This window comes from Heterocephalus glaber, unplaced genomic scaffold, assembly GCF_053883595.1.
Source record: "Heterocephalus glaber isolate CG9 unplaced genomic scaffold, H.glaber_assembly_v1.0 deba00001744, whole genome shotgun sequence".
NCBI lineage: Eukaryota > Metazoa > Chordata > Mammalia > Rodentia > Bathyergidae > Heterocephalus > Heterocephalus glaber.
In genome coordinates, this window is record NW_028258450.1 from 1887938 (window position 1) to 2149042 (window position 261105).

The 261105-nt window shown below is 55.8% G+C and overlaps 16 protein-coding genes, 2 long non-coding RNA genes and 1 pseudogene across 73 annotated transcripts; 14 read left to right on the plus strand and 5 right to left on the minus strand.

The window, feature by feature from the left end:
• The first annotated feature begins 674 nt into the window (after positions 1–674).
• Positions 675–14354, plus strand: Cblc (Cbl proto-oncogene C). Of its 17 annotated transcripts, none has more exons than XM_021250930.2 (11): positions 675–1077; positions 3560–3706; positions 3804–3960; positions 4229–4350; positions 5753–5890; positions 8114–8279; positions 9100–9231; positions 9721–9882; positions 10170–10271; positions 13606–13844; positions 14114–14354. In XM_021250930.2, exons 1-11 carry the CDS (start codon positions 737–739, stop codon positions 14175–14177), a joined length of 1770 nt encoding a protein of 589 aa, XP_021106589.1. In that variant the 5' UTR covers positions 675–736; the 3' UTR covers positions 14178–14354. The 17 variants fall into 17 exon arrangements, with proteins under 17 accessions (XP_021106589.1, XP_021106594.1, XP_021106595.1 ...); XM_021250935.2 differs by having other exon boundaries at positions 13729–13844; XM_021250936.2 differs by having other exon boundaries at positions 10170–10250; positions 13729–13844.
• A 5967-nt stretch (positions 14355–20321) lies between these two features.
• Positions 20322–29497, plus strand: Bcam (basal cell adhesion molecule (Lutheran blood group)). Of its 4 annotated transcripts, none has more exons than XM_004873136.4 (15): positions 20322–20479; positions 21996–22117; positions 22562–22796; positions 22878–22945; positions 23140–23236; positions 23315–23497; positions 23954–24090; positions 24430–24586; positions 27289–27407; positions 27501–27642; positions 27811–27947; positions 28088–28232; positions 28320–28464; positions 28866–28983; positions 29062–29497. In XM_004873136.4, the coding sequence occupies exons 1-15, from the start codon at positions 20398–20400 to the stop codon at positions 29065–29067; spliced, it is 1893 nt and encodes a 630-aa protein (XP_004873193.1). In that variant the 5' UTR covers positions 20322–20397; the 3' UTR covers positions 29068–29497. The 4 variants fall into 4 exon arrangements, with proteins under 4 accessions (XP_004873193.1, XP_004873191.2, XP_087056873.1 ...); XM_021250888.2 differs by lacking the exon at positions 28866–28983 and adding an exon at positions 20664–21161 and having other exon boundaries at positions 20343–20479; XM_004873134.4 differs by lacking the exon at positions 28866–28983.
• An 8263-nt stretch (positions 29498–37760) lies between these two features.
• On the plus strand, positions 37761–63406 carry Nectin2 (nectin cell adhesion molecule 2). 3 transcript variants are annotated; one of them, XM_004873137.4, is made up of 9 exons: positions 37922–38361; positions 47881–48246; positions 50479–50775; positions 52231–52348; positions 52723–52871; positions 58640–58793; positions 61440–61509; positions 61616–61702; positions 62307–63406. In XM_004873137.4, exons 1-9 carry the CDS (start codon positions 38283–38285, stop codon positions 62574–62576), a joined length of 1590 nt encoding a protein of 529 aa, XP_004873194.1. In that variant the 5' UTR covers positions 37922–38282; the 3' UTR covers positions 62577–63406. The 3 variants fall into 3 exon arrangements, with proteins under 3 accessions (XP_004873196.1, XP_004873194.1, XP_021106613.1); XM_021250954.1 differs by lacking the exon at positions 61616–61702 and having other exon boundaries at positions 38022–38361; XM_004873139.4 differs by lacking the exons at positions 58640–58793; positions 61440–61509; positions 61616–61702; positions 62307–63406 and adding an exon at positions 56137–56857 and having other exon boundaries at positions 37761–38361.
• A 1340-nt stretch (positions 63407–64746) lies between these two features.
• Positions 64747–75305, plus strand: Tomm40 (translocase of outer mitochondrial membrane 40). Of its 2 annotated transcripts, XM_021250955.2 has the most exons (10): positions 64747–64875; positions 64972–65251; positions 65923–65990; positions 66413–66505; positions 67322–67423; positions 67505–67610; positions 73490–73612; positions 73732–73808; positions 73909–74011; positions 74710–75305. In XM_021250955.2, exons 2-10 carry the CDS (start codon positions 64978–64980, stop codon positions 74847–74849), a joined length of 1086 nt encoding a protein of 361 aa, XP_021106614.1. In that variant the 5' UTR covers positions 64747–64875; positions 64972–64977; the 3' UTR covers positions 74850–75305. The 2 variants fall into 2 exon arrangements, with proteins under 2 accessions (XP_021106614.1, XP_004873197.1); XM_004873140.4 differs by having other exon boundaries at positions 64805–65251.
• On the minus strand, positions 67606–76413 carry LOC106008524 (uncharacterized). 5 transcript variants are annotated; one of them, XR_015447121.1, is made up of 6 exons: positions 75523–76413; positions 74464–74603; positions 73882–74028; positions 72538–72680; positions 70053–70496; positions 67606–69436 (listed from the first exon to the last, which is right to left on the minus strand). It is a non-coding gene; the product is annotated as an uncharacterized LOC106008524 (long non-coding RNA). The 5 variants fall into 5 exon arrangements; XR_015447120.1 differs by having other exon boundaries at positions 70053–70525; XR_015447119.1 differs by having other exon boundaries at positions 70053–70533.
• Positions 76414–76571: 158 nt separating this feature from the next.
• On the plus strand, positions 76572–79560 carry Apoe (apolipoprotein E). 2 transcript variants are annotated; one of them, NM_001310296.1, is made up of 4 exons: positions 76572–76639; positions 77385–77450; positions 78074–78248; positions 78764–79559. In NM_001310296.1, exons 2-4 carry the CDS (start codon positions 77408–77410, stop codon positions 79443–79445), a joined length of 900 nt encoding a protein of 299 aa, NP_001297225.1. In that variant the 5' UTR covers positions 76572–76639; positions 77385–77407; the 3' UTR covers positions 79446–79559. The 2 variants fall into 2 exon arrangements, with proteins under 2 accessions (NP_001297225.1, XP_004873198.1); XM_004873141.4 differs by having other exon boundaries at positions 76598–76795; positions 78764–79560.
• Positions 79561–82887: 3327 nt separating this feature from the next.
• Apoc1 (apolipoprotein C1) lies at positions 82888–84856 on the plus strand. Its single transcript, XM_004873143.4, has 4 exons — positions 82888–83031; positions 83135–83208; positions 83498–83645; positions 84721–84856. The coding sequence occupies exons 2-4, from the start codon at positions 83151–83153 to the stop codon at positions 84779–84781; spliced, it is 267 nt and encodes an 88-aa protein (XP_004873200.1). The 5' UTR covers positions 82888–83031; positions 83135–83150; the 3' UTR covers positions 84782–84856.
• A 4751-nt stretch (positions 84857–89607) lies between these two features.
• Positions 89608–94037, plus strand: Apoc2 (apolipoprotein C2). Of its 2 annotated transcripts, none has more exons than XM_004873144.4 (4): positions 89608–89910; positions 93289–93355; positions 93507–93666; positions 93790–94037. In XM_004873144.4, the coding sequence occupies exons 1-4, from the start codon at positions 89851–89853 to the stop codon at positions 93878–93880; spliced, it is 378 nt and encodes a 125-aa protein (XP_004873201.1). In that variant the 5' UTR covers positions 89608–89850; the 3' UTR covers positions 93881–94037. The 2 variants fall into 2 exon arrangements, with proteins under 2 accessions (XP_004873201.1, XP_004873203.1); XM_004873146.4 differs by lacking the exon at positions 89608–89910 and adding an exon at positions 91846–92022.
• A 3906-nt stretch (positions 94038–97943) lies between these two features.
• Positions 97944–125586, plus strand: Clptm1 (CLPTM1 regulator of GABA type A receptor forward trafficking). The gene is made up of 14 exons (XM_004873147.4): positions 97944–98064; positions 104763–104875; positions 111284–111407; positions 112126–112284; positions 114221–114338; positions 119406–119491; positions 120068–120188; positions 120672–120916; positions 121580–121673; positions 123234–123424; positions 123694–123789; positions 124061–124196; positions 124652–124819; positions 124924–125586. Exons 1-14 carry the CDS (start codon positions 97993–97995, stop codon positions 125157–125159), a joined length of 1959 nt encoding a protein of 652 aa, XP_004873204.1. The 5' UTR covers positions 97944–97992; the 3' UTR covers positions 125160–125586.
• Positions 125373–131117, minus strand: LOC147821327 (uncharacterized). The gene is made up of 2 exons (XR_015447123.1): positions 130982–131117; positions 125373–130586 (listed from the first exon to the last, which is right to left on the minus strand). It is a non-coding gene; the product is annotated as an uncharacterized LOC147821327 (long non-coding RNA).
• On the plus strand, positions 129361–129471 carry LOC147821328 (small nucleolar RNA U13; annotated as a pseudogene).
• On the plus strand, positions 130803–153871 carry Relb (RELB proto-oncogene, NF-kB subunit). Of its 4 annotated transcripts, XM_021250844.2 has the most exons (12): positions 130803–131121; positions 131952–132008; positions 135666–135674; positions 137198–137556; positions 143235–143392; positions 145766–145857; positions 145945–146076; positions 147471–147575; positions 148665–148880; positions 149508–149576; positions 149684–149761; positions 153225–153871. In XM_021250844.2, the coding sequence occupies exons 1-12, from the start codon at positions 130818–130820 to the stop codon at positions 153602–153604; spliced, it is 1959 nt and encodes a 652-aa protein (XP_021106503.2). In that variant the 5' UTR covers positions 130803–130817; the 3' UTR covers positions 153605–153871. The 4 variants fall into 4 exon arrangements, with proteins under 4 accessions (XP_021106503.2, XP_087056628.1, XP_087056629.1 ...); XM_087200502.1 differs by lacking the exons at positions 130803–131121; positions 135666–135674 and having other exon boundaries at positions 131957–132018; XM_087200503.1 differs by lacking the exons at positions 130803–131121; positions 131952–132008 and having other exon boundaries at positions 132020–136603.
• Positions 153872–154018: 147 nt separating this feature from the next.
• On the plus strand, positions 154019–176728 carry Clasrp (CLK4 associating serine/arginine rich protein). 4 transcript variants are annotated; one of them, XR_002391751.2, is made up of 21 exons: positions 154019–154106; positions 154977–155104; positions 163035–163132; positions 163618–163719; positions 163929–164008; positions 166260–166344; positions 167111–167259; positions 167962–168058; positions 169124–169202; positions 169282–169355; positions 169860–169901; positions 171032–171244; positions 171360–171638; positions 173106–173393; positions 173687–173730; positions 174034–174094; positions 174259–174317; positions 174413–174459; positions 175890–175972; positions 176379–176403; positions 176594–176728. XR_002391751.2 is itself a non-coding variant. In XM_004873151.3 (21 exons), exons 2-21 carry the CDS (start codon positions 155006–155008, stop codon positions 176634–176636), a joined length of 2067 nt encoding a protein of 688 aa, XP_004873208.1. In that variant the 5' UTR covers positions 154019–154106; positions 154977–155005; the 3' UTR covers positions 176637–176728. The 4 variants fall into 4 exon arrangements, 3 of the variants coding, with proteins under 3 accessions (XP_004873208.1, XP_004873209.1, XP_021106502.1); XM_004873151.3 differs by having other exon boundaries at positions 173687–173726; positions 175866–175972; XM_004873152.3 differs by having other exon boundaries at positions 173687–173726.
• An 11-nt stretch (positions 176729–176739) lies between these two features.
• Positions 176740–181368, minus strand: Znf296 (zinc finger protein 296). The gene is made up of 3 exons (XM_013068570.3): positions 180958–181368; positions 180574–180723; positions 176740–178291 (listed from the first exon to the last, which is right to left on the minus strand). Exons 1-3 carry the CDS (start codon positions 181235–181237, stop codon positions 177300–177302), a joined length of 1422 nt encoding a protein of 473 aa, XP_012924024.1. The 5' UTR covers positions 181238–181368; the 3' UTR covers positions 176740–177299.
• Positions 180542–192319, plus strand: Gemin7 (gem nuclear organelle associated protein 7). Of its 9 annotated transcripts, XM_087200522.1 has the most exons (4): positions 184656–184734; positions 189428–189513; positions 191137–191223; positions 191528–192319. In XM_087200522.1, the coding sequence occupies exon 4, from the start codon at positions 191536–191538 to the stop codon at positions 191929–191931; it is 396 nt and encodes a 131-aa protein (XP_087056648.1). In that variant the 5' UTR covers positions 184656–184734; positions 189428–189513; positions 191137–191223; positions 191528–191535; the 3' UTR covers positions 191932–192319. The 9 variants fall into 9 exon arrangements, with proteins under 9 accessions (XP_021106523.1, XP_021106520.1, XP_087056650.1 ...); XM_021250861.2 differs by lacking the exons at positions 184656–184734; positions 189428–189513 and adding an exon at positions 180547–180683; XM_021250858.2 differs by lacking the exon at positions 189428–189513 and having other exon boundaries at positions 183621–184734.
• A 1262-nt stretch (positions 192320–193581) lies between these two features.
• Positions 193582–228409, plus strand: Ppp1r37 (protein phosphatase 1 regulatory subunit 37). Its single transcript, XM_021250856.2, is given in 15 exon segments — positions 193582–193799; positions 194226–194679; positions 221982–222079; positions 222914–222959; positions 223116–223216; positions 224036–224155; positions 224381–224531; positions 224620–224775; positions 225783–225895; positions 226735–226876; positions 226961–227127; positions 227236–227542; positions 227545–227943; positions 228157–228243; positions 228338–228409. Coding segments are annotated over 13 exon segments (2109 nt in total). The 5' UTR covers positions 193582–193799; positions 194226–194453; the 3' UTR covers positions 228240–228243; positions 228338–228409.
• A 3217-nt stretch (positions 228410–231626) lies between these two features.
• On the minus strand, positions 231627–239433 carry Nkpd1 (NTPase KAP family P-loop domain containing 1). Of its 2 annotated transcripts, XM_087200500.1 has the most exons (5): positions 239226–239433; positions 238526–238644; positions 237046–237483; positions 234988–235119; positions 231627–233718 (listed from the first exon to the last, which is right to left on the minus strand). In XM_087200500.1, the coding sequence occupies exons 1-5, from the start codon at positions 239423–239425 to the stop codon at positions 231932–231934; spliced, it is 2676 nt and encodes an 891-aa protein (XP_087056626.1). In that variant the 5' UTR covers positions 239426–239433; the 3' UTR covers positions 231627–231931. The 2 variants fall into 2 exon arrangements, with proteins under 2 accessions (XP_087056626.1, XP_087056627.1); XM_087200501.1 differs by lacking the exon at positions 237046–237483.
• A 993-nt stretch (positions 239434–240426) lies between these two features.
• On the minus strand, positions 240427–249681 carry Trappc6a (trafficking protein particle complex subunit 6A). 13 transcript variants are annotated; one of them, XM_087200507.1, is made up of 8 exons: positions 248897–249681; positions 247398–247489; positions 242943–243010; positions 242729–242850; positions 242547–242642; positions 242245–242328; positions 242021–242114; positions 240427–240611 (listed from the first exon to the last, which is right to left on the minus strand). In XM_087200507.1, exons 1-8 carry the CDS (start codon positions 249191–249193, stop codon positions 240451–240453), a joined length of 1014 nt encoding a protein of 337 aa, XP_087056633.1. In that variant the 5' UTR covers positions 249194–249681; the 3' UTR covers positions 240427–240450. The 13 variants fall into 13 exon arrangements, with proteins under 13 accessions (XP_087056633.1, XP_087056641.1, XP_087056635.1 ...); XM_087200515.1 differs by lacking the exon at positions 247398–247489; XM_087200509.1 differs by lacking the exon at positions 242547–242642.
• Positions 249682–250222: 541 nt separating this feature from the next.
• Bloc1s3 (biogenesis of lysosomal organelles complex 1 subunit 3) lies at positions 250223–253046 on the plus strand. Its single transcript, XM_087200525.1, has one exon. It carries the CDS (start codon positions 250223–250225, stop codon positions 250823–250825), a length of 603 nt encoding a protein of 200 aa, XP_087056651.1. The 3' UTR covers positions 250826–253046.
• The last annotated feature ends 8059 nt before the right edge of the window (positions 253047–261105 follow it).

The following is a 261105-nucleotide window of genomic DNA, read 5'->3' on the forward strand; positions in this document are numbered from 1 at the left end:
AGCCCGGTGCGTTCTTTTTCGCTGTGCCAGCCACTGAACCCAAGGCCTCCTGCAGGCGTTCTACCCCTGAGCTGCATTCCCAGCCCTTATTCTGAGACAAGGTTTTGCTAAATTGCCCAGGCTGACCTGAAATTTTGATCCTCCTGTCTCAGCCTCCCGAGCAGCTAGGATTACAGGCGTGTGCCACTACGCCCAGGCAGCTCTGCAAATTCTTGTTCTTGGGTCATCTAAACTCCAGCCTGATTTCCTGCATTCCTCTCCGCTGTGGGGAGACAGGGATCCTCGGTCTCTGTGCCTTCCTGCTGAGGGTCGCCCTCTGACCAATCCTCCTGGGAAGCTCGGCTCTCTGACCTTCAGTGCCACGCCACGACCAACACTGCAGACTTTCAGCCTTGATCCAGGGCTGCTGTGCTCCAGAACAACTCCCTGCCCTCCCTGCCTCCACCTACCAAGAGCCCGAGGCCCTCCGAGGCCCTGCCCCGGCGCCCACCCCTCCCCGGAGGAACCAGGCGTCCTACCTTCAACCCACCCATCAGAAGTCCCCTCTGTCGCCCGGCACCAAAGCCACTGAACTGCTCTCACAGAAGTCAGACGCCGCACCCGCCCTCTGAGGAAGCCAGGCGCCCGGCCCCCAGCCCCGCCCCCGAGGGCTCCCTCACCTGCGGTCCCGCCCTGCCCCACCCCCGCCGCGGCGCCCTTCGCGTCGCACCAGTCCGTGCCCGGGCACCCGGGGACCATGGCAGCCGCCGGCCCGCGAGGGTGGCAGTGGGGAGAGCAGCGCTCGCTCGGCCGGGCGGTGAGGCTGCTGCAGCGCCTGGAGGAGCAGTGCGGGGACCCCCGGCTGGCCATGGGGCCGCCCTCGCTGCAGGACCTGCTGCCCGGCACGGCGCAGCTCCTGCGGGAGGTGGCCAAAGCCCAACGCGACGCCGGCCCCGAGGGTCCCGGGGGTGCCTGGGACTTTCTCCACGTGTACCTGGCCAACCTGGAGGCCAAGGGCAGGCAGGTGGCCGCTTTCCTGCCAGCTCGAGGCAGACGGGGAGTCAACGAAGAGCTCTTCCGGGAGGGCTCCATGCTCAGGTGAGTGGACGGCCTCCTCCCAGAACAAAGTCCTGGATGAGTCCGCGGTCATGCTCCCAGCCTCCTCCCTCAGACCCAGGAAAACTGAACCACCCATATTTTTTTCCATCCTTGGTCCCGCAGACCCTCAGCCCTCATCTCCCCTTTTCTGGGTCACAGTGAAGTTGGTCCCAGGGCCCTTGATGCACCGCCCTGGGGATGTGGGGTCGCTGGGCATCCTGTGGAGAAGGACAGATGGTCGCATCTGGAGACTCTGAAGACCAGGCTGGTGGTCCCTGCCTGGGCTACCTACCGTCCTGGTCTTCAGTTCCTGAGGAACAGCTGGCCCAGGACCTTGGACTTTTCTGTCTTTTCTGCTGCTCTGAACCCGGAGGACAGGCAGCTGAGGGACAGGCAGAGGAGGCTGGAGCCACAGCCAGAGAGAGGTCTAAGCCTGCACTGCCAGACTCCACGAGCCTTGAGCATGCACATACTTGTGGTTTCTCCTCAATTTATCCTGAAGTGAAACACACAGCTTTAACAACCTGTCTGCCTGTATTTTTTAAATCACTATAATGCCCAAATTATATTATAAGACAATGATCAAAGGAATGTTATTCATAATATATATTTTGCTTCAAATTGGCAAGGCACAATTATCCTGGGAGGTCAGATTGACTAGTCAGACCCTGGCACCCATCATTAAAACTGCCACGAGGTGGAATCAAATGGTTTTACCTTAATATAGAGGAGTGTTTGATTCCTGAAAAATTCAGTATCAATCTTTTGTTGGTACTGGAGACTGAACCCAGGGCCTTCACCCTGAGCTACATTCCCAGCCTTTTTTAAACTTTGAGACGGGGTCTTGCTAAGTTGCCCGGGCTGGGTCACTTGCAATCCTCCTGCCTCAGCCTCCCAGACTATTGGGATTATGGGCTTGCAACACCATGTCCAACTCAGTATCAATTTAAATGTTCAAAAATGCTTGTGTAAAATGCAAGCAGATTCAGGGCTCAGGTAATTATAGATGGAATTTCTGCCTTCACATGTGTCAGATGGGTCTCTGGAAAGTCAGGTAGGATCAGGACAAACTTCACTGGAAGGCACTGTCCCCCTGTCCTAATCACCATGTCAAGCAAATTTCTAGAAGCTCCTAAGAAAGGTGGCAAAATTCCACTGGGAACCAGAGGGCTCTAGAAAGTCAGAAACTTAGGGGCTGGGGGAGGGAGGTCCGCTGTAGTCACAGGGGGCCTGGAACTGATCAAAGTAGGTTCTAGACCAGCTGTGTCCCTGACAACCTAATCCGACCCATGCGGGTAGTTAGAATTTTCTCGTAGACATATGAAAATTATCTTTTAAAAAACAGGTGAAATGAGTTTTAATAACATTTTCTTTAACTCACTCTATCCAAAATATTACTTCAACTCGTATTCTTTTCTTTTGCGCTAGGTTCTTGTAATCTGGTGTGCATTTCATTTTTTAAGTTTTTCTTTCTCTCAGTACTGGGGATTAAACCCAGAGACCTGGGCCAGCTGGGCAAGCAGTCTACTACTGAGCCACATGGCTGACCCATTTTAGTTTTTTGGGGTTTTTTTTTGTACCAGGGGTCGAACTCAGGACCTCAGGCTTGCAAGGCAGGCACTGCGGTGCCACTGAGCTAAATCCCTGGCCCTTTAGTTTTTTATTTTGAAACAGGGTCTCCTTAAAGGTGCCCAGGCTGGCGTCAAACTCGCCGTGTGCACCCAGCAGTTTGTCACATTCGCAGTACCTCTCAGTATGGACTATCCGTAAAACTACTCACATAAAATAACCACGCTGATTTTTTCTTTTTTTTTTTTTTTTTGAGACAGGCTCTCGCTATGTAGTGCAGGCTGGCCTTGTACTCCCTATGTGGCCCAGGCTGACCTCAAACTCTCAGCGATCCTCCTGCCTCAGCCTCCTGAGTGCTGAGATTACAGGCGTGACCACCATGTCCGTGATAAAATTGATGTGTACTCTCCCAGCGCTCTGCCCAGGGTGCTATGACCCCGCCTGCTCATAAGACATCAGAATCCTCATCGATCCCCCATGAGGGAGGGACAGTCCTTATGCTGACCTTATCCCCATTTCACAGTTGAGGAAACAAACTTAGGAAAAAGAAAGAAAAGACATTAGCCAAGAATCACTGAGCTGCTAAGGGCCAGTGTGGTCCTGTCTGCCCCTACCTGGTGCTCAGGAACCTGGGAGGCTGAGCGCAGCCCCTGCACCGGTGGGGACCATCTGAGCATGCGCCGTGACCGGCAGGCAGGAAGCGGCTCCACCTGCTGGAGGCTGATTTGGGCCCCAGCTGCTTCTACACTTCACAGATCCACTTCACTGAGGTCCAGAGACCAAGCCTCAGCACTGAGACTATTTCAGGATGCACTCAAATATGTCACTGATGTATCAGAGTCGGGGGGAACTCCAGGGGGGCACCAGTGGGAGCCCCAAGGTCCAACCCAGTGCTCAGAGCTCACCCCTGCAGGCGGCAGCTGGCCAAGCTGGCCCTCATCTTCAGCCACATGCACGCAGAGCTGGGCGCGCTCTTCCCTGGGGGAAGGTACTGCGGGCACAGGTACCAGCTCACCAAGACCGCAGCTCATGCCTTCTGGAGGGAGCACTGTGGTGCCCGGTGAGTGGCCCGGACCTGGGGTTCAGGGTACTGAGGGGTGTAGGGGATACACAAGGGCCCCCCGGGCTCAGCCAACTCTCCCCACCCAACTCCACAGCTGTGTGCTGCCCTGGGCTGAGTTCCAGTCACTGTTGAGCACCTGCCACCCCGTGGAACCTGGGGCCACTGCTCAGGCCCTGCGCTCCACCATCGACCTCACCTGCAGTGGCCACATATCCATCTTTGAATTTGACATCTTCACCAGGCTTTTCCAGGTCAGGGAGGGCAGGCAGAGCCCCCAGTGCCCGGAACTGAGGGAGGAGGCTGGGCCTGGATTCCTGGGTCTGAGGGAGGAGGCTGGGCCTGGACCCTGGGGCTGAGGGTGGAAACGGGGCCTGGGATATAAATGTCTAGGGACTTCCATGTAGACATTGCCCCAGAGCCACTAGGGCTGTGAGCATCTGGCTGGATTCTTGCCTCTGGGAGGCACTAGCAATGTGAGCTTCCTCTTGGTCTCTCCCTGACACCAACCTTGCCCCCCAGCCATGGCCGACACTGCTCAAGAACTGGCAGCTCCTGGCCATCAACCACCCAGGCTACATGGCCTTCCTGACCTATGATGAGGTGCAGGTGCGCCTGCAGGCCTGCAGAGACAAGCCAGGCAGGTAACTGTAGTGGCGGTGCCTCAGGGTTCTGGGCCAGCCCTCATGGGGAGGGCAGAGAGCCTCAGAGAGGAAGGGCTGAGGCTCCTGGAGCCTCAGAGAGGGGAGATCCGAGCAGAATACCCAGGGCCCTCTCCACAGCTCCCACGCCACCCCACAGTCCAGCAATTGAACAATCCCTGGCCTAGGCAGGGCCTTGAATATCCTGCCCTGGGTGAGGTCCATTTCTGATGGGTCAGAGCCCATGCTGAGCCATGTTAAATATTTTGTTGGTGCAGATGACTGAGAAACCAGATACCTAAATCCTTAAATTATTTTAAACCGGGAGTTTTGAGCTACCCACTGCCCAGGCTCAGAACTGAAGAGCTGAGCTACATAGAACATGAGAAAGTTAAGAGAGTTAGGAGGTCAAGTTGGTGAGTACAGGAGCCTAGGAAGGCAAGCGTGTTAGCACTGTTCCAGTTCTTCCAGTTAACTTCAAGCCTGGTTAAGGGAAAAGAAAAGGGAATGAATTAATTCCTATAATTGAAAAACCAAGAGTGTGAGTTGCAGACATAGTTGGATCCAGGTGTCCAGGTCCTACTGCCAGAAATCTGTTTCTGTTCCTACCCATTCTGTATTGTTCTCAGGCATGGTCTGTCCTCGTGGTGGCAAATGGCTTTTAGAAGCTGCCGCTTAGCATCCGCTGTAGAACAGAGATAACCTGGTTCTGATTCTTTTAGCAAAAGCCCCAGAACCGACTCCCATCCCTGTGGTCAGGGTCCCTGAAATGCCCTCATCAGCAGAGCCGGAGTCAGCTTCCTAGATGTCAGATGTGCAAGTTCCTGGTCTCACAACATCGAGGAATGAAGTCAAAGGAGGAGGATAGGAGAGTTTTATGGGAAATAAGAAGGAGAATAGCTCCTGGGTTTCCGCTGAGGCACTTTGTCTGTGGTAATTTATACCGCAGAGTCACAAAGTGGGTATGGGGATCAAACTGCCATCGGCCTGCAGGATCACAAGTACAGTCACTCAGGTGCTGTGGCTCCGGCAGGCAAGCGAGGGCGGACGGAGGGTAGGTGGTGTGCGCCATGACCACAGCTTATCTGTAATCTGTAAGGTGGGAGGATCAAAGGTGACAGAGCAGGGGCCCAGATGTTCTGCTTGCCAGCCCAGGGGCCCGATGCCTATCTGGGCCCAGTAGGACCAGTAGTGCTAATCTCAGTACAGCCTCCAGCCGCCTGGGTCTCCATAGGGAGGTCTGCAGGCCAGGGGCTCCTGAAATCCGACTCCAACCGAAATCCTGGTGTCCCTTGAGGGCCTGTCCCTCTCTGGCTGCCTGCTATTGTCTAACTTAGCATCTCCATCAGAGGGGCAGAGGTGACCCCCCCACACACACACACACCGCCCACCTTTCTCCCTCCAGCTACATCTTCCGGCCCAGCTGCACCCGCCTGGGGCAGTGGGCCATCGGGTACGTGAGCACGGATGGCAGCATCCTACAGACCATCCCTCCCAATAGACCCCTGTTACAGGTGCTCCTGGAAGGACAAAAGGACGGCAGGTGAGTCCCCATCCCCGCAGGAAGAGGGAGGCAAAAAATCAACCTGGTAAAATCACGCAGAGGACGCCACCACCTGTGACTCTACATACGTCCAGCAGGTGGCGGTCGAGGGTCGGAGTGGGGCGCCTTTGTCATTGAGGAAGCTGCAGAATGGGCCACTAGGGATAGGATAGGTACATGATAGACAGGTAGACAGGCAGATGGGGTTGACGGTAGACGGGGTTGCTTCCCACTCACAGTAGGTATATGTTCTTTTTTTTTGGTTTGGTTTTTGAGACAAGGTCTAACTTTGTAGTAGTTCAATCTGGCCTTGAACTCACTATGTAGCCTGGCCTCAAACTTTCGATCCTCCTGCCTCAGCCTGCTGAGTTCTGGGAGTACAGGCATGCCCCACCACATCCAGCTTTAGCACTATTCTTTTTTTGGTATCGGGGATCGAACTCGGGTCCTTTCGTTTGTGCAGCAGGTGGTGAAACCACTGAGCTAAATCCCCAGCCCTTTAGCACTATTCTTGGAAGCCACTTAAAACAGCAAAAGCAGAGCCTGGGATTTAGCTCAGTGGTTCTGGCACCTCCCTCAAAAGCGCAAGGTCCTGAGTTCAATCCCTGGTACCTAAATAAATAAATAAAACAGCAAAAGCAGCCTCTCTCTGCCTGCGTGGGGCAAATTTTATTTTAATTTTTGGTTTTTTTGAGACAGGGTTTTGCTATGTAGTTCAGACTGGCCTTGAACTCATTTTGTAGTCCAGGCTGGCCTCAAACTCACAGCGATCCTCCTGCCTCAGCCTCCCAAGTGCTGGGGTTAGCAGTGTGGGCCACCACGCACAGCTGGGGCAAATTTTGACTTGCCTGATCCACTGCTTCTCAGCTGAGGTGGAAGAGAGCAACACCTTCTGGTTTCAGCTCCCACACCACAAGAAAATGTCTGTTCCATGCCCTTTTCTCCATTGTTATGCTTTCTGTTCCTGTGTGTGTGTATGTGTGTGCGTGTGTGTGTGTGTGTGTGTGTGTGTGTGTGTGTGTGTGTGTGTGTGCTGCAGATTGAATACAGGGTGCTCTACCACTGAACGACATCCCCAGTTCTTTTTATTTTAGGGCAGACTTTTGCTGTGTACCCCAGACTGGGCTCCAACTCTCGATACTCTTGCCTCAGCTTCTCAGAGTGCTGGGATTACAGGGACGGACCACCAAGCCGACTAAAGCTTTGTCTTATTTGCCCTGGGCCTGATCCTGTTCATTTTACAGAAGGGGAAACTGAGGTCAGCTTTGGTCACACAATGTGACAGTCGCCGTGGGGCCCCAGCCAGGCGTCCTATACTGTTTACAGCAGTTGCCTTTGCCCCAAAAAGCAAGAAGTGGTAAGAAAGGTCTTGGGGGGCCGGGGATTTACCTCAGTGGTTTCGCCACCTGCTGCGCAAGCGCAAGGACCTGAGTTCAATCCCCGGTACCAAAAAAAAAAAAAAATGAAAGGTCTTGGGAGGGCCGGGTACTTAGCTCAGTGGTTCCACTGCCTACCAATCCCTGGTACCAAAAAAAATGTCTCAGGAAATGTTCCCTTGCTGACAGCCTAAAATTCAAGAACTCAGTTGAAGCAACAATCTGTGACTCTGTCATGACCAGGCCTAAAGAAGAAAAGTGGAATCGTAGCCCAGCATGGTGGCACATACCTATAATCCCAGCACTCTGGGAGGCTGAGGCAGGAGGACCACATATTCAAACACAACATAGGCAATTTAGCAAGATCCTGTCTCAAAATTTTAAAAAAGCCAGGCATGGTGACACACACCTGTTATCCCAGCACTCAGGAGGCTGAGGCAGGAGGATCAGGCTAGCCTGGGCTGCTTAGTGAATTCAAGGCTAACCTGTCCTACAAAGTGAGAACCTGTATTAAAAAAACAAAAAGTTTTTTAGAACATTAAGGGCCGGGGGTGTAGCTCAGCGCAGAGACCCTAGGTTCCAGGAGGGCTGCCTAAGCCTGCTTCCATCTCCTGGCCCAGTCTAGCCCTTGCCTCAAGAGCTGGAGTCACTGAGGCTTCATGGGGCCACCTTGGGGGGCCTGGGGACACTACTCTGCCCTTGGGGGACCTGAGGACACCTGCCCTGAACAGACCCAGGTGAAGCACAGAACCAGCAGTGGATTCAAGCAGGTCTCTAATCCTAGGGGTGCTGTGTCCAGTCCTTGTCACTTGATTTGCTACCTCATAACCCCGTGTCCCTCACCCAGCTTCTGCTACCCAGATGGAAAGAACCGCAACCCAGACCTGACGGAGCTCTGCCAGGCAGAACCCCACCAGCGCATCCACGTGTCAAAGGTGAAAACCAGGAGCCCAGCACTCGGGAGACTGAGGCAAGAGGATTGCTACAAGTTTGAGCCCAGCCAGGACTACATAGTGAGGCCCTGTCTCTAAAATACCCAAACAAGGGCCGGGGATTTAGCTCAGTGGTTCCACCGCCTGCCTCCCAAGCGTAAGGACCTGAGTTTGATCCCCGGTACCAAGAAAAAAAACCAAACAAGGGCCAGGGATTTAGCTCAGTGGTTTCACCGCCTGCTGCACAAGCACAAGGAGCCGAGTTCGATTCCCAGTACCAAAAACACCAAACAAACAAAAAATACCTCACCTTGGCCTAGAGCCCATGGGCGGCTGTGTGACCTCAAGTCAATCCCTTGGCCTCTCTGCTGCCCAGTTCGCCCTCTGGAAACTGCAGCTCTTCCTGCCTCCCTCCCAGGGTTATCGTGGGTCTTGGAAGAGGAAGTGGTACTGCTGAGATCATCAGAGCAGCGAGTGCACTTGAGCGCTTGCCAGTGAGAGATTCTATTCACTGCTTATTGGAAATTGTTTTTTATACTTACAAGGGATGGAATCCAGGATCTTCACACAGAGCTACATCCCTAGTCCTTTTAAAAATCTTTTTAAAGACAGACTCTGGCTAAGTCACTACGTCCAGGCTGGACCCAGACTTGCAGCCCTCCTGCCTCAGCCTCGAAGAGTGCAGGCGTTACAGATGTGCGCCACCACACCCAGCTCAAAACTCAGATTTAATAGGGAGCCCTGCATCTTTATTTGCTAACTCTGGCAACCCGAGAGTAGACAACCCAGGGAGAAGCCTCCTGGCAGGCAGCGAGGATCTGGGGGTGGCAAGGGGCGGTGGCTTCCTGTGCTGCCCATCCCCCACCCCTACCTTTTGTTCTTGCTGCCTGCTCACCGCCAGGAGCAGCTGCAGCTCTACTGGGCCATGGACTCCACCTTCGAGCTGTGCAAGATCTGCGCCGAGCGGGACAAGGACGTGAAGATCGAGCCATGTGGACACCTGCTCTGCAGCCACTGCCTGGCTGCCTGGCAGGTGGGCCCCTGCCCTGCCTCCTTGCCCCAGGTCCCCCCTCCACAATAAAAGCTCCCCACAGGATCTCCCTTGGACCTCATGGGTCAGATGGAGAAACCTAGGTCTGGAGAGCAGACCCCTGCTGGGGATTAGCAGGCCCACTGTGTCTGTGCCTCCTTCTCCATCTCGCTCTGCCCACATAGCCCCTGTGGCCGTGTTCTCTGGCCATGTTAGCAGTGGGCACAGTGCCCTCCTTCCCTTGCTGGGTGACCTGGAGTTGGGAGCTTTGCCTCTCTGAGCCGTGGCCTCTTCCTCTGGAGAACAGTGCTAATGGTGGGAGGCTCCAGGATGGGTGAGGGGCCATGTGGGCCCCTCCTGGTCCCCCTGCCTCCCCTCCAGCATTTCTGTGCCACAGCCCTCCCCATGTCACTGTGGTGGAGGTGACATCCTTGAGTCCAGGAACATGGTGGATGCAGGGAGATGCTGACCTCTTCCCTCTCCACCTGGCAGAACGAGGACAGCCAGATCTGCCCCTTCTGCCGCTGCGAGATCAAGGACCGGGAGGCCGTGAGCATCTATCAGCTCTCAGGGGACACAGCGGAGGGTGGGGCCACTGCTGTGGACACGGATGACAGCAGTGACCAAGAGAATGTGGAGCTGGAGCTGGAGCAGGTAGGAAGAGCTGATGGGGGGACCAGACCCCTGGGTCTGAGGGAGGCGGCTGGGCCTGGACCCCGGGTCTGAGGGAGGAGGACCAGAACAGGTATCTTATGATCCAGCGGCCTGGACATTTTCCTACCCAGGGGTCTGGAGTGGCTTCTCTGGCTGACACCATCCTGTGGCTGGGACTGTCTTCCTTGTCATGTCTGTACCTGGAAGGTTGCTGTGTTTCCTCCAGGCAGAAGCTGGAGTGGACAAGAAGAACGTGGCACTCACTGAGCCCCCATCTTTCTCTCTAGGTGGCCCCCTCTGCTCCCCCTCTGCCCCCTCGGCTAGATCTGCCCCCCAGGAGGCCCAGAAGCGAATGCCAGCTGGAGGCAGTGAGTCTGGCGTCACCTGAGGTGGGCAGCTGGGTGTCACACAGCTCCGGGCTCCCTGGTGTGGCCCCTAGGCTCAGGGGGCCCAGGGGGCCCTCATCCTCGGCCCCATGTCCAAGGCATGGTGTGGTCTGGCAGCCACCGCCATGGCTGTTTCTCGGTTTTCATCTTTACTCCTCTTCTCGTTTGTTTCCTTGCTCTCCTCCCAGCATCTCAGGCACATCCTACCCCAAGGCCTTTGCACCTGCTGCTCCCTCAGCCTGAGCCTCCTCTCCTCACTCCCTTTCCACCCTCCTCTCACGGATGCTTTCCCTGAGCACCTATTGAGAAGAGCAGCCATGTCCCTCAGCCCCTGCCCCACCGAGTACCCACAGTCCTTTCCCAAGGCCATGGAGCATATTTCTTTTTTGTTGTTGTGTTGTGTTTGAGATTGGCTGTCTCTATGTAGCCCAGGCTGGCCTTAAACTTGCAGTGATTGTCCTGCTTCAGCCTCCCAAGTGCTGAGATTACAGGTGTGCACCACCGCGCTCAGCATGTCCAGTATTTTCTGTCTCTAATGACCCCTCCCTGGGTCAGGACCTTGTCTCACTCTCTGTGCCACCTCCAGAGTCTAGAACAGTGCGTGGCACCTACCCGAGGCCGGGGCTCAGTAAATGGGCAGTGGATAAAGAGACACAGCTGAGTCTTCCCACAGCCCCTGGAAGTCAGTGATGTTCCTCTCCCCTTTGTCCAGGGGAAAAAGCTCCCAAAGCCACACAGCCTGAATGAGGACAAACCAGCATCAGGGCTTTTAAGGCACCCAAGGCATCTGTTGGGGTTTTGAGGGGGGTTTTTTGGAGGGGTTTTTTTGGTGGTGGGGGGGGGTTGCTTTGGTTTTTTGCAGGACTGAGGAATGGAACCACCCACCCCCTCCACACTGGGCGGGAAGTGCTCTGCTCCTGAGCTACAGTCCCAGCCTCCATTTGCAGTTTTCTTTGTTTGTCTGGAGTTTTGTTGTTGTTGTTCTTTTATTTTCTCAGTCCTGGGGGTTGAATCCAGGGTCTTCTCACTGAGCTACATTCCCAACCCTTTTTTCTTTTCTTATTTTTTGAGACAGGGTCTTGCTAAGTCTCTTAATTGTTCAGGTTGGGCTCAAACTTGGGATCCTCCTGCCTCAGGCTCTCACACTGTTGGTGTGGGGTGTGCACCACACCTTTCTGCTATTTGTTTTGGCCTTTTGGTTGCTATTGTTCTGAGACAGGACCTTCCTAAGTAGTTCAGGCTGACCTTGAATTCACTGTGTAGCCAGGCTGGCCTTGAACTCACAGCGATTCTCCTGCCTCAGCCTCCTGAGCGCTGGGATCACAGGTGCAGGCCGCCATGCCTGGCCATCTGCTTATTTTTCAAGTGCACTCTGGTCATGCTTTCTTCTCCATCCCCCTCATTTCCGTCCTTAGATTTTCTGAGCTCAAGGGGCAGATCTGTTAGGCTCTCCAGCCCAGTACACTGGCAGCTTTAATCAATACTGAGCAGACCTCAAACAAACAGCTCAGGAAGTCCGGAGCGTTATTGGACCACAGCAAACGAGAGCCAGCAGGAAGGGGGGTGCGGAGACCAGCGAGGGAAGCTAAAAACAGATCCCGCCAACCTGCAGCCAAAAGCAAATGGAAACATTAGGAGCACTCAGCTGACTCCCTGAGGACAATGAGGGGACACAGCCAGCAGCGGGCTGACGGGCACCTCCAGCCAGAGGGGGGCACCTCTGCCAGGGCCAGCCTGCACCCCGCACGCCCTCCTCTCCTTTCCCAGACCCCGCCAGCCTCAAGCGCCAGGCACCTCCTGCTCTCACTTCTTCAGAACCCACCGCAGCAGGGACAGCAGGCTCACTCTGCTACTTCTCAGCAGGGTGGCTGTTCCCAGAGAGCAGTTCATGTGTGTGTGACATTTGCTCCATGCCTCGCACTACTTTTTTCTTTTCTTTTTTTTCCCAGCATTGGGCATTGAATTGAGCACTGAACCTTTGCACTGAGCTCCATCCCCAGCCCCTTTACTTTTTTATTTTGAGACAAGACCTAGCTAAGTTACCCAGGCTGGGCTCGACCTTGCCATCCTCCTCCCTCAGCCTCCCGAAGTGCTGGAGTTACAGGCATGTATCGCTGTGCCCGGCTTGTTTTGCTTTTTTATTTTTTATTTTTTGGTACCGGGGATCGAACTCGGGACCTTGTGCATTCAAGGCAGGCAGCGGAACCACTGAGCTAAACCCCCGGCCCTGTGTTTCTTTAATTTGTATTTATTTTGTTTTGTTTCGGCTTTTTGTTTTATTTTTTTAGACACAGCCTCACTTTACTACCCGGCCTTGGCACTCCTTGTTAACTCCCATTGTCATGACAACCCCATTAGGTGGGTACCATTAGGGCTTCCATTCCACACAAAGCGACACTGAGGCCCAGGAGCTGGAGATCTTGCAGGAGTCAGGACCATGGCACCAGGGCTCAGCCTCCCTCCCGCTCCACTGCCTCGGTTCCGCTGTCTGGACAGTGGGCCAGTGGGCATGAGGCCTGTCCCTGCCCCCTGAGGCTGTCCAGTGCACCGGATGCGGCAGAGCTGTGTTCCTGGTCGGTGTCACTTTGGCTGTGACTGTCTCTAGGAATGCTCCCCGCATGCCACTGCTCTCCTGAGAAACCCACCTCCCTAGGAGACACTGCCACACGCTGGTCCCCAGGGACCTCTCTGACCCCCTTGTCTCTGAGTGAAGAATGGCGACAGGTGTGACACAAGCCCCACCACACGCCCTGACGAAGCCTGGGAGATCGGGCTGCTGAGACCTGAGTCACATCCCTTCCCCATCCCTTTCCTTCTCGGAAGCCCCCACTGCTTCCTCAGTACCAAGAATCCAAGCCAAAGCCCTCGGCACCGCCCCCAGTGCCTGGGGACCTGGCCCCATCCACCCCCAGCTCCTGAGTCTGCCGCCCTGGACTTTCCAAGGAGCCCGAGAGCCCTGCCTACTTCCCAGCCTTGGCCTCAGCCCGTCGTCCCTGCCTCTCAGAGGCAGCCCCTGTCCCCACGTGCTCAGAAGAACCAGGACACCCTGAAACCTGAGCTTGGGCGTTAGCTGATGACTTAGCACAAGCCTGGCTCGGCAGATCCTCAGCTCCATGAGCAAGGGGAGATTTTTCTGCTTTACTCATGGCTGTGTCCTCAGAGCCCAGAACAGTGAGAGCCTGATGCACTGGATGCTCAGGGGATGATTGTGGGATGGGTGGGTGGGTGGGTGGGTGGGCGGAGGATAGATTGATAGATGGACGGATGGGTAGATGGGTTGATAGATGAATGGGTAGTACACTGACAGATGGACAAACAGAACTTCATCCTACTCAAGGGAAAGGAGCAAGGGGAAACCAGCTTGGATTGGGGACAAGACCCTGCATCACTCCTGCCTGGGCCTATGAAGCCTCACCCAAGACAGCTCACCTGGGACATTTCTGAATCTCCTCTCCTCCAGGCACCTCTGGCCCTCCCCCGACTCCGGGGCCCCTTTCCCTTGCCGAGAATCAGGACTGTGGCCTCAGCCATGTGGAATGCCACCTCCAGGGCCCAGGCCACAGAAGGGGCCACAGAGTAAGTGGAGTGACAGTGAGGGCATCCTGGGTCTAAGGAAAAGGGGTGGAAGGGAAATACCGGGTCCCAGGAAATTGACCAGCCCCAACTCCTCCATTGTAGAAACTCCTAAAAGGAAGCGCATCCCTCCAGCTGCCCCTGTGGGGCCCCATGATGGCTCCCCCAGGCCTTGAAGCCATGTGACTCCACACCACCCAACTTGCATCTCTCCAGCTCCCTCCCTGCTGAGCTCCATCCCCTCCCTAACACACTTCTCTCCTGCATTGCAGGTTGCCCGGATGTGCTGCTACAGGGGCCCTCAGGGGCTGGAGGGGGTTTGTGAAGCAGAAATAAAATGCCAAGCCTGATCAGACCTCTAGTGTGTGAAGGAAGAGGGCAGCAGCCACCAGGGGGCAGCTTGGCACTGAGAAAGGGTGGTCCCCAAGCCTGGTGACCACATGATCACCGCAGTAGACTCAACCCCACACCCCCTCTGCCCACAGCCCCCCACATGGAGCAGGGGCACCCAGGCTTCTCCTTCAGTCCCAGGACTCCTGGGTCCCAAGTTCTCAGCGAATCTGGCAACCAGCCCCACCCCATCATGCAGACATTCCTGAGCCCAGAAGCCCAAGTTTGACCTGGTCCAGGGGACCCCACACTTCCTTGCAAGGGAGGCTCCTATCTAACCACAGTCTTCCCCCCCCATCCCTCTCTTATTCCTCCCTTCTTGGTCCTTCTCCCGGGAGCAGCAGTAATGGCAGCCTAACTCATGCTAGGAACTGGCTTTCCACCTGGGGACCATCCTGAGGGCCCCAGGTTCCCTCTGCTTCCCATTAGAGCACCCCAGACCCTGAACCCCTGCCTGTGCCCAGCCCTGGGCTCTGAAATGCTGGTGATACAGGGGGAGACAAGACCTGAGAGGGCCCGGGGTGGGCAGACTGGGGTGGGGGAGCCCCAGGTTTGCAGGGGCGCAGGGGGTATGTGTGACCCGGCCTGGGAAGTCAAGGAGAGCTGAGAGGCGGGAACATCTGAGCTGAGATGGAAAAGATGAGAGGAGGAATCCACAGGGAGGAAGCTCGAAAGTTTGTGTCAGGGATTTCTTCCCGAGCCACAGAAGCCGCCTTGGAGACAGAAAGGCACTTTACTGAGAGGGTTTGGGTCACTCGCAGAACCGGGATTGCAACCTGAGTGGGAGTGGCTGTTGGCCATCAGCAGTCACCAGCCACAGTCGCTCCAAAGAGCCGTTCTGATGAGGTCACCCTGGTCCCCTGGTGAACGCTGGCCCCAAGCTTACGTCACTGCCTCGTTGTCCCGGAAGCAGGGTCCAGTTGCTTTTCTCGTCAGCTGGTGCTCATGACACATTGCTCCGAGATTTAGCAGCGGAGGACAGAGCTGGCTGCTTCACTGCTCGTGGTCGCTGGGGGCCAGGATTTGGGGCGACCTGAGATGAGTGGCTCTGGCGGAGGTGCAATCAGAATGTATAAACTAGTGGCACTCGGAGCAGGGATGCTGGGGGCCGGATGGCCTCTGGACTGCTGGGCCTGCACTCGGGGATCCAATCTACTGTGAATCGATGTTTGTTTCTTTGTTGAAACAGGGTCTTTCTATGTAGTTCAGGCTGTCCTTGAATTTGAGGCAATCCTCCTGCCTCAGCCTCTTGAGTGCTGGGATTATAGGCGTGTACCACCATGCCCAGCCAATTATACTTTTTAAAAACTTACATGTGTACCATGTAGGCTTTTTTTCATGACATAATTCCCTAAACAATACCATGCAATGACCCTTTACCTAGCATTCGCATTGTATTAGGCATTGTAAGTCTTAGGAGATGATTTAAAATTTACAGGACGATCAGGTACAGTGGTATACATCCATAATCCCAGCTACTCGGGAGGCTGAGGCAGGAGGATTTAGATGTACTACCCAGTACTACCAAAACAAAAAATATATATATACATGTGTGTGTATATATATGGGTGCACATAAGCTCTGTGTCAACACAACATTGTTTTATTTAATCATCTTGAACATCTGTGAACTTTGGTGTCCCTAGGGGTTCTGAAACCAATTCCTGCAGATGCCAAGTGATAGCTCATTTCAGTGACTCCCGAAGAAGCTGTGTGGCTTTTACTCCCTCATCTTGGGGGTCATGTGGTGCTGTCACTTCTGCATTGTGAAGTTATATGCAAGCCACACAACTATGCAGTATGGTGAGACACATGTCAGGCTCTGATTGTGGACAGGCACATGGAACCAGCCACCTTTGGAAAGCAGGATCTGCCCCAGCTGCAGACCTGGAAGAGCTTTGCCAAGTCCTGCTTCTCCTGTAGTATTAGCTCCTGGTCCAAGAGCGGGGAAGGATTTGCCAAGCTGAGTCACCTTGGCTCCCACAGAGGCAGGGAAGCAAACATCTGCCTTTGGCTTCTGCAGAGGACGCCAGGCTTTCAGACAGTAAAGATGGCTCCATGAGTGGGGAGAGTGCAGGCGTTAGGCAACTCGGCCTTACAATATCCAGTACAGTCCACGCCTTACAACATCCAGTACAGGCCACCCCTTTCCACACTCTGTGCAATCGCCCTTTGCTCTATGCTAACGCTCTCTCCCCCAAGCAGTTCTCCCAGACTCTCTCAGCACTCCTGACTCTTGATGTTCAACCAAAAGTGCACAGCACACAAAATGTCAATGCTTCCACTTTCCACACCATGCCTGAAATCATGGGTAATTCTCCATTCTCCTCTGAACCTGTCATGATCCTGTATTCCACAAGCTGTGAAGTAGTTTGTTTTGGTTTTTGTTCTTTTTGCTGCACTGGAGATCAAACCCAGGGACTCGTGCATGCTAGGCAAACTGCTCTACCACCGAGCTACAGCCCCAGCCTTTTTTGTTTTTATTTTGAGAAAACATCTCACTAAGTTGCATCTGGAGGCCTTGACTTGCAATTCTCCTCCCTCAACTTCCCAAGTAGCTGGGTTGTAGACTCATTTTAAAGCTAACTGTCAGGCACTGCATGAAAAATAATGGGAGGAAGGTAGAGAAAAGGTAAGCCTTATTCATTAAAAGGCAGTCAGGCCTGGGGATTTAGCTCAGTGATTCCACTGCTTGCCTCACAAGCGCAAGGACCTGAGTTCAATCCCCAGCACCAATAAATATATAAATAAATAAATTTTGCTGGGATTTACCTCAGTGGTGCCACCGCCTGCCACACAAGGACAAGGTCCCGAGTTCGATCCCCGGTACCAAAAATAAATAAATAAATAAATAAAAGGCAGTCAGTCCCCCATATCTGTGAGTTGTGCAAATGAGGGTTCAGCCAACCTCAGGTCAAAGATACTCAGAAAAAATAATTGCATCTGAACTGAACGACAGATGTTGTTTCCGTTGTCATTATTCCCTGAACAATACAGTGTAAAGACTATTTCCACAATGTTTCCAGGGGATTAGTCATTATCATCATCTAGAGATGATTTAAAGTTTATGAGACGGGTGGGGCGTATGTCCCTGATAGGAAGTATGTTTAGTTTAGCGCGCTGGAGGGTCTGGATCAAACCCCAGCACCTCTCAAGAATAATAATACAGGGGCTGGGGATTTAGCTCAGTGGTTCTACCGCCTGCCTTGAAAGGACCTAAATTCAATCCCCGGTACCAAAAAAAAAAAAAAAGAAAAGGAAAGAAAGCATACAGGAGGATTGCACAGATTATACTCACTACTGAGCTTTTTTTTTTTTTTTTGGTACCTGGGATCGAACTCACGACCTTGAGCTTATGAGGCAGGCGTGGTGCCACTGAGCTAAATCCCTGGCCCTATACTGAGCTATTTTATGTAAGGGACCATGCATCCTTTGGGGATGCTAAGGGACATAGTTCTGCTTCAGCAGACTCTAAACTTCAGGGACCCGTGTGATCATATCACCTGAGGACATTGTGCTGATCTTAGTTTGTGTAAGTGTCCCCTTGCTACTCACACAATGACAACACCACCTAACACCTTTCACAAGAAGTCCCTATTGTTAATTGACACATGCCTGTAGGTCTATCACACGAGAGGGCAAGGATGGAATTGGAAAATTATTTAATCCGGTCCATAAATATTTTCTCTTCTCATTCCAAGCACTGTCCTAGGCACTGGAGATCCAGTAGTGAACCAGAAATTTCCTGTTCTCTTCAAGCTTAGATTCTATGCAAGACAAGTAATTTTAAAAATAAACAAAATCACTTTGGTGCTATAATCCCAGCACTTGGGAAGCTGAGGCAGGAGGAACAAGAGTTTGAGGGCATCCTGGACTATACAGTGAGATCGTGTCTCAAAACAGAAAAATAATAATAATAAAAAATAAGTAAAATAAAAAAATAATTTCTGGGGATTTAGCTCAGTGGCACTGCGCCTGCCTTGCAAGCGCAAGGTCCTGAGTTCAATTTCCAGTACTGGAAAAAAAATATTCAAAATTTAAAAAAATTGATTTGACAGCAATAAATGCTATGGAGGAAAACTATAGTAAGGGAAGGGAAGTAGGAGCTGCTGGGACAGCACAGTTGCTATGGAGATAGGATGGCTCAGGAAAGCCATTTAATGAGGTGAGGAGGAGATGAGAGATTAGAAGCAGGTGAGAGAGGAAGCTCTACAGAGAATGTCCCTGCAGAAGGAAGAGCAAATGCAAAGGTCCTGAGGCTGGAACCTGCTTGGTGTGCTAGCAGAACCGCAGGGGAGCAGAGACCAGTGTGACAAGACCGAAGCTGGCAAGGAAAAGTGGGGTAAATAACGAGGGTCAGCACCAGGACCTCGTGAGCCACGGAGAGAACATCAGCTTTTACTCTGAATGAGTGAAGAACCATGGAAGGACTCGGAGCAGAACCGTGGTGTGAGCTAACTCATTTTAACAGGATCCCTCTAGCTGTTTTATGAAACTAAATTGTAGGGGACCAGGGAGGGCAGGTCCCCTATTACTGCTGTAATACGAGTTTCTGCAAGTCTATGCGAGCCAGGCCGGGACTTATGGCTCCCCTCTTTCCTGTACATCCCCCTGGGCCTCCTCCTCAGGCAGCACCTTGGCTGGGTGGACAGGGACAGCAGATAAGAGTGCACACCACCCCGTCCAGCATAAGGAAGCAGGAGCACAGGCTGGGGACAGAGCAGTCAGGGTGAACTTGTCCCCAGGGCTTGCACTGTGTCCTGCAGTGACCCCCACCCTGTGGAATTTGCATGGGACCCTGTGTGCCTGTGTTTGCCCTTGCAAGGCCTCACTGAGCACCTGCTCTGGGTCTGGGTGGCTCCCAGGACACAACAATGACTAAGCAGCCTTGACCCTTGCAGGGGCTCACAGTGTGTGTGTGCGCAGGACAGGCCCATCCTCCATCCTCAGGCAGGGACTGCCCAAGGGGTGCAGAGCTGAGGTGGGGGCAGGAGGCTGGGGAGGGCGGGAGGAACCCAAAGGAGGCCTTCCTGGAGGAGAGGGCACTGCCCCATACGAAAAGGTCACCTTCTGAGCTTAACAATTGTGCTCCTGTATGACCAATGGGTAAGTAACTGGGCCAGTCTGGCCAACAGCCGCACAAACCTGTAATCTAAGCCTTCCCTTTGGGCCTACTGGCAAAGCTGGGCTCCAGGGGATCCCAGTCTTACCAGAGACCCACAAGCTGACTGCAGACCTGAGGAATCTCTCCCAGCAGGACCAGCGACCCCCACATCTGACCAGTGTCATGGGCTGGCTTCTCCCAGCTAATCCGTGCTACCCCCCTCCCTCCAAGCCCCAGCCAGCACTCCGGGGATTTGGTCCCAGTCCGACCTGGCTTGTGAGGAGACTGGAGCAGCCTGATCGGTGACCCCTTCAAAGTGACCTGTGACCCTTCCTTTCAACCAGTGGCTGGCTCCTCCCCTCCCTCTCCACTCACCTGCCCTGCCAGCCCCCTCCTCCTCCCCTCCCCCAAAGGTGGGGTGGGAATGAAGGGGAGAGGAGGAAGGAGGAAGGGGGGTGACATTCCTGGGATTCCCTGGATGGGGGAAGAGAAGGCGGGTCTCGGGGGAGCGCGGGCAAGGGCACCCCGCGCCGCACCCCCCCGGCGGAACTGGCGGGCGGATTGAAAGCCATCAGAGATAAGAGATGAGCGGGTCCCTAGGAGGCCACCGAGGGCCCGCGCGCGCACAGCCAGCGCAGGGAGGCATCCCCGGCAGCCCGGGGGAGCTGTCCCGGGCCACTGGTCACCCGGGGCGAGGCCGGCGCAGGCCCGCTGGTCACCACCCGGATGAGAGCCCCGGCTACCTGCCACAGCGGGAAGGAGCCTGCGAGGCCCCAGGCCGGAGCGACAGGGACCCGGGCTGGACTGCAGGGGTGACCCGGGCTGGACTGCAGGGGTGCCCAGCGCGGGTGCCGCTCCCGAGACGGCAGGGGCTGGCGGGCACCGAGTGGGTCTGCGCGCGACGGTGGGAGGTGCGCGCCGGGCAGTGGGAGGTCCTGGCCCCGCGCCCGGGCTGGGGGTGGGGGGTGAGGGGCCAGGGGCGGGGCCTCGCTGCTCGGCGCAGCACAGCCTCGCCCGGCTCAGTCGCCGCCGCCGCAGCCAACGCCGCCGCCACCTCGTGAACATGGAGACCCCGGGAGTCCGCGCCGGGGCACGCAGGACTCCGCGGCTGCTGTGCCTCGCGCTTCTGCTGGCGGCGCACCCAGGTAGGGCCCGGGCCGAGGGGGGCGGGACGCGGGCGGCTCCGGGGAGCCCGGAGGGCAGGGGCAGAAGGGGCTCCCACCCTCCCCAGGAGGCCAAGGCGGGGACTCCAGCTAGGGAGGACAGAGAGCTGGGGACACCACGGCGTGGATCAGACAGGACCCGATCCACTTGCCCTTTCCCACGCAGGACGCTGGAATCTGGGCCCAGCGCCCTCTGCCTTCTCAGACCCAAGAGTCCAGGTCCCCAAGTGGCTTCCCTAGGACATAGAAGACCCAAGCCCCTGGGCTGTCCCCTCCAAGGTTCTCAAGTTTGAGGGAGCTTGGCTGCCTTCAGCAAAGCTACGCCGCAGCCAAGCAAGTGGTTCCTACAATATGAGAGTTTCCCCAGCCAGCATTCAGAGTCCAGACTCCATGGAGAACCCGCCTCCCTCGGAAAGGGCCGAGTCCCAGCCCTGGCAGTGAGGGTGGATGGAGCAAAGTGTTTCCGAGTGACAGTGCCCCCTGCCTGGGGCCCCCATCAGTGCACACACCTGCAGGCGGTGGGAGGGACAGGGGCAGGGACATGAAAGGGGCCGAGGAAGAAGAGGGCATCTGGCCTTCCTCACTGCCTGCGCCTCAGACCCAGGCGGGCACCAGCCCGCCGCTCCCCTGGATGCTTGGGAATCCAGGCCCCTGGCACAGCATGGTAAATAATGGGTCCCCTGGGGTAGGCCTGGGCCGGGCCAGGCAGGGCCGGGTGGGGCGGGGAAGGGAAGGGAGGCTCTCTAAGAGCTGAGCGTGGTGCCCAGAGGGTAGAGTGCGTGCTTCTCTGGCACTGTCTGCCAAGAGTCAGGACCCAGCCTCTCAGGCCACAGGAGTCTGGGCCCCCAGCCCCTCCTCCCCCATGACCCCAATCCTAGCCTCAGCTCTGTCCCGAGCCAGAGCCAGGGTGACACACCTTACCTCCTAGCTCTATGAGAGACAGGAGACGGGGGCACCTGGGGGTCTCTGACGCCAACCTGGGCAGGTCTCAGCCAGCCTTTCCCTCCCACATTCCTGAAACCTGCCCAGCCCTGTCCCCCCTCACCGCCCCACACACCTATCCCGCCTGGGCCCTCAGCTCCTGGCCCAGCCACAGCCCACATCCCAGGCCCCCATGCATGAGAGAGCAGCGCCTGGTGCCAGGAGAGATGGGGGGGCGGTTCAGGGAAGGGTGCGGGAGGCGGGGCAGGCACTGAAACCTGGGTGGAACCAGGAAGGAGGGAGCCCGCCCTGCCCAGACAAGGTGTTTGCTCTGGTGGGAGAACCGGGCCACAAACAGCAGCCCTACCCCCAGGACACTGAGCAAAGGCCACCAGGGTGCTGCAGAGCCCAGGGGGAGCATGGCTCTGCAAGGGAGAGTTGGGAGGAAGGCTGGTGGGGTCCGAGGCGCAGAGATGAGAGATGGAGAGAGAAAGGAGCTGAGTCCGAAGGAGGAGGGCTGGAGCTGGAGGACAGTCCGGTCGGTGGCAGTGGGAGGGAGCTCAGGTGCTGTCCCCAGCTGTCCAGGCCGAGATGCACGTGTCCGTGCCCCCTCTGGTGGAGGTGATGCGGGGAGAGCGGGTCAGCCTGAACTGCACCCCCTCAAAGAAGCCTGACCACTTCGTGCTGGAATGGTTCCTGGTGAGTGCCCGGGACAGCGCAGGGCTGGGAGGTGCAGGTGCTGTCTGTCGCCCACATCGTGGCCTCCTCAGGGCTGGGAAGAGTAGGAGATCGTCCCGCTGCATCTTGCTTTACAGATGGGGAGCTCAAAGCCCAGCAGGTGTCAGGCGGGCTGAGCAGGATTGAAATCCTCCTTCAGAATTTGGTTCTTAGGAGAGGGCCCCCTCGGGAGCCACGGGGGAGGAGGGCAAGAGGCAGACAGAGGAGGAGACACAGGGACAGAGTGAGCTGCAGAGAGGGATGTGGAGAAAAAAATCAAGAACAGGACAGGAACAGAGGGGTGAGAGCAATAACAGGAGGAAGAAGCAGACCCAGGGGACACCAGGAAGAAAAGGCCCAAGGGAGAGACCCCGGCTGGGTGTCGGGGAATGGAGCTGAGACCCGGCCCTCGCCTGCTGTGTCCAGATCGAGCGCTCCGGGGCCCGCCGCCGCCTGGCCTCGGCCGAGCAGCAGGGCTCCGAGCTGCAGCTGCAGCGGACCGTGCACGACCCCCGGGGCCGCAGACCCCCATACCAGCTGGACCCCCAGGGGAGCCTGGTGCTGGCCGAGGCCCAGGTGGGTGATGAGCGGGACTACGTGTGCGTGGTGACGGCTGGGGCTGCGGGCACTGCTGAGGCCACCTCAAGGCTCCGGGTGTTTGGTGAGTGTCCCAGGGACCCCTGAAAGGGGCAGGGCAGGTGAGGTGAAGAAGGGGCTCCTGACATGAACATCGTCCCCATAGCCCAGCCAGAGGCCGCCGAGGTGCTCCCCAACACAGGGACGCTGTCCGTGATGGACAGTGCCCCGCAGGTACCTGGGGGCCAGGCCCGGATTCCGGGGCCCGGAGGTGGGCTGGGGTGGAGGCTTGTGGCCCTCTTCGTCTGAAGAGTGGGGCCCGGGGGCCCAATGTCTGCTCGGGGGAGAGGCTGGTCTGCCTTGCGGGAAGAGGGGCCCCGGGCTTCAGAGTCCTGGCTCCCAGCCCACGGCCCGCCCGTGTGCCTCAGATTGCCACCTGCAGCAGTAGGAACGGGAACCCAGCCCCACAGATCAGCTGGTACCGGAACGGGCGGCTCCTGGAGCTGCCCACGGAGATGAATGAAGGTGAGCTCTGAAGCCAGCAACACCTGGACCAGGGTGGGTGGCACTGGGGCCCCGCTGACACCTCTGCCTCTCTCCAAGAGGGATATGTGACCATCCGCACGGTCCGGGAGGCCTCGGGCCTGCTGTCCCTCTCCAGCACCCTCTACCTGCGCGTCCGCAAGGCCGACCGCACCTCCAGCTTCCACTGTGTCGCTCAGTACAGCCTGCCCGGGGACCGGCACGGCCGCCTGGACAGCCCTGCCTTCAACCTCACCCTGCACTGTGAGTCCCAGGGATGCCACCCCTGGCCACACTGAGGCCCGACACCCCCAAGGCAACATGGCCTCACATTCCCTGTCAGGGCTGACTGTATGCTGCTGCTGGCTGCTGACCTGTGACCTCACGAGGTAGTGCAAGCCCCATCCCGACTCTGAGCCCTGCGTAGCTCCCAAGGGGCTCCACCCTTTCCTACTGAATCGAGCCCCGTAGGACATCTGGCTCCAGGTCTCACACTGATGCTCACTGACCTCTGACTCTTGACCTGTACCCTCCACTCACGTCCACCTCTGACCTCCAGTGCCCACTCTCAGAATAGGTGTGACCTTGAGCCTTCAAACATGACCTCTAACCTTTGACCACCCACAGCCTTCCCAAGCGGTACAAGGCTGACCTCTCTCTCTTAGTCCCTCCCCGGCCCCTCCCCAATTGTGACCCCCATCTTTCCTGTCCTTCCCGCAGATCCCACGGAACACGTGCACCTCTGGGTGGGCAGCCCATCCACCACGGAGGGCTGGGTGCGTGAGGGCGACTCTGTTCAGCTGCTCTGTGAGGGGGACGGCAGCCCCAATCCGGAGTACACGTTTTTCCGTCTTCAGGTGACACAGCCTGGCCCCTCTGGAGCCCTCAGCTCTGCACCAATTGCTAATTTTTTGGCGGTGCTAAGGATAGAACCCAGCCCCCAAGTGTGCCCGGCACATGCTCCACCGGGCGCCATCCCCAGCCCGGGGGTTTGGGTGTCTCTTGGCCTGGCTGGTGACCTGTGAACAAAAGGACCTCTGACCTGGCTTTAGAGTCCTGATTGAGCTCAGTGCCCGACTGGGGTGACCCTGAGCCCTGACTTGAGTGGGCTGTGGCCTAACTCAGTGTCCCCTGAGGGAGCGAAACCCCCGGGGCCAGGGTGGCACCTGAGCCTGGCCTATCACCTCGGGTCACAGGACAAGCAGGAGGAAGTGCTGAGCACAAACTTGGAAGGGAAGCTGACGCTGGAGGGCGTGAACCGGAGCCAGAGCGGGATCTACGGCTGCCGAGTGGAAGACTTTGATGCTGCCGAGGATGTGGTGCTCACTCGGACGCTGGGGGTGAACGTGTCCTGTGAGCACGGCCCGGCCTCCGCACCCCGAGTACCCATCTATCCCACCCTGCAGCTGCCCGGCATCCTGGATATACCACGTCCAGCGCCTGCTTTTCTGTGTGTCTGCCCTTTCCCCTCTCCCCTGCTCCCTGCCCTACCTCCTCTGACCCAGCAAGATCATAAGAGAGCTTTCCTGAGCCTCCCTCCCTAGAACCTGCCATGGATCCCCAGTGCCCTCAGGAGAAAGCCCAGGTCCTCCCCCCAGCCCCCATGGCACACCTGGCCAGCATGGCCATCAGTGGACCCTTCCTTCCTTCCCCCAGTCAAGACTGTCTCCTCGACACCTCACTTCCTCTTTTCACTCCTACCTCAACTCTTTTACTACCGTCTGTTCCTGGATCCTGGATTTCTTCTCCCTCTCTCCCCCTGCCCCTCCCTCCCTCTCTCTCTCTCTCTTTGCTTTTGGGCAGTACTGGAATGGAACCCAGGGCCTTATACATGTTAGGCAAGTGCTCTGCCACTGAGCCACACCCCCAGCCCTTTTTATTTATTTTTATTTTTGTAAAGTTTGAGACAAGGTCTTGATAAATTCCCCAGGCAGGCATTGAACTTGGGTGATTCTCCTGCCTCAGCCTCCCAAGTATCAGGTATTATAGGGGTGCACGACGGCACCTGGCTAGTGGATCCTCGCTTTCTAAGCAGGCTTCCAGTTGGATTTGCAGGGTAAAGGCTTCGCTCCTCCTCCTCCTCCTCAGCCCTCCATAGGGGTAGACCCTGTGGCAGGAATTGGGGACACACCCATGCACACAGACCTTTCCCTCCCCCTTGTGGGGGAACCAGATGGTAATGGCTAAGCAAGATGGACACAGAGCCAGAGGGACAAGGGATGGCTGCGAGCAGCTGGCAGCCCAGGATCAGGCTGCCGTGGAGGCCTTCGGGTAGAAAGTTTACAGGGAGCCCCCTGGGGCCGCATCCCCTGGGCCCGGGGAGGTGACAGAGCAAGGTTGGGCAGGGGAGGAAGCTCCACTGCAGCCTACAGAAGGCTTGGCTGGCCCCACAGGTGCTGGATGCTGGAACAGCCCTCAGTTGTGCCCACTTGGGGTGAGAGGGCTAAGCCTACCCCCCGCGCCAGTCTGTGCCACCCCAGGAAGGGGCACGACCAAGGGTGAGGGGTTGTGCAGCTGAGGCACTTCCCAGAGAGGGACAACAGCTGAGGGCTGGCAGCTGCCACCCCTCTCTCAACAGCTGGGGCAATCAGTCCTGCAGAGGGGGCAGGGAGCTCCGTCCACCGAAGGGGTCCGGGAGGCCACTGCCAGAGGGACAGGCGGATGGGAAGCTCAAGAATGCAATGGGAAGGCAGAGAGCTAGAAGCTGCAGGCAAATGAGCAGGTGCAGAGGCCCTGGGGCAGCACAGCTCACTTGGGAGAAAGGAGCAAGCAGGCTCTCCGGGACTCAGCCAAGAGGGGAGGCAGGAGATGTGCAAGAGGTGGGCCAGTGCCAGGCCAGGCAGGGGCTGACAGGCTGCTAAAGGAATGTGACCCTGGCGTCCAAGGAAGTTGGGAGCCACTGCAGTTTTTAAGCAGAGAGAAGGGCTGCTCCCTGGAGGATGGACTGAGGAGATGAGCGAGGGTGGACAAGCAAGGTGCTGGTCAGGACTGTTGGATCCAGGGTTCAGGAATAGCGGGGAGTGGAGGAGCCATCTTTTTTTTTTTTTTTTGGTACCGGCGATCAAACTCGGGTCCTTACGCTTGCGAGGCAGGCGGCGGAACCACTGAGCTAAATCCCCGGCCCAATCTTTTTGTTTTTGAGGGTCCTGCTGTGTAGTTCAGGCTGGCCTCGAACTCACAGCGATCCTCCTGCCTCAGCCTCCCTAGTGCTGGGATTACAGGTGTCCACCACCAGGCTTAGCCAGAAAAGCCATCATGAGGGCACAGCGATAAAGTCTTAAATAGCCAGAGCCTGGCATGGTGGTACATGCCTGCAATCCTAGCACTCGGAGGCTGAGTGAGGCAAGAGAATTGCCATGAGTTCAAGACCATCCAGGGCTATATAGTGAGACCCTGTCTCAAAAACAAACCAAAAAAAAAAGAAAAGGCAGAAATAGGCAGATGCTCTGGCACATGCTTGCAATCCCTGCTACTCAGGAGGCTGAAACAGGAGAATTGCAAGTGCCAGCCCAGTCCAGGGCAATTTAGATAGACTCCTGTCTCAAAAATAAAAAAGGGTTGGTGCTGTAGCTCGGTGGTGGAGCACCTGTGGGTTAGATGCCCGAGGCAGGGAAAAAAAAAAAAAGGAAAGAAAGCAAAGAGAAATAATGGGTGCAGCGTGATAGGGAGAAGGCAAGGGTTTGGGCAGAAGCCCAGGGTCTGTCTGGGTGGAGGCTGGGGTGACTCAGTGGCAAAGCGCTTGTGGCAGGTGCAAGGCCCTGCATTCCATCCCCAGCACCGAAAGAAGAAAAACATGGGTTTGGATGGTAAATCACAGGAAGACTCCCCGCCCAGGTTACCCATTAACCTGGGCTCCTGTGAGGGAAGTGGCCGCAGGGTGTGTATCTTGGCATCAGACACCTGGATTTGGGCTCGAGGTCCCAGATGGGAGAGTGGAAGCCTAGATCTGGACCGTTGTTCCTTGATGTTTGCCAGCCCTGGAGAGCCGCCAGGGCGCGGCGCCCCAGGGCGTGGGGCTGGGGACACTGACGCTGACGCCCTGTCCCCTCCTGCAGACCTGGACCCCCTGGAGCTCAGTGCGGGAAAGGAGCTCTCCGTGTTTCTAAACAGCAGCCGCATGGCGGTGACCTGCTCTGCCAGGGCCCAGCCTGCACCCACCCTGCGCTGGACCAAGGTGGGAGGGAGAGGAGCCCCGCTGATCCCCGCCTGCTCCCCTCACCCACCCACAAGGCTCACACCCTGCCCTGCTTCTCCCGGTCCCCTCCAGGACTCCGTCCCTCTGGAGAATGGACCCACGCTGTCGCTCGGCCCCTTCACCTTCGATTCCGCTGGCACCTATGTGTGTGAGGCCTCCATGCCCAGTGTCCCCCTCGTCAGCCGCACCCAGAGCTTCAGGCTGCTGGTCCAAGGTTCGGGGTGCAGGACGGCTTGGGTGGGGATGGTGGCAACTTGGGAACCGAAAAGGGCAGGCCCTCTGCGCTGCCCTTTTCCTCTCCTTGCCTCCGCTCTCCCTCTCCCGCCTGTCCCTTCCTCCGAGTGGCTCCTGCTCACTTTGTCCTGGTCCGCATCGCCCACAGGGTCTCCAGAGTTAAGGGCAAAGGAGCTGGAGCCCAAGGCTGAGGGCAGCTGGACGGAAGGGGACGATGTCGAGCTCATCTGCTCCGCCCGCGGCTACCCGGAGCCCGAGCTCACCTGGAGCCAGCCGGGTGGCAGTGTAAGGGACCCTCCTCTCCAGCCCCCTGCTCCCTGTGGGGGGGACCCTGCCCCACGCTTGCCCAGGGACCAGCCATCCCCACCTCTGCCCGCACCCCCTGCCCTTGGTCCCCAGCGCGGGCCTAACCGGAGCCTCCACAGCCAGCAGAGCGGGCCCAAGGCGGACAGGGCTGGGTGAGCAGCTCGCTGACCCTGCGAGTGACCAGCACCCTGGGCCGTGAGGGAGTCTCCTGCGAGGCCTCCAACTCCCACGGGCGACTCAGCCACGTCTTCCACTTCGGCATGGGTGAGGGATGCGGAGGCACTGAGGGAGGTGCCGGGCGCAGGGCTGGCTGAGCCCCACTGCACGCTGAGCCCTCCTGTGTCCCTGCAGTGGCCCCCCAGGCTGCCCAGGCTGGAGTGGCCGTCATGGCCGTGGCCGTCAGTGTGGGCCTCCTGCTGCTCGTGGTCGCCGCCTTCTACTGCATGCGACGCAAGGGACGCCCAGGCTGCTGCCGCCGCAGAGAAAAGGGGACCCCGTGAGTGGCCCAGCCCCAGCACCAACCTCATTCCCGCCCCCCTGGGCCACCTCCTGGGCCCCCCCGCCCTGACCCTAGCCCCAGCCCGCCACCCCTGTCTGTACCATACGAATCCTCATCCCCATCGCCGGGTCTCCAATCCCAGCCTGCCACAGCCCCATCCCGCCCAGGTCATGACACACACACACACACACACACACACACACCCCCATCTCGTGTCACCCTTGGCTTCCCTCACTGGTATCCCCAAGGCCAGCCCCAGCCCCATCGCCCTCTCCCATCCCCGCAGCATCTTCCACCCTCTCCCGACTCCTGAGCACCCCCACCGTGCCCCTATACTAATGCCAGCCGGGCTCCCTCCCCGGCCACGACTATGCCCAGCTGCCACCCTCTCCCCGCAGGCCACCTGGGGAGCCAGAGCTGAGCCACCCTGGGTCGGAGCGACCAGAACAGACGGGCCTTCTGGTGGGAGGGGCCGGGGGAGGAGCCCAGGGCGGCAGTGGGGCTTTCAGAGATGAGGTGAGTCGGGGGCCAGGAGCCCGCTGGGCACAGGGACAGCCTCCTGGGCACAGGCTGAGTCACCTGTTTTCTCTGCAGTGCTGAGCCCGAGACCTGGAGGCTCCGGGCACCGACCCTGAGCTGTGGGCACCTGAGAAGCAGCCCTGTGCCCCCTGCCCCTCCTTCTCCAGCCCGGCTGGCCATGTCCCTCCCTTCCTTCCTCTGCCTGTTGGCCAGGGACCCACTGCCCGGCCTGGCCTCCGGGAGGGGTGGTGGGAGGTGGGTGGCCGGGAGGCTGCCTTCCTCAGGGAGTGTCACTCTCCCAGGCCCCAGAATAGCTGCTGGACCCGAGCCCAGGGCCGGCCTGGGACGAGGCTGGAGGGTCGCTGGCCGTGGCTATTTTTACCTCCTCCCCCAAGCGGGTCCCCCCACCTGAGTCCTGCTACACAGTCTGACACTGGATCCCCTCCGCCCTCGCCCCCGGCCCTCGTCTGTGGACACTGGAGTCTGGAATAAATGCTCTCTGTCACATCCACACCGTCCAGAGCTCCCATGGGGGCAGAGGGTCGAGGAGGGACGCAGGTGGCTGTCCCCTTTCAGTGCCTCTCCCTGCCACTGCCCTGCAGGGCCTCGGGAAAAGCCTGACGTCATGGAGAAAATAGCAGGGAGAGAGCAAGGGTGTAGAGGCCGACTCGGCTGCCCAGGGTGGCAGGGAGAGATGCCTGGCTGGGGCACCAGGCCTGGCCCCTGAGGGCCAGCGCCAGGGCCTGCGTGGGTTGAGTGCTGTCCACTTAAGGAAAAATTCCTCCTCTCTGGAGCCCCAAGGGAGCTGAGCTGGAGGGGAAGAACTGTCTGTCTGTCTGTCTGTCTGTCCGTCTCTGCTGTAGACTTAGATGGTGGAACTATGGCTGGGCTGCCTCCTCTCAGGAGATCAGAGACCCTGCAGCGGAGGATTCCCTGGGAAAGAAGTGGGCCGGATGAGGGGCCTGGGCCAGAGGGAGGAGACAGAGACTTTCGGAAGCTAAGGAAGAGAACTTTGAAAGAGAAAAGGCCGGGTTTGGTGGAGCATACCTGTAATCCCAGCCCTGAAGGAGGCTGAGGCGGGAGGGTCTCAAGTTGAGTCCTACCAGGGCAGTCTAGAGAGAGCCTGTCTCAAAATAAAAAATAAGGACCAGAGCCGGGGATTTAGCTCAGTGTTTCCGGCACCTGCCTCGAAAGTGCAAGGTCCCAAGTTCGATCCCCAGTACCCAAAAATAAATAAATAAATAAGGGCCAGGGATTTAGCTCAGTGGTGCCACCACCTGCCTCAAAAGCACATGGTCCTGAGTTCGATCCCCCGTATCTAAAAAATAAAAAGAGCTGGGGATATAGCTCAGTGATAGAGCCCAGCCTGGATCCCATCCCCAGTACCAAAAGAAAAAAGACAGAAAAAGAGAAAGGGAAAAACTTAGGTAGGTGGGAGGACAGATGGGCTTCGAAGCTCTGAGATAAGAGAAAGATTTAGGGGGACAGAGGCGAACAGAGACAAACACAGAGAAGGACGAGCTGAGTGTGTGGGTGCACGCCTATAATCCCAGGACTCGGGAGCCTGAGGCAGGAGGTCACCTTGAGGGCGGAATGTGGGCACCTGTGGCATGGCTTTGCCATTGCCCGAGGGACTTCACCTCCCAAGCCTCTGCTCTGGGGCACCCTACAAGACAGGTAGGTCACACGTTGGCCCCTAGGGGGCTCTGCAGTGCTGGGGAGCTGAGGCCGGGGACTGGGGGGTGGGACGGGCAGCCCAGAGCTGCTAACCCAATTTTCAGGCAGAGGCCATCCTCCACCCCGCTTTGCCCAGTCGCAAGTAGGACGTGGTGACCGCTGGGCAAGCCACCTGCAAGGCGACCGAGCAATCTGCCCAGAGGCCCAGAGCCAAAAGCTCGCAGGCCAAATGAGAAGCTGAAACCTCACTCGCTGAATCCATTTAAAACACTGGATTGTGGTGGCTGAGGCAGGAGGATCGCAAATTCGAGCCCAGCCTGGGCGATTCAATGAGAGTTTGAATCAAAATTAAAAGGGGCTGAGCTCTAGGTTCAATCCCTTCTAACAGAGAAGTCAATCAAACAGACGAAACAAGAAAAAAGATGGGGTTATCTTAGATCCAAATACTTGTGACCAAAGGCCCCACTGGAGTCTGGAACCCCGTGCTGTCCTTGCTCCCTGGCCCAGTTCCGGTGAGTGAGCGGAAGCCCGGCCCACAGCAGGCGCCTGGCTGCCCCTCAGCTGCCTGGGTCTGCTTGGCAGCCTGGATTTCTCCTGCTTGTTGCCAGTGGGCAGGGGCCCATGGACCCTTCTGCCTCCACCTACATGGACTGTTTTCTTGTTCTTTCTTGTCTTTTTCTTTTTTCAGTACTGGGGCTAAAATCCAGGGATGTGCTACCATTTGGATACATCCCAGCCCTTTTTATTTTTTCAGGTTAATTTTGCTTTTATGTTTTGTTTTATTAGCAGTGCTGGGGATCCAACTCAGGACCTCACATACACTAGGCAACAATTCCTTGACTGGGCTACATCCCCAGTCCTCCTTTTTATTTTTTGAGACAGGATCTCAGTTAAGTTCCCCAAGCTGAGCAACCTTCCTGCCTCAGCCTCCCAGAGTACTGGAATTACAGGCATGCACCACCATGCCTGGCTTAGTTCATATCTTTTTTTTGGGGGGGGTACGGAGGATCAAACTCAGGACCTCGAACTTGCCAGGCAGGTGCTGTGCTGCTGAGCTAAATCTCCGCCCTATAATTTTTTTTTTTTTTTTTTTTTTTGGTGCTAGGGATTGAACTCTGCTCCTTGCTCTTGCCCAGCAGGCGGCGAAACCACTGAGCTAAATCCCTGGCCCTCTGTATTCTTTTTTTGTTGCTGTTGGTGCCAGGGATCAAACTCAGGACCTTGTGCTTTCAAGGCAGGTGCGGTGCCACTGAGCTAAATCCCCACCCTACATTGTTAATACAATAGACCCTCTCATCCACCAGGGACATATTCCAAAACTCCCAACAAATGCCAGAAACCACAGATAGTACTGAACCTTTGATGTTATGGTTTTTTTCAGATAGATATTGATATAGTTTGATTTATAAATGAGGTACAATAAGAGATTAATAACTATTAATAGATTAGAAAAAAATTTTAAAAGCCAGGTATGGTGGCACAAACTCGTAGTTCCAGGTACTTGGGAGGCTGAGGCAGGAGGATCACTGCAAGCTTGAGGCCAGCCTGGACTACATAGGGAGTTCAAGGCCAGCTTGAACTACATGTGAGACTGAAAAAACAAAACAAGAAAATTAAAACAACATACTATAATAACATTATTTTAAACATACTAATTATATCTGTAATGTTCCATTTAATAATTTGGACTAAGATTGACTGTAACTATATTTATAACCTTTTTGTTGCTGGGATAATAAGGTTTGTTGCCTGACATATAAGGTATGATCAAAATATACAGTGAATGTTTAAATTAAAATTTTATTACAGCCAGGAATGGTGGCACATGCCTGTAATCCCAGCACTCAGGAGGCTGAGGCAGGAGGATTGCTGTGAGTCTGAGGCCAGCCTGGGCTACATAGCAAAACCCTGCCTTGAAAAAAAGGTATTACAGTAAAAAACACACTACTATTAATCCCCTCAAAACAGTCCCCCTCACTTCAAACACGCTTATTCCATCCTTCGTGCCACTTTCTGAAGCAGTTCTGGAAGTCCTCTTTCATGAGCATCTTTACGAAATGTGATAAAAATACAGTGATTGCTGCTGCTCAGTGCCATCCAACAGAAAGGCAGCTCATAAAGACATCCCTGTGTCTCCCTGTAACCTTCTTCACCGGATCTGGCACTGTGCAACTTCTGGCTCTTTCCCCAAATCAAAATGACTGGGAAAGGTAAATGTTTAGAAAAAGTTCAGGACACTGAGGCACCCAGGACAAGGCAATTAAGGACATGTCCAATGACACAACTTCAAGGACGAAAGTTTTATTCTGGCTCACTGTTTCAGAGGTTTCAGTCCATGGTCCTGCCCCCAAGGCTGGAACGCCATTGTGAAGGACCTCAGCACTGCATGGGCCAGGGTGGGGGCTGATGCAGAGAGAACAAGAAAGAGCCAGAGCAAGGGACGCTCCTGCTATGGGCAGCCCAGAGACTGCCTCCTCAGTGGCCACAGTCCCATAGCATGTCAGCAGGAACTCAGCATGGGCAGGATCTGAAGAGGTCAGGGCCATGAGTTACTTTCTGAGCCCACCTCTGAACACAGGGGCTTTTGTTGTTTTTGTGACAGGGTCTCCCTATGTAGCCCAGGCTGGACTCAAACTGGTGGCAATCCTCCTGCCTCAGCCTCTTGAGTGCTGGGATTAGAAGTGTGTACTACCATGCCTGGCTACAAGAGCCTTTTGAGGGGGACAGTTTTGATCCAAACCATAACAGTAAATGAAACCATGGATAGGGGAGAGACTACTGCACGTCAACAGGTCTCATTCTTTGTGTCACCTCTGTGTCCCTGCTTGTATGGTTCTTGGGTCCTCTATATAGCAGAACTGAATACCATATTATTATTATTATTATTATTTTTTTTTTTTTGGTACCAGGGATCAAACTCAGGTCCTTGCGCTTGCAAGGCAGGCTGCGGAACCACTGAGCTAAATCCCCAGCCTACCATATTATTTTTTAAAAAATACAGCCAGGAGTGGTGGTGTAGCCTGTAATCACAGCACTGGGGAGGCTGAGGCAGGAGGATCACCATGAGTTCAAGGCTAACCTGGGCTACATAGTGAGTTCAAGGCCAGCCTGAACTGCATAGGGAGACCCTGTCTTAATAAATAAATACACAAACAAACAGAGGATGCAAGTGTAGGTGGGAGAATTTGGTGAGGCGCCCAAGGGAAGTGCTCGGGAGGAGGCTGGGCAGAGTCTGCGCAGTTGTTCCGCCATGGAAGGAAATGGGAGGGACACAGAGAGAGGCCGGGGCTTCCCTTGGTCTTGGGGGGCGGGCAGAAAGACGCCCCTGACTACAGACCCTGGGGAGTTGGAGGGGAAGGGGGGAGGGAGACCCCAGAGAGGAAGGGGTTCTCTGCTCAGCACCTGGTCCAACATTAATGAGAAGGTCTGGGGCTCAGCCCCCCAAGAGGGCACACATTTGCATAAGGTTCTGCCCCTGCCTGGCATCACAGGCAATTTGCGTACAGATGGCAGCCTGGGCCCACTTCACCGGGACCCCTCCTCCCACCCTGGCCAGGGCCTGGAGGAAGAGGATGGAGGGAAGGGTGAGCCATGGCATCTGGGACTCCAGGAGGTAAAACAAGTTTATAATGAGCTTCCTTCACTCAGCAGCCTTCTGTGGCTCCCTATTGTTCCCAGGAGCAGGACCACCCTTCACAGGGCATTCAGGGCCCTGGGAGACACTGCTCCTCACACACACCCACTGTTCCGTCTCCCGCCATGCTTGGTGATTGACATCACTGTTCCCCTTCCCAGGAATGCCCTTTCCCATGGCCCCCACTATAACTAAGAGGCCTGGACATCTAGGCTTTTGAAAAGTTTCATCATCACCCCTCTCCTGCGCTCAGGACATTGCAGGAATTTGTATCTCTTCTGGACTTGGACAGATTTTATCAGTTAGGCTATGTTTGGTTACAAATGACCAAAAAAAGGAAAAAAATAACTCAGTAAAAATATGATTCTGGGCAGGGTGACACATGCCTGTAATCTGAGCACTTGGGAGGCTGAGACAGGAAGATCATCAGGAGTTCAAGGCCAGCCTGGGCTACCTAGCAAGATCCTGTCTCAAAAAACAACAGGGCTGGGGATTTAGCTCACTGGTTCTGCCGCCTGCCTTTAAAGTGGAAGGACCTGAGTTCGATGCCTGGTACCAAAAAAAAAAAACCAACAACAAACACACATACACACACAAAACAAACAAAAAACTGATGTAGGTGAAAAGGGATCAATTATTTAGCATATAACTGGGAAGTGCAAAGATGGGCTACCTTCAGGCATAGCTGGATCCAGGGGCTCCGATCCATTCCCATTCCTGAACCAAAGCCAGGGACATCAAGTCCTCTGTTTGGCCCAGCTCAGGTGAGGCCTGCTCTGTCCCAGAAGGACTTGAGTGATAAGGAAAGCCGCAGAGTGTGGCAGCTCCTGGCAGAAAAAAGAGGGAGGTTGTGGGCAGGTGAAGCACCTGCTGTTGACTCCGAGGCCCCTTCGGGAAGCTGCCCTGCCCTAAGTCCAAGGCTCTTCAGCCAAGTGCAGCCTTGGGACTCATTAACACCGGAAGTTGACCCCCAGGCATGGGACCCATCTAGTCATTTGTCAACAAAGCTCACGCTTGTGACCTGGGGACTCCAGTCTGCACTCACAGACTCCGGGGGCTCACCCCACCCACCTGGTGGTGGGACAGAGGGTGGGTGCTGGGGACCTTCCTACTCCCTGCAGCCAGCAGTGTGAGCTTTAGGAGCCCGAGCTCCTGGCCAGGTCAGGGAGCCCCAGCGCACATTTTCGATGCCCTTATTTGTTCAGCCGGACTTTCGTTCACCGGTGGGGAGCCTGAGACATTTCTTTTTTTTTTTTTGGTACTGGGGATCAAACTCGGGTCCTTGTGCTTGCACAGCAGGCGTCGAAGCCACTGAGCTAAATCCCCTCCCCGGCCCCCTGAGACATTTCTTATCTAGAGGTAACGGAGCAAAGACACTGAGAGCAGAGAGGACCAGGTCCTAATCCCAGCCTGCTACTTCCTCTCAGTGAAATGGGGATCATGATAGTGTCCCCTTCGTGGACTTTGGGGAGGAATAAACTTAGACAAATAATGCACATAAAACAGTTCCACAACTGCCATTTTTTTTCCGTGCTGGGAATTGAATCTAGGACCTTCCCACTGAGCCACACCCCTATCCTTTTTTTAAATTTTGTGTTGTTTTTTTTTTTGGTACCAGGGTCGAACTCGGGACCTTGCGCTTTCGAGGCAGGCACCGGAACCACTGAGCTAAATCCCCGGCCCTCCTTTTTTTTTATTTTGACACAGGGTCTCCCTAAATTGCCCAGGCTGAGCTTCACTTTGTTTTCCATTTGTTTGTTTGTTTTGAGGAAGGGTCTTGCTCAGGCTGTCCTTGAGTTCACTATGTAGCCCAGACTGGCCTTGAACTACAACCCTCTTGCCTCAGCCTCCCAAGTGCTGGGAATTACAGGAGTGAGCTACCAAACCACACTAGTCACATCCGACTTTTTTTTTTTGGTACCGGGGACTGAACTCCAGTCCCTGCTCTTGCAAGGCAGGCTGCCGAACCACTGAGCTAAATCCCCAACCCCTCACATCTGACTTTGTAACTAACTCTGGGGCAAGTCACTTTATCTCCGGGTGCCTCAGTTTCCTTATCATGTAAGGCACTGTGTGGGTTGAGATAACACTTGCAGTGCTGGGCATGGTGTGCACACCTGTTATCCCAGCACTTGGGAGGCTGAGGCAGGAGGATCACCCAGAGTTCAGGGCCAGTCTGAACTACATAGTGAGAAATAAATACATAAGTGGAGATAACAGGTTGTGCGTTTAGATCAGCACCTGCGCACAGTGAGTGCTAAGTTAATTTATCAACAGTACCTTTACCAGCTCTTGGACGTGGGTCAGCGAAAGCCTGCGGGGCCAGGGACTGCCCTCTGGGGAGGAGAGCCAGGTGTGTGGCAGGTGGACATGAGCCAGCCTGCAGGACAAGAAGCCCTAACATGCCAGCCCCTGCTGACCAGCTCAGCTCGCACCCCGCCCGCCTGAAGGCTCCGGGTCCAGCGCTCAAGGCGTCCCCGCCTCGGCCTCCAGCCTCTGCCCTCACCGGCCCAGGGCGCCTCCCCCGGTGGCCAGGAATATGAGAGGCAGGTGGGGGCGGGGAGGCGCGGGCCAGCGGGAGACAAAGGGGCCGAGTCAGAGAGAGACACAAAGACGCGGGGAGGCTGGAGCGGTGAAGTGGGACAAGGACACGGGGAGGGACCGCAGGGTCCGAGCCGGCCAGGCCAGCCCCGCCCAGCCAGCCCGGCCCAGCCAGCCTGGCAAAGCGCGGGGCGGTCTGTGCTGCCCCCTGGCGGGCGGCCCTGGAACGGGGACCGCAGACCCTGCGCGGGAGAGGGGACCCGGGCAGGCGGGGAGAGAGGGACACCGAGAAGAGCGAGGTAGAGGCGAGGAAAGAAACAGAGTCACAGGCATAGTAAGACACAGAAAGAGACAGGGACAGTGAAACAAGAGACACAGGGAGAGAGAAACAAGAAACAGCCAAAGGGTTGGAAAGACATGGGAACCAAGCGACACAGAAACACTGACAGAGACCAGAAACACTGAGGCAGTAAGACCGGAAAGACTCCGAAACAGGAACAAAAGGGAGATGCAAAGGTGAGAGACACTAAGAGAGAAATCTAGAAAGGAACGAATCAGGACAGAGACTCAGGTGTGCGGAGGGATACCCAGCTGGCGGGACTGACGCGGGACACCTGGAGACTGGGAAACCAGGAGACTGGGAAACCAGGAAACCTAGCGACCCGGGAGAGAGGGCGGGACCTGGTTGTGGGCGGGGCCCAGACGGGGCGGGCCTACGAGAGCCCATATACCCCAGGCAAGCATGACGAGAGGGGCCTGGCTGCCCAGAAGGGGGCGGGACAATGCTGTGGGCAGGGGCGAGGCCGAGCGGGACTGGGTTCCCGCAGAGTGGACAGGCTATTAGGAAGGCGGGGGGCGGGTCCGGGCCTGGGGCGTGGCTTCACGGGGGGGGGGGGTGCGGCCGGAAGTTCCCAAGGGGGCTTGGCAGAACCTTTGTAGAGCGTCCAGTAGGTGGGGACCTGGGCGCTCAGGGACACCCCTGGAGGGGGGCGTGGCTACATCCTAAAGGGGCGGTGTTTCACCTCAGAGAAAGGCGGAGATAGAATCTGAGGGAAGAGCGATCCTGGGCGGGATCCCAGAGAAGTGCTGGTAGAAAATCCTGGGAGGGGGCGGGCACAGAACCCTGGGGAAGGGAGGGGGCGTGTCCGAACTCCAGAAGGGGGCGTGGCCGCAGACCCGGATCGGCTCCGCGGGGGAAGGGTAGGGGATAGGTTCAGTGACGTCAGCGAGTCCGAGAGGCCGGAGCTCTGTGAGGGGCCCGAGGCGCGGATCCTAAGAGCCAGGCGGGGAAAGCTGGGCCGGGAGATCCGAGCAGGGAGAGCGGTGAGCGGCGGGAACCTGCCCGGAGCCGCACCCCTAGGCACCTGCTCGACTGCCCAGCCGATCGGCCATCGCGGAGTGGCCCGCAAGCCCCCGCCCGGGCCCAGCCCCCTCCCGGGGCCCCATGGCCCGGGACGCAGCCCTCGCGCAGTCGAGACTGTTGCCGACGCTGCCGCTGTTGCTTCTGCAGCTCCTAGAAACAGGTAGGAGACCGAGACCTTCCCTTTCCTCCCCGCTTTCAGCTCCCCAGGCCCCGAGGCTCCTCTCGCGCCCCCTTCCAGGCTGGGCCTATCGGCCCCTATACGGACGCACCCCATCCTCTCCGAGCCCCCAGCCCCTCCTCTCGGTGTTCCTCATCCGTCACACCCAGTACCCTACCCGCCCATCCTGCCCCGCACTTCGCGGGGGGCGGGCTTGGATCCTCGAGCCCAAGGGGTTAAATCTGAGGTCTGCGGAAGCCTCGCGCTCCCTTCCTAGTCCCAGGATCTGTTCCTGGCTTGCTGCCCGCCCCAGGAATGTGGGGAATGTGCCTCCCCCAGAGGGAGGGTCCTGATGATGGAGGAGCCCCCCGCCCCCGTGTTTCCTTCTTGCCAGGGTTGAGTCTGGGCCGGGGAAGACTTGAGGGCAAGGGGCAGACGTCGAAAAGAAAAGGGCGGAGAGCTCGGACTTTGGGGTCCTGGGTGACTGAGGATGAGAGTTGGGGCGACCTGGAGGGAGAGGGCCTGAGCTTGGAGCTCCAGCCCTGGTCGGGAGTTTGCAGACTGAGACCACTAAGTACTGAAAGGTGAGGGGCTGGGGTCCCGGTCCTGTGTCCTGAATCCCGGCTAGAACAGGCTAGGGGCTGTTAGTAATGGGTCGAGGTAGATTTGGGGACTCGAGGGGCTCCGATTTGTGGTTTAGGATTGGATTGTGGGCCAGGTGCTCCGTCTCCTGGGTTCCTGGTGGAACTGGGGGGCCTCAGATCGAACTGTGGCCAGAGGAATGTCTTCTGAGAGCCAGGCACTGGGCAGGAGGGCGGTGTCCCTTGCCCTCTAGATAGAAGCAAGAGCTGGCCGCTGTGTCCAGGAGTTGGGCCTCAGGAGGCCGAGTCCGGGTGGGTCCAAGGCTGAGATCCTGGGGTGTTCGGAAGCTGGAGCTGCCTCCCCGTCCCGGTCCTGAGAGTTCCCCAAGTATCGCCTTCCCCCAGCCAGGGTGGGGCAGCAGGGCGGGAGCTGTCCTCTTCGCTGTTCCAGCTCCCGGTTTCGGGACCTTATCTTCCTCCTGTCGAGCCTTTGTCCTCGAGCTGCTGTGGGGGTGGAGCCGCTGAGCCAATCCCCGCACCTTCCCTGTCCCCCACCAGGGGAGGGGCGCAGCCCCCAGCGGAGGGAGAGGCTGAGAGGACACAGGTGAATGAGCTGGTGCCGCCCATTGCAGGTGACAGATTGTTCCCAGCTAGAAACTGGAGGATGCTGGAGTTTCCCAAGGGTTTGCCCAGAGGGGCTCAGGAGGCTCTTGGGGGAACCTGGTGACTCCTCTGGCCTCAAGTTCCCGTGATGTCTCGAGTTTTTATCTGGGCTCAGCCCCAAACCATCGCCTGACTCTTCCACCCCCTGCTTCTCCCTCTCCTGGATGAGATCAGAACCCCCACCTCGGGGTGAACCCCGGACCTTGAGCCAAGACCCGACTTGGTGCTGGCCTCACAGAAGGTTCCAGATCGCCCTAAGAAAGAGCTCCTCCTCCAGTTTCCATGTTTCGAGCAGGGAAACAGAGGCTTAGGGAGGGCCAGGTTCTCTCCCAGGGTCCCACTGCAGTCCCAGGCAGCCAGACTCCAGAGCCTGCCCTCTGGATGCCCGCTCTTCAGAGCCCTTGGCTGGGTGGGCCCCAAAGGGCCTCTGAGCCTCCTTCTCCTCCTGTGTAAAACTGAGTGACTTCCCTTCCCTGCAGGACCACGCGGGGGGGGGGGGTTCAGAGGGCCCACGAGGCCTTGAGGGGACTGGGAAGGGGCCTCCCCTCCCACCAGGCTCCTCCTTCTGCCCCTGCTTGCAAAAATCTCAATCCCCCTTCTCTCTCTCTCCCTCTGTCTCTCTCCCCCTCTCCCTCTCTCCCTCTCTCCCTCTCTCTTCCTCTTTTCCTCCCTCCTTCCCCCTCCCCTCACTCTCTCCCCTCTTCCTCTCTTCCTTTCTCACCTCTCTCCCTCCTCCTCTGGCTCCTCTGAGTCCTCTTTCTCCTCCTCCCCATCTCTCTCTCCTTTCCCTCCACCCTGTTTCGAAGCCCCTCTGAGGCCCCCTGGGAATGAGGGTGCCCCCCCTGGAACTCCACCCAGCCCACCCGCCCCTCCACTTCCTCCGCTCGTCGTGTCAGCCAGGCAGCCCCACGCAGGCAGGAGGGGGAGGGGAGGAGGGGACTGCCGGCCGCGCTGTCTCTTCTCCTTAGGGAAGGGCACTGAGCAGAACCTCAGGACCAGGGACCAGATCCGCAGAGAGGACAGAGATGCAGGGATGGGGACAGAAGTCAACAGAGGGAGCGGGCGGGACCAGATCTAGAGAGGGAGCCTGATCCACACATAAGAATGGCACAGAGATGGGGGGTGACATCCAGCCACAGGGAGGGGCAGAGACACTGGGGAGGGAGGAGAACTCTGGGGAAGGGAGGCAGCTGAGACCAGAGTGAGGGCGGGGTCAGCCAAGGAGACAGAGGGGCTTGGTGACAGCCAGGGAGGGCAGACCCCAGCCGAGGGAAAACGGGGATCCAGTGACTCCCGGAGGTCAGGGCACAGGGAGCCACAAGGCCAGCAGCGTGCGGGCCACAGGGAGCTGTGACACGGGAGGGACAGGGAGGTGTGCACTGGGCCAGCCAGCCCTCCCCACCTGGGATGCTGTTACTTTTTGTGTGTGTGTGTGGTACCAGGGATCGAAGTTGAACTCGGGACCTTGCGCTTGCGAGGCAGGTGGTGGAACTACTGAGCTAAATCCCCGGCCCTCGCTATTACATTTTTAATGTCCCAGCAATGCTGAGAAATGGAGCAGGAGGGGGAGGAGAAGGGACCCAGAGAGGTGGCCAGGCAGCGAGAAAGCATGTCAGGGATGTGGAGAGATAGGCGGCAGGGAGACCCCAGGTCAGAGTCACAGAGACACCCTGAGAGATTCAGCCCAGAGACATGGAGAGACCAGAGCCCCCCGGAATCTCAGGCAGAAGCAGATTCCAGAGACAGGAGACCCAGACCCAGAAGAGAGGGGAAAAAATGAGAGAATGGAAGCCTAGCTTGGTGGTGCACACCTGCAGATCCCAGCATTTGGAGAGGCTGAGGCAAGAGGATCTCAAGTCCACATTCCAGCTCAGTCTAAGCAACTTAGTAAAACCTTGTCTCAAAATAAAAACATGATAAAAATTTTTGGCTGGGGAGCGGGTAGTTCAGTGTGAAGGCCCTGAGTTCAGACTTCAGTACCTTAAAAAGGAAAGGGAAGGGAAAGGAGGGAAGGAGGGGGGAAGGGGAAAGGAACGGAGGGAAGGGGAAAGACAGAAAATAAGAAAACAATTCAGGGCATGAGTGTGTTCATGATCAACACGAAGGTTCTAGCACCGTGGTGATGGATGCACAACCCTGTAGACATGCTAAGAGGAGTTGAACTGGATGCATCGGTGGGTCGCACGGCATGGAAATTACGTCTCCATGAAGTTGTTCCAAGGAGCGAGAGGTGAGGGCAGCTGAGGCTGAGCCCTGGTCCCTGAGAACCAGCAGGAACCAAAGACCAGGGACACTGAGAGGGAGGAAAAGCCTCCGCCCGGATCCCCAGGACTGGGCTGTGAACTCCCACTCAGGATGTGAGCTGGATCTGCCCACCCCCCAGGAAGGGCTGTGCTGGATTCTGACCCAAGAGTCAGAACTGTGGCGAGGGGAGTGGGGACCGGGTCCTGCTCTGGGAGGGAACTGGGCAGGCTGGAGGGCTGGAGGGGGCCACCCTTGACCGTGAGTGGTGAAGGCCCCAAGGCAGGCGGAGAAATCCAGCCCCAGGCCCACAGTCGTCCAGGCTGCTGCTGCTCACTCCCCAGACCGGCTCCGGATTTCTGCTGCGGGGGTGGGCACTGTGATGAATGCAATTAATTAATTAATTAACCAGGCGGCTGAGGCAGCAGCTGAGGCCTGGGCTCTGGGCACGCAGGACTTCAAGGGGCCCCTTCCAGAGTCCTGCCCCACCCTGCCATGGGCAGGGGGTCAGACCGTCATATAAGCTACGAGGTGGTGGTGGCAGGGAGAGGCTGGAATCCCTGAGGAGGTGTCCAGGCCGGAATCCCAGAGCTAGATCCAGCCTCCTCCCTCAGGCCCAGAAGTTCAGGCCCAGATTCTAGCCCATAAATCACTCTATCTGTCCTCCCTGCCTTGGTCAACCCCTGCCTGCATCTCAAGGTCTCCAGCTCTATGTCCCTGTCCCCTAAAGTTCCCCCTAGGCCTTCACCACCACCCCCCACGCCGCCATGGACGGAAGCCTGCAGGTCCAGTCCGCAGGGGCAGGAAGTGTGTTTGGGGACCCAGCTGACAGCTCCATAGCACTGTCACCAGTCTGACTTGCCCTGGGAAGCGGAGGACAGCCGGAGCTGTCACAGCCACTCTCCCCCGGCGTGGTGCTGGCCTTGTCTCTGCCAAGGTCAGGGAGAAGCAACCGCCCGCACTGGACTGGACACAGTCCTCACTTGGGCCCAGTGCTCCTCCCGCTTCTACCCCTGCCGCGCTGACCTGCCAAACCCCAGCCGCACACTCCCTTCTCTCCTAACTCTCACTCTCCGCCGCTCCCCAGTGCCCTCAGGACAAAACCCTAGTTCTAACTCAACCTCAGCCTGGGCACCACAATTCCTATCTCCCTCTCTTTTGCTCCGTGCACCTCTCTGTGGGGCTTCTGACAGTGGGCAGCCCTGTCTGGACTCTGGGGACACTGATTTCTGCCCCTGGGTCTGAAATGCCAGTGGGGGGGGGGGATAAGCAGGGTTCTAGGTGACAGATGGTGGTCAGTGCTGTGAGACAAAAGAGAGCAAGATCTAGGGATCCTTGCTGTCCATGTGGTGGTCAAGGAATGCTTCAGTGAGCAAGAGGCCTGGAGGGAGGGAAGGCGGGAGCAGTAGAGACTGGTGCAGGAGTGCGAGCAGCAAGTGCAAAGGCCCTGGGACAGGACTCAAATGGCATTTAAGGAGCAGTGGGAAGGCCAGCCCAGGGGCGAAGAGGTGAGGAAAAGGGTAGATAAAGGCATGCAGCCTATTTGAGCAACCGTGAAATCAAGCTTTGTCCTGAATGAGGAGAGAGCTTCATCAGAGCAGAGAAGGGGCACGTGATCTGCCATAGCCACCCTTCGGGGACATCCCGAGGGGCCCCTACCATCTTCCTAGACCAGGGTGGGGCCCAGGGAGGAATCCCACATGGTCCAGTAGATACTGTTGCAGATAGGGCCTGCAGGATTTTCTAATGGGCTCCCTGTGGGGGAAGGGAGAGACAAGTCAGGATGACTCCAAGGTTTTGACCCTGCACTCTCTCCTGAGACAGAAATGCCTTAAAGTTGGCCTCCTTGCCCCTTCCCCTGGCTGGAACTGTCCTGTTCATTCATTCAGAACTGGAGACTGAGAAAGGTGGCATCAGGGGATGTCTTGGTTACTCTTCTCACACTGAGACAAAGCACCCGACACCCACAGTTAAAGGAGGAAAGGTTTATTTGGCTCACAGCCTGTAGAGGTTTCAGTCCCTAGTCGGCTGGCTCCAGGGCAGGGTGGCGTGGCAGAGGGGCTTTGCAGAGGAGAAACAGTCTATGGCAAGCAAGCAGGTGAGAGCACATTGGCCCTCTTTCTGTCCTTTATATTTTATGCAGGTTCCCCTAGGCAGGGAACCCTTACACCCTTAATCCTAGCATCACACACTCTAGATCCAGCCACCTCTGACTAAGGCCCACTGATGACCACGCAGGGCTTTGGGGGACATCTACACGCAGCCGTGGCAGGTGGGATTGAGCAAATGGAACCTAGGGCCGCATTCATTCAGTCCTTACACACTGAGCATCTGCCACCAGTCTGTCGCAGACCTGGTAGTGGCTGTGAACAGACATCCCTGCCCTGGGGTGCTGGTGTCCCAGGAGGACAAGACACCAGGTGGCTGAAACAGGAAACGCAAGGAGACCCCACCCTGGGGGGAGAGATCTGCTTAGGAGATTTGCCCCAGGAAGTTGAATGGTTCCGTTTGATTTCTGGTGACACCTTCGTAGGCCACCTTGCTGTCTGCAATCCATTCTGTTCAGCTCACCCCCTGCCCTCATACCTCCCTGGCTGAAATCAACTCATTCTCCAGCTGAAGAGCCATCTATGGCTCCCATGTGCCTCCCCCACACCTCCAGGACCCTGAGCTCCTTGGCCCCACGCTGGTTTGCTATTTCTGTGATGGCTCATGAAAGCACACAGTGGCTTTTCCCGAGTGCCCTTCCCTTTGGGCACCCTGAGGTGACAGGTCCTAGCATCTAAGGGCTCTGGCAGGAGCTCAGAGGAAGCCCCTGTGTGGGAGGGAGCCTCTTCCTCAGCCCACCTGACTGACCCCCAGGAGCCCCATCTGCTGAGTTTTGCCTGGATTTTATTTTTTGTTTTTTGTGGTGCTGGGGCGGAGGGCACACACCTGTAATCCTAGCACTCTGGGAGGCTGAGGCAGGAGGATCCCAAGTTCAGACCCTGTCTAAAAATAAAAAAGAGCTGGGGATGTAGCTCAGTGTGAAGGCCCTAAGTTCAATCCCCAGTGCTAAAAAAAAAAAATCAGTAAATGAAACCCCTGTGGGCCCCAGAAAGTGCAGGCAAAACCAGATGTGGCCCCAGGGGGCAGTGCAAACCCCTGGGGCTGGACCCACCCTGCCGGTCTGCAGAGAGTGCCCGGGGCCCCTGTCACATGGAGGAAGCTGGGCTGGGGAAGCGGTCACTTGGCTGGGAAGGGAAGGAGGAGGGAGAGCCCTCATCTGTCTGTCACAGGTTTGAGGCTCAACACCCAGCTTCCAGCCTCTTCAGAGGGTGCGTCTCTTTCCTGAGGTGGCTTAAGTGTGACGTGCTGTGTGTGTCACTGGAGGCCTTCACTCATGGCCCCCTGTCGATGTCCCCCAGCTCCCTGGAGATGGGGCGGCACCCTGGGCCCTGGCGCAACCCGAACCTCATCAAGGGGCACTTGTAATTACAACAACCTCCATGGCGTTTGTTTAACAAGCTCTGATCTCCAGCTTCCTGTGGCCCCATTAGTGCTTCACAAATATTCTTGAACCCTCATAACTACTCCTAGGACACAGGGCCCTGTTATTATCCTGATTTTATAGCTAGGAAACTGAGGCACAGAGAGAGTAAGACTTGGGGAAGGCCACAACGCCAGGCAGTGGCAGAGCCAGGATTCAAAAACACAAAGTCTGTGCCTGTGGTCATCGTGCTGTACTGTCTTGCACGGCCCAGAAACAGTCTTCCTTATTCCAGTTTTATTAAAAGGGAGAACACGGAGGGGATATAGCCCAGTGGTACAGCATTTGCCTGGGATGCTCCAGGCCCAGGATTCCACCCCAGCACTGCAGAAAAGAAATGACGAGAAAAGAAGGGAAAAGGAAAGGAAAAGAAAGAGAAAACTGGGAGTGGTGGCACACTCCTGTAACCTCAGTGCTTGGGAGGCTGAGGCAGGAGGATTACCAAGAGTTCGAGGCCAACCTGGGATATATAGTGAGTTCAAAGCCAGAATGAACTATCTAGCCAGACTATATCTCAAAGAAGAGAAAAGTGATGTCAAATGAAGGAGCCAGGTGCTAAAGGCCATAGGTGGTATCATATGACAGCCAGCTGGTAGATGAGAAGTCGGGATCTATAGAGACAGAAGGCGAATCCCAATTAGGGGTGAGGGTTTCTTGTGGGGACACCAAAAGTGCCCTAAAACTGACTGTGGTAGGACTGCACAGCTCTGGGACTAGACCAAAAGCCACTGAATTGTACGAGTTCAGTGGATGACGGAGGGTGAGGGTCTTGTTCTTGCAGAAGTGTCTGAGCGCGTTGCAGATGGGACGCTTCAGCCCTGTGTCTCTTGGCAAAGGTGCTCTGCATAACCACAACTTAATTTCTGTGCCTAAGAATATTACCAGGAATTCCACAATAACATGTAATCTAATTAAGATTTTATGAAATTATTCCTGGCATGCAACTCCTAAAATCCTTCATCTCTCCCAAGGGACAGCAAATAGTGTCTTTTTTTCCTTTCTTTCTCCTCAGTATGGAGGACGAGGCCCCAGATCATTCCACTGAGCAACACCCCCAAGCCTTTTTTTTTTTTTGAAACAGGGTCTCACTAAGTCAATAAATGGCTAAGGCCAGACTCAAACTCAATCCTCCTGTATCAGCTTCCCTTGATGCTGGGGTCACAGGCGGGCACCACCACGCCCGGCTCTGTGTATTTTTGAGACAGTGTCCCTGTGTGGCCCAGGCTGGTCCTGCACTCCTGGGCCCAAGGGATCCTCCTGCCTCAGCCTCCCACATACCTGGGGCTACAGGCCCACGCTACTGTGCTTGGTTTCCATTAATTTGTTAACCTGCCCACAGAACTCAGGGAAACATGTTCACTGGTTTGTTCTAAAGGATATTCTGAAGAATAACAGGTGAAGAGGGACTCAGAGCAAGGCCTGGGAGAAGGGGCCTGGGGGTTCCTGCCGTGTCTGGGGGGTGCCTCATCTCTGGGAGCTCCATGTGTTCAGCTGTCAGGAAACTGGCCCAATCTTGTCCTTTTTCTTCCCTTCAGCACTAGAGACTGAACCCAGAGTCTTTGCACTGAGCTACATCCCCAGCCCCTTTTGTATTTTATTTTCTTTTGAGGCAGGGTCTCCCTTTGTAGTTCAGGCTGGACCTGAACTCACTATATACCCCAGGCTGGCCTTGAACTCACAGTGATCTTCCTGCCTCAGCCTCCTGAGTGCTGGGATGGCAGGCATGTGCCACCACACCTGGCAATTTGTATTTATTTTGAGACAGGATCTCACTGTGTTGCTAAATTGCCCAGGCTGGGTTCAAATCTGCTAATCTCCTGCCTCTGCCTCCCAGGGTGCCAGGGTTACAGGTAAGCACCATCACCCCCAGTTACTTTTGGCTGTGCACGCCTGTGATCCCAGCACTTTAGAGGCTGAGACAGGAGGATCTTTTTGAGTTCGAGGCCAGCCTGAGCTACATCGTGAGTTTATGGCCAGTCTGGGCTACACTGTGAGACTCTCTCAAAACTACCACCTTCCTGGGGCGGGGGATTTAGCTCAGTGGTTCTGGCACCTGCCTTACAAGCGCAAGGTCCCAAGTTCGATCCCCAGTACCAAAAACAAAACAAAACAAAAAAAACTACCACCTTCCAAAAAAAAAAAACCACAACCAGGTGGCTGCAGTGGGCACCTGGGACCTTCAGGATCCCACGCTGTGTCCAGATAGCTGTGCCCAGGTAGAGTAGAATGTGGGGCTCCCCATGCAGATTTGATGTTGCTCCATGGGGGACCCCGTGTTCTGGTGTCAGAAGCACAATGTGAGAGCGTAGCGGAGGAGGCACCGGAGTTTGCCTTCCTGTTCACTGGCCCAGACTGGGATTCCCCACTCTTCCCCGAACTGGCCTTTCCAGCTGGCTCTCCAGACACCGCTGCCCGGGCGCCTCCCTTGTCCTCGGGCCAGATCTCCCCGCCAGCTCCACCCGGCCCGGAGGTCTCGGTCCCCCCAGCCTCGGCTTCCTCTCCCCTCAGGAGCCCAGGATATGCAGGTCCAAGTGCTTCCCGAGGTTCGGGGCCACCTGGGTAACACCGTGGAGCTGCCGTGTCACCTGCTGCCGCATACCCAGAATGTGAACGTCACGCAGGTGACCTGGCAACGCCTGAACGGAATCTCCGTGGCTGCCTTTCACCCCAACTACGGCACCCACTTCCCCAACCAGCAGCCTAGCCTGGAGCGGCTGGCCTTCGTCAGAGCCGGCCAGGGCACCAAGACCAACCTGTATGACGCCACGCTGGCCATCCATGACCTGCGCCTGGAGGATGAGGGCAACTACACCTGCGAGTTCGCCACCTTCCCCAAGGGCACCCGCTCGGGGGTGACCTGGCTCCGAGTCATAGGTGAGCATCGGGGTGCTGCTGCGAAAGAGCATCCCCTCCCACCCTTTCCTTTCTGCCCCAGCCTCGAGGCTGGCTTTCCCTGTGACATCGCTCAGTTGGCAGGTGTTCTCTAACTACCTACTGTGCACCAGGTGCTTCTCTGCATGCTGAGGATACAGCAGGCAACAATGCATTCTCGGCACATTTTTATTGAGCACCTACTAGGCACTTTCCTGAGTTTTCGGGATGATGCACTAAGACAGAACTCCCTGTCCTTCTGGAGCTCATGCTCCAATCAGGAGGCACCAGAGAGTACGCAAATACGGAGCTGGGCGTAATCCACCAGCCCGTAATCCTATCACTCCGGAAAGCTGAGGCTGAAGGGTCCTAAGTTTGAGGTCACCCTGGGCAATTTGGTGAGACCCTGTCTCAAAATTTAAAAACGAAGAAAGGGCAGGCAGGTGTGTAGCTTACTGCAAAGCTCCTGGGCTCAATGTCCAGTATCACATAAACAAATATAAAAAACCAGAGTAAGCTGGCTGTGGTGGTGCACACCTATAATCCCAGCACTTGGAAGCCTGAGGCAGGAGGATTGCCATGAGTTTAAGGCCAGCCTGAGCAATATAGTGAGTTCAAGACAGCCAGCCTGGACTGCATGGCAAGACCCTGTCTCAAACACACACACACACACACACACACACACACACACACACGCGCGCGCGCGCGCGCGCGCGCGCGCGCGCTCACCCCAGAGTGTAAGGCAGGCAGTTTTAGGCACTGTGGAAGGTGAAGGGGACAGATTGCAGTCAGCTTGGAGGTCTGGTGATTCTTAAACAAAACTAAAAGGAGGGACTAGAGCCCTGTGGTACCTGAGAGGAGAGATGGGGGAAGCGGGAGGGTGCATGCAAAGGCCCTGTATCAGGACACATCAGGAAGGCAGGCAGGGAGGGAGGGGCAGAGGGACAAAGGTGGGAGAAGAGGGAGGGTGGGTACAGCCATGTGAGTAGGAGGTGGGAGGAATAGAGGAGACAGAGTCATGAGTGATCCCAGTGAAGACTTCAGTTTTGCCCTGGGAACAAGCTACATAGGTGCTGAGTGGCAGAGGGACAAGTCGGCCTGGGGCCTGGGAAACCATGGAACAGACAGTGGCTGGGAGAACAGGATGCAGGGCCTGGTGCAGGGCAGATGTCAGGGAGGCTCCTGAGTGAGTCCTGGACGCAAGCAGAGGGCCCAGTGTTCGAGGGAGCTAGGAGGTGGGGACCAGCCAGGTGTGTTTCAGGGATGGACGGCAACTGGGGTGGGGGGAGAGGCTGGGGCTGGGGGGCCCTCTCTGAAGTGGGAAAGCACTCAGGAGGCTGAGACAGGAAGATCACTATGAGTTTGAGGCCAGCCTGAACTGCATAGCATGACCCTGTCTCAAAAACCAAAAAAATATATAAAAATATGAACAGCTGCCAGGTACCAGGCATGGTAGGTACCGAGAGTAAAAAGGCCAGCCTCTGCCTTCCAGGGGAGTGGGTGACCCCTCAGACACTACAGGCAAGCTGATCAGAGGACAGGGACGTCCCCTTGAGGAAGCAAGGCTTGGGCTGGCATCTGGGATCCCGCAGTGGGCAAGAGAGTGGACCAAGCCTGCAGTTAGCCGAGGGCAGCCTGTGCCGGCTCCCTGGGCTCTCAGCGTCCTGAGGGCTCTGGCAGGGCAGTCGGGGCACACGGCCACAGCAGAGATGGGGGGGCACAAGGACAGGCCTGGAAGGCAGCAGGAGGCTCGAGTCAGAGCCCTGGGGACAAGCAGGGTTTCCCCCTTCTGTGTTTTCCAAGAGGACTGAGTGAAAGAGACAAAGATAAATGACCATGCTGAGCACCTCCTGTGCCTTGTCCTGCATGGGGAGCAGAGGGGAGGGGACAACATGGCAGAATGGGCAACACTCGGGTAGCGTAGTATGTGCCAGACCCGAGCCTAAGCCCAGACAGGTGGAGTTCTTTACTCTGCAAAGAAATGGTTTGGGCCTTGAACTCACAGTCATCCTCCTGCCTCAGCCTCCCAGAGTGCTGGGAGACTATAGTCATGCAGCACCACACCTGGCAACGGGTTAGACATTTATTGTCTCCATCTGACTGACTAAAGCTGCACAGCTGCTGAGCAGCAAAGCTGGGATCTGAGCAGCAGAGCTGGGGCCGGACTACCCTCTCCCTGTGAAGTGTTTGTTGAGTGACTGCAGGACAGGAGTAAACTTCCCCCCTTCTCCCTAGCCCAGCCCCAGAGCCGCGCAGAAGCCCAGGAGGTCACGCTCAGCCTGGATCCCGTGCCTGTGGCCCGCTGCGTTTCCATGGGGGGCCGCCCACCTGCGAGGATCACCTGGATCTCAGCCCTGGAAGGGGAGGCCAGAGACAGCCAGGAGCCAGGGCCCCAGCCGGGCACAGTCACCGTCACCAGCCGCTACACCATGGTGCCCCTGGGCCGAACGGACGGTGTCAAAATCACCTGCAAAGTGGAGCACGAGAGCTTCCAGGAGCCAGTGCTGCTGCCTGTGACCCTCTCCGTGCGCTGTGAGTGCACCAGGTGACCCCACAGCACCCTTAGTGTCCCCGCTGTCCCCAGACATGGTCTGCACGGCTCTCTGGAGCCACGTTCTGCCCTGCCTCCTTGCCTGGTGTCCACACCGGCTCCCTCAGGCAGCGTCTACACACCTCCCCCTCGTTGTCTACACTCACTTGGCTGGCTTCTGCCACGCTGCCCCATCACTGCTCAGCTGAGATGAGCCTCACAAGAGCCACTGCAGCCAGGCCTGGTGGCGCACAGCTGTGATCCTAGCACCTGGGAGGCTAAGGCAGGAGGGTCCTGAGTTCAAACCCAGCCTGGGCCACATAGCGGGACCCGGTTTCAAAAACAAAACAAAAAGAGCCAGTTTGCAACATTTCTTCCTAATTCTGCATCCAGCCACATCTTGCTGGTAGCTTGACGCTGGTGGGGGGTTCATGACCCCTAGGAAAGGAGCAGACACTGCCTGTCAGGCTCCTCCTCAGCAGCACACGGCTTCCTCCAGGAACTTCCTGTGAAAACACCCCATATTGTCATCCCCAGGCCACCTCCCAGCACTGTTTCGTTTTTTTGATACTGGGGATCAAACCCAGGGGCAGTTGACCACTGAGCTACATCCCCAGCCCTGTTTATTTTTTATTTTGAAACAGTGTCTCACAATGTTGCCTAGGCTGGGCTCAAATTTGCCATCCTCCTGCCTCAGCCTCCCAGTTAGCTAGGAATGCAGCCATGCGACTCCACACCTGGCCTCCCAGCGCTCTTCACTGGGAGCCTGGTGAGGGTGAACTGTGTCAGGCACCACCACAGTTGATCCCTTTGTGCACACTGAGGCCCCAAGCCTGGTCCACACTGGCTCCCTCAGGCCGTTTTCACTTTGTGCAGTACACGTGACTGGCTCCCGAGCCTCGTCTATACTGATTTCCTCTCAGAATCTATACTGGTTGCCAGACACTTGTTTGAAATCCTCCTTGCCATATCCTCTACTCTGGGCACATCACAGATAACACACACCTCCACAGTCACACACACAGACCAACTCTCAACTCTGCGCCCCCTAAGTGATAACACCCTAAAAGTTGGCCACACTGGCCAGGTGTGGTGGTGCATCCCTGGGAGCCTGAGGCAGGAGGATGGGAAGCCCAAACCAGCTAGGCAACTTAGGAACTTGGTGAGACCTTCTCTCAAAGTAAAAAATAAAAAAGGGCTGGGGCTGTAGTGAAGTGTGAAGGCCCTAGTTCAACCCCCACACTGCAAAAACAAACATACAAAAGGAGATGCCTGGAGTGGCTTTCCTGGACAGGGTCTACCCTGTCTCAGCACACAGCGTGCACCAGCTCGCCTCAGACCATTTCATCCAGTGGGCTTCCGGCCACCCACCATGTTTTAGAATTCCTGTCCAGCAGCTGAGCTGGCCGGCCCACGGGGATTCTCCATCCCTGAGCCCACGTGTCCGTTCCCTCCAGACCCGCCTGAGGTGTCCATTTCTGGCTATGATGACAACTGGTACCTCGGCCGCAGTGAGGCTACCCTGAACTGTGATGTCCGCAGCAACCCAGAGCCCACAGGCTATGACTGGAGCACGTGAGTACAAGGGACTAGAATGAGAGCCTGAGGGAGAAGGGGCCAGGATTCCTGGCCTCAGGAGGATTCCTGGGCCTCAGAAAGGAGGATTAGAGGTTTCAGATTCCTTCTTCTCAAGCTCCTAGATCTGAGGAAGAAGGAACTTGGGCTAGGACCCCCAGATCTGAGGGAAGAGGGCTGGACCTGGACACCCCCCCACCCCGCCCGGGTCTGAGGGAGGAGGATGGGCCTGGATCTTAGGTCTGAGGGAGGACGGCTGGCATCTAATGTCTCCAGGGTGAGTACAGGCCCTGGCACTGGGCTCCAAGCATGTGTCATCAGGATTGGCCTCTTCCCCTTTGTGGACCCTTCTGTCCCCTTCACCCCACACCCAGGCCTTCAGGCATCTTCCCAGCCTCCGCAGTGGTCAAGGGCCCCCAGCTGCTTGTCCACTCAGTGGACCGACTGATCAACACCACCTTCATCTGCACGGTCACCAACGCTGTGGGCATGGGCCGCGCTGAGCAGGTCATCTTGGTCCGAGGTAAGCGGGTTGGGGCCGAATGTGCAAAGCCCAGTCTGCCCCCGGTCATCTCCCCTTGAAGCTGGGCCACACTGAATAAAAAGGGACTGTGACCACCTTGCTGACAGAGGAGCATGGTGCCCCTTCCTCCCTTGGCCCCAGGCTGGGACTGGACTCAGGTGCCAGGGCAGGATTAGCACTGGAGTTAAGAGGTCGAGGCCTGTGCTGGGCCTGCAGGGAGAATCTCGGGACACTAAACTACCTGCCCCAGTCACAGGGCCTGAGAGACAGAAACCCTCACCTCTTCACACCCCACTCAGAAACTCAGATGAGCCCCGAGTCACGGAGGTGGGGAGGACAGGCAGGAACTGGCCTGGGCCCACGATGGAAACAGGGTCCAATCCCAAGCATGGGGCCAGGCACCTGCTGGGACGCAGCACTTTCACGGCTCCCGTGATGTATGGCCCCCGAGCTGGGCATAGTGAGCCCTGGGTCAGAAACAGCCAGCAGGACCCGATCCAAGAGACACCACCAGGGTGGAGAGTTCTGACACAGAGAAGCGTGGGAATCCAGACAGACTGGACTGATGTAACCCTACACACACAGACCATTGTCACCAAGGCACACACCCAGGAGAGGGCGGCTCCGCCCAAGACACACGGAACAAAGCAGGTGACACTGGCCAGAGCCCAGGAGAGCCACACAAACCTAGAAAGAGCCATTCTCAGTACAGCCTCAAGGGCGACCAAGAACCCTGCCCTCATGGGCGTGTGGGAACACAGCCCCAGAAATGGCACCCCCACAGGCGGAAACAGTGCTCCTCAGAGCCCAGCCATGGGCCAGAGACCCAGGCTACCGGGAAACAGCCTCAGGACACCGATCCTCAGTCCCAGGCACATACAGATCCAGATGCACGCACTGTCACTAAGATGCAATTAGGGCCCACACTGGGAAAAACATAGGCCCACATCTGTGCCAGGGGACAGATGTCTCTTCAGGGAGCTCAGCACAGACCCTTGAGCAGACTCAGACCGTAGGTCCAAAGCAGCACCTCCTAGCAGGAAGTCTGCAGGAGTTGCTGACTCAGATTCGCACTAAGAAACCTGTTTCCCAGCTTGAACTGGATGTAGGTGTAGGCAGTGAACTTCTGTGTCATTGTGGACTGGACTTTTCCTTTCTTCTTATAAGACAGCATCTTGCTATGGAGTTTAGGCTGGTCTTGAACTCCGTATGTAGCCAAGCTGGCCTCAAATTCACTGTGACTCTCCTGCATCAGCCTCCTGAGTGCTGGGGTTATAGGTGTGCACTGGCCACAGAGGGACTGGACCTTTTCCAAGATGGTATTTGCATAAACCCCCACACTCCTCCTCCTGTGGGTTCTAAGTTATCTTCAGATGATTTCCCAGACCTAATGCAGTGTAGCTGCTGTGTAAATAGGTGGTATTCGGTATTGCTTAGGAACAAAATCTATACATTTCCATACAGAAATATTCTTGATCCAGAGGGTGTAGAAGGCCCGGTTTATGCCCCCCCTACACACACACCCCAGGCTAAAGTTTCTGTCCTCTTTTTTTTTTTTTTTTTTAAGCTGTTTGAGAACCACCAAACAGATCTGGCAGCATGCTGGATCATGAGTCCTTATTTGAAAACCACACTGCCAGGCCAGAGGTGTAGCCTGGGGCAGAGACCTCGCCTAGCAGGCAGCAGGCACCAGGCCCTGGGTTCCATCCCAGCATAACCAAAAAAAAAAAAAAAAAAAGTTGAAACCATCGTTCTAAAAAAGGTATACTCGGGGCCAGGGATTTAGCTCAGTGGTTCCACCCCTTGCCTCCCAAGCGCAAGGACCAGAGTTCAATCCCTGGTACCAAAAATAAATAAATAAATAAATAAGGTATACTGTAGAAAATGGTTCGAGCTTCTAATCCCAACTACTTGGGAAGGCTGAGGCAGGAGGATCACTTGAATTCAGGAGTTCAAGACCAGCCTGGGCAACATAGCAAGACCCTGTCCCCAAACAATATACATAAATAATTTTTTTTAGTACCAGGGATCATAAATAAATTTGAAAAAGAAAGGAATGACCAGAAAAGGAGGTCCTCAGGAGCCGAGTTGAAGCCCCCAGGTCTCCCATCACACAGTGGTGGGGGTGGTGAGAAGCTCCAGAGTAGCACTGTGGAGGGCGGAGCTCACTCCTGTCTTGGCCACCCTGTCCCTCCTGGCACTCCCTGGTCTCCTCTCTGCCTCCCCACGCCGCCACCCACACAGCCGCTGCAGGGGAAATCAGGTCACCAAGGCCAGAGAGGAGGCAGGGAAGCTGCACACAACGCTGTGTCCTGCCCTGGACGTGAGAGGCCCCGCCCTCAGTGTGCCGAGAGCTGCAGCCCAGCTGGGCCCCTGGCCCAGGCATCTGTGAGGACTTTGACCTCCAGAGTGGACACAGGGAGGGGGGTGACAGCTCGCCCTGCCCTTCAGTCATCTGCGGAGAGGAGTCCCGCATTGCCCGACCTGATGTTTTCCCCTTCTTAAGAGAAATCTGAAGCCAGGCTCCATGTGGCCCCGCCTGTAACCCCAGCACTCTGGGAGTCTGAGGCGAGAGGCTGCAACTTGAAGGCCAGGCTGGAAAACTTAGCAAAAACCAACTAAAAATACGAAAGGGCTGGGCTCAGTGGTAAGGCCCTGGGTTCAGTCCCTCGTACCACACACAAATCTGAATTTTGTTTTTTGTTTTTGTTTTGGAATTCTTTTGGTACAGGGTTTGAACTCAGGGATTCACGCCTGCCAGACAGACGCTGCACCACTGAGCTACATTCCCAGCCCATGAATCTGAATTTTTTTTTTTTGGTACCAGGGATCAAACTCAGGACCTTGCACTTGTGAGGCAGGCGGTGGAACCACTGAGCTAAATCCCCAGCCCTACCAATCTGAATTTTGAAGTGAAATTGCCTGATTTTTGAAATGTTGGCCAGCAATTGCAATTTTTTTTCTTTTTTGCGGAGCTGGGGATGGGACCCAGGGCCCCACGCATCCTAGGAAAGCGCTGTGCCTGAGCCCCAGCCTTGGTGCAGCCGTCAGAATTGAGGGCCAGAGCAGGTGCAGCTCCGCACCTGGAAGCCCTGCTCTGTGGGCCCAGCCTGAAGGGAGGGGTCGGTTGGCTGTGGTGCACCGCCCCCTCCCCTACTCTTCTCCCAGTCAGTCCCCTTGCTCATTCTGTCACTCACCCCCGGTCCTGTGTGCTTCACCCTGTACGCCCTCTTGACCTGTCTCTCTCTTCCTCCTCTCTCCTCAGACACCCCCCAGGCCTCTTCCCGAGACGTGGGTCCGCTGGTGTGGGGGGCTGTGGGGGGGACACTGCTGGTGTTGCTCCTCCTGGCTGGGGGGTCCGTCGCCTTCCTCCTGCTGAGGAGGAGGAGGAGGAGGAAGAGCCCTGGAGGAGGAACAGGAGGAGGCGGTGGCGGTGGCCATGACAGCGACAGGGGATCGTATGATGCGAAAACTCAGGTGTTTGGGAATGGAGGCCCCGTGTTCTGGACGCCCACAGACCCTGGTCCCTTGAGGCCGGATGGCAGGGAGGAGGAGGAAGAGGAAGAGGAGGAAGAAGAGAAGCCAGAAGAAGGCCTCATGTTGCCTCCACCCTCCTCACTCAAGGACGACATGGAGTCCCACCTGGACGGCTCCCTCATCTCCCGGCGGGCGGTTTACGTGTGACCCAGGGACACTGGATGGACTGCAACACGGCCTCCTGCCCCACCCGCGGCCCGGGAGGGCTGCAGACTGGTTGGACGGGTCTGTCTGGCCGGCCAGCCAGGGCTGGCCAGCTGGATGCCACCTCCTGCTCTCGGACCGAGGGAGGTGGAGTCACACACTGGACTTCTCCACCTCCAGGGCTGCATGGGAAGTGGGAGCTCAGGCAGACAGGGACCAGAGGGGACCCTGAGAGACTCGTTTGTGCCCCCAGCCTGCCCTTGGCCCTGTGGCACTCAGGAGTTAATAAATGCCTTGGAAGAAAACCTTGGGGTGTCTTGTAATACATCAGACCCCCTCTCTTCGGGTCTTGGGAAAGAACAGGCGGGGCAGGGACTATTAGGGATGGGGAAGAATGAAGAACCCAACTGGGCCTCTACCCGGGACTGGGGTGTCTGGCCCCCGGGGCCCAGGGCAGGTGCAGTGCTCAGACAGGTGGGAGCCCTGGATTCTCCAGGGAGAACAAGGTACCCCGACTTAGGCCCCTGCAGTGGGGGTGACAGGCTAGGCCCCTGCTTTCTGGGAACAGCAGCAAGGCCAGACCTCTAGGTTGCTGAGGACCTTGGGGAGGGAGGGCTGCTCACCCTGCTGAATTCTTGGGGTGTGGGACAGGTATGGGTGCCAGGGATGCAGGGAGAGGCCCCCTTTGTCATTCAGTGGCCCCTCCCAGCCTCCCTTCTCCCCCTTGCGCCAAGCCTCAGGGGATTGTGGGTGATTTCAGGCACCTCCCCACTTCTCCCAGCTTCAGAACTAAGGACCAGGAGGGGCGCCTTAGGGAGAAGGAAGAACTGGCTTTGACCCTCCCAAGCCTCTGGTCCTGAGCCTGGTGGGGAGGCACCTTTGATCCACCTTAAACTGAGGGTGCCCTGGGGGGATTTCATTCGGTGGGTGCCTCCAGAATCCCAGGAACTTCAGCCCCAGGGGTGGATCGTGCATTTCTTCAGCCACTGACTTCCACGGACGAGCTGCAACACGCCAAGCTGGGGACCAGGTGGTAACCCTGATGGATCTAGCAGTGCCTTCTCTGCCAGTGGCAGCTACAACAACAGGAAGAGAGAGACCTATCTCCAGGATGACGGTGTGTGAGAACCGAGCACCTTTGCTCTGGAACCCCAGCAGTCTGAAGCCCTCGAGAGGAAGGAAGCCGGCTAGGGGCCCAAAGCTGGAAATGGGGTGCAGACAGCATCTCCTGGGGAGCTTCCTCTCCTGCCTGGATGGTGGGGTGGTGTCAGGGGCCCCTGGGGCCTCTCCCACTCCTGCACTTACCATCCCCTGGCTGGGAGGCAGGGCTTGGGTGGCTCATCCATCTGATGCAGTCCATCCCTGACCCTCAGACATCTAGCAAAAGCCTACTGTGTGCATGGCCTGAGCAAGTACGCAGGTAATTGCTCCCCAGGAGAGGCAGGAGTGAGAGTGCAAACCGGAAATAGGAGGTGCTACAGAGGAGAGGCCAGCAGTGAGCCCTCCACTCCTCCTCCTGTCAGTCTGGGGGAGACACCCCAAGCCCTATCGTGATGAGGGGCTCTGTTTTCTCCGGCCAGACTCCTCCGATTCTCCACCTTTTAGCTAACCCTCCAGCCCCTCCCTTCATCTCCTGCCTCTTCACTGCCCCAGCCCCATGCTTTCCTTTTTCCTTGCAAACCCCATGAGGCTGCCTCAGGACCCTGGCACCGGCTGTGCCCTCTGTCTGTGACATTCACAGCTCTCTCCTGCATCTGCCTCGGGTCTCTGACCAAATGTCCCCACACAGCAAGCCCTGTCTACCTTTGGGGGTCTGCACTTTCTTATCTCCCTCCCCACTTTGTTTTTATCCTTTATCACTGACTCCCACCTGGTAGGTCAGATGTCCCATTTGTTTGTTTGCTCTCGGCCTCCCTGGCCCCAGCACCTCAATTCCATGAGGCTCACCACTCAGTCTCCCATGCCCCATGCTCCTCGAGGATTAGTTGAATGGGAGAGGAGGTAGGCAGGTGAGGGTGACTTAGGGGTGGGGCTGGGAGTGAGGCGCTTCCTGCCCAAGACCCCTCACACTGTGGTTGTCCTTGCAGAGACGGCCAACACGGCAGGTGCGGGCGCCACCGGAGGCATCATCGGGGGCATCATTGCAGCCATCATTGCTACCTCGGTGGCTGCCACAGCTGTCCTCATCTGCCGGCAGCAGCGGAAAGAGCAGAGGCTGCAGGCGGCTGAGGAGGAGGATGAGTGAGTGACAGTGACGGGTCCTGGGCAGTGGCTGGGAAGAGGTGGCAGAATTGGAGGCCCCTTGGGGGAGAATGGAGAAAATCATGCATAATGGCTGTGGGAACCAAACAGCCAAATAACGAGGCTGAAATGGGATTGGGAGGAAAGGCTTTTCCTCCCATAAAGTACAACTGTGACAGCTGTGCCCTGGGAAGCCATCAGAAGCCAGGCTCCTTTGAGTTTGATGGCCGGGGATTTAGCTCAGTGGCAAAGCGCCTGCCTTACAAGTGCAAGGTCCTGAGTTCGATCCCTGGTACCAAACAAAAAAAAAAAGATAGGGTGAACAGAAGCCAGGCTCCTGCTGCCTGTGGCGTGCCTTCCCTAGAAGATGGCCTCATTCACACTCCAAGATGGTGTCCACTCTTCCCTCAAGCTCTGCGCATGAGATAACTCGACAGGGCCATCCTGTCTTATCACCTGCACACCCAGGGTGGAAAGGGAAGAGGCACCTGAGAAGCTACCCATTACTTCTTCTCACTTCCCTTCAGCCACGACCTAGTCACATGGTTATCCCAGTTTCAAGGTTTTTGGTTTGGTTTGGGGTTTTTTTGGTACAGGGATCAAAACTCAGGATCTTGCACTTGTGAGGTAGGCTGCGGAACCACTGAGCTAAATCCCCGGCTGCCTTTTTTTTTCTTTTTTGGTTTTGGGTTGTTTTTGTTTTTGTTTTTTTGTACCGGGAATGGAACTCGGGACCTTGCAGATTCGAGGCTGGCAGCAGCACCACTGAGCTAAATCCCCGGCCCTGGTTTGGGTATTTTTTTTCTTTTTTTCTTACTTCTTTTTTTTTTTTTTTGGTGGTACCGGGGATTGAACTTGGGACCTTGCGCTTTCAAGGCAGGCTGCAGAAAGCACTGAGCTAAATCCCCAGCTCCTTTTTTTTTTTTTTTTTTTTTTGGTACCAGGGATTGAATTCGGGTCCTTGCACTTGCAAGGCAAGCGGTGGAACCACTGAGCTAAATCCCCAGCCCCTGGTTTGGGGTTTTTGAGACAGGGTCTCGGTGTGTAGCCCAGGCTGGCCTCAAATCCACAGTGATCCTGCTGCCTCGGCCTCCCAGAGTGCTGAGATTACAGGCATGGGCTACCACGCCCAGTGGGAAATGTAGTTGTTATTCTGTGTGCCCATGTGCCTGGCTAAAATCTCCACTACTATGAGAAGCGGGGAGAAAGTGTTGGAGGAATCTAGCCACACCTCTCTGTAGGGTGCTTATGGGCTAGACTTGATGAGACACATTCTATATGTGTGACCGCAAGGAGGTCTCACAGCCATTCACTGATTCAACAAGGATTCAGAAGTACTGGGCCTGGAAGTCAGGGACACAAAGATCAGACAAACATTCAAAAGAAAATAAGTGACAGCTGGATGTGGTGGCATACGCCTATAATGCCAGTACTGGGAGGCTGAGGCAGGCAGATTTATCAAGACCCTGTCTCGAAATGAAAAGGACTGGGGATGTAACTCAGTGTGAAGGCCTTTGGTTCAATCCTCAGTATGGAAAGGAAGATGAAAGGGAAGCAGGAGGGGAGAAAAAGAAGAGAGGAGAGGCAGAGAGGGGAGAAGGAAGGGTCCACACAAGTATATGTATCATGAAAGCCTAAGTTCTGAGAAGGAACTAACAGTACCCACGTTATAAGAAGAAACAGGCACAGAGAGCTGAAATCTCTTGCTCAAATTCATCCAACCAGTGTTTTTATGTTTGTTTGTTTTGTGTTCAGATCTTTCTCAAATAACACCCTTGTCGGGGTGGGGGGCACCTTCCTGGGCCTGTCCCCAGATGAATCAGTCTGTATGTATAACAGGTTCCCACCTATAATCCTAGCTACTCTGGAGGCTGAGGCAGGAGGATTCCAAGTTCAACAGCATGGGCAACTTACCAACATCTTGCCTCAATTTTTTTTTTGGTACTGGGGATCGAACTCGGGTCCTTGCGCTTGTGCAGCAGGCGGCGAAACCACTGAGCTAAATCCCCGGCCCTTGCCTCAATTTTTTAAAAATACAAATAAAAAAGGGCTGGGGATACAGCTCAGTGGTAGAATACTTGGCCTCACAAGTGTGAGGCTCTGGGGTTTCATTACCAGTGCAGGAGGGTGTAGGCCTAAAGGGTGCCTGACATGGAGGAGACAGCACCAGCCCAGCATGGCCATTAGGGGGCTCTGAGAGGCCAGGTGGGGCCCGTGACCCTGCCTGGAGGGACAGAGGCGACAAGGGGGCTGAGTGAAGGCACAGTTAAGTGGTTCTGTCTCCCGGTGCTGTGGTCTCTGAGGGTGCAGAATGAGGGACTTTAGCCTGGGCAGGAGCGCTGTACTGTTACTCATTAACAAGTGACCTCTGATGGCATCCTTCAAAGGGGGTTCTGGGGTCTCACTCTTCCTCACAGCCGACCCTGTAACTCAACAATATTATTACAAACAGCATCCCCCGAGGGGCTGGAGTGACTGGAGTTCCTGATCCATCTAGAGAATCTGGGCCGGCTTCCTGGGAGGAGAGGGATGAGTAGGAATTTGCTATGCTGGAGGCGGGGCCATAGAAAGGGGGATCCCTAATGGGCAGAGTGGGAAGGCATTCTTGGGATGCAGCCTCCTCTTCACCTACCTCCTACCCCATAGCCTGGAAGGACCGCCCTCCTACCAGCCCCCGACCCCGAAGGCAAAGGCAAAGCTGGAAGAGCACGAGATGGTGAGCACTTCCCCCAGGCCCAAGCGCCACACTTTCCTTTGGGGGGGGGGGCCTCCCAGGAGAGGCCAGTGGGGCATCTTGACCTGCTCTCCCCCTCCTGCCTCAGTCCTCGCAGCTCTTCACTTTGGGAGCCTCAGAGCACAGCCCACTCAAGACCCCTTATTTTGATGCTGGTGTCTCATGTGCTGAGCAGGTAGGAGCTCTGGGAATAGGGGGGAGGGGGAGTTCAGAGCCAAGGTTGAAGGGCGGAGCCTCAGAGAACAAAGGTCACCCTCAAGGTTGGCCCTCAGAACACTAGGATGTGTTCAGGATTCAGGGTAGAAGACCAGGAACAAAAATTCCAAGGACAAGAGGTTAAAGCCACTGGGTCTGGGAAGATAAGTGTAGCAATGACACATGTCAGCTCCTGAGCCTGGAGATGGGAAGACAGAACAGACTTACCACTGAAGGTCAGGGCTCAGATACTCAGGGTGAGACAGGTCTTGGTTCAAGGGGCTATTTACGGTTCAAAGTTAAAGAGTTGAAGTCAAGATTGAGATCAGAGGTTCATTAGGTAAAAGACTTGGGGATCAACAACAAAGGTATGGCCCAGGAATGACAGACGGGGTAAAGTCCATGATCTGGGCTTTGGGTGAGAGACAGTTTGTATGGCTGTCCCAGTGCAGTATTGATTCAGGGTAGAAGGATGACAGACGGGTAAGGTTGGGTAAGATTGACACGCAGAGGGTGTGCCCAAGGGCAGCTTGGGGCTGTGTCATACTCAGGAGATGAACTTGAGTCCCTCTCCCCGCCTCCAGGAAATGCCTCGATACCATGAGTTGCCCACCTTGGAAGAGAAGCCAGGGCCTCTGCTGCTGGGGGCCACAAGCCTAGGGCCCCCCATTGGGGTGCCTCTGGGGCCACCTGGCATGGAAGGGGTTTCCCTGGATCTCGAAGACGAAGAGGAAGAGACGGAGGAAAACTATCTGGACAAGATCAACCCCATCTATGACGCCCTGTCCCATAACAGCCCCTCTGATTCCTACCAGGACAAAGGCTTTATTGTATCCCGGGCCATGTATGTGTGAGGGCCCTGGCCTCTCACCTGTCACCTTCAACCCCTTATATTTAGCCAAGGACCTGGTGTCCCATGTCTTCTGGCCAAGCCACTGTCAGTTAACACATGGGCATTCACCTGTGACTTTTACCGTAGTGTCTCCACCATGACCTCTAACCCACGATCTAGGACCCATAGAAACTTGCCAAGACAGTGGAAGGCTGGTAACTTTATCTCATAAAGCTGCAGATAGGGAGGATGTTTCTGCACAACCTCTGAGCACAAGGACCCCTTTCTCAAACCGTGACAGACCATAATGCTCACCTCTGGCTGGCCCACGTCTCAGCTCCTTCAGACATCTCTAAGACTCCTGACCTCTGATTTGTCCTCGGGCAGTAAGTCCTGACAGGTTTCAAGCACAGGCATTTAGGGATTCTCTGCTGCTCAGACTTGAGCCCTCCAGGTGGCAGAGCCTCTTTGTTTCCTCCCCACCATGCCCCCCAAAGGTGGGAGGGAAGGGGATTCCCAGCCCTCCACAGAGCTTTCCCATCTCCCCCTCCTGCGGGCAGGAGCCTTAAGGTCCAAGCTCTTCCCTGAGCCCCACCATCCCAATTCCTGTGTACAGTGCATAAGCTCCAGCCCAGTGCTAGAGGGACAAGCTCCATGCATGTGCCTTGGCCGCCCAACCTTGAGAGAATTTGCTGTTATTTTGAAGACTACTGAATCCTCTTACCTCTGCCCACTGGGATGAGACCTAATCATACCCCTTGGGGGAAAAGTGGGTTACCTGGGTTGGGGGTGGGGGCTATGATACTGTTTTGTAACCTAGCGTTTCCTACAAAAAATGAGTGTATACTTTGACCAGACCTGTGTCTTCTGTGGGCTGTGAAGAGGGTGGAGGTGGGCTGTGAAGGGACTGAACTGGGTTCCAGAGTTTGGGAATCAGTGAACTAGAAATCAAAATGGATTACAAAAGCAAAATGGACCAGAGGCACAAGGAAAAGGAAAAAAAAAATTAGTGACAGGGTAATAAGCAAAGGTTCATCAACCAAAAGCATGATGGGTAATGGGAGGAGATGGGGAGCATTCCAGGGTATGCATGGTGGTAACGAAAAGGGATTTGTGCAACAAGTCTAATAGGCAATGCATAGAATTAAATGTAACAGATGATTAGGTAAGAGGATCTCAGATTTAATAGATAATGGCAAGTAGGGATAGGATAAAGGCAAAATTATGCATAATGTTTTAATAGGAGCCAAAGGCATGGTGGGTAATATATCTGAAAGAACAAGCCAGAGGCACAGCGATGAATAATGGAGAAACGGGCCGCGAGCATGATGGGTAATGGCCAGAGTTAATGGACCCGAAGCATGACACTTAATTAGAGAAAGTCCGGGAAAATGATGAGCTGAGGCGGTAGCAAAGGGCTAAAGGCAGTTCAGACAATGAAGCCGAAATGAATGGGGCAAATGCATGCTGGGAAATGGGACAGGAATGAATGGGCCAGATATAGAAGCCGCAGTGACGCGGGGAGCCGACGGTATGATGGGTAACGAAGGGGTGGGTCTAAGGCTACAGTTGCGTTGAGGTAATGAGGGCATTGTGGGTAACGAGAAGCAGAGCAGAGTTCACAGAATTGATTAGCCTTTTCCCGAGGCACTGTGGGAAAACGCAGCACTTCCGGTTTTCGATCCGGACTAGAGACGGTGCCCCCTCCGCCGCGATGCTTGGTGGGACGCGAGGCCTGACCTTGCTGCCTAGCAGCCTCTACGGTGCAACCCATATTTACCCGTGTCCTTCGACCCTGGCACATTAGCCAATAGAGAACAGGCTAATACGTCACCAAAATTGATCCCTCTACAACCCAGAGCCAATAAGGATGCTTCAAGGGCCAAACAGACCACTTATCTCGGCGTTCGTCACGGGGCGGAGTCAAAAGCGAGGACTCCTTCAGGAAGGGGCAGGGCTTCGCGTCAATGGGCGTTGCAAAGTGCTCCGCACAGGCCAATGACGAGCTAGGACCAGAACCCGCGGCACCACGAGCCAATAGGCGAAGGCGCCCCAGCCATAGAAAAGGGAAAGGACCCCTGACTTACCGCTTGCAAGTGGGGACCAATAGAAAAGAAGTTTGAGAGAGATGGGTGGAACTTCCAGCCATGACTCCAATAGAAAGGCCGGGGCCTCAGGGCGGTGGGTGGACTCCAGGACACACTGAACCAATGGGCTAGATAGGGCGGGGTGACAGTGGCAGCGGCGGCAGCAGCGGGTTAGGTTGCGTGCGGCGCACGGGGTGAGAGCGGAGCCCAGGCTGGGAGCAGGCACCGCAGCCAGTGAGAGACGGGGTCCCGAACAGGGCGGGGGCTGCCTAGGGCTGAGCCCGGGGCGAGAAGGGCCTGACCCCCGCCCTCTGACATCTCCTCTCGCAGGCGACCATGGGGAACGTATTGGCTGCTAGCTCGCCGCCCGCAGGCCCGCCGCCGCCGCCTGCTCCAGCCCTCGTGGGGCTGCCGCCGCCTCCGCCCTCGCCGCCCGGCTTTACGTTGCCGCCGCTCGGGGGCGGACTGGGCGCCGGGCCCAGCGCGGGCCGAGGGTCGGAACGGACTCCCGGGACTGCAACCTCCAGCGCCGCTGGGGCCGCTGAGGATGGGGCCTGCGGCTGCCTGCCCAACCCGGGCACATTCGAAGAGTGTCACCGGAAGTGCAAGGGTGAGGGGCGAGGGTCCCGCCAGAGTGTGACGGCCCAGATCTCTTGGGAAGGGGGGACACGGGGGAACCTTAGCAGTCGGCGTGCACCATTGGAATCGTTTAACCGAGCTTTAGGTGTTGACGTTGGGATCGGATGGTGGAATGGCGAGGCTGGGGCTTAGAACTGTGGAATCGAATGGTGCAGTGTCAGGATGGAATGTCACAGCAGTAGAGAAAAGTCTGAGGGAGCTCAGGAGGCCCGCGCTCACTAAGCTCGATTCATGGGTGTGATCAGGAAGGGAACTGATGCCCAAGGTCACAGGGTCAGCAAGGGTCCCAAGAGGGGTGGAACCCAAGGCCTTTGGGTCCTGGCTTGGCATGATTATGACAGCAAGAGTGGTAGGAGCTTATTAATGTGCGCTATTGTGGTATACAGCACGTGTTAAGTCATTAAATCTTCGGATCAGTTTCGTGTGGCGGATCTCCATCTAACACATGATGAGTTTGACTTAAACCACATGGGTCTTGGACTTAGGCAGAGGCCCTGGCCCTGTCCACTAGGCAGTACCTCCCCTGTCTTGTTCGGGATACTTTTGTGAGATGTTCTGTGGACGTGGAGAGAGCTGGGGGTGTGGCCAGGAACGAAGAGGCTTGTGTAGAGTGTGGAGTGTGACAGCGTTTCTCTTCCCTAGAGCTGTTTCCGATTCAGATGGAGGGTGTCAAACTTACAGTCAACAAAGGGTTGAGTAACCATTTTCAGGTGAGCCTTCCCAGTGCCTCCCCTGCATCTGCAGTACAGCCCGAGTCTCCTAAAGGGCCGTGTTCTTTAGTACTTGCAAAGATACAAGGTCAGACTGACTACTTAATGGGGCCAGTGGTAGGGTTTGGGGACCCAGAATCCAGGCGTGCCCTTTACCCCATAACATCCTGAAAGAGTGAAGTGCCAGCTGTCCGATCCACTCCAGCACAACTTTTCTGAGTCTCATAGGCCACACCTCCCAGCTAGGGAGTGGTGTGGCTTCGGTGGAACACAGGGCTTTGCTCATGCTAAGTACTCACTCTGCCACTGAGCTGTGTCGCTAGCCCCACGCTTTCCAGTCTCCATTCCTGCCCAGTCCAGAGACCCCATCTGCCAGCTCAGACTGGCACCTACTCCACAGCCCCTCCTCCTCCTCCTCCCAGGTGAACCACACGGTAGCCCTCAGCACAATTGGGGAGTCCACCTACCACTTCGGGGTCACGTACGTGGGGACAAAGCAGCTGAGTCCCACAGAGGTAGGTTCTTTTGTCGCTCATTGTGTCTTTCTTAGAATAAATATGTAGCCAAACATCCAGCTAAGGAGGCTTCATTGGGAGGTCACTGCTGCTGAGGGCCCTGTGGGCACTGGGGGTTAGGGACAAGGTGTACTGGGCCTCAGGTAATTCCTCCACCGGTGTCCCCTGAACCCCTCCTGTCTGTCTGTCCCTGTGCTGAGTCATGCTGGGGAGACAGGGCAACTGCCACAGCATTGTCACCAGTGAGTACCTGTAGTGGGCAGGCCTGGGCTGAAGATTAGGCAGCTCTCTGGGTGCCAAACTGGGTGTTCACACTTTCTCTAAGGGGCGCTGCAGAGCCATGAACAGATTAGAACAGGAAAGAGATGCTCTCATCTGCTGTACGCTTGACATGTAGACCTCGGGCTGCCCTAAGGAGGGTGGATATTAGAGTGGGATGGGGGCACTGCAGGCCTGGATGGGGAGGGGTGGTGCTGAATTAGGTCCTTCTAATTATTACTGAATTTTTGCTTCCCTTCAATAAATGTCTGCACTCAGCAGATCTTTGCATTGGACCCCTAGTCCATGCCCGGCCTTGTGCTGGGACACAGCAGTGACTGAGATAGCCATGGGACTCACATTTCAGTAGGACGGGACTGTCCTGCTCCTAGAGAGTAAAAACCCAGAGTCGACAGGGTTGTGATGGGGGGGACCCAAAGGCTGTGGGGGCTTCAAGGGGGTGGAGCACACCAGTCAGGGGCCCACCACCTAGGCTGCCACTCACGTCCATAGTGAGACCTCTGACCCTTGACCTCTGACCTGCCCTCTACCCCCCAGGCCTTCCCCGTGCTGGTAGGCGACATGGACAACAGCGGCAGCCTCAACGCTCAGATCATTCACCAGCTGGGCCCCGGCCTCAGGTCCAAGATGGCCATCCAGGTGAGAGGGTGCGCACCCTGCTGCCCCACAGCCCGGCGCCCCACACACACACCCCTCTGCTCACACGGCCCTCCCCTACAGACGCAGCAGTCGAAGTTTGTGAACTGGCAGGTGGACGGGGAGTACCGGGGTTCAGACTTCACCGCAGCTGTCACCCTGGGGAACCCAGACGTCTTGGTGGGTTCAGGTAAGAGGTCAGGTGTGAAGGGCAGTCACAGAACCCCTGTTCCAGCTGTACCCACAGATCCATTCTTTTTTTTTTTTTGGTATCAGGGATGGAACTGAGAACCTTGTGCTTGTGAGGCAGGCATGGTGCCACTGAGCTAAATCCCCGTCCCCCAACAGATCCATTCTGACCTCTTTTCTTCCCTCTGAGAAGTGGCTGAAGTAGGACTGACTTTTTAAAATATGGTAGCGCCAGCACTCTGAGAGGCTGAGGCAGGAGGATCACAAGCTCAATGTGGGCAACTTAGCAAGACCTCAAAATGAAAAATTACAAAAGGGGAGTTCAATCCCCAGTACAAGGAGAAACAAAAGAAAAAGGAAATGGAGCTATGTAGTGTCTGGGGTAAGGACAAGGGTTGGATCCCCAGCCCTGTGCTGTGTGAACTGTGAAGTGGGCCTGTTTCCTGCTCGGTCCAGGCTGCCCACCAGGTCCTGAGTAGGTTAAAGAAGTTCACATGCGCTCCAGGCTTTGTGTGATGTTGGACACATGACGGGCACTGGCTTCCCTCGAGCTGTGGCCAAGGGCCGTTACTCCGGGAGCTGGGGTTATGACGGGGCACAGAGCACATCCCAGGGTTACAGGCCGAACACAGCTGGGGAAGCAGGCAGCCTGGGATGGGGCTGAGGGTTCATGTTTGGGTTCCGTCTGGAATTGTGGTCTCCTTTCAGTTCCTTTTTTTTTTAGTACCCCTTGCAGTACTGGGCATTGAACCCAGAGATGGCTCTACCACTGAGCTATATCCCCAGCCCTTTTCAAAATTTTTATTTGAGAAGATCTCGTTAAGTTCCTCACACTGTGCTAGAATTTATAATCCTCCCATCTCAGCCCTGCACCACCACACCTGGCTCGTCATTATTTTTCCTGTGTTCATTTTTTGAGTATTTACGGAGCATGGACTATATAGTAAGTATTCTAGGCACTGAGAATAAGATGGTTAACAAGAGAGCTAAGTTTGTCCTTGGGGAGCTTCCGTCCTGCCGGACAGACTCAAGTAAAGCAGCACCTGCAGGTGTCAGAGGGGGCTGGTTGGGGCTTGTGGGAGAGCACTGCACAGCACACCTGAGGCCCTGGGTTCCAGCTCCAGCACTGTGCAAGAAAACATGTCAGGAGGCTGGGGATTTAACTCAGTGGTTCCGCCGCCTGCCTCACAAGCACAAGGACCCAAGTTCAATCCCTGGTACCAAAAGAAAAAAGAAAACATGTCAGGCTGGTTGTGGTGGTGCAGGCTTATAATCCCAGCACTTGGGAGGCTGAGGCAGGACTATCACCATTCCATCCCAGTCCAGCCTGGGCAAGTTAGTGACTTAGTGAGACCCTGTCTCAAAAAAAGCGTCTGAGATGTAGCTCAGTGGAAAGGCTCTGGGTTTAGTCCCCAGTAATGTGAAAAGAAAGGGGCTCTGGGAAAAGACTGGGACCTGGGAAGGAGTGGGCAGTCCTGGGAGAAGGCCTCACTCTGCAGGCGACATCTGAACCAAGCCTGAAGGACAGGGAAGGAGCCAGGCGGGTGGCTGGGCAGACAGCTCTTCCGGGTAAGGGAGCGGAAGGGGCAGGGCCTGTAAATGTGTTAGGAGAGGATGGTCACAGGGCCTTTCCTTGAGCAGGGCTGGGGCGGCTCGAGGGTCTGACGGCTTCTGATGAGACTCTTGTGACCCCAGGGGCTTCTGCTCCAAGGGCAGGGAGGAGTGAGGTGCAGGTGGGTTCTCAGCGGAGCTGATGGGCTTTGCTGACAGTTGGGTGTGGAGGATAAGAGAGGAGGTGAGTGACTCCAGAATTCTGGGCCTGGACAACTGGAAGGACACGGAGCCACCAGTCACGGGGTTTGGCTCTGCCCCACCATTTCCTGTCAGCACACAGACTGTCACTGGGTAGCAGAGGCCACCTTCGGTTGTGGAGGGGCCAGGCCCTGAGATAAGCTGAAGAGCACCAATTACTGTTTGGGTTGCATGGGGACAGGCACCTCCTGACTTCTGTCCTCCTGGTCTCTCCCTTGCTGTTCCTGTTTTGTTTTTAAGTGTGTTTTTGTTTTTTGAGACAGTGTCTCACTAGGTAGTTCAGGTTGGCCTTGAACTCACTGTGTAGCCCAGGCTATCACATAGTGATCCTTCTGCCTCAGCCTCCTGGCTGGGATTACAGGCATGTGCCATCACACCTGGTTCTGGGTGTCTTGTCTTTAGCAAGTACTTATTGAGTGTGTACTATCCACACAGTATTGTGCGCACTAAGGGTATAGCGGGAACCAGAGCGCTAAGGCAGGCAGCCCTTGGGGTACTTCATCCAGTGACAGGCACAGCAACTATCTGGCTGTCAGCTGGGGACCATGCCAGCTGGCCGGAGAGTACCTGCCCAGCGGCGTGTGCCATAGCCAGGGCTGTGGGGTAGGCTGGGGGCCTGGGGAGTCCTCACCTCTGGCTAGGGCGTTGTCTCAGGGCACCAGGCAGCGTCCCTCCAGGTGAGGTGGCCCCAGGTGGCATCTTCCACTGTTGCCACCCTTGGCATGGGCAGCCTTCACCCTGGCCTGGCCCTGGCTGAGGGAGCAAGTAGCAGCATCCATGCCAAGCCAAGGCACCTGCTGACCACCCACCCAACAGCTTAGCTGCCGTGTCCACCCCCAGGGCAGGCTCCCAGTGCCCACGGCCACCCTGGCGCTTTGTCCCTCAGATCCCCCAGGCGTCACCTCAAGCCTAACAGAAACAGGCCCTTCCGTGCCGAGCACTCCAGTCACTTGTCAACAAAAACTTCGCCAGCCGCACTGAGCCTCGGTGTCCTCTGTAAGTGGGCACAGTGGGGTCACTGGCCACCTCTTGGCGAAGCAGTCGATGAAAGCTGTCTCTGGCCCTGCATCCGCAGCTGGAAGCATCACTGTGTACTCAGGTTGCCTGATGTCCTGCAGTGGGCAGGACCCTCTGGGTTTCGTGGCCCCCCTTTCACCGAGGAAGGGAGGCCCAGGGTAGGTCAGCCGCACAGGTTGGTTGGGAGCCAAATGTGGCCGGACCCTCGGAGCCTGTGCTGCATCGCTGCCCCAGGTCTTGGCGCCCTGAACGCCCCGCCCAGCCGTGTGCCGTGCCTTATGCAGTATGGGGCTGCCAGGCCAATGGGAGACATTTCCCCTTTTCCCCCCAATATTGGGGATCCAACCCATCTACCACTGAGGTACATCCTCAGCCCGTCCCTATTATCTAGCCCGGGGTGACCTTGAACTTGGGGTTCCCCCTCTGTGGGCCTCCTAAGTAGCTCGGATTACAGATGTGTACTACTGCACTTCGCTAGAGTCATTTGCCCTTTTTTGTTTCTCATTTTTTGAGATTAAAAGTCTCATTGTGTATTGCACACTAGCATTGAACTTGGGCCAATTCTCCTGCCTCAGCCTCTTTTTTTGTTTTTGGTACCGGGGATTGAACTCGGGTCCCTGCACTTGGGCAGCAGGCGGCGAAACCACTGAGCTAAATCCCCAGCCCCTGCCTCAGCCTCTTGATGCTGAAATTACAGGCATGTGCCACCCCGCCTGGCTTTTGTCTTTAAAATCGTATTGATGCAATGTGTTCCTGTTACGAAATCCCACCTGGGACCCAGGGGTGATGACACAGGCCTGTAATCCCAGCTCTCTGGAGCCTGAGGCAGGGTGGCTGCAAGTGGAAGGCCAGCCTGGGCTACATAGCGAGACCTTGTCTCAAAAAAACCAAACAAATCCCACCTGGAAAAAACTGGGGTTGCTGTGAAGACTTTAACAAAGAGGGACAGGGACAGGGACCAGGGACAGCCTCTGTAAAGTGGCAGTGTCCAGAGGGAGGCTTGGGGAGGTGAGGGAAAGATGAAGAGCACATGAAGAAGGCACCACAGGCCAGGCATGGCAGCACGTGCCTGTGATCCCAGGGACTGGTGGCTGAGGCTCGAGGGTCCACGTGCTAGTCCAGCATGAACAACTTAGACCCTATGTCCATTAAATTCATTCATTTTTGGTTTTTGTGAGACAAGGTCTTTAATATACCAGGTTGGCCTTGAACTCATTGTGTAGCCTAGGCTGACCTGGAACTCCCAGCAGTCCTCCCACTTCAGCCTCCAAAGTGCCGAGAGATAGATTGGGGCCGGGGATTTAGCCCAGTGCTTCTGGCGCCTGCCGAGCAAGTGCAAGGTCCCGAGTTTGATCCCCAGTATCAAAAAACAACAACAAAAGTGCTGAGATTATAGGCTGTGTCACCACGCTCAGCTTCAAAGTAAAATTTTTAAAAATGGGCTAGGGGTGCAGCTGAGCACTGGGGGTCAGGAGGTCAGGAGCAAGGCCCGTGGGCCTGGGTACACCTCAGGCAGAGCACGTGTCAGCCTTTGTGAGGCTGGGGTTCCACCCCCAGCACCACAGTAAAGGAGAATGGGGCTCCTGAGCTGGGATGAGCTCCACAGCAGAGAAGGGGGTGCCCTGGGGTTGACTGCTGTGTGCCACAGAACGCTGTTGCTTACCCGCCCCATTGAGGGCTGAGGGGAATCTGCCATTGCAGGTGCCTGCTACGAGGTTACCGTGGGGCCTTTGCGGGTCAGGCCCTCTGTTATCCACTCAGTGCCGTGGCAGTGGTGGCTCCGGGGGTGGCATGCTGGAGGGGAGGGCCAGATCTGGGAAGCACTAGTGCAGGCCAGGGCGAGTGAGGTCGCCTGGGTGGTGGGCTGAGGATGTGGCCCTGCTTTGATGCTGGCCCTGGCCCCAAGTCACACTTGGGGCTTTGCAGCTGCACTGGCGACCCATGGCAGGCTTTGCATCTAAAGTCAGGCCTGTGTTTTAAGCAGATCTCTGCCTATCGGAGGTCCCTTGAAGAGGCCCAGAGATGAGCTAGGGGTGCAGCTCAGTGGGAAGCCGGGTCCTGTTGGTCAGGGTGTCCTGGGCCTCAGTCCAAATACTTACCGTAGCAGGGATCAGAGATTCTAAGCTGACAGCTCCATATCAAGCATAGGTGGCTCCTCAGTCCCCCTCAGCTGGACACAGTGTCCCAGCAGAGCGGTGCTGGTGGGGTTCAGCAAAGAGTTCCCGAGGCAGGGTCTGCGAAGCTGGGGGGAGAAGGGGTTGGTAGCTTGAGCTGGCCAGGCCCTGCAAAGGGACTGTTGGTCCCCTCAGCCCCATCTGGCCCCATCTTTGGGGGTCCCTGCCAGTAGGGTGCCCCTCGTGCATCTTGCACCAGCCGTACTTGTCCTTCTGGCTGGGTGGGTGTCCTGACTGGGGAGCCTTCAGTCTCTGTTTCTTCTTTTGTGCAGTGTGGGGGATGGAACCCCGGGCTGTGTGCATGCCGGGCACGAGCCCTGCTCCTGAGCTGCGGCGCAGCTCTGATTTCCCCCATCTCCCTGTCTCATCTGTGTGTCATTCATTTCCTGTGTCTGTCACTTGCTTCCTCCCTGTTTTTTGAGGCTCCAGACAGTCAAACCAGAATCAGGCCTTGGTCCAGGGGTGGCGTCCCTGCCACTGAGGGGGAGAGGAGCCCTGGCTTGGGCTTCAGTGTGGCCGCCCCAGTGTAGTGAAGTTGTCATTTAGCCTTCATCACAAGCCCAGCAGCAACTGGGCTGTCAGAGAAGTGGCAGGAGGTGGCAGAACTCCAGGGATGGGGCCAGGACTTGGGCCCCAGCTGTTGCCTGGCCACTGTTCCTCCTGACTACTTGCAGCGAACGGTGGCTCAGAGCCCAGACCCTGCCCTCCTATCAGTGGTGGGGAATGGGTGCTGGCTGCTGGGCCATGTAGGGGGGATGAGCTCCCAGCCCCAGGCCTCGCTCCAGGGATGTGAGGGGCCAAGGAGTGGGCGTGGGGCTTCTCCAAGGAGCACACAGCACAGCTGGGCCTGGTGTGAACCAACTGTCTGCCCCCACAGGCATCCTCGTGGCCCACTACCTCCAGAGCATCACACCGTGTCTGGCCCTGGGCGGAGAGCTGGTCTACCACCGGCGGCCCGGGGAGGAGGGGACTGTCATGTCTCTAGCTGGGAAATACACACGTGAGCTGGGCCTGGACCCCTGGGGCTGGGGGGCGGGGAGACTCCAGAGTGTGAGGGTGCAGCCCAGCAGCCCAAGTCCCCATGTGACCTGCCCCTGCCCCCACCCTGTTCTCTTTCAGTAAACAACTGGCTGGCCACAGTGACGTTAGGCCAGGCGGGCATGCATGCAACGTACTACCACAAAGCCAGTGACCAGGTGAGCAGGTGGGGTGATTGGCGATACCTCCCACCCTGGGCTGGCTTGCCCAGAGCCCAGGTGGGCGGCTCACCCCTGGGCCTTGTCCTGGCTTCTCCAGCTGCAGGTGGGCGTGGAGTTCGAGGCCAGCACAAGGATGCAGGATACCAGTGTCTCCTTCGGGTACCAGCTAGACCTGCCCAAGGCCAACCTCCTCTTCAAAGGTAAAGGCCTCAGTTTCCTTGCAGAGAAAATAGATAGGAGGTGACAGAAAACAGCAGTGTGAGGGGCCTTCTGTGGGCCTCTGGGTTGCCCTGGAGACCTTGTCAGGACGTGGGCTGGGGACCCGGCCTGGAGCTCTGGCGGATGTCAGCCAGCAGCCCTCTCCCTTCTCTGTCTCCCACAAATGGAAGGCAACTGGCGAAGCTTCCGACCCAGCCTGCTCATCTCACATTAGGGTAACAGGCTCACAGAGTGTTCACAGCCAGATGCTTCACTGCAGGTGACTCTCCCACCTGGTGGGGCCCCGGTGTTTCAGGTCGGGTGTGTAAAGACCACCACACACCCCCCTTGGTCAGCCAGGCCACGACTCAGCTGCTGCCGAAGCCACTCCCCCTGCCCGCCTCAGGAGGGGCCACCCCTAGAATCTAGTTCTGTCTCCCCAGGGCGTACTCACTCATCGGGCAGGGCTCAGTGGCGATCCTTAGAGGAAATTTCAGTCTGGCAACAACAGATCCTGAGCACTGCTCTGGACCCGGCCTGTTGCTGTGGTGCTGGGGATAGCGGTGACCAGGCCTCCTTGTCCCAGCAGAGGGCCTGGTGGGGGAGATAGTGACTCAGCATGAGCAGGACTTGGGGGCGGGGACCCTGGTCACCAGGACGAGAGCTGGGGCACATCTCATCCTGGCCGCCCCTCCCCCAGGCTCCGTGGACAGCAACTGGATCGTGGGTGCCACACTGGAGAAGAAGCTGCCGCCCCTGCCCCTGACGCTGGCGCTCGGGGCCTTCCTGAACCACCGCAAGAACAAGTTCCAGTGCGGCTTCGGCCTCACCATCGGCTGAGCTTGCGCCTCAGATCCCGCCTCCGCCCTCTCCCCGCGGAGGGCGCCCCAGCCCCCCTCCTTTCCCTCCCTCCTGGGGGTCGGGGGCAGCGGAAAGGAGGGGGCCACCACCACCCAGCTGAGGAAGGGTCCTGGGACCGAGGGTCCTGAGGGCAAGGGGCAGCGAGCCCAGTGGGCCTGGGGTGCCCGAGGGGATTCGGCGTCCAGGAGCGTGGATCCTGAGCACCAGGGCGGAGGCTGCAGCACAACCTCAGGGAGAAGTGGCCTGGCGTCCCGGCCGGCCTGTGGAGCCAGCCCGCCGGCCAGCAAGAGGAGCTCCCCGCCGACAGCCCGTCCCGCCCGCTCTCCCCTCTACTCCTCGGTATAAATCATGTTTATAAGTTATGGAAGAACCGAGACATTTTACAGAAAAAAAGAAAACGAAAAATACAAAAAATATACGTGAAACAAAACAGTGGCAATGGGAGGCCTGCTTTTCTCCAGAGTCCTTGCACATTGCTGCCCAAGCTTCCGACGGTCGCCGGCAGGGGGCGCGGGTATCACAGGACCGGCGCCGGGCGCCCTGGTGGGGGGAGCCTGGCCGGGGATCACAAGGGCGCCCCATGATTTCTGCCCTGCCTAGGGACATCACACGCCTTTCCTCGCCCGAAGAGCGGGCTCCTGAGGTCACTCACCCCTTGGTGACCTGGCCAGAGTGGCTGCAGAGGACTTTGCCCCGGCAAACTGAAGCAAAGGATGACTCAGTGTGGAGATCCCCGGGGGCAGAGCTGACTCTTGGTCCTCAGGTCCCAGGAAAGGCAGGATGTAGAGAGGGGTCTGAGTTTTCAGGAGCTTCAAAAAGGATTCAGGCAATCCGCAGAGCTTCAGGACCATTAAGGGATGGGTGGGGCGGTCCACCCCCACCCCCCCGCCCCGTCCCCCCTCTCGGCTCTGCGGAGTCAGGATTTTTCCGAGTGGGGCTAGGTAACCAGGTCCCTGACCGCTCTGCAGACGGGAACTGACACCCTGCCCGGAGTCTGGTGGAGCTGGTGAGCACCGATGACCCCTAGTAACCCCCCGCCTGTGCTCTTCCCGGCAGGGTGCTCTGAGTTCAAGGCAAACACAGGGCCTGGCCCGAGGCCTCCCTGGCCCTGCAGTCTATCGTGCCTGCCCGCTTTTCTTCGTGAGACCTAATCTGGTCCTCCTGCTCCGGCCTCCCAGAATGCTGGGATTACCGCCTTCCGCCACCACGCCCACTGCATTTCACTTTTAATGGATAAAGAAACTGCTCAGAGAGACTGGGCCGCTGTCTGCCCACAGTCGCCCTGCGGGGCTTTGCTGCTTGGAACCCAGAGGAAGGCGCGGCGTGGGCGGCTCCTGGATCCAAGCAGCCCGAGCCAGCAGGGTGCTGAGCTCCCATTTCACAAGTGGGGAATGGGGTTCCCCGAGATGCTCGCCTGAGCCCTAGAGAAAGTGGGGCTGAAACCCACGTCCTCCTCATCCCTTTCCCGTTTTCCTCCCTCTCTCCTGTGTCTGCCCACGACCAGGCCCCTCCCCAGCTGTACTCATCCGCACGAAGGGAGGGCCAGGACACCCCCAGCACGGGGGGGGGGGGTCACAATGCCTCCCGCCCCACCCTCCGCCCTCCCCTGCGGGGGGGGGGGGGACGGCCGCCTCGTGACAGGGCTGGCCCAGCCCTCCCAGGCCGGTGGAGGGGCGGGGCAGGGGGGAGCCCTATAACTGGAGGAATCCGGGATCCCGCAGCCCTGCTCAGACCCCTGGGAGCCCCTGGACGTCCTTCTGCAGCAGCTGGTGAGAGAAGCCGTCCTGGCGCTGGGACCAGCGAAGGGACCTAGGGACGGGACCCCTTGGGCTCCAGGAAGAGTCGGAAGCAAGGAGGAAAAGGAGGGAAGCTCGGGAGAGCCCCTTGGAACAAGCTAAGAGAGGAAGTGACTGACCTTGGCCTGGGTCAGGACCCATGGGAGCTGGGGAAGGGCCCGGGGCATGGGCGTCTAGTCCGGCTAGAAGGCAGGGTGGGGCCCAGTTGTTGGGTGTGGAGCAAGAATTGGGCACCTACTGGATGCCCCTATCGTCATGAGACCTCCATCACTGATGGCGCAGGGATAGCGAGGATAGAGAGGACTTTTATGCGAGCGTTAAATTGGCCCCTAAATGGAAATTTGCGCTCAGACACCGGCTTGGAGCTTCCAACGCTCGGGCAGAGGATCGTGGGGCTGGACCGCGCCGAGCCCGCCCGGCTCCAGAGGGAGCTGGGGTGGGGGAGGAGTGGAATTTGAACCCTGAGAGAAGGAGATGGAATTTTGGCAATAGAGGTGTGGGGGGGGGGTGGAGAAGAGATAGTAGAAGACAAAGAGATTAAGTAGACCCGGGCAGGGAGGGGGACAGCTGGTGTTTTGTGATTGGACTAGGCTGGCCAGTGGGCCAGGTGAGTGTTTGTGATTGGATTAGGGTGGGGCAAGGGCCAGGCGCTGGAGGCGGGGCCGGCTTGGGTGGGCGGAGTCTGCACTGCAGGGATTGACAGTTCCTCCCTCCCCAGGCTGACCAATCGCAGGCGGGAAGATGAAGGCCCTGTGGGCTGTATTGGTGGTCACCCTTCTGGCAGGTATGGGTGGGGCCTGTTCAGGGGCCCTGAGCCTCACTCCACTCCATTGAAGCCCAGGGCCCCTTCTTCCTGTGGCCCATGAGAGGGAGGCCCAAGTCTGAGGCTCCCCACATTCATCAGCTCTGAGCAGCTGTTTTACTCTCTCTGGGCCTCTTTTCCCCACCCATATTGCCTGCCGTTGTCCATGTTACTAGCACCTCCTAAGGCTTTGTTGTCCAGTGTGTAGTGAGTAACTGCCAAGTGTCATCGATGTTGGGTTTTTATTGTCACCCCAGCATAGTCCTGCATGGGACACAGAAAGACAGTATGTGCTTGCTGGGTGTGGTGGCGCACACCTGTGATCCCAGCATTCGGGAGGCTGAGGCAGGAGGATCGCTGAGTCTGAGGTCAGCCTGGCTACATGGTGACTTCAAGGCCCTCCTGGACTACATCTCAAGACCCTGTTTCCAAAGCAAAACGAAATGAAAATACATGCTTGACAAGTGTGATTGCACTCCTCCCCTCCCTTCCCACTAAGGCCTCCAAAAGGCCGAGGGGCACTTGGGGGGCACCTAGCCCGGGTGGAGTCCTGTGTGTAGGACGTGCTCAGGGACCCTGACCCACCCTCGAACTTGCCCCACTAGGATGCCGGGCAGATGTGCAGCCGGAGCTGGAGATGCAGGAGCCAGCCTTGTGGCAGAGCGGACAGCCCTGGGAGCTGGCGCTGGGCCGCTTCTGGGATTACCTGCGCTGGGTGCAGACACTGTCTGACCAGGTGCAGGAGGAGCTGCTCAACTCCCAGGTCACCCAGGAGCTGACGTGAGTGCTGGCGCTGGCCTGGGACCCTCTCGGAGTTCGGTGCCTCTGGGTCTTGCCAAGCTCTGGTTTCTCTTGTCACTATCTCTTGGAGGGAGGGGTCTGGGTTTCGGTCCTTTTCTTCCTCCCTCTTTTCCTTTCCTTTCTTTTATTCCTTCTTTCTTTTTCGGGTACTGAGGACTGAACCCTGGGCCTCTGCAGTGAGCTCCAGCCTTAGCCTTTGGGATTAAACCCAGAGTCTTACAGGCACTAGGCAAATGAGCTACTGCTGAGCCACACCCCAGCCTCACCAGCCCCTTACTTGCAGCCTGGAATCCTCCTCCCTCAGCCTCCCAGAGTGCTGGGATCACAGGAGTGCTCCACCACACCTGGCTTCTGTCCGGTAGCTTTACCCCTCTGTTTCTCTCTGTTTCTGCACCTGTCTGTCACCTTCTGGGCCTCTCCCCTCCCTTCTAGACCTCCTCTGGGTCCCCTTGACCCAGGCCTCACTGCGCCCGCGTCCTCCCTCTGGGTCGCAGGGTGCTGATGGAGGACACCATGAAGGAGGTGAAGGCCTACAAGAACGAGCTGGAGGAAGAACTAGGACCGGTGGCAGAGGACACGAAGGCCCGGCTGTCCAAGGAGCTGCAGGGGGCGCAGGCGCGGCTCAGGGCAGACATGGAGGAGGTGCGCAACCGCCTGGCGCATTACAGCGAAGAGATGCAGGTCATGCTGGGCCAGAGTCCCGACGAGCTGCGCGCCCGCCTGGGCTCGCACCTGCGCAAGCTGCGCAAGCGGCTGCTGCGGGACGCTGAGGACCTGCAAAAGCGCCTGGCTGTGTACAAGGCCGGAGCCCGCGAGGGCGCCGAGCGTGGGGTGAGCGCCATCCGCGAGCGCCTGGGGTCCCTGGTGGAGCAGAGCCGCGTGCGCGCAGCCCTAACGGGCCAACCGCTGCGGGAGCGCGCCCAGGCCTGGGGCGAGCGGCTGCGCGGGCGGCTGGAGGAGGTGGGCGGCCGGGCGCGCGACCGCCTGGACGAGGTGCGCGAGCAGATGGAGGAGGTGCGCGCCAAGGTAGAGGAGCAGGCCGAGGCCTTCCAGGCGCGCCTGAAGGGCTGGTTCGAGCCCATGATGGAAGACATGCGGCGCCAGTGGGCCGATCTCATCGAGAAGGTGCAATTGGCCGTGGGCGCAAGCACCCCCGTGCCCAGCGAGGACCACTGAGCACCCAGCACCCACCCCGACCCACCCCTGCCCCTCGCCAACAGGAGGCGCTGACCCAGCTCCCTGAAGGGCCCTCACTTACTTAATAAAGATTCACTGAGCCTCGCAGCACCCACTGGGCCTCCGAGTATGATTCTTCACGGCTCTGCCTCGGTTTCTCTTTCCTTCCCCACACTGGCCACAGGGTTCCCGGTACTGTGGCCTTCACCTGTGTGTTGGGGGGGGGGGGTCTTCCTGCTTTTGTTTCAGCTCTCGGTTGTGATTACCTCTGTCCCTTTCTAAGTCTTATTTTATTTATTTTTTTATTTTTTTATGGTACTGGGAATTGAACCCAAAGCCTTCCCGCTGAGCTACATTCCCAGTTCGTTCTTTTTTCTTTTTTTTTTTTTTTTTTGGTACCGGGGATCGAACTCTCGACCTTGAGCTTGTGAGGCAGGTGGTGAATCCTCTGAGCTAAATCCCTGGCCTTTAGTGTTCCCTTAACACCTGCAGCACAGAGTCAATGTGACCCTAAACGCTGGGAAAGCAAAGCCTTGTTATTCCCTCTCCCTCCGCCCGCCCACAGGTGTGCTGGGACTCCGCCTCCTTCCCTCTCCAGGCTCTCTGTCCGCTGCTCCCCTTCAGGCTCATTTTCGGCTCCTGCTTTTTTCTCCCCTGTCTTATCTCTTCCTCCTGCGGTCTTCTTGCCTGGGCCTTGCTTTCTCTTTCTCTTCCCGCTGTCCTTAGTTATCCCCTCCACCACTGCCTCTTTTCTTCCTTCCCCGGGCTTAGCTGGGCATCGCTCCCTCACTCCCTCTGGGCCCCACTTCCTGCCTCACCCTGGTTCTTTGTCTTCAAAGTGTTGTCTACTTTGTTATCTTGTTTTTCTAGACAGTTTTGCTATGTAACCCAGTCTGCCCTTGGGATCCTCCTGTCTCAGCCTTCCAGAAAGCCAAGATAACAGATATGAGCCACCATGCCCTGCTGTTGTCTGCCCCTTCCAGCTGTCGGGTCCGGTGGCCAAGGGGCAGGGAAAACAGGAGTCAGCACCCAGTGGAGGTCAGGCTGAGAGCTGGGCTCAGGGAGGTGGGGGCAGAACCTGGGCGTCCTGCTCATTCCCCTCCCACCCCCTCAGTTCTCAGCCCTGGGCAGGCCGGGGCTTGAGTCTGGGGGCCTGGCCCAGCTCCTGCTGCCTTTGGCACAGCTAAACTCCGAGATTTCCTGGCAAGCTCCAGGCGCCTGCATGGAAGTGGCACCCCTCCCAGAGATGACTCACAGGTCTCCAGACCTAGTGGGCTGATGCCCAGGGCTAGGGCCGTGCCCTCAAGCCTCAATTTTCCCAGTGTCACTGAGGAAGGTAGCTGGTAGCCTCAGCAATTTTTTTTTTTTTTGAGACAGGGTCTCTCTATGTAGTCCAGGCTGGCCTTGAACTCACTGTGTAGCCCAGGTTGGCCTTGAAGTCGCAGGGATCCTCCTGTCTCAGTATCTTTAAGTGCTAAATCTTGAATGCTCCAGAGTAGAGAGGGGGTGTGTGTGTGTGTGTGTGTGTGTGTTACTGGGGAATGAACTCAGGGCCTTCACACTGAGCTGCTTCCTCAGACCTTTCTCAAAATTGTTTTATTTTTAAGACAAAGTCTCCCTAAGTTCCCCAGGCTCGACTCAGCCTTTCTGCCTCAGCCTCCCAAGTAGCTAGGATTACAGGCTGCACCACCATGCCCACTGTGAGTGTTGAATTGTAAGCAGACATGGGGTCCACCTTGCAGCAGGCCCAGTCAGACCTCAAGGAGGTGGAAGGGGGCTAGGGAGGGACGTCAGGGACAGGGACTGGCAGAGGGTGCTGTAGGTGGGATGGACAGGGCTGACCCCAGCAGGGAGCCCAAAGAGACAGCCAGGAGTCTGAGAAGTGAGATTACCTCTCACTAATCCCAGAATGTTCTTGTCTGTGACTCAGTTTCCCCATTTATACACCAGAAACCCATGTGGCTGAGGAGGATGAGACTGGCAAAACAGGGGGGTGCCACTCTAGCCTTGTGAGGTCAGGACTTCAGAAGCCAGGTGTGGGGATGCAGGCCTGTAATCTTAGCACTCAGGAGGCTGAGGCAGGAGGATCACCTAAAGTTTGAGGCCAGCCTAGTCTACATAGCGAGTTCAAGCCAGCCTGAATTATTTATCAAGATGCTGTCTCAAAAAAACAAAGAAAAAAATTTAAAAGGACACTGCCTGGATGTCTGGACCGTGCTGGGCTCTGTGGAGAAAGCAGGTCATCCAGCCAGGGGCCCTAAGGGACTGGAAGCTCGGAGCCGGCCCAGGCATGTTGCAATGCTGCCAGGCTGGCGTCTGTGCGATCCTTTTCACAACCACCCTCTACTCCAGAGCTGGCACAGTTGCAGGGTCCCAAGGCCAGCCACCCTCCCCACCAGCTTCGGGGTCACTGTTGGTCAGAGGAAGCCCCTCAGAAGGATATGCTGGTGGGGAGGAGGGTGGGAGCCAGAAAGGGGACGAGAGCAAAGGCAGTGATGGGGCATGGAGGGGGCAGGCGGAGAGGACTGGGTGGGGCTCCCAGCCCGAGGTCTGTGCTATCCTTCTGCACCCCAGACGGGGAAGAGACCCATCCCTGACAGGAAGAAGGGAGACTGGGGGAGGTAAAGTGAAGAGCACAGAGCCCAGGAAAGGGATGTAAAAAGAAGTAAGACCCATTATATACGTCCACCAACTCCCCTGCCCCCATGAAGGGAATCATTAGTAATGCCAATTAATAGAAATGTAAATGAGAAAGAAATAAACCCCAGAACCATGCACAATAATGTGTTCCTGGAATCCCTGGAATCCCAGGAAGCAGAGGCAGGAGGATGGCAAGCTTGAGCTCAGCCTGCACCATTTCGGGAGACCCTCTCTCAAAAAATAAAATATAAAAAAGTGCTGAAGATGGAGCTCAGTGGTAGAGTGTCCCGGGTTCAATCTCCAGTATGGGGAGGGGGGAGGAAAGAAAAAAGTTAGGACCCCCCGGAAAGCGCACAGGGGTGGCACTTCAGGGTATGGGGGCAGGAGGAGGTCCTAGGGTCAGGGGAAGAGTCTGAGCTGAGGGGAGGAAGCCGGGTGCGGCACGGCACACCTGTAACCCCAGCACTCCAGAGGCTGAGGCAGGAGGATCACCATGAGTTCCAAGCTGGCCTAGGCTACACAGTGAGTTCAAGGCCACCCTGCACTACATAAACTACATAGTGAGACTCTGTCTCAAAAATAAAAAGATAGAGGGAAGGGCAGGTGGAAGAGGTGCCCTGGGGACCCAGTGGGAGCTGGGCATGAGACCCATGGGGCTGTCACTGAGAGCCCCAGGAAAGGAGAGGGCTAAGGGGGGAGGGGAGGGACTGTCCCTGAGAGGCCCAGCGCCTGGTCAGACCGAGGTCGCAGTCCTGCGGGTGTGAGGAGGGGCTGCGGAGCAGCCGCCTCCGGGAAAGGTCAGGGAAAGGTCAGAGGAGGAAAAGGGGCGTGGGGCGGCTGGCAGGGAGGCTGGGAGGTGGGCCGCCCCGCCCTCTCCCTGCCGATAAAGACCGGCACGCAGCGCCCCCCACGGAGCCGTCCCGTCGCGCACTGGCCAAGGGTCCAGGTGGGTGCTGCGCGCCAGGAGGGTGGGGGTCCCCAAAGAGTGGGCTGGAGGGGCCGCGGTGGGGAGGGGAGCAGCCCACTGACCCTCCTCCGCCCGCCCCCAGAGTGCCCTCTGCAGACATGAGGCTCTTCCTGTCGCTTCCCCTCCTGGGGCTCGTCCTGTTCATGGCTTTGGAAGGTAAGAGTGGGATGTGAGACCCGAAGCCCCAGCCCCTCAGAAGGCCGAGGCGGGAGGATTCCAAATTGGAGCCCAGCCTGGGCAATTTAGTGACCGTGTCTCTAAATAAAATATAAGCCAGGCATGGTGGTGCATGTCTGTAATTCCAGCACGGGGGAGGCTGAGGCTGGAGGATCGCATGGAGTTCAAGTCCAGCCTGGGCTACAGAGGGAGACCCTGCCTCAAAAAAAAAGACTCAAGAAAAAAAAAAAGACTGACATTTCTGTACCCTCTGCTCCTCTCCCGGCAGGCCCAGCCCCGGCGCAGGCGGCCCCAGACTTCACCAGCACCTTGGAGGGGCTCCCCGCCAAGCTGAAGGAGTTTGGGAGCATCCTGGAGGACAAGGCCCTGGCAGCCATCGAGCACATCAAGCAGAGTGAACTTCCTGCCAAGACCCGGTCAGGACCCTTCCCAGGGCCGATGGCGGTGCTGTGGTCCCAGAGCTAGGTCTCAGGGCCCTCAGATACTGGGGTCAGGTTCCCCGACTCCCAGCCGAGCCCCATGGCCCAAGTGGTGCTGGCTGCTGTAGAGACCGTACTGTCCCTGTGCTCTTGAGAAAGGAGCGCCACTGTGAACCTCAGTCTCCTCACCTGTAAAGTGGGTCTCTCAGGAGGACAGGAAAGGAAAAGACCCACACACATGTGCCTGGCAGATTGTAAATGCTCGACCAGGCTGGACTTCAACTCACTCACTATTCGACCCAGACTGGCATCAAACTCACAGTGATCCTCCTGCCTCAGGCTCTGGAATGCTAAGATTATAGGCATCTGCCACCAGCCCCAGCAGGAAGGGACTTTTGGGGGGGCGGCGGCTACAGGGGATGAACTCAGGACCTTGTGCTTGTGAGGCAGGCATGGTGCCACTGAGCTAAACCCCCCAGTCCAGGAAGTGACTTTTAATTTGAGATCTGAATGATTGGGAAAATCCAAGCAGAACTAAACTGAAGAATGGTCCCAGTGGAGGGAAAGTGCAAAGGCCCTGAGGCAAGAAGGGCTTCAGATAAGGAGGACTTGGGCTTCCAGCCAAGAGAGGTTTAGGCAAAGGAGCCCGGCTTTGAGGTGCCCTTGAGGGAGTAGCATGGGCAGGAGCTCCCTCAGAGGGTCAAGAGAGGAGAGGAGTTGGTGCCAAGTGTGATAGTGCGCACCTGGAATCCCAGCTCTCAGGAAGCCCAGGCAAGAGGACTACCACAAGTTTGAGGCCAGCCTGGCATACATAGCAAAACCCTATCTCAAAATGACAAAAAATAAATAAATAAAAAGAAAGAAGATACGGTAGACCTTGAAAGTGGGGATGGGATTTTTAGCATCGGTTGCCCTGGTCCATCCGGGGAAACTGAGGCACAGGAGTCGTCCCACTCGGGGGTCCTCTTCATCCCACAATGGGGACAGAAATCCAGGACAGGGAAGATGAGGGCCTGGGGGGCACCCTGGGGGTGGCCACATGCGGTGACCCCTTCCCCACATCTCCCGACAGGAACTGGTTCTCTGACGCCTTCAGCAAAGTGCAGGAGAAGTTCAAAGCCACCTTCTCCTGAGCACCTGAGGGCAGCACCTAAGGGAGGACTCCTCTGTGATGCCCAGGTCCTCCCCCAATAAAGATCCTACCAAGATTCTGCTGTATGCGCTTCACTTGGGCCGAGAGCATGGGGCCACACCTTAGGGACCCTTGTGGGCACCCCCAGGTGGTTGTTTTGTTTTGTGGTACCGGGGATCGAACTTGGGACCTTGTGCCTACAAGGCAGGCAGCGGCGGAACCACTGAGCTAAACCCCCGGCCCTTGCTTTTGTTTTTTTGAATTGACAGTCTGGCTATGTAGCTCAAGCTGGCTCTGCACTTACGAAGTCACAGTCATCCTCCTGGCTCAGCCTCTCCAGCACTGGGATCACAGGTGTGCGCCACCATGCCCAACTAAAAGGCTGTCTTAACACACTGCATTTCTACAAGCCCATGTGAGAGAGGATGGCACTTCTTTTATTTTTATTTTGGGGAGGTTCACCCTGTGCACTGAGCTGCACCCCAACCCCTCCTAGCTTTTTATCTCCTTTCTGCCAGTGGTTACTGCCCTGGCCTGGCCTGACCACCTAATCAATTTGTCTGCCTGCTGTCTGTCACCCACTAGCACAGGGCAGTTTCCTCCAAGCTGTCTTGTTCCCTGCAGTGCCCCCAAGTCCCTAAAGCAGAGCCTGGCACATAGAAGGTACTCAGTAAACACTCCTTGCAGACTGGGGACAGAGTTCTCTGCTAGAGCCTTTCCCCAGCCCCCCAGCACAGGCCTGGAATCCCAGCTGTCTGGTAGGCTGAGGCAGGAGGATCTCTAGTTCAAGCCCAACCTGGGCAACACAGGGAGCCCCTGTCTCAAAAGAAAAAATGAAAAAAGGGGCTGAGGATGTAGCTCAGGGTAGAGGCCCTGGGTTCAAGCCCAAGTATTGCCAAAAAAAAAAAAAATCCCCAAAACATTGAATCCATGAATGAACCATTCATTCACTTCCCACGGAACAGCTGCAGGGCAGATGTGGATCACACTCACTACCATTCATGAATTCTAACCGCAATTTCCCGTTCCTGAATCGGACTTCACAGCCCACACAGCTGTTTTGGGGTTTGCACAAAGGGCCCCATCACACCAAGGCAGAGCCCCAGACTTACTGCAGTGGAGGTGGCACTCAAAGCCCCACCCTGACGCACACATGCAGAGGCAGCTGGGGAGGAGGACTCTAAAGGGCACCGGCCCAGCCAGGGGTCTCAGAGGGTGCCTAGAGGAGGGGTGATTGGGCTCTAAGTTTTGCTAACTCCAGTTAGCCAAAGAGAATTGCCGAAGCATGTTAGAACTCTACAGTGTTTGATTTGGTTTGGTTTTTTGAGACAGGGTCTCACTATGTAGCCCAGGCTGGCCTTGAAGTTGTGGTGATCCTCCTGCCTCAGCCTCCCAAGTGCTGGGATTACAGGGCTGTGTGTGCCAAGACCCTCTAAGAGCAACGCAGTGTCTTCCATGAATGTTTATTATACAAACATTAACTAACAACTTTGTATAAGAATGGATGAATGGGGCCGAGGATTTAGCTCAGTAGTTCTGGTGCCTGCCTCACAAGCACAGGGTCCCAAGTTCAATTCCCGGTACCAAAAAAATAATAATAGTAACTACTTTATCTGGCTTTTAATGTAAATGTATTGTATACCTAAAATGTACCAATGAAAGAATTTTTTTAAAAAAATGAAATAAATAGGACAAAAAAAGAAAGGATGGATGAATGGAACTGCTTTGGAAAACAATTTAGCAGTTCCTCAATAAATTAAACCACAAGCTGGGTGTGGTGGTGCCACACCTGTGATCCCTGCACACTGGAGGCTGAGGCTGGAAGATCCGAGTTGGAGGCCAGCCTGGAGTATATGGCGAGACCCTTCCTCAGAAAAAAAAAAAAGTTGAAGGAGCTCAGCAAATGGTGAAGCAGTTCCTCTCCTAGGATCCACTCAAAGAGCTGGAAACATCCATGTAGTGCCTTGTACAGGAATTTTCACAACAGTGCTACTCTTCAGAGCAAAATGTAGGATAACCCAGATGCTCACCAGCGGATGACTGGATGAACAAATCCACATAGTGGTACCTGTCTAGTGTATGCATCTAGACAGAGGAATATTATTCAGTCATTATAAAGAAGTATGGCCAGGTTTTTGAGAATGACAAACTGGACACCAGCCAGTAGCCGGGGAGGCTGAGGCAGGAGGGTCACAAGTTTGAGACCAATCTGGACAACTCAGCAACTTAAGACCCTGTTGCAAAATAAAAATAAAATGCCCTGGGGATATAGCTCAGTGCAAAGCCCCTGGGTTCAATCCCAATGCCAGAAAAAAAGAAAACAAGTGTGGACACATGATACCAGAGGGGTGAGTCAGGAAAACCATGCATGGTACGAGAGAGAAGCTGGATTTTGTATGAGTCCATTCTGTGAAAGGTGCCGAACGGGAATCCACAGAGGCAAAAGCAGAGTCATGGCTGCCCACACTGGGGAGGAGGGGAAGAGCCAGGACTGCTAGTGTTTACAGGCTTCCTGTGGGATGATGAGAATGTTCTAGAATTCCGGGTGATGGTTACACAACCTTGCAAATGTACTAGACCCTGGGGAGTTGCACAAAGTGCATGACTTTATTTATGGGTTTTGTAGTGATGGGGATGGAAGCCAGAGTCACACACATGCTAGACAGGCAAGCACTGTACCGCTGAGCTGCATTCCAAGCCCTAAAAGAATGAGCTTTATGGAATATGAATGAGATAAGAAAATGAATGAATAGAAGGAGATCTCCCGGGGGAGAAGGCAGGAGGAGAGGAGCATTTAGCTGAGCATGGTGGTTACGGCTGCTATCCTGGCCCTCTGGGAGGCTGAGGCAGGAGGATTGCAAGATCAAGTCCAGCCTGGACAAATTAGTGACTTAGAAACACCCTGTCTCAAAATAAATAATAAAAAGGGGTGAGGATGCAGCTCAGTGTGAAGTCCTGAATTCAACCCCAGTCTCCCCCAACACACACACCAAAAAAAGAAGACCATTTCAAACTCGTTTTCACCCCGGACTTCCCAGCATAACCCTGGGGAGGCAGATGGTTCAAGAGGCTTCTTAGAGTGTCCTCTTTAGAGACCTCCATAGAAAATGATCAAGGAGAGCCCAGCATGGTGGCACACACCTGTGATCTCAGCACTCGGGAGGCTGAGGCAGGAGGATCCCCATGAGTTTGAGGCCAGCCTGGGCTACAGAGTAAGACCTTGTCTGAAAGAAAAAACAGCACGAAAGAAAATGATGAAGGAGGCATGTATGGGGGTCCTGACTGGGGCCCAGAGGACCGTGGATTCTAGAGGAGAGGAGTGATTTTGGGGTTCGGGGCCGGGCCCTATGACTTAGAGGGTGCAGCCTGCAGGCTCCCAGATGCTCCCTGCCCTTGGATAGACATGGATCTTGGGGTGTACCCTCCCGGCCCCCTATCCTGATGGCCTCGGCTCCCATCCCCCTCTGCTCCACAGTTGTTGTGCTGCCTCTGAGGTCCACCCTGATGACCTTCAGTCTGTCCCTGTCCCTAAGGTGAACAAACATTGCAGGCAGCAAATAGCAAACACCCCACAGCCCTCCCTGTGCCGACCTTGGAGCAGGGGCAGAGGACAGAGACCTCACTACCTCCTGCCTCCCCCTGCCCTCTCGGGTGCTGATGGGGAGGGACAGAGGTTGTCCTGGATTGGCCTGGTGTGTGAGAAGGTGGCTCAAACCCATTGCCGCCCCTGCAGCCTTGCTTTGCTCCTCTGTGGTGTTTTATTTTGTTTTGAGACAAGGTCCAGGCTGGCTGAGAACTCACTGAGATCTTCCTGCCTCGGCCTCCCAAGTGCTGTAATGACAGGTGTGCACCACCATGCCTGGCTTTCATCTATAAAATGGGAACTCAAAGATGCCCATCTCACAGGGCTGTTGGGACCCCCAATGTACACAAGGAGCATAGGGAAGGGAGTGTTAAAGAAAGAACAGCTGACAAACCAGGGTGGTGGCGCACATGTGTTATCCCAGCTACTCAGGAGGCTGAGGCAGGAGAATGGCAAGTTCAAAACTGACCTGGACTTACCTCAAAATTAAAAAGTTAAAGCTGGCCAGGGATTTACCTCAGTGGTTCTGGTGCCTGCCTCACAAGTGCAAGGTCCTGAGTTCGATCTCCAATACCAGGAAAAAAAAAAGTTAAAGGGGTTGAGGATGTAGCTCATGGCAGAGCAGATGCCCGGCACTCGTGAGCCCCAGGGTTCCATCCCTAGCACCAACAAAAAAGAAAAGGAAAAAAAGCAGGAGGTGATGACGGAGCATGCAGGGGCATGCGGGTGTCCTGCTGGCCTTCATCTCCCGAGGCTGCTGCTCAACACAGCATGGCCCTCTTGGCCTTTGCTTCTGGCCACTCGACCTAGAATGTGTAGAATGTGCCGTGGGAGCCTCATTCAGGTGCACAGCTCAGTGGTGTTGACGCCCTCGAGCTGCTATGCAGCCAGCACTGCTTCTACTCCCTGATCGTCTTCATTGTCCCCCACACAAGCTGGCAGCTTCAGTTTGTTTTTGTTTGTTTGTTTGTTTTCATTTTCATGTGATTGATTGATTTTTTTTTTTTGAGATGGGGCCTACCTCTATAGTCCAGGCTGGGCTTGAGCTCACAGGGGTCCTCCTGCCTCGGCCTCCCGAGTGCTGGGATTGCAGGCCAGCATCACCATGCTGGGTGTATTCAATCAATCCCCTCAAATGTGGCTTTTGGTCCCATTGTACAGAGGAGGAGACTGAGGCGGAAAGGGGCTGTCTGGGAAGGTGGAGCTGGGATTCAAGCCTGGTTGGGCAACAGAGCCTCTGTCGTCTCTGACAGCCTCTGTTGTCTGTCAGGCCAGGGGTGGGAGAGTGGTAAGGAGGGAGGCTGCTGGTGGCGTGACCTGTGACTGTCACTGTCGCCTGCGCCCTTCTCGCTAGAGTCCCCGCCAAGGCTGTGGGTGGTGGCCAGGGGGAGGGCTCAGCTCCATGCTGCAGGGCCGCTCCTGAGGCCTGGAGTGCCTGGTGCAGTGGGACAGAGGGACGGAGGCCCCAGAAATGTTGCTTCCGAGACATGGGTCCCAGGCTCTGCCCGCCCTCAGCCTCTGCATCCTGGTCCTGGCCTGTGCTGTGGGTAAGGCTGGGGGGAGGCAGCCGATGTGGGGACCCGCGGGACTGGGGACATGTGAGGTGGGATGAGCTCATGTGCCCGTGGGCCGTGTGCATGTGCCAGCATGTGTCTGGGGGTGAATGTGTCGGGGCTGAGTGTGAAGTGCAAATGTGGGTGGGATTGGGGTGTGTGCGTGTGTGTGTGTGTGTGTGTGTGTGAGCAGAAGTGTATGCAGTCATAAATGTGTGTGTAGAGAATGTGCGTGTGTGTGCATGCCTCCACACGGGGCACCCGTAGGCACCGTTTGAGTGTGAGGAATCTGTCAGAGTGTCCTGGCTGGTATGAAGGTCTGTGCTTTATATGTGCACTTATTTTTATTTACTTTGTGGGGCCGGGGATTTAGCTCAGTGGTTTTGCTGCATGCTGCGCAAGCGCAAGGACCCGAATTCGATCCCCGGTATCAAAAAAACACACACAAAAAACCTGACATATTTTTATTTACTTTTACTTTTATTTATTTTGAGACAGGGTCTCACTATACAGTTCAGGCTGGCCTTGAACTCACTGTGTAGCCCAGGTTGGCCTAGAACTCACAGAGATCCTCCTGCCTCAGCCTCTGAAGTGCTGGGATTATAGGCATGCACTACCATGCCCGGCTGCACATGCATTTAAAATGTTAGCATGGGCCAGGCTGGTGGTGCACATCTGCAGCCCAGCACCCTGGGAGGCTGAGACAGAAGAAGCACAAGTTTGAGGATCAGCTGGGAGAGGGGGCGTTGGACGGGGAGGGGTGCACTGCAGACTGAGAGAGAGTCACATAGGACAGGAGTGAGGAAGGGCCGGGCACAGGGAAGGACAGGGTGACTGGTGGAAGTAGGAGAGTGGTCAGAGGGATGGCTGAGGAAGGTAGGCACTGGGGGACAGGCAAGGGTTGCCTTGGGGCCCCAGCAGTGACTCAGGGACGGAGGAATGAGGGTCTGAGGCTCCAGGTTGAGCTGCTCTCTGGGCCCACCCAGCACACACATCTGCAGAGGATCCAAGCCCCCGGACAGGCCCGGAGCAGAGCAGCTGGGGCCTGAGCAGGCTGAGGGGGCTGGTGGAGCCCATGGTGACCAAGACCAGAGAGAGGTGGCAGTGGTTCTGGTGAGCGGGTGCTGTGGTGGGTGGGGAGGGCCCGTGACCTGGACCCTGGGTCTGAGCCAGGAGGCTGGGCCTGGAGCCTTTTGTCGCAGGGAGGAAATGTAAATGGGGCAGGACCCCCTGGTGTGGTTGGGGGTCTCAACTGTCCTGTCCCCTCTCCCACAGGGGCCCTGAGGCCTTCCAAGGCTTCATGCAGACCTACTATGATGACCACCTGAAAGACCTGGGTCCCCGCACCCAGGCCTGGCTCATCAGCTCCAAGGACAGGTTCCTGAACAAGACCCTCAGTCTGTGCCCCAGGGTCCTCTGCAGGGACCCCGGCCAGGACTAGCACGCCCTTGCCTCTCACTGCCCACAATAAAGATTTCCTATCTGTGCCAGTCTGGATCCCTCCGCTCTGCCCCCTCCCCATACACACCTAGGGATTCAGGAGTGGAAGAGGTGACACCTGGCTGGGGAGGGACACTAGGGGCTCTGGGAGCAGAATCAGAGAAATCACACAAACAGGCACACACACACACACTGTGGACTTGCAAGGGCAACAAACTTCAAAGCTTCTCAGTGCAGAAGTGATAAGGCCTGCTGGGTGTGGTGGTGCACACCTGTAATCCCAGCAGTTGGGAGGCTGAGGCAGGAGGATCACTGTGAGTTCAAGGGCAGCCTGGACTCCATGGTAAAAACTTGCCTCCAAAAAAAAAAAAAAAGGGATGGGAAGGCTGGAGAGCAGGTAGGGCAACAGGTCCCCAGGGTGTCCCCTCCCTGGTGGGTGCCTGGAACCCCCAACTCCTCTCAGGGTGTACTTACCGAGAGAGGTTCCCTGAGCTTTGGCCTGGAGGGGACATTGGTGTCCCTCCTGCCCCACCTGCCCTCACCACCCGCAGCTCTGTTGGCCAGGACTTTGGCCAAGGAGAACGGCCGCGTGGTGGGAGGTGGGTCCAGAGCTATAAAGCCTGTGCGCCCGGAGCTGGGGAGGACACCTGGCCGAGCTGGAGTTGGGTAAGACAGGGACAGGATTGGGGGTCCACAGGGAGGGTTTAACAGGAAGTGGCAAGAGACGACATGGTGGAATCACGGAATTTAGAATCGTGGAGTTGCCCAGCCTGGCCCTTCTCCCCTGAGGGTTCTCCTCTCCGAAGCATGGGTGACAACTCCGTACTCTGGTTAGTCCTAGAGTCCCTTCCTGGCCTGTGCTGGGCAAGGATTTGTGAGTGAAGCTGTGGGAGAGAAGGACCCTGCTCAGGCCGAACCGGGGACCCAGGATTCAGGGCCAAGAGTGCTGGGTTTGGCTGTGGTGTGCATCAGCACAGGGTGGCCCTTCTTGCCACAGCTGGGCTTCTTGACTATAAGCATGAATGAGCAGATGTTAGAATGAAGATGCTGGAGCTGGGTGCGGTGGTGCAGGCTTGTAATCCAAGGCTCCGGGAGGCTGAGGCAGGACAATCGCCATGAGTTTGAGGTCAGCCTGGGCTACATAGTGAGACTCTGACTCAAAAAAAAAAAAAATTCTGATGTTGGTTGTGGTGGTGGGGATTGGAAAACTGTAATCTCAGCTTCTCAGGAGGCTGAGGCACGAGGATAGCATGTTTCAGCCCAGCCTGGGACTGAGCAGGACTCTTAAAATTTTTAAAAAATAGGACTGGAGGGCTGGGGATTTAGCTCAGTGGTTCTGGTGCCTGCTCTGAAAGCGCAGGGTCCCGAGTTTGATCCCTGGTACAAAAAAAAAAAAAAAAAAAAAAATAGGGCTGAGTATAGTGGTGCATACTTGTAATCCCAGCACTCAGGAAGCTGAGGCAGGAGGATCATCATGAGTAAGGCCATCTTGGGCTACATAGTTCAAGGCCAGCCCATACTACATAGCAAGACCCTGGCTCAAAAAGCCAAAACAAAAAAATTAATAAAATAAAATGAGGCTCAGTGGTATTACGCCTCCCTCGAAAGCACAGGGTCCTGAGTTCAATCCCTGGTACCAAAAATAAATAAAATAAAATGAGCCAGGGATATAGCTCAGTGACAGAACACCCTGGGTTCAATCCTGTACATCGCCCCCCCTAAAAAATCGGGGTATAAACTGTCAAAATTAGGAATAGAATTTCAGAATGTTAGCATTGGAGGCCCAGGGAAGACGTCTCATTCCAGGAAGTGCCTTAGGGACTCAGGTCAGGCAGGAGGGGACATGGAGCACCTCTTAGCCCCTACCTGAGAGGGGTGGGATCCAGCAACACGAACCCCCACCCTGTCTCACCAACCCCTTCCGCGTTCCAGGTCTGCAACACCATGGACACCCGGTTCCTGCTGCCCCTTTGTCTCGTCCTGCTGCTGCTGGGATGTGGTGAGCAAGTCTCTGAGGAGGGGTCAGACCACAAGTGTCTTCCCAGCAAGGCCTTCTGACCTGGTCTCCACCACCTCTCTCCACACCTTCATCTCCACCCCACAGCCTCATTAGCTCCCTAACACTAACCTTCACTCCTGTTCTCCGACAGAAGTCCAGGGTACCCATCTGCCTCAGCAGGACGAGCCTACTAGCCCACATATGCTGACCCAGGTGCAGGAGACCCTCTTCAGCTACTGGGACAATGCCAAGGCAGCCGCCCAGGGCCTGTACGAGAAGACGTGCTTGCCTACTGTGGACAGGAAGATCAGGTAGGCCCATGTGTCTGAGACACCTGCTGTATCCTGGCCTCAGGAGTCCAGGCCCAGCCTCCTCCCTCAGACCCAGGGGCCCAGGCCTCTCTTCTGCCACCCTTCTCTCTCTTTTCTCTCCAGGGACATGTACAGCAAAAGCTCAGCGGCCATCAGGACTTACACAGGCATCTTTACTGACCAAATCTTGACAATACTTCAGGGAGACCAGTGACAGCCAGGTAGCAGTGCTGCAGGGGGGGGAGCCCAAGCTCCCCTGACTGCCCAGGATGGGGCTAAGCTCACCCATCCCAGCACTTCTCAGCTTTCTGCCTCCAACTCTGGCCTGAATCTTATCAATAAATGAATAATTAAGAAATTTTTAAAAATAAGCTGTCCTTTGTTCCCTTTGATGTAGCTGCTTTTCTGACGCCCCAGGAACCAACAACACGGAGGGACTGATTCAGTCCAACCAACATTTTAATGAGCACCTACTGTGTGTAGGTAGCCCTGACCAGAAGCCTGGTTCCTGGGAGCATAGAAGAGGTGAATATTGACAATAAATCATCAGAGGCACATGGAGTCACCTTTCCGCACTAAGGTCTGGCTTTCTCACGTGTAGGATGACAGATCACGGACACAGGTAAACTGCAGTGGACTTTGGTGGCAAGCAGACCCTGGGGTGACAGTTTTTCTGTTTTGCTTATTTTGCTTTTTTTTTTTTTTTTTTTTTTTGTTACCAGGGATTGAACTTGGGACCTTGCACTTGCAAGGCAGGCGCCGGAATCACTGAGCTAAATCCCTGGCCCTTGGTTTTATTTATCTTTACAATGCTGGAGATGGAACTCAGGGCCTGACACATGCTAGGCAAGTGCTCTACTACTGAGCTCTACCCTAGCTTTTGGGTTTGACACTTGAAGGTGCCACCTCTGGGAGTTTTCTGACACTGTCCTGTAATGGACGGAATGCTGGCATCCATAAGTCCCTGCCAAGCTTAGGAAGTCAGTGCCCAGGGCAGAAGGGTCCCACGAAGACAGATGGCTAAAGCCTGGGCTCTCTGACAATTCCAACCTTTCACCTCACACACTGCCCTACCAAGCCCCAGGGACACAGCAGGGAAGATAGATCTGTCCTCACCTGGCCTTCCAGTCGGGGCCTGGCAACAGTTGTGGTGACACTTGCTCTGTAGAAGGTATTGTAACTTCTTCTCTCCTCATGTGTGGTAGAAATAATGCTTCACTGGGAGGTCATAGAGAAACCCTGGCTTGCAGGGAGCGAGAAGACAGCTGGAGAGCATTTCAGACCATGCAGGCCATGAGCAGGAGCAAGTGGAAGAGACCCAGGCCCGGGGTGTGGCCACCCTCAATAGGTAGAGTTGTTGGGGCCCAGGAGGGACCCTGAGATGACCAAATGAGCACGCTGGGACTGATCGAAGGGAACGTTGTGCTGCTGGTGGGTGGGTGTGAGCAGGAAGGTACTGACTGGGCTGCAGGTTGGGGTAGGGTGGTTAGCAAGTAAAAGAGGGTATCTAGCAGTGGGGAACAGCAGGTAAAAAGCATAGGGCCATACATGCCTGGAATTCCAGCTACTGGAGGAGGCAAGAAGATCACAAGTTCATGGCCAGGCTGGACCACAGTGAGAGAACAAAACAAAAAACAACAAATAATAAACAGATGATAAGGGGATGTAGCTCAATTGTAGAGCTCATAGGTTCAATCCTCTGTGCTGAAAAAGAAAGAAAAAAAACCCAAGGACGCACAAATAAACGAGGAGACTCCATGGCCTGAGGACGACCATGCTGAGCCCATGGGTGCAGGGTCTGCGGGCCTGAGGCAGTAGAGGGTTCTCCTGGCCCCCAAGTGCCACGGCTGGGGCTGCTGTTTCTGGAGAACACCACCTGCATCTCTCTGATTCTCTTGGCATTAGCTCTAGCCAGTCTTTCAACACTCTTGGGGCAGCTTTCCCAGTCCTGAGGCTGGGGAGCTGTGACCCAGGAGAATACAGGGGCCCGGGAGGGGTTGTGGGCAATCCCCCAAAGTCCTCAGGGCCTGGGAATTACTGAGGTTGCCAGGCTCCAGGAGGGGGAGACCCTGCGGGAACAATCCCGGCTCTGTCCACTTGTTTTCCACGGACTCAGGCCAAACCAAACCACTGCCGAGGCCAGTTAGGCTTCCAACCAATCCGGGTGGCATTCTCAGACTCCTCCTCCCTTTCTCAGACCCCTACTCCACTCCCTGAGGACCCCAGTCCAGGCCCCCAGACTCCTCCTTCCGAAGAACTCAGCAGCTTGAACCCTAGAATGCTCCTCCCTTAGACTTGAGTCTGTGCCCTAATTCCTTCTCCTTAAAACCTAGAAGTTCGGTCCCCAGCCCTGTCCTCTTACAATCTGAGCTCCAAACTCCTGGTTGGTAGTGGGCGCCCCCTGGTGGAGGCCAGAGTGGTCCATCCTGTGCCCCGGTCGAAGGCCACAGTCTAGCGAGAGACACTCAGGCTGCAAGAGCGTAGGAGATCCGGAGGGTAGATTGGGACATTTTGTAACTAGAGGTGGGAATAGAGGAAGCTGAAGGCAAAGGTGACGCCACTGAAGGTTAAGCTTCAAAACCTCTCCTTGCCTGGCTTTCTGTGGTTCTCTACTTAAATTTGCACATGTAATTTTTTTTCTTTTTCTTTTTTTCTGGGGATGGAACCCAAGGTCTCCTAAGCAAGCCCTCTACCACTGAGCCACACTCCTAGTCCCTAACTTTGCCCCTCACCCTTCTGGCACAGTACTAAGGATTGAACCTAGGGCCTCTGCACTGAGCCATATCACTAGGCCTTTTTTATTTTGAGACAAGGTCTTACTAAGTCATTGCGTTTCCCAGGCTGGGCTTGAACTTGTGATCTTTCTACCTGAGTCTCCCAGAATGCTGGGATTACAGACCTCGACCTCCACATCCAGCTCCCTAATTCTGTACCTCTTCAAAAGAGGACTACAAAAATATATAAGGTTCAGATCCACCAAATCATCACAATCTCTGAGGGACTTAATCAGTATGATCACTTCATCCATGAATTTAAAGAGTGGGCCTATGGCTAGGTGTGGTGACGCACACCTGTGATCTCAGCACTGGGGAGGCTGAAGCAGGAGGACCCCTGTGAGTTTGAGGCCAGCCTGGGCTACACAGTGAGTTCAAGGCCAGCTTGAACTACAAAGTGAGACTCTGTCTCAAAAACAAAAACAAAATAAAGGAACAAAAGCCATGAGGTATTTCTGTTTTGTAATAAGAAAGGCAGTGATTATTACTCATTAGTAGCTTGTTGGTGTTGTTTGGTGGTGGTGGTGTTCTTTGGTGATGGAGGACTTGGAGACTCCCAGTGAGTGGATACTATGAAGTGTACGTTTGGCAATTCTTTCCTTGTTGTACACAAGAACTTGGGACTATTTTTTGGCCCACTCAATAGTAACAGGGGGTACTGAGCCTCGAAGAGCTGTCACTTGTTAAGAACCAGTCAGCAGTCAGTACCGCTTTGAATCTAGGTGAGATCTCCACCCAGCTCACTGGTAGCAAAGTCTCAAGTTTTTTGTCTTCTTTAGCCTCCAAGGCATCCTGTCTGGGGCCACCCTCAGAACGTGTACAGGTTTGGAGCGGCAGGAAGCTACACTGCTAATGAAAAACCCTGGAGTTCCTAAAAGCCCTCGAAGCACAGTCATGAAGGACCACTTGGGAAACATGGAAGCTCCCAAAGTTAGGCTGCCCCAAAGTATGGGGAGTTGGGCATGAGAACCCTGAATAGGAACCCTCAATGGACAAAGACTCCTGGGACTTGATGGAGGAAAGGTGGTGTGCAGAGTTACCTACAGGCGTTGGCCAAAGTTCCTTATCTGCGAATGTGGTGGCCAGAGAAGTCCCTTTAATGCAGGGAGGCATGGTTCGAGTGGGACCTTTTCACACGTTACGGTGGCTGGAAAAGCTCAAGAAACATGGAATGAAAAAGACTGAAAGAATTCGCAGGTCGAAGCGGGCAGGATGGCATGGAAGGCTCAAATAATTCGAAAAGGCTGTTACTTAGAGGAGAGTGAATGAATAGAACTTGTGGGAAACGCATATGTTAGTTCAGAAAATTCAGGGACTTCAGAGGACTTAGTATCTTTACCAGCGAAAACAAATTGTGGGGGCCGGGTGAATACGGTGGCCAGGTTGGTCCTTTTGTAGCCGGAAGTGGCTCTTCCGAAAGGCGTGGGTGAGGCATTTTAGCCAGATACGGTGGCCCAGTGGCTCGGTCCATTGTGAAATCTCGCGCGATCGCGCTGACGCTATCAGGGACGGGGCGGGGCTGGCGGCGGGGGCGGGGACCCGGAGCGGGAAGATGGCGGCGGCGCAGGAGGCGGACGGGGCCGGCAGCGCCGTGGTGGCGGCCGGAGGAGGCGGCTCCGGTCAGGTACGGAGGCCGAGAGGGGCCTGAGGGGGCACTTCCCCAGGAGGGGGCCCTCCCAGGGAATGTGTCTTGCCCCTCTTCGCGGACTCTGGTGCACTGGAGTCTCCTTGCCCAGAGGGACCTTGAATATCGGGCCCAGACGAGGCCGGGCCGTCCAGGAGCGCGGGCCGTCCGGGAGGCCAGACAGTGGCGGGAGCCGTCCCTGTTGCGAGCCTGGTCCCCTGCACGCTCGCGCCGAGGTCCACCAGGCTCAGTGCTCGAGTCAGGGAGACAGTGGCGTGGAGAGGCGCAGACTTGTACGCAGTGGATCTGGGTTCTTGACTCTGATTCCATGATCTAAAGCAATTCTTAGAGTGGTCTGGCGTTCAGGCTCGGCTCACATGTCTGAGATGTGGGCGCTGGTTAACCGCGAGCTTTCTAGCTCTGGGGAAATCAGGTAATCATCGTGGGTGAGGGCACGGACTGTGGAGACCGACGGACCCATTTTACAGACAGGAATCCGAGTAACAGCGAGACTGTGGTGCTTGCAGGAGGTCACCCAGGATAAGTTTGGCATCCATTCCATGTAGAAGCTGACCCAGGCTGGTCCGGACTGGGATGGGGTAATGAATGCTTTCGGCATAAACTGGTCCTTTGGGGAACTGGTCCTGATGCAGATGACTTTTGACCAGTTGCTACCTAAACTAAACTGAGACTGCAGAACACACCAGTTCAAGCAGGCACCATTCAGGCATCTGGGGAATCGATGGAGTGACAGCAAGGTGCTGTCGATCCACCCACTGGGATGTCGCTTACGTGGGAGGCAGCTCAGGGAGAGGAGTGCGGGTTGTTGGGAGGGGAGAATGAAGCTGACTCTGTGACCTTGGCCAAGTTCCTTTTCCTCTTCGGGCCTCCATGTCTCCAACGGTTAGTGAGTTGGACAGGAAGGCCAGTCCCGTCTGTGATGGGCCACAAAGATGACTCCAGCCATGCCCCTGCTGACAGGGGAGTGGGACAGGAGACTGCCATGTAAACAGTTATAATCTTGACGACTAGGATGGTGACAAAATTCTGAGTCAGGGACTCAGGGAGTCCAAAGAAGAGACAAATAATACCTGGGATGGACACCAGGGCGAAGTTAGGGTGATGGAGCCTAATACACCTGGACTGAATCTTTTCAGTGTTTCCAGCCCGGACTTGGCCTGAGGGGCAGCTCAGGAAAAGATTGTTGAGCTTGTTCTGGAATGAAGCTGAAGGCCTTCCCTTCCGGGGCTTCCCAGTCTTTCAAAAGGGAGGTCTTTGCTCCACTAAGTTCCTATTGGTATTAGGAGTGGAGTTGCCCAAGAGACCAGGGTTCAAGTTGCTCACGCTTCCGGGTCCGCCCCCCTCTTTTTGATCCAGGGTTCTCCATATGTAGCCCCCGCTGGCCTCAAACTCAGGACATTCCTGCCTCAACTTCTGAGTGCTGGGACTGGATCCCTTCTTGTCCTGACTCTGAAATTTTTTTTTTGGTACTGGGGATCGAACTTGGGTCCTTGCGCTTGCGCAGCTGGGGGCAAAACCACTGAGCTAAATCCCTGGCCCTGACTCTGAAATTTTTTAATGCTCATCCCTTTGTCTTCAGGTTAAAGTACAATTTTTATTTATTTATTTAATTAAGCAGATCAAGGCCTCACATGATCTGACTCTTCAGACTAGACTAGGATTTCTTTTTCTTTCTTCCACTTTTTTGTTTTGTGAGACAGGGTCTCATTATGTACTTCAGGCTGGCCTTGAACTTGTTGCTATCCTCCTGCCTCAGCCTTCTGAGTGCTGGGATCACAGGTGTGCCACCACGCCTGCTTTAGATAGCACTATTGACATTTTTGGGTTGGGTAGTTCTCTCTCTTAGGGGCTGGCCCGTGTACCTTAGGATGCATAGCACCATCCCTGACTTCTTTTCGGAAGATGTCAAAAGCATACATACCCCTCCCTGGTTGTGACAATCAAAAATGTCTCCAGATGTTGCCAAGTGCCCTGGGGTGGAATCACCCTTGCTTGAGCACCAGTGGACAGAGGAGGGTCAGCCATGCCGACTTCTCATTCCCAGTTGCACTTCAGCTCCCTTTCCTCAGTCCTCTGTACACGTTTCTTCTCTACTTGGCTGCTCTTCACTGGTCCTACAGATCAGAGACATCTCTTACCCCAGAAACCCTTCCCTGACCCTCATACTGGGGCCAGGGCCCAGCCTCCCGCCCTGGGTTTCCTGCACTGGACTGGGAGCCCCAGGAAGGCAGGATCAGGCCTGTCTTGATGATCACTGTGTTGCTGCCACTGCTCAGTTCAGTGCTGGGCACAGAGGAGGAGCTCAGAGTTTGTGGAATGGACGAGGTGGGTTCTCTTCTGCCCATGGCAGAGCCAGGCAGTGCCAGGCTGGGCTGCAGGCCAGCTTCCTTTGGGGATGTGCAGCCCTGTGGTCCCAGCTGCTTCCCCACATCCTCGGGTGCTGTTGCTGGGGGTCTCATGTGAGACCGGACAGACAGGTCAAGAGCAGGGGCTGTGTCTTGTCACCACCGTGTCCACAACTCCCACCATTCTCCCCTAGCCCAGGGGCTTGGCACAGTGGGAAACCCTTGCCCAGTCCCATGCCACAGACAGTCTGCTCCTTTTTTAGCCAGGAGCCCAGACACCGAGCCCAATGCCACCATTTCTGCCTTGATGTGGATTGAGTTGGTACTGCATGCTGGAGGCCCTGCCTTCTTGGAAGTCAGGTTCCATCTGGGCTTTGGGGTTGAGGGAGGCATGGGTGGGGACACACAGAGTGAGGTAAAGAAGAAGAATATACAGCCCCAGATGGGAGTGTTGTGAAGTGAAGTAGAGCTGGGGTTGGGATAGGAAGTGAGGGGTGGGTCTGTAGAGAGTCTGCAGGTTAAATAAGGTGGTCGGGGAAGGCTTCCCCTAGGAGGCAGATTTGACTGAAGACCTTAGGAGGGAAGGGAGGAGTCACAAAGGTAGCTGAGGGAAAAGCCTTTCCGGTGATGGGAACAGCCAGTGCAAAGGCTCTGAGGCAGAAAATGCCTGGTTTGATGAAGAAATGAGCTGGAGGGGAGAGGGAGCAGAACTTGGCCTTTGCTCTGCAGGCCAGGGGAGCCACCACAGGTTACTCTTGATGAAAATGACTTAGATTCCATCACATCATCTGTGGTCCATGTGGAGTGCAGCAGCTTTTGGTACATTTGTGTGATTCATTGCAACCAGGACCGCAGTTCAGTTTGACATGGCAGCTGTCCCTCAGTGTCCATGGGGGACTGGTCCCAGAACTCGCCTCCCATTAGCAAATCTTGGGTGCTCAAGTCCTTTATGTAAAACAGTGTAGTGCCAGGTACGATGGTGCAGGCCTATGATACCGGCACTCAGTGAGGGAGGGGGAGGGCTGAGGCAGGAGAATCTCCTCAAGCCCCAGGCCAGCCTGGGCTCCATAATGAGCTCAAGGCCAGCCTGAACTACATAGTGAGACCCTGTCTCAAAAAAAAAAAAAATCCCAAATGGTGTAGCATTTTCATATGAGCTGCACAGGATCCTTTCTGGATGACTCAGACCCAGTGTGGTGTCAATGCTATATCGTATTGTTTAGGGCATAATGAGAGGGAAAAGTCCGTGCATGTGCAGTACAGATGCAGTTGTCGCTTTCTCTGAATCTTTTCCATCCACAGTGCATTGAATCCTTGGATACAGAATCTGTAGATATAGGGGCGATGCTACTTCCATCTCCTCAGAAAATTCCCATGGTCCTTTTGTTTTTGTTTGTTTTTTTCATCTTTTTTGGGGTGGGTACTGGGGATTGAACTCGGGACCTTGTGCTTGCAAGGCAAGTGGTAGAACCACTGAGCTAAGTCCCCAGCTGTTTGTTTTTTTGAGGCAGGGTTCTTGCTACGTAGCCCAGGCTGGCCTGGAGCTAGCAGTAATCCTGCCTCAGCCTCCCAAATATTGGGATTACTGGTGTGCACCACCATGCTTGGCATACTTGTTGCTTTTACTGCTGAGCAGTGTTCCTTAGCCACATCAGTTTATTCATTCATTCAATTATTGAAGAACCTTGGGTCGTTTGTAGTTTAGGGCTGTTACAAATAATGCCGCCGTGAAGGTTTGTGTACGAGCTGTGTGCAGACATATGTCTTCCCATCTCTTGGATCACAGCCCAGTCTGGGTTTGCTGGTTTGTAGGGTAGGTTCAGGTTTAGCTTGTTAAGTAACTGCCCTGCAGCTGTACCATTTTGCATTCCTATTTCTCCCCATCCTGCCAGTGGTTTTCTTTTGTCCCCCAGTACATACTGAGGATTGAATGTAAAACCTTTGCAGGGGGTGGGGGGATATCCCCAGCAACCCCTGCCCCTTTAATTTTTTTTTATTTTGAGACAGGGTCTTGCTAAGTCACAAAGTTGCCCAGGCTGGGCTTGAACTTTCGATCCTCCTGCTTCAGCCTCCCAGAGTGTGGGATTTCAGGCTTGAGCCGCCACTCCCGGTACTGCCAGTGCTTTTGATTATCTGTCTTTGATTGTGCTCATCCTACCGGGGCTGAAGTGGCCTCTGGTTGTGGTTTTAGTGTGCCTGTCTGTACCAGGTTGTCCATTGCTGTGGGTAAGAGGCGAGACCTGGGAGGCAGCCAGCGTGTGTTCAAGTCCTGGCCCTGCCCCAACCTCTGTTCCTGTCCCTGAGTCAGTTCAGATGAGCTGCAGACCTGAGTGTGGCTCCCACACTCCCGGAGCCAGGCCAGGCCCAAGGTGGCCCTGTGTCCCTGTGGCCTCACTCACTTGTGCACCCTTCCCTGGGCTGCTAGGCTGAGGGTCCCACCCAGATGGCAAAGGGAGCTCCTCGGGGGACCTCCCTGACAGCCAACCCATAGTGGGCACCTGCCGCCCCTGCCCTGTTGCTGTCTTCTCCCTGCTGGTTTTTCCAGAGTACGTTTTCTGTTTACCCTTCTGTTTACTTTTGTTGTTTTCTGAGACAAGGTCTTGCTGTGTTGTCCAGGCTCCGTGATCCTCCTGCCTCAGCCTTCTGAGTCCTGGGATTACAAGTGTATGCCACTGTGCCCAGCTGTTGTTTTTTTATTAGTCTTTTTTTTTTTCTTGGTTACCAGAAATTGAACTCAGAACTCTGCACTTGCCAGGCAGGCACTGTGTCGCTGAACTACATCCCCGGCCCCCAACTGTTGTTTTTTGAGGCTGGGGCTCACTGGGTAGCCCAGGCTGGCCTTGAACTTGCAATCCTCCTGCCTCAGCCTCCTGAGTGCAGGGATCACAGGTGTGTGCCCTGGTGCTCAGCTCCATTTACGACGTTTAATTGTCTTGTTTACCATTCCACAGGCTGGTTTCCCCATAGACCCCGAGCTCTGGGCAGGTGGGGTCCCAGGCTGTGTGGGTGTTGCTGCTCCTGCCCCTCAGCATGCACAAGGAGTGCAAGAAACATTTTTTCAGTGTGTGAAGGAAAGCTTTTCTGATTTGTATTTTCAGCGTGGTCCTCAGGTTGGGTCAGAGGGGTGAAGTGACATGCCCAAGGCATCACAGACAAGAATGGTGGAATTAGGGCCCCAGAGCCCCCACTTGACTGCTTTGCTGTTCTGTTCTTTGGGAAATGACAGGAAAGAGCTCTTGCTGGTGATGGGGACAAGGAGGTGACAAGTGATGCATTTAACAAATGCCAGCCTCAGCTCCATAGCAGCCCTGTCTGGTAGCAGGGCCTTCGCTGCCTTCGCTGTTCCCCGGACGAGTGTGCTGTGAGCGAAGGGGACAGAGAAGACATTGCAGAGGAGTGGTCGCAGACCGTGGGGAAGTGGGCGTAGACCTGGTACCCCTGGCAGTCCCTGCGGGGAACCCCAAGGAGCTGTGTTCGCCGGCTCTGCATGCTGGCTCAGTACTGGTGTGGTGCTGCTGTGCCCGTGCCCGTGCCCCTGCCCGTGCCCATGCAGGTCCTGCTTGAAGGCTTACATGTGAGGGGCTCTTCCTTACCTGAGCCCAGAGGTTCTGCTTCTGAGCCTCTTTCTTCTGAGTGCAGGCTCCTCCCTGGCTTCCGAGCCCCTGCCATCCTTCCTGGGTGACCTAGACAAGTGTCATAAGTTCCCTGAGCCGTGTGTGTGTGTGTGTGTGTGTGTGTGTGTGCGCGCGCGCACACACACGTGAGCATGCAGTGTTCTGTCGAGTCATGTGACTCGAGAGGCCCACACTGTGGTTGTGCTTTTCTGGGTCTCTTGCCTGCTGGACCAGCAGCCCACACAGGCTGGCAGCTGCCACAAGACCCCCCCTGTGGCTGTCCCCCAATAGCTACTTCCTCCCTGCTAGCCCCAGGGAGCATTGGCAGTCTTCAGCCCCTTTGTCCCCTGCTGGACCTGCGCCCTCCTGCCTGCTGTGTCTTTGCTGGTGGCTCTCGACCCCTCAGCTGGGCTCCTGCAACCCAGCCCTGCCCGCTCTGGGCTGTGCCTGTCTGGAGATGGGTCTGACTTCCCACAGATTGCAGGGCAGAGGGCAGGACGGGGGCCCGGTGGGTTACCACTGTGTCCCTGCACAGAGGAACCGCTTGGTGGCCATTTCCTCCTGACAGAGGGGACCCGGCATACCTCTTGGGTGATTATGTCAGTTCAGTCTCTGACTGTGCGCGCACCTGTCTGTGCCACGGTGCACAGCGGGGCCGGACAGGGTCCTTTGTCTCAGGCCCACTCCCCTGCCTCACCCTGGCCTCTGTCCCCCACAGGTGACCAGCAATGGCAGCATTGGGAGGGACCCGCCGGTGGAGACCCAGCCCCAGAACCCACCACCCCAGCCGGCACCCAATGCTTGGCAGGTCATCAAAGGTGTGCTGTTCAGGTGAGCAGGCGGCCTGGGTTTGTTCCCTGACAGTGCTCACGTGAGGAAAGCATGGAAGAACCAAAAAACTACCCAAGGGCCATGATCACTGCTCTACTGGTCAAGCTTTCTTTGTGTATGACTGAATTTCCTTTTTAATTTTTTTTTTTAACAGTATTAGGGGTTGAACCCAGTGCCTGACATGTGCTAGGAAAGTGCTCTACCACTCAGGTGAATCTCCAGGCCTTTCAAATTTTTTTTCTTCATTTAGAGACAGCATCTCGATAAGATGCTAAGTTCCCCAGGCTGGGTTAGAACCTGAGATTCTCCTGCCTCAGCCTCTTGAGTATCTGGGATTATGAGTGTGTGCCACCATACCCAGCTACTTGCTTTTTACTGTTCTAAATGATACTGAAATTAGTTTGCTGGGGCTTCTGTAACAGATTATGTGGGCGGGTGACTTAAACAACAGAAACAGAAACTGATGTCCTCCCTGTTCTGGAGACCAGCAGTCCCAGGCTGGGGCATTGCCAGGTTGGGTCCTTCTGAAGTCATTCTCCAGGCATGTAGCTGACCATCGCTTGGTCTTTCCTCTGGGTGTATCTGTGTCTTCGTTGCTCATAATGACAACCAGCTATAGTGGATTGGGACCTCATTTAACTTTAATTGGTTCTTTATTTAAAAAAAATTTTTGTGGGCTGGGGATTGAAATTAGGGCCTCACTCGGCTAATCACATGCTCAGCCACTGAGCCACACCCCTGTGCCCTTAATGACCTGTTCATTAAAGGCCCTGTCTCCAAAGCAGTCACTGACGCCCCTGTTCTATAAGCATAGGAGTTAGAGGAGAGAGACCTTTGATGTAGAACTTATATATAACATAACATTGGCCCTTTAAAAGGTTTTGGGGGGTTTTTTTTGTACTGGGGATTAAACCCAGGGCCATCCCTTTTTTATTTTTTATTTTTATTTTTTTTTCCCGGTACAGGGGATCGAATTTAGGACCTTGCGTGTGTAAGGCAGGCATGGCGCCACTGAGCTAAATTCCTGGCCCTTTATTTTTTATTTTGAGACAAGGTCTTACTGAGTTGCCTAGGCTGAGTTTGAATTTGCTATCCTCCTGTCTCAGCCCCCGCAGTGCTGGGATTACAGGTGTGCTCCACCATGCCTGGCTGTTTGTTTGTTTTTGATACAGTCTTGCTGTATTGTTCACCCTGGCCTTGAACTCATGATCCTCTTGCCTCAGCCTATGCAAGTGCTTTTTCTTTATTTTTTTGTTTTTGTTTTTGGTCCCAGGAATGGAGCTCAGGGCCTCATACGTGCTAGGCAAGTGCTCTACCACTGAGTTATAGGCCAGTCCTGCAGTGTTTCTGTTCTGTGGTTGGTTGAGTCCCCGGATGTGGGCCCTGTGGATGTGAGGGCAGAGACTGCTATTTGCCATCAGTCTGGAAAAGCACATGCCTTTGTACTTGGTCCTGAGGGGATTATGGAAGGGTGCTCAGAGACAGGAGTGTTTGTTTTGTTGGTTTTTTTTTGGTACCGGGATCAAACTTGGGTCCTTATGCTTGCGCAGCAGGCAAGGAAACCACTGAGCTAAATCCCTGACCCCAGGCGTGTTAATGGAGAGGAAAACGGGGACCCGCCTGCTTGTCCACAGCTCTCAACATGGTGGGGTGATCTCAGGTAGCAAGGAGAGTGTGGCTGCACCACATCTCAGCCCTGTCACCTCTACGCTGTGTCAGATGACCTCACTTCTCATGCCTCAGTTGTACTGCACAGGTAGGACATAAGCTCAGGGATCATCAGAACAACTCCATGAGAATCTGTCACTGCGTGTGACCTGCACAGACTCAGTCCATATTGGCCACAATTGCTTTTTTAGATTGGTTTTGTTGTTCAGTGTTTCAAAAAAAAAAAGTCTGAAAACATAAACAGCTAAAGAGTAGCCATGACCTCCAGTGAGGCCACCGATCCCATTCTGGTGTAGGACAGCAAGAGCACCTGCCTAGGACACCGAGAGGCTTTTCGGGAAAGAAACCTCCCAGCTGTGTGCAGCCCCAAAGCTGGGCGTGGTTCCTATCTATGTGCCCCACCTTATCAGCCACCACACCCTAAGCCCTGACCCTCTTCCCTTCCCCATGGCCACATAATGAGTTAGGACTCTGGTTTATGTCACTTTTTTTCATGCTTCGAGTGGCTCTGCATAATGATCGGTTTTGTCCTTCCCTTCATTTTACATAAGCAACAACCTGTTTCACACACTGTCCTGCACCATGGTGTTTTTCATTAAGCTCTATATGAGAATCTTTCTGCATCAGTACATGAGGCACTTCCTTCAGAGAGTTTTAATACAGTCTCAGTGGAGGCTCATTTCCTTCCTTAGAACTAGCTGGCGCCCAGATATCAGTTCGGGTGGATGCTCGAAGACCATCTTGTCTGGAGTCTTTTTTATTGTTTGTTTTTGTTTTTTGAGACAGGGTCTCCCTATATAGTCCAGGCTGGCCTTGAACTCACTGTGTAGGCCAGGCTGGACTTGAACTTGTTGTGCTTCTCCTGGCTCAGCCTCCTGAGTGCTGGGATTACAGGCGTGTACCACCATGCCTGGCTTGAAGTCCTTTTTTTGTTTGTTTGTTTGTTTGTTTTTTGTTTTGGTTTTTTTTGGTACCGGGGATTGAACTCGGGTCCTTGCGCTTACACAGCAGGCATGTCCTTTTTTTTTTTGAGACTGGGTCTTGCTAAGTTGCCCAGGCCGGCCTTGAACTCACTATATAGATCCTCCTGCCTCAGCCTCCTGAATGCTGGGATTGGAAGAATGCACCATAGAGTTTCTGTCTGTCTTTCTTTCATTCTTTCTTGTGATGCTGGGGACTGAATCCAGGGCTTGGACATGCTAGGCAAGTGCTCCACTGCTGAGACACATCCCCAGCCCCTTTGGAGTTGTTAAAGGAGATTTAGGTTTATTTTCAGGGACTTATGAAATCCCCAAAGCTTCAAGCTGATTGTGTGACAGTGGCTTTTGGTGGGGGGTGGTGTCCAGGGGTTTGAGCAGGGCCTCAGACTATGTAATGGTCCCTGGAGTGGAAGCAAGGCAGCAGCTGGGTGTAGAAAGGAGCAGGCTGGGAGGGAGAGTTCTTAGACATTTTTCGAAACTTATGAATGTGTTTGGGGGGATAGATTTCACATCAATTTTATCTCCTTATCAAGTAGATTGAAAATGTGAGGACGGTCCCTTCTCTTGCAGGCCTGGGGGCATGGAAGGCCCATGAGCCCTCCAAAAGGGTGCCTGAAACTGGGTGCACGGGACCCCACATGTTCTCCAGGGGCTTGGGCATCAGGAGCCCAGGAGGGCTGGTCTCTGCATGGTTTTACACAGGGACCGGGTGCCCACAGACTGCCCCCTTAAGCAGGGCAGATCTCCAATCCCTGCTTCCACTTGCTTCCTTGGAGCACAGTCTCCAATGGGAGCCTCTCATGGAGGCAGCAGGGTCCCCAGAGGGCCTGGTCCCAGACCTTTGCCAGCCACGAGGTATACAGATTCCTGGGAGGCAGTAGATGGCTCAGCTGGGCCGCAGCCCCTGAGACCCCAGGCCCCAGGGTCCATGGGTCCTGCAGGCAGAGGCAAGTTCCTGCGCCTGATCCTACTCTACTGGGCTTGGGGCCCAGCTGGGTGGCACCCTGCACGCCGGCATCCACCGAAGTACTTTTCAATAGCAGAGCACTTACTTTCATCTTTGCAGTGCTAGAGCTCAAACCCAGGCCCTCGCTCACTAGGCAGGCACTCTGCCACTGAGCTGTGCCCCTGGGCCCCAGAGTTTTTCATGCCTTTTTTCTTTGTTTTTTTTTGGGGGGGTACCAGGGATCGAACTCAGGACCTTTCACATGAGAGGCAGGCATAGTGCCACTGAGCTAAATCCCCAGCCCTTATGCCTTTTTTCTATGATGAATATGAAAATAACAGTAATAGTGAATACTTCTGAAGCACAGACTGCTATGTACTAGGCCATTCCAGTGTTACACTGTGTGTGTGTGTGTATGTGTGTGTAAAACTTTCAGTATTTATAAATGACCCTATGAGAGTAGTTACTGTTATTACTCCATTTCTTTTTTCTTTTTTTCCCTGGTACCGGGGAACAAACTCAGGACCTTGCGTTTGCCAGGCAGGCATGGTGCAGCTGAGCTATATGCCTGGCCCTACCACATTTCAACCTTTGAGGAAACAAAAGTCTAGAAAGATCAAAAGTCTCCCCTAAGGCTACAGGTTCAGGTTGGATATCCCTTATCTAGAATGTTTGGGAACAGAAGTGTTTACAATTCTGGATTTTGGAGGGTTTTGGAATATTTGCATATACATAATAGATCTTGGGGATGAGACCCAAGCTCAACAAATCCATTTATGTTCAAATCTATTTTATACACCCTATGGTAAAATTTTGGAGGGTTATTTTTTATTTTTTGGTACCAGGGATTGAACTGAGGACCTTGCACTTTTGAGGCAGACGGTGGAACCACTGAGCTAAATCCCCAGCCCTTGGGTTATTTTTTAGATAGGGTCTCACTGTGTAGTGGAAGCTGGCCTGGAACTTGTGATCTTCCTGCCTCAGCCTCCCAAAAAGTGCTGGGATTATAAGTGTGTGCTGCCACGCCTGGCTCTGAAAATAATTGTGTTTGTTTCTTTTTAATTACTTTTTTTTAGTCCTGCCAGGGAGCAATCCTGCAGCCTTGTACATGCTAGGCAAGCGATTTCCCGCTGCTGCACCCGCAGCCCCTGGGGAGTGCTTTCAGAGGGCCTGTGTTTTCACTGTGACCAGTCATGTGAGGTCAGGTGTGGAATTTTCCACTTTCGGCTTCATGTCAGTGCTCAGAAGTTTTCGCATCTTAGAGCATTTCAGATTAGGGATGCTTAATCTGTGTTATAGCTTAGTGGCTGGGCTCTTAACCTCTTGTGTGTCACTTTTCTTTTGTAACTACACAGCTGCATTCATCACCTACAATAACACAACAGCAGTTTCTTTCTCCTGTGCCAGTCTGAATGCAGGCAGATGAGGATTCCTGTGCCCCAGATTGCTTCCTGCTTTCTCTTCCACCCTTGCTAGATTTTGTGCCCCTTATCCTCATGGCCTAAGATGGCTGCCAGAGATGGAGTTATCACATCCATATTCCAGGGAGATGAACAGTGGAAAAAAATCAAAAGACACTGTTTCCTTTTTTGTGCAGTTCCCAGACGCCCATGTAACACATTGATTTCACATTTCATTGGCCAGAAGTTCTCCACGTGGTGACAGCTGGCTGTACGGGGGATTGGAATTGTAGTCTTATTCTGTGTGGTACATTCAGACTCCTAAAATGTAGGAGTTTTTCTTACTGAAGGAGAAAGGGAAGGTGGATATGGGGAAACAGCTAGCAGTTTGGCACAATTTCTGGAGCAGGGAGTGTTTTGTTCGTTAAACTTCACATAAGGAGAATGTAAAGAAGTGAGAAAAATTATCCAAAGATGACCTGCATGCCTGGGATAGTAGCCCACGGCTGGAATCGCAGTGCAGAGGGAGGGGGAGGCCGAGGCCAGTGAGTTCGAGTACAGCCTGGCCAACCTGGAGAGATCCTGTATCAGAATAAGATTTTTTTTTTTGGTACCGGGGATCAAACTTGGGACCTTGCGCTTTCGAGGCAGGCGTTGGAACCACTGAGCTAAATTCCTGGCCCCAGAATAAGATTTTTAAAAAGATTAGGGATATACCTCAGTGGTGGAGTGCCCCTGATCCCTGATATTGTGAGGGGAAGGGAAAAAAAATACCTCATTAACTGTGTTGGTGGTGATGTTTTCCATAGTGATCAGTACATGCTGGTTTCATTATGCACAGGGCATTTTGTTTGTTACTGGTGTGTTCACACTGGGGTCTGAACTCAGGCCCTTGCATGTGCTAGGCCAGTGTTCTCCACCAGCTGTATCCCAGCCCTGTATTAATGAACTCCAGTAAGCCATGCATTTCCTCCTGCTGAGAGAGTGGGTCTAGCCCACTGGGACCAAAAATAAGGACTAACCTGCTTCCCACCTGGTTCTCCGATTTTCTATTGATTTGAAGTTTGAAAAGGTTGCTCTTCCTAAGGTTTCATGCCTCTGAAATGCAGGATTCCAGATTTGTAGGCAGGCTTCTTTAACTTGGGGACCCAGGGGACTAGGGCGTTAGGTTTTCTAGGCCTGAGCTTCTGGGAGCTCCTGGAGGACCCAGGGTGGGCGTCCTGGTGACCAGTTCAGTGCCAGGCCCCACGGCACCCAGCAGTGTTGGGCTCTGTCCCTGGAGAGGCACAGTTAGGGGGTGTCTCAGCTCCCCAGCCCAGGCCTGGAGTCCATGAGCTAGCAGGAGCCTAGGCGGAGGAGGCAGGCGCCTGGGGAGCCAGAGGCCGGGCCTCGCAGCTGCGCCCTCCCTCTGCAGGATCTTCATCATCTGGGCCATCAGCAGCTGGTTCCGCCGAGGGCCGGCCCCTCAGGACCAGACGGGCCCCGGAGGAGCCCCTCGCGTCGCCAGCCGCAACCTGTTCCCCAAAGACACTTTAATGGTAACCACTGAGTGGGAGATGTCGTGCAGGGCAAAGGAGGAGCCATAAGTGACCAGGGTGGGTGGGACAGAGAAGGTCCGCTGCCACTGCCAGCTCTGGGAACGTCACACCTGCAGCCTATGTGACCCACGTGACTGTGCAGAAACTCACTGGGTTTGGTGCTGGCTTGTGTGGGAGGAGGGACAGCAGAGGTCTCGCGGGTTGTTTAAAAACTCTGGCGGCAGGATCTTTGGGTGCTCTGTGTATGTTTGGGTTTACAGGGTACAGAGGGAGGAGGAGGGCGGGTGGGCTCCCCCCTTTCTCTTCTCTGAAGCCATGTTTCACAGAACTGTCAGGAGGTGACCCCTGCTCAGTTGTGCATGGTCAGAGGCCTTGGAGCTCTGGACAGAGATGAGCTGAGGAAGGAGGTGGCTCTGCAGAGCCTGATGCCCCTCTGGGTTGCTAGCTCCCTCCATGCCTTACTCCCAGCCTTGGAGCTCCCTCCCAGGAGGCCAGAAGCAGCAGAGGGAGGAGACTCAGGGGCCCCCCAAAGTCTGACCAGCAGGGTGGCCCGACCCCAAGTTACTGGGGTTCCAGGCTTAGAGCCAGACAGCTGCAGGGGCGGTGAGAGTTCATTCTCCCCACTGTCCCCCACCTGGTGGCAACCGTGCCCGTGAGCGTGGGACTGGCCCTGCTGCCACCTCCTGCCCTGCAGCGCTGAGCCCCGGCCTCCTCGCAGAACCTACATGTGTACATCTCGGAGCACGAGCACTTTACAGACTTCAACGCCACCTCCGCGCTCTTCTGGGAGCAGCATGACCTGGTATACGGCGACTGGACCAGCGGTGAGAACTCTGATGGCTGCTACGAGCACTTCGCCGAGCTCGACATCCCGCAGGTGGGCCCCGTGGTGCCCCGGTTGGCCTCCAGGCTCCGTGACTGCGAGCAAGGCCCTGAGGCCTCTGGGTGGGATGGCCTGGGTCCCCCCACTGCCTCCATGGTGACGTATCCTGATTTTATTCATTTATTTTTGGTACCGGGGATCCAACTCGGGACCTTGTGCTTGTGAGGCAGGCGCCGGAACCACTGAGCTAAATCCCCGGCCCCTCCTGATTTTATTTTTATTTATTTATTTACCATGTCCAGCTGTATCCTGGCTTTATTGTATTTTATTTTTTGTTACCGGGGATCGAACTTGGGACCTTGCGCTTGCCGAGGCAGGTGGTGGAACCACTGAGCTAACCCCCCAGCCCTGTATCCTGACTTTAAACTTGGGAATGGTTAGTAATGGTCCAGAGGGCCTGGTCCTCGAGTTTGGCAGGCAGCCCTTTTTCAGAATAGCATTGACGGTGATGAGTCCTTGCTCTTGGTGCAGGGTCAAGCCAGGCCGGCTGACGGAAACCTCCCTGCACTCCATAAAGGAAGAACATCTGCCTGCAGATAGATGGGGACAGGTGGGGAAACAGGTACAGAGCAGCATGGTGACTTTCCCGAGGTCACCCAGGGAGTGACTGAACTCCGGCTCTTGGGCTCTAGACTCTGGCAGCTGGGGTTCAAATCCTAGCTACTCCAGGACACCCTCCCTGACACGTGGGCCTGGTTAAGTGCTGTCTCTGGCTCCTTCCTACCCAGCCTTGTGCTCAGGCTGCGGAGAGGTCTTTCTCCCTGTGACGCTGACGCCTGGGAGGGTTAGGCCGAGGTCATCAGTCATTTCTGCATCCCCATCAGCCCCCACCAGGGGACCAGGTGCAGGATCGGTGAACGCTGAGCCATGAGAGGGATCTCCCGGAGCCCTCCCGGGGCTGAGCCCAAGTTCCTTCCTCCCCATACCCCAGGAGGGGTTGCAGGGGCATCTCTGCCCTGTCTGTCTGGGTGGCTGGGAGGGTGTGGACACAGCCACTCTGAGGCAGGTGACACCACCTGTTGAGATGCCAGCCCAGACCTCGCCCAAGGCCCAGGGAAGGCTGGAGACTGGCCCGGCCCATCAGGAGAGCTGGTCCCCAGGACTTTGGCCTCACCTCCTTGAAGCTTCAGGGTAGGGTCAGGGTGCAGTGAACGGCAGGATGTGGTGTGGCCCATGAACCCAAGCCCCGCTTGAAGGACAGAGGAGACTCATTTCTGGCCTTCACCTTCCTTCTGGTGTCCTTGGGCAGCTTGCTTCCCCGCCATGCCTCAGTTTCCCCATCTGTACCCAGTGAGAGTAGTCCCCTTCCTCCGGAGCTGGGAGACTTAAGGTGGCAACAGGGGAAAGGCTCAGGAAGGAGTGTGGGAGCTGGGGTCACAGAGCCTGTGGACTGGGTCCTGACCTGCTTCCTTGCCCTGTACCCCGTAACTCCATTGTGTGAGCCCCAGTTGACTCCTCATCTGCAACGTGGAGTCATGACATGACCCATGCACTGCACAGGCCCTACTCGGAGTGGCGCTGTGAATGCGCCAGGGTGGAGAGACCGTGTCTGTTGTGCCTGGCTCACATGGGCCAGCCCCCTCTTCCTATCTGCTGGGTGACACTAGCAATGGGACAGTGTGTCCCATTGCTGTGTCCCTTGGGCACCGTGATCTCCGGTTAGCGCTTAGTGACTCGCACCCCGCAGATGGGCCCCTGAGGCCAGAGAGGAAGCCCGAGCCCACATAGCGGGCAAGCTCTGAGCAAGACCAGAATCCAGTCCGAATCTGAGGCTGCCTGATTTGGCGCTGGGCTCTTCCCTGCCCACTGCAGTCCCACCCCAAGCACACTGTATGCAGCCGTAGAGTTGGGGCGGTGCCGCCCCTATGGCCCACCCCGTCCTCCCCCCTCCCCTAGGCTGCCTGCCCACCTGTCCATCTGTGCCTTGCAGAGTGTCCAGCAGAATGGCTCCATCTATATCCACGTCTACTTCACCAAGAGTGGCTTCCACCCAGACCCCCGGCAGAAGGCCTTGTACCGCCGGCTCGCCACTGTGCACATGTCCCGCAGTAAGTCACTCCCTGCGGCCAGGCCCCACTGTCCAGGGTGCTGGCATCCTGGGGTCCCTGGGCTGGAGTAGTGGACAGTGATTCCTAGGTCCACAAGGGCAGGCAGGAGCCTTGTGCTCTGGAGCGCCTGGGTCCAAGGGACAGGCTCAGGTGCCACCCCCCCTCTGCACTCCAAGACCCTCAGCTGGCCCCAGAGGAATGGCTGAAAAGAGCGAGCACATGGGGACTTCTGGGGGCCTGGCAGGCGTGAGCCTTACAGTGACCTGAGTGAGTGGGGATTGCATGCGCGGGGCCACCAGGAGGGCCCTTGATCAGGACGCTGTCTCTAACTGCATTTGTGTCCCTCCAGCCCCCAAGTGAAGGGTTACAAGCCTTGGGGGAGTCGTGTTTGCACCTGTGTTTTGTGGACTGGTGGCCATGGGTCCCTGTATACATGTCCTCCCCGGACAAAGGCAAGGTGATGGGGGGCCTTGTCACCAGGTGAGGTCTTGCCTCAAGGACTGTCTGTTCCCATTTTGTCCTGGCTGCCGGCCTAGATGGTGCCGGGTGCCCCCTGGGACTGTCCTGTATGGGTACACAAACCCCCAGGGACTGTAAGTGACCCCAAGAACCTGTGGGTCAGGGATGGATATCCGGAGCTGCTGACACAGCCTGGTACTGTTAGGATAGGTGTTTCTAAACCTCTTATTGTACCAAGACTGTACCCAGGAAGCTTGCCCCGCTCCCCGGGCTGCTGCTTTCCAGGTCCCTGGGCCGCTCCGCCACACCCTCACTGATGCATTGTCCTGCTGTTTCTAGGGAGATAGGGTCTGGCTATACAGTCCAGGCAGGCCTTGAACTTCCATGTTTCCCAGACTGGCCTCAAACTCCTGCCTCAGCCTCCTGAGTGCTGGGATCACAGGTGTGCGTTACCACTCTTGGCTGGGCTTTGGGTTTTTGTTTTTTGGTTTTTTTGGTACCAGGGATTGAACTCGGGTCCTTGCGCTTGCGCAGCAGGCGGCGAAACCACTGAGCTAAATCCCTGGCCCTGGCTTTGGGCTTTAGATATCACTTATTGACTTTCTACTCTGCAAGGGGAAATCCCAGTAGAGGAATGAAATTTTAATTAGTTTAATACTCAGTGTTTAAATGCTGCGTGTGTATGTGTCTGTGCGCGTGAGGATACCCATGGTGTTGGGGATCAGATCTGGGGCCTTATTCTCTCCCACTCAGTTATATTTCCAGCCCCTTAAATGCCTTTGAGGAAATGATTGGTATTCTGACCGGAAGCACATAGTGAATATGGTTATTTGGTTATATTTTATTTCCTTTTTTGTCTTTCTATTTACCTGGCTCCTTGTGACATTTCAATTTTTTTTTCCTTCTTTTTGGTACTAGGATTGAACCCAGGACCTTTGTACGGAGCTAGATTCCCAGCTCTTTTTTTCTCGGTAGATTGCCCAGGCTGGACTCGAACTTGCAGTCCTCTTGCCTCTGTCTCCCAGAGTGCTGGAATTACATGGATATGATATGTCACTGTGCCCAGCTTTTGTGACCATGAATCCATGGCTGCCATAGAAGCATCTTACTGTGTGAGTTTCAGCAGCCCTGGAGAATGGCTCCCTCCAAAAGGCCCCACTCAGGCCCGGGGATTTAGCTCAGTGGTTCTGCCGCCTGCCTCGAAAGCACAAGGACCTGAGTTCAATCCCCGGTACCAAAAAAACCAAAAAAACAAAACCCCCACTCTCCTAACTTGAATATTATGTCTTCCACCTGGCTACTATTTTGTTGAAAACTATGCCCAGCACCCCTTTGGACTTGTTAGACCCATGTGGCTGTGTCTGGGTGACACAGTGACAGATGTCACTACTTATATGGATTAGGTCTTCCCTACTTCTTTGATATGGAAATATCCTAAAGGATGGTCAGTTTTTGTTGTCGCCTACACTAGATGAGGTGAAAAGTCCGTGAGCCCATCTCAGTCCTCAAAACTAATCTGGAAAAGTCCCAGCCACATGCTGAGTAGGCATGCCATGAATGTGCCTGGTGGGAGGTGTTGCGGCTGATGTCACAGCTGAGGGATGTAACGTGCAGGGATGGTCCCCACCAACGTGTGGGGTCTGGGTGGGCATTGGGGTCTGGGGTAAGTTGCCTGAATGTGATCCAGGTGAGTGCCTGGCAGTTGGGTCCTGTGTCCCTTCGTCTGATGATCGCTTCGTCATCCTGCTGACCCCTGTTCGATGCCAGCATTTTCTGCCGTTTTGACTTTGGTGACTGATGTGTGTCACTGTGTGAAGAGGTCCAGTGTGACCGATATCAGTACAAAACAGACTGCAGCCAGTGGGCCTGAGAAGTTTCTCCCCCCAGATCATCCAAGTCTCCTTCCTCAGCCTCAGTGCAGGGACGTGGGGGGACTTAGAGTCACCTGCCTGAGCAGGGTGGAGAACAAGAGCATGATCAGTGGCGCACGCCTATGATCCAAGCTCTCTGAAAAGTTGAAGCGGAAGGATGAAGCCCATCCTAGGCAATTTAGCAAGACCTTATCTCAAATTTTTAAAAAGGGCTGGGGAGGGGCCAGGGATTTAGTTCAGTGGTTCTGCTGCCTGTCTTGAAAGGGCAAGGACAGAGTTCGATCCTCGGTACCCCTCCCCCCAAAAAAGGGCTGGGGATGTAGTTCAATGTGAAGACCCTGGGTTCAATCCCTAGTACCACAATTTTTTTTTTTAATCGAGACAGGGTCTCCCTATGTAGTTCAGGCTGGTCTTGAACTCATGATGATCCTCCTGCCTCAGCCTCTCGAGTGGTGAAATTACAGGCATGGGCTACTACACCCAGCCCCAGTTCCACAATTAAAAAAAAAAATTAAAAAACCAGAAATCACAATAACCTTCCTCCTCAAAGGCCAGGAATCAGGCCTAGAGTAGCACTGTCTCTGCAGATAGAAAGCAAACCAGAGAGGCCATTTACTGGGTCCCCTGGGAAAAGGATAGAGAGTAAAGCAAGCTGGGTGTAGTAGTGCATGCCTGTGATTCCAGTACTTGGAGGCTGAAGCAGGAGGATCCTGAGTTAGAGTCAGTCAGTTAAAAAAAAAAAGTAAATTAGAAGGTTAAATGAGCCAGGCATGGTGGTGCACATCTGTAGTCCCAGCATTCAGGATGCTGAGGAGGAGAATCCCCACGAGTTCAAAGCCAGCCTGAAACACACAGTGAGACCCTGTCTACAAAAAAAACGGTTAAATGAAACAATCAAATTAACTTTAATAATTTTATGGCATTCAGCATATTATATTTCAATAAGGAATCTGCATAAAATAATAAACATACTTTCTTTTTTTCTTCTTTTGAGACTGCCTTGCTATGTCGTTCAGCGTGGCCTTGAACTCACTATGTAGTTCAGGCTGGCCTGGAACTTGGCAGTCCTCCTGACTCAGCCTCTGGAGTACTGAGATTAGAACACATGCACCACCACACCCAGCTTGGAATAGATTTTTTTTTTTTCTTTGGTACTGTGGATCAAATTCAGGACCTTGCGTTTGCCAGGCAGGCGCAGCACCACTGAGCTACATCCCTGGCCCTGGAATAGATATTCTTTACTTTGATATTTTTTCTGGCACCAAGTTTCATAGTCTGGTGTGCAGGTCACACTGACAACACATCTCCAGTTGGGCCAGCTACGTTTCAGTGCCCGGCGGGCAGCAGCCCCCCAGCTAGATGACATGGCTCTGCTGACCTCTGACACAGGGAGCTCTTTCCTCCCCACAGCAGCCACTCTGGATTGTGATGCCTCCTGTCTCCCCCTGAGCCAGGGCCCATCTCTCCTGGGCTTCCCCTGCCCAGCTCGCAGCCCCTCCTCCCTTCCTGAACCCCCCAACTGAGGGTGTCCCCCCCCCCGCCAGTCTTAGGGCCCAAACGAGTTCGTGTTAGTAAGAGCAGCAGGCTCTGGGGCATGAAGAAGTAAGGCTTCTGTCCCCAGTCTCCAGAGGAGGGCTGGAGGCCCAGAAAGTGACAGAACTCACCAGAGTCCCAGGTTTGTAGGAGACAGAGCCAGGAGCTGTTGGCCAGGTCCCTTGCCCATCTCCCTTCGCCTGACGCAGAGGCAGCAGGACAAGCAGTTTCCTTCCCTATAAGGAAGCAGAAAGGGCAGAGCCGGGCACACAGGTGGGCGATCCTGGGGGCACCCGGGACATGTGTGCTGTGCCTGTGGCCAGCCTGGCCTTGGCAGGAGAAGGAAGGGCAATCCTGGCTGGGAACTCTCGGCCCTGAGTTTTCTCACTCCCGTTTGGTCCGTGGTAGCTCCGGGCGTCTCTGGAACCTCCACAACCCCGTTTGGCTTCGTGTGCAGTGGTTGCCTCTGAGACTGTGTGGGCAGCTGTATTCAGGACAGGCTCTGAGCTATGGCTTTGGAACTGGCCAAGTGGACAGGGAGCATACAAATGACCAGGCCTGGTCTGTTTGTGTAGTGACAGACAGCTGTGGAGGAAATAAAAGCCGTTGGGAGAAGGCTAGAGCCACCCCCTTCAAGAGGGTGCCTGGGAGCCAGGGGGAAGAAGAGAAACCAGTGCCGCAAAGGCTGAGGGAAAGCCAGAAACGAGGACTGTGCGGGGGGACATGGTCTGTTCCTGGGGACACAGCTCCCGGAGGACAGAGGCCCTGTGGAGCAGTGGCATTGAGAGCAAGGAGTGTGGAGAGGGCCACTGGGAGCCAGTGCCACTTGGTTAGAAAGAATCGTTGGTTGCCCTGTGGAGAGGAGATTGTGGGGCACGAGTGGCTGCGGGGAGCCCTGAGTCAGTGACCACAGCTGTCCTGGAGGGAGGGGATGGCTGGCTCGAGTGGCTTGGGGGTGGGAGGAGCAGGCAGCTGAGAGGTGGGCAGAGGATGTCCCCTGCCGGGCTGCTGGTAGGAGCGCAGGGTCTGCAGAGGGTAGACTCCCAGGAGGCACTGTCCCTGTGTAGGAGGGGACAGGGCTGCTGAAACTCCAGGTAGGGGCTCGCCAGTGGGAGGCCAGGAGCAGCTGCTGATGGGTAGAGGCCCAGCATCTGGATCAGTGGGTACCCCACGTCTCGTGTCTCTCCCCGCACCCCACCCTCAGTGATCAACAAGTACAAGCGCCGAAGATTCCAGAAAACCAAGAACCTGCTGACGGGAGAGACAGAAGCTGACCCAAAGATGATCAAGGTGACACCAGCAGGGCATCCACAGCCTGGCTGCCAGGGTTTGGGGCTCATGCAGGCTTGGTCTGGCCTCTGTGCCGTCCTCAGCCTCCGTTCTGTCCCTGGGGGAAGGTTTAAAAGTCAGAGGGACTGGGAAGACTCCAGACGCGGCCATTGTAGCCAGCGCTCACTCACGACTGAGCCTCTGGTCAGGCTGGGGAGGTGGGTCTCACCGCCAGCCCTGTCCTAATGATGACACTGCCGGGAAGTGGGGGGCTGGATCCACACCCACAGCCAGCATGGAGTGGGCAGCGAGCCTGTGGCTCTCAGGCAGTCACAGGCTTTGTCATGCTGTGACTCTTGGTGGGCTGGGTGTGGGCTGTCACCCTGGAAGGCACAGTGTGGTCCCCCGCATGAGGCAGGGCCACCGTGTGAGGGGGCTGCCTTCAGCTCCCAGGGTGGGGACCCATGGGCGGGGCGTCTGTTGAGCCATATGTGGTGGCCACAGTGGCTGGCGTGCTGCCCCCACGTCACGCAGGGCTGAGGCCTACCAGGCTCCTCTGCCATATCTGAGCTGCTGCCCATCCCCATCTCCCTGCAGAGGGCTGAGGACTACGGGCCCGTGGAGGTGATCTCCCACTGGCACCCCAACATCACCATCAATATTGTGGACGACCACACGCCGTGGGTGAAGGGCAGCGTGCCGCCTCCCCTGGACCAGTGTAAGTCCCCGCCCACCTCAGTGTCTTCCTGTCACCGTCCTGGGCCCCAAGAGGCCTGTCTCCACCTGCACTGAGCCCCTGACCCTGTCCTGCCCCCTCTCTGCTCTCCCACAACTCCATGCCCCTGGTAATCCAGGCCTGGCCGCTGTGTGCCAGGATCACTGTGTGGTGGGTCCCCTTCAGCCCACAAGCTGCTCTCCAGAAATGTGCTCAGCTGCCCACTCAAAACTCTGCTTTCCTGGTGCTTTTGTAACATGGAAGTAACATGGAAGTTTCCTAACTGTGTTGTCACCCAGGTGGCTGTGACAGGAGTCGAGCCGTGGCCGCCTCCGTTGTTCAGCTCACTGCCCTTTCCACCTGGTCCCCCCACTGAGCTCCTCGCATGCAGCCCAGAAACACTTCCCCCTCCAATGTTGGTCAGAGGGCCCCATCAGGGCTGCAGCCACTGGCCAGGCTGAACAGGGTCCTGCCCTCCGTCGACAGACGTGAAGTTCGACGCTGTGAGCGGCGACTACTACCCCATCATCTACTTCAATGACTACTGGAACCTGCAGAAGGACTACTACCCCATCAACGAGAGCGTGGCCAGCCTGCCACTGCGCGTCTCCTTCTGCCCGCTCTCACTGTGGCGCTGGCAGCTCTATGCTGCCCAGAGCACCAAATCGCCATGGAACTTCCTGGGCGATGAGCTGTATGAACAGTCAGATGAGGAGCAGGACTCTGTGAAGGTGCGTGGGGCGGAGCGGCTGCGGAGGTGAAGGGGAAGTGGCCTGATGGCCGGCCGGGAACTCCTGCCTGATGCTCCCCTGTCCCCCGGTTCACAGCCCCCTGGCCCTCACACACTCCCCACAGTGGGTAGGAAATGGGCCCCCAGCCCTGCTGATCCTGAGTGCTTCTGTTGTCTCTGTCACAGCTTTCTGTGTGGCTGGCCTGCCCTCTAGGTCTGGACCTGCCCCTCCCTGTCTGCCTGACTTCTTGTCTCTGCTCTCACTTCGTAGTGACCTTGAGTACCTTCCCCTGTCCCCGTCTCTGGCCCAGTGTGTGACAGCGAGACTGCTTTGCTGGCCCAGAGCTGGAGTTGCTGTGCGTTCGAATTCCTCACTCCCCTGTCCCTGCACCTTTCTCCCTGTCTCCCTCCATCTCCATGCCTCCCTCTCCTCTTCCCTGGGTCTCTCCACATCACCGTCCTCTCTGCACTTGATCTTAGCCAAAAGGCTGAGAAACGATCATCACTGTCCTCTCTGTCCCTGTGTGCCCTTCCCTGACCCGCTGGCCTCTAGCTGGCGCACTTTCTCCCGTCTGGGTGGCCAGGGCGTGTGAGCAGGGATAGGAAGGGGCTGGCTCCCAGGCCGGGGAGGGCAGTGCTCACGTGTGCCCCTCCTGCTGCCCAGGTCGCCCTCCTGGAGACCAACCCCTACCTGCTGGCACTCACCATCATCGTATCCATCGTCCACAGTGTCTTTGAGTTCCTAGCCTTCAAGAATGGTAGGTGTGGGGCTGTAGGACTGTGAGACACTCGCCCGTGGGAACCTGGGCTGAGGGCGCCTGGCGGGGAGAGCTCCCCATACCCTTCCTCTGCTGGTGTCTCTCAGCCCCACTCTCCAGAGGCCTGGTGAGCTGGGGAGGAACAATGGCCCTAAACCTCCCAGCCTCAGAGCTCCCTCCCACCACACATACAGCTAAGGGAGGGGCTGGGCCTGGGGCTTGGACAGAGGCCCTGCTGGCACCACCAGGAAGCAGGGCCGGGAAACTCCAAGGCCAAAGGCAGGGAAACCCCAAGCTCCTCCTGTCACCTGCTGGGCAGGCTGCCTGTGGGGAAGGCTCCCTGGGCTGAGCAGGCAAGGCCCAAATGGAAAGGCTGGAGCCCTGTCCCCGAAGGCCCCTAGATTCTAAGGCCGGCCATGCTGATAGGCTGCATTTGAGGAGTGGCCACGTGCCAGGCCCTGTTTGGAGCCCTCATTAGCCCTTCAGTCCTCAGCCTCAGCAGCACTGCCTTGGGTACAGTGAGGTGGCAGAGGCGCCCAGAGATTAGGCCACTTGCCATGGTCATGGAGCTCTGAAGGGGGAGTGGTTCCAGGGCCTCATTCACCGTCTAGTCAGGAGGTTTCTGCAAGTGAGGAGTGAGGGGACCATCATGATGAGGACACTGCCATACTGAGAGCCACCTTCCAGCAGTCCCTCTGTGCCCTTGGCGATCTGTTAGCTGTTTAGCTGGTGTGATTGCCTGACTGTGCCAAGGCCAGCACCGATTTCCTGGACCCCTCTGCCGGCCCTGGGAATTGGCCTGGTTGCCTTCTGTCCAGATGAGAGATGAGGCACACTCATCCATGGTCAGAGCAGGGGGTGTGAGTTTTGCTTCCCCCCGAACCCCGCCTCCAGACTGTCCTGGGTCAAGAGTAAGGGGTCAGTGTGATGAGTGGGTGGGCTGTGAGTGGACCCCGGGATTGGGTCAGGTGAGCCAGGCTTGTGACTGCCACCTGGCCTGTGTGCCGTGGCCCGGTGTCACCTCCAAGCCAGGCCTGATGGGTCAGGTCAGTCCCCCATGGCTGCAGTTGGCAGGTGCTCTGCCTGGTCAGGCTTGGAGATGCCCAGGGGAGAGCAGGGGTGGGAGGGGCAGCGCTGCATAGGGCCCCCAGGGTTGTCTGAATGGAGACAGAGCCTGGGGCTTGTCTGCACCCTAAGGGTATTCACAGGTCTGTTCCTTCTTGGTGATGGGGAGGGGGCTGGAGGAGGGGATCCCAAACAGGTGCCCCAGCGTTTCCCATCAGGGCGAAGGGGACAGGATGGCACCATGACATGGCACAGACCCACCGTGTGGCAAGGTTCTGCCATGTCAGGCTGTGCAGCTCAGGGAGGCAGCTCCACTGATGAGCTCTCGTCACCCTGGGGCGCTGGGTGCGGCTGTGCACCTGGGGGCCACAGAGGTCTTGCCTTTGGGGTGCTTGGATGGGTGCCCTGGGAATAAGAGCCTTGGCAGGAGAGAGGAGTGGGCCCCCCACCACCACCATGGGTAGCTCCTCACACTCCGGGTCCCGTTCTGTGCAGACATCCAATTCTGGAACAGCCGGCAGTCCCTGGAGGGGCTGTCTGTGCGCTCCGTCTTCTTCGGCGTCTTCCAGTCTTTCGTGGTTCTGCTCTACATCCTGGACAACGAGACCAACTTCGTGGTCCAGGTCAGCGTCTTCATTGGGGTCCTCATTGACCTCTGGAAGATCACCAAGGTCATGGACGTCCGGGTGAGTCCGGGCCGCCATGGTGTCGCAGGGGCGGGTGGAGAGGTAAGGGGGGATTGTGTGGCCCAGGCTAACCCTGGAGCTGGTCCCTGGGGGTTTCCTGACGCCTGCCTCCTCCCAGGACCTAGGGGATTTTTCACACCAGGGGATTTTCTGGGTCACACATAGAGCAGGGGAACTGGGAACAGTGGGGAAGGGCAGCAGCGGGTTCTGGCATAGGGGGTGGCGGCAGCCAGTGCACAGCTGACCGCAGCCTCTTCCTTTGGGGACAGCTGGACCGGGAGCACAGACTGGTGGGAATCTTCCCCTGCCCGACCTTCAAAGACAAGTCCACATATATCGAGTCCTCCACCAAAGTGTATGATGACGTGAGTGTCCCCACAGCCCACCAGAGGGGGTCCCCAAGCACCCACATGCTCCTGAGGGAAGAGGGCTGGGCTGTCTGCCTAACTGCTGTAGGCCCCCATGTCACACCCTGTCTCCTGCATGCTGTACCTACTTCCTGGCCAAGTCCAGAGTTCCCAGGGCCACTTGGAAATTCCCTTGGCCCAGCCTACCATACCAGGTGGGGGGGGTAGGGGTGGGGAGCAAAGGTGGCAGGTGGGCCTGGAGCCAGTCCCAGCCCCGTGTGACCCACAGATGGCCTTCCGGTACCTGTCGTGGATCCTCTTCCCGCTCCTGGGCTGCTACGCTGTCTACAGCCTCCTGTACCTGGAGCACAAGGGCTGGTACTCCTGGGTGCTCAGCATGCTCTACGGCTTCCTGCTGACCTTTGGTGAGCATGTGCGAGGGGCCGGATGACAACAGCCCTAGTTCAGGCATGGCTCCAGGGAGGGGATGAACAGCACGGTTCCAGTTTTGTCCCCAGAGGAGCATTTTCTCTCGTGGGGAACCCAGAGAGCATAGAGCAGCCAGGCTTCAGGGCAAGGGATGAGTCCGTGAAGGGCAGAGCTGGGGTGCACGTGAGAGCGGGGGAAGGAGATCTCTCTGAGGAGGCGATGTTCAAACTGACACAGGAAGGTGCCAGGGAGGGAGCCATGCAAAGATCTGACAGATGACAGAGGGCGGGACAAATGCCAGTGCCCAGAGGTAGCTTGTGCCTGAGTTGTTGGGGTAGCGAGGGTGCCAGTATCCCCAGAGCAGAGCAAGCTGCGGGTCGGTGGGACACGCAGTCGGAGGGCACAGGGACCTCCCTGTACTCATGGGGCCTTTGCCCTCACTGCCGTGCAGGCTTTATCACCATGACCCCCCAGCTGTTCATCAACTACAAGCTCAAGTCCGTGGCCCACCTGCCGTGGCGCATGCTTACTTACAAGGCCCTCAACACCTTCATCGACGACCTGTTCGCCTTTGTCATCAAGATGCCTGTCATGTACCGAATTGGCTGCCTGCGGGATGGTGAGGCCCGGTGGGCGGTTGGGTGGATTGGCGGGCAGGGCCTGCGACTGCCTCCACATCTGGCCAAGGGCGGGCGGCCTCCCTCACACCTCCTGTCCCCACAGACGTCGTGTTCTTCATCTACCTCTACCAACGGTGGATCTACCGCGTTGACCCCACCCGTGTGAACGAGTTTGGCATGAGTGGAGAGGACGTCACGGCAGCCACCCCTGTGCCCCAGGCCCCCACGACAGCAGGGGTGCTCACATCTGCGCCTGCCACCACAGCCAGCAAGGAGGCCACCCAATCCGAGCCCCAGGAAGCCCCTCCAAAGCCAGCAGAGGACAAGAAAGAGGATTAACCACCGTGGTCCTCCTTGTCTCTTCCGGCTCCTGGTGACCACACCCTGCCTCCCTGGCCCACTTACCTCCCTTCCCCTGTGGCCCTTTCCCTGGACAGATCAGGCCGGGCGGTGGGAGATGCCCTCGGCCAGGGCCCGGCATGTGACGTGGGGGCCAGGGAAGGCCAGGCTGGCTGTTAGTGGAGGTGCCTTCTGTCCGCCTGTCCCTGTGTGTCTCCAGCCATTCGCCCTGGCCCCCAGCACCACTGGGAATCATGGTGACGTGGACTCGGCGCTGTGGGGGGCCGGGCAGGGGAGGGGCCGGGGCCGGGGCCGCCTTCGGTCATCCATCATCTTGTCCCTTGCCCCCGACCCCTCCTCCCAGACCGCCACCCTTTAACACAGTCTGGATTTAATAAATTCATAGGGGTGTTTAACTTAAACTCAACCGACCATCCTCCGCCTGCCTTCCTTGCCTGGAGCAGCTTCAAAGGGGGCAGGTGGCTCTGCTGTGGGAGGGAGACCCACAGGTACAAGTCATGGGATGCTGGGACAGTGGCCTCTGTTCTCACTCCCTCCTGCCTACTGTCCTCAGGGGGCTCCCCAAATAGTCCCCATTCCACAGACCCTGGGGTGCCAGGAGCCTTGCATGTGTCCCATGCCACCAACAGCCCAGGAGCGTGGGTTGCACAGGCCCAGTTCATGAGTGCAGCGGCTACCACCCGAGGCTTGTGTTTCACCTCTGGCTTCCTCCGTGAGCACTGGCACCTGAATGGGTGCCTTCGCTCCAGCATCTGGGGATGGGCGAACCCCAAAGGCACTGTAGTGCCCCAAAGGAATAGGGTTGTCACTGGCACCAAGGACCCAGCCAGGCTGTCAGCAGGTGGCCCTTGTGGTTCCCTGGCCCCTCCCAGCAGCAAGGACTGTGCACCTACTCTGCAGGTGAGGTGATGGCGGCCTAGGGGCTGGGAACCCCACATCCCAGATTCATTTTCGGGGTGGTCTTATGTGCCCTGCAGATGCCCCACTCTTGTCAGCTCCAAGTGCCACCCACCCTGCAGAGCCAGGTTGGGAGAGAGGTCCCTGGGGGATGCGGGTGCTTACGGAGCCCAGGTGTATGACACCCTCACTCTGCCTGCTCTGTGTCACCTCACTTCATGGCTCCCCACTGCCCTTGGAGAAGCCCCAGGCTCGGCAGCATGGCTGTGCAGGGCCCCTAGGAACCCAGGTGGGGTGCACAGGCAGGCTCTAGATGGGTGCAGGCGCTCAGGCCACCCTGACTCACAGCCCCCATTGGCCCTGGCTCCTCCTCCCACAGCCCCACCCCCAGGCCTCTGGCAAGGCCCCATAGCTACACTCCTGAGTTGCCCCTTGGCTTCCCCCAGAGCAGCTGGGGCAGGCTCCCCACCTCTGCGGCCTCACCCAGCCTCCTCCCTGGGCTCCTGGCACTCCCACGCCATCCAGCAGCTGAACACCTCTCTCTTTTTTTTTTTTTGTGGCACTGAGGATTGAACCCAGGGCCTTTTGCACTGAGTAACAACCTAAAAGCAGCCCTTTTTTATTTTTACAGACAGGGTCTCATAAGTCACTAAGTTGCCCAGGCTGGGCTCAAACTTTTGGTTCTCCTGCCTCAGCCTTCCAGAGTGCAGGGAGTACAGGTGTGTACCACCACACCTGGCTAGGACAATCTCTGAAGCACAAAGCTGCCAGCCATTGTGGTGCATGCCTGTAATCCCAGGACTCAGGAAGCTGAGGCAAGAGGTTTTCCATGAGTTCAAGGCCAGTCTGAGCTCCATAAGGAGACCCTGTCTTAAAAAAGAAAAAAGTTTGAGGCCAGCCTGGGCAACTTAATGAAAGCTCATCTCAAAATTTAAAAAAAAAAGGTACTGAGGATGTAGCGTAGTAGTAGAGTGCCCACCTACCCTGCACAATGCCTTGGGTTTCATCTCCAGCACCCCTTCTGCCCCAAACCTGACACTGGCGATCCCCTGCCCAGAGCCTTCTGTGACTCCCTGTTGTCCTCCGGAGAAGAGTGTAGGCTCCTGACTGGAGAGAACGTCTACCTCTTAGCCCTCCAGCCTTGGCACCCCACTGTGGCTGCACACAGCCCCCCAGGCATGCTCCCAGGGCATGCACCCTGATCTCCAGGTCCTTGGGCTCTCAGGGCAGCCCTGCCACCCTGGGTCATCACAGTAAGGCAGTTCAGTCTTCCTCCACTGGCCTTAGACCTGTGAGGATACAGCCAACGCTGCCCTGGTGACTGTCATGTTCTCAGCCCCTCTGGTGCATGTGAGCCGTGGTGACATTCACAGAGCCACAGACATGTCCGGAAACGGCGTTTTGAGGGGTGCACATGGGACACAGCAGGGAGAGACGACACACAGCCTGAAAATGCTCTCTCAGCAAGGGTACCTGGGCTAGGGCTTCTGTGTTCACAGCTGGGACCAAGACGGGCCCAGGCTGGCCCTGGTGAGCTCATGGCCCGGCAGGAGTCAGGAGGATATCTGACTGACGTGTCCTTCAGTTATTCACTCAACAAACTTTATTATTTATTTGTGGTACTGGGGATGGATCCTAGGGCCCTGTGCCTGCAAGTGCTCTACCACTGAGTTCCATCCCCAGCCCAACCTTTATGAGACTGGAAGCAGCAGAGGGCAATCAGGTGGGCTCCCGATCTATCAGAGTCACTCTTTGTCACTCCTGACCATGAGCCAAGCTCTAGTCTGAGCACTGTATGTGGTCTGCTGTATCCATTAAACTTCACATTACTGTGTCCCTATCACCTTGGAGGCCACCATTCTGGCCTTCCATGCCTCCCCAGCAGTAGTCACTGCTACTTCAGGTCCCTTGCTATTCCTACCTCAGGGCCTTTACACTCGCTGTGGCTTGAACATGTGTCCTCAGATACCCACATGGACCCCTCTCCTTTAGGTCTCTGCTCAAATGTCCTCTCCTCCAACCCTCAAACTCCAAATTCAATTCATATTTCCTGTTTTATTCTTCTGTAATCCCATCACCACCACACATCTTTGCTCATCTATGTTCCAGCTGTCTCACTTGGATTTAGGATCCTTGGTGGCAAGGGCTTTTGTCACAGACCTATGGACATGAGCAGAAACGTGGGCTTTGAGGGATGTACAGCTTTTGATTGTTTGGTATTGGGGATCGAACTCAGGTCCTTGCGCTTTCAAGGCAGGCAGCGGAACCACTGAGCTAAATCCCTGGCCCTGTGTACAGCTTTTGAATAGTGCAGGACACTGTTACACTGTAATAATTCTGTAAATTGAATGTTTACAACAATCCCCTGAGGTATGGTTGTTTATCCCCGCCTAGCAGATGAGAAAACTGAGGCCTAGAGAAATGGAGGAATTTGTCCAAGGTCGCAAAGTAATGTGACAATTATTTAGGACTTAAAGTGGTTAGGACAGTGCCTGGCACATGGAAGAGCTATACTGTATACAAGTGTCACCTATTACCTTATTTAATCTTCATGACCATCCTATTTTCAGATCCACCTTACAGCTGGAAAACAAATTCAGAGAGATGAAGTCAGTTGCCTGAGGTCACACAGCTGTTGAAAAGGCCGAGGCTTTGAACCCAGACAGTGATTCTAGACCCTCAAATCACAACCTCTGGCAAGACTCCTTTTTGGTTTTGTTTTGAGACAGGGTCTCTCTGTAGTTCAGACTGGCCTCAAACTCACTATGGAGCTCAACCTGGCTTCAAACTCACGGGGATCCTCCTGCCTCAGCTTCCCCAGTGCTGGGATTGCAGGCCTGCGCACCACACCTTCAGCAAGACTCTTGCATTATGCAGAACACAGCCTGAAGGCCAAATACAACATGCCACCTGTTTTTGTGTGACGTTTTACATTTTTAAGTGACTGTAAAGATCTAAAGAAGAATGTCGGGCCAGGGCTGGTAGCTCAGTGACACCGTGCCTGCCTGACAAGTGCAAGGTCCTGAGTTTGATCCGTGGTACAAGAAAAAAAAAATACCAAAAAGAAAAATTTGAAATTCAGTTAAAGCTAAATGCAGTGGTAAAAAAGAGCAGTGATTTTCTAATAAAAAAAAAAATGCCAGGCATGGTGGCACACACTTGTAATCCCAACAATAGGGAGGCTGAGGCACAAGGATCAAGGCCAGCCTGAGCTATATAGTGAGTTCCAGGCCAGCTTGGACTACAAAGAGACCTTGTCTAAAAAATATATATATACACAGTGATCCTTTTGTGGTTCATAAACATGATGGTGAGTTTTCACCCCATGCTCTAAGTCTTGCCTCCCTCCACCCAGCCTTGTTACATCAGACATCAGCACATTACCCATCTGGCAAGAAGAAAAAAGAATATAGTTTCATATGAAAAATGAAATTCCAATTTCAATATCCAGAGAATAATATTTTATTTGAGCGTAGTCACACCCTGTACTATTTTTGTCTGTTTTTGTGGGATAGCAGAGTGAAGATCCCCTGGTCCTCAAAGCCTGAAGCCTAACATATATGCTATCTGACCCTGTGTAAGAAAAAGTTTTCTTTTTATGTTTTTTTGTTTGTTTGACAGAGGATCTCACTAAGTACTCCAGACTGGCCTTGAACTCATGGTGATCTTCCTGTCTCAGCCTCCTGAATGTAGGGTATACAGGTGTGCACTACCACAGTTTGCTCTTTATTTTGCTCTCTGCTAGTAGTTGTCCAGCTTGAGTCATCACAAGATGCCCTCAGACTGGAGACCACGTTGGGAGAATCGCTGCTGTGAGCACGCAGCCAGCGGAGTCCTGAGCCCGGGTGAGTGTGGTGCCCAGTATGTGTATGTTGAATGGATCAATGAGGCCACGTGGACCACGAAGAGGTGCGACTCCAAATTTTATACAGGCAAACAGGGAGGATGCCAAAGTCTAGGATCCTTGGCCTCTCAAGTTAGTCTTGGATGTCATTCTCAGGAACACAGGAGGCTTAGGAATGTGATCGAGCCAACGGCTGCCCCTCTGAGCCTCATCCACCTCCCCAAGAGTCCCAGTCCTAACACTTGTTCTTCAGGTGAGCCACCTGTCCCTGGCTTGGGCACACTGCTGCATACACACGACGGGGCCACACTATCAGCCACACTATCAGGCTCAGTTACTGAGCTTTGGGCTGGAAGCGCTCTGGGCTACGAGGTACAAAATAATAAATACAGCGTCCATCCACTCACTCCAAAACATCCACGGGCACCCACTCTACTGTTCTGAGCGCTGGGGACTCAACTGACCAAACAGGAATCTACATTCTGACAGTATAGTTTTGAGCGTTGGTTAAATATCTTCATCCCTTATTTACAGCGGAAGAGACCGAGGCGAGGAGCGACCTTGAGGGTTTGGTGAAGATCCCTGTCATCAATGGCAACAGCAGGGGCCTGGAAACTTCCCTCTCTGAAGCTTCCCTTCAGCCTGAGAGACAGCAGGTTCACGTCCTACTGGGAGAGCGAGCAGGTGGGGCCTCAGTTTCCAGGCTTGCTCAATGGGTCGGGCAGGAGCGGCCCTAAGCAGCCCTCAGCTGTCTCGGCCCCAATACTGGGCAGAGATGCGCGCCGGCCCCTGCACAGAGCCCAGCCTCCCCTTCCCGGCCGGCCCGCCCCCAAAATCACGTGATGCGCGGGGTTTTCCCATTCCCCTGGCGTGACGTCACGAAGGGGTGCAGGCCAATGGGCGCTCAGGCCGGTGGCGCCGGGGAATTCCGCCGCCCCGCCCCCTCCTGCCGCCCGCCCGGCCCGGCCCGGCGCCCCCCGCAGCCCCGGGCGCCGCGCGTCGTGCCCGGCCTGCGGCCCCGGCCTTGCGCCGCTCGCCCGACCCGCGGACGTCCACTAGCCTGTGCCGCCCGGCTGCCTGGCGTGCCCGCGTGCGTGCTTCTGTCTGGGCCGGCCTCCGGGCCGTCTGCCTCCACTGGCCGGGCCATGCCGAGTCGCCGCGTCGCCAGACCGCCCGCTGCGACGGAGCTGGGGGCCTTGGGTAAGCGGAGTTGGCGTTCAGGCGGGGAGTCTGGGACGGGGCTGGGGATGTGGGAGTTCTGGGGATCCCGGAGTAGTCTGGGGGCTCCTACAGGAGCCCAGGCATTTCTCGGGGAACGTGTGAGCGTTGCGGGTGTACTGGAGGGGCGGGAGGAGGCAGAGGATGGGGAAGGGTCCGGCCTGTGGCACAGGCGAGGCGTCCAGCTGTGGAGTGAGGAGGGGGCGGGGCCTGACCCTGAGGCAGAGAAGGGGGCGGGGCCCGGCTGCCAGAGGGTGAAGAGGCGGGGCCTGACTCGGAGAAGGAGGAGTGGGAGCGGCTCCAGAGGAAGAGAGGGTCGGGGCCAAGCTTGGAGGAGAAGAGGCGGGGCCTGGCTCACAGAAGGGGCGGGGCACGTGCCTGAGGCTGAAAGGAGGCGGGGCTGAATACGAAGAAGCGGAGCCAGACTCAGAGGTGTGAGGGGGCGGGGCCTGGGGTGAGGGGGCGGGGCTCAGAGGGGCAGAGAGAAGGGGAAGGGCCCTTTCTGAAAACTGAAGGGCGGGACCTGACTCGGAGAATGGGGAAGGTGGGGCTCGCCTGGAGAGGGACAAGGGGCGGGCTTGACGGCGGGAACATGAGGGAGTCGGGCGTGGCGCTGGGAGAAGGGGTGGGGGCTTTCCTAACTGAGGTTGTGAAGGGGTCCAAGATGAAGGGTAGGGTGAATGGCAGGAACCAGAGTTAGGGAAGGAGATGTGGCGGTCCCGCCGGTGGAAAGGGGGAGGGGCCTGACCCAGGGGGCAGGGCTAGAAGAGCACCCAGGTGGGGACCCCCTGAGACCCGAGTTCCTCTCGCAGGGCCTGCTGCTGCTGACCTCTCCTCGCTCCCGCTGGCTACTGTGTCCAGGACCGCAGGTGAGCAGCAGTGAGGGATGGGGTGGGGAGCCCCTGTGGAGACGCCATTGGGCAGACCTCTGTCTGGGGGATTTGCCGGGGTCCCTTTCAGTTTTCCTGTGATGGCTGTGTCCCTTCCTGCCTGCTGAGACGGCCCCCTAGGTGTCCCTACTTCCTGAACAGTTAGCTTGACAAGTAAAAGTAACCAGATGCTGGCATCTAAGAGGACTCCCGAGGCGCAGTCGAGTAAGGTTATGACTGCCATCTTGGCCTTTACCGCTGCCGCCGCCACTCATCCCCCCTCCAGTGTCTGCAAGTCGCTTCCCCAATCGGTGCCTCCGTTGTCCTAGTCTGTCAGGTGTGCATAATATCGGTGACCACTTTACGGGAATGGTTGGGAGGATTCAATGAGTTGATACAAGTTAACTTGCAAAGCAGGGTCTGGCATCCAGTAGAGACTCTTAAGAGTTAACTGCTAGTGGTGTAATCTAATGGTAATAATAACTAGCATTAGCATATAACATTAAACAGTATCTTTTTGTTTGTTTTTTGAGACAAGGTCTCATTCTGTAGTCCAAGCTGGCCTAGAACTCCCTGCGTAGCCCAGGCTGGCATTGATTGGACTCATGAGCCTCCTGCCTCAGCCTCCCTAATGCTAGGAACACAGGTGGTCACCACCACGTGGTAATGAAGCTTATATCATTGGTTCTTTAAAAACCAAAGACAGGGCCAGGGATTTAGCTCAGCGGTTCCGCCACCTGCCTCGAAAGTGGAAGGACCCGAGTTTGATCCCCGGTACCAAAAATAAATAAATAAATAAAAACCAAAAACAGGGCTGGGGATGTAGCTCAATGGTGCCAGCACCTGCCTGGCAAGCAGAAGGTCCTGAGTGCAATCACCGGTAAGGAAAAAACAAACAAAAGAAAGTGGTACAGAGGATTTATGAAAGCAAACTGTCAGGCCCTACTTCTGGAGTTTCTGATTCAGTACCTGAATCAGGTGGGCCCTGAGAATTTGTACTTTTAAAAAGCTCCCAAGAGATGCTGAGAATGCCTGGTCTGTAAAGAGCTCTGAGCAAACAATGACATCTTTTCTCTCATCAGTTTGTTGGGATTTGGAAGGCAAGGTGAGAGTCCTACTGTGAGTGGCCCCAGATAGCTGAGTCCAGGGTCCTCTCTGGAAGGAGAATCTGGATAGATCCCCAGAAATTCTGCCAAGTGTGGTGGTACATGCTTAGAATCCCAACACTCATGACAAGGTCTCGCTATATAGCCCAGGCTGGCCTTGAACTCGGGAGACAACTGAGGCAGGAGGATTGAAAGTTCAAGCCCACCCTGGGCAGCTTAGCAACTTAGTGAGCCCCTGTCTCAAAATAAAATAATTTTAAAAAGGTTTGGTTGCTCATCACAAAGGCTCTGGGTTCAGTCTGGGGGTTGGGGTGCTGGGTTGGCCATTGAGGAGGCACTGCAGCTTCCACAACAGGTCTGAAGGTTTGCATGGTGGTTACGAGATGGTTAATGGCAGCAGGGATAGATGTGACCCACACACTGGTTCCAGGCAGAAGCAAGGCTAAGACTATGTGCCTGACACCAAGAGACCAAGGTATTTGGTTTCGAGTGGGAGTAATTCTGACATCATCTATTTACTAAATATTTATTGAGCACCTGTTGTATACCTGGCCCTCTGCTGAGCAGAGCTGGGGCCGTAACAGTGGCAGAGGTAGGCCCAGTCCTTCCCTGGTCAGGTTCCCTACTTAGATGGGGAGGCAGATATGTTTTTGGGGTTTTTTCTTGGTCCCACAGATTGAACTCAGGACCTTGTGTTTTTGAGGCAAGTGGCAGTACCACTGAGCTAAATCCCCGGCCCTGGAGGCAGATATTTAAACAATAAATGTGGGATTATAAAACCTAATAGGGGCTATGAAGAAATCTTGGGGCTAGTGATGTTTAATAGTAGGGTGGAGCCAGACATGGTGGTACACACCTGCTATCCCAGCACACTGAGAGACTGAGGCAGAAAGATCACAAGTTTGAGCACAGCCTGGGCAACTTAGTGAGTAACTGAATCCCAAGCTCTGAAACTGTGCCTTCTTCCAACTTCCCCATTTTGTAGACTGACAAACCAAGCCCTGGAAAAGGAGAGAGATGACTCAATTCCATGAAACAGTGTTTCCCAACACCTTGTCCCACAGCAGCCAGCGTTTATGGGGTGCCTAACACCTGACAGTTCTAAGTCTTCCACACACCAGTTTTGAAAATTACTTAAGCCCAATGAGGTAGGCATTGTTATTGTGCCTCTTTCCTTCTTCTTCTTCTTTTTTTTTTTTTCTGGTACCGAGGATCGAACTCAGGACCTTGTGCTTGTGAGGCAGGTGGCAGAACCACTGAGCTAAATCCCCCGCCCTCTTCTCTTTTTTTTGAGACAGGGTCTCACTGTGTAGCCTAGGCTAGCTTTGAACTCATGGAGATCCTTCTGCCTCAGCCTTATGAGTGCTGGGATTACAAGCATGCACCACCATGCCTGGCCTATAACTAAGGGCCTGCTGGGATTTTTTTTTTTTTTTTTTGGAAACAGGGTGTCACTATGTAGTTCAGGCTGGCCTTGAACTCACTGCAATCCTCTTGCCTCAGCCTCCTAAGTGCTGAGATTACAGGCGTGCACTACCACACCAGGTTTGTTGTCCCCATTTCATAGATGAGGAAACCAGGCACAAGAAGATTTAGTAATGAGCTCAAGACATTCAGCTAGCAAGTAGCATTGGAATGGAAGCCATTGGTCCCGAGGCCCAGCACTGCTGCCCAGGACTTGGCCTCCCTCCATAGCCGTGGAGTCTCTTGGGGGCCCTCGTTTAACTTGTCCTTGGGTCCCCAGGTCCATCCAGCACAGGTGTCTAGGAAGGATTTTCCAAGTCCCCTCCTTTCCCCTGGTCTCAGTATCCCTGCATCATAGCGGGGACTGTGGCAGGCTCTGAGTTCAGTGTCACATGTGATGGGGCTGAGAGACTGGCAGAGTTACCCAGGGGCAAAGTTCTGGCTATGGGAGCCACTCCCTGGTGCATGAAGGGCAGATCTGGCTGATCTTGGGGAGGTCCTCACTGTGCAGCCGCCCTGGGTGGGGCTCAGCTGGGTTGTGCTTCTCTGCTGTGTGACTGCGGCCTGGCCGTGTCCCTCTGGGAGTCCCCTTGTCCTGCCTGTGCAATGACGGGAGGTTGGTTTCGGCTTCTCCACAGCCCCTCGAAGGGCCCAGTTTTACGGGGGAGGGGACAGAGGGCTTCCCTGAGGACATGGCTGTCACTCCTTCTGGGATCTGAGATGGGCACCTGGGGACTAGGCCGGGAGGCACACACAGCTCTGGGTTCAGAAGAGCAGCACCCTCAGGTGACAGCAGCCAGTGACCTTTTCCTGGTGACAAGACCCTTTGCTTTTCCACGATACCCACCATGTGCTTCATGACCCTTGGTCTAAATGTTTTGGTGGAGCACTCCCTGATGCTGGGTCCCCAAGGTCAGGGGCTGAAGGGACATGGTGGTAGGAGCGGACACCCCAGCACATCATCCAGGGTTCCCAGGATGGAGGAAGCTAGAAGGGCTGCCAGGGGGATGGGGTTGGGGAATCTGTCTTGAGCGTGACAAGTCCTGACCCCCTCTGACCTCTCCTTTTTCTTCTCTTTCTTCCACAGATGAATTGGGTGAGTATCCGGGGCAGGTTGTGGGGAGGCCCAGGTGCTCCAGAGGGTGCTGGGTATGGGGCCAGGGCACCATGTGACTCCCCAGACTGCACTCCCAAGGCCCCAAGGAAATACTTACTGGGTGTGTGTTGGTGGCCTCAGTGTTACTGTGACTGTGACGAGCACCATTCATTCAGTGGGTGTTGGGGAGCCCTCCTGGGGACCAGCGCTGTGCCAGGAGCTGAGATTTGGGGGTGGGGGGAAGAAGCAGAGAATGGCTGAACCTGATGCCCCAAGAGAGGCTATGACTATGAAGAAATGAACGAGGGGGAGGTGGCCGGGGAGACACCACACATCGCCGCTTTCCAAAGAGCCTACATTAAGATCGGAAGGATGAGAAAGCGCCAGCTGGGGGTGAAGGGGGAAAAGTGGGGATCAGGCAGTGGGAGGAGCAACTCTGGGGGTGCAGGTGACAAGGGGCTGGAGCTGTGTTTTGGAGGTGAATGGAGTTTGGAGAAGTCTTATGTGGGGAGGGCACTGGCTTTGACCCGAAGGGAGGTGGGAGCCACAGGAGGCTTCTGAGCAGCTGAGGGACAGCAGGGACCAAACAAAACTCGGCTGCTGTGTGGACAGGTGCAGGCACAAGGCAGGAATGGGGAGCAGTGAGCTGGTGACGGAAGTGGTCCAGGTGGGAGATGGGGGCAGCAGTGGGCGTGAGGAGGACAGAGGGAGAGTAAATCTATTTTGTTTTTGTTATTTGAGTTAGGTTCTCGCTATGCAGTCCAGGCTGACGTTGAATTCGGAGAGATCCTCCTATCTCAGCCCTGCCATGCTGGGCCAATTTTTAAAATAGAACAAAGAGCCAGGGATTTGGCTCAGTGGTTCCACCGCCTGCCTCGAAAGCGCAAGGTCCCAAGTTTGATCCTCCATACCAGAAAAAGAACAAAGAGGTAGACAGATTTAGCAGGTACAGGCTCATGAGCAGTGAAGAGGGTCCTTCCAGATGTGCCACGCACCTGGAATCCACGCTCCCCGGGACAGGTGGTGGGGCTCTCAGGGTTTCCCAGAGAAAGAACCTGGGCAGCTGGAGCACCGGGTCGCAGAGCAGCTGTAGGACAAGGGCGCGTGCGGCAGGCAAGAGAGCTACTGATGTAGCGATCAGGTGACCCCTGACTTCTGGATTCAGCATGGGGCTGGGGGAGCTGCACTGTGCAGGTCACAGGGCAGGGCTCTGTCACCTTCAGAGCTGTGGTCCCTGCGCCCCAGCTGTAGAGTGGGGCTGGACAGTAGTGGCGCACACCTGTGATCCCAGCACACTGGGAGGCTGAGGGAGGAGCATCGCAAGTTCGAGCCCAGCCTGGACAATTTCTCATTTTCGGGAGGCCCTCTCTCAAAGAATGAAAAAGGGGCCGGGGCCGTGGCTCAGTGTGAAGGGCCTGGCCCCCAGGGGGCAGGGGGCAGTCCAGAAGAAGGGTTGGGATGGACAGAGAGGTGGGGACTCCGCCTCCATTAAGCGGGTGGGTGCGGCCTTCTCTCTCCCACAGAGATCATTGACGAGTACATCAAAGAGAACGGCTTCGGCCTGGAGGGGGCGCCGCTGGGCCTGGGCGAGGGGCCACGCCTGGTGTCGCGCGGGCCTGCCTCGGCCTCAGCCTCAGCCTCGCTGAGCACGGTCACCCTGGGCCCCGCCCCCGCCGCAAGGCCTCCTACCGCACCTCCGCCCTGGGGCTGCGCGCTGAGCCGGCTGGGGGCGCCCGGGCCAGGCACCAGGCCGCACCTGGTCATCATCGAGCAGCCCAAGCAGCGTGGCATGCGCTTCCGCTACGAGTGCGAGGGCCGCTCGGCCGGCAGCATCCTGGGCGAGAGCAGCACGGAGGCCAGCAAGACGCTGCCTGCCATCGAGGTGAGCCGAGCAGCGTTCGCGGGGTTATCACGCTGCCCTTGCTGTGGCGGGTTAGGAGTAGGATCACTTGGCTCCAGTCTGGACGAGCATTCACAGAAAGGCCTCTTTCGTGGCGATATGGACCCATTTATCCAAACTGGGAGGCCCAGCAGTGGCACACACCTGCAATCCTAGCACACAGGAGGCTGAGACAGGAGGATCTCCATGAGTGGAATTTTAGGTAGCCTCTTAGTTCACAAAAGAGGCCTGGCGAATCAGAGTACTTGGGTTTATATCCTGCTGTCATTTGCTAGTGGTGCCCCTGGGCAGGTGGCTGGGTCTCCCTGTGCCTGTTCCTCTTCCAAATGGATCATAGTAATAACCCCCCCACACACACTGGTGTCAGGGAGGGAGTGAGCGACGTGCGCTAAGGGCCTCTTCTGCTGTGAGCACTCAGCAGAGGAGCCACTGGGGTGGTCAGCCTTCTCATTGTGGCTACCACACCGCCAGGCCTGGCCGTTCCGTCCAGGGGTCTGTGCAGTAGCTGTGCCTGAAGCTGGTCGAGCAGAGTCCAGGTTGCCTGGTGGTGTGGCCGAGCTGGGAATGAGGGCTCACCACCAGGGAACTATGGGTGTCTACACAGCAGGAGCCTGTGCGTGTGTGCACACAGGTGCAGTAGGTGCAAGCTGCGGCCTAGAGGTGAGGATGCTCCATGGGTAGCGCTGTGGAAGGGACTTTCAGATAAGCCCGGGACACTGAAGTGGAGAGCCCCGAGTAGGCATTATGCTTGGTGCTTTCCTTTTCCTTCCTTCCTTTTTTGCAGTGCTGGGGATGGAGCCCATACATGCTGGGCTTCATGCATGCTGGTCCCACGCTCTGTGACAGAGCCATACCCCCAGCTCTTGTTTTAATGTACTGAATCATTTCACATCATATTGTTGTATATCTAGGCTGGCCTTGAACTCACATGTAGCCCAAGCTGACCTCGAACCTGCAGTGATCCTCCTGCCTCAGCCTCCTCTATGCTGAGATAATAGGCATGTGATGCTATGCCCCCCTGAGATAGAAATTTAACATTCATACAGTGTTAGCTAATATGAGTCCATATGCTAATTACCCGCCCCAATGTCCTCGAAGGCTGTTGCTTCTGTTCTTATTTAACACCCAGTCCTGCATCCTAAGATCATGTGGAGTGTTTTGTTTTGTGTTTTTCCAGTACTGGGGATCGAACTCAGGACCTTGTGCTTGCAAAGCAGGCACAGTGACACTGAGCTAAATCCCCAGCCCATGTTTTTTTTTTGAGTCAGGGTCTCACTGTATATTCTAGGCTGGCCTTTACCTCACAGCGATCCTCCTGCCTCAGCCTCCCGAGTGCTGGGATTACAGGCATGCACCACCACGCCCAGCTAGGTGCAGGTTTAGTTGTCTGGTCTCAGCAGTCTCTGAGCCAGGTCGGTCCTTCAGTCTGTCTTCCGGTTCTGACCTAGACGTTGTGGAGAATGGGGCGGAGGCTGTGCAGATGTCCCACACTCCGGGTCTGTCTGCAGATCAGAGCGGGGGTACATTTGGGGGACAGACGTTCCAGTGAGCAGGCCACGTTCTCAGCGAGTCTCGTCACAGGAGAAGGATGCTACTTTGTCCCAACTGTGGGGATGCTGAGGTCTCCTCGAGGTCTCTCTGTGCTAGAGACGCAGCTCTCTGTTTGAAGTTAGTCATTTCCTCAGTTTTCTTATTGCTGTTAGCCTGGCAGTTATTCTTGGGCAGGGTTGGCTTCCATTTCATAGTTAGGACTATAAATTCCCAACAAGAGGGAACGGCTTGTCTCCAAGTGTGCATTTGTGGTGTTTATCTCCCTCATTCCTTGGAGAGAGCCGAGGCTCAGAGAGGTTGAGTTCCTTGCTCAGGGCTACACAGCACATTTCTTCTGTCACCACTTACTGTGCCTGAAGTTCAAGTGGTGATTGAGGCTGGAGAAGGTGCTCAGTAGGTGGCCGTGATGGAGCCTAGGCTTGGTGCCCGCCTTGTCTAGAGTCCCATGTGACAGCTCAGAGCTGAGACTCTGTCAGTTCTGAGGCTGCCGACTCTGAGCCTGGAGAGTCCCTTAAATGTGTGGTTTTAACCTGGTCTGACTCAGATTTATAGCATCGCCTACCTCACAGTCGCCCTTCAAATCCATAATGCCACACTTGCCAGGCGTGGTGGTGCACACACCTGTAATCCCAGGAAGCTGAGGCAGGTGGATTGCTGTGAGTTCAAAGCCAACCTCAACTTCACAGTGGGACCCTGTCTCAAAAACCAAATACAGCTGGGGATTTAGCTCAGTGGTTTTGCTGCCTGCTGTGCAAACGCAAGGACCCAAGTTCTATCCCCGATACCAAAAAAACCCCCCCAAATACAGAAAATAACAAACATACTGGCATGCTGTAATAGGAAAAATAAAAGAGCCGGAAGTGGTCGCACACACCTGTAAATTTAGCACTCCAGAAGGCTGAGGCAGGAGGGTTGCAAATTTAAACCCAGCCTGGGGCAGTTTAGCAATTTGCTAGACCTCAGTGTCTCAAAATACAAAAATGGCTGGGGTATAGCTGAGTACTGAAAAAAAAAAAGCATAAAAGAATATTACTGCAGCATCAGTGAGCATATTTATTCCCGTGTGTCAGTGAGCGAGCACAGCCCCTGGGAAATCCCCAAAGGCAGCAGTTGTCCGGGATCCTCTGGAGACTCCTTACTAATGAGACCCAGCCTTGTGTCCCCGGTAACCTAAATGGTACCCCTAGGGCCACCTTGATGAGGGTTTCCCGGAGTGTCAAGCAGCTCTTGGTCTGCACAGAATCCGGTGTTTCTGTCAGCTGACATGGCTGTGGCACCCTTGAATTCAGTGTACCGTGGCAGGGAAAGGCTGTGTAAAACAAGAGGGTGTGGTGGTGCACGCCTGGAAGCTCCCCTCTCAGAGGCTGAGGCAGGAGGAGCGCAAGTTCCAGCCTACCCTGAGCAAGATCTTGCCTCACAATAAGAAAATCAAATGGTCTGGGAATGTAGCTCAGGACAAAGGTCCTGGGTTCAATTTCCAGTATAAAAAAATTTTTTTTAAAAAAGGTAGAACAGTTCCAGGCTGTGATCATTTTAAACAACTTTGTTCCTGACGCAGGTTCCTGGCAGCACGTTTAGAAGCCATGGAGGACATGGTAGGGCAGTGTGGGACTGTCCCCGCCTGACAGAGTGGCTCCTGAGGTCCTGTTGACTTCGTGCTGTGGGTCCCCAGGCCGGAGTCAGCCAGTCACCCTCATTGTCCCATCAGGCCGCTAGAGGGCAGCATGCCCTCACTGTGGTGCATTGGTGACCATACTTTTGGTTCATAGATTTGGATTTTTTTTGACACAGGGTTTTGCCAAGTAGTTCAGACTGGTTTTGAACTCACTATGTAGCCTAGACCAGTCTCAAACTCATAGCGATCCTTCTGCCTCAGCCTCCCCAGTGCTAGGATTATAGGCATGTGCCACCATGTCCCGCTAGTCCATAGATTGGGCTCTAGAAGTTCAGAGGTGGCTTCAGAGGGACTTTGATACTAGCAGGGGCCAGCTGGTGACCCCGAGTTGCTAACTGGCCAGCTGAGTCCGGCACTGACCATAGGGACTGGCTGCTGTCAGCTGTCACCTATGGCTGCTCAGCAAGAGTTGCAGCCCCGGTAGCCATAAAGTACATGCTTGTGACACATAATAAATACAGTCACTGTGAGGAATGGGTACAGACACATAGCACGTCTTATTCCTTGTTCTGTGTTTTTGAGACAGGGTCTCACTATGTAGTCCAGGCTGGGCTTGAGCTCCTGGCTATCCTGCCTCAGCCTCCTTGTTCCTTTTTATTTTTTATTTTATTTTATTTTTTGGTACAGGGGATCGAACTCAGGTCCTTGCACGTGCGCAGCAGACGGCGAAACCACTGAGCTAAATCCCCGGCCCCCCTTGTTCCTTTTTAATTCCTCTTCTTTTTCCTTCCCTCATGTCTCCCCTCATCCCCAGAACTTTCCCCATCCCCACAAAGGCTGTTTCTCTTTTATTTTGCTCTTTATTTTTATTTTCAAAGAGGAAAGGTTTATTTTGGCTCATGGTTATAAAGGTTCTTTAAATTATTTATACTTTGGAGCTGGATGTAATGGTACATGCCTGTTTGGAAGCCTGAGGGAGGAAGATCGCTGTGAGTTAAGAGGCCAGTCTGGGCTACACAGTGAGTTGAAGGCCAGCCTGAACTATAGAGTGAGACCCTGACTCCAAAAAAAAATTATGCTCTGATATTTGATATTTAAGCTTGTGTCTCTAATTCATTTCACTTAATATTATGGTCTCAGAGTGCATCCATTTTCCTGCAAATGACTCAAGTGTGTTCCTCTTTGTGGCACAGTAGTACTCCATTGTACATATGTACCAATTTTCTCTATCCATTCATCTGTTGATGGATACGTAGGCCACATCCAAGATGTAGCTATCATAACGTATTTTTTTTTTTTTGGTACTGGGGATCGAACTGGGGTCCTTCCACTTGTGCAGCAGGCAGCAAAACCACTGAGCTAAATCCCTGGCCCCATAATGTACTTTTTAAAAAAAAGAATCTGAATCTGGGTGTGGTGGTGCACACTGTAATCCGAGCACTTGGGAGGCTGAGGCAGGAGGATCACAGTGAGTTCGAGGCCAGCCTGGGCTACATAGTGAGTTTGAGATCAGACTGAACTACATAGTGAGACCTTGTCTAAAAAAATAAAAAATTAAAGAAGAAAATCTGAAAATTTCTGGGGATTTTTGAGATTTTTAGTTTTTTCTTTTTTGAGATGGGTCAGAGGCCTCAAACTCCTGGGTTCAAATGATCCACCTGAGTAGCAGGGACTACAGCAGGCATGCACACGGCTGCCTTTTCTCTCTTTGTTTAGATTTTGGTTTTTTGGGGTTTTTTGGTACCAGGGATTGAACTCGGGACCTTGCACTTATGAGGCAGGCAGTGGCACAACTGAGCTAAATCCCCAGTCCTATGTTGTTGTTGTTGTTGTTGTTTTGAGACAGGGTCTTGCTGTGCAGCCCAGACTGGCCTTGAACTCATGGTGATCCTCCTGCCTCAGCCTCCCAAGTGCTGGGACTACAGGCGTGCGCTGTCATACCAGGCTCCGTTTCTTCCCAGGAAATTAGTAAATTATCTGAGTGTGATATTGGGAGACTCCGTGTATCTAATTTTCTTAGTTTGACCACAGAAAACACAGTAGTAGAAAACTTTTGAGCCAGGTGTAGTGGCGCACTCCTGTAATCCCAGCATTCTGGGAGGCTGAGGCAGGAGGATGGCAAGTTAGTGCCCAGCCTGAGTAACTCAGCACTTAGCAGTACACTGTCTCTGAATGATAAAATTTTTTTTTTTTTTTTTTTGGTACCGAGATTGAACTCCGGTCCTTGCACTTGCGAGGCAGGCAGTGTAACCACTGAGCTAAATCCCTGGCCCTCTGAATGATAAATTTTAAAAGCCAGGGCTGTAGCTCAGCTGTGAAGGCCTTGGGTTTAGCCCGTGGAACCGCAGCAGGCGCACAGTACCATCTGTGGGGCCTCAGCAGGCCCTGAGTGGGTGCCGGAAGCCAGCCCCCCTCCCCGGCCCTGCCTGGGCGCGGCGGCGGGTCCCCCAGGGAGGGGAGAGCTGTGTCCCCACCAGCGCCTGTCTTCCTGCAGCTCCGGGACTGTGGCGGGCTGCGGGAGGTGGAGGTGACCGCGTGCCTGGTGTGGAAGGACTGGCCCCACCGCGTGCACCCTCACAGCCTCGTGGGGAAGGACTGCGCCGACGGCGTCTGCAGGGTGCGGCTGCGGCCCCACGTCAGCCCCCGGCACAGGTACCCACCCCGCCCCGCCCGAGGGAGAGAGAAGTCAGCCGGGGAGTCTCCCGAGAGCCTCTGGGGAGCCTGCTGGATGGGGAAACTGAGGCCCGGGGCCCGCCCTGTCCACGGTCACATTCTGTCTGTGCCCATTCTGTAGAGGGGGACACAGAGGTTCACAGAGGTTACGGAGCACCGATGGTGAGAGGCAGAGCTGGAATTTGACTCCACGCTGGATGTAACTGCAGCCCGTTCCTGCTCTCGCTCTGCAATTTATATTTTTTTGGTACCGGGGATTGAACTCAGGACCTTGTGCTTGAGAGGGAGGCAGCGGAACCACTGAGCTAAATCCCTGGGCCTCCTACATATTTTTAATAAAATTTAAAGATTCAGGGCCGGGGATTTAGCTCAGTGGTTCCGCTGCCTGCCTCGCAAGTGCAAGGACCCAAGTTCAATCCCCGGTACCAAAATAAATAAATAAATAAATGAAATTTAAAGATTCAGCTGGGTGTGGTGGTGCACCCCTGTAATCTTAGCTCTTGGGAGGCTGAGGCAGGAGGATAGCCTGAAGTTCAAGGGCAGCGTGGAGTACACAGTTCAAGGTCAGCCAGAACTACATAGGGAGATCCTGTCTCAGTAAGGCAAAAAAAGAAAAATAAAAAAAGATTCAAAATGGAAATCTTTGGTTCTCCAGCTACCAGGGCTTTTTCCTGGAAACAGCCAAAGATGTGCCTTGAGCCAGGCATGGTGGTGCATACCTGTACTCTCAGCATTCTGGAGGCTGAGGCAGGAAGATCACAAGTTCCAGGCAACCTGGACTGCATATTGAGACCCTGGCTCAAAAAACAAAAAGCATCTGCTCTGCAGTGCACGTGACTGTTTACCTGCACCCACCTGTACATGGGTCTTTTTTGCTCCCCTCATAAATAGTAGTCAACATTTGTACCTTGTTTTATTTTGGTTTTTTGTGGGTGTGGGGATGAACCTGAAGCCTCGTGGATACCAGGCAAGTTTTCTACTACTGAGCCATGTCCCCAGCCCCTGCTCTTTGTGTTTGCATCACAGTCATCTTGGACATCATTCCCTATCAGTATATGTACTGTTACCCTATCCTTTTACTTGGCTGCATAATATTCCAAATGCATGGATATACACAGGTAAGCCTTCTGCTAACGGGCACCTGTGATGGTTCCAATTGCTTGCTGTTCTGTGACAAATAGTGTTGCTGTAGCAGCTTTACATGTATGTCATTTCTTCTCTAGGATCAGTTCTTAAAAATGAAACTACTGGGTGTAACTGATGTATTTATACTTTTAGTGATGTATTAATTGGTGAAAATGTAAGCTCACGAGAGCAGGGATTTTCTGTCTTCTCTTCTGTGTGGTATCCCACAGCCTAGCCCCATGGTGGGCAGATAGAGGATGCTCAGGAATTATTTGCGGCCCTGTGTCATGCAGTTGATGGTCCCCAGCCACAGGAAGATGCCTCGTTCCCCGCTGTCTCACTGGCGCAGGCTGTCCTGAAATGTTTCCATCTTGCTGTTGTTTTGTTTTTGCAGTATTGGAGATCAGTCTAAGCAGTGTTCTACTCTTGAGCTACATCCCCAACCCTTCTGTTTATTTTGAGACAGAGTCTTGATAAGTTGTCTAGGCTGGTCTCAAATTTGCAGTGATCTTCCTGCCTCAGCCTCCCAAATAGCTGGGATTACAGGTGTGTGTCCTTGCACCTGGCTCCATCTTTGCATTTTTGATGAATGCAAGAACAAAAATCTCATTGGTGTTTACTTTTGTTTGTTTGCTTTTTTTGGTAACAGGGATCGAACTCTGGACCTTGCGCTTGCAAGGCAGGGGGCAGAGCTAAATCTCAGGCCCCTTGTTTGTTTGTTTTTGAGACAGGGTTTCACTATGGAGCCCAAGCTGGCCTCAAACTTGCAGGGATCCTCCTGTCTCAGCCTCCCCAGTGCAGGGAATACAGCATGCACTACCATGCCTGGCCTTATTGATGTTTAATTTCCAATTTTTCCGAATGAATGAGGCTGGCTCATGTTTTCGAGTGGGAAGCATATGGCAGGTTCCCAGGTCTCCTCACACCTAGCGGGATGTGGTGGTTGCACGTCTGTGATCCCAGCACTGAGGAGGCTGAGGCATGAGGATCAAAGTTTGAGCCTAGCCTGGGCAATTTAGTGACTTAGTGAGATGCTGTCTCTCAATAAGATATTTTTTAAAAGTGGCTGCTTGGGTAGCTCAGTGCGGTGGCCCTGAGCTCAACTCACAGTACTGGAAAGAAAAGGGAGAAGGCAGGGGAGTAGAAGAGCAAAGAATAGAGGAGGGTCCTTGAAAATCCTGCTGGTGGCCTCTGCTGCACCTCAGGCCTGTGCCTCTCTGCCCTCAGCTTTAACAACCTGGGCATCCAGTGTGTGCGGAAGAAGGAGATCGAGGCCGCCATCGAGCGCAAGATCCAGCTGGGCATCGACCCCTACAACGGTGAGCCTGGCGCCCGCCGTCCTCACGCCCTCCCCACCATCCCTGCCTGTCCCCGTTCTACACCCGAGCCTGCCCTGTTCCCCACAGCCGGCTCCCTGAAGAACCATCAGGAAGTAGACATGAACGTCGTGAAGATCTGCTTCCAGGCCTCCTACCGGGACCAGCAGGGACACATGTGCAGGATGGACCCTGTGCTCTCTGAGCCTGTCTATGACAAGAGTGAGTGGAGGGAACCCTGTCCGCTAATGGTGTCCTGGCCACAGTATCAGAAGCACCCCTGGACCCCTGGCATGAATAAACAAAGAATTCTTTCTTTTTATTTTTCTCACTTACTAAATCTGTGCACATGAATTCAGCTGCTCAGCAGTATCAAAGCACTGGTTCTGTGATTTTTCTTGGCTTTTCCCTCATAGTCGCAAGATGACTGCCACAGCTCCAGACATCATGTCTGTGTTCAAGGCCTGAGATGGGCAGTGCTGCCTTGTTGTGCAGGCAGTTCACTTCCCATTTCTGGGGATCAGCATTTACCATGTAATGAAAATGGGACCTCCCAGTGTCTCTTAAGTGTTATAGAAATTTACAACCTATACACTTATACCAGGAAGCTCCAGGTAAAAGGCATAATGAACAATAATTCCTTTTCTTTTACAGGGGAAAGAATTAAAAATATATCTTCCCCAGAATCCCCCTGGTAGACAACTACTTATGTCTCACTGGCCAAACTTGGCTCCCTGGCTGCCTCTAGACGGGGAACTCTGGGAATGCTAGTATTTAGACTTCCACCTCCACAGAGTGGTACAGGCATGGTAGGGCCGAGGGATAGCTGGTCAGTTTCAGCAACCTACAGCAACTGCCTCCAAAATGTGGAAGAATGGAAGTTAAATGAGAGATTTTTATGGATCCAAGCGAGAGGACTGACATAGCTGAAGGAATAAAAAAGCAGCAACATTTATTTTATTTTCCATTAACTAAAAAGAGTCAAGAAGTACCACAGTGCTTCTGGTCTGGCTGCATCCAGGGCGTTGAGGATATTGTTAGAGACCTGTGACATTCTGTCAGCAGCGTTTCTTCCATGTTAAGAGTTGTTCTCGGCAGGGGAGTTGTAGGTATCTGTCTTACCCACTTGGCATCTCTGGGTCCCAAGGACAGCTCCTTTTAGCTTCCCTTGTTTTTGTTTTTTCTTCCTCATAGTCTCAGGGCTGTCTCTCATTGGTCTGAGTTTGGTCATGTGTTCCTCTTTGACCAACCAGCTGTGGCGAGAGAGAGAGGTCGATGCTCTGATTGGCCAGATTGGGGCACATAATCACTGCTGAGGGGTAGCTTGTCCCGCCCAGGACCACTGATGCCTGGCTGTTAACAGAAGGACCAGGGCTGCTGGGCAGGAAAAATAAGTAGCCATTGTAAGATTTCAGGCCCTGAAGCCTGCTCCAGGGACCTTCAGACCTCCTCAGAACCCCCAGCCCCACCAGCTCTCTGAGTGTGAGTCCCCTTGGGACAGACACTCCATGGACTTCAGCACCGAGGACGCACTGCCTCCTGTCCCTGCCATGGCCACCAGGGTTTGATGACTGAATCCTTGTTTTTGCTCATATGCCTCTTTCTTTCTTCCCCAGAGTCCACAAACACATCAGAACTTCGGATTTGCCGAATCAATAAGGAAAGCGGGCCATGCACAGGTGGCGAGGAACTCTACTTGTTATGTGACAAAGTGCAGAAAGGTGAGGGGCCCAAAGGTGCGGGCTACCGGCAATTGGAAGGCAGACGTGGTAGTGGTGCACATCTGTAATTCCAGCACTCAGGAGGCTGAGGCAGGAGGATTTGAGTTTGAGGCCAGCCTGGGGTCCGTAGCGACACCCTGACTCAATAGAAAACAAAAAAACACAAACAAAAACAAAAAACCCCAACAAGCAGGCAATTGGTTCCCGGGCCTACTTTCCCCTGAGCAAGGAGAGCCTGTCTGGGCTGGCCCTGGGGATAACATACAGATAGTTCCGACCTAGGGTGACTCAGGTTCCAACTTTTCAGCTCTACGATGGTGCTGTGAGACTAATATGCATTCAGTAGAAACCTCTTGCTAAGTCAGGAAGTTGCCTCGGCTGAGCTGGAACTTGTGGTCCTCCTGTCTCAGCCTCCCAAGGTACCAGGATTGTATAGGCATGTGACACCATGCCTGGCTAGAAACTGAATTCTGAATGTTGATCTCCTGGGCTGTGCATATTTGGTGCTATACTATGGTGAAGCTGGGCAGTTGCAGCGAGCCATAGCACCCAGTCACCATGAAATAGGAAACCATGAGGAGAAACAGCCCGCGCTTCCCAGTGTGCTGCGTTGCTAAGCAGTGATGTCGGTAGGTTAGCTGTGGTGAATGCATTTTTGACTTAATGATATTTCAGTTAGGGTGAGCTTAGTGGGATGTAACCCGATCATGAGTCAAGGAGTGTCTTTATATACAAACGTGGAAAATAGTCAGGTGTTGTGGTGCACATACACCTGTAATCTCAGCACTTTGGGAGGCTGAGACAGGAGGATCACAGGTTCAAGCCCAGCCTGGACAATTTAGCGATTTCGCAAGACCCTGCCTCAAAAATAAAAACATGACAAAGTGGCTGGACCCTGGGTTCAATCCCCAGGACTGCAAAAAAAAGAAGAATAAAAAGAAAACATTTAGTGCCTGGCTCGCAATAGGCCTGCAGTGGAAGTTGGTGGCCATGCTGATCCACTTCTTCAGGGATGTTAGGGTTGATTCTGGGGGGAGGCTGAGCGAGTTGGGGCTCTTTGGTCCTGACATCCTGTCCCCTGTCCTACAGAGGACATATCCGTGGTGTTCAGCACGGCCTCCTGGGAAGGGCGGGCCGACTTCTCCCAGGCCGACGTGCACCGGCAGATCGCCATTGTCTTCAAGACGCCACCCTACGAGGACCTGGAGATCATGGAGCCTGTGACCGTCAACGTCTTCCTGCAGCGGCTCACAGATGGGGTCTGCAGCGAGCCGCTGCCCTTCACGTACCTGCCTCGGGACCACGGTACCCTTGGCACCCCCAGGGGAAGGCAGGCCTGGAGCTCCCTAGAATGGGGCTCCCATTGGGCTCCGCTGCTTCCTGGCCCAGCGACCTAGGCCTCCTGTGCAGAGCGGACATCGCACCTGCTTGAGGTGTCGGCTACTCAGTGTGTCTGCTCCTGCCTGGCCCGGCGAGGGGTGGTGCTGGGAATCCAGAGGTGACCAAGACAGCTCCAGCCCTGCCCTCAGGAGGCTCACTGTGATGACCAGAGCAGGCAGGACTGGAATGGAGATGGTCAAGGGACTCGATAGCCCAAAGCGGGCAGCCTTGAGGTCAGGGAAGGCTTCCTAGACGGGGAGCTGCTGAACTGAGGATGAGAGGATGACTAAGCCAGTCCTCCAGGGCAGTGGTGTGAGTTGAGGAAGTGTTTTAAGCAGCTGGCAAGTGCAAAGGTCCTGAGGTAGGATCGGGCCTGAGGTGTTCTGGGAACAACAAAGAGGCCAGAGTGGCTGGAAGGGATATGGATGTTTATTTGCATTGGTTTTTCAAGAGCCAGCTCAGCCACTTCTTAAATAATCTCTATGATTGGTTATCAGTTCATTACGATTATTGATGAATCATTTCTTGTATGCTCTTGGCATTCCTGAACAGACACCTACGGCGTGGACAAGAAGCGGAAACGGGGGATGCCTGATGTCCTTGGGGAGCTGAACAGTTCTGGTGTGTCCCCTCTGCCACTTTAGCACCCATCCCCAGGGCCCTGGGAGAGGGTGGCCAACCCCCCTCGCCCCATGAAGTGTCCTCATCTCTGTCCTCCCTTCCCTTAGACCCCCATGGCATTGAGAGCAAACGGCGGAAGAAGAAGCCAGTCTTCCTGGACCACTTCCTGCCCAGCCATAGCTCAGGTGGGTCCTGGCTCCCTGTAAGCCCCTGCCCTTGCTTTTCTAGCAGCTTCCCAAAGGCCAGTGATTCACCACTCAGCCAGTACCATGGAGTGGAGAGAAAAGGGCTCTGGAGACTGAATAGAGATGCTAGTCTCTGCCGGGCTGTTCATTTGCTGTGTGATCTTTGCCAAGTTGCTCCACCTCTCTCATCCTCCTCTGAAAACTCTTACCACCACTTCACTGGGTCTTAACAATTTAAAGTATACTCTGGTTTCTCTTTAGATCATATAAATCACCTTTTACTAAAAAACCCAAACAAAAAAAATCAAAGGGACAATTTAACATAGCCAGGAGCCATGTTGCCTTGAGGTCCCGGTCTTGTCTGATCTTGGAAGCTAACAGGGTCAGGCCTGGTCAGTACTTGGTTAGGAGACCTCCTGGCCATACTGGGTGCTGTAGGCTTAAGAAACGTTTTGAAAGCATTCCTCTCACAGACACTGCGTGATGGGCACAGAAGTAGGTGCTTACACGTAGTCTGCAGTCACCCTGCCAGCCCGCACCTCACAGGTGGAAAGGCTGAGGCCCAGGGAGGCGAGGTCCCTTGTCCCAGGTCACAGTGCAGCGGGGGTTGGGGTGGGCAGAGGTGAGCAGGGAGAAGTGGCTCGGCTGGTGGCTGGAGCCTCCTCCGTCCAGAGCTGGTCCTGTCCGTCACCTGCTGTGGCACTGCCGTGGTCTCCACTCACAGGCCAGTTCCACTGTCCCAGCCAGGCCTGGTGGCGCGCTCTGGAAGGAATCTGTACCTGTACGTGACATACCTTTGTTCTTATTTTTCTCCCTTCCTCTGCCCTCCCTTCCACCCCTCCACCCTTCCCTAGTTACAAAGACTGTTTCCTTTTTTTCCCTTCTTTTCATATTTTTTTCTTTCCCTTCTTTCTTTTCCCCTACTCCTCCCCCCTACTTCCCCTTTGCCCCTTTTCTTCCTATTTCACATTATCTATTATACATTTTGGTCCTCATTTATATTTTCAGTTTCTCACACCAGAGAAAATGTTTGGTATTTACACATGTGTATCCTATTTATTTCACTTAAGACTATGGCCTCTATGTGCATCCATTTAGTTAGAAATGTTTCTAGTTTCTCCAGGGATCGAACTCAGGACTTTGCACTTGCCAGGCAGGCGCAGCGCCACTGAGCTGTCTTGGCCCTAGTTTCTCATTCTTTATGGCTGAGTAGGACTCCATTTTATAAATCTTTAGTCACCAGTTGATGGGCACTTGGGCTGTTTTCAAGTTTTAGCTATTACAAACTGTGCTGCTATAAACATGGGTGCACATATATCGCTATGGTATGATTCTTTTAATTATATTTTTTGGTACCAGGGATCAAACTCTGGTCCTTGTGCTTGTGAGGCAGGCAGCAGAACCACTGAGCTAAATCCCTAGCCCAATTCTTTTAATTCTTTTGGGAAGATACCCAGCAGGGGAATAGCTGGGTCACATGGGACCTCTAGTCCTAGGTCTTTGAGGTAGCTCCATACTGATTTCCACAGTGGTTGCACCAGTCTGCACCCCCACCAACAGTGGAGAAGGGTTAGAAGAACCCTAAGTTTGAGCCCAGGCTGGGCAACTTAGACCTTATTTCAAAATAAAAATCAGAAAGTGTTGGGATGCTGCTCAGTGCGAAGGCCCTGGGTTCAATCCCTAGAACTGTACTGCCAAAAAAAGCTATTCCAACACCAGCTGGCCCAGGGCACTTGCCAGCGTGTGATACCACCTGTGGTTCTGTCCTCCTGCAGCTGGTAACCCAGGCTCAGGCTCCCCGCCCCTAGCAACCACCAATCCTAGCCCACTCCACCTCCAATCCTCACAGCTCCCCATCACTCTCTTCCGGCAGTTTCTCTAAGTCCTAACCCCACTTCCTCCCTTCTTGGGTCAAACTCATGGTGGCAATACAGTGCGATGCTTGCGCATGGCTTCTGGAATCAGAGTGGGTTTCAATTCTGAGTCAATTCTGAGTCAGCAGCTGTGTGACCTCTGTGAGCCTCAGTTTCTTCATCTGTCAGGTGGAGACCCTATGTCTTAGGTCCTTACTGGTATTTAGTAAGATTGTGTCACACAGTGATTTATTACAGAGGCTGGCACACAGTTCATGCCCCAAGATTGTTAAGATTGCCATAAGTGGGCCCAGGATTTAGCTCAGTGGTTCCACTGCCTGCCTTGCAAGCACAAGGACCGGAGTTCGATCCCCAGTAGTCCCCCGCCCCCTCAAAAAAAACATTTCCATAAGTCAGGAATGCCACCTGCATTTGTTATGATCTTATTTAATTGCATTGACAGCAAAACCCACAGTAACAGGATGGACTTTTATTTTTCCTCACATAAATTCGATCCAGAGCTAAGCATTCCAGGGATGACCTGGTGGCTGCATGATCATAACATACCAAAGCTCCTGCCAATTGCAATTTGCAGTTTCCACTTCTTGGTCCAGGTTGGCTGCTGTAGCTCCAGCTATCATGTCTATATTCCAGTTAGCAGAACTTAGTCACGTGATCACATCAAGCTGCAAGGGAGGCCCAGTACCCCTGTGTTTCTTTTTGAGACAAATATAATCAGCATTTCCTAATGAGGTTTGTCTTGTTTGAAAAAAGAAGAGTTGAGGGTATAGCTTAGTGGCTACCATGTCCAAGGCAGTGAAATCAATACCCAGCATAGGGTGTGTGTGGTTCTCTTGATTTTTTTTTGGTACCGGGGATCGAACTCGGGTCCTTGCGCTTGCGCAACAGGCAACGAAACCACTGAGCTAAATCCCCGGCCCATGGTTCTCTTGATTTTTGTTTGTTTTTGAGACAGAGTCTCATTTTGTAGGGTAGGCTGGCCTCAAACTCAAAAAGATCCTCTTGCCTCAGCCTGCTGAGTGCTGGAGCTACAGGCCTGCGCCACCATGCCTGGCCTGGCTCTCATATAATGACACTTATTTTACCTTCTAGTTTTGGGATTGGGACTTTTCTATGATAGGGATATTTCATTTTATGCATTCGGTGTACTTGGGGGTGGCCCTCCTCTTCTTTCTCCTTCTGGGAAAAAACTGCACAGCCCTACAGGAGTGTGAATTCAATCCTGGTTCCACAGTTGGACAGCTGTGTGACTAACCGGTTATTTTGCCGCCGCCCCCCCCCCCCGCCCCCGCAGTGCCAGGGGTTGATCCAAGGCCTCATGCCTGCTAAACAAGCGCTGTCCCACTGAGCAACATCCCCAGCCAGCCTGCCTTTCTTTCTTTCTGCGGTACTGGGATTGAACCCAGGGCTTTTGCTGAAATTTGCTATTCTCCTGCCACAGCCTCCCCAGTAGTAGCTTGGATTACTGGTGTGGATCTCCAAGCCGAGCTCAGTTTGCCGATTACATTAGCATTGTGATGGTCACTCCCACAGCCCGGGGTGGGGCGCCTGCGGTGGTCCCAAAGCGAGCCTCACCTTCCTCCCGCCAGGCGCGTTCCTGCAGCAGTCAGCCCTGCTGGCCGACACTGACTTCTTTCCCGGCCCTGGCACCGTGTCCCTGCCCGGCCTCGAGCCCCCGGGCGCGCCCGAGCTCCTGGACGACGGCTTCGTCTACGACCCCGCGGCGCCCACGCTCTTCACCATGCTGGACCTGCTGCCCCCGCCGCCTCCGCTCGCCAGCGCCGTGGGTGCGGGCCCGGTGATCGGGGAGCCCCCTGGCCCCGAGCCGCTGACGCTGGACTCGTACGCAGCCCCGGGCCCCGTGGACGGCGGCACAGCCAGTCTCGTGGGCAGCAACATGTTCCCCAACCAGTACCGCGAGGCGGCCTTCGGGGGCGGCCTGCTGTCCCCGGGGCCCGAGGCCACGTAGCCCCAGAACACTGGCGGAGTTGAGGATGGCGGGCCGGAGCACCCATCCTCCGGGGTGCCGTGGTCAGCTCCGACCCCGCACCCGATCGGACATCTGCAGGCTTGGGGAGAAGCGTGGGGCCATGGCTTCCCCTGGAGCCTACTTTTCAGATGACAAAAGGGAGTCGGGGGAGGAAAATAAGCGCCTTCTCGGGCGACTGTGAGAAGATTATAGTATTGTACAACCTGCGAGTTGTCTGCAGTCTTCCCAATAAAGATGAATTTTTAAGCCTTGGGGTGTCGTTTCTCCGCGTGGGAAACACCGCAGCCGAGGGTCCAACCTCTCTTCAGCCTTTCCCGCCTCCTCCCCCCTCCCCTCCCCAGTCCTCACCAGTCTAGGGCCCGGCCCCTGTAGGCGGAAGCGCATTCCGTGATACTTGGCTCCTCCCCTTCGCGGTGTTCCCTATTTCCGCTTCCGGTGCGGGCCGCGCGCGAGCGCAGCAGTGAGAGGCGGAGACCAGCCGGTGAGTGCAGGTGTCGGGTCTCGACCTCCTGGTTTTCGGGTGACATTAGCTCGGCTTCACCCATGTCGGGGCCCTCTGGGTGCTCCTGAGGCCCGCTGCTGCGCCCTGGCCGCCAAGGCCCGCCCTCACCCCTTTCGTCCCGCTGGCCCGAGGCCTCGCCCCTGCCCCGCTGTGGGCCCGGTTTGCCTTGTGGGGTTAGGCGCTCCCTGTTCCGCGAGCGCTGTCCGAACCCTCGGGCTCGGTCCCTGTCATCAGATGTGGCCCCTCAGACTCGGCACCCCCGGCCAGGAGCCGGGCCCGCTCTGTCTTCCTCCTCCTTTTTCCTGGGTACCTTCCCCGCTGCAGATCCAGTCTTCACACACCAGCCGCGCTTGATTTCTCCCGACAGCCTCCTCCACAGTTCTCCCCTCCCTCAAGCGGCCTCATTTTCCATCCACGCCCTTCACCTGTCCTCGGCGCCCACCTCCACACCGCTACACGGTTCCTATAAAGTTTGCCCTTCCTTTCCCGGCCTCCATCCCTATCTCCTATCTCCGTAGATGTCCTTTGCAGCTCTCTCCCTTCCTCGAGCCTCCAGTCTCGCTGCTGAGGGTCTTTCGTCCTCGTTCCAGCACATGGCATCTAGGACACTCCTCCCTCGCCCCAGAGTCACTTACGAATCTTTGGAATGCCCGAAAACTGCTGGACCAGAGTTGTCAGGGATACACCTGAGCAGCTGGCCCACAGTTCTGCAGCCTCTCTTCCCCTCCCCGAAGCTGAGAGACAGGGTATTTAGGGTCAGTGCTGTCCCCACCTTCTTAGGTGACTGTGACTGTGCCCATGCCCATATGGCTTTTACAGCCCATCTGACACCCCTGGTTCATCCCCCAGGTTGAGGCCCCAGGCTTGGCCTCATCACAATGTGGCACGAAGCTAGGAAGCATGAGCGGAAGCTTCGAGGCATGATGGTGGACTATAAGAAGAGGGCAGAGCGTCGGCGGGAGTACTATGAGAAGATCGTGAGTGACCATTCTTTCCCAGGGCTGGGAGAGCCTCAGAGGGTGGGGCCCTGGTCAGTCAGCCAGGTAGAAGCTGTGCTGGGAAATATGCCAGGGTCAGAGCTCTGCTTCCTCCCGAGAATCATCCGTAATTGTTTTCTGAGCATAATCATTGGTAATGACCTGTGGGGTCCTGTTGCAGTGTACTGTTTGGTGAGTCCCTTGAGTGCAGATCTGGTGTTAGCAGGAAAGAGGGGAGACCCTGTAACCCTCTGAGCAGTCTGGACAAGGACCAGCCTCCTCCAGAGCACCGTGCTGTCTTTTGCTATGTTCCCTGGCCCAGCAGAGCTCAGCCACCCTTAAGGTTTGCTTGGGCCCTAGTAGCAGTGCCATCAGTAGTGGTTAAGTGACACTGGCCACTTTCCTTTTCTGTTTGATACTTTGGTTGCTTTTGGAGGAAAAAAAAATCAAGATTCCAAGCTGTGGCCTAAAAGGCCCTTTTGGCTTGAAAGACCCTTGTGGCCTGAAAGACCCTTGTGGCCTGGCTTCTGCCAGCCTCTCAGCTACTTTCTTGGACAGCTCCCCTGGCCCTTTTCCATCTCTGGCACAACAGTGCTTTGGCCTTTGATGCATGCCCTGACCTGTTTAACTTCCACTTGTCCTTGGGAACCCCAGGTTGAAATAGCACCCCTGTGTTTATCAGGCTTAGTTCTGGTAGGTGATGTTAGTGTAGATATTGGCATTTACTGTGGTGTCACTGCCTGGCCTCCTCCCTGCTCTCCTGGGTGTCTTGTTCCTCCCAGCCCATCCTTTTCAGGGGGCTGGAGAGGGCTTTCTGAAGCACAGAGCTGGCCTGTTCCTCTCTCCTTGCTCAGAACTCCTCTGTGGCTCTTTGGTGTCTTTGCGGTGAAGCCTGTGCTCCTCACCATAGCCTACAAGGACTGTTTTCCATGCTAGGCAAACACTCAGCCACTCAGCTACCGCCCCAGCCCTCAGTCTGGCATTTGCCCCTCCTCCAGACTCATACCACTCCACTCTGTCTAGGTCCCTTGCTCAAGACATCGTTGGTCTTGCTATTCCTCCATTGACTCCAGCATTCTTCAGCTACAAGGCCTTTGTAGGACCTTTTCCTGTGCCTGGTTAGCCCCTTCTCATTGTCATATCTTAGCCAGCAGGGAAGTCTTGGCCCCCAGACTGTTAAGTATCCCCTGTAATGCCACCGTAGTGCTTCCTTTGTGAAGTGTAACACATTTGAGATGTAGATATACAAAACAGGCTTATAGATACGCACACACACCCAGTCCTGTGAGATTGGGGGCTACAGGTGTTTAGGTCACATTTGTGTCCCAGGTGTGAGTCCAAGAAATACTTTTTAAAAAACAGATGAGGACAGCAAAATGTCAATGGCAATCACCTCCCTTCTCTGGCACCAGCCTGTGTGAGAAGGCTTAGACGCATGGATGTTTTTGAATCCCACAGTCACCTGTGAGACAGGCTGCCCTTGCCCCACTCTGCGGAGGAGGAAGCTTCTCGAGCTCCTCTCTTGCCTCTGTCACCCAGGAAGGCGCCGCAGGGAAGAGGGAGCACCCACCTCTGGTGGCATCAGGCTAACTATAATGTGACCTTGAGGACAGTGCCTGGGTCATAGTTGAGGGGATGCACTTCTCGCAGGCATGAATAGCCGCCATTTATCAAGGCACAGGATGTTCCAGGCCCAGTTCCCGCCACCTTGGCATCTTCTTCCTTGTCCTTTGAGCGGGCCTGACAGGTGACTCCTGCTGCTCCTGTGCGGAAGGTGCCGCTGAGGATAATGGCTCATTTAGTCACAGATGTGCTCAGCGCCCAGAGCATGTCTGCTTCCTCCAATCCTCACCCCAGACCAGGAGGCTGCTCATAGAGTCTCCATTTACAGGGGAGCAAGGGCTCAGGAGTCATGGCCTGCACAGCTCTGCACTCTGCAGGTGTGCCGAAGCCTGGCCTCCTGCTGTCCACCTGGACCTCACTTTGCAGAAGTACAGGCGAGGAGAGGTGAAGTAGCTTGTCCGAGGAGTAAGATGCCCTACTGGTTAGGGCCTTATATCTATATATATATAGAGTCTTCTGGGTTCAAATTCTGACAACTTCCATATTGTGTGACTTGGACCAGAGACTGTCTCCCTGAGCCTTGCTTGCCCCTCTGCACATGAAGTGACATGTGACATTTGAGTGTAACACATACCTAAAATGTGAGAAGCTTTCACAAGATAAACTTTATTTCTGACTCACAGAAAAGCCCAGAGGCAGCCAGTTCTGCTTAGCAACTGAGCCACTCCCGTGTTTTGCTAGGTACAGCTTCTCTAACCAGACCTGTCTCAAGGTCTAAGAGGGTCCAGCAACCAGGTCTTCACTGAGCCCAGCAGAGAGGAAGAAGGGAGGGAAAGGGGCAAGGGTGGCCGTGCTAGCTGTTAGGAAAGTTTTGAATGTTTTCTCAGGAGCCTTTGCTCATATCCCACTGTCCCATGAGCTGTTCATGTCCAGCTCAGAGGCGTAAACTTCATTCTGGTTGGGTGTAAGTGTGGTGAGTTCTGTCACTGCTGCAGCAGGGAGAATGGAGCTTGGTGGCACTTGGTGGAGGAGGGGAGCAGTGCGCTTGTAGGCCTGTCAGAAGGCTGGGCACGCAGACCCGAGTGTACACCCACCTGCAACACCACGTGCCCCAGAAGTAAATATCAGCTCTTGCTGTGGATATTCTTAGCGCTGGAAGGAGCTGGAATTTGGGTCAGGGCCGACGGATGGCATGAAGGAAGGCAGGCAGGAGTCGGTGGCTTGGAGGCCTCGTTAGCAGGGAGTCTCCCAGCATATTTTCCCCTCAGGACGGGCTGACGACCAGCCCCTCTCACTGGAAGACAGGGAGACCTTTGAAACGGGTCTGTGGCGCTCCGTGGTGCCGGCTGGTACAGGCAGCCAGTGTCCCTAACAGATGTGATCTGCATGCAGATGGGAGCTGCCAGGCTGCGGGAGATGGCCAGTCACTGGCCTGGCTGCTTTGAGGGGCGATGAGGCTGCTCACCAGGCCCCTCGTCTTGTTCCCGGCCCGAGGCGGGGTGTGTGTGTCTGTGTGAGTGTGTGCTCCCGACTGGTCCTTGGCGTCTCTCTTCTTCAGTCCCTAGCTGATTCTGCTTCTGTCGTTGCTCCTGTCCTTGTCCACTTTCTTCTCTAGTCAGTGGTTTGGGGAATAAGCAGGTCTCTCCTCCAGGAAGGTGCTGCCGACCCCTCAGCTGGGTCAGGAGTCCCCTGGCTCCTGCATCCCAGTGCTCTCACTCTGTGTTGTCCCCCTCTGGACCTGTGAGGCTGGGGCCCTGGCTGTCACTGTGCCCCAGAGCTGGGCACAAATGAAAGCCTTCCTGAACTCCTCTGACTGCATCTGCTGCTAGAGGCAGGAGATGGTTAAGAATGGATTAAGGGAGGGCTGGGAATTTAGCTCAGTGGCACCATGCCTGTGTGCCTGCCTCGTAAGTGTAAGGTCCTGGGTTGGATCCTCACTACCAAAAAACAAAAACAAAAAACCCAAAAAAGAATGGATTAAGGGGCCAGGGATTTAGCTCAGTGGATCCGGCGACTGGCTCAAAAGCACGAGGTCCCGAGTTCGGAGTTCCACCCCCGGTACCAAAAATAAAAAATTGGGGCCGGGGATTTAGTTCAGTGGTTCTGCCCAGGAGCAGTGCGCATACCTGTAATCCCAGTGACTCAAGAGGCAGAGGCAAGAGGGTCCAAACTTCTGGACCAGCCTAGGCAATTGGCTATTTCCTGAGACCTTGTCTCAAAATTTAAAAAGGGGCTGGGATGGGGGATGGGATGTAGCTCAGTGGTAAGAGTGCTTCCCCACTGTGCACAGGGCCGTGCGTTCAATCCTTAGTACTTGGGAAAAAAAGGAGACTGGGGATCTTTTTTCATTTTAGATGCTGGGGATTGTTTTGCTTGTTTATTTGTTTGAGACAGGGGCCTGCTATATAGTTCAGAATGGCCTTGAACTTACTATGTGGCCCAGGCTGGCCTCGAACTTTTGACGATCCTCCTGCCTCAGCTTCTGGAGTGCTGGGATCACAGGTGTGCGCCACCATGCCTGACTAGGTGCTAGGGTTTGAACCCAAGGAGCACTCAACTGCATCCCCAAGCCTTTTTATTATTTCTATTTTGAGATAGGGTCTCACTAAATTGCCCAGGCTGGCCTTGAACTTGCTACCCTAGTCTCAAAACACAAAGGAAAAAGCTGGGCATGGTGGCACACGCCTGTAATCCCAGCACGAAGGAGACTGAGATAGGAGGATCACTGGGAGTTTGAAGCCAGCCTGGCTACATAGTGAGTTCAAGGCCGGTCTGGATCAAATAGCAAGACAAAAAAGGGGTAGTTTTTATATGCTTTTTTAAAGCACGAAAACAAAATTACTCTGTAAGATTTGAAAAAAATGAGTGAATGAAAAAGCAATCTGTTTGTTTGTTTGTTTTTTGGTACTGGGGATCGAACTTGGGTCCTTGTGCTTGCTCAGCGGACGGCGAAACCACTGAGCTAAATCCCCGGCCCAGTTTGTTTGTTTTTTGAGAGGCGTCTTGCCAGGTAACCTCAGCTTTCCTCACATCTCCATGCCTTAGCCTCCTGAGAACCAGGATTACAGAAGGTGTGCTACTGCCTGGGCAATTTTTTTTTTGGTACGGGGGATCGAACTCGGATCCTTGCGCTTGCGAAGCAGGCAGCGGAACCACTTCGGTAAATCCCCGGCCCTTTTTTTCTCATTGTTGAGGAGAGTGTCACATTTTGTGGTTCAGGCTGGCCTTGAAGTCACTATGTAGCTCAAGCTGACCTTGAATTTGTGGTGATCCTCCTGCTTCAGCCTTCTGAGTGCTAGGATTACATGAGTGCACTACCACACCCAGCCATGTTTTGTTTTTTTTTCAGACAGGACCCTTGTGTAGTCCAGGCTAGCTTCACACTTATGATCCTCCTGTCTCACCCTCCGGAAAGCTGAGATTACAGGCAGGTGCCACTGTACCCGCCCTAAAAGGAGTCAGTTTTGGAGTGAGGCGCATCTGGGTGTCAGTCCTGGTTCTGTTTGTGGCTGGTGTGATCTCAGGCGAGTGGGCCTCCCTGCTGTGAGCTGGCTTCCTGCTTTGGAACCTGGGAGGAGAAAAGCAAGTCTCTCCAGGGTCTGGAAGCTCTTTGGGTGTGATACCCTGGCTTTCGGTTTCCCAGCAGAGCTGGGCCTGGACTCTAGCTTTTACTCCCAGCCCAGTACTTCTGGGAGGCCAAGCCTGGGGGGCGGGGGGGGGGGGCGGCGGGGGTGGCGCTTCTGCTCCCTGGGTGGATTTCCAGCTGCAGGTGGTGTCCTGGCTGTGGGGCTGGAGTGTTTGGCCAGGGGCAGCTGGGGAGGTGGGGAGCTCTTGGCCTAGGATGCTGGGCTGAGGGGGGCTGGAGGTGCTGTGTGTGGCCTGAGAGAAGGAATTGAGTGTAGGGTGGGTGTCAGAGTCCCTGTGGTCCGGGATGTATACGTCCCCATCTGCCCAGGTTCTTTGGGTCTGACAGGTGTGAGTATGGATGTCAGGCTGGTGCTGGGCATGTTGCTGGTTTCTGCTGGGCCCCAGTTCCCCTGTCAGTTCCTGTGTTCCATGAGGAGTGGGCCAGGGCAGAGGGTGCAGAGATGGAGGGAGTGAAGAGTGTCAGGAAGCACTGAAATTAGGAGGGGCCAGCCACGCTCTTAGACTTCCAGCTGAGGGCAGGGCGGACAGAGTGGGCAGGAGCCCAGTGCCTGGTGTTCGGGTGCTGGGGGGGCAGAGGGGCTCAGCAGAGCCCAGGGGGGAGGTATGGTGCCTGGGGGGCCAGGCGAGGGCTGGATCTGGGGTGCTATGTGGGGTCCTGAGTGGGTCTCACAGCAGCCCCTCCTGTGGCTCTCCTGGGCTACTCTGCTGTGGCCCATGGCAGAGCAGCTTAGTGGTGGCAGCCACAGATTTTACCTCGAATGCTCTTTCGATGACAGCCTCCTCGGCCAGGGCTCAGGTTTGATGGCCACAGACCTGGGACATTCTAGGTTCTCTCCCATCTTGGCACCCTTATTTTAGCGCTTTAAGAAAATATTTTTAAAATTTCTTTTGGCACTGGGGATTAAACCCAGGGAGGGCCTTTGCAGTGAACTACATTCCCAGCACTTTTTTATTTTGGGACTGGGTCTTGCTATGTTGCCTGGGTTAGGTTTCAACTTGTGATCCTTGTGCCTCAGTCTCCCAGAGCTGACATTACAGGTGTGATCTGTAATGTCAGCCTTTCTTTTTTTGTTAACACTTTTATTGAGATGTAATTCCCACACTACACCATTCACTCACGTAACATGTACAGTTCAGTGCATTTTAGTATGGGTTGTGCAAACATCACAAATTCTAGAAAATTTTCATTATCCCCCTGCACCCATAAAAAGCCTGTACTCATGAGCAGTCACTCCCCACTCTCCCCAGCTCCTCAGCTCCAGGCTGGTCTAAATCTCCTGTGTCTCCCTGCAGTTGTCTATTCTGGACACTTGTTATAAATGAATTTACAGTGCTGGCCTTTCATTACTTAATGTGATTTTTTTTTTTTTTTTGGTACCAGGGATCGAACTCGGGTCCTCATGCTTGCAGGGCAGGCAGCGGAACCACTGAGCTAGATCCCCGGCCCCTTAATGTGATTTTTTTGAGGCCCATCCAGATTGCAGCAAGTGTCATTTCTTCATTCCTTTTTTTTTTTTTTTTTTTGGTACCAGGGATCAAACTCGGGTCCTTGTGCTTGCAGGGCAGGCAGAGGAACCACTGAGCTAAATCCCTGGCCCTCTTCATTCCTTTTTGTGGCTGAGTAATATTCCCTCGTGTAGATGTGCCTAATTTTTGCTGTTTTCCATTTATGAGCATTTGGATTGTTTCCATTTTCCATGATTACAAACAATGCTGTCGTAGGGGCCTGGGATTTAGCTCAGTGGTTCTGCTACCTGCCTGGCAAGTGCGAGGTCCTGAGTTCGATCCCTGGTACTGAAAAAAAAAAACCCAAAAACAAAAAACACCCCCCCAAAACAAAAATGAACAATGTTGTCGTGAACATTCATGTACAAATACTAGTTTGAGCACCTGTTTTCACTTCGTTTGGGTATGTATTTAGGAGGGGAATTACTGGGTCATCTGGTAATTCTTTTCCCTCCTGCCGTTCCTTCAAAACTGGGTATAGAACTCAGAGTCTGTACCACAGAGCTACAGTCTCAGCCTTGTTTTTTTTTGTTGTTGTTGTTGTTGTTATTGTTTTTAATTTTGGGACAAAGTGTTGCTAAGTTGCCCAGGCTGACCTTGAACTTTTGATCCTCCATCTCAGCCTCCAGAGAAGTAGAGATTATAGACATGTGTTACTATACCTGCATTTGTTTAACTTTTTTTTTTTTTTTTGGTACTGGGGATCCAACTCGAGTCCTTGTGTTCACAGAGCAGGTGGCAGAACCACTGAGCTAAATCCTCGGCCCTGTTTTAACTTTTTGAGGGACTAAATTTCCCATATTTGTGTCAATACTTGTCTGTCCTTTTCATTCTAGCCCCCTTAGAGCACGTGAGGTGGTACCTTGTGGCTCTGGTTGATATTTCCCTGGTGGTTAGGGTATTGGGCGCCTTTCCCTGTGCTTCTGAGTCTTGGTGTCCCACTAGCTGGTGCTCACACCTGCCTCTGAAGGGATGCCCCTGGGTGAGGTGGGAAGGTTGGGGGTCACAGGCTGGGCCAGTGCTGGGGAGTAAACAGAGCTCCTGTCTCAGGAGGCTAGGTGACCTGCTACTTACACTCCCATTACTGAGCAGCTTGGTCCACCTCGATCAGGGGTGTGGCCCCCGTATCGGGGGTCAGCTGGCCACTAAGCTTGTTCTGGGGGAGGGGTGTGAGCTCCCTTGAGTGGTGACCTCTTTCCCATTCGATATGCAGAAGAAGGACCCAGCCCAGTTCCTGCAGGTACATGGCCGAGCCTGCAAGGTGCATCTGGATTCTGCTGTCGCTCTGGCTGCTGAGAGCCCTGTTAACATGTGAGACTCCTGTTGGGCATCAGAAGGGGACAGGGATAGTGTGAGTCTGCAGCAGAGGCTGGGGGCTAGACCCAACTCTGGAGACGCAGGCTGCTCACGGGCACTTACAGAGGCTGTGCAGACTGGGGAGGGTTGGGACAGAGCTCTAGGCTGGACTGAGGAGAATGTGGGGCTGGCCAGAGGCCCTGCGGAAGCAAAAGGGTGGCGTTTTGGGTGATTGGTGCTCGTGAGTAGCCCCAAGAAATGGGGCCTGCTCTGCCCCTAGGTGGTCACATGGGGTGACCCGTCCCAGTCCTGGAGCCTGAGTGCCGATTCAGGGATTGCAGCTCTACGAGCAGGATGAGGATGAGGATGAAGGCCACACCGTGGGTGGGCATCAGAGGAGCTGAGGGCCAGGCTCCCCAGCTGAGTGGTTGGGAACAGGTGCTCTGTCCGGGGCAAAGCCCAAGTGCCATGGTTTTCTGCTCCCACCCTCTGTATTCCAGGATGCCCTGGCAGGGGGACACCAGCAACATGATCGACCGCTTTGATGTGCGTGCCCACCTGGACCACATCCCCGACTACACGCCACCACTGCTCACCACCATGTAAGCTGTACCCAGGGTGGGGTGGGCTGCCCAAGGACCCAAGGCATCTGCCTGTCACCGTGCTGGGGAGGAGGGGTGCAGGCAGGGAGCCAAGGCTCTGAGGGTCACAGGCTCCTCCCTGAGCCTGAGCCGGGTGCCTCGTTCCTTCCTGCTGGCTTGGTGTGGGAGCCACCCCTCCCTCTGATCTCAAGGGCTTGACTTTCCCAAAGCTCCCCGGAACAGGAGTCAGATGAGCGGAAATGCAACTACGAGCGCTATCGAGGCTTGGTGCAGAACGACTTTGCTGGCAGTGAGTGATCAGGGCAGGGAGTGGGGAATGGGGGGTCCCTGGACACTGGAAGACCCGGACAGGTTTGGCAAGAGAAGTTCTATCCAGGTACTTCACACAAATGGCCGTGGGTTCCAGTCCCAGCACTGTCATGGAGTTGTCTGTCTGTGTCTCTCCCCTCTGGGGCCTTCATGTCTGGAACTGGCACAGGGTGTGTCTGATTTAGAAATGCCTCTCAAGGTCACCACCCCATCGTTCTGATTCTGTAGTCTTTTCCTTTAAAAGGGGGGAGAAGGGAGAACAGCAATCACATATGAATTTTCCCTTCCTGCATGGAAGAGATGGTTGGTTGGGAAAGGTAATTTCTCTTGTTTGAAATGAATGTTTAAGCCAGGCATGGTGCTGCATGCTTGTAAGCCCAGCATTCGGGAGGCTGAGGCAGGAAGGTCGCTGGGAGACTGAAGCCAGCCTGAATTACAAAGTGAGACCGTATCTCAAAAAAATAAAAGAAAAAAGGAATGAATGTTTAGACAGTGCCAGACAGTTTGCTAAGGGTTCATACACATCCAGGCTCCGAGCCCAGCCTTATCACTGTCACCCTTTCACAAATGGAAGAGCAGAAGCTGGAGAGAAAGAAGCCTTCTGCTCTGGGCTTGCCTGGTGAGGGGAGGGCCGGCTGACTTGGGCTTTTTTGTCCCCATTACCTCCTTATGCCTGCACAGCCACCTTGCAGGGCCAGGGCAGTGCCCCACGTTACAGACAGGACGTGGGGGCTCAGGGGTGTCCCTCACATTGGTGACTGCTCCTGCCTGGCATGGGGCACCCCTGGCAGTTAAGGAGAGGATGGCACCCTCTGCTGGGCTTGTCCACACTGAGCCCTAACTGCTGGGTCTTGGCGTCCTCTGAAGAGGTGGGCGGTGATGATTATGTCCCCTGAGGTATTGCGAGGGTTCAGAGAGGAGGTATATAAAGACTCAGCAGGGCCAGGGATTTAGCTCAGTGGTTTTGTCGCCTGCTATGCAAGCGGAAGGATCGGAGTTCAATCCCCGGTACCAAAAAAAAAAAATGATTTGGGGGCTGGGGATTTAACTCAGTGGTTTTGCCACCTGCCTTGAAAGCCAAGGATCCGAGTTTGATCCCTGGTACCAAAAAAAGACTCAGCATTCTGGGGGGGCTATGGTAAGGGAGGGAAGGAGAGAGAGAAAGAAAAACAAACACTAGGGATTGAACCCAGGGACTTTGCACTGAGCTACATCCCCAACCCTTAAAAAAAATTTTTTTTCCAGTGCCAGGGATTGAATTCAGGACCTTGCACTTGCCAGGCAGGTGCGGTGCGACTGAGCTACATCCCTGGCCCTAAAATATTTTATTTTGAGATAGTAGTGACTAGGCTGGACTCGAACTTAGGGTCCTCCTGCCTCAGCCTCCCAGAGTGCTGGGACTACAGGCGTGTACCACTGTGCCTAACTGGTACTACTGTTTTTTGCCATCACTCAAGGTCTCATGGAGCAGCTAGGGTCAGGGGCCCAGTGGGGGACAGGGAGCAGCCACATGTCACATGAGCCACCGGTGTAATGACAGCCAAGGCAGGGTCATGACAGAGGTGTGTGCTGCCCCAAGGACAGGAGCCAGGGCTGGCTCAGGCTGGGTCAGTGAAGGGTAGAGAGTGCAGAGTATGCAGAGCCCAGGGTTGGGGGCACTGTAGAGGCTTGGAGAAGGCCCCCATGGGTAGGCCAAGGGCAGCTGGGGGGTTCTCCTAGGCTGTGCTGTGTCACCCCCAGCCATTGCTGTCACAGAGAGGAAAGCTGAAGCTCACCAAGGGAGGGAGGGGACTTACCCAGGGTCCCACAGTGGGTCAGGGCAGGTATCTCATGGCAGGGGGGGATCAGGGAGGGCTTCAGTTCATTACTGACTCCCCGAGGTGGGTGTTGTGACAATGAGATCCCAGATCAGCCCAAACCCCTGCGCCAGAGAGGTGGGCAGGGGAGTGGCTGCAGGAGCAAGCACATTGTGTGGAAGGGTCTGGGCAGAGGATTCTGTAATAGCAATAATGGTAGCAGCACCCAAGGCCCAGGGGTTGAAGTCTTTTGACCAAGGCCACCTGGCAGGTAAGGAGTGTAGGACAGCCAGGGCTTTGTCCCCCCAGGCAGCAGTTGTGATCATCTGGAACCCAGGACTCCTCTCCCACATACCCTTGGGTTGTCCCTGCCCTCCTGCCTCTGCATTCCCTGGGTCCTACTACCCTGACCTGTGTGCCTCTCGCTTGCCGCAGTCTCGGAAGAGCAGTGCCTATACCAGATCTACATCGATGAGTTGTACGGAGGCCTTCAGAGACCCAGTGAGGACGAGAAGAAGAAGTGAGTTGGGGTCCAGGTGTGCTGCGGTGGGAGGGCGAGAGGGCTGTGAGCACCACCAGGCCCAGCCGCCTGCACCCTGTCCAGAGCGGAGGACCGTGCCTGGCACCCATGGGCGCTCAGGGTACTGTCCAGGGAGGTAGCTGCGGGAAGGGCAGTGCTCTGCTTGCTAAAGGCTCTCCTTGCATTTTCATCTGTGGAGTTGGGGAGGCACCCTCTTGGCAGTGAGACCTGAGGGCGCTGTCCCCTCCGAGCCCTGTACACTGGGAGCCAGGAGAGATGCAGGACACTGAGCTGTAACACACTCGTCCTGGCATCTCTTCCCCTCCACCCTCGAGCCCCCTGGGCTCTGGCCCTGCCCCAGGTGGTGGTGGCAGCCGCGCCGTCTCTGCACCACGGTTGGAGCCCTTGCCTGGCCTAGGTGCCACCCTCAGTCGCTCTTTCCTCCTGCTCCCCAGGCCTTCCTAAGCACAAGCTGCCCTTTCCTCCCAAAGAGGCTGGGGCCTGGCTTCAGGCCGAGGGTGGCATTGGGCCGGTGAAGGGAATGTGGCTGAATGAGTCCAGTGGCCCCCCTGTGAGTTCAGTCAGTAACGAGCCACCAAGCGCAGGGGTGTGCTAAGGGGACCCCCTGGAATGGGCAGGAGCCGGGGGTGGGCAGGAGCAGCGGGGCCTAGGCTGCCCCTGAGTGCATGGACTCAAGAGGCCAGGAGTGGGGCTGCCGGTGGCCTTCCCTGCTGGGCACTGTTGGCTCACGGCTCCCCCGACCCAGGCTGGCGGAGAAGAAGGCTTCCATCGGCTACACCTATGAGGACAGCACAGTGGCCGAGGTAGAGAAGGTGGCAGAGAAGCCAGAGGAGGAGGAGTCAGCGGCAGAGGAGGAGAGCAATTCGGATGAAGATGAGGTCATCCCCGACATCGGTGGGGTCCCCTCTCTGCCCTCCCCTCTCGCAGTCCCTGGGCATCGTCTTTGTGTCTCGTCCTTCTCCCTCTGGGGCGCCCCGTGCTACGACCCCTCCTTTCCCTCCCTGGTCCAGGGCACCCAGCCTCCTGTTGCCTCCTGCCTCACTTGGCCTCTGTTCCAGACCGTCCGTCACTCTCGCTTCCCATTTCTAGGCACTGTTGTGACACCTTCCCCACCCTGGTGGTGGTTCTGTCCTCTTGGACTAGGGTCAGCCCCACCCTGCCTGTCCCTCTGCATCTGCCACCAGTCCCCAGCCAGCCTGGCGCTTCCCACCTAGAGACCCACTGAGCAGACCGCTGGCTCACACCCCGCCAGTGCCTGTTCATCCATCCTTGGCAGGGCCGTCATCTCACCCATCTTCTCTGCCAGCTCCTAAACGCCTGCCGCCCACCTCCATCTGTACCAGTCTGTCCATCACATCCACTCCTCCCCCTCTGAGCACACTGCCCCCACCCAGGCCCACTTCCAGCCCCCGCCGCCTGACTGTGGTGCTCACCCCAGCCAAGCCCAGGGCAAATGGGGGAAGCCAGCCCAGCCATCCTGACCAGCCCCTCTCCCAGGGCTGCTCGGTCTAGGGTGCCCTGCCCCTCCCCGGTGTGGCCCCTGCTCCCCCCCCCCATACTTGTCATTGGCTCCTGATGGCCTTTCTCTTGGTGCAGATGTGGAGGTGGATGTGGATGAGCTGAACCAGGAGCAGGTGGCAGATCTCAACAAACAGGCCACAACCTACGGCATGGCCGATGGTGACTTCGTCAGGTGAGGCCACCCTGGCTTCTGTCTACACTCCTGGTCCTTACAGCCATTCTGCTCTTGACCCCAGTGGGTGGGCACGTGGGGCCCCACTTTGTGCAGAAACTGAGGCCGAGCCTGGCGTGGTGGTGTATAACCTACAATTGTAGTACTTGGGAGGCTGAGGCAGGAGGATTACTGAGATCAAAACCAGTCTGGGCTGCATAGTAAGTTCCAGGCCAGCCTGAACTACATAGCGAGACCCTTTCTCAAAAAAAAAAAAAAAGGGCCAGGATTTAGCTCAGTGGTTCTGCTGCCTGCCTTGCAAGCTCAAGGTCCCGAGTTCGATCCCCGGTACCAAAAAGAGAAGAAGAAAGGAAGAAAAAGGAGACTGAGGCTGCACCAAGCGAATTACCCAGCCTACCCTGTGCACTGTGACCTGAGCAACTTGAATCCAGAAGCTCCCCAGGGCCTGGGCCAGGCAGACAGTGCCCCCTAGTGGAACAGCATTATTCACTGGCCATTCGTTTAGGCTCAGCTCCTTGGCCTCTGCCCCCATCACCCCCTGCTGAGCCCTCTCAGGAGCAGCCAGCATCCTCAGCACAGCCACAGGCCTGACCCACCTGTCCGCTCCCCTCCTGACCTCAGGTCCTTCGGCTCTGTCAACCCCTTTCCCAGCCTTGGTGGCCTTCTCCTCAGATGGCCCAGGCCCTCGCTCTGCTGCTCACTGCCTGATCACAGCCTGCTTCCCAGGTTTTTCTCAGATGTCACACTCTCCGTGGCTCCCTCCTAAAGTGTGCGGCTCCTGCCTCTGCCAGACCCTAGCACTTCCTGTCCGCCTTCCATGGTTGACATTTCTCTGGACCGCACTGTATTACTGTGGTCACCATCCCGCTCTCTCCTAGTGAGTCAGCCCCCTCGGCCGGGGACTCCAATGCTGAGTTCTTAGTACCTAAGCCAGCACCTGACCCGCAGAAGGTGCTCAGTGTTGCACTGAAAGAAAGATGCATGAGGTGCCCCACTGTTTGATGCCTTTGCCAGAGCCCTGTGACTTGTGCCTTCTTCCATGGTGTGTCTCACCCCTCTCTGCAGGATGCTTCGGAAAGACAAGGAGGAGGCAGAGGCCATCAAACATGCCAAGGCCCTGGAGGAAGAGAAAGCCATGTACTCGGTGAGGGCTGGGTGGGGTGAAAGGGGCAGGGGCATCCCCACAGGATCACACCCCTCATCAGCCTCCACCCTCCACCCAGGGCCGGCGCTCCCGGCGCCAGCGGAGAGAGTTCCGGGAGAAGCGGCTGAGGGGCCGCAAGATCAGCCCACCCAGGTAGCACACCACCATGGGTGTTGGGCTCTGTGGAGGGGCTGGTGCTCAGGGCCTGGAGGGCTCTTCTAGGGTGGGGTTGTGGCTGGAGGAAAAGGTCCTAGCTGGGCACTAATAGGTGGCAGCAGAGGTTCAGCGGTAGAAATCAGGGCTGTGTGGACACTTCCCCCGGCTGCTTCCTCACACACTGCACTGGGGCCTGCCACACTCCCAGGAGCCACAGGAGCTATGCAGAGCTGAGGCCAGGGAGGCTGGAAGACAAGGCCTGGCCCTGCTGAGGTCCTGTTGCCGTGTTTCTGAGTGGTTGGGACATTGGGGGCTGCTGGGCCCATGTTTTGGACAGATCTGATGCAGGGATAAATGGAGGAATCACGGCAAGGCTCATACCTGGATGCAGTCCCCTCGCTGGGTCAGCTTCCGGGCTTAGGCCTCAGTTGGGAGCCAGGCCCAGGTCCTCGCAGGCTCCAATCACAGGCCCTCACGTGTCCTACCCCATCTTCCCCACAGCTATGCCCGCCGAGACAGCCCCACCTATGACCCCTACAAGAGGTAAGTTCCAGGCCCAGGGAGAGGCAGCCCCAAGCTCCCTGGCAAGCAGCAGGGTGGTGAGGGTGCAGGCAGCCCACCCTCTTAGGCCTTCCCCACCCACAGACTGCGTGATACCATCTGTAGCAGTTATGGGTGGGCATCATTTTTGTGTTTTCCCAAGTTGTTTTCAGTATGAGCTTGCTTTATTTTTTCTAATTTAGGCACAATCCAGCCTTCTGGTAAAATAACCAAATATGTCAGAAAGGTGTGACTTGGAAGTCAAAAGTCTCTACTCAGGCCTAGTAGGCCAGGCAGGTCTGTAATCCCAGCACTGTGAGGCAGAGGCAGGAGGATTGATTGCAAGCTCAAGACCAGCCCAGGCAATTTAATAAAATCCTGTTTCAGAATTTAAAAAGGACTAGCCAGGCTTGGTAGTGCATGCTTGTAATCCCAGCACTTGGAAGGCTGAGGCAGGAGGATTGCTGTGAGTTTGAGGACAGCCTGAGCTACATAGTGAGAGGCTGTCTCACAAACAAACAAACAAAAAATTAAAAAGCACTGCATAGGGAGTGGGATTTAGTTCAGTAGCCTGCCTCACAAGCGGAAGGACCTGAGTTTGATCCCCAGTACCAAAAAAAACCAAAAAACAAAAATCACTGGAGATATAGCTGATTTTGAGGGCTGTCTGGGTTCAACTTTCAGTATCACTCACAAAAAAGTCTCTTTAATCTCAGCTCAGAAATAATCAGAAATTTCTGGGAGTGGTGGCACACACCTGTAGTCCCAGCACTCAGCAGGCTAAGTCAGGGGGAATCTCATGTTTGAGGCCAGCCTGAGCTACATAGTGAATTCAAGACCAGCCTGGGGTACATAGCGAGACCCTGTCCCAAAACAAAAGAAATCAGAAATCCCAGACAGTGGCCCTGGTGAGCACATGTGGATGGCTCCTCGTCCGTTTTTAATCGCCACATAAATTAGTCCAGAGGTTGCTCCTTCCTTTCCTGCTTACTTTGCAAGGCCAAGGTGGGGCGTCACGTTCCCAGGGAGGGAGGGCCGGTCTCTGCTCCTGCCCAGCTCTGCCCGGCGCTTTGTGGTCTCCTGGGTCAGGCTGCAGTCCTGGGCCCTGAGCCGCCTCTTCCGGTCACCCACAGGTCGCCTTCGGAGTCCAGCTCTGAGTCACGCTCCCGCTCTCGCTCGCCAAGCCCGGGTCGCGAGGAGAAGATCACCTTCATCACCAGTTTTGGGGGCAGTGATGAGGAGGCAGCTGCGGCAGCTGCAGCCGCTGCATCAGGGGCCACCACAGGGAAGCCCCCCGCACCCTCCCAGCCTGGCGGCCCCGCACCGGGACGCAATGCCAGCGCCCGGTCGGTAACGCTCACGCTGCCCGCCCTACGTCCTGGCCGCCGTGGGGGGGACCAAGGGCGGAGGGGGGCCACGGCCCAGGCCCAGGCTGACCGGCCCTCCGTGCCCTGCCTGCAGCCGCCGGTCCTCTTCCTCCTCCTCCTCCTCCTCCTCTGCCTCTGCCTCGAGGACCTCCAGCTCCCGCTCCAGCTCCCGCTCCCGCCGAGGCGGGGGCTACTACCGCTCCAGCCGCCATGCCCGCTCCCGCTCCTGGTCACGTTCCCGCTCCCGCTCCCGGCGCTACTCGCGGTCACGCAGCCGAGGCCGGCGGCACTCAGGGGGGGGCTCCCGGGACGGACACCGCTACTCACGCTCACCCACCCGGCGCGGAGGTTATGGGCCCCGCCGCAGAAGCAGGTGCGTGTGGGCAAGCGTGAGAGGAGACCTGGTGCTTGGCCTTACTCGGGAAACTCTTGGTTTGAAGGGGAGGCGCAGGTTGGTGCCCACTGGGTTCAGGGAGTGCCAAGCACGGCTCAGTAGGCCAAGGCCCAACCACCACAGCTATCAGGAATTGGAGGCGGAAAGAGGCAGCACCTCCTGTCACCCGACACCTCTCGCTGCTGTCAGGAGCTCCCGGCCAGCTGTGGAGGAGAAGTCTCCGGGCTGCCAGGGTGACCTGGAGCTTGCAGTGGGGGCCTGGGAAACCCTCGGGAGACATTCCTACCTGTGGGTGGGCTGAGAGACAGAAGTGGGAAGATTGAGATTCCCCTCGTGAGGGGGCAAGGTTTGCAGGGAACGCCGAGGGCTACTGGGGAAGTAAAGTCACTGGGCACTGGAGCACCTTTGGGTCCCCTTGCCTTGTGGGACCCAACTGCTTTTAGGCAAGGGTTTGGGGTGAAAGGTGCAATGCAGAGCAGCTGCCTGGTGGGGGCTAGGCCCTCCAAGGAGTCCTCTGGACCTGGCGTGTCATTGGTGGGATGGATGGTCACAGTGCTCAGCTCTCGGAGTCCGTGAGGGTGGGACAAGTAACTGCTGTGGAGGAAGGCCTGGCCCTGGGCAGGGCGGGTCCTCTTACTGTCATCTGTGTTCTGGTGTGGGTTGCGGTTTTAGCTGGCAGGTGGAGGGCCAGGTGCCCCAGTGCAGTGGCAGCATATTCCCCAGGTGGGTGTGACTACCCAGCATCCGAACTGTTGCTCCCTAGCCTTCCATTTTCTCAAGGGAAGTTGAAAGTCTGGAGTAAGGTGGGGTCCTGCTATGTAACCCCTGGGTGGCTTTGAACTTGCTGTGTGGCTCAGGCTGGTCTCCAACTCAGGATCCTCCTGCCTCAGCCTCCCAGTCGCTGGGATTATAGGTGTGTACCACTATGCCAGTTGAGAGTCTGTTTTAAAGTGCACCTCTTACCTTGTCAGTATTGACAACAGAATAGTTTTATGAAAACCCAAGATGGCTTGGGCAGTCAGTGTACAGCCCAGAATGGGCTTCCAACTTGTTCCCTGTAGCCTGACCAAAGTGGGGATAAGGGAAAGTCTGAGGGGGGGCCGCCTGGCCAGGCTGTGCTTGGGGGCCCCCAGTGTCCTGAGTGGGGAGACAATGGGGCTGCATGTGCACCACACGTGGATCTGGTGAGGGCAGGGTGGTCCCTCCAGCGTGGAGAACCTGGGCGGTGGCAAGGTGAGGGTGAGGGCACCTGGAATACTTCTGTGTGCCTGGGGCTGGGCATGGCGTGGGAAGGGGCAGCTGGCCGGCCAGCCAAGTCCTGCCGCCAGAGGTGGCCTCCCGGGAAGGTGGCATCCGCTGTGCAGTGAGGAGGGCAGGGAGGTGGGCGTCAGAGCATGCTGCTGGTCCCCGGGACCTCACTGCCCCTTCTGCCCTGCCGCACCTCAGGAGCCGCTCCCGCTCGGGGGAACGATACCGACGTGGCGGCCGGGGCCCCAGGCACCACAGCAGCAGCCGCAGCCGCAGCAGCTGGTCCCTCAGCCCATCCCGAAGCCGCAGCCTCACCCATAGCTGCAGCCCCAGCCAGAGCCGGAGCCGCAGCCGCAGCCACAGTCACAGTCGCAGTCGCAGTCGCAGTCGAAGCCACAGCCGCAGTCAGAGTCACTCACCATCGCCCCCAAGGGAGAAGCTGGCCCGGCCGGCAGCGTCCCCTGCTGTGGGCGAGAAGCTGAAAAAGTGAGCAGGAGCCGGGGCTTTGGGTTCAGGTCGTTCGGATTGGATCAAGGGTTGTCAGGCTCAGGGAGGGAGGGGATCCTGGACTCTTCAGAGGCGCTGTGTCCTGGAGTGGCTGCAGTCTGGCCTCGTCTTAGGCGGGAGGTCAGGCCCTGCTTCAGAGGCAGGGCGCTGTGGATGGAGCTGCCTGAGGGGCCTGAGAGGGACAAGATTACTCCCTGGGGCATCCCTGGGGCATCCGAGGGCAGTGCAGAGACTGGGGTCAGAGGTGACAACTGCCTTTTCCTCCCACCCAGGACCGAACCTGCCGCTGGTAAAGAGACAGGAGCTGCCAAAGTCAGTAAGAATTTGGAACTCGCCCGTCTAATTCCCGCAGCAGCAGTGCCCAAGAGCTGGGCCTGGTGGGCCTGCAGGGGGGCCCGGGTGGGCTGGGATCCAGCCCCAGGGATTGATACTGCAGGGGAGAGGAGGGGCTGCCCCGAGAGCGTGTCCTCCCTGCCTCCTGCGCGCCGGACTGCGGCTGTCCCAAGCCTCTCAGAGCCTCACATCCTCCTCCCCTTCCTGCAAGTCCCAGGCTCTTGGCTGAGGTGTGCCAGGGGAGCTCCGGGACACCCACCTCCTCCTGTCTCTTCCCCCTCCCCAGCCCAAGCTGACACCACAAGAGAGGCTAAAGCTGAGAATGCAGAAGGCGCTGAACAGGCAGTGTATGTCCCACCCCTGTCCCCAGGCCCTCCTGAGGCCTGGGGGTCCCTGGGGGCCACACTGGGGAGGAGGGTTGTGCCCTGCTACCAGTCTGGCTGGCTACTCAGCCTGTAGGGTGGGAAGCGGCATTCAAGGCCACCCTCAGCCATGTGCCTTCCCTCCACAGTCAAGGCGGATAAGAAGGCAGCTCAGGAGAAGATGATACAGCAAGAGCATGAGCGGCAGGTCAGGGAGGGAGGGCACGGGGGTGGGGGGGAGATGGGATGGGACTATCCCGCAGCTTCTGGCTGGGCCACACCTCATGGCTGCCTCTGCTGCAGGAGCGGGAAGATGAGCTTCGAGCCATGGCCCGCAAGATCCGGATGAAGTAAGGCTCCCTGCTGCTCTCTTGTCTGTCGGAGTCCCATCCTCCCCCGTGGCTGGCTAGAGCCCGACCTGGCCCCCAGGCAGCTGGGGTCCCCCAGCCAAGCTTGTGCTGGGCTGTCCTCTTGGCAGCCCCCACTCAGGAGCATTCCCTGACCGTCCTGTCCAGAGAAGCACCCCCAAATTCTGCCCCGCACCCTGCTGCCTTCTTTCTCTGTCTAGTCCTGGCCTCCCACCACCGGTATGAGCTTTGTGGTTGTTGGCTCCCTTAACTGTGTGTCTCCACTAAAACATTAGGTCTGGGGCCGGGGATTTAGCTCATTGGTTCTGTTGCCTGCCTCACAAGGACCCGAGTTTGATCCCCGGTATGAAAAAAACAAAACAAAACAGAAAACATTAGGTCTGGCAGCTGTGTCCTCGAGACCTGTGGCTTGAGAGAAATGTTTGTTGAGTGAATTTAAGCCAGTCCTGGGGACAGGGCCTTTTTTCTTCTTGTCCCCTCTGCCTTCTTCCTTTCTCCCATTGCATGTGGAGTGGTGGTCAAGGGCTCGGAGCCCAGGTCACACAGACTTGGGGTTCAGTCCCACTGATCATGTGGCCCTTGGGAAGTGGGACAGTCCTCAGTGCTCCTCACTGGGCACTGGGGCTGCCGGCAGCGCTGGGGGCTGTGGCTCTGCGGGCCAGGAAGGGGTCAGGCGGGCAGGTCGTGTGTCTGAATGGGTTCTCGTTCCCCTGCTCTGCTGTGTGCCCCTGGACAGGTGCGTTACCCTATCTGGGCGGGGGCTCCTTCCTGTGTGCCCCAGAGGTGATTGCACTGGCGCCGCCTCTGCAGGATTGGCTGTTAAGCTCAGCGGGCACCTGGTGTGTGGGAAGAAGGCCTGGTGCCCAGGCTGCCCTGTCCCTGCTTTTGTCATTGATCACACGCCCGCCGTGTTGTGAGGCTTCAGAGGATGCTCGTGCTGCCATCTGAGGGCGGAGAGAGTGGCTCGAGACTTGTTTGGCATCTGACCCTGGCTCTGCCACCTGCCACTGTGGTCCTTTGTCCTGAGCCTCAGTTTGCCTGCCTCCTTGCGGGGATGGAACCCATCCTGCTCATGTGATTGTTGGGAGAATCCGCCAGCACTCAAGGCCAGGTGCAGGGACGGCAGCCAATGAAAGCTACCATTGGGGTTGCCAATCCTGGCTGCCTAGCGCGTGCAGGTCCCCAAGATGTGACAGGAAGTGTTAGAACCATCCAGCTGTCCCTCAGGTTCATCCTCGAGGCTTTGCTGGCAGGGCACACTGGACTCCAGTCCCAGCTCTGCCAGCCGGTGCCTGGGGTGGGGGCAACGTATGTGCCCCTTGATCTCTGCTCTGCTGGACTCATGTCTGAGCACGTTCTGGTTCCCGCAGGTGCTCACCCCTCCCCTGGTTGCCTCCCCTTTCCCCCTGCAGGGAGCGGGAACGCAGAGAGAAGGAGCGAGAGGAGTGGGAACGCCAGTACAGCCGCCAGAGCCGCTCACCCTCGCCCCGTTACAGTGAGTGTTCTGGCTGCTGTGGGGCTCCGTGGGCCATGGAGAGAGGCGGAGCACATGGAGGCAGGAGGAGCATGGAGTCCAGGGCTTTGAAGCCGCCCGGGCAAGAGTGGGACCCTGGGCAGGGGGGAAAGGGCACCATACAGGTTCACCAAAAACCGTACATTTTCAGCCTTAGCTTTGCATAAGTTAAGGCTTTTGAGGTACACACAAACACACAAGTACTGATTGTTTCAGTCCCGAGGAAGCTACGGGAGTGAGAATTGCTCATCCCCAGCACACTGTCAGGCTGGTGAGGGAGACAGCAGACTCCGGAAGTATTGGTGTCACCTCAGGGAGCCCACTCAGGTCAGGAGCAGCCCGGGCCCTGGGAGTGGCTTTCCTTCACCTGCCCTCCTTTCCTTTCTAGGTCGAGAATACAGCTCCTCCCGAAGGTGAGCAGCCAGTCTGGCTCCAGGGACCCTCTCCCTGCTGACTGCCTTTCTCTTGGGTGGGAGGTCCTGGCCCCACTCCCTCCATCCTCCACAGCCCTCCCCCCATCTGGAGTCCCGGAAGCCCAGAAGCCCAGAAGCCCAGTGGCCGGGGGCGTGTGTTTTGGTACTCATGGCGACCTTCTCTCTGCAGGCGCTCGAGGTCCCGGTCCCGAAGCCCCCATTACCGACATTAGGCAGGAGTGGGGCAGGGACAGGGGCAGGGTCCAAGGCTCAAGCTGCAATGCTGGTTTCTCTAGCGAAATAAAGAAGATGTTATTTAATGCTCTTTACCTGGCCTCTGTCCTTTTGTGCCTGGTGTGGCCCTCAGACCTCTGCCCACCAGCTATGGGGGACTTGGGCTTACAGGACAGTTGTCAGTGTCGCTGCAGCCACCTCAGCCAGAACCACCATGGGTCGCACACCCCGCTGAAGCCTGGTGAAGCCTGCTTAGCAGGGAGGGGGCCTGATCCAGTGGGAAAGGGCCCAGACCTGCCCATACATGTGGACAGGGTGGGCCGGGACTGTGCCCAGGGGCCTCCGGCGACAGGTCCAGGCTGCTCCCCACCCTCGCCTGGCCCTTGCCCTGGCCTCACCCACAACGGGAACCGGGAACTCGGCTTTCTGTGCCAGCCCTGCTGAGCCCCAGGCAATGGGGCTGGCCTTTCCCTTCACCCGCCACTCCAAACCGGTCTGTCCAGCGTCCACCTAAGGTGAAGCCTCCTGCCCCGTTGACACCCCAAGAAAGTTAGAGTCCAGGCACGTGGGTAAATAGGGGAGGACATTTATTTGCACAAGGATGAGGATGAGATCAACACAACCACTGACTACAGTGTGAGGGACAGACAGTCTCCTTGTGCTCAGGCCACCTCGCCCAGCTCGGGGTGCTTCTGCCGTAGGTGTTTGTCCAGGGTGGCTCGCAGGCCGAAGGGCACACAGCAGTGTGGGCACTTAAAACGGGTGCTGCCGGGCTCCAGGCCGTGCATGCGGCGGTGGCGGTTGAGCTTGCTGCTCTGGGTGCAGGCGTAGGGACACTGGTCACAGGCGTAGGGCCGCTCGCCTGTGTGCGAGCGCCGGTGCACGGTCAGGTTGCTGCTGTTGGCAAAGTGCTTCCCGCAGAACTCACAGCTGCCCCCAGGCCCACGGCTCTTGCCTGCAGCCTTGGGCGTCTTTTTGGGCGAGGTCTTCTGGTTCTTTGAAGGGTCAGTTCTCTGTCCTTTGCTGACTACTCCCCAGCCACCCCACCCTGGGCCTGCCTGAGCCCCACTGCCAGGAGCCCCTGGCTCCTGGATGCCCGCTGTGGCTGCAGCTCCAGCACCCTCACTACTTCTGCTGCATGGAAGGGTGCTGGCTGGGGCGGCAGCATGGGCAGCTGGCTCTGGGGGTGCTGTGGAGACCTGCTCCTGGCTGGCATCGGCCATGCAGGGGCTCTGGGGTGGCAGCTGCCGGTGGGTCTTCTTGTGGCGGTTGAGCTTGCTGCTCTGGGCGCAGGCGTAGGGACACTGGTCGCAGGCATAGGGCCGCTCGCCCGTGTGAGAGCGCATGTGCACCTTGAGGTTGCTGAAGGAACTGAGAGTCTTCTTGCACACCAGGCAGATGGGGCTCCGCCGGCTGGGGCCACTGAGGTGGGAGCTCTTGGCCTCAACTGGTGGTCCCACAGCCGCCATGGCAGACACGGCAGACACGGCTGCAGCCACCTCAGCCAGGCCCAGCAGCGGGGCCTCGGGGGCCTCTGACTCGGTCTGGTAGATGGACAGCCCATGGTCCCACTGGGCGTGACGCAGCAGCTTCCAGGCCCCTGTGAACTGTCTGCCGCAGTGGAGGCAGCTCAACATCGCCAGCTCCTTGGGTTCTAGGGCCAAGAGAGAGGTGCAGGGGGTTAGTGCTAGGAGAGGGGGGCTTCTGGTCCCAGGCCCTTTGTGGGGATAGGCTGTGCTCCAGAAGTGGTAGACAAAACACCATGCTTCCTGAAGCAAGGAAAATCAGCTGAGTACAAGGATTCTGTATTTGAAAATTGAAGATAAAAAACAAAATGCTATGTTAAGAGTGAGGGACAAGGGGCCGGGGATTTAGCTCTGGTTCCAGCGCCTGCCTCACAAGCGCAAGGTCCCGAGTTCGATCCCTGGTACCAAAAAACAAGAGTGAGGGACAAGCCAGGCATGGTGCACACCTGTGATCCAAGCACTTGGGAGGCTGAAGCAGGAGGATTACCATGAGTTCAAGGCCAGCCAGGGCTCCACAGTGCAGTCAAAGCCAGCCTGAACTATATGGTGAGGCCCAGTCTCAAAAAAAAAAAAAGGGCCAGAGGAGAGGGGTCAGGAGGTCCTTGCAGAAGAGGCGACCAAGGGCTAGGGTGGAGCTCTTGTCTAGCATACGAGGCCTTGGGTTGTATGCCTAGCTTACCAGAAAACAGTGACTAAATTCAAGGAGTGCTTCCTAGGTACTGTGCCAGGTCTCCACTCCCTCAGGTGAGGAAACAAGACCCCCAAAGCATAGGCAGAGGCATTTCCAACCCCACATAGCTTGGAGGCTGGAACTGGGGCTTCCATTCAGAAACCTGGGGACCATGGGGGTGCAGAGCAGTAGCTTTTAAAAATACTTCACCAGGTGTGGTGGTGGCGCACATCTGTAATCCCAGCATTCGGGAGGCTGAGGCAGGAGGAGCGCCAAGAATTCGAGGCGAGCCTGGGCTACACAGTGAGTTCAGTGCCAGCCTGAACTACGAAGTGAGACCCTGTTTCAAAAAACCAAAAGAAAAAAAAAAAAAGGAAAACCACCTCTCAACTACTAGGTGGTTTTCTGTGCCAAGCCTCATGCTCAGGGACTCCACAATTGTTTCAATTTTCCCACTTTGCAAAAGAGGCCAAGGTCTGGGTGCGGAAGGGTCAAAATAGTGACCTAGGCCCCCAGCCTCTGCAGGAATCCCAAGGGGGTAGGGCCGGGTTCCATTTGCCTTTGGATTTTCAAATCCTAGCCAGTCTCCAATGGGGTGGTCTTCAGGCTGCAAAAGCAACCAAGATCAAGGTCAAGAGCACAGGGAGAGGCCAGGGAAGGTCAGCCTGGCCTGCGACAAACTCGGACCCCCTGCTCCCTGAGTGTGACCCTGGGTAAAAGTGATCTCAGCTGCTAGAATATGGGGATCCCAGAGGGTCCCCTCCTTTCCAAGATAGTTGTGACCTCAAATAGGGAACAGCTGAGAGCTTGGGTCCTCGTAAGCCCTCAACAAGCCTGAACTGAGCTTACAGAGCAAGGGGCCCACAATTCCAAGTACTGGAGTTGGAGCGTCCCCTTCAGCGGTTCCATCAAACCCCACCCACCGGACACCCACCCCACCCACCAGACACCCTCCCCGCCTCAAACTAAATCCGATTCCATTACAGTCCCTCCCCTTTCCCACAGGGGGAGGGACCCTCCTGGCTCTGCCCAGGACATAATCCCACTTCCCAATCCCCAGAGGGTATGGGTTGGGGGCTGGAAGTTCACAGGTTTGGATAAGTCCCACAGCCAAGGCTTAGAATTTCACACTGTGCATCCAGCACAGTTCAGGGCTTAAATTCCAAGAGAAGGATTCCAGGTGTCCAGCACCCCAGACAGGCTCAAACCAGGGGCTTCCCGCACGGAGGGCTGGGAGATTCCACCAAGGCAGCGGGCCTGGGCTCCTTCCCTGGCCCAGAAGTGGACCAGCCCCTCTATCAGGGTGATGAAGAGCTGGGAGGGGGTGGCAACCCCGGCTTCCAGCTGGCCTCTAGCCCCCTCCCCCACTCTGCCATCCCTCCCGGGTCCCCCTCACTGCCCCCCTAGTCCAGCCACCTGGCCAGTTATTTCTGTCCAAAGGGAAGGAGAAGTGAAACCAGATTGGGGGGGGGGGTGAGGCAAATCCCTAGGCCAGTTTTCTGGGGCTGGCCACACCCTGCAGGCCACCTCCTTGCCGGCCCAGCCTCCGCCCCCGGCCCCCGACCCCTCCCCATCTCGTCCCAGCCCCGCGACTGGCAAGCCCTGGTCACGCCTAGGCTACACCCGAAGGGGAGAAAGGGGAAGTAGTGCTCGTTGCCCTGCCTGTCCAGCTCAGCCCCTTCTGCCGCAGGAAGCCCAGCCCTTGAACTTGAGAAGGAGACGGCCCGCGGCCTCACTCACCTGAACCGTTGCTGGGGCCGAGGCCTCTAGAGGGCTGACAGCCCTGCTTCTTGTGGTCCATAAAGGCAGTGATGGCCTCCAGCGGGAAGGTCTGCAGGCAGCGGCCGCAGGTCAGCAGATCTGGGTGTTTGTCGGTCCAGAGCTGGCGGTCTGCAGGGAGGAAGCGGCGGTGAGCTGGGGTGGGGCCAGGTTGGGGGCTGGGGGTTTCGAGAAGAGAGTCGGAAACCCTAAGGTCAGGAGTGGGGAGGCTCGGGCCAGGACAGGGCGAGGGACTGAAGGCAGGCTCTGGGGTACACACCCAAGGGAGGGGATCTCACCTGAGGGTCCCGGGGAGGGGAAGCTGGCCCCAGGCCCCGGGGCAAGGGCAGGGACGCGGGAGCTCACCGGCAAGGCTAGAGGTCAGCGGCACGCACAGGGCCCTCGGACTGGGCGCGCCCAGGACGTGGAGAGCGGCCCCGGCAGGCACGGGGCCAAGCGAGTGGCGGGGTTCGCCCCCGAAGCGTCCCAGCGCGGACACCTCCTTCGGGGCCCGCAGGGCCCGCGCGTCCGGCTCCAGCTTCACATCGATGACGAGGTCCGACATCTCCATCTCCTCGTTGTCTGGGTTGGCGGCGGGCGCGGGCTCGACTCGGCGGGGCGCGCTGCCGGCCTTGCGGCGGGACATGAGTCGTGGGCCGGGCGGGAGGGCAGGCGGCCGGGCGAGCGGAGGACGCGCGATCGGAGGACGCGGGGAAGTGAGCGCTCAGAGCGAGGCGCTCAGGTGAGTGGCTGCGGCTACCCGCGGCGAACTTTTACACGTGCTGGCCAGGAGGAGCTCCGCCCACTAGGGCGGGGCCTGGCGGAGAGGACGGGGCGGCCCCGCAGGAGCCAGGCCGCCCTCCCGCCGAACTCAATCTATAAACCCTGCGCACTGCCGAAACCTGATAGCTCTAAATTCACACAACCAGGCTTAGGCCATTTTAGGTCTGGTGAAACTGAGGCACAGGATGCTCACACGCACCCCGAGACATCGTAGGACCCCTTTCTTACTAAGCACTTAATAATCTGGACTATTTCATTAAATGTATGACATGCTGGCCTTGGTGGAGCATGTCGTACTCTGAGAGGTTGAGGTAGAAGGATTGCAGTCCAGTCTGGGGAATTTAGCGACTTATCGAGACCTTGTCTCAAAATAAGTAAAAAGGTGCTGGAGAAAGCCGAGGATTTAGCTAAAAAAAAAGATGCTGGAGATATATAGTTCAGTGCAAAAGCCCCCCCGCCCCCATACTTATTATTTCAAGTAAAATTTATCCAGGAACTGTTTGTTGAACTACTTTGCGCAAGGCTCTGTTCTATGCACTGCGGCCACAGCTGTGAAGAAACCACGCGATAGCCCAGTGCTCACGGGGTTTATATTGCGGGGGACAGACTGCAGCCAAGGTAACTCTAAGATGGGCGTTCCCGTTATGATCACCCGTGCGGTGGAGCAAAATAAACCTAGGAAGGGGATAATGTTCCGTATTTCAATTTTCCTATGTAGCCGAGGCTGGCCTTGAGCTCATGCTATCCTCCTACCTCAATCGCCCATATGCTGGGATTACAGGCGTGCCCCACCACTCCCGGATTTGGCGCTTCAATTTTTCCCAATGTCTGCTAAGGACTGGGCAGAGCTGAAACCTGAGGGAGCCAGCCAAGGTGCTCTGGGCATTGCAGAAGAAAAGGCCTCGGGGTGCGTCCCTTTATGGGGGTGGGGGAATGAGTGTAGTGGAAAAAAAGGAAAAGCTGGTCGAGGTGGTGCTGCCTATAACCCCAGGGCTGTGGGAGGCTGAGGTAGGATAGCAAGATTGGGCCCATGGATTGGGGATTTAGCTTAGTGGTGTTGCAGCACAAGGTTGTGAGTTTGATCCCCTGTACCAAAAAAAAAAAAAAAAAAAAAAAGGATTGGGCCCAGCCACTTAGACCCTACAAGGGCTGGGGATGTAGCCCAGTGCAAAGACCCTGGGTTCCTAAATTCCATCATCGCCAGAACAGAAAGAGAAATAGGGGCACATCCAGAGGGCTCTTTTGAACACTTTGGGCAAGAGTGGGTGGGGTGGTTGAGACAGGGTCTTGCTATGTAGCCCAGGCTGGCCTTGAACTCATGGCAATCTTCCTGCCTCAGCCTCACAAGTGCCAGGATCATAGGCATGCGGCACCACGCCCGGCTCTTTTGAACACTTCAGACACTTCAAATCTTTTGATTTTCCTGACAGGACCCCTGGGAAGGTTTGGGGCAGAGAAGGGGTAATCATACAAATCCACTTTCTACCTAAGCCTGGACTGGCCACTAACAGGCCACAGCCATCCTCCCTGCCTCCACTTGGCCAAAATCCTGTCTGCAACTCCATTTGAAGTGACATTGACACCCTGCCCCAGCCTCAAAGCTTTCTGAGTTCTCTCTTCTTCCAGGTACTGGCGGCACCACAGTGTGGAAATGTTAACTGTTTCCCCACACCCACTGCATTCAAGATCCCAGAGGTTACGGCCATGCCTCTGTCCCCCCCCAGGTGTGCCCACTGCTGCCGCCACCACTGAGTGAATTCCAGATGCTGATCTCCTGGAGTTCCTCATATTGTTATTCAGGTCTCAGCTCAATTGTCCTGGGTAGCTGAGCCGGGAGGCCTCCCTGACCAGCCTATCTAAAGTAGCCCCACCCTGCTGAAGGCCTTGCAAATTACCCTCGATGACCTCCATCTGTCCCCAGTTCCCTGTTGGACCTTAGTTTCCCTGTCTCTTAAAGGACCCTAGGAGACCACTGGAACTAGAGTTACCTGATCAGGGTGGCTTCTTCCTTGTGTCCTCCTCTGACCACCCAATTTTAAACTCACCCAAACCTACCACCCACTCTCATTGCTCTTATTTGATCCCCTCCCCCTCATCCTGGGGATTCAATCCAAAATCTTTCTCAGGCTTTAGTCAAGCAGCACTACCACTGAGCTACATCCTCAGCCGTTTTTATTTTTTATTTTGAGGCAGGGTCTTGGTAAATTGTCCACGCTGGCCTCAAACTTGCAGTCCTGCCTGACCTCTCCAGTAGCTGGGATTATAGGTGTATGGCACTGCTCTGGGTTTATTTTATTCCTTTTATATCAATTTATATTTATTCATTTTTGGTTTTTGAGACAGTCTTACTATGTAGTTCAGGCTGGCCTTGAACTCCTTGTGTAGCCCAGGTTGGTCTCAAACTCATGGTGATATTTGTTGTTTTTTTTTTGGAACCTTGTGCTTTCGAGGCAGGCGGCGGAACCACTGAGCTAAATCTCCGGCCCTCATGGTGATATCTGTGCCTCAACCTCCTGAGGGCTAGGATTACAGGCGTGTGGCATCACGCCTAGTTTACGTTGATTTATCACGTTTTGAAAGATCTTGACTGTGTACTTTTTCATTTATGTCCTCTGCTGTAACTCCTGTCCCCTTAAGAGAAAAGTTGTAAGGACAAGATTGGAGCCTGTCTTGTTCACAAATAGAGCCCCTACTCCGGGAAGGATTAAGTCAAAAAAATCTTTATTGACCTGCTGTGCATGGAAGGTTTTTTCCTTAGGTATTTGCAGAGTACAGTACCTATGTGTCAGACCCTGGGTCTTGAGATCTTCTGGAAAGCAGAGGTCCTCAGGGTCTGCCCAAGTGGAACCCTCCAAAAAGTGAATGTTGTCTGCACCTAGAGCAGCAAGAGTCCTCTTCCCCAGTCAAGGCCTAAATTTCTGGCTTTGTAGAAGGTGGCCGCAGGAAGGGCTGGAAGACAAAATCGCAGGCCTCCTGTCCATCTCTACTGGACAGGTTTAAACCTTTCTCCTGGCATGTGGCTGCAGTGTGCATGATCTCAAATTTCCACGTGGGAGAGGTGGGGTTCCCGGTGAGGGGTAGGAGTGTTTTTGTGTGGGGAGGACCAAACTGCCCCTAACGCTGCCCGAGGGCACCGTTCCCTCTCAGCCTGTTTCATCCTCTGTAAAATGTCCCCAGAAAACTAGCTAGCTGCCCTGAGCCCGGCGCGGCGGTGGCCACAGCAGTAGCTAGCCGCCCGGCGACCACGTGGGGCGGCAGTGGCGGCGCAGGCGGAACCCAGGCTCCAGGGCGCGCTGCCCGCCCGGGCCTGTGTGGCGGGGGCACCGACGGAAGTGGGAACGCGGGTAGCTTCGGACCTCGGTGAGTACTGGGCGGCCGAGGCGGGCCAAGAGCGGTTTCCCGGCCCCGAAGGCCCAAGAGTGGCGGGAAGAGGAGGCCCGTGCCTGCAAGGCTGGCTGCGGGGACGCTCCACGCGGGGGGTGGACGACCTGGGGGGCGGAATGCTGTTCCCTGGCAAATATCAATGACCACGCTGATCTGTGGAGGAAGGCGGCAGCCAGCAGCCCCGCCTCCTCCGAGGTGGAATCCCTCTCGGGCTCCTGGGATCCGGGAGTCGGGAAGTGGGTCCAGCCCTGGGAGGGGTGGAGGTGGACGCCTGGGGGCCGGGAGGACCTGCTTAGTATAAGAAAAGGCGAGCAGCGGGTGGCGGGTACAGAACTGAAAGAAAATTGACTAGCCTCGGGGCAGAGAGGAGGGGAGAGAATCTATGCTTTGGGTTTTCTTCCTTTTGGTGGCCCCTTACCACTAATCTGCAACCAGACGGGTGACACCCCCCCACACGTGTGTGTGTGTGTGTGTGCGCGCGTGCATACATACACGTATACATCTGCACCTTGTTTTGTTAGGTCTGGGACTTTGGCATTTCACCTCATAGATAACTCAGTTGGTTCCCTTCCCTGGCAGCTATGACAGGATGCTGAATGGTTCTCTTCCTTTCCTTTCTGAGGAACTAGGAATGGACCCCAGGACCTCCTTCAGCTGTTATCATTTTCTTTTCTTTACTTTTTTGTTTTTGGTACCAGGGATAGAACTCGGGACCTTGTGCTTTCAAGGCACGTGGTGGAACCAAGGAGCAAAATCCCCAGCCCTATCATTTTCTTTTCTGTTTTCCGTTTGTTTTGTTTTGTTTGTGAAAGACTCTAGGTTCGTAGTTCAGGCTGGCCTTGAACTCATTGTGTAGTCCAGGCTGGCCTCGAAATGACGGTGATCCCGCTGCCCCAGGCTGCTAGGATTATGGGCTATGGGCCTTCCCACCACACCGACCACTGTTCTTACCTTTTGAAGGTGACTACTGAGGCCCTAAGTAGGGAGACATGAACTCCCTAACTCTGCCTTCCACCTGAGTGATGGGCTTTTGTCTAACGGATTAGTTTGGACACTTTTCCTGGAACCTTTAGGCAGGAAATCCTTGATTTTTTTTATTTGGTACCGGGATCGAACTTGGGTCCTTGCCCTTTCGAGGCAGGTGTCGGAACCACTGAGCTAAATCCCTGGCCCCAGGAGATCCTTGATTTTGAGCCTGAAGGGATTAAGGCCTCTGGAGGTCAGGGAGGATGGCTAAAATTATCCGTCCTCCTTTGCCACACCCTGTTGACCATTCTCAAACCAGTTTCTTATCGGTCACACTTTGGCTCTAGAACCTCCAAGGACTCCCCCAGGTCTGGTGGAAAAAGTCTGCCTTGGTGAGGGGTGAGAGCCCCTGGTCCTTTGTCAGAGCAGCTAGTTTGCCAGCCACTACCAGCCTGTACTCAGTAAATGATTCAACATCTCCCAACTTCGTGTCCACAGTAGGAAAGTGGGGATTACTTGGATGTGATTATATTATTATTATTATTATTTATTTGTTTATTTTTTGGTATGGGGGATAAAATTGGGACCTTGGGCTTTCAAGGCAGGCGGCAGAACCACTGAGCTAAATCCCTGGCCCTGGATGTGATTATATCTCTTGTTTTTTTCTTAGTAGAGAAAAAAGGTACTCAACTGGCCACTTTTTTTTTTTTTGGCGGTAGTAGGGGATCAAACCCAGATTTTCATATTGAGCTATATCCCCAGCCCTTTAAAAAATACTTTTATTTTGAGACAGAGTCTCACTAAAATACTAAATTGCCCAGCCTCAGTTTGAACTTGGCATCCCCTGCCTCAGCCGCACACACTACCACGCCCAGTTTAATTTTGTTTAATCTGGGGATTTAACATATTTCTTTGGCCAGTCATTTAATTCCCATCCATTCTTCATTGGTTACTAACCCTGGACACTAGGATGTTTCTCTGAAAACACTCAAGTATTAAGCTGGGTTGCAGGAAGGTCCTGGGGGCTTTCGCTCTTAGCTAAATTGAAGTAACAGTGGACAGATAAAATAATTTAACCAGCCCTAAATCCCATTTATCCTGGCCTCTTCCATCTGGCAAAAAACCTTGCAGTTTCCCTTGACTACTTTTTCCTCAGCCTATAGGTGCATTCATCAGGGAGGGCTTTTAACCTTCAAAACACCAAAATCGGACCCCATTTCTCATTTCTCGAGCTCACTGTCCCTACCCCTCCTAAGCACCATCATCCTCTGCCTGGTGATCCTCACCTCTTCTCTGAACCTTCCTGTGGCTTCCATCTCACTCAGCAGAGGGCCAGGTTCTCAGCATGGCCCAGGGACTCCTCCAAACGAGCCTCCTAGCTGTGGCTCTCTGCGTTTGCCCGGCCTGTGCAGCTGGCTGTTCCCTTGACTGGCCTGCTTTCCCTGAAGCTCTCCGTGGCTGTGGAGATTCATATTTTATTCTGGCCAGCGCCCACAGGTGATTTTACCTTAGGGGTTCTTCCTGAGCCCCCTTCCTGGAAACCATCAGGTGGGCAAACCTCATCCCTTCTGCTCTGGGCTCCTTCCTTCCTGCCCTGCACCCTCCATTCCACTGGTCTGGGAAGGAATCTGTCTCACTGGACTGTGAGCCCAAGAGGGCAGGACCAGGCTATCTCGGCCCTAAATGTGTCCCAAGACTGCCCTACCCTGGCTGTGCCCTGAGCAGTGGACATGCACATGTGTGTAGATCACGTTGGATAAAGTGGAATTTTTTTTTATCTTAACTGGCTTTGAGATTCTAGAATCAGGCACTCTTCCATGAAGTTGAGTAAGTGTTCTTGGATGGGTGAGTTTTTAATTTCTTGCAATACTGAGAATCAAAAAAAAAAAAAAATAGTGAGCTAGTAACCCAACAGTGTTCTACCACTGAGCTACATCCTCAGCCTTTGAAAACTTTGGGACAGGGTCTTGCTAAGTTGCCCAGGCTGGCCTCATACTTGCTACCCTCCTGCTTCAGCCTCCTGAGTAGCTGGGATTACAGATGTGTGCCACAGTGCCCAGAGGGATTAGTGAATCTTTACAAGCCTTTAACAGATATTTACCAGTCCCCCCATCCCCATTAACTGGGGTGGGATGGAGTTGGGAAGTAATCATCCATGCCCCTCTCTCAAAGGTAAACAGGCAGCATATGGGCAGCATCTGTCACCTGCCACATAACTTTTTCCATCAGTGAAGGACCACACAATGGTGGTCCCATAAAATTGTAATGGAGCTGACAAATGACTAATGACATTGTGGCCCCTTTGACATGGCAGTGACACTGGTGTAAACACTACTGTGCTGCTGGGTGTATAAAAGAATACCTTGGCCAAGTGGCACATGATTACTATCCCAGTTACTTGGGAGGCTGAGGGAAGAGGATCTCAAGCTCCAGGCCAGCCTGGGGATCTTAGTAAGACCCTGTCTCAAAATAATAAAAAGAGCTGGGAATGGTGGTGGACGCCTGTAATCCCAGGACTCTGGAAGGCTAGGGCCTGAGGACTGTGTTTGAGCCCAGCCTGGCCAATTTAGCCACTTAGCAAAAGCCTGTCTCAAAAAATACAAAAACTGGGCTGGGGATGTAGATCAGCAGTACAGTGCCTGCCTGCTAAGCATGAGGCCCTGAGTTCAATTCCCGGTACCCCCCCCCCCCCCAAAAACCCCCCAAACACCCAAAAACTGTCTGGGGATGTAGTTGAGTGGGACATCCCTGGGTTCAATCTCCAGTACTGCAAAAATTAAATTTAAAAAAATCTGGAGATGTAGCTCAGTGGTAGAGGGCTTGCCTACCATGTATGATGGCCTGGGTTCAATTCTCAGTATTTAAAAAAAAAAAAAAAAAAGTCCCCAAACAAAACACAGAAACAAAAAAACCTCACAGAAACACACAGTTGACACTGATGAATGAAAGGGCTATGTTTCTGGTTTATTTACTATATCATTATTTGAGTAAAATCTGTTTGTTTTTTTTTTAAAGAGAAGATTGAGATCTTTTTAAAATCTTTTTTTTTTTTTTTTTTTTTTTTTTTTGGTACCAGGGATCAAACTCAGGTCCTTGAGTTTGCACAGCAGGTGGTGAAACCACTGAGCTAAATCCCTGGGAAAATCTTAATTTTTATTAGCACGTTTGCAGTACATAATGATTACATTCATCAAGGAGAGCTGTACATGAACGTAACACATCTCAATTCTTTTTTTTTTTCCCTTCCTTTCCCCTAAAGACAAAGTCTTGCCATATAGTCCTGGCCAGGCTTGAACTAGCTCTGCCACTGGGCTCCATCACCAAGTCTTTTTATGTTTTAACACAGGGTGTTTTTGTTGATAAGTTGCCCAGGCTGGGCTCAAACTTGCCATCCTCCTGCTTCAGCCTCCCAAGTGCTGGGATTAGAGGCATCTATTTTGAGACAGGGTCTGGCTAAATTTCAGAGGCCAGGCTTGAGCTTTGATCCTTCTACCTCAGACCCCCAGAGTGCTGGGGTTACAGACCTGTGCCACCAGGCCTGGCTTGGTTCAATACTCTTTTACAAACTTTTTTTTGATTCTTGAAAATGATATAAAACCTAGTATTTGAATGGCCTCCTCCTGTGCCTGGCTCCGGGTGCTAGGTGCCCAGTCCTTATCAGTCTCATCAATTCTCTTTCTTTTTTTTTTTTTTTTGGTACCAGGGATCGAACTCCGGACCTTGTGCTTGAGAGGCAGGCAACGGAACCACTGAGCTAAATCCCCAGCCCAAGTCTCATCAGTTCTCAAGGTTTTTTCAAATTTTTTTTTGCAGTACTGTGGATGGATGCATGCTAGGCAAGCATTTTGCCCCTGAGCTATACCCCTACTCCTTTTAATTTTTGTTTTGAGACAGGTCTCATTAAGTTGCCCTGGCTGGCCCTGAACTTGGAGTCCTCCTGCCTCAGCCTCTGAGTATCTGGGATTACAAGCCTTTGCCACCATGCCCAGGCTCACTAGCTTTTAGAAGGGAAGGGACCAAGCAGCTGGTGCAGCTGCCTGAAACCTAGGTCCTTAGTCCTCCTGCCCACAAGGCCAGCATTTTCTCAAGTGTATTCAGCATCACAGTAGTAGCACTTAACATGTGCCAGGCATGTGGTGAACATCAAGTGGTAGTTAGGTCATTTAGTCCCCATGCCAGCCTTCTGAGGGAAGGCCCTATTTTACTGATGGGGAAACCAAGGCACAGAGCATTTAAGCAATTTAGCTGGGCATGGTGGTGGTACATGCCTGTCATCTGGGCACTTGGGGGCCTGAGCCAGGAGGATAATACAGCAGTTTACCCCACTTAGCAATATTGCTGCGACGGTCTTGATAGGGGGTCACACTGGAGCAGAAAGGGGACTTGCTGGGAAAAGCAAGGTGGCCGACTGAGGGAAGGAAATGCAGGCAGTGGCATCGAGCTTGACACAAGGGCCCCAGGAGAGACACAGCACCTCTTGGCCGGCAGGCTGAGGGTGGCCTGGTGCTCTGGCTCTGAGAGGAGGGATTGAGGTGACCGAGGTGGCAGGGTACCTCTGGCCAGAACCCAATGCCGCACTGACTTGAGTGCATGCAGGAAGTGACAGGTTGCCCAGGGTGGAGGGATGAGAAGTGTTAGGGTATGGATGGCTTTCATCTGTGTTTTTCTAAGCCCTTGTCTTTTGTGGTATTTTGGTGTCTTTTAGGAGTCTACCCTAGTTTTTGTCATTGCTCTTTGGTCAAATGTCCCTCGGTTTGAGTTTGGTAATTGGTTTTGTTTTGTTTTGTGTTGTGTTTTTTGTTTCTTTGGTTTTTTTTTTTTTTGTACTGGGAATCGAACTCAGGACCTTGTGCTTGTGGGGCAGGTGCGGTGCCACTGAGCTAAATCCCTGGCCCTGTTTCTTTTGTTTTTTGAGGCAGGGTCTCATGTAGTTCACACTGGTCTTGAACTCAGAGTGTAGCCTGGGCTGACCTTGAACTTGTGGCGATCTTCCTGCCTCAGCCTCCTGAGTGCTGGGATTGCAAGCATGTGCCACCACACCCAGGTTGCATTATTTATTTATTTTGCAGTGCTGGGGATCAAACCTTGGCCTCAGGCCAGGGATTTAGCTCAGTGGTTTTGCCGTCTGCTATGGAAGCACAAGGACCTGAGTTCGATCTCTGGTACCAAAAAAACCCAAACGAACCTTGGCCTCATACATGCTATGCAAGCATTTACCACTGAGCTACATCCCCAGCCCTAAAAAAAAAAATCTTTTAAAAAATTTAACATTGAGACTGGGTCTTGCTGTGTAGCTCAGGCTGGCCTCAAACTCACCATCTTCCTGGTTTATCCCTGAATGCTGGGATTGCAGGTGTGTGCCACTAGGTCCAGCTTATGCTTTTCATTACTTTTACTTTCAAATCATTCTAGATTTGGCCAGCAGCACCTTTTCCAGCGGGCTCCTGTGTGAGTGGGAATCTTTTTGGAATAGGAGATCTACTGATGGACTGTGTGTAGGTGAGGTGGAGTGGGTTTATTTTTTGGCACTTACTGCCCCTACCTGGGATAAAGCCATGCTAAAAACAGACAAAAGTCCTTGCCTCTGTAGAGCCTCTGTCTTTGTGTGTGTGACACTTTGATTCTGGTCCAAACCACTGCAGAAATGGTGTTACCAGTACCCGGGGAGGGATGGTGAAGATTTTAGGAGGGGAATCAGCATTTTGGACAGGTTCAATGAGATGCTGGGAAGAGCAGCACCTTCCCTCCCTCCTGGAGCTTCACCGCCCCACTTAATGGCTCCCTGTCCTTTCTCACTGAACAGCTGACGAAATGCAGACTCCTCTGGCTGTTCCAGTGCCGGTGCTCCGGCTCCCCCGTGGCCCTGATGGCTTGAGCCGAGGCTTTGCCCCTGATGGACGAAGGGCCCATCTGAAGCCAGAAACACCTGGAAGCCAAGAGTGTCCTGTAGGTCAACAATCTCAGGAATCCCAGGAACAGTGTGCCCGAGCTGCCCTTCGGGAGCGATACCTGCACAGCCTGCTGGCCATGGTGGGTCGCCAGGTGAGCTTCACATTGCACGAGGGTGTGCATGTGACCGCCCACTTCGGAGCCACCGACCTGGACGTGGCCAACTTCTATGTGTCACAGCTGCAGACTCCCATAGGTGTGCAGGCAGAGGCTCTACTTCGATGTAGTGACATTATTTCTTACACCTTCGAGCCATGAAGACATTACTGTGTTCACCCTTCTGCTGTGGGTTTAGCTGTAGTATCCCAGGCTTCCTTCCAAATGTTCCTGACCAGGAACTCAGGCCTAAGGAGTTCTGGGCTCCCTTGGAATTCTAGTGAAGCTCCAAGCATTTGTGGTTGCTGAGGACCTCCACAGGGTCTACTCAGTAAAACTGCAGCCCCAGGAATTCTGATGCCACCAAAAGGACTGTTCTGCCTCACAGAGCTCTGAACTCTACCGAATATGGGCCAGGTACCAGTTCTTGAAGACAGGGCAGAGGGTGGGGATGAAGGAAGGCAAACTGTAGAATGGGGAACTGTATTCAAGAGGTTGCAAAATTCCCCAGTGCTCCTCTCCTGTTAAAGAAGCAATCATCCCAACACAATTCGACTCTTGGTTTTCTTTTCAAATGTCTGGCTTGGCTGAGAGACGGAGTGTTCTTTGGAAGGTGGTAGGGTGGTTATCCAGGATCAGGATCAGGTGGGGCTGGGCAGAGATGGTGAGGAATCTGGATACTGTGCAGGATTGGGCCCACTGATCTCCCACAGGGGCTGGGGCCCCCTCAACTTCTCAAGGGGAGAGCTGGACTCATTGGCAGTTTGGGTGGGTGGGGGGTGGAGCTTTTTAAGCCAAGGAGTGTGGCTCACGCTGGGTCACATGGTCACGCACAGGTGTCCCTTCTGGGATCCCACTGTTGAGAGGTGTGGACCACACTCAGCCGTCAGCTGATTCGCATTCTTCCACGTGGAGAGAATGGGGGGGGGGGCAACAAGGAAAAGCAGAGATTAGTGGTTAGTGTGAAGCTTTGCCCTACCTCCATTGCCCTCTGGCTTTGTAATGAGGCAGTCCATACATGCTTCATTTTATCCCGTCGCTAGTATCATCCAGCAGATGATATTAAAAATAGTTCTTAAGAGGGTCGGGGATTTAGCTCAGTGGCGCCCACGCCTGCCAGGCAAGCTCAAGGTCCTGAGTTCGATCCCCGGTACCAAAAAAAAAAAGTTCTTGTCCCTTGTTGAAGAGAAAGGTTTTTTGCTTTTTTTTGAGACAGAGTCTCGCTTTGTGGTTAAGGCTGGCCTGGCACTCATGGAGATCCTTCTGTCTCAGCCTCCAGGCGCCACCACACCCGGCTTCTTGTCCCCTATTTAGTCCCTTCAAGTCCGGAATTTAAGTGAAGCCTTCCATTAAGAATAAAAGACATTTGTTTTCTTAGTCGCGAAAACGGGGTGATGTTGAATGCGGGAATCAGATAGTTTCAGATGCCCCATCTGTCCATTCACTACGCCACCTCTGGCGAGTTCCAGGTCTAGCTCTCCGACTGCCTTGGCAACGTGGTGGCTTGCTCCGCCCCGAGCCCCTTTTAAGGTTTCAACCACACGGTGGGGGCTCTGTGGGCTGGGAAAGCATAGCGAAAGTGCCGAAACGAAACCTGAGCGATTGACTTGTGCCCTGGGGGCGTGGCTTGCACTTGCGCAGGTTCGTCCAGGTTTGGTGATCTACCTTCATTGCTCGTTGTTTGGATCGGCAGATTCATCTCCCCCTTTTGGGAATTCTTTCTCCCAATTTTTAAAAAATTCAGGTATAGGATACTCCTCACGAACTGGCATTTATTTTAATATTGTAATTTAGATTTTGGGGGGTTTTTTTGGTACCGGGGATCAAACGCAGGACCTCGCGCTTGCCAGGCAGGAGCTATGCCACTGAGCTAAATCCCCGGCCCTGTAATTTAGATTTTATGCAGCGCTGCCAAGATACCTAGAACTGCTGATGAAACTGCAGTCCGCAAATCTAAGGCTAGACTCTAGACTAAAGACAGCAGCGGATTCAGTGTCCGGACAGGATCCCTCTGTCAACACCCGTCACCTGTACGTATACATATATTCAGCGGAGCCCCCTTCGCCTTTCCTTTCCACGTCTCTATCCATTTAATCCCTCCTCGCCAGTTGGCGTAGCCCCAGGCCAACATATGTTTTCATTCTATCAACCCCATTCTCCTCCCCGTGACTTGAGCTCGTGACGAATGTGCGGCAGTCTGAACATAGTTACCTAGGTGGAGGCGGGGCTGGAGGGGGCGGGGCGGCTCAGGTTCGCGCGTGCGCGCTGCTCTAGGAGACAGCGTCTACCTCGTTCCGCCCCTTGTATTCTGCAGTTCCGGCTCTGCAGATTCGCTGCTCACGTTTCTTTTTTCCGTGCTTCCTTCGGCTCTTTGTTTTCTTCTTCATGTTTCACGCTAGGCATGTCTCCCTGAAAATAGCTTATATCGATTTTACGTTTTTCTTAATACGCTACAGACTCTTCGGCCTCTAGCGAAAGTGCGACTACGAACGAGCAGGCACGCACGGGCTCGGCGGAGGCGCGCTTGGGCTCCCGGCGACGACGACAACGACCAGGAGAGGGGACGGAGGCGGCGCCTGAAGCAGCGGCGGAGCCCATGCCCCGGGACGGCGGGTGGGCCCGGAGAGACGAGTCCGGGGCCCGGGGCATGTCCCCGGGGCCCCCGTGAGGAGGCGGCGGCGGCGATGGAGATCCCGCCGCAGGAGGCGCCGCCCGAGCTGGGCGCCGACCCCGAAACCGAAGCCGAAGCCGAAGCCGACGCCGAGGAGGCCCCCGCTGAGGCCGAGTCTCCCAGCCCTTCATCGCCCCCGGCCGACGGGCGCCTCAAGGCTGCAGCCAAGCGCGTCACATTTCCATCGGACGAGGACATCGTATCCGGAGCAGTGGAGCCCAAAGACCCCTGGAGACATGGTAGCTACGGTGGGGGCGCGGGGGCGGCTCGAGGGGCAGCCGGACAGGCCCGGCACGGAGGTGGCGCGCAATGCATTGCACCTAGTGTTGCTTTAAGGACACAATGGGTCGTTTAGAGTTGGAGGCTTTTAGAGAGGGAATGGTTATAGAATTGGGAAGGTGGAAAGTATTGGGTTTCTGTACCCTCTCTGGGACGCTGAGGATGACCGTGTTAGGATTTAAAACGATAGGCAGGGGCTAGGGATTTAGCTCAGTGGTTCCACTGTCTGCCTCGAAAGCACAAGGTCCCAAGTTCGATCCCCGGTACCTACCCCCCCCCCCCAAAAAAACAAGATTTAAAACGATAGGCAGTTAAAGCCGGATGGTTTTCGAGGGTGGCAGCCTGAGTTCATAGTTCCCCTAAAGAAGGAAAGACCAGTTGAAGAGAAAGAGTGGGTCAACATTGGCCCAGAAAAGTTTGTTGGGAGAGTTTAATGGGACCACAGAAGTGTCAAGAGGTTAAGTCGTTGTGTGCAAGCTTTGGGACAAGGGGTGGTCATGCAGATCACTTTCTTGGCTGAAAGAGAAACAGGAATAAATCCGGGCTGTGGCTATAGAGGAATTGGTAAATCCTGGGGTTAGAAAAGGGAGTCAAAAGCCAGGCATGGTGGCGCACACCTGTAGTCCCAGCACTCGGGAGGCTGAGGCAGGAGGATCAATGCAAGTTCGAGGCCAGCCTCGGCTACCTAATGAGTTCAAAGCCAGCCTGAACTACAAAGGGAGAGCCTGCCTCAAACCACCCCCCCCCCAAAAGAAAAGGGAGTCAAATTCCCAGAGAAGGAGCAAGAGACTGTGGTCAGTTTGCTGCTGGGGGAACTAATCACGGGCAGTGTTAGGTCTTGGAATCAAAGGAAAGTCCACCACTGCCTGCTGCCTCCTCCTCCCTGCAAAAGGGAAGCAGAAGATCGTCCGTGATTCAGGAGCAGAGGAACTTTGGGGCCTGGCTATAGAAGGGTCCCCTTTTTCTTTCCTGGAAACAAGTTGGGGAATGTTTTGAAGTCAGGAATTGGAATTTCTGGTCAGTAGGAAATGATAGCATTGGAGAAGTCAGGAGAGGGGCTTGTGGTGCATGGATTCTAGGCCCCTGAGAGAGGATTGGGCCAGTGTTGGAGGTGAAAGGGCAACCGGAGGGGTGTGTTGGACCCCCAGGGCTGGGAGGGCAGAGAAGGAGATGGACGGCCATGTTGCACCCATCTGTGTGGAAGAGTCTGCCAGTTTGGCTGGAGCAGAGCCTGTGAAGAGAGGGCATCGGCTGGCCATGGTTGTACAGAAGTTGATCTGCTGGGCCCAGGAAAAGGGAGGTACTGTTGCCAGTCGTAGGCATTGGAGGAATTGCTCGCTTTGATGTGAGGGTGGAAAATGTGGTCGCTGGAAACAACATACAGGGAGTCGGCCATAAATGCCAGTTTGGCTCGTTATTGTCAGAGAGAGAGTGGTTAATTTAAGACTCTTGGCTTTGGGACTTGGACTCCAGACCTCAGGGCTAGGTGGTCAGTTTGGGGTTGGCAGGCATGGAGGACTAGAAAGAAAAAGCTAGAATGGGCTCTGGCTTTAGTATCCAGTCCAGGGAGTGCAGTGTCGGAAGGGGAAGGGCCTAGAGAGGTAGAGCAGGGTGGTTATGAGCAGAGGCTGTGGGTGCAGTCCTGACCCTTCCACTTGGTTACCTACTTTGCAACATTGGTATGGTTATCTGAGTGTCTCAAGGCTCAGTTTTGCCATCTGTAAAGTGGGTGGCAGTACCCATGGCACAGGGCTTACAAGAAGACTAAATAAAATCATGTACAAGAAAGGGCTGGCCAGGGTGAGCCTTGGTGAAGTTGCAGTTGTTTTAAAGCTAGATTGGTCCTTTTAGGGGCCAGCAGAGAGGAGAAGTGTAGTGGTGGTGTCTGGAGGGCCAGCGGTGAGTGCGGTTGGAGAGTTTGCCATGGGTTGTGGGGAAAGTTTCTGGTCTTCAGGTTCCCAGGAGACATTTGACTTTGTGGGAGCTGTTTCTCATCTCTGAGCCCCTGTTTTCTTTTTCTGCTAATGGAGGTGCTTATTTCTTGGTTGTGAGAATTAGGATAGCCCTTGTGTCTTGCCACATAAGAAGCAGTGCTTCCAGCAGGTTGGGGACCTGCTGCTGTTTCTCATGGGTGGTCTTGGAGAGGCAGCACAGGCATTGGAGGGAGGCAGGATGTTATCCCTAGGAGGGTCTGTTCCCGCTTTAGGCGACATGTTAGGTGGGGGTTCCTGGGCAGGGAGGATGGGCAGGGCTCACCCCAGGAGGAATGGGGGGCTGATGACCTGATCCGGATGGAAGAGCGGGCCCCCTGCTGCCTGAGGTGAGGGCCTGGCAGTGAGGGAGTTATCTTGGGGCAGGGGTGGAGGTCTTTTCCAATCAGTGATTTTAGACAGTGGGATTTGCAGGGCAGAAAAACAGGGCCTGTCATCACCGAGGAGGAGCCGGTGACAGTCTCCACCCAAGGAGGACAAGGAGCAGGTGGGCAGTGGGTGCTGGGGCCTGTAGGGAGCAGTCAGTCCTGAGCAGGGCTGGGAGCTGGGGTGGTCTGCGAGCCTGGGCAGCACACGGGGTGAATGGGAGGGTGATGGAGTGACGGAGGAGTCTGCCGGGCCCTGCTGGGAGGTGTGACCTCAGCCCGGGCTAAGAGGTGACAGAGAAGCTGGCATATCTGAACTGAGGGAGACTCGTCCCCCGGAAGCCGTTGGCCTCTCAGTGGAGGTGGAGTTGGAGCAGTTGCCTAGGCTGGGAGGTGCAGGAGGGTCCCGGGCTGGCCCCCGTTTGCCAGAGTTCCGACCCTGGGGACCTGCCCGTATCCTCACAGTGGTCACTGCGTACCCTATTACCTGTCTCCTTGGTGCCCCTCCATGGCAGTGGGAGAGTGGGTTTGAGTCCGTCCCGTTCCTCTTTCCTTCCCACCTCCAGGAGCCATGGCGAAGGCTGTGACAGAGGGGCGGAGCTGCCCTGGTGGGGAGGCCTGCAGGCCAGCCTCGACCCCCTGGTCTCTGTGGCTTCTTACTGGGGATGGTTTGTTTCCCTCTGTAAAACAGGGCTGGCGTCTCTGCCCTGCAGACCACCCAGGCTGAGAGGAGGGGTGACTGTGGGGGCTGAGAGGCAGAGCCAGGTGTGTGGGGAGGGAAGTGAAGCTCGGCGAGGAGGCGGGTGGAAGTCGTGACGGAAGAGGCTGCTTTGGTGCTGCCAGGCTGGGCACGTGGGTGCCAGGGGAGGGCCGCTGGCCAGCCGCACCCCACCATGAGAGATAGAAGCTGCAGCCCCAGCTCCTTTGAGGACCACAGCCGGCATGGCGGCAGGAGCCATTCCAGAGCACGCTGCAGGAATAACCTGAGGTTCTGCCAGCCTCTCACTTGCAGCTGCACTGTGTGGGGTTTGCAGGGCTGGTGTGTGAGAGGAACTCGGGATCAGGGCACATGACACGGGGACGTGTCCCCACCCTCCCGTCCTGCCCATGAACTGCTCCGGCTTCCTGATCAGCAGTCCTGGAGTGTGGCGGGGTTTCCTACCCTCTTGTGACCCGACTTTCTCTGGCCACCTGAGCTTTGAGGGCAGGCGGCAGTGGCATGGTATTTTCAAGTGTAGATCCAAGGGGGTAGAAAGGCCATACTGTCTATTCTCGTGGAAACTTGAGCTGCGTGTTCAGTCCCAAAACTGGTTTGACAGGTAGAGATGCATCTGTCAGTGGGGCCGAGGCCCTGGTTTGGCACTGAGTGGCAGCCTTGCTGGGGAGCAGGGAGTGGGGTTGAGGGGGGCAGCTCTGATTTCTTCTGGGCCCAGCCTCCCCCCTGCTGCTGGAGTGTTCTCTCTTGGCCTCGAGTTCCTGTCTGTAACATGCAGCTGGTGGTGCACACGCTCCTGGGGGCCTTCTTGTCACCACACTCCTCTGCCCCGCCCTGCCTCAGTGTGTACTCGCTCTCGTCCCTGTCCTCCTGTCCTGCTGTCCCTCAGGCCCACTCCTCAAGATCAGTGCCTCAGCCCTCGGGAGAGGCCCCTGTTACCAGCTGGGTGACCATGGGCAAGTCGCCCAGCCTCTCAGCTAAAGCTAAATCAGTGAGTGTTGGCTGCTAGCCTGAGAGGCAGTCAGGGTACCAGGATTCCAGGCTGCAAGCAGTGGCCCAGCCTTCTGTGTAGCTGATGACTTGGTAGAGTGACCCTGCCACCCTGGCCTCTGCAGGGTCACGACCGAGTGCCAGGGCTGGGTGTGTGCCTGCTCCCTGGCCTGGCAGCTCCCCTGCCCGCACACCCAGGCATGATTCCCAGGTTCTTTTGCCTCTGGCTCTTGGTTTGGGTTTGCCTGGCATCTTCAATGCCAGGACAGAGGCCGGGTGCGAGTTTCCTCTCTGACCTGGTCTGGCCCAGGGGCGGATGCGGGTCAGATGTCTCACAGTGGTTTTGGGAGAACACCTTGGGGGTGGTGAGTGCAGTTTGTGCCAATCGAGAATTTGGGCAGCCTGTGCATCCCTGCCTGCCCGGGCTGCTGCCTGATCGTCCTGTGAGTGGGAGAATTTGTTAGAAAAGCAACCCAGGCCTTTCTGACAGCTAGTGTGGCTGTCCCTGTGCTCGGGCACTCTGTCCCCACGCTTACAGATTGATAGGTGAGTGCCTGCCTGTCTGAGCTGCGGTTGGGAGGCCGCCTGCCTCAGGAGAGTGTGGGCCTGGGCAGCCTTAGTGACCTGCTCTCTGTGCCACCTTAGTGGTTGCCGGGCCATGGCCCCTGTGCGCCAGCCCTGGTCTAAGTGCCTCCCTTGTACTGTCTCACTTAAATCTCACAGCCACCCTGGCAGGCAGATGCTGTCCATCCCAATTTGTAGATGAGGAGATGGAGGCACAGAGAAGTGAAGTGACTTTCCTAAACCACACAGCCGCCAGGAAGTGGCCAGGCTGGGACTTGGACCTGGGCAGTGCCTGTGCTCCTGCCGGCTGAGGGAGCTTGGGCTGGGCGCACTCAGTTCAGTGTGCTATGTGTCCCCCTCTGCACCATAACCCTTTATAAAATGGAGTTGACCAGGACAGGGACAGAGCTCAGGGTGCTCAGGAGGGGTCACTGGGTTCCAGGCAGCTCCAGAGTCCCAGGAGGGCATGCAGCTCCTGACTGATGCTCTGCTGCCCCAGCAGCTTTTCTGCTTCTCCCAGGGCTGCACCACGGTACCCATCCTTGATATACCACTGACTTGGTGGCCCTGTGACCGGGGCTCATCCTGCCCAGATGCCAGGTGTAAGGGGCTGGGGTGGAAGACAGCCCAGTCCCTCCTTTGGAGGTGACAGGGGGTGAGGGAGACACTGTAACAGCTCCCCACAGACCAGGGTGTGTGTAGGCAGAGGTGGGGAGAGGACATCTGATAAAGAAGTCAAGGAAGTCAGGGAGTCGGCTAGGTGAGGAGCAGCTTGGAGCAGGCAGAAGGAGCAGGGGGCATCCCGGGACAGGTAAGCTGGGCGTGGAGGTGGGGCGGGGAGAGCAGCCTGTAGCTAGGGCCACAGAGGAAGGGCCCAACAGCTGTGTTTCTCTTTTTTTGCATAGAGGATTTGTCCCAGGTCCTTTCCACCAAGCTCCTTTTGGTATGTTACTTCATTTTATTTTTTACTTTTTTAAAGACAGGGTCTCACCAAGTTAGCCAGGCAGTCCTCCCGCCTCAGCCTCCTAGGCATGTGCTGCCACCTGGCTGGAGAAATGTTTTAAACACAACTGAAGGGATGAGGTGGCATGAAAGGAGGTGGCTGTGGGCTCAGCCATAGGCTCTAGGCTTTGTGTGGTCTCAGACTGGCTCATAGCTGATGATTTCCCTGATTTCATCATCAGATTGATCTGAATCTTCCTCCCTCCCCCAGCAGGTGTGTCATTGCCGGTGGGTTGGTAACACCTTTAGGGGTACAGTGCGCCCCCATGTGTTCCCTCCTCACCCACTGGTGCAGCCTTAGCCCACCCAGCACTCCCCTTGGGTGGGTGCGGTGGGTGCTGTACCCCTTGTGTGCCCTCTTCAGGTAGCTACCTCCGCAGTCCCTACAGGTTGCCCACACCCCTTGGGGCCCAACAGCCTATGGGTATCCTGTCACTCGTAAAATCCAGAAAATCTCAAGCTCTAGAACAGGTCTGGTCTGAGATTTCCAGCAGGAAAATAGGGAGCCCGTAGTGGACCTTGTTCCTGTATCTTGAAAACTGTACGCCAAGTGTGGCGGCGCACATCTGTAATCTCACCACTGGGAGGCTGAGGTAGGAGGATCTCTAGCTCCGGCTAAGCCTGGGCCATTTGGTGATTTAGCCAGACCCTCAAAGCAGATTTAGAAAGAGCTGGAGATGTAGCTCAGTGCGAAGGTGCTGAGTTTAATCCCCAGTGCTGCCCCTGCCCCTGAAATGTAATAACACAACCAAGAGCCCAGATAGGTGTTGGTCAGGCTTTGGTCTTGACAGTGTCGCCCAGCTTCTTGGCCTCAGTGTCTCTGTGTGTGGCTGGGATTAGATCAGTCAGTACTGGAACAAGCTAGCTGTCACAGGCACACAGTGAGGACTCGGAGTGCTGACTGAGGTCATGTCACTGCCTGTCAGCCTGCCCTCCTCCCTTTCAGATCGTCAGATGTCATCCCCTCTGCCCTTGCCGGGAGGGACAGGCATGCGGGCTAGATGACTGCTGGTCAGGAGCTGCACGTGTACTACATGACCTTGGGCAAACCCCGACCTCTCTGTGCCACTTTGCCCCTTTGTGAAGCCATCCGGCAAAGCTTTTGACTGGGAGGAGCAGAGGCAGGCTGGGGCTGCACACCACATGAGGCCAGTTCCCTGTAGGGCTGCAGCTGTGCCGGTAGGGGGTAGGGGTAGGGTGGGGCTGGGGCTGACATTTCAGATCAGGGTGGGTGGGAGATGTGGATGGGTTCCTCAGTTCCAGGATGGGTTCAGATGCTGGTGCCAGAGTGCTTGGAGAGGTCCATGTGCGGGCTGCATTTCCCGCCCTGGGAAGGAGGTTCCTCGAAGGCAGGGCTCATCTCCAGCGTCGCCTTCCCGTGTCCCCAGAGCCTCTCATAGATGGACTGGTGGTGGGGAGGGGCGCAGCAGGCACCCAGACGTGGTTCACACCCCTTCACCCTCCTGCAGGCAGCGCAGTGGAGCTGCTCCACCATGGGGTGGGGGTTGGAGGTGCCTGCTGCCAGCTGCAGCACTCAGCTCACGTGATTTGCCTGGCACCAGCTCCCCTCCCAGCAGGAGCTGGGCTATCAGCAGGCTGGCGGTTCCAGCCTCCCCGCTTGGGCGGGCGGCCCCTCTTGCAGGCTTGGCACTTTCAGCCCACCAGAGTCAGACTCGTGTGCCGCAGCCTCAGCAGTCCCAGGCTGCATCAGCTGCCATCAGCGGTGTAGTTGGAGCTGCTCGTGTTGGGGTAGCCCCCCCGACTTTGTCACCACAGGCGCCTTCCTACTGAGCTCACTTGGTCCCAGAACAAGGGGGCAGGGACTGAGGGGGCTCAGATGAAAGAGCATGCCCGGGGAGCGACCAGGTGTAAGGGTGTTGCTTCTAGTGAGAGGGGCGGTTGTCACAGTTACATTTTATGGCGTGTTTACTGGGTCTAAGCTCTGTGTCTATTCGTTCAGTTCTTTTTTTGGAGAGATGGTCTTGCTGTGTAATTCATGCTGGCCTTGAACTCTGTGGAGCCCAGGTGGGCCTTGAACTTGAGATCTTCCTGCCTCAGCCTCCAGGTTGCTGAGATTTCAGGCATGAGCCACTGTACTGGCTTGTGTTTTCTTCATAGTACCCAGAGGGGAAACAGGCTCATAGGGGTGGGAGGGCCACAGAGGGGGTGGGCTGGGTCCCCAGGAGGAAGGGCAGGCTGAGCCCCTTCCCACGCCGATGCCCAGCTGCCTGCCTGCCCTGCTCAGTCCACCTTGCCCCTCGCCAGCCCCCTGCCTCCTCGGCTGACTCCTGCTCATCCTTCCAGCTAGCTTTTGTCATTTCCTCGCTTAATCCCTAGGCGGGGTTCTGGGCTCACTGGGTTCCCATGGCTGCCTTGCTGTTGTTATTTGTTTAGCCCATCTCCCACCACTGGACCAGACCCTGCAGCTGAGGTCTGGCTGCTGGGGGCAGCTGAGCCGCTGAGCCCTCCAGGAGCTTTAGGGACTACGGCAGAATGGGTCTGCTGAGAAGTGGCCTGGAGTGGGTGTTGGGAACCCCTGGCACCAGGAATGGGACCTCAGAACAGTTCAGGGTGGAGGAGAGGAAGGTTGCCCCGAGGGACTGTTTGTCTGTGCACGCTTCTGTTCCTTCATTCCTTGCTGCCTGGCAGCTTTTTTCCGCCCTGTGTGCCCTGAAGGCCGGTCTGCTCCCTCCTTGGCCACCTCCAGCAGCCGCAGCAGTTCGAAAAGCAGACTTTGTTACTCCTGTTGCTTCCCACCATGCCCGTGACCCTCTGCAGCATCTGGGGGCCAGTGTGACCTAGCCCTGCTGCTCTCTCCTGCCGCTCTGGACCCTCTTGGCTCTGCACCACAGGCTTCAAGCCACGCAAGGAGCTCCCACATCATGTCTGTCCCGGAACAGTGCCCCCTTTGCACAGCTGGCTCTGGCCTACCCTCCAGGACCCCCAGCCTTTCCCTGCAGCCCACACTCACGCCTGGCCCGAGCACCATGAGGGCAGGATGCACTTGGTTCTGTGCCACTGTTCCCCCCGGGCCCACACCACGTGCACTATGCCTCGTCTGAGCAGGAGGAGCCTGTATGGCAGGTGGAGTAGGAAGTGCAGTGCTATGCTGGGTCTCAGTACTGGCCACAAGCACAGCCCCTGTCCTCATATCACCCTGGGTCCAGAGAGGAAGCAGGAAGAGAGGAGGAAGGGCTGCAGAGAGGAACACCCAGCCAGCCAGCCTCTAACGTCTCTAAGCCAGACTGGTGAATTGCAGTTCAGGATGCAGAGCCATCTTTGTCCTAACTCGCTATGTGTCGTGGGCTGGGACACTGGCCCTCTCCGTGTAGCAGGACAGTGGCCGAAGTTCTATGCGTGTGTTTCCCCCGTCTGTTGAGCCATCTCTCCACCTAGGGGAATAAGCGGGTCCTAGGCCTGCCTTCCCATTGTGGGGTGGGGACCCGGGTTCTGGTAAGTGACTGGATTCCGTTCCCTTCAATATTAGGGTATGCCACAGGTGTCAGAAAGGCCAGCCACTTAAGCCAGGGTGACTTTCTTGTTCCTCCTTGTCGTCCTCTGTTCTATAAGCCCCTTCCCTTCAGGGCCTTTGCCTACTCTAACCACAGAGATCAGACCGTGCTCTTGTGAGCTGCCTTCCTTGCTGGGCCTGGGCTTAGCCTCGGGATCTGCATGCCCAGCTCTTCTGGGCTCCCTGTCCCAGACCTGCTCGTCTCTGTCCATGTCCCCAAATGGACCAGGGGCTCCAGAGCATGGCTGTCTCTGTCCCTGTTGTGTCCCCAGTGTAGCTCCAGGCACAGAGCTGTTGCTCCTTTAGGATGGAGTTGGGTGGGGTGGGCAAAACCCTGAGCCGGTGCCCTCCTGGAACCCTGCTTAGTGCTCTCAGGGCCGCCAGCAGCTGTTGGGACCCGTGCCTGTGCCCACTGCCCAGCTGGCGGAGACTGCAGGGCTCAGGGCCTTCCCCTCTGGGGGAAGAGTGCTTACCAAGAGTGGCCTGGGGTCCCAGGGCAGTGGTCAGGACTGCTGGGCTTGTGTCTGCCTGTAGCTTCAAGAGGACTAGGACAAAGATGGGTCTCTGACCTGATCTCCTGTATTTCCACCAGGCTGGCTCAGAGACAGGCAGAAGAGGGCAGGGGGAGACGCCTGTCTGGCATGTGCCCACCTCCCACCTGCCTTGCCACGGGAGGTTGTTAGGAGTAGAAAGGTGTGGCTCTGGATGGGAAAAAAATTGCCAGCTACTCCTTGGACAGAGGACTAATATCTAGAATGTATACAGAATTAAAAATTAGAGCCCCCCAATAAAAGGCTTAACAACAAGAAAAAACAGGCAATTTAAATGGATAGACATTTCTCAGAAGAAGTACAAATGGTGAATAAATACATGAAAAAATGTTCACTATCTCTGGGCATTAGAAAAATGCAAATTAAAACAACATAGATTCCTGGAGTGGAGTGGCACACGCCTGTAATCCCAGCACTAGGGAGGCAGAGGCAGAAGGATTGCCAAGACTTTGAGGATAGCCTGGGCTACATAGTGAGTACCAAAAAAAAGGCATTTCACACACAGTTCACCCATTTAAAGTGCACTGGTGGCTGGGCCTGGTGGTTCCCACCTGTAGTCCTAGCACCGAGGAGGCTGAGGCAGGAGGATCACCTTGAGTTCGAGGCCAGCCTGGACTACATAGTGAGACCCATCCTTCATTACGATCAAGTTTAGAACTTTTTTTTTTGGTACCAGGGATCGAACCTTGGGTCCTTGCGCTTGCGCAGCACGCGGCAAAACCACTGAGCTAAATCCCTGGCCCAAGTTTAGAACATTTTATTACCTCCCTTAGCCCCTTATTTCCCCGCCTCAACCTAGACAGCCACTGACCTGCTTTCTGTCTGTGCTTCTGGACACTTCATGGAAACGACCTCAGTCGTAGGTGCTCCTGTGAGCAGCCGCCTGCACAGCTATGATGTCAGCGTGCCATTGTGTGGAGGTGCGCACTGCTTATCTTACCATCCATGGATGCATAGCTGGGTTGCTCCCCTTATTTGGCTGTTGTGCACAGTGCTGCTGTGAACACTGATGTGTGCATTTATGTGTGGCTGTGGGTTTCCATCTCTGGGAGTAGAACTGCTGGGCACGTGCATGGCCCTTTACCTGAGGAGCAGCCACACTGCCTTCCACAGCCACCACCCACTTGGCCAAGCCCAGCACGAGCTTACCTCTCCCCTTCCATGCCAGCGCTCACTGGCATCTGTCCCTTCAGCTGTGGCTCTCCCAGGGGGAGTGCAATGGTCTCCCTGTGGTTTGATCTGCATTTCCCTAATGGCTGATGAGGTTGAGCGTGTTTTCCCATGCGTATTGGGCACTTGGGTATCTTTGGAGAAATGCCTTTTCAGGTCTCTCTCCCATTTCCATTTGCTTACTTCTTCATTAGGGAGTTGTAAGAGTGTTGTGTGGATCCTGAGTGCAAGGCTGACCATCAGGCGGGGCCCTGCTGGGGAGGCTTTCAGCACGCCAGCTGTGCCTTTCCTCCCCATCTTCCCTGGCTGGGGACACAGCCACAGATGACTCCAGTCTGACTGCGAGGACACAGTGGATACAGCTGCGCATCATGCTGTCTCACTTCATTTCCCCATTTTAAATTTAATTTAAAAATACATCATTGGGCTCTTGTAATTTGCCCTAGCTATTTCTGCATTGCTGAGCATTTTGGTCCAGTTTTCAGTCACATAAATAATGCAGAGTCGGGGCTGGGGATTTAGCTCAGTGGTTCCCGCGCCTGCCTTGCAAGCGCAAAGAAAGACCCGAGTTCGATCCCCAGTACCAAAAAAAAAAAAAGCAGAATGTTCATGTATGTCAATGAATCTTTATGTTCACCGCAAGTGGCTTTCTCAGAAGAAATTCTTAGAAGATAATTCTACTAGGTCAAAAGGGCAGGAGCATTTGAAGCCCCCGATTCAGTTTTTGCCTTCCCTGGACTCTAAGGCTCAAGGGCCAGGGTGCTGTGGTCACGGTCACCCTTGTAGCTTAAGTTTTGTTTTTTAAGTGAGTGAATGAGTGCTCTTTGTGATAAGGAAACTGCTCCTCAGAGTCATTAGTTGTCTGCTGAGGTTGTGCTCCTTTGCAGAAGGTGTCACAAGCCATGGCAGCTCTATCCTCGTCCCCCCAGCCTGCCACTCCCATTGGAGTGCTCCCAGTGTCCTGCAGCCATAGCCACTGCATCACCAGCACCTCTTGGATGAAAGTTCCATTTGCTCCTTTGTCTTTTTTCCCCTTTAAACCTTCCCAGCCCCTGTAGAATACCACTCACTGGCCCAAAGTATTTGGTGCCCACCCATGCCCACCACCTCTCAAGCAGCCTCTCACTGTGTTGGCTGCTGCAGTGGGCACATGGCAGGCCTCGTGCTGGCTCTGTCCTTAGTGTGGACGAGAGGGCTTCCCTGACTGAGGCATGGCTGCAGTCTGTTCCGCTAGAGCTTACTGTCTGCCGCCCCTCCATCGTGCTCACTGCTGTAGCCCCAGCACCACGGACAGTGTCTGGCACGGAATGGACACTAGAGAAGTATTGGGAAGAGGGAATGAATTTCTGACTCTTACGCATCTTTTCAGCTTACATATTCCTTTTCTCATGGAGCTTTGCTAACTACTCCTTCAAATCTCCTTTGGGGGCTGAGGATGTAGCTCAGTGGCACCACGCTTGCCTGGCAAGTGCAAGGTCCTGAGTTTGATTCCCAGTACCAGAAAAAAGAAAAGAAATGAAACTCCATTTGTAGCTTCTCTGTATTTCTTTTCTTTTCCTTTTAAAACTTTAAAAGATAACATTCTTTTTTGTTTTGTTTTGTTTTTGATACCGGAGATCGAACTTGGGTCCTTGTGTTTTTGAGGCAGGTGGTGGATCCACTGAGCTAAATCCCTGGCCCTTAAGTTCTTTATATATTCTAGATAGTAGTCCTTTGTCTGAGGTACAGCAGCTGAAAATTTTTTCCCATATTGTGGATTGTCTCTTAGTTCTGTTGGTGGTTTCTCTTGCAGTACAGAAGCGTTAGCCTTAGTTCTTGGGCCTCCCGAGGATTGGTGGTGTTACCTGCTTTCCATAGACAAGGACAGGAAGATTTCTGAAGCCTTTGCTGGACTAGGAAGTGGCCATAGGAGCCCAGCTGGCCATCTGGTTCCCTGACCGGAAGCCGAGGGAGGAGGCCCACAGTAGCCTGTTCTGGCAAGGCTAGTTGTCTCCTGGGGGGGCCTGGCTTTCCCAGAGGTTCCCTTTCCTGAGCCTCACCTTGTCACCTGGTTGGGACTTTGTGAGAGCTGGGAAGTGCTGAGGTATGTGTGACCTAGCGGACCCTGTAGAGCACCTTGCGCCCCTGCTCTGTGTTGAGTCCTTGCCTGTTTCCTTTGACCTTGACAGTGACCTTCAGTTCCCCGAAATTGTGGTCAGCTCACAGCCTTTGGATGTGTTAGTCCCTCTGCTGCAGCACTCTTCCCTTCTGCTTTTCAGATGCTGTGATACAGGTCTCCTCTTGGCATATGAAGTAGATATGTGACAGATACCTAAGCTGAAGTGTCACATAACGAAGACCTGTGAGCCCAATCCCAAAGGGGAAAGAACACAGCCATTAACTCTGCCTCTGGGTGGGTAGGTGGGGCTCAGAGCTCCGGCACCACTGTCCTGACTGTGATGATTGTCATTTGCCAGTTTCTTTTTTAAATTTATTTTTAATTTTGAGACAGAGTCTCGCTAAGTTACCCAGGCTGGCCTTAAATTTGCAGGCCTCAAACTTGCCATCCTCCTGCCTCAGCCTCCCCTATACCTGGGATTACAGGTGTGCACCATCATGCTCATGTTGATTTCACTTTTTAATGTTTTGTCTGCTAAGTGTGTGTACTGAGTGCCAGGGATTTAGCTCAGTGGTGCTGCTGCCTGCCTTGAAAGTGCAAGGTCCTGAGTTCGATCCCTGGTACCAAAAAAAAAAGTGTGTATACTGAGGAGTGTGGTATTTCACTTGTCTTACTTCTCAGTTTCATAAAAATGGTGCTGGGGGTGGAGCCTTGGTCTGGCTTTTGCTCCCGACATTGTCTCCCATGTCACCCGTGTGGTTGCTCCATGGCTTTTGCTGTCTGGCTGTGCCTGAGATTGGCCTCGGTGCTGCTGGTAGACGTTGGGCAGCTAACAGACTCGTGCAGGGGTGAATCACCTCACCTGGGGTGTGAGCGGATTCTCAGCACCTGGAGTGCGGAGTGGAATTGCTGGTTACGGTTGATGGGTGTGCTCAACACTATGAGGCAGTGGCAGGCTTTCCACTGATTCTCCTCTCCTTTCCCCTGCAAGCACCTGCTCATTCTCCAAGGGTCTCCTTCAGCAGTTACTTATAAGCATCTGCCATATGCTTGGCAGGTTTTGTCCTGGGAGCAATGGGAATGAGTCCCACAGTCCTTGCCCTTGAATGACTAGTGGTGTTAGATGGCTCCTCCTCCAGGAAGCCCTCCCTGACCCCCAGACCAGCCCAGGTGCTCTCCTGGGCTGCACTGCCCACTCTGGTCCTTCACTCTCTAGGGTGAGTCTCCTTCCTGCACAGGCACCATGTCCCCAGCATCACCGATGGGCATACAGCAGGTGCTCAGGGAATGCTCTCTTGTCCTTACTCTTCAGATGCCCCCTTGAGGTAGGTGGGATTAACAGAAAGAAATGGATCCCAGCCCTCAGTACTTGTTGGGGTTGGATCTGGGCCCAGGGTCACAGGAGCCCCAAGCCTGGCCGCTTCCCAAATGCCAGCCTCAGCAGCCTTGAGAAGCCTGCTCCCCACAGTGCACAGCCTTCGGAAGGGGTGGCAGGGGTGGCAGGGCTGCCTCACTGGGATGAGTGAGGCCTCCTGCCCTCCGGGAGCTCAGGCCCCGGTGGGAGTGTTCTCTGAAGACGAAAGGTCCTTTGAGCTTCGAAAACCCTTCCACAACACGAGAGAGGCCAGACTCAGTTGCATGGAGGCCCTCCCACTGGAGCGGGCCCATGGCATGGTGACAACAGAGATCCTCATCACTGGCTATGGCCGAACACCCGCTGTGTGGGAGGGATGGCGTGAAGCCCTTTGTGTGTGTCATTTGGTTCTGACTGCTCTGGAAGCCACAGGGTGGCAGGAGCTGTTGCCCCGTTTCCCAAAGCGGGGAGGGCTCTGAGTCCCTGGCGATGAGGTCCTGCTCGCTCTGCTGTGCTGTGCTTTACCCCCTGCCCACGTGACTCTGGCTGGCAGCACATCCACTCTGCAGATGGGTGGGCCGATTAGCAGTCGCTTGGACCCAGAGTCGCATCTGTGGCCTGTATCCCCTCCAGCTTCCCCAGGCTGTTTTTTTCTCATGCCGCTCCCCACTCATTTGTCCAGAATCTTCGCTTCTGCACCCGAAGGCACTCAGCCCTGGGTAAATATTTGTCTAAGGGCAATGGAGAGGGTGTGTGACCAGTATTTCCCAAGGTGGGGCGCTGGGGACAAATGCTTGCTGAGTCTCTGGCTGCATTCTGTGGTTTTGTTTGTCTTTGCTCCTACACTGAAGTATTAGGCTCCGGACTACGGTGACAGCAGCTACTGTTGACAGAGCACCAGCCCTGTGCTAACACTTTAACCAGATGACCTCACTGGCTGCTTCTAGCAGTCTGCAACCCCCTGCCCCCAGCTCCGTTTTCCAGGTGAGGACACTCACCTTGATGAGATAAGAGCCAGCGCTTGTGACATTTGGGGTCTGCCTTGTCATCTGGGCCACACCTGCCTGTCGCCATATGAGGTAAATGAGGTTCGCTAGGAGGATGTGGCACCTGCCTGTAGTTCCCGGAGTCTGGAGAGCAGGGAGGAACTGGGTCTGGCACCTGCTCTCTGGCTACACACACTCTTTCTGTCTTCATTGGCCCGGCCACAGGCCGCACAAGTTGGTTATTCTGGGCCCAACGTCATCCTGGTGGCCAGCCAGGTCCACCAGCCCAGGAGCCTGGCCCAGGTGCTTTTGCAGGGAAAGCTAGGATCCTGCCTCCTCCCTGTCGAGCTGAGGCCTCTGGGGTCAGCTCACTGAGGAGCGGGGGTGGGGGGGGTTGTCAGGGGGGCTAGGCCTTGCAGACACAGCCAGGCACAGCCAGGCACAGCCATGTTCGAGGTCTGACCCCAAAGGCCGAGCCTTTGTGGGAGAAGGTGCGCTCACGAGGCAGGAGGTCAGCAGTGTCCTCGGGGGCAGCATCCCTTTGGGAGCCCAGAGGAGAGTGCCCGCCCCATGCTGTGTGTGTTCTGACTGAAGGCCTGGTGAGGGGACGGTCTTGGGCACCTGTGCTTGGGTTGACACCAGTCCTCACCTTCAGGCTTGGATATATTTTCATCGTGGTTCAGGTGCTGACGGGCTCGCTGTCCGGAAAGGGGGCGGTGAGACACGTGGCCAGCCAGTAGACAGCACCATTAGGGCGTGAGAGAGGGAAAGGAGATAAACCATGCTGGAAGAGAGAGCAAGGTGGCAGGGGTGGGGGACAGGCGCCCAGCTGAGTGAGAACATGGGCACCTCAAGCTGTCCCATGAGGTGCAGCCACCCGACCCCCACCCCCAGACCTGATGAGGTGGGCGCTGCCTGCCTGCCATGTTTCCTAGAGCCATAGCCCCTCCTCTGGGAAGGGTGGGGGAGGGCAACTGTCCCCCAGTAGTGGAGGGGACCAGAGAGGTGTGGTGTTTAAGAGTAAGGACTGTGGAGCTATGGACCCTCAGGCTTGAGTCCCAGCCCTTCTGTTTGTTGGCTCTGTGACCTTAGTAGCCTCCTTAATTTTCTGGTGTCTCAGGTTCCCCACTTGAAAAATGAGGATAATAATTCCTGCCTTGAGGTAATGTGTGTACATTTTTCCTATTGTTCTTCATAACTTACTCTTAAAAGTTGTCTGTCACACAGCTGGGTCCAGGTGTTTAGCACAGACAGAGGAACTGGGGGCCAGGGATTAAGGTCCTGACTCCCCCTTCCATCCAGAAGTGCACTGGCCCGAGCGCATGCCTGCTATGGAGCTCTGGCAGACAGAAGGGCTCTCGTGATCTTCCTCAGCTCAGTCCCTGGAGACACGGAAGTTGTAGGCTGCTCTGGCCGCATGTGTCTCTGTAATGGGATCTTCTGTCATCTGAGCACTTGGGAAGTTGGGTGGGTACAGAGGCACCGGCCACTGCGGCCTCCCTGGGGGGTCCAGTTCCCAGCTGCTGTGTGGGGCTGGCTGCCCCAGTAGTGTTTCCTTCCTAGGAGGGGGAGAGCAGAGCAGCTCTGTCACCCAGCAAGCTGCTGGCTCCACAGCCCCTCAGCCAATGCAGCCTGTTCTGAGCAAGCTCCTTGCTGGGGTGCAGCGTGGCCCCCATCCTTCCAGGGTGGCTCTCTGGAGTGAAGGCAGTGGGCACTGTCATAATTTCTTAGAGTAAAGCAGCACATTTGTCCCTACACAATTGTTTACTTGAGGCCCTGCAGTGACATCCTAGATACAGAGAGCACTTGCTATAGGACAGTGAACAGCAAATGGACCCAGACAGGCTGAGATGCGCCTCATGAAGAGCCAGGACAGAGGATGAAGCTTTAGAAAGGGCAGGTGAAGCTTTTCAGAAGAGGTGACATTGAATAGAGGCCTGAACGACAGCCCCCTGTGGAGAAAGCAGTTGTAGGCCTGGTGGTGGGAGGTCACGTGTGGGAGGGGAGGGGACAGGCTTTGTCCTCAGCAGGGGCTGTGCTGGGGAGGCCTTGTCCCAGGGTCCCCATCTTAGTGCAGGGACAGAAAGGGTGGAGGGGTCCGGGGCAGAGCCTGACCTGCAGCGTGGCATGGTAACCATAGCTGATGTGCCTACCTCTTGTCTGCAGAGCAGGAAGGTGGAAGAAATAGATTTTCTTCCTGTGGCAGCATCTAGGGTCTCCCTGTACATCCTCACCAGGTCTCCTGTGCCCACCTGGTGTGAGCACCACTGCAAGTGGCGATACCATCCTGGGTGGGCATGGTCTCAGTCTCCCTGTGCTGGGAAGGAACAGGCCAAGGGCTCCAAGAGGGAGGCATTAGGGTTGTCCTGGGTGCCTGGAGGCCTGTGGCCCCTGCAGTCAGTGCCAGTCATCATCATTGTTGACATAGCATCACATAGACCAGCAGTTGATGGCCAGACACTGCTGGGGAAGATGTCACCTCCTGAGCCCTGTACTTTGCAGCCCTATTGATCTGATTACTGAGCAGGGTGGAGGGAGCCTGTCTGATCACTCATGGGGAAGAGTAACTTGCCACCAGTGTTCCCTCACTGTCCTGAGGAGTCACAGGCAGAGGCTCTTCAGAACAGGCCAACCTGATAGAGACCCTGCCCTGTCCCCACCTGCCAGCCTCCAGAGGCAGCCGCCGCTTCCCCTCTGTCTAGGCTTGACATCGTCACCTTGAATGGCCTGGCCTCTCTGCTCAGTACAGCTGCCCCCCAGAGAACTTGGGGACTCCCAAACTGGCAGGGAGAGGGTCCCTGGGGTGAAGGGCTGGGAAGCTGGGCTGAAGGGCTGTAACTGAGCTGGGCCAGGCAGCCCTAAAGGCCACAGTGGCTCATCAGTGAGAGAGAGAGGTCCCTTCAGTGTATGGTCACCTAGGATGTCTCCTTTCTGGGCCTCTTCTTCTTTATGTTGGGTTAGGGATCCTGGTCATACCTTTCCTGGGGTGCTGTGGGGCGTCAGTGGGGCATGTGAAGGGGCTGTCTAAAGTGGTGCCTTAGGACACAGCACCTGTCTGTGGGCTCCTGCCGAGGTCATGGCTTGAGTTGGAGCCCCGGGTTCCTTCCTCCTGATCTCACTGTGCTTCCAAATTCTTCTTTCACAGCCTGCTTGCAGCTGTGCTATCCCTCCACGTGGTCACATGGCCAGGTCCTTCCTGCCTGCAGCTCCCCTTCACTGAGCACCTGCTGGACCAAGCACGAGGGAGCCCCCAGGGTGGCTGCCAGCAAGGCCGGACCAGGCCATATTGAGGGTGCCGTGGAGCTAGTCTGGCCTGAACTAAGCCATTAGCCCAGGGTATAAGCCAGGTTTCCTTCCCAGGACGGAGCCACCCCTGGCCCTGGGGGCCGCCAGCCCTGGACAGTCACTGTTTGTCCCTCCTGCATTTAACTTTTTGTAGTGAATGTTTTCCAACACAAGTAGTATAATGAGTCCAGTGTACCCACTTTCCAGCTTCGGTAACAACCAGTGTATGGCCAGTAACTGTATCCCCTGTACTACCTCTGCCCCCACTAGTTGGCAGCAAATCTGATACCTGTCAGTCTGTTCTATTTATACATTTTTTTGAGTTGTTCTGAAATGGTGCACAGAACAGTGCCAGGGTGAACGCTGACACCCACCTCCTAGGGCCCCAGGGCAAGGAGTAAGAGGCTAATAGGTAGCCATGCCCACTGAGTGCCAGGCACCCAGAGGTGATCGACTATATGGGCTTCTGAGTGCTTAGCCAGCTGCCCGGGGCTTCCGTGCGTACCATTTGTGGCAGGTGCAGCCCTGGACCCAAGGTCTGCCTTCGAGTGGCCATTGCCTGCCTGAGTCCTTTCTGGAGGTGCTGCCAGGGGAACTGCCTGAGAAGCCAGCTAAGCTGACCTTGTGGTGGCTGTGGCCCTCAAGGCTAGATTTCCGGCCCAAGGCAGCTTGGTGAGGGCTGGGAGATGGGAAGAGGCTGTCCTGCTTACGGCAGCGTGGGCATGTGGTTCTGCTTGGCCAAGGCCTTCGGGGCAGCACGTCCGTCCCCAGTGGTGGCCCGTCCATGGTGCGGGGCCCTCAGGGATGGTGAGAAGCTCCTCGCCGCGGTCTCTTTCCTGTTTTAGGCCCCAGAAGGCTTTGCATTGCTCCCCTGGCAGGGCGGGCCCAGGAGATGGTGTCAGTGTAGGAGCCCCTGTGAAGCGTGGTTCCTTAGAAGATGCCCAGGGAGTGTGTACCCCAGGGCAGCCCTGGGCTTAAGGACACGTCCCCGGCTTGTCACCTTGTCGCCACTGCACACCTCACTACCTAGTGTGAGTGTCTTGAGTTCACTCAGTGGCCTGGACTACTCCCTTTTGTTAACAGATACTCATCCAGCAACTACTGTGTGGCCAGTGAAGCCTGCTGGGTTCTTCAGTGCACAGGAGTGGGAGAAGTTCTGCCCTCATTGGAACATAAGTACTCAGGAGGTCAGCAAGCTTCCCGCTGTGTCATGAGAAGGAAGCGAGGAGCAGGGGCAGATGAGGGCAGAGGTGGTGTGACAGAGGGTGGACAGGGAAGGCCTTTGAGGAGGTGACTGGAGCCGCAGGCTGGGAGGGGACATGAAGGTGGAGCACATAGCGGCGCAAAGGCCCAGAGGCAGCGGGTCCAGGTGGCTTTGTCACAAATAGGGGTTGAGACTTTGAGTACTGTGGCAGCCCCTATCTCGGGCTGTGACCACGCGCCTCTCCTGTCTGCAAGCTTAGCAGTATTGGGGGTTTGCGTGTGCCCACTCCTCCAGCCCAGCACCGGTGCCCCAGATCCAGGGGCCCCAACAGAGGAAGACAGATCCCTCCGAGGCCTCCCTGTCTCCCTGCTTCTGGGCTTCCACAGCCTGTCTGGGCAGCCTGAAGCTGGGACCCCGAGGACCTGGGGGCACCAGGGTGGGACAGGGCCTTCCCTGGGTTTGCTGTCCTGCTACTTCTCCAGGCTGCATGGCCATTGTGATCCTGGGGTGCAGCTGAGACAGCTCCTGCTGTGCGATGGTGAGGGGCTCTGCAGGGCTGGGGTGGAAAATCCGGTTCAGTAAGAAGCAATGGGTAGGTAGGGCCAGGGATTTAGCTCAGTGGTGCCGCCACCTGCCTCGCAAGCGCAAGATCCAGAGTTCGATCCCCGGTACCAAAAAAAAAAGAAGTGTTGGGCAGAGTACATGGTGGACAAAGGGTTGAGTAGAGAGCCGCACAGGCTCTGCTGCGCCGGGAGCTGCAGAGCAGTTGCCCACGTGGGAGCTGCACAGCCTGCCACCCTCACCACCTTCGGCGACCTTGGAGCTGTGCCTCCGCCTCTCCTGGGCCCTCTGAGCAGGGGTCCGCCCCACTTCCAGTCCACATGAGCCCCTCTTTCCGCCTTCTCTGCGCCTGGCCCCAGGTGCGGGGCAGTGTTGGGGGCACAGTGCGGATGCAGACTGCCCATGCTGTCTTCCGGGGCTCAGAGTGCGCAGGGCTGAGATGAGGGCGTCCAGAGGGAGGGTGGCTGACACAGCTTGGGCAGCCGTCCTAGAGGAGGGGACCCCCTGGGTGAGGCCCCAGCCCCTGAGTAAGGCTCACAGGGCTGCCACGCGGTTGTCTGCTTCTCCCTCAATACCGAAGAACCCTGGAAGGCAGGGCTGAGGGAGGAGCTGTCCCTCTCCCAGCACCAGCACAGAGGTGGACACACAGGAGGCTTTGGAAATGTGTACAGAATGAGTGGCCTCATGGAGCCTGAGGCTAGCTCACAGTGGCAGAAGCAGAGGGGAAACATCCTGGCCTGAGGGCTGAAGGAGTCCTGGATAAAATGGCTTCAGGCCTGGCTGGATCCAGGAGCTTAATAGCGTCTTTAGGGTTTTGCCTTTTTCTTTGTCTCTGAGCTCGGCTTTCCTGAGTTGGCTTCTTGGTCAGGAGGCTGTCTCCTCCGGGTGGATGCCAAGGTGGCTGCCTGCAGCTCTGGAAAGGGGGGGATTCTGAGCCACCCCAGGGCCTGGGACTGGCTAAAGCTGGTTTCATAGAGACCTTCCTGTCCCCAAGCAGTCACTGTGACAGACTGTGGGACAGGGCGTCCCTCTGCTAGAACCTCTGGGGCAACAGCTGAGGGTGAGGGGGTGGGGTGCTCGGGCCGGGCTAGCCTGCCAGGAGACAGGGAGAGAGCGGGCCGGTCTGGCCTCAGCCAGCTGGTCCTTCCACGGGCAGGGTGCAGGGCAAGGTTTTCTGGGTGTTTCAGTTTCTATCCCCTCTGCCTTCCGTCTGAGCTTCTGCTCTGAAAGGCGGATTCCAAGAGGAGGTCTCTTGCTGTGGCTGGGGGCCTGTTGTGGGTGCCAAGCGGGAACGCTGGGCCCCAGCTGCAGGCAGGAACTCCGTGGCCACGGCCCCAGATTTTGCTGTCCTGCCTCAGGCTGTGTGTGAACTGCCAAAACCCAGGGTCAGGTGAGGTTGCCACCTTCCAGGATGGATGGCAGTCACGGGATGCCTCACTGGTTACCTCTGGTGTGCGGACACAAACGTCCTACCGAGGAAGGACAGCCCCACTGTGTGCAGCTCACCCAGAACAGCAGAACAGCGCTCTCGTCACCACGCCTGGGTATTCAGGGTGTGGTTGCTGTTGCATCACCATGCTTTGTTAAGACCTGGGCTCCTGGGCCCCAGCTGGGACCTCAGCACTCGGAGGTCCCTTTCGTGCAGTGGCCTCTGGGGCACAGGAAGGTTGTTCAGCCAAGACAGTGTGAGCGGTAGGGAGCAGGTGCGACACTCCTGCCTGGGCCCTCCCACACTGCAGCTTCCTGGCGCGTGATCCTTTGTGACTGTTTCCCCACCACCCCCGGGCTGGCAGGGTGCCCTGAGTCCTCGTGTCCCCCCCGCCCCGTATCCAGGCTCTCCTTGCATCTCGTGGACCCCTCTGCACCTGTGTGCACACCTGAGGCTGGCCTCTTTCCACCGGTCACCCAAAGCCCAGCATCGGCCTCAGGTTTCTCTGTGTCCCTTTGTGAGAGCCACAGTGGAGAGGGCAGCCTCTGCCTGGGACAGTGGCACAACTGCGGGGTGAGCTAGAGCACCCCCTGTGGCCGGGTGCTGCCTGCAGGTGCTGTAGCAGTCCTGCCTCTGCCTGTGTCTCCTCTATCCTGGTTCCCCCTCCAGCCAGGCAGAGTAGTGGGAGACAGGCCTGGGGCGTGTGCAGTCCTGCCACCTCTGGCTGTGTGGCTGGGCAGATGGCTGCTTCCCCTTGTAAAGGGAGACGTAATGATGCCCATCTCCCGGGTCACAGAGCTGGAAATGAAGTCGGGCGTGGAAAGGGCTTAAGTTCCTGAAGGGGAGCCACCCCCACCCTCAGTCATCTCCCTCTGCTGGCGGACTGCCACTGCCGGCACTGCTTTTCATGCTGGCTACTTAGACATGTGTCCCTTATTGCCCAAGACTCTGCAGATGTCCTTTTCAGAAGGAAAGAGGTAGCTGTGGATCAGAACATGGCTCTTGCTCCAAGCCCTTACCCCTCCAAATCCATCTCCAATGCAGGCTTGCTTTTTGTGCTTTTTACTTTTTTTATTTTTGGAGAGGGACTTGTTATGTATGTAGTCCAGGCTGGCATTGAACTCACAATCCTCCTGCCTCAGCCTCCTGAGTGGTGAGATTACAGGCATGTGTCACCACATCTGGCTGTAGTCCTGCTTCCCGGCTCTGTGTGTAAGTATGCGCATATGCACACACACACACACACACACACACACACACACACCCTCCCCCTCCCCCTCCCCCTCCTTAGGCAGCCACTTGAACTTTATCCCCTGCATAAATCAGGATTCAGAACACGACTTCAGCAAACACACCTGAGGCCTGCCCTTCACAAGCACATGTACCCACAGGCCCCTGCACACATGTGTGCACACCGGGCATTCTGTCGTTTGGTTGCTCAGCACAACTACTGGATGCCTGTCCTCACCCCAGGGGTGCCACAGCTGCTTCCAGGGTCAGAGGAAACAGGATAGGGATCTCCACAGGGACCTCAGAGGCAGTGCCACACCCCTACGATAGGGCCAGGTGGCTGGGCACGGGGTCAGTCTCTTTGGGCAGAACAGAATGTGAATTGGGAGCCAGGATTCTGCCCCTCAGCCTGGCCCCAGAACCCACACCCTCAGCCCCTGCGAGACCCCGTGTGAGGTGGGGGAACATAGGGTGCTACACGGCGAAGCCCACCTGGGGCCCAGGTGTGCTGGGGAGGCAGTGACGGTTCCAGCCCCCGTCAGTTCGGGCCACAGCTGTGCCCTTCACTGCACAGCCTGCCCTTGGCACCTGGCCCTAGAGTGCCCAAGCCCCTGAGCCTTTGCCCTCCTTGCCGCTCCTGCCCTGCCCCGCCCTTCCCCTAGGGCCTGGCCTGCTCCCGTCCTGCCACTCTGTTGCTCTTGGCTGGTTCTGTGGGTCGGGAGGTCATCCCACAGTGTGCTTAAAGGGACACAGATCTGTCCCAGCTATTTGCCTGTCTGGGAAGTGCGGTCCTGCCATGTCCGCCAACTCCGGGACTGCCTGGAAACCATGTCTGACAGATCAGTACCTGCTTCCCCCACCCCCAAAATGGTGATTGAATCCAGGGCTTTAGAGCTGAACTACATCCCTGGCCCTTTTTATTTTTTATTTCAAAACAAGTCCTTGCTGAGTTCCCAAGTTATCCAGGCTGGGTTCAAACTTACGATCCTCCTGCCTCAGCCTCCCAGAATTATAGGCATGTGGCACCACACCTGGCGCCCTGCCTTCTCGAGCAGGATGTTGGGTGTCACATGGCCTCTTCCACACAGGTCATAGGGGTCATCAGTCAGTGACAAGCCATTGTCTGGTGGGCCAGAGCCTGCCCCAAATCCCCCTGTCACACTGGGGCTGTGCGGTCCTCTCCCTGCTGAGGTGCTGAGTATGAAATGCTGTGCCAGGCACCTCACCCTCCCGTACTCAGAGCCCTGAGTTTCCGCCTGGGAGTAGATCACTGTGACTCTTCCCATGCTGCCACCTCCCAACCTGATGGGGTGCTGGAGGGCCACAAGTGTGCAGGCAGGAAGAGCTGGGTGCCGTGCAGATGCCACTGCCTCTTTCCTTGCCTTGCCTGCACACTGTCTCTGCCACTCCTCTCGGTGATTAGTTTTCAGTTTAATAATTCAGTTGCAGGCTGGGGATTTAGCTCAGTGGTTTCACCACCTGCTGCGCAAGCGCAAGGACCCGACTTCGATCCTCGGTACCAAAAAAAAAAATAATAATTCAGTTGCATTCCTGGACCATGGCACATGTAAAATCCTGTCTGTGAATACTGATAACATAGATGTCCCCACAAGGCCCGGCCGTGGGACATGTTGATGGCATCACACGCAAGCCCAGGCTGCAGTGGGCCAGCTCCGAGCCCTGCTTGTTCCTATACTGCATCTCAGCCCCAGAGGAAATAGACAAGATACAGTTGTCACCTTAGTGGCTCAGTTTCCCTCCTGTAACTGGGTGGGCAGACAGGATCTCCTTGGGCTCAGGCTCTGGCCGTGACTTGAGCAAGGCCCACAGGTGCCCAGCTAAGGGTGGGCAGATAGATGGTGGTATGGGCAGTGCTGAGGTGGCCCAGGGAAAAACCCACAGCTCGACACTGGGGCTTGGGCTGGAAAAGTGGACTTAGCAAGACTTGGAAGTGACCGACTCCAGCTCTGTGACTGCCCTTTGCCAGTCTCTGGCACCACCTACTCCGAGAAATGGGTTGTCAGGAACCCCAGGGATTGTTGTTTGCATTTGGGTGGGGAAACTGAGGCCTGGTGAAGGGAAGAGGATGGCGGGTGGGTGGTGGGCCCCAGAGCTGCAGCGCCTCTGTTGGCAGTGCTGGGGATTGAACCTGCCACATGCTGAGTGCTGCTCTGCCACTGAGCTACACCCAAGCCAGCAGCAGTTTCGATACCTACTATTAGTCCAGCCCTGTGCTGGGCAGTGCCAGGGACACGATGGTGACCCAGGACGGTTGAGGTCCCCCTCCTGACTGAGTCCCAACACCCATCTCCAGACAGTGACAGCCCGGTGGCAGAGGACTGCAGGAGCCCAATGGAGAGCTGAGCGGGGCAGGCGGGGAGGGCTTCTTGGAGGAGGGGCTGTCAGCCAAGCACCCAAAGGAGCAGTTGCAGAGGTTGCTGTGCGTCTGATTCTGTGCAGACTTCGGGAGCTGAGAACCGCAGCCAGTGATGGTAACGGCAGGCCACGTCAGCCACGTTGGCCGGGCCTGACTTCATCCCCTCCCGGCCCCTGAGGCCCTTCATTGTGTCTACTGGGGCCCCTTCTCAGAATGCTGATCTTTGAAGCCAAAAAATAAAATAGGGTTATGAAGAATGCCAGTTAAAATGCAGTGAGCTAAACACCTTTTAAACTTGGAATCTAGTGTTTGTGCCCCTCTGTGGGGACACATGAAGTCATAGGCTATTGTGGCAGTGACAATGACTGCTGTTTTTAAAGTGGTGAGAGGCTGTTTTCCCCCACAAGTTTGTGACCCAGGTTGGTTAAGACCATGACACGCATGGGTGTGGCTGGACCCCCAGTCTGGCAAGGGCTGCCTTCCCAGGCAGGGGCAGCGTCTGTCCCCTCCAGAACCCTGGGCCACAAGCACGTGGGCCCTTGTCAGAGCGTCTCCCTTCAGTGTCAGGGGAAGGAAGCCAGGGCCCTGCCGACCTCCCCAGCCCCCATGCTGGCATCTTTAACCTCTACACAGCAGCTAAGCGCCCATCCCGACCCTGGTGCAGTAGTGAGAGTTCTAGGCCAGATGTTGGCCTCTGGCCTAGTCCAGCAGCCTGGCCGCAGGGGACCAATGTGTCTTTCTTGGACCTGGTTTCCTCCATGAAAGTGGAGCAGTAGTGCTTGCCCGGCCTAGGGGGTGGCTAGCGGAGATGGCAGGATGGCAGCGGGGTGGGGGTGGCCGAGGGCGACCTCTGTGCCATCCACTGTGCCACCCCAAAAGTCTGGCACCCAGGCCCGACCCTCTCCCTGCCCTGCCCATAGCCTTTTCTTTCTTCTTTCCTGGTCACCTGGGGTGAATCTAAACTCCAGTATCCAAAAACTGAAAGGAGTGAATGGATAAACAAAATGTGGTATCTTGTGCCATTACTCTTCAGCAGTATAAAGAGATTGGAACTCAGAATTACTGTGCTCAACTTGAGAAGCTGGCCATGAAATGTCCCAAAAGTCCACCCTGACCTGTCTCTCGGGGACAGGGGCTGTGCAGCCCTTGGGTTTGGGTTTCCTCCTTTTGTGCCTTCTGCCAGGCTCTGCCCATCTCCCTGGGGCCTCGCCATGCTTCTGCACCCCAGAGCAGGCCTGTCCCCACGTACCTTGGGGAACGTTTAGCTGCAGAGGTTGTTTCAGGAGCAGGGAGTTGGAGAGGCTCATGCCATTGCACAGTGGAAGCGGAGTTCAGGTCTGACTCCGCTTTGGACCAGCTGTGTGTCCTTGGGCCAGTTTCTCCTCTCTCTGAGCTCAGTTGGCTCATGGTGCCAAAGTGCCAAAGACCTGCTGGAAGCCTGGCCCTGTGTTGGGAAGCGCTGGGGATGTGGAAGCTGGATGTCCAGGCACACACCTGTGATCCAAGCGCTTGGAAGGCTGAGGCAAGAGGTTGAAAGGTTGAGGCCAGCCCGGGCTGTGTAGGGAGATCCTGTCTCAGCAACAACAACAACAGTGTTGGGGACACGGTAGTGACAGAGACAGCCCCAGCCTAGCCCTGCTTGGGGCGCCGTGTGGTAGAGCGGGAGCTAGTAAGCAAAGGCCCCTATGTGTTAGCTGTGTGGTGACTGTGATTGTGGGGGGTGCTGAGGTGGTTTCGGGGCACCCAGGGTAACTTCTGGGGGCCCTGCAGTGGCCCCAGGGGGCTCGAAGGGAGGACTGGACTGGTCAGTGTGTTGCTGAGTGAGGCGTGGGGGTCCTGGGGTGGCCGTGGAGTGACCGGCCTGCTCCTCTGCCTGTAGCCCAGAACGTGACGGTGGAGGAGGTGATCAGCGCCTACCGGCAGGCCTGCCAGAAGCTCAACTGCAGGCAGATCCCTAAGCTGCTCCGGCAGCTGCAGGTACAGTGGGCCAGGGGTGCCCGGGGAAGTCAGGCTCCTTATAGGAACTAGAGCCAGGGGGAGAGTCCCCTGTCTGTCAGTCCCTAGAGAAATTCTGTTCCCCAGGGAAGAGGCAGGTTTACGATCCTCATAAGTCTGAACTATAAATTGTATCCTTCAAAACTTGTGAATTATGAAAGTAATAATATAGCCCTTGATTCTTAGAAAATTAAAATAGCGACATAAAGGGCAAAACCATCATTCCTTGCCCGGGTCCCCGCAGGTTCGGCATCTGTGTTTATATAAATGGGGTCTCCCGAGGGCACCTTCCCTCTCATGAGGGCTTCCAAGGTCCCTGCCATGCGCTGTCAGTCTGCACCTGGGTCAGGGGAGGTTCCTGGGGGCCCCAGGGGGCACCACACTGCCACGCCCAGGAACAGGGGCTGCTGGTGTGGTGGCTGCAGGTGAGGCGGACTCAGCCCAGGCTAAGTGCTGCTGGCAAGGCTGGCCCTGGCCCCTCATCCCTGGGGTGACATGTGACACACAGAGAACAGGGCCTGGGTGTGTGTCTGAGCCGGTCGTCCCTCCCTTCACTGTCCACTCACTGTGTGCCTGGCCCAAGGCCACCTCTCCGTGAGATCCCTGGGCTGACTCTGTCACTCTTCCTGCCTACTCCCCCACTTCTCTGCCTGGGGCAGGGCAGAGTCCTCTGTGGACCCTGTGGCTCCCCAAGTCCCGATGCACTGGGTCCCAGCTGGGGGAGTGGGGGGCTGGACACACCTGGGGCTGCAGGTGGCCCAGGTTCTTCAGGTCTTCCTGCCTCGTCCACCACCCACCCTGACTCTGCTTCCACAGGAGTTCACAGACCTTGAGCACCGCATTGACTGCCTGGACCTGAAAGGTGGGTGTCGGTGACACCTGGGCGCCCCTGGGTGGTGAGCAGGGCTGGAGCCTGGGTGGCAGGTTAGAGGGCTGTGGGGGGCAGGGCCTTCCATCCTCCTGGGCCAGAGCCCCCCACAAGCAGGCACAGACCTACACGAACACCACCTCCTCCCAGGGGAGAAGCTGGACTACAAGACCTGCGAGGCGCTGGAAGAGGTCTTCAAGAGGCTGCAGTTCAAGGTCGTGGACCTGGAGCAGACAAACCTGGACGAAGATGTGAGCACTCCTGCTGCCACCCAGACCCATGGCCCCCCAGCTTCTGGGCCCCTCTGAGGTTTGGGTGGGCAGGGGACCCTGCAGGAAGAAGGGACCCAGACAAAGGCTGGAGGTGGGGCAAGTGCAGGGCCTTTAAAGGACAAGAGGGAGCTATGCATGGTGGCTTCTGCCTGTAATCCCGGCACTCGGGAAACGGAGGCAGGAGGATCGTTGCAAGGGTTTACATAGTTCAAAGCCAGTCTGAACTACATAGTGAGCCCCTGTCTCAACAAAACAAAAGACGAGAGAGAGACATGGATGTGGCCAGAATGGGTGGGTGTGTTTGGGGGCCCACAGGGGAGGCAAGGTGATGTGGGCACAGGGAGGCTCGTGGCTACCAGGGGCCTTATGTGAAGCCCACCATGGGAATCAGAGTGAAAAACATTTGGGAAGCTCCCAGTTAGGGGCAGGTATCGTCACCTCCCCAGACTGAGAAGTCTCAGGAACACAGGGTACATGGGAATGTGGGAAAGATCCTGAAGCCTCCAGGAGAGGTGCTGGCAAACTGAGGCAGGGCCTGTGCTGGTCACATGGCACTTCAGTCGGGACTCAGTGACAGAAGCAGACTGGCTTTGTCAGAAAAGGGGCTCTTGTAGGAGAGTTGCAGGCCATACCTGTTTTAGGCAAAGCTGGATCCAGGAGCAGGCTGCCACTGCTTGGCCCTCCTGCCTGTGCTGGGCGCTCACTGTCTGTCCTCCCCTTTGAGATTGCCTTCCTGAAACCCCACGTGCTTCCCTGGGGCCACCCCAACCTGAGGCTGCGCCCCACATCTTCCCTCAGGGTGCCTCAGCCCTGTTCGACATGATCGAGTACTATGAGTCGGCCACCCACCTCAACATCTCCTTCAACAAGCACATTGGCACCCGGGGCTGGCAGGCCGCCGCCCACATGATGCGGAAGGTGGGCATGACCGTCATCTCCCAGGGTGCCCAGCCTTGGTTCTGTCCCCCTTCCCTCCTCCCTGGTGTCTTCCCTGAGAGGTGGCTGTGGGCCAGGCTCAGGTAGGGATGGGAACGGAGCCATAGGGGATCCAGCTGTGGCCTGGCCTCTCCCAGCATGGTGATGCTCACAGCAGAGCCTGGCTAGGGAGGGTGCCAGGCTGACCCACCCCGGCCTGCCCCACAGACCAGCTGCCTGCAGTACCTGGACGCCCGCAACACGCCACTGCTGGACCACTCGGCACCCTTCGTGGCCCGTGCCCTGCGCATCCGCAGCAGCCTGGCCGTGCTGCACTTGGAGAACGCCAGCCTGTCGGGGCGGCCGCTCATGCTGCTGGGTGAGCCCAGGCCTGGAGGTGCAAGCTGCTGTGTGTGGGGTATCTGGGAGGTGGCCTGCACTCACTCCCACCCCTGTTGCTCCTGCAGCCACAGCCCTGAAGATGAACATGAACCTGCGGGAGCTATACCTGGCCGACAACAAGCTCAATGGCCTGCAGGACTCAGCCCAGCTGGGCAACCTGCTCAAGTTCAACTGCTCCCTGCAGATCCTGGACCTGCGCAACAACCATGTGCTGGACTCTGGTGCGTGAGACTGGCATCACCTGCCCTAGGCTTGTGGGGCTGGGGACACGTGGCCAAGACCATTCTGGCACTGCCCTCCTGGGGCTCACGGCCCATGGGGAAAACAGGGCTGCCCTAGACAGTGGCTCTCAGAGCAGGCAGGGCTGGGCTGAGGAGTCCAAAGGGGGCCTGGCCCAGGGTGGGGTCCCGCAGGAGAGGACTTCTCAGCTGACACCTGGGGGGCCAGTGATATTGAACGAATAGTTAAGGTGATTGACATCTAAAAAGTACTTGAAGGATAGGGCCGGGGATTTAGCTCAGTGGTTTCACTGCCTGCTGCGAAAGCCCAAGGACCCGAATTCGATCCCCAGTACCCAAAAAAAAAAAAAAAAAGTACCCGAAGGAGAGGATATTGTTAGGGTGCGGGGTCAGCTGGAGGCTGTGGGGATGGTGCTGGGAGGGACTTCTGGGGAGTGACCTGAGCAGAGTCAGCCCTTCTTAAAGCCTGGAAAAGGCAGCAGGAACATCAAGTGCAAAGGCCCTGGGGTGGGAATGAACTTAGGAGTTTGCTGTCTGTGGGGGGAAGCTTCAGTGAGCCAAGGGATGAGGGAGGAGAGAGGAAGGGAGAGGAGCTCACATCTCCCATGCAGGAGGAGGCTAGGACAGCCGCTCCACCTTTGGGCAGAGTCCCCTGGCCTTTAGTGGAGAAAGGGAGGAGGAATCAAAGTGGCACTGTGAGGCCATTGTCCCCTTCAGTGTGGCAGGCCTGGACCCCACAACTGGGCACCCCCTTGTGCCCCAGCAGGTCTGGCTCAGGCCTTGGAGTGGGTCTGAGGCAGAGGCAGGAGCCAGGAGTTGAGTTCCCAGTGTGTGCAGTGTGTACAGAGCTGGCTCCTGAGGCCAGGCAGCCAGGCGTCTCCTCTGACACCTGCTGGGGAGTAGCTGAGGGCAGAGCTGGGGCAGAGCACTGTGAGGACGCACCCTGCAGCCTGCTGGCCACAGACTGACTGACCGAAGGCCTCCCCTAGGTCTGGCCTACATCTGCGAGGGCCTCAAGGAGCAGAGGAAGGGGCTGGTGACCCTGGTGCTGTGGAACAACCAGCTCACACACACGGGCATGGCCTTCCTGGGCCTGACACTGGTGAGTCGGTCCGCCCTGCTCTAGGGGTGTGAAACTCTTGGGCCTGCTGTTTTCACTCAGCCTCTGCACCCTGGCTTCTTCAATTCCTTTTTTATCTAATGTGATAGAATATTGTTGTGCTAAAAGAATTACTAATTTTTTTGGTTTTTTTGGTATTGGGGATCGAACTCAGGACCTTGCGCTGTGAGGCAGGCAGGGTGCCACTGAGCTAAATCCCCGGCCCAAGAGTTACTATTTTTGAAAGCCTTTAGTAAATTTTTATTTTTGTAACAAAATATGGATTTATTTGGCTTTTTTGAGTTAGGGTCTCATTATATAAATGGCCTTGAGCTCACTATGTAGCCCAGGCTGGCCATATAATTGGGATCCTCCTTCCTCAGCCTCCCTAGTGCTGGGATTATAGCAAGTGTCACACTTGACTTGATGTAAAGCAAGCCCATCAGGTGCAAGGACTCTAGGGTGAACCCCAGGGGACCCAACACCTGAGGCCAGAGCTGCCCCATTCAGAGGCTGTGCTGAGACCCATAGACCAGCCTCAGCAGGGACACTTGGAGATTTGGGAGTGGACAGGGATAGGACGAGCTTTTGGGGAGATGCTGTGGGGCCAGCGAAAGGGCCTCACTGTATAGTTGAGGCTGGCCTTGAACTCTTGGGAATCCTTCTGCCTCAGCCTCCCAAGTGCTAGGATTACAGGCGTGCACCAACATGCCAGGTTTGTGCCAGTGCTTAGATGCTGCCCCTCTGTGGGGGGAAGAGGACTGGGTTTGGTTCTTCTGGCTTCCTTCCTGATTTGTCCTCCTGGGCCTGGGGTCCTCTGGGGTCTCCTCCTTACCCTGCAGCCGCACACACAGAGCCTGGAGACGCTGAACCTGGGCCACAACCCCATCGGGAACGAGGGCGTGCGGAACCTCAAGAACGGGCTCATTGGCAACCGCAGCGTGCTGCGCCTGGGCCTGGCCTCCACCAAGCTCACCTGCGAGGGTAGGGCACGGCCCGGGCTTGGCTGGGGGGCGGCCAGCTGTGTGGCGTGGGGCTCCTGGCCAGCCCCTGCGGTCCCCCTCCCAGGCGCGGTGGCGGTGGCGGAGTTCATCGCCGAGAGCCCCCGCCTCCTGAGACTGGACCTGCGGGAGAACGAGATCAAGACGGGCGGGCTTATGGCACTGTCCTTGGCCCTCAAGGTGAACCACTCCCTGCTGCGCCTGGACCTTGACCGAGAGCCCAAGAAGGAGGCGGTGAGCGAGTGGGCACCCCCTTCGGCTTGAGGGCTGGGGGCCTGGCAGGTGGGGTGGCCGCAGGTCGGGCTGGACCACTGGGCCCTAGCCAGGTACTGCCGCACACAGGTGAAGAGCTTCATTGAGACTCAGAAGGCGCTGCTGGCCGAGATCCAGAACGGCTGCAAGCGCAACTTCGTGCTGGCGAGGGAGCGGGAGGAGAAGGAGCAGCAGCTGCAGCTGTCAGCCTCCATGCCCGAGATCACGGTCACCGGGCCGCAGCCCCTCGGGGAGTCCGGGGATGTGCCCGCTACCTCGGTGCAGAACGGGGCCCCCAGTTCAGGGCCCAGCCCAGATTCAGACTCAGACTCAGTCTCGGACGGGGAGGAGGAGGAAGAGAAGGACGAGCAGAGGAAAGAGGCGGGCAGTGGGCAGAGCCCCTGGCCCCCTGCCCTGCCCTGGTGGCCCCCACGGACTCTCTGGGCCCTGGGGACAGGAGCCCCCCAGGCAGCCCCTCCTCCCCCACCGAGCAGCGGATTTCTGTGTCCAGCCCGGGCCGGGGTCACAAGGTGTTTGTGGTGACCCGGGTGGAGAGTCCACCCGAGAGGGCAGAGCCCCCCAGCCTTGCCTCCCCTCCCTCCCCAGCCCTGTCCCCCAGCCCTGTCTTCCCGCCAGCCAAGCCCATTGGCACCCAGGATCCAGGGTCATCTGAGCCGGAGACACTTCAGTCAGGGCCACCATTGCCCAATGGCCTGAAGCCTGAGTTTGCCCTCGCGCTTCCCCCAGAGCCACCCCCGGGGCCTGAGGCCAAGGGAGGCAGCTGCGGCCTGGAGCACGGTGAGAGGCTGGGCAGGGTGGCCGGGCCACCTGCTGTGAGCCCCACACGCTGGGCCGGTTCCCTGGAAACCACCCCAGGAAGGGGCAGGGGCAGGGGCAGATGGGCTCTGGTCCTCGGTTCCCACTCTGCGTCACCTAGGTCCTGGGGTAGGGCGTGGGAGGTGCGTGGCCTCGGGTCCCTCTGCTCCCCACCTGACCGAGGCTGCCCCGCAGAGCTGCGCTGCCCGCAGGATGAGAAGGCGCTGGAGGAGCTGCTTCTGGAGGCCAGTCAGGAGGCCACACAGGAGACACTGTGACACTGTAGGTGGCCGGGCCTCGGGGGTGGGGATGGCAGGAAGCCCCTGCCCTGACACTCCCCCCACTCTCTGCCCCCACCCCCCCGGCCCCCACCCAGTTCCTTTTTTCTGGTCAGTCTTGGATGAGCTGAGGCCAGAGCCATGAGAAGCTGAGGCCAGAGCCATGAGAATCTGCTCGCCCTCACCCCAGCCCTCCTGAGGCCCAGGATGCCAAGGCCAGGAGCACCCCAGGACCCTGCCCCAGGAACACTGCGGCCTCGAGGCAGTGGCGCATCTATTTATGTGTCTGCCACTGGAGGACTTGGGCTGGGGTGGACGGGGGAGGAGGGGGAGGCGGCCTCAGGGCCGCTCTGGTCCTGGAGAGCCTACTCAGCCCAGCCTGCTGTGTCAAGGGCAGGAGTCCAAGGTGGCCGGTGGCCCCCTTGACCCCACCGGGGACCAAGCAGGAGGCATGGGTGGTGGAAGTTCCCAGGATGCCCCAGGTGGGGTGTGGGCCGGGCGGGTGGGGCTGGGTGCAAAGGGGCAGAGCTTTCTTTCTCTTAAGTGCAATAAATCTATCAGGGAGCTGGGGCAGCAGCGGGCGTCTGGGGACCCCGCTGCTCAGGCCATTGCGGCTGTGCCCTGGAAGGCACTACAACCTCGGGCGGGCGGGCGGGGGTGACTGTCGGTGCGGCCCTGTTCACACCTTTTCTAATAAAGGGGCTGGGTTCACCACTTGGCCCTCTCTGCTTTGTCTGGCCCTGGGAACCCCGTGGGGTGAGGTGGGTGGGCCCAGCAGCACCTGCCTTCAGAGCACCCGCAGGTCAGTGCCAGGGGGCCCCAAAGAGGCAAAACTGGGCAGAGGTGGGGGTTGGGGCCTCCATGCCGCCCTGCTTCCAGCTCCTCTGTGAGACCAGGAGCTGTCTTAGCAGCCTGCTGGGAGTTTAACTGGTGCCTGTGACTAACCCTGTGCCTCCAGGCCTGGCAGGCGTGGCTGCTCTACCCCTGTGGTGTATATGAGGGGCTGGGGTCCTCTTCCTAGCCTCAGCCCTGTCCTTCCTTGCACTATATGTAGCTTGGGGTAACCAACCAGTCCTTCCCAATAGTTACAGATTGGATTGTGTCCCCCACCAAAAAATGCTCAAGTCCTAACCCTCATGCCAAGTAAGGGCATGACCTTACTAAATAGTCTTTACTAAGTCACTTCAGGACTCAGGAGCTCAGGATGGTGGGCCCTAAACCAAACTACTGGTGTGCTTATAAAAGGGGACTTGTGGCTGGGGGTGCAGCTCATCGGTAGAGCACTTCCCTAGCATGCACAAGCTCTGGGTTCCATCCCCAACACCAGGTTTGGTGGGGAGGTGATTATAGCCAGGTGAGGAGGCTGAGGCAGGAGGATTGCTTGAGCCCAGGAGTTTAAGACCTCCTTATGCAATGTCAAGAGATTCTGTCATTCACATACATACATTCAAAGGGAAGAATTTGGATACCAGTAGCCATCAGGAGAAGGCAGGCGGACAGCATTGGAGTGATGCAATTACAAGCCACAATAGCCCCAGGGTCACCAGCTACACACCAGAAGCCAGGAAGGGGTCTCAGTCGTGAGGGACACTTGGAGCCACCACACCTGGGAGCCAGTAAATGCCCGCTGCTGTGAGCCTTGCCTCCAGGAAACCTTGTCATCACAGCCCCAGTGTCTCCTTCCCTTTACCTTCGGCCACCCACACCTCACCCAGTTTGCGGTCTTGGCAGTTACTTGGCCGCACACTGTACCCCCACCGCCCCGACAGGCAGCCTTTACCGTCACAGGTGTGGGGTGCATAGTGGCAGGCGTCATGTGACTTGGACCCAGCTTCCCCAAGTGCTTGTTTGCTGACGCCTTCTAGGGTGACAAACATCCCTGTCCCCTTTGGGGGACAGAAGAGGGAAGAAGCCAAACCCACAGCACGCAGGCAGTATAGACGAAAGAACTTAAAACAGACATGCAGCACTACGACACAACACGAGCCACTTAACAGACTACACAGATGAGCCGCTCACACATGTACCCTACACCTGGCATGCGCAGCCCTCATGCTGTCCTCGCTGCTGTGGGAAAGGGGCGGTCACTTGCAGCACCTGTTTGTTGGTGACAGCCCCTTGGCTTCACCTTTGTAAGATCCCCACAAAAGCTCTGCACCCAGTGGGGGAACATGGGTCCAGGTGGCAGGGCCATTCCAGCCACAGGAGCCCTTGATCCTGTTTTGGTTTTGTTTACAAAGTTCCCTGAACTCTGGCTTTGGCAGATCCTTGGCCAGAGCCTTATGATAAAATGGGCAACAGACTGGCCACCACTGGGGACCACCTAACACCGGCTACAGCCCCCGGGCATCTGGCAGCCTGGGTCCTGCTCCCTCTGGGCCTGCTTACTGCAGCCTGGACTTGGCCATGAGAAAGGAGCCCACCTCACACTGGCCTGAGTAAGGCAAAAGGGGATGGCCACGCGGCATGTCCACAGCTACACCAACTGACGTCGTCACAAGTGCCATGTCCTTGGGGCTTTGTCCCTGGGCAGCCTCTCCCCTGTTGGAGCCCTTTCCCCAGCAGCTTGGCCACTCAAGGCTGAGATGGCGCCTGTCCCTAAAAGTCAGTGGGGCCCTGACCTGGGTCACCCACACACCAACCACTGTCATCTGAGCAGGGCAGGGATGGACGGCACATGTGGCCAGTGCCCCCATCCAGGGCCCTGGCTGGCCTGAGGGAGGGGCCTGCAGAGCCCTTTGGTCTCCTGGGGATTGGCCTATAAGTCACGCCCTTGGCTTCTGGTCCCTGCTGCTGCTTAACACACACTGGGTCCAGAACCCCATGGGCCTGTGTGTGGGGCTGAATATTTGCTGGATGAGGGCTCAGGAACTGCCTGAGCAAGGCCTGTCCCCCTGCTGGAAGCGGCAGGAGTGAGCAAGCTGGTAGCGCCCAGCCCAGCCGTAACTTGGGCCCTGTTGCCTGCTCGCTCTATGTTCCCCGAGTGTCCCCACCGCTCGTGCTCATGAAGGGTCCAACCAGAGACTCCGGTGTCAGTGACCAGACTGCTGTGACCCAGAGGCCACTCCTGGACAGCTCCTCCTCTTGGGAAGGACAGGGCCAGCACCCAGCTGCCTGAGAGTGGTGCAGTGCCCTGGCGATGCCACGGAGGGCAGGCTAGGGCACGGGTGGGGCCGGCTTCCCTGGGGCCGGGTGCTCGCCACCTGAGTCAGCCCGGTACACCCGCCCTCCCACCGCCCCACGGCCTTCCTGCCACCTGGATGCCAGCCTTGGCTGCTAGCACCCAGCTCGGAGGCCTAGCTCCCTGTGGAGGAAGTGGGCAGGGCAGGGCAGGCCTGGTCCCCAGTCTTCACTGGGCCAGGGAGCCAGGATGGAAACACCCACTGGAAGGCTTTGCACATCATTTATTTTTTTGTTTCTTGGTGCTGGGGATCGAACTTGGGACCTAGTGCTTGCGAGGCAGGTGCTAGAACCACTGAGCTAAGTCCCCAGCCCTGCACATCATTCATTGCACTCGTGCCCTGAGTTCCTCACTGTACCGCTGGCAGGCACTGGCACTTGGCGCCAGTGCCCTGGAGGCTGTGGCCCCTACACTCTCGTGGGGACAGTGAAGGGAGGGCTTGCTGTCTCCTGCTGCCCTGGGTTCATCTATTTGGGGCCCACCTGGTTGGGCCCCCCTGGCGTGAGGGGGCTCAGGCTTTCGGCCTCGGCTTGCCCCCGTGGGCCTTGTCCAGGGGGTGGTGGGTTTCACTGGTGTGCCCTGCCCCAGTGCCTCTCGGGGATGCCCCTGCAGTGTTGGTGGCTCCGTGGGCAGCAGAAGGCACATCTCGGGCAGGGGACGTGGGCTGGCTGGGCGGCTTGAGCGCACTGACTGCCCGGATGAGGCCCATGCGGCGCCGGATGGAGTGGTCCAGGTTAACCGTGCAGCGCAGCAAGCGCTGCGCCTCGGCCACGGTGAAGGGGAAGTCGGAGCCCAGGAAGCGTTCAAAGAGCTCGGGGTCACCGTCCAGGTCCAGCACGTTCCGCAGTGCCTTGGTCATGCTGTGCAGCTCACGGCTGTTATCGCAGAACACGTCCCAGAGGCGCACTCGGGCCTCGGGCGCGCCCCCCGCCTGCTGCCGGTCCTCCAGGCACTGCAGCACCCAGCTGAGGCGGCAGGGCCACTGGTTGGCGAGCACGACCCACGCCACGGCCTGGCGCGGCGTGGGGCCCACGAAGTTGGTCTGCTGCTGCTGCTGTAGCAGGCGCACGGTGATTGGCACCGTGTTGACTATGCGCCGCATGGACACCACGTTGTCAGGCACGTACTCGTACAGGCAGTCGTGCTCGTCGTGCAGGCAGAAGAGCGCCTCTCGGATGCGGCGCGCAGCCTCCGCGTCGATGCGGCCCTGAGCGCGCTCCGTCTCCCCCTGCGTCTCCACGGCCAGCAGCTGCGCGCCCTCGCCGGCCTGGCCCTCGGCCGGCTGCAGCTTGCGCGCGATCTCGAGGAAGAGCAGGTCGTCGCGGCTCTGCACGGCGTCGTGCAGGAACCGCAGCTTGGTGCGGCGGCCCATGATGGGCACGGAGAAGGGCAGCGTGACGGTGCGGTTGAGGAAGAGGTAGCCGTTGTCGGCCGTGCCCTTCATGTTGCCGGCGCTCTCGAGGCACGCGGCCAGGATGCTGGGATCCACGACCAGGATGAAGATGAAGGGCGCGTGGCTGTCGGACAGTAGCGTGTTGATGGCATTGAGCACGCCCACCACGCGCTCCGGGTAGCACGTGTCCAACCCCGTGACCTCGAGCACCACTCGCAGCCGGCGCCGCTGGTAGATCTCCAGGAAGCACAGGAAGTCGGTGAGCAGCTCCACCTCCTTCTTCACTTCGCACATGAAGCCCAGCTGGCTGCCGAACTTCTCGCGCGACACCAGCCGCTCGATCTTCTTGCGCTGGCTCACGAACAGGTGCTTGCCCACCGAGTACACGGCCATGAGCAGCCCCGAGCCCGACAGTGTGGTGGCCGCGCCGCCAAACACCTTCAGCAGGCTGCCGCCGGCGCCCCCGTGGCCGAGGCCGCCAAGGGACAGGTAGAGCAGACCCACGCCCAGCGCCAGCGCCGCCAGCAGCGCCAGCAGCGCCAGGCACACGCGGACCCGGCAGTGCCACTCGGTCTGGCAGAAGCCCGGCGTCGTGGCCGGCTTGTTGCCCAGCACTGAGTACACGCTGAAGGGCAGCGCGCCGTAGTGGTGGCGGATGCCCTCGCACAGCGTGGTCACCAGCCCGGCCCACAGCTTGTCCGTGCCCGCGTACTGCCAGGCGCTGAAGCGGATGAAGAGGAACTGCACGTTCTTGCGCCGCAGGTGCACCTCGGTGATGATGGGCTGCAGGAACACCAGGTACCACAGCAGCTGCGGAAAGCCCCAGCCGCGCACTGGCCGTGGCCGCCACTGTACGCTCTGGAGCTCCTCCACCTCGCGCTGCGTCGCCTCTTGCTGCATCAGCACTGCAGGGAGAGAGCAGCGCGGGAGGCCATGTGAGTGGCCGAAGGGTGGGGGCATGGCCGGAAGTGGGCGTGGTCAGAAAGGGATGCCTGGAAGTGGACTCTCCTGGAGAGAATCGGGACTTGGAACACAGACCTGGGGGGTGTAATGGGCCGCAGGTGAGCTTCGGACAGCCCTACTGAGCAGGGAGCAAATGCAGAAAGCGGAGGAGTAGAGGCCAAACTAGAAGCCCTGTGAGGGCCAGACTGGGAGTCAAGGCAGAAGCAGCTCCCTAGAGGGAGAGAGGATGGGAGGAGGCAAGGGGAACAAGAGCCAGGACAGGGCCAGGGGTGGGCCCTCCCGGCGGGGGCCTGGGGGCCTGAGAAGGTTCTAAGAAGGGGGCCCAAGGGAGCCTAAGGAATGAGTGAATGAGAGACGCCGGGTCACAGCCCTGGTCTCATTTTCCTAGTTCACTGCTCCTGGGGCACAGACCTCGCGTGCTGCCTCCCCCAGGAGCCCTCCTTGATCTCAGGCTTGGTCAGGGGCCCTCAGCCCTTCCCACTCTGGCTCTGAGGACAAGCCTTCCTTCCCTGCTGGACAGTGCCCTGTTTATCTGGGTCACTTGTGTCCCTTGGGCGGGCCGCCCCGTGCCCCCCGCCCCGGGCATTGAGGAGGTGCTGGGGAATGTCTGAAGAACCACAAGCCAGGGGCAGGAACTCCACAGCACCCTTTTACCATGTCCTGTTCTTCTGCCCCCCCCCCCCCGCCCCGACTGCACAGGGGCAGAGCAGGGGCCCACTGAGGAGATGCCCTCCAATAGCTAGCTCAGGCACACAGGAGTCACCAGCCCCTCTGGCCACTACTCATGTCCCTGCATGGGTGCTGGCCTTGTTGGCAGTGACTGTGTCTGCAGGGTGTCCTGGGAGCACCAGGCAGGAGCCCGAAGCACCAGTGAGGAACTGGGCTTCCTCCCCAGGGTGCTGGGGATCATGGAAGTCTGCTGAGCAGGGGAGGACCAGTCTCAATTTTAGGAGTCCTTGGAGTGGATTTGATGGTGAAGGAGGGGACAGGGAGGGGTGAGACTTGGACATGGCCAGCAAGCCAGGGAGGAGGGCGGGCAGGGACAGGGCAGAGGCCGTGTGATGGGAGGACCTGGTCGCTGCTTCGTTATTGGTGCCTGGTTGGGGTAGGCTGGCCTCAGTGGAGCACAGACGTGGGGCACTCTGGAGTTGAGCAGGGCAGAAACTCTGTTTCTTATCCCCCACCCACCCCCAGCCCCCACAGATCCTCACTGGTGATCTTGTCCAGCATCATGTGCAGTCGGCAGCCGAAGGGGGCATAGAAACCCACGGTCACAGGAACGGGCACATGGCAAAGAGTCTTGGCCAGGCAGCTGCAGTAGACATCATCCTCTGTCAGGATATCTGGGGTTGGGGTGGGGAAACTGAGTCAGTGAGGCTGGCCAGGCACCACCCTCCCTCTTCCCAGTGCCCTCTGAGCCCCGCCTTCAGCCCCTCCCTGCATCAGCATCCTCCCAGAGGTGACTCAGGTCAAAGCCAGTGAGGGAGGTCTCCGTGGCCACCAGAGTCTCCACCTCCAGGGCCACCTGTACCCGTTCAGAGGCTCTGATCTGGGACCCTCCAGGGCCTGTGATAATCTGTCTGGCCCGGCCCAGATCACCAGGCCCAGCCACCAGCCTGTGGCTCCTTTGAGAGAAAAGCTTGTGGGTCTTTCTTGGGACACAAGGGCCTATACTGGTGACACTGCTTTCCGTCCTCAAAAGTTCCCTATTTGGACTGGCTCCCACCCACTCTGCATACCCGGTACTGGGGTGGTTGTGCCCCAGGACCACAAGCTCCTCTCCACTTCCTGTCCCTGACCTCTCTCCCCAACCAGGACCTCATCCCCGAAAGTCACTAATTCCACCCTCGCCCAGGTTGGAGTCCATTGGGAGTCCAGCCCTGGCTCAGCCCCTTCCTCAGCGGGACCCAGGAAGGGACACCTCTAAGAGGCTCAGTCTTTTCCTCCGAAGACACCAGGTGGCATGGATGCCAAAGTGCCTGGCCAGGCCCTTGGTCACGGCCAATGCCATTGCCATTGAGGGCACAGACTGCCGGCCCTGTTGGGCTCCACAAACAAGCACTGGTGTCCACTATGCAGAGGGCTCCCTGCGCCCTGTGCCTAACTTCCCAGACCTGGAATTTGGGTACCAAAGTGTAGTATTCAGTCATGGTAGCCAGGCCAGCCTCTCGGTATGTGGTGGCATAACACGCCTACTTTGGGAGAAGCATGGGGGACCACAGGACTCAGGCCCAAGCTGGCGGCAGAGCTCAGTACAAAGAGGCAGACTCAATACAAGGTCAGCCAAGGTGATGGTGGCCAGGCAGGACCAAGACACGGCACTACCTGATCGATGGGTGACATCACCTCACGCAACCTCTATTTTCCTGTGTGTGAAATGGGCATCCTGGCCCCAAGTCTCTGGTGACAAGGATGTGCCCAACCCAGAACTCGAAATAGCTGCGTGTCCCTGTGTCTCCTGTCACCGCCCTGGTCAGGCCACCAGCACCTCGCACCCTCCCTGCTGTGGTCCACACTCCAGTGGCTCCTGACACAGCTCCCATCCTCCAAAGCCTCCTGGTGGCCCTGGAACAAGCTGGCGAGGGCTTTTGCCTCACTGGCCCTGATGAACAGCGTATGTTCAGATGTCACCATCGAGAGGCCCCATGGCCCTATTTCACCCCCAAGCCCTACACCCTCTCCCTCTCCCTGCTTTATTTCACCCAGTGACACACTCTTAAACTTTCCTTGTTCATCTTGTTTCCTGCTGCTGTCCCTCATCCCACAGAACATGACAGATCTGTCCTCTGTCCCCTGCTGCATCCTGCACAGGGCCTGGCAGACACCATGGCGGTCAGGACCTCGTCACCAGCCACCTGGCACGTGACAGTGGTGCCCTCCTCACTGGACACCCTCTCCCTGCCCCAGCCCCTCCCTACCTCTTATGGCGGCTCCACACAGGGCCTGTCTCCCCCACACCAGGCTGCCCCGTGTCCTCACCAACCCCTGCCCAGCCAGGGCAGGGGGGACTGGGAAGAGAAAGCAGAGCCAGGGCCCCAGGAGGTAGAGAGGAACAGGAAGGAGGACCTTGCTGCCCAGCACAGGCCTGGCCTGCAAGCCATGGACCCCGACAGGGGACAGGGGAGGCAGAGGCAGCACCTAGGACCCAGGGGCGGGAACCAGAGTGAGGGATGCCAGGGCAGGCCAGAGGTGCTAGCCAGGGAGTGAGAAGCCCAGGCAGAAGGCAGGCAGGAGCCGGGCAGAGCCCCTGAGAAGGCCTGGCTGAGCACCGGAGCCGTAGGAGGTGAAGGAGCCACAGGCTGCCCGGGCCAGCAGGGGCCGGGCAGTGGTGGGCTTGCTGGGCTCCAGGAGGGTGCCGGCTGGGGAGCGCAGGGCTGGGCCGCTGCTGGCCATGGCAGGTGCCGTGGTGGGTGCGGGGGGTGGCTGGGGGGCGCTGGCTGGTCCTGTGGGGGCAGTGACAGTTTCGGGGGGCCCCTTCTGGGCCCTGTGGACCAGGCTGAGCCGATGCCTCACGGGGCTGGGAGGTGGGGGCTGGGGCTGCCGCTGCTTCTGCTGCTGTAGGACAGGGGCCTTGGGGCCCTGGTGCCAGCCACTGCCACACCCCCGGTGGCTGTAGTGGGGCTGCTGCCAGTGTGCCTGGGGGGGTGGCTGACAGGGCCCATGGGCTCGAGGGGCCGCTGGGTCCTGGCGCCAGTGGTGACAGCATCCTGGAAGGAAGGAAGTGGGGGTAACTGGGCCTGGGTCCCTGACCCTGGCCACAAACCAGGAGAGTCCAGCTGGAGGCTGCGCTGGAGCATTTGTGGGAGCGTCAGTGGCCCTGAAAAGTCAGGGGGACACAGGGCGGGTCTCCACAGGTGGGAAGAGGGCAGGGGAGCTGGGCCTGGGCCTCAGCCAGGCTTGTGCCACCCTGAATTGCTGCTACCCTGAGTGTCTGGGTCCGTGGCTGGTCCCCACTGGGAGGCTGTGGGAGGGGTACTGAGAACAATCCACAGGAAGTGACCTGGCTGGTCCAGAGCAGCCAGGGTGACATCGGGACAGCTAGGAGCAGGGAGGGAGGGTGGCCTCGTCCCCTCCTCAGCCTAGCTGGTAGGAAGGTGCTCATCAGGGAGGCCCAACCAGCCCTAGTGGGAGATAACTGGGCCTGCCTCATTCAGGCACTTGATGGGGGCTCCCCCAGGTGGAGAGCCATCCCCCCAAAGGGGCCGGATGGCTGACCCATCCCCAGAGCAGTCTTCTGCCTTTGATCCCAGGTCTTGTGCCCACCTCCTGGACCTCACCACACCAAAGCTCTACAGTCAGGGCTACCGGTTGGCCATGGGGACAAACTGTAGTCCCAGCACTTGGGAGGCTGAGGCAGGAGAATCACTTGAGCTCAAGAGTTTGAGGCCAGCCTGGGCAACAGAGCTGGATTCCATCTCAAACACAAAACAAAAGAAACAAGATGGTTCAAGATGGCTGTGGTGGCACATGGCTTATCTCAGCCCTCTGAAGCAGGGAGGTCAAAGTTTCAAGCCCAGCCTGGGCAGTTTAGTGATGTAATGACACCCTGTCTTAAAGTGAAAAAGAAAAAGGGCGGGGGCTGTAGCTCAATGTGAAGGGCGTGGGTTCAGTCCTCAGCACTAATCAATCAACCAACAAAGAGCAAAAATGAGATGACCCCCAAACAACAAAAGCCTCTCCAGAGGGTGCTGGCGACATCCACTCAGTGCCGCTCACCTTCTGTCCCGCCATGACCCCCCACGCCCTCACCTTTCTTGTGCCCTAACTCTGGATCCAGGCAGCAGTGTTCAGTGGGGGCCCGGGCACTCCTGACCAAGTGGGCGCTGTAGTGCTTCTGCATGGTGGGCCACAGCCTCGGGGGCCTGCTCCTGGGCCAGGGACACAGCGAGCGCAGCGGCCAGTGAACAAGTGGCTGAGAGCTGAGGTTGGGGCCCCTGTCCTGCCCCAGGATGGCCCTGAGTGGCTGTGGATGGGTCCCGGGTCATAGGGTGTGGGCCCAAGTGGGAGAGGGAGGCACGACCACAGGAGGATGGAATGGCTGGGCGGGGGCAAGCCTGGGCTTGGATGGCGACCCGGAACCTGGGAGGTGCGGGGGCAGCCCAGGAACTTTAGGGGAATAAGGTCGGGCTGAGGGGGGCTGATGCGGTTGAGTTGGGAAGCAGCCAGGACAGGGATCATGAATTTCTTGGAGCCAGGCACAGGGGAAGGGCAGGATGAGGGGGCGGAGGGAGGGGAAATTGGGGAGCAGTGAAACTGTGGTGGTCACTTGGGGAGCGGCTCCCTGCGCTCAGCGCGGTGGGGTGTGTGGGTTCCGGGGGACACAGGCCTGAAGGATGCTTCCGCGGGCGGCGCCGGTGAAGCCTCGGGGGTGGAAGGGCCAGGTGGTGAGGGTTGGAGGCCACATGTGGGGCCCCACCTGCCGCCCCCAGCCCAGGGTCCCTGTACTTACCTGGCAGTGGCCTTGCGGCCCCAGCTCCCTGCCCGTGGCCCTGAGCTGCCAGGCCAGCCTCTCGACAGGGCCGTCTGTCCGTCCGTGCAGGCCCAACTGGTGCCCCAGTCGCCTGCCCGACCGGTTTGCCCACCTGTCCCCGCCCCTTCCAGCAGCCGCCTGCCCTGCTGCTCTCTAGGACTTGGCACCCCTGGTACCATACCTTACCCCAGGAGAGGGATGGGGATGGTGCCCACTGTGCTCCTGCCCCATGGCCACCGGGTCTGCCCACAGCCCTGGGGAGTCCTGCCGGGGACTGTGGGCAGGGACCGCGAGGACATATTTCCACTTCAGTTGCCAGTTCCTCCCCAGCCCAGCTGTGTGACTTTGGGCCAGTGACTTCACCGCTCTGAGCCTTGGCTTCCTCATTGCTGAGTGGGCCCGGCTGGCACCTTCCTCTCGAGGTTATCAGGAGGCATCACTGGGCCCATGTCCCGGCCCTTAGCAATGGCAGCTGCTGACAGGTGCTGGCCGGCTGACCCACTTACAGGACACTGCTTCAGATGCTTTGCAAATACTCAGGGGCAGCTTTTATGTGGAGTGGCTCCCACAATCCCCTGCTTTCTTACCACACCCGAGGGGCTTCGGTGATGCCCTCTTTACAGATAAGGAAACTGAGGGCCAGAGCTGGGTGGCCACTTGTACCGTACCACTCAGGCAGAGTAGGGACTCGAGAACAGGTGGCACCTGTGTCCCCAGACTTGGCTGGCTCCCTGCCTGCTGGTCAGGGCTCCTGCCTCCTGAGGTGGCCCTGGCAAGGGTCTGACACTTTGAGGGCCCCTCTGCTCCCCAGAGCCATCTCCCTGAGGTGGCTGGTGCACACGGGAGCAGGCCTCTCGAGCTGGGTGGTCTGAGGGCCATGAAGGGAGCTGCCAGCCTCTGCTGTCCCCGCCCTCTGGGGCTCTGCCCAGACAGCCACTCTGCCCCCGCTCCAAGGGCCCAGCCCCTTCCTCCTCCAGCCAGTTCTGTTTTCCTCCCTGCAGTGCTTCAGGCCCATTCTGGGAAGCCCTCCTTCCTTCCCTTGAAGCTGCCAACCCATCCACACCAGGGACGCAGGGGCAGCTTGTCAGTGGGGGGCACCTGCAGGTGAACCTAGGGCAGGATGGGACCTCCTGGGCCTGGCATGGAAGGGCGAGGTGGGCAGCTGCTGGAGGCCAAGGGGAGCAGTTCAGCTGTGGGGCCTGAGTCAGGAGGTGAGGATGCCGGACCCACTGGGGGTTTCTAGCTGGGGGTCTTTCCTCATCCCCTGGGCTCTCGCCCCCAGCCTCAGTTTACAGCTCTGAGGCCAGGTACTCACCTGCATGAGGTGAGCCAGGCAAGAGTGCTGGTGTGTGATGGCCCCAGGTGCTGCAAATGCAAACAGGACGAGATGGCAGGGTGAACGCAGAGGCCGGCACTGCCCAGGTGCAGGGCCATTGCCTGGGTCTGACCTGAGTCTGCCAGGCCACTAGTGCAGGGTGTGGAGCACCAGGCAGAGACAGAACACGAGGGTGTCCGGGGTCCTTAGGGAGAGGCTGTGTTTGTGCACCCCACTGGGCAGAGGGCAGCCCCAAACTTGCTGACTGGCAAAGACGCCGAGGCAGCAGGGAGGGGTAGGGGGAGCAGGAGGTGACCAGTTGGGGATCGAGGAGCACAGAAGCTGGGAGGACTGTGGGGTGGGTGTGTGCAGAGGGCCCTCTGTCCCCCAGTGGGACCCATGACACAGTCACAAGACACCCCCCACTTTGAACCACACATAAGATCTTTATTGAGTGCCTGTCACCTGGAGTGACATGACACACACTCCTCCATCCCAGCCCCCACTGTGGGACCACCTGGCCTCGTGTCCCCCACCTCCCTGGGATACCCTCTTCTTGAGCAGGGGTGACCCCAGAGCCCAGGATCCCTGGCAGTGCCAGTCCCAAGACCACTCCCAAAGGGAGCAGCCTGGGGTCCTAGGCAAGGTGACAGTGTCTCCTAGGGGGCGAGGCCAGGGCTGCTCTGAGGCTGGGCCCTGGCCCTCAGGGTTTCTGGATCACCACCTGGAATGTACCTGGGAGGGAAGGGGTGCTTTTAGCGAGGTGGGGATCTGGGGAAGGCAGAAAGCACCCAGCAGCTCAGCCATCTGCCCCTGCCGTGCGCCCTCTGCTCAGTGAGTAGGCCAAAGGGTGTAATGCTCCTGCCCAGCTGGCTGCACCCCAGGACTGTGTGGGTGCTCGGACACGGGGTTCAGGCTTGTAGGAAGCTGGGGAGGGGCCCCACATGGGCTTCTGTGGCATGTGTTGCTCAGGCCCTGCCCATAGAGGCCCCAAGTCTTCCCATGAGCAGCCTGGGAACTGGAAGAGGCGGCCAGCCCCCAATCGACGGCTATAGGCTTTGGGGCTGCCCACAGGCAGGAATAGGGCTTTAGTTCATCATTGGGGTCTGCAGCCTGGAAGCCCCCCAGGGTCAGGAAGGCCCATGGCGGGGTTGTGTGTGCCCACCCATCTTCTCTGGGGCTCTTGTCCCCCATCAGAGAAACCACTGAGGAGGATGTCTATGTCCCCCTGGTTCTGGTCACAATGCCAGGTGGATCTCTGCTTAGGCAGAGAAGCACCGGGGGACCCCAGGGCCGGGCATCCTGGCCTGCTGACTTCGGCACTCTGGGCCTCAAGTTCCACCTGTCAGGTGGGGCTCTGTGGCGTGGGCTTACCTTCCAGCACTCACATGGGAGCAGGGACAGAAGAGGGCCCCCCACCACACTCAAGGGTCATGGAGACACCCCCGCCAGGACTCACACGCAGGCAGGGCTGTCATGGAGGTGGCGACCAAGCTCTGGAAGCCCAGGGTACTGAGGACACCGCACAGAAGGCCGCAGGTGAAGGCCAGGAACTGGGGCAGGGGACACAGACCGTTGTGGCCGAGGGAGACCAACACCAGGTCCTGGGCCTTGGACACCCCCAGGCCTGGGAAGAGGCCTCACTTGGGGTGGGGGGTTGAAAGGTGAAGTCCAGCCCCGTACCTTGGGTGCCTCCTCCATGTACTGCAGGCCCAAGGCCATCGGGACGGGGAGGGGGAAGCTGTCGTCCTGCAGGATGTAGGTCCCCTGGGAGCAGAGGGGCCATGAGGCTGGGCCTGTGCACTGGCACTGGGGGAGCGCCGGGACCTCTCCCGTCACCCATGTCAGGGGCCCCTTGCTCGGAGCTTCGGAAGGGCCCGAGTCTGCCCACCCCTCGGTCCCTGCCCCCCAGGGTTGCTGGGCAGCCCAGGCCCCTGATCCAGCTGGGGGCCAAGCCAGTGTGGGCAGTCGATGGCAGCTGGCACCAGCGTGAGTCGAGCAGTGATACGCTGGGTCAGGTGCCGGCCAGGAGATGCTCCGCCACTCTGGAACAGCCTGATGACTCCTGCAGCCTGTCCTCCCTTAGCGGATCAGATGGAAGCCAGGGCTTGGCGTGCTTTTGACCTCAGCCCCTCCCCCGGGGGCCTAGGCCGCCCAGCACGCCCACCTGCTGACTGGGGCGCACGCGGGCTGTCCATCTGCTTGCGGAACACGGCCACCCACAGGTCCTTGCACAGGAATTTGAGGACATCCAGCTCCTCTTTGAAGCCCAGTGCCTCCTGGGGCAGCCTGGAGGGCCAGGCCAGAGGCCCAGGTGAGGAAGTGGGGGCCAACCAGAGCCCCTGCCCAAGGTGGGAGAGGCAGGGCGTGTCGGCTCTCACCTCTCGCCCAGTGCCTGGCCCACACGGAAGCCCACGCTCTCCAGGACAGACAGGCTTGTCTTCTGTCCCTAGAGGGCCAGAGAAGAGAGGCTCAGGGGCCCTCCGTCACCAGTCAACAGCCAGGGGGGGCAGCTGCAAGGGATGCTGAGTTGGGTGCCTGGAGGTCCAGGGTGAGGTCAGCACAAGGGGCTTCTACCCAGCCTGGCCTGGACGAGGGAGGCCCTCAGAGGGCTGGGCAGCCACCCCTTCCTGGGTCCCCGCAGCCTTGCTCCCGGGGCCACAGGGGCTTCCTGGGCTCTCTGCTCCCACACCGAGCACTTCACTATGAGTCCTTACAATACCCTGCAAGGGGAGCACTGGGATGACTACTGGGTGACATGCCCAGGCTGGGCCACAAGAAAGGGACTGTGGAGTCACCTGAGGCCACCAGGCCCGACGAAGCCACCCAAGATCCCTGGGACACTCAGGGCTCAGGGAGGGTCACAGCAGTGGTGGCCAGGTGACATTCGGGGCACATGAGGAGCCCGTGGTGGGAGGTGACTGAGGTACCAATCCTCCCTCCTCTGCACCAGGGAAATGGACAGCAGGGGGCTGGAGAAGGCTTTGGGGAGACCCAGAGTGGAGGGACCAGGCCCAGCTTGGGGGGCAGGGAAGAGGCAGCTTCGGGACCTGGAGCGTGTGCTTCTGCGGGCTCCTGGGGAGGCTGCAGTCACCAGGCCCCCTCCCTGTCACGGCCCGTCCCCGGGGGACATGTGCACGGGGACAGGAATGTTCCGGTTAGAACCAGCCCTGGGAGGAGGCCTGGCCTTCCCAGAAGCAGCCCCTCTTCTGTCCCTACCCATACCCCTTCCCTAGTCCCCTCGCCCAGCTCCCAGAAGCCTCCTCACCTCTGCCCCCCTGGGGCCTGGCTTGGGGGGACCCAAGCCAGGCCAGAGGCTTTGCAGGAAGCAAGTTTGAGCCACCCCATTTACACCTGGAAATGGGCTCTGAAGGGCTGGAAAAGTCCCCAGAGCCCCACTGAGTCACGGGGCTGTCACATGGAGCCCAGGTGGGGGGGCACTGGGAATAGGGGTGCTGAGCAGAGGCTGCCATTTCAAAGCAGCATCCCACTCAGCGTGGCCATGGGCATCTTGGCCTTGCCTGCCGGGTGACAATGACAGAGCTTCCTGCTGGCCCACGCTAGCCTGCTCCTTTTTCTTGCCTGCCTGTTTTGCTCTGGCTTCCACAGCACACAGTGGGCCTCACGGAGTTGGGGAGCTGAGAAAACTCTGCTGTCGGCCAGAACACAGGCAGCCGGTGTGGTGTGCTTGGGGGGGTGCACCCCACTCCCTCCAGGGTCTGCATGGTGACACAGGAGGTTCCTGCCACACAGGTCCCCCTCGCTGCCCTGGCTGGCTTCAGGTGCAGGTTCACCCCACAGTTAGCAGATGTGGGGCAGTGGCCGACGGCCCACACCCCTGTGTCTCTGTGTACAAGGAGAGGAATGCTAGCAGTTGCCCTTCCTGGGCTCCTCAGGAGGAAAGGGGTTGGTAAATGAGCCAGTCAGCTGCCTGATTGTTGTCCTGATTGCAGTCTGTCAGGTGAGGTGACAGCCCCTGGTTGTTGGGAGATGAAGCCAGAAGGGAACCCCTTTCAAAGAAGGGGCTCCAACCCAGCCACGCTTGGCTGTGCCTAGGAGAACTCGGCTGCAGGGCGCCCTGGCCACTGGTGTGGCCTCTTATGTGTCCCAGCCCTTGAGGACCCTCAGGAGACAGGTTCTGGACTCCTCTGTATATCCAGCAAACACTTCCTGGATACCCCTGGGAGCTGGTTGGCTGGCGTGACAGGTACCCGATGATGTCCACAGGGATGACGCCAAGGGAGCTAGGTGGCAAGAGAAGAGGAAGGAAGGGCCTGGCATTCTAGCAGGGATGCTAAGGACACAGCGCACAGCCCCACTGGAAAGGCAGTGCTTCAGCTGCAGAGGGAGAGGCAGGGCTGACGGCCAGGGGTGCTGAGAGAAGGCTGGGCGTGCCAGCAACGTCGCATTGCCTGTCTGCATCCTGCCCCACCACCTAGTGGGTGCAGGCTACCTACCAGCCCGTGCCTGAGTTTCCCCACATGTGCGGTGGGGGTCATGGTAGTACCTACGCATAGGGTGGGTGCCAGGTACATGGTGACTACTGGATACACAGCTGCTGTCACTGCTGGTCCCCAAAAGAGACCAATGAAATATGCTGCTGGGGCGCTGAGGGGATGGGGAACAGTGGCAAGGAGGGGAGAGGCAGGTGAGAGGGAGTCACAGCTCGTCTCCGTCTCCCCGACATGCTGGAGCCCATGCCCGGCCCCTGTGAAGGCTCTTGTGAGATTAGGGCCTTGTCATTCTCCAAGAAGGGACAAGGTGGGCATTTCTGAAACTCACCTGCTGGCCCTGGGGGGACCCAGGAGGAAGCCTCATCAGTGTGGGTGCCAACGGCTCCCCCAAAGGCTCAGAGCTGCTGTGGAGGGGCAGGTCCCCTGCACAGCTCTGGAGCCACCTGGGGTCTCACTTTGCCTGACTGTCCCTGTGCGGCCTCTGAAGGGTCCTTCTCCTCTTGATGTAAGATAGGACAATAGCATCCACCTTGGAGGGATTCTGGGGCCCACGTCAGGTAAGTGTGACCCCGGGGACTGCTGGGGAATAGTCCACGAGGGGCCCAAGGATAAAGTTCCGAGCACGCTCACATGCAGCGTGTGCAGTGCAGCAGCGTGTACACAGAAGCTGCACACACCCTCTCTAGACATTTTATCTTTTCTGCAGTGGCAGGGATGGAAGCTGGGGCCTCAGTCTGCTAGAGGAGCGCTGTACCACGGAGCTACACCCCGGCCCTCCCACAGGCTTTACCTCATTTTTACATGATCTGCAATACTAACACATTATATGTTAACTAAACAGTTGTTGTGCTGTATTGTTTAGGAAGTAATTTCAAGAAAAAGTCTGGCCGAGTATAGTGCTGCACCAAGGAGGCTGAGGCAGGACTGCACAGTAAGTCTGAGGCCAGTTAGAGCTAAATAGTGAGACTCTGCCTCAAAGAAACAACAAGACTGGGTGGTAGCTTAGTGGTACCACATCTGCCTAGCATGCACAAGACTCAGGGTCAATCCTCAAAACTGAAAAAAAATAATCCTTAAAACAACAATAAAAGAGCTGGGTATAGTGCTGCACACCTGTAATCCCAGGATTCAGGGAAGCTGAGGCAGGAAGATGGCATGTTTGAGCCCGGCCTGGACAATTTAGCAATTTAGCAAGATAACAAAAAGAACTAGGGATATGGCTCAGTGCAGAGGCTTTTGGTTCAATCAGCGCCCCCCACAAAAGAAAAAAAACCTGTACATGTTCATTGGCAGATGCAATAGTTTATAAAATATTTTTGATCCACAGCTGTCTGAACCCCTGGATGGAGAACCCGTGGATACAGAGGCCCAGCGCATTATGCTGGGGACACAATAAGTACCCAGGAATCAGGGCCTGTGTTTGTGCAGAGTAACTGGAAACAAAGGGGACTATGCGAAAACAGCTTCCCAGAGCCTCTGGAAAATGGGGTTCCCTGAAACCTGGCAATTCTTGCCTCTGGATGGGGCTGAGAACCCCAGGGAGCTATCTGGGGCCTGACCTGGGCAGGAAGCCACGGCTAGGAGTCCCAGACAGCTCTCATGCTCTGCAAACCCAGCTTTCCCACACTCGCCTGACCAGACCCCCTCCCGGACAGTGGGTGTCAGGGCACACACAGGGTGCACGTGAGGGTTACCACACGCCTGACTCAGCTGCAGAGAGCACAAAGGTCCCCCAAAGGCCACTTCATTTACCAGGCCAATCTCTCACAGAACAGCACCCGCGGACACTGCTCTGGGAAGAGCTTTTGTGGGCTAGGACACTCAAGGGATCCTGCCCCCACTGCACCCCGCTCTCCACACTCATGCCTGGGACAAATCCCCGCTAAGGACCTACTCTGTGCCCTACACACGGTGGCAAGCAACACAGAGCCAGTCCTGGGCACACAGTCTGCCAGAATCTCAGGATGATCCCGAGGCACAACTCAGACACCTCCTTGTTGAGTGTGATGAAGGTGACAATGAGAGAACAGAGGGGACAGTGCGCTGACAGTACTCACAGGAGACCGATTCACCCGGGGGGCCTGAAGCTTTCCCTGAGGGACAGAGATCTGAGCGGAGAGCTGAAAGATTAATTTCCATCATCTCGGGGAAGATGTGACAGGAGAATAAGCAAGGGGGGCAGGCTCACTGGCAGGGGCAGGGAGGGGAAAGGGCCGGCCATGGGCTGGAGGTGAGGGAGCAAAGGCAGATGTCTGACCGCCCAGAAGAATGGGGTGCTGAGCGAGTTACACCTCTGCCTGGGCCCCAGGCTGATGCACCCCCCGACACACACCAGCTTTCTCTCTCACAGCAGGTACACAACGGCCCACACACTGTACTCACTCATTTGTCAGACTCCCCATTATAACGTTCACTGCAGGACAAGGACTTTTGTGTGGTTCACTGAGCCGACAGCAGGCTGGTACCCTGCAGGTCTTAGGTAAAAGTTTGTTGAATGAATTAACGAACTCAGAAGACACTAACCCAAGAGGACAAGCAGCAGCCACCCTGGAGACCCTAATGTGGGAGGGGAAACCTGAGCCAATAAAAATGTCTTGCAGCTGGGCAAGAAAAAAAAAAAAAAGTAAAAAATTGACCACAGCTACCACTTAATGTACCTAGTCTGTGAGGCTCCTCGGGCATTTTTCTTAACAAATTTGTTTCCAGGGCTTGGAGAGAACTGGGGTCTCATGTATGCTAGGCAAGCACTGTACCACTGAGCTATAGCACTAGCTGAGTAAGAGAGTTTTTTTTTTGGTACTGGGGATCGAACTTGGGTCCTTGTGCCTGCTCAGCAGGCAGCAAAACCACTGAGCTAAATCCCCAGCCCTGAGTAACAGATTTTTATAACAAGAGCATCCATATTTTATGGGCTATGTTCTAGAAATCTTACTAAGTGCTTAAAAGTTTTAACTCATTTATTCTTCATGAGGGAGCAACTTCCAAAATGCCAAGCATGCTCTTCCCTCAGGGCTTCACCCTCCTTTCTCTCTTCCTGGGATGTTGTCCCACCAGGGACTTGCTGTTTCCTCTCTTCCCTTTTTCAGAAAGACTTTCCCTCATCATCCACTACCCAGCCCTCTTCTTTCCCTGATCTCTTCGTAGAGCTTCTCACTAGCTTCAGGCGTGTTTTACTACTCGACTCCTGTACTAAAACCTAAGCTTCCCAGAGATCAGCATTTTTCTTAGAACAATGCCCGGAATACAACAGAAGATCGCTAAATGTCCAATGAGTAAGTGTTCCTTGTACTCTGAGACTTGGGTACGCTTAGAATGCCATCTGGCAAAGGAGGAAACTGAGGCATACAGAAATTAAGTGATTAAGTGGAGCGTGGTGACGCTGTAATCCCAGCACTCTGGGATGCCGAGGGAGGAGGGTCGTGAGTTCCAGACTAGTCTGGGCAACTTGGTAACTTGGCGAGGCCATCTCAAAATAGAAAACAACAAGGCCTAGGGACGAAGCTTAGTATGAAGACCCTAGGTTCAAAGGCTGCATCTCCAGTAACTCAGAAAAAGAAAAAGATTGATTAGTGAGCGTTGGAGGCGAATCCTCAGCACAGGCCCAGTAACAGCAATTATTATAATTACTAACCGCTTACTTAGTGCCCAGCCTTGAACTAGTGCTTCATACTGAGTCATCTCCCTCAATTTCAGGTATACCTTCGAGGAAGGCACTGTCGCGACCCTCACTTGGAAAAGCCAGCTCTGAAGTCACCCAGCAAGGCAGGGGCGGAGCCAAGGGTTTGAACCCCGCGGCAATCCTACCCTCCACGCATCCTGGGGCCTCCATCCAGCCTTTCCGTTGCGGCCCGCGCCTCCTCCCCCCAGGGCCCGGCGCTCACCCCCGGGCGTGGATCCGGGTTCCGAGCCCACAGCTGCGCCACCATCTCGGTGTGCAGAAACTGGAACAGCACGGTATCCGCCATGCACCAGCCTGAGCCCCTACCTACTGCCCCAGCGCTTCCTTCATTGGTCAGGCTGAGCAAATCCCGTCTCCTAGGGACCCGAGCCCGCCCACCTCCTCTTCCACTGTGGACTAGATTGGCCCCGCCTACTTCCCTGGGCCTCACAAAGCGCGCGAGAGGTTGGCCGTTGGGGAAGAATCTACTCCGCCTCTCATTGGCCGCGGGTGATAACATTTTCCGCCCTTACTTTGGTGCCTTCCCTGCTTCCGGGTCTTCCCGCTTTCCCATTCGCCATAGCGCTAAGCGGACATCCTCATTTTTAATTTTTTTTTATTTTTGAGACAGAGTCTCGCGATGTAGCCCAGGCTGCCCTCAAATTCGCGTCGATCCTCCTGCCTCAGCCTTTCGAATTCTAAAAGTAGAGGTGTACATCACCTTGCCCGGCACTTTTTTTTTTGATAACAAGGATCGAACGCGGGTCCTTCCGCTTACGGGGCAAGCGGCAGCACAACTGAGCTAAATACCCGGCCCACGCATTCTCATTTTTAAAAAACCCCCGAGTTGTGAAGTACAGACTTTCTTCCAAGCATAACACGGAAGCGCAAGCCCAACCGCTTCCCCATTGGTCACGCCCCTGTCACGTGACGGCTGAGCACGCCCTCCGAGCTGGTGCTCAGAACTTGCTTTCTGATTGGTAGAAAAGCGACCCCCCCGCCCCCATTTCTTCACGGTCGCACGCCCAACCTGCGCTCCTATTGGTTGAGACTGCCGTCCTCCCAAGGTGTCTTCGCTGTCTTCCTTCAGGTAGCGGATCCCTTGGGCTCGGGGCTTCGGGCTGTTGTGGCTTTTGGTTAGCGCCCTACCCCCCGCACCCTGTTAGTGAGCCCTCCCCAGTCCCCCGCAAGGCGTCCTGTCTGTGGCCAGACCTAGTCGTTGAGCGGCTCAGGAGCTCGAGCGCTTCCCGGTGAAACAGGGCTGGAGGACGATGCCTAGGTGCGGCCTCTGCCTTCCTCTCCGGAAGGAACTCAGTTTGCGACTCGGGGACTTGGTCCCCCGGCTTTGATCGAGGTGCTGCTCAGTTTCACCATCTGTACACTGAAGCGGCTGGAGCCCCCTCGCCTCTATCATCAGCCAGTTTACAGAAGGGGAGACTCGGACAGAGGGCCCAATCGCTGAGCGACCCAGTGCGGCGGGCGCGCCGGCTCTCCCGGGCACCTTTCTCTCACGCCGTCCCTTCGCTCCTCTTGTCCCCAGCTCCACCCCATGGCGTCCCAGGGCCGTAGGCGGAGGCTGCCGCGAAGGACGGGGACGATGGTGTCGGGGGAGGCAGCCGAGACGGACTCGGAGCCCTCTGCGTCCTCATCGTCAGAGGAAGAGCTGTACCTGGGTCCTTCGGGTCCGACGCGCGGCCGGGCCATGGGGCAGCGGATCGCCGGGGAGGCCGCGGAGACAGACTCGGACCCGGAGCCAGAGCCCACGGCCGCGCCCACCGACCTGCCTCCGCTCGTGGTGCAGCGGGAGGCGGCCGGGGAGGCCTGGGGCGTGGAGGAGGCCCCGGCGCCCGCGCCCGCGCGCTCGCTGCTGCAGCTCCGGCTGACCGAGAGCCAGGCGCGGCTGGACCACGACGTGGTGGCGGCCGTGAGCGGTGTGTACCGCCGTGCGGGCCGTGATGTGGCTGCCCTGGCTGGGAGGCTGGCGGCCGCCCAGGCTGCAGGGTTGGCGGCGGCCCACAGCGTGCGCCTGGTGCGAGGGGACCTCTGTGCGCTGGCCGAGCGCCTGGACATTGTGGCTGGCTGTCGCTTGCTCCCGGACATCCGCGGTGTGCCAGGGACTGAGCCTGAGCAAGACCCGGGACCTCGGGCCTAGCTGAGACCTTCCTTCCTCATCCGACTGTCCCTGGGACCTGGCTGTCCCTGTGTCTCCGGTCACCCCATGCCTCTCCACTTTGATGTCACCCTAGGGGCTCCCGGCGCACCTGGATAATGCTCTGTTTCTCCCGTCGTTCTGACCCTGCTCCTGGGCCTGGCATTGGGTTCTGAGCCCGCTTTCCGGCTTGAGTCCAGCCCTGGGAAATACCTGGCCCACAGTCTGTTTCCACCCTGGAGCTCACTGTCCCCACCTTTCTTTGCCCCCCATCTTTCCCAGGTTGTTTCTGCCCACAGGCACTTGGACCCCGGCATCTTTCTTCAGGCCCTTGCCCATGGCCCTAGGCCTTAGCCCACCCTCCGGAAGTTTGTGCTCCCTCACTGGGTCCTTTTTCTGCTCCCCAGCTTGGCTGTCCTTCTCATTGCTTCTGTTCCTTTGCATCTCCAGGCTCCTCCTCCTCGGGTTTAGCTCCGCCCCCTCCTCCTGAGTCCAGCCGCGCCCTTGGATAGATTATGCTAACCGTTGCTTTGCCATCCTGCATATGCTGCCTTCCTGGTCCTGGTCCTGGTCCGGGGGTGCCCGATACTTTCCTTCCTCAGGCCCAGATGATGCTCCTTGGTGACCCAAGGCCGTTCCCCTCCTCCAGACCTCTTGGACCAAGGTCTCTGCCAGACGCAGGAACTCTCTAGCAGAGGTGGTGCCACTCCTGACCCCAGACCTCAAGTAACCCCTTCAGGTACCTGGGCCAAGTTCTGCCCATGCTGGTGTCTTTGGCGCAGTAGGGTGCAGCTTTGCAAAGAGCAACCTGCCATTCACTCTGGTTCCTGAATCTAAAGACTTGGACTTATGACCCAGCTCCAGGACTGGGTCGAAGCCTCTTTCTGCACCTTCTCGCCCACTTCTTTTGATCCCAGCGATGGACCCTCAGCCTCGGTCACATTGTCCCCCGAGAGTGAAGCTGAAGCTGAGATCTGAGCCCCCAGGATGGAGGGAAGGGAGGAGAGTTCTTTAGAGTCTTTAAAACGCAAAACACTCCCCCTGGTGGCCACAGTCTTGTCTCCCCGCCTGAGTGGGGGGGGTGGGTTTGTCCCTGGGTGGGGCTGGGGAGGTCCCCGAACAGGAGAAGGGGACCTCACCCCACTTCCGGGGTAGATTGTGACTTATGTCACAGAAAAGAAATAAAGGAGCCAGGGAGAGGCACAGAAACGTTTATTAGGCAGAATTTAGCAAGTAACACTCAGAGTGCGGTCCTTGTGAGAGAGGAGGGAGGGTTATGGTCCAGGTGGGGATTTTTGTGTGGTCTTGGGGTCCTCAGGATGGGTGATGTAGGGTGCCTATCCTGCTGTCTGTTGGGCCCCTCGTGTGCGGGGCTCTGTTAGGTTGAAGTTCCGTGTTATGCTGCCCACGTGTTGGCGCCGCTTCCTGGAGGTTGGAGGTCTGGGAGCAAAAGCAAGTTACAGGCTTATTGTGTCTTTGAGACCCTCAGGATTTTTGCTGGCTGTGGTGGCACACACCTGTGATCCCAGCACTCGGGAGGCTGAGGCCGGAGGATCTCGAGTTTAAGCCCAGCCTGAACTACATAGTGAGACCATACCTACCCCCTAAAAAATGAAAAAGATGCTTAAGATTTTTTTTCTTTTTGTAATTTCCTGGATGGGAAAAAGGCATTGTAACTTTGGGCAATGTTTTGGTCCTGAAACCATAGTTTTTCTTTTTTTGGTACTGGGGATCAAACTCACGATCTTGCACTTGCAAGGAAGCTGTAGTTTTTCTTAAAAGTGTAATGGGTCGGGGGAGTGAGACAGGGTTATGTTGGCCAGGCTTGCCTTGAACTGGGGGATCCTTCTGCCTCAGCCTCCCGAATACTAGGATCGCAGGCCTCTGCCACCACACTTGGCCTCTACTTGGTAATGTATGGCTTTTAAATTATGATTTTCCTCATCCCCTTTGGACCTAGCTTTTCTGTCTCACCACAGGTTGGTAATTTGTCACAGGGTAGGGGTCCTAAGACTCCCCTGCTTGGCTTATTGAAGATGAAACTGTAGTTGGGAAATCACCGTTCCTCATGTTTGCCCTGCTTCTGGATTTGTTTGTATTCAGTTAATTTGAAATACATTTTTGGGTACCTGTCCTGTGCTGGGTGCTGGGGGTAGAGCTGCCAGTCCCTGCCCTCACAGCCCAGTAGGGGAGGCAGGCATTAATAAAACAGGAGTCCTAGGAATCGTAATTTGTAGTTGAGCTATTTTTCAGGCACTATGATTAGAGCCCTAAAGAAATACAGGACCCAGGGACCGGGGATTTAGCTCAGTGGTTCCCGTGCCTGCCTCACAAGTGCAAGGTCCTGAGTTTGATCCTCAGTGCCAAAACCAAAAACAACCCAAAAAAGGGCTGGGAATTTAGCTCAGTGGTTTTGCTGCCTGCTGCGCAAGCTCAAGGACCTGAGGTCGATCCCCGATATATAAAAAAAAAAGAAATACAGGACTGGGCCGGGGATTTAGCTCAGTGGTTCCAGTGCCTGTCTCCCAAGCTGAAGGTCCTGAGTTCGATCCCCGGTACGTCCCCCCAAAGAAAAATAACACAGGACTTTGGCAAAGGCGTGGCAGGATCTGTGTGACCTGGTAGGGGGACTGGATGGTCACATGGCTTCCTTAGGAAGAGACACGTGAGACCTGAGCTGAGTCCTGGCAGTGTCAATAGGTGAAATGGAAGTGGGGTGCAGAGGAGTCCCAGGCACGGGATGGCATATGCAAAGGCCCTGAGCCAGAGGGGACATGATGTACTTTGTTAGCTTTCAGTTTCTGGGACAAAATACCTGAGGCAATCCTACGGGGGAAAGGCTTATTTTGACCTACAGTTTCTTAGGGTTTAGTGCACAGTGCATGACCCTGATGTCTTTGGGCCTGTAGTGGCACATGACAGGGGCTCATGGTGAAGGAAACTGCCCATCTCATGGCAGCCAGGAAGCAAGAATAGCAGGAAGGGGAGGGGTCAAGACCCCAGTGTCCCTGCAAGGGCTCAGGCCCCTGTAATCCAACTTCCTACCACTAAGCCCCACTTCCTTAAGTTTCTACTGCCTCCCTGGCGGGATCTGAAGGTGATGCCATCGAGTCCAGCGATCTGCTTGAGCTCCCCACCCCACTGCCTACCTCCAGTGGAGGCTGGGGTCTGATTGTCTTCCTGTTTACCAGTGTGAGCAGCAATGCGCCTCAGCTTGGACAGTTGCCACAGTCTGGGGTTTCTGGTGGAAGGGCCCCTGGGCCACCAGTGGGCATCTCAAACCCACAGGCTGTGAAGCTGGGCAGAGAGGACTGTGGCTTGCTGGATTCCAGGAATGTAGGCCCTGGAAGGAAACCACCCATTTGGAAATGCAGAGGAATTTTTTTTGACCCATGTTTCCAATCCTTGATTGATTGATTGATTGGTTGGTGTTTGATGTTTTTTTCCCTTTTCTCTTTTTCCTTTTTAAAAATCTCTTTTAATTTTTCCTATTTTTTCCCTTTAGTTTGCTCTCTGATTTTTCTCCCTCCCCCTCCTTTTTCTTGTTTGTATTTTCTGTTGCTTTTATTTAATAGTATTAATTTCCGGGCCAAGGGTTCAGCTCAGTGGTTCTGGCGCCTGCCTCGAAAGTGCAAGGTCCTGAGTTTGATCCCCGGTACCAAAAATAAATAAATAAATAAACAAATAATACTATTAATTTCCTTTTACTCCTTAATAGGTTCCTTTATTTCACTTTTCTCACTTCCCATGTTCCATTGGTTAAGTTTAAAATTGGTTTTTTTTTTTCATGCTTCTATTCCTCATACCCTGTATCTTTTTGTTTTGTTTTTCTTCAAGACAGGGTCTTTCTGGGCCAGGGATTTAGCTCAGTGGTGCTGCCGCCTGCCTCAAAAGTGTAAGGTCCCGAGTTTGATCCCAGTACAAAAAAACCCACAAACGACAGGGTCTTGCTATATAGCCCAGGCTGCCCTTTAACTCACTATGTAGCCCAGCCTGGCCTCAAACTCAGTGATCCTCCTGCCTCAGCCTCCTAAGTGCTAGGATTACAGATGTGTGCCAGCACACCTGGCAACGATGCCCTCTAACTTTACTGGTATAACCATTAAGGTTTATGAATCTTTATAGAATCGTATACTATTACTGTTGAACACTGTTCTATTGTTATCATTTGTTACCTCTATTGGAGGTAACGTTCCATTTAGTAGATATTTACTATAGATCAATATTTAGTTTGTCTTAAGGTTTATACTATAATCAAAGATTTCTTTTCCATGATTATGAGTACTACATTATTGGTTCTAAGAGTATGTCAATATCCAGTTAGTCTTTGATGCTGTTATTGTTGCTGATTTTATTACTGTAGCTAAGGTGACAGTTGTTTCAGCTGGTTTTCTGTGTGCCAATATCTGGATCGCCTTCTTGTCATTAACAATGCTGCAGCCCATTCCTGGCAAACAGGGTACTGAGACAAATACACGGTACCCCACCCCCCCAAACACAGATAGGGGGATTCTGGAACAAAGGCAAAGGCCTGTAATTAGCAATGCCCAGAATGCATCACTGAAAAGTAGACACTAACTAAAGAGGTCTCCGTACTAGCAACAAAGTCTTCCACTATAATCAGCCCTCAATCCTCAGCACAGAAAACAAACAAAAAGTACAAACATGAGCAGACAAGGTGACAAAATGTCTCCCCAAACTCCCAACTTCCCCAAAGCTGGTCCGTGGTACATCAAAGGGGAGGAAATCAAAAGCCACACAACCAAATTATTTGCAAGGGTAAAAGAGGAGAGAAAAAACGGATCACTGAGATGCTTGTTGAGTTCAGAGGTGTGACTAAGCAGATAGTGATCCTAATAAATGAAATGATCAGGGAATCTACAGAAGACACTAATAAAAACCTAGCTGAGCTAAACAAAGCAATGTGAAACATGAATGTCAGCATAGAAAAGAATTAGAGTCTGAGATTAAACATTCTATTGAAAGTATGAGGCAAACCTATGGCACACATGCCTCAGCCAGCTGTTTGTTATCATTGAAAGCTCTAAAAGGTTTGCCATCACTGGCCCTATACCAATGAGCTACATCTCCAGCCCAGAAAAAAAGATTTATTTTCCTGATGTCATTTGGTTGCTTCAAGGATCATACTGGATTTTGAGTTTTACATGAGTTTATCAGTTCCCAATATGTTAGATCAAATAAACTATCTGCCAGTGTAGTAGAGCCCTGAGACAGTTACAGGTAAGCTTTCCCTGACCCATTAGTTTTGATAGACAGTTTTTTTTGGGGCGGGGTACCAGGGATCAAACTCGGGTCTTTGCACTTATGAGGCAGGTGGCAGGATGTACAGTTTTTTTGGTTTTTTTTTGCTACCGGGGATCGAACTAGGGACCTTGTGCTTGTGAGGCAGGTGGTGGAACCACTGAGCTAAATCCCTGACCCTAGGATATATAGATTTTGAAGGAACAAAAATGCTACCCACAGAGAGCAAATTAATGTGCTATAGGTGGCATAATTGTGGCAATAGTAATCTTCAGAAAGGTTAGAATATTACTTTTTAAAGATATGAATGTATGTAAAAGATTAATTTCTTTCAGTCAGTAACTTACCTAGTTGGAAACAGAAATCAAGTGATTCCTTAAATTTTTTTTCCTATAAGGAAGACTTTTATTGACATTGTTAACCAAGGAAACAAGGTCAGCCTTGAAAAATCAAGGAATTCATTATGCTTAGTGAAGGGAAGTAAAAATTAAGTAGTTGCTCCACATTCATTTTTTTTTTTGGTACCAGGGGTTGAACTCCAGTCCTTTTGCTTGCGATGCAGGCAGCAGAACCACTGAGCTAAATCCCCAGACCTCAACATTCTTTTCCTAAATTCAAATCTATTTTATAAACTAACGTAAATAATGTTTATGTTACAATTCTAACTGGTTTTCATTTTTATAACTGGTAGACTAGACCTTCCTTAAACTTTTTAGAAATAAAATGTAGGCTCATATCAGTTTGTGAGAGTAAAATACATTTTCTTTGTCTTAGAACAAAGTAGATTAGTTACCATTGTGTCTAATTGTGCCAAAGTAAAATGTGATCTTACAAAGAGAAATTGTAATTTTGCTTTGTCTTGCAGAAAAGTTCTAGTGAAAGAACCCTCTTTCCAGTAAATAAATCTTCCCAAATTACCAGGAAAAAAAAGTATGAGCAGAAGTGACCAATGTGAGGATAAAGTGTCAGAACAGGAAGATGGGCATTGTCTGAGACCAATTAATGAAAGATACCTTAAAAACCTGAAACATTGTCAACAGCTGCTAGATGATGCAAAAAAGAGTGAGGTTAATTGGAATTAGTGAAAAATTAGAAGATAGCACAAAGAGCATAGAAAAGTATTTCAGAAATAACAGTAGAACACTTTCCAAATGTGGGAAAAGAATTTAACATACAGGTAATGGAAGTGTAATGCCAGATTGCCATGATTAGAAAAGAACTGCTCCACAACACATCATAGTCAAATCCCAGAAGTCCAACAAAGTAACAGACTGTTAAACATATTAGAGAAATGCAAGGAGTCACTTATAAAGGAAAACTCATGAGAATTACAACAGACTTCTCCAAACAAAAACCCAAAACTTGGGGAATTCAGAAGGAATGCATCGATTCTTAGATACATATGAATTACCAAAACTGAATAAGATTTAAAAACCATGAATGATTCAGCAACAGGCAATGAAATCTAAGCAGTGATAAAAAACCTACCAACTAAGAAAAGCCCAGGCCCCAGTGGATGCATTGTCAAATTCTCCAAGCACTTCAGGAGAGATCTAACATCAGTACTCCTCAAACTCATGAAATTGAAGGGGAAGGAGCTCTCCCAAAGTCATTCCTGGAAGCCAGCATTATCCTGATTCCAAACCCAGACAAGGATCCAACCAAAAAGAACTACAGATCAAGCTCTTTAATGAACATAGATGCAAAAATCCTCAACAAGATGCTGGTTAATAGAATGCAACATATCTAAAAGATCATACATCATTGGGCCAGGGATTTAGTTCAGTGGGTTCATCACCTGCTGTGCAAGTGCAAGGACCCAAGTTCAATCCACAGGACAAAAAAAAAAAAAATCATACATCACGACCAAGTAGGCTTCATCCCAGGAAGGCAAGGACGGTTCACCATACAGAAAGCAGGAACAAGACAAGGATGTCCACTGTCACCACTGCTGTCCAATATTGTCCTCAAAATATTACCCAGAGCAACATTGTCTTTTTGCCAAGAGGCAAAAGAAACAAGATACATATAGGAAAGAAGTCAAATGATCATTATTTGCAGATGACATGATCCACTGCATAGAATACCCCCCAAAATTCAACCAAAGGACTCTTGGAAGTCATACCCAAATTCAGCAATGTAGAAGGATACAAAAATCAACATACAGGAGCTGGGCATGGTGGCACACACCTGTAATCCCAGCACTAAGGCGGCTGAGGCAGGAAGATTCCTTTGAGTTGGAGGCCAGCCTGGGCAACATAGTGAGTTCAAATTCAGCCTAAACAATATAGTGAGACACTGTCACAAATAAACAAACAAATCAACACAGAAATAAAGTGTTCCTATATCCCAATAATGAACTCATTCAGAAAGAAATTAGGAAATGAATACCATTCACAATAGCATCAAGACAAGTAAACATTAAGGAGTTAACTAAGGAAGTGAAAGACCTTTACAGTGAAAACTATAACATTTAGCCAGGCACAGTGGCATACACCCGTAATCCCAGCACTCAGGAGGCTGAGGCAGGAGGATTGCTGTGAGTTCAAGGACAGCCTGAACTACATACCAAGACCATATCTCAACTCCCTCTACTCCCCACAAAAAGAAAAAATACAAAAAGAAAACTACAGTGTTCTGAAAAAGATCTAAAAGGGCATCAGAAAATGGGAAGATATCCTCTATTCCTGGATAGGCAGACCAGTATTGTCAAAACAGCCATATTTCCAAAACTGATATACAGATTTAACACAATCCCAATCAAAATACCAACAACATACCTCATAGATCTACAGAAAACAATCCTAAAATTCATACGAAACCAGAGGAGATTCAGAATAGGAAAAGCAATGCTGGGTAAGAAGAGCAAAGCGGGGGGAATCACAATCCTGGGCCTGAAGTTATACTGCAGAGCTACAGTGATAAAACAGCACGTCACTGGCACAAAACAGATGTGTGGGTCAACGGAACAGAACGGAGGAAGCAGAAGCAGCCTCACGAGCATCTGTTATTTGATTTCTTGATGCTAGTCATTCTTTCTGAAGATGGCCATTTCTACCTTGAGAAGTGTCCCTGCATTTCAGCTGCCCACTTCTTGACTGCATCTTTTATTGGGGGGGTCTAATTTTGAGTTCTTTGTACATCTAGATATTACTCTTCTGTTGGAGGAATAGCTGGCAAAATTTTTGTTGTTGGGAATGTAAATGAGTACAGCCACTGTGGAAATCAGTGTGGAGATTCCGCAAAAAAAAAAAAAAAATTAAAATTAGAAATTCCTTTGTAGGAGCTAGGCATTTAGCTCAGTGCTTCTACCGCCTGCCTTGCAAGTGTAAGGTCCCAAGTTCCATCCCCAGTACCAAAAAAAAAAATTCCTTTCAACTCAGCTATTCTCCTAGGGATCTTCCCAAAAGAGTTATAAACGTGTCATTACAGTGATACATGTGTATCTATGTTTATAGCAGCACAATTCCTACTAACTAAACCTTGGGAACAACCCATCAACAGATGAATGGATAAAGAGAATGTGATATTTATGCACAAAGGAGTACTACTCTGCCACAAAAAGGATAAACCTGAGTCATCTGAAGGAAAATGGATGCACCTTGAGACCATACTGTTAAGAGAAATAAATCATACACAAGCTTAAATATTGCATGGTTTTTCTTACATTAGAAATCTGAAATATTAATAAAAAGCAAAATAAAAGATAATGAGAACTAGTGAGATTTTTTTCAAGTGGTAAAGGGATCAAGAAATGGAGGGAAGGGCTGGGGATTTAGCTCAGTGGTGCCACCGCCTGCCTCACAAGCACAAGGTCCTGAGTTCAATCCCCAGTATAAAAAGAGAGAGAGAGAGAGAGTGAGAGATGGGGGCAGATGGGCAAGAAAGGGGGATTTAAACTAGCTGAGGGGTGTTATGTACACATACCCACCACACATCACCACTGTGATCATTATGTACACAAACATGCGCTGACTAAACAAGCCAAGCCTTCAGCCTTGGGCCTTTGGGGAGAGTCACCACCCGAGCCTCAGTGCCCCAGAGAGGAGGCGGTGGGAGGGTGGCACCCAAGGGGGCAGAAGTAGGTGGGCTTCCAAGCCAGGTGAGGGTCCTGGCATCACAGGGTGAGCAGAAGCAGAGCCACCTCGGCCTCATGCTCCTGGTGAGGGGACAGAGGCTGTGCTTCTGTGATGCCCTGGCCTCTGAACAAAACCCAGCAATACTGGCTTGGGTGCAGCCCAGGCTGGTGCCCTGCCAAGGCATTCATTCCACTTGGCCAGCGCAGGATGGCAGAGGCAGGACTGTGGCCTGGTCTCACTATGTAGCCCAGGTTGGCCTTGAATTTGGGACTATCCTCCTGCTTCAGGTCCCCATGTGCTGGGATTACAGGTGAGTGACACCACGCCCAGCAATTTCATCAGGGTACAAAGTCTGGTCCTGGGCACTGGAGAAGGTAAACTATTAACTTCTGGGCAGGTCAATGTTTGCCTAGCATTGTGGAGCTTTTGTTCTGTTACTGTGGAGTTAGAGCTGCCTCTTCCAAATCTTGAATTCTGAAATTTGAGAATAAGATTCTCCTAAGGGTGTTGACCTGTAAGTAGATTTTCAATGTCCTCTTATTTGTTTCTTTGTGTAGCTTAAATTTATGAATGAAGAGCTCCACTCTGTAATTTGATTGGCATCAAAGGGGGAGCAGGTGGTGACATCCACATCCTCCGGATTATTTATGTCGGTTGATAATTTATGGATTTCATCAGCACTTATTACACTCTGTCTCAAGGAGGAAAAAAAAGGAAATGAAGAAAACAAAAAGAAAATCAGTTTTCTTTGCCCTTTTGGGTGTTGGCATCAAGAGCAGTCACACTGCTTAGCTGCTATGGCAATGTTTGGAAATTGGTGAGAGGGGTACAGGCTTTGTGTTTGATCTGTTGAAAAAGCAGGAAAAAAGCTGGATGTAGTGATGCACACCTGGGATCCCAACTACCAGGGAGGCTGAGGCCAGAGAATCACGAGTTCAAGGT

Excerpts from the sequence above, each read along its gene's own strand:
- Clasrp (XM_004873151.3), top strand. The coding sequence starts at position 155,006 with ATGTGGCACGAAGCTAGGAAGCATGAGCGGAAGCTTCGAGGCATGATG. Across the intron at positions 168,059-169,123 it reads GCCGATGGTGACTTCGTCAG|GATGCTTCGGAAAGACAAGG; the intron begins GTGAGGCCACCC and ends CCCTCTCTGCAG. Across the intron at positions 174,460-175,865 it reads GCCCGCAAGATCCGGATGAA|GTTGCCTCCCCTTTCCCCCT; the intron begins GTAAGGCTCCCT and ends ACCCCTCCCCTG.
- Clptm1 (XM_004873147.4), top strand. The coding sequence starts at position 97,993 with ATGGCGGCGGCGCAGGAGGCGGACGGGGCCGGCAGCGCCGTGGTGGCG. Across the intron at positions 112,285-114,220 it reads CCGAGCTCGACATCCCGCAG|AGTGTCCAGCAGAATGGCTC; the intron begins GTGGGCCCCGTG and ends TGTGCCTTGCAG. Across the intron at positions 120,189-120,671 it reads GCCGCCTCCCCTGGACCAGT|ACGTGAAGTTCGACGCTGTG; the intron begins GTAAGTCCCCGC and ends CTCCGTCGACAG.
- Nectin2 (XM_004873137.4), top strand. The coding sequence starts at position 38,283 with ATGGCCCGGGACGCAGCCCTCGCGCAGTCGAGACTGTTGCCGACGCTG. Across the intron at positions 38,362-47,880 it reads TCTGCAGCTCCTAGAAACAG|GAGCCCAGGATATGCAGGTC; the intron begins GTAGGAGACCGA and ends CTCTCCCCTCAG. Across the intron at positions 58,794-61,439 it reads GCGGCTGAGGAGGAGGATGA|CCTGGAAGGACCGCCCTCCT; the intron begins GTGAGTGACAGT and ends CCTACCCCATAG.
- Apoc2 (XM_004873144.4), top strand. The coding sequence starts at position 89,851 with ATGGGTCCCAGGCTCTGCCCGCCCTCAGCCTCTGCATCCTGGTCCTGG. Across the intron at positions 89,911-93,288 it reads GGTCCTGGCCTGTGCTGTGG|GTCTGCAACACCATGGACAC; the intron begins GTAAGGCTGGGG and ends TCCGCGTTCCAG. Across the intron at positions 93,667-93,789 it reads ACTGTGGACAGGAAGATCAG|GGACATGTACAGCAAAAGCT; the intron begins GTAGGCCCATGT and ends TTTTCTCTCCAG.
- Apoc1 (XM_004873143.4), top strand. The coding sequence starts at position 83,151 with ATGAGGCTCTTCCTGTCGCTTCCCCTCCTGGGGCTCGTCCTGTTCATG. Across the intron at positions 83,209-83,497 it reads CCTGTTCATGGCTTTGGAAG|GCCCAGCCCCGGCGCAGGCG; the intron begins GTAAGAGTGGGA and ends CTCTCCCGGCAG. Across the intron at positions 83,646-84,720 it reads GAACTTCCTGCCAAGACCCG|GAACTGGTTCTCTGACGCCT; the intron begins GTCAGGACCCTT and ends ATCTCCCGACAG.
- Trappc6a (XM_087200506.1), bottom strand. The coding sequence starts at position 249,193 with ATGTTATCACCCGCGGCCAATGAGAGGCGGAGTAGATTCTTCCCCAAC. Across the intron at positions 243,011-248,896 it reads ACCCGGATCCACGCCCGGGG|GGACAGAAGACAAGCCTGTC; the intron begins GTGAGCGCCGGG and ends CTGGCCCTCTAG. Across the intron at positions 242,851-242,942 it reads GGCCAGGCACTGGGCGAGAG|GCTGCCCCAGGAGGCACTGG; the intron begins GTGAGAGCCGAC and ends CTGGCCCTCCAG.
- Cblc (XM_021250930.2), top strand. The coding sequence starts at position 737 with ATGGCAGCCGCCGGCCCGCGAGGGTGGCAGTGGGGAGAGCAGCGCTCG. Across the intron at positions 3,961-4,228 it reads TCTTCACCAGGCTTTTCCAG|CCATGGCCGACACTGCTCAA; the intron begins GTCAGGGAGGGC and ends CTTGCCCCCCAG. Across the intron at positions 4,351-5,752 it reads TGCAGAGACAAGCCAGGCAG|CTACATCTTCCGGCCCAGCT; the intron begins GTAACTGTAGTG and ends TTCTCCCTCCAG.
- Relb (XM_021250844.2), top strand. The coding sequence starts at position 130,818 with ATGGGCGCTCAGGCCGGTGGCGCCGGGGAATTCCGCCGCCCCGCCCCC. Across the intron at positions 143,393-145,765 it reads CACGTCAGCCCCCGGCACAG|CTTTAACAACCTGGGCATCC; the intron begins GTACCCACCCCG and ends CTCTGCCCTCAG. Across the intron at positions 148,881-149,507 it reads GTACCTGCCTCGGGACCACG|ACACCTACGGCGTGGACAAG; the intron begins GTACCCTTGGCA and ends ATTCCTGAACAG.
- Nkpd1 (XM_087200500.1), bottom strand. The coding sequence starts at position 239,425 with ATGGTACCAGGGGTGCCAAGTCCTAGAGAGCAGCAGGGCAGGCGGCTG. Across the intron at positions 238,645-239,225 it reads GGCCGCAAGGCCACTGCCAG|GAGCAGGCCCCCGAGGCTGT; the intron begins GTAAGTACAGGG and ends TCCCTGGCCCAG. Across the intron at positions 233,719-234,987 it reads GATGCTGGACAAGATCACCA|TGCTGATGCAGCAAGAGGCG; the intron begins GTGAGGATCTGT and ends CTCTCCCTGCAG.
- Bcam (XM_004873134.4), top strand. The coding sequence starts at position 20,398 with ATGGAGACCCCGGGAGTCCGCGCCGGGGCACGCAGGACTCCGCGGCTG. Across the intron at positions 23,237-23,314 it reads GCCCACGGAGATGAATGAAG|AGGGATATGTGACCATCCGC; the intron begins GTGAGCTCTGAA and ends CCTCTCTCCAAG. Across the intron at positions 27,948-28,087 it reads GGAGCCAGCCGGGTGGCAGT|CCAGCAGAGCGGGCCCAAGG; the intron begins GTAAGGGACCCT and ends GAGCCTCCACAG.
- Tomm40 (XM_021250955.2), top strand. The coding sequence starts at position 64,978 with ATGGGGAACGTATTGGCTGCTAGCTCGCCGCCCGCAGGCCCGCCGCCG. Across the intron at positions 66,506-67,321 it reads AGCAGCTGAGTCCCACAGAG|GCCTTCCCCGTGCTGGTAGG; the intron begins GTAGGTTCTTTT and ends TCTACCCCCCAG. Across the intron at positions 67,424-67,504 it reads GGTCCAAGATGGCCATCCAG|ACGCAGCAGTCGAAGTTTGT; the intron begins GTGAGAGGGTGC and ends CCTCCCCTACAG.
- Gemin7 (XM_021250864.1), top strand. The coding sequence starts at position 191,536 with ATGCAGACTCCTCTGGCTGTTCCAGTGCCGGTGCTCCGGCTCCCCCGT.
- Bloc1s3 (XM_087200525.1), top strand. The coding sequence starts at position 250,223 with ATGGCGTCCCAGGGCCGTAGGCGGAGGCTGCCGCGAAGGACGGGGACG.
- Apoe (NM_001310296.1), top strand. The coding sequence starts at position 77,408 with ATGAAGGCCCTGTGGGCTGTATTGGTGGTCACCCTTCTGGCAG. Across the intron at positions 77,451-78,073 it reads GGTGGTCACCCTTCTGGCAG|GATGCCGGGCAGATGTGCAG; the intron begins GTATGGGTGGGG and ends TTGCCCCACTAG. Across the intron at positions 78,249-78,763 it reads CAGGTCACCCAGGAGCTGAC|GGTGCTGATGGAGGACACCA; the intron begins GTGAGTGCTGGC and ends TCTGGGTCGCAG.
- Znf296 (XM_013068570.3), bottom strand. The coding sequence starts at position 181,237 with ATGTCCCGCCGCAAGGCCGGCAGCGCGCCCCGCCGAGTCGAGCCCGCG. Across the intron at positions 180,724-180,957 it reads GCTGACCTCTAGCCTTGCCG|ACCGCCAGCTCTGGACCGAC; the intron begins GTGAGCTCCCGC and ends TCCTCCCTGCAG. Across the intron at positions 178,292-180,573 it reads CGGCCCCAGCAACGGTTCAG|AACCCAAGGAGCTGGCGATG; the intron begins GTGAGTGAGGCC and ends TCTTGGCCCTAG.